Genomic DNA, 288,358 nt, shown 5'->3' on the forward strand with positions numbered 1-288,358 from the left:
AAGACAGCATCACAGGCTGCGAGGTACTGATAAGTGCGCGTAGTGACGTGCGCGCAGGGTCAAACCGCGGGCCACTTGGAACCAATCAAACATCCCCAGGGTGCGGAAACTTGGTTCTAGCACCCTCCCATACTACTTCGGGTGAGACCTCAATCCGCGCTCCGCGAACTGTTGCTAAAAGGGCCAGTAGTATTGGGATTTGTTTGGCTAAATCATCTCCGAACTTGGGTCAGGCCCCAACAAGCCAACAAATGGTTCCATTGCCGGGACCGGGATCTGCATAAGGGATGTCTGATGTCGTGTCACTGGAATCCAATGAAGAAAGAAATTGAAGGGTGGTTAGACAGAAAAATTCACAAGTTCGCAACGCAGGAAAACACGAATCTGCGAGTATCAAAGGAACAGTGGTTGGAGCACTACTTATATACAGAAATCCACGAAATTTTCTTTGCATCGTTTCCCTCCGAATTGTATGAGTGGATCGCAAAGCTAGCAGACAGTCATGGAAGGTGTAGGCTCGACAAACCAATTGTGCGGACTCCAGAATTAGTGCACAGACTAGAAACATTGGAAGATAAGATCGCACGTGTTGTGGACCATTGGCTCAATCGAATTATAGGGGGGTTTATCACCAAGTTCGCGGTAGACACGACAGTCAGCTATAGTGATGTGGAACGACGCTTCCTCAAAGGACCGCGAGATAAGTACATTAAATCTTTGAACACTTGGATTAAGATGTTATTGTGTGAAAAGCGGGTTATGCGAATAAATTGATGTTTGGGGCTACGCTAAGTGGGAGGATCTATAGAAACAAAGGTAGCGCAGAGATAGAAAATAGCCCCCTTGATTTCACCTCGACGGGAAAGCGAGGAAGAGCTCGTGAAAGTTTCTTCAAGAAGCACGGTCAGTCTGATAAGGCAACGAATTCCGAGCCTGCCACCTCCACCTACATCGCCACCAATCTCACCATCTTCACCTCGATCTCCGCCCACACCACCTCTGCCACCACCACAGTTCAATATAGCGAGTGCGATAAAATTGTTGGTATTAACGGGAGTAGGGAACGAAGATCCGGACCAATTTTGGTTGGTGGTAAGGGCTGTATGGGAAGCACAAGAAGTCGTGGACGACAATATAAAGAAGGAAACTTTGGTAAGCGCATTGCACGATCACGCACTAACATGGTACATTAAGCATTCTAATGACCATCCAAACACAGGGATCGCAGATATCTAGGCTACGCTGAACAGGGAATTTAGGAGGCCAAAGTCGGAGACACAATCGATTATCGGGTTTAAGGAGATCGCGATGCTTCCAGGCGAGACCCCATGGGATCTGGACCAGAGACTGAAGAGTATGATTCGGGAAGCCAACATGACCTTGACGGATGGACAACACCGTGCATGGTTTGTAGCATCACTAACACCACATCTAAGGACAGCGCTGTCATAGCAGAAATTATCCACCCAGGCCGAAGCTTTGGAGATTGCAATGAGAGTACACGAGACCCCAATACAAGATCCTAGCCTAGGAGTCTAACAAATTCACGCGCAATTGAAAATTTTGTGTCTAGAAATGCAGAGTTTGAAATAGGACAGGGCAACTCGGTCAGAGGTGCGCAAGGAGGTATGGTGCATTTTGAAACGGGACAGGACAACTCGGCTAGAGGCGCACGAGGAGGTATGGTGCATAAAATGCAAAGGCCAAGGGCATGACAATGACCATTATCCAGTTTTCGCGAACTACTTAGCGAGAGGAGGACCGATGCCATTAAGACCAGAGGCACAAGCAAGATCGAGCGCGGCGCCTGCATTATGGTGCATGGTTTGTCAGATAGGAGGAAAACATGCTACAGATAATTGTCATCTATTACAGAAGTATACGCAGATGTCCCAGCAATTTTTTTGTAATTTCTGCAGGTCGGTAGGCCATGATGAGCGCACCTGCAAAAGTTACGAGCTGATGATGGATCAGACTCCTACCTATAGAGTACAGACCAAAACGCGAGCCCTCAATCCAAATGCAGGGATGGCGCGCGCTAGATTTCAGGGGAGAACGAGGTCGAGGTGGAATGGGACCTGGAAGGGGTCGCAGATAGCTGATTTGTTACAATTACGAAGAGCCAGAGCATTATGCCCGTGATTGTACAAAACCGACGAGAGCATCATGTTTATATTGTACTCAATTTGATCATGAGACAGAGGACTAGCCTACATTGATAGTGAGGCTACGTGATAAAGGGATACTCCATCCTCCCCCGACTCAGAATTTGCAAATGATGAGGTCTGAACCGCGCGAAGAGGACACAAATGTAAACATAGTGCTCCGAAGCGGTATCACGACAGGAGATGACAAAGGTAAGAAACCTGAAGAAAGTGCATGGGTTCGCAAGGCTCCTATAAAGGAACCTGAATTTGATTTGGAGCGTGCAAGGGAGACATTCATGGAAGCTAAGAAGAGCTTCACGGAGGACTCCACTTCAGGTAGTAAGGATCAACTAGAGCTGGAGATGGATCCTTCAATGATCAGTACCTTTCTGGAGACATGTATGAAAATTTTGCGCGACAACAAGCCTGTGAAAGGACTGCATGAACTTATCACTAGGTGCGTTGGGTCAGGAGAACCTCACATAGTCGGAACCTCAGGAAACATACATTACGAACAGTAAGGGAAATGTGATTGACTGCGCAAATCGAGAGTATGAAATGGATCAAGTAATTCTGGATCTAGGATCGGACGTGAATGTGCTACCAAAGCAAACATGGGAGCGCATGGGTAGGCCCGCGTTGCAATGGTCTCCCATTCAATTGCAAATGGGAAACCAGCAAAAGATTCTATCGATGGGAAGATTGCAGGGGATAACAGTAGACATCGAAGGTGCCAGTGCGCATGCAGATTTCGAGGTGATAGAGATTGTCTATGACAGCAATCCCTATCCCGCGCTATTGGGAATAGATTGGGCCACTGATATAAACAAAGTAATAAATCTAAAGAAGCGCAAAATTATTTTTGAGAAAAATTCACTACGCGTAGTGGTGCCTTTAGACCCTGTGGAAAGAGCGCGCCACACAGAGCCAGTGCGCGACGATGAGAGCGACGACAAGCTAGAATGTATCTACAAGATAACCGCTCAGGAAGAGGATTGGTTGAATCCTACAGCGGATGGCCGGATTTCATGGGAGCGCGAAATCTCTTGCACATTAGATTCGGATCAGGAAACAGAACGATGGCAGAACTGGTTACACGAGGTAACCACGCTCAATTGTAACATGATGGTAAGATCACTACGCTACATGACAACAGAGGTAATGGATCTGCCTATGTATGACAGGTTGACAGTGGTGGATTAATTCTTGAACAAATTTGAAAGCGCAGTGCCAGAACAGCAGTGGTTCGATGCTCTTAAATGGGCACTACACACGACTCCCGAAAGGTGGTGGGGTACGCATCAGAGAAGTATTGAGAGCTGGCACGAATGCAGAAGGGGGATTCTTATACGATTTGGAAAACCTTAGCTACGGATGAGATCCGGTTATGAGGGGCGAAATAGCTTGCGTGCCCACCTTTCCAGATGGGTACAAGCATATAGTACGCAACCCGCACGAACACACACCGCTATCATGATAGGAAACATGAACAACAAGCAAAAGCAGGCAAGACAAGTGCGTGAACGATGAAGCATGATAAGACTTAGCGCGCCAAAAATCATACATGGGGAAGCCTTTGACAAGGTGTGAAAAGTGCTGAACAGGGTCCACCATGTGAGACGCACCGATTAGGACCTACGCATACAAGCGGTTGTATGGGCTTATAGGACCATGTGCAAAACTCTGACCGTGCAAGCGCTTCTGAAGCTGAAGTATGAAACAAGGGTTGTAGTCCCTGTGGAGCATGCAAAGATGAGTCTGCGCATAACAACACCTGTAGATACGATGGTCCGTGCAAACCGGAACAAAGAAATCACACAGTTGCACGAAACAGAACATATAAGACTTGAGGAAGAAATCTGACGGGGAAACTTTAGACTTCACAAACTTGAAAAAGACCAGGTACGGCTAAGGGAGAAAAGCACTTTAATGGACGCAGAGGTCAAGAAGTTGGAAAACGAAATAAAGGAATCATTTCTCATTGAAAAATCGAGGATGGAAAGGCAAGGTGCTTACATTCATACTGACAAATTGGAAAGCTATCCTCGTGAATTGGTTAGTCTATTGCCGTGGCTGAGAACACATCTCGCCAAACGTAGTGACCAGGGCAGCGCAGTGCAAATAGTAGAGTGCACGATGCCGATCACTACAATGGAAGATGGGGATTCTCTGCGAACCATGGTGGAGGACGAGATGAAGCCTTGCACGAGTGGTGCGCTGACCTGACTAGCCATAGGAAGGATAGTCTTAGCGCTCCAGGCAGTTGAAAGGGAGCGTTGGACTATAAAATATTCTACCTGGGGGCTACGCGATATGAGAGATGCACACAGGAGCAGGACGTCATAGGGTTCATGACCGCGCATGGAGGGCTACGTTGTCGCGCGGGTTGGCTGGGAAATGACCGTTGGTGCCACTATTCATGACGGGATGTTCAATTTGAGGCCAAATGGAACGAGCGGCAGGCATTTAAGACACAAGTTATGGGCAAGATTTGGGAGAATCTGCCGCTAAGAAACCATTAATGGCCCGAAATTGGGGGGAATGGTCGAATTTGAATTCAAAAGGCGCTATAAAACTCACAAGGCTAGCTAGCGAACAACACTTGGTCATTTGAGAATTGAGCATTTGAGCAGAGCACAAAGTGTTGAGAGCCAAGTGATAATTGAGCCCCTAAGTTCGCGAGAGACAGAATACAGTGTAGAGATGATGACAGCCACTAAGGATGGGTTGGGAATTGAAGAGGGAACCGTCAACGAGGCCGTGCAGACCCCCATGGTGCAGGATGTTCCCGAGGGCGCTGGGGTGGTCACAGAAATCCCCAAATCACCGTGGACGCCGCGGCTGAAGAAGGATAAACAGGCAATGGGTCCAGTACGCATGTCCCCGAGGAATCCGCGACACAGCAAATTATCAATGGAAGAAAAGGGAAATGCAATCATAATTGAAATAGATGAGGAAGAAGAAGACTTGTATTCCCTGATAGCCGTCACAAAAGAAGAAGAAGACATGGAGAAGGATATCCAACCGTTGCGCTCTGCAGTAAAACGGCCCGCGTATGTCCCTCCACAAAAAGGGAAGACCAAAGTACCAAAGGATCTGGATGCAACGAAGAGTTCACTCTAGACCCCGCTCCTCCCTGATGGCATTGTATTTGAGGGCACGCACCTAGGCTGCGTGCCCACCATGAAATTTGAAGACTGGGACCTCGCTGACAGTGAAAAGTTCCCACACCTAGAGACGGCGAATCTGATGAAGCAGAACACCAAGGGGGCGGTAATAACGCTAGAGCCGCGAAAATGGTTGCGCGGTGTGGAAAAGGCCAGGTTGCTGCACTTATTATGGATTCCACATTTCCATAGCGCGCCCATCACCATTTTCGTCATCAGGCAGTTGCTCTACCTGGTGCATGATGGGTATCTATGGCTGGAGGAGCCTATTCCCATCACGGCAGACCTCATCCACTGTATTTCTTGGCTTCCCTGTAAGGGAAAGGACCCCGCGACTATAGCTGGAAAAAGTAGCGATTTGGCTCTTGCAGAAGCCATGAAAGCGAAATATAAGCTGGAGAAAAAGAAGAGGGGCTACGCCATCTCCAGCATCAAGGACAAGGGGGTGCGTGTAGAAACTCAACTCCTAGCCAGTAAAGTGATGAGAAAATGTCACACTGATGAGGTACCAGCGTCGGTGGTCGCGTTGGCTGAGTAGTGCGCGGAGGGGATCCAGTTCAACTGGGCTGAATTCCTCTGTGAGGAATTTTTGTTAACCTATCGCGAAGCCCAGGAGCAAGGTAAGACCTTCCACTACGCATGGTTGCTCTTATCCATATTGCTGGTAGCGAGAGAACTACTGGAGGACAGTCAGTTCCCCAATATTGACCGAGACTTACTAGAGGCCGCGAAGTACGCTTCACTCTGGGCTACCAAGGACGCGAAACGGATTCGTGATACAAAAATTTTCTGGGTGCTCATGGAGGCGAGCATCCAAATGTGGATCAACAGGAGGCCGCGCCTGTCACCTACGGTGCACAATAGTCTGCAAAGTTTTGTAGACATCAAGGCAGATATGCGCAACATTTATATCAGGGCACGAGAGGACCCGGCGAAGCAGTGGAAAAAGCTACCATTTGTAGCCACTGATGACACAATCTTCACTATATTGGAGACATGGCCTCCCAGTGGCGCACCCCAGATTTGGCGGAACTGGAGAAAGTGACAGCACAGAAAAAGAAGGATGATGTCAAACTGCATGTCACCCAACTGGCCACGAGAAGGTGGAATGAAAAAGTGGCAGTTGAGGTAAGGGCAGTACACAAAGCAGCACAGGAAGCCATGGAGCAGAAGAAGGCCGCAGAAGCAGCAGCCGCAGCGTAGATAGCAAAGGCAGCAATGGTACAAATAGAGGAGGGCCAAGCAACGTCCTTAGGGTAGGAGGAAGAGGACACAAAAATAGCAGAAGGGAGCGCGGACCCAAGGACTGTGTCCACACAGCTCAAACGGTCACGCATCGCAGAGAGATTGGGCCCAAGGAAGAAGGTCAAGGCCTCGAAGCTGGCCATTGACCCAATCACCTTAACCGAAGGTGATCTCCATGACATCGGCGAGACGGTTCGCGATGTCACCAGTGAAGCACTTCAAGATTTTATGACAGAGCACCAGACTGTGTTGGGGGCCCTCAGGGCGCAGTTGCAGGAGTTACAGGTGTGGCCCCTTAGGAAGGTTCCTTGTTTACCCACGTCGCAACAGGCACTTCAACAGCAGAACATATGTTACGCGTAAGGATGGCAAACACAATAGTGTTTCCAGAGGGAACTCTAGTGTCGCCAAATGCGATGGATCAGATGTCGCTTAACTTGATGAAAGACATCGACCTTAGCCTGGCTGCCCTTCCCCGGGAAACGCTATATCAGTTATAGGACGGGATAACAGTAGAGCTGCGGGCCAGGGAGAGTCGCGTGATCCAAGTTCTCAGTAAGCAGAAAATTAACATAGAACATCTCAGCTTGCAGAGCAACGATTTGGTGTCACAGAATCAACAGTTGGTGAATACGGTAGACGACGCTTTCCGATGCATCCCGGAGCTAGCCATCACAACAGATCTACCGGTAGAAGTCCGGATCCACAGTTTGGCAAGTGGAGTTCGTAGAAGAGACGATAAGGGTGCAACTAGAGTTGAATCTCTAGATCGCGGAGCTACGGTTGAAGGCGCAGCCTTCCACTCCCCCGAAAATCAGAGAACAGCATGCCAATGCTATTGCAGCAGGGTTGGAAGATATTGGAGGTGCAATACGCGACTGCACGAATATGTTGGAATAGGGACTGGAGGTCCTCACAACTTTGTTGGAGGATCCCAACATCCAGTGGCTGGAGACAGAGGCTCGTGAACTCCAGCGGCAGTACAACAACATTAGAGGGACTGTGCAGACAGTAGTCCTCACTCAGCGACTCGCGAGGATGCAGCAAGCCAAGGCATTAAAGGAGTAGGTGGACGCAACGCGCCACAAGGAAGCAATTCTCAAAGCACACGTCCAGCCATGGATTGACGAAGCCTTCACAATCAATGCAGATATTGAAGGAAAGCTCGCGCAGATTCAGGGGATGCCAACACAAAAACAGGGCAACCCACCGGAAACAGAGGTCTCAAAAGAGAGAATGCAGCAGGTTCAGCAAGTAGCAGCTTTGTGCGCTGCAGACATCAGCACCATACGGGAACAGTTGGAGGGACTCCACACCGACAAATTGACTCGAGAGCGAGTCACGATGTTTGTGTTGGGGGCCTGTTGGACATGGAATCCCCCCACAGCATGGTTTGGGGCTAAAAGCCCAAGTTTTGAGTAATATTGTTGTAAAGGCTCCGCGAATTGTGGGCACGAAGCGCGAAATGTATGTTAGAGTCATAGGGTTGTCCACCCTAAGTTTTGAATGTAGTGTCGGCCTATGCATGGTCCGCGGACCATGGGATTGTATAAATAGAGCTAGGCTCTAAGTTGTAAAGTAAGGGATGAAAGAATGGAATCTGATAGGTAGAATAAGATATTGAGTATAGAGCAAGAGCCTAGTATCTTGGGTCGTAGTAGTAGGAAGAGGCTCTGCAGCTGAGTGCGCACAGGCCTAGTAGAGTCTGCAGTTGAGTGCGTGGACCCCTGCAGCTAAGTGCGCAGGGCGGAGCCGATTCTGTAACTGAGGAGGAAGAATAATAAAGTGGAGTTTTATCTGAATTCCATGTATCTGTTCTTATGTTATTACATGTTTGATATCAACTGCAATTATATTGTTTATTTACTGTGTGCCTTTGTATGAATGGTGAATATTGTTAAGTATAACTGAAAGCATATTGATAAGCTAAGTTAATCAACTAATATCGGGTTACTAATAAGGCCTTGGGTAATAACATTGTTCGACCCCCGAATAGGACTGCACGAAGACATCATCACAAGTTGCGAGGTACTGATAAGTGCGCATAGCGACGTGCGCGCAGGGTCAAACCGCGAGCCACTTGGAACCCATCAGACATCCCCAAGGTGCGGAAACCTGGTTCTAGCACCCTCCCATACTACTTCGGGTGAGACCTCAGTCTGCGCTCCATGGACTATTGCCGAAAGGGCCAGTAGTATCGGGATTTGTTTGGCTAAATCATCTCCGAACCTGGGTCAGGTCCCAACAAGCCAACAATATCTTTGTCACATAAGTTCACTACAACCCTATAAAAGATCATGTAAGGTACTGTCCTATTAGTCCATATTATCAATGTCAAGTCAAACCCTATAAGTCAAAGTCACATACAAATTATCTTACCAAATCCCAGCTACACCTATTGCCATAATATTTCATTGTTGTTATGGTATCAATTATATAAATTCACAATTCAAGGATCAATTCACTGCCATCTACAGTCATGTTTTAATTTTCACTGTCATATATACTTTCAATTTTCTATATTCATTTATGTCTATGAAAATTGTTGCTTGCCTCATAAAGGCACTCCACACAAGTTTCTATATGTCATACATGTGATTGCAAAGCTTATTGTTATAAGATAAAGTTAGTAATATTACACATGAAGGTGACTATAGATTAGTGGTTTCAGGTGCTTCAGAAGTTACAATGAAATTGCATGCTTGTTCTTTTATAAACCCTTTAGAATAATTTAATGCAACATACAACAACACTCAAAATCAATCATTGGTTTAGTGCATTTTGTCCTACCAAGGTTGTGAAGTCAATGATTGGTTTAATGCATATGGTTCTTGAAGTTACTCACTGGTATACAAAGAGATTAATGCCATTGTCTTATGGTCAAATTCAATGGCGTAGATTGACAATTACAGGTGATCAAAGTTAAAATCACACTTTGCAATAGGTAATAAGCCTCCCGATCTTTTCTTCAAGATGCACACTTCTGAAATCAAGTCACATTCCTTGTTTTCATTCCAAATATCACATATTTTTCCTTGTCTAGTTGTTGTAGATATGATACCTTTTTTGATGTAACTACTTTATCTTGATGAATCACTATGTTGTAGTAGTTCATTTTCTTATGAGGACTACAATGGATCTATTGTCTAAAGCTAAGGTCCTAGAGTTTTTGAAACCCAAACTCCCAATACCCTTAAACACTACTTCTTGTCCTAGAGTAGATTCTTTTTGGGAGGTCGATGTCTGAAATCACACATTAAAATACAGATTTGAGGTATGTAATGGGGTACGGAGCCAAGATATTTTAAGGAGATTAGGCCAAAAAACAAAGCAAAACATGTGTAGTTCAAGAGACCTAGATGGTCCTTGCAAACCTTAAACAAATTTCTCCAAAAGTAAATCAAAACACAAGTAATTGTATTTTCCAACACACTTGTTTGTGACTAATATGCAGGACCGAAGTTATGGATAGCCACAGGTAATGGCCTTAGGTCTCAACAAATGTATTGAAGGTCGAGGCACTGAAATTAGGCCTTAATGAGAACCAAACGAAGAAAGAAGATCAACAAACCTTCACAATCAAGGAAAAAATTTAACTAAAGGCAATAAAAACCTAGTTGAGGGTCTGATTAGATCAAGGATATTGGAAAAAATAAGGCCATTCCAACAAAAATCCCTTGTCCTCAAACATGCCTTTACCTGCAATAAAATAAGCCCAACGAACCACCAAAGATCAATTTTGAAGCAAGAAAGAGTACCTGAACCAAAATATAATTTTTGAATAGGATCCTACTCCAAATTTCTCTTCAAATTTGTGTTTTCCTTTGCCTCAGATAGTTTGTTTAATTTCAGAGGTAAATTACAAGAATAATTAGTCATGTTGTTGTAATTTAAAAACTGAATTAGACCTCATTTTATAGGCTTGAAGAGGGCTTCTAATTTATCATTGGAGGAGACATTAGGGTTTCAGAAAATAAACGTTGGAGGAGGGTTATTCTATTACTAAAGATTAATCTTAAGCCTAAAGTAAGGAGGTTGTTAGCCTTGTAGGGGAGGAACTGTAGTAATTTAATGTATAAAAGATGCTTATAATGGGAGCAAGATCTGTGCGATGCCTTCCATAAGTAAACGTCTCCACAAAAACAAGATAAAAAAAACCCTAAATATTAATATTAATGACCAATAACCAATGAGAGTATTCCATGCCACCACCCCTTGGGGTTTTAACCCACAAAATGGGGTTTCAAACTTAAAACTCAATTATCTCTCAAACCAAGAGGAACCACGTGGCGTACCACATACTACCAAAAACATATTTTTGAGGAGAATCCAATGAAATGGATCTCTGGGACAAGCTCAAATATTTTCTACATGAAAAATCCTCAACAAAGTCGAGGTATGTCTTTAATCTAGGGAACCCAAACCCTAGGACTTGGGTTTTCCACCATCCAACGTGGAGCTTCTAACTTCTTGTAATCTAGAAAATTAGTAAGAAGTTTTGACATCAATGACTAGTATTTCATTCAAAGTCAAACCCAGTCAAACACCAGGGTTGACATCAATGAAAACACCATCCAACACCTTGATCATGGTTAGAAAAATAGTAGTCGAATTTGACAATTATTATTCAAAGCACTATTCAAACAACCTAATTATTTTAACTTGCAAAAAATATCTAACCATTGAAATAAATACCTTATTCTTACTACATATTTTCTTTGTATTAGTTCATGAGGCCCTTGGCATTCTATGCTAATATATTCATTAACTAGGCGAGGTGAGGGACTTCTTGTTTGTATGTCCTTCATTGTGCATTCTTGTAACGTTATAAAACATGTTAGATGTCGACAATTCCTTAAGATACTATGTGAAATGATCTTGTATGGCATTGTTGTTGCAAAATCTAGCAAGTCCAATTAAATGCTTTTGTATGGGTTTTTCTATGATTCTGAATATGGGTCTTGTTGTATTTGGTGTCTTGGATCAATTGTTTTTGGTTTTCTAGATCTAAGATGCACTGATCGAAATGATAAGAAATAATGCATATGAATAAAGCTAGCAATTTCGAGGGGATATACCTTATGGCAACAATGAGGAAGGGTTACCAATGTCACCTCAACAACCTTCCTCCTGTTGTTTAGTTGGATTTCAACCACGAGGTTTCCCTGTGCCACCTATAAGGTATTCTAATACTAAGGCTTGAGGTGATTTATTTTGTAGGTCTAAGGATAGATAGAGAGCTTGGCAGGCCAAAGATGGCGAGGACATTCAAAGCTAAGGTTCAAGCTCTCTAAGGTTAGACCAATTAAAAGGCTTCTATAAGTTAGAATTTCAATGATATTTAATATTAAGGCATGAAATGGCATATAGGAGCCTTAGAAAAACCCTATAAAAAATATTCAATAAGAAATGAATGAGGGTTTCCAATAGAGACTAGGGTTGATGCAAGAAAAAAGGTTTTAGGGTTGTTAAATGTGTATAAACAACAATGAACAGAAGTGACATCAACCCTTATAAGGCATGCAAGACAACCTACAACGTTAGATTTTGATTTTAGAGGATTTAGATAGATTGATATACAATTTAGAGCCACTCCAATGAAACAAAACTTTAAACACAAATCCTCGCCTAAAACCCTAGCGACTTCCCTAATTGTCTAGGAGAAGGAATCTTTTAGGTAAATTTATTTAGTTTTGATATGATCAACATACTTCTATATCAGCACCTTAACCTACAAAGGAAAATGGAGTCTTAATGGAGAAAAATACCAAAGAAGGACTATGATGGAGTAGGGGGGATGATCTAGGGCATGCACTTGTAAAACCCTAGTTACTATTCTTGTGAGGGGAGAAATTAATTATAAGGACTGCACGCTAGGAGTTTCCTTATATGCTATGAAGAAGACAATTTTACATGCATATAGACGTGGAACAATCAAACTTGTACTTTAAACATTTAAAGCATGCAAAATATTAACAATCAGTAAGCAACTTACAAATCTTCCACAATATCACTTCTTTCAATCCCATAATAGTGTCTCCAAAAAAAAAATTTACATCCAATAGCAAGTTGCGTCCATAAAAGATCACAATATTCCCAAGTAGCGAAAAGGAAGCTAGTTTGCCCTCTTCTTAGAGTAGTTGAATTCACATGTGTGATGATGAATTGAGAATTCAGGGGGAGGCTCTATTTATATAAGACTTCTCCCACTCATTTTACAAATAAAATTGCTAGGAATTCCTATAGACAAATTCACTTTCAGTGTTCCACCAAACATAGGTTACAAGCCAACCTCATACTCAGAGAAAGACAAATATGCCATAAAATCCCACACACGTGGGAATAAATGCTTCAATAGTGTGATGTCGCCCTCTAAGTGAGCTCAATAAACCCTCAAAACGTGAGGTAAGGGCTAATAAGTGCTCCATACTCCAAGAAGTGCTCAAGGATCATGTGTAATTTATCAAAAATATCTCCATGCCAATAAGGCATGCCCAAAAGTGTCATACATCACCCTCACAATAGGAAAAGGGTTGATGTGGCATCTAATATCTCAAGTATTGGGGCTCCAAGGTGGTATACAATTCCTCTCTTGTCATATTAATGTTGACCATCATCATCTAGGTCTTATATCAAGTGATGCCCATCATATAATGTCAGGGCCAGCCTGGGGGCATCCTTGGTCCATTGCGCACGTCATCAATATTTCTAATGCTAAGCATCATGGGCTTATAATTTCAACATCTGGGGGTCCCTCTAGGTGTCAAGCATAATGTAAGTCCCCAAATAGCTCAATGATCTGCTTTGGGTGGGCAATGCTACACCATTAAAGTCAAACTCCCTCTCTCTCTCTTTATGTGGCTTTTGTTGCTCTATTGAGGAGGGGGGACAATCACCTTTGGCAGCCTTTGTTGTTGTGATGTGGACCACCTAAGAGAACCCCCTCAAGTTCAAATTTAAATAAACAATCATTAGGTAACTAAAACCATAAATGCATCATAGTGGACCACACTTAATGATAGGGGCACAACCACTACTTCACACAATGACCACCTCCAAATAATCCTATTAGGTGTTTCCCACCCCAAAATGGAAATTATAGGTCCCAGGTTAACCCATCAATCCATTGCTACAAATGTACATGGTGGCAATGGAGTGGGCATGACTTTGGGGTGAAGATGCCATAGCCAAGTGACCAACTAGTGGTGGTCCAACATCCTAAGTATATAGATGTAAGGAGGGAGAAATCATGGAGGTATGAGTTACCTTTTTCTTTGACCTACTTTTTCCACCCCTCTGGTGCACCTTTGACTTCTTTATGAAAATGCTTTGATTTGGATGTATAGCTTAGGAGCCCAAGATTGCATTTGAGAAATTTAACATTTATTACCCCTTAATTATGAGGTGGTTTATTTCTCATCAAGGTTAGGAAAATACAAGGGTTCATTTTTATGGATAGATCATAAAGTGCTCTATGAACCAGGTGATGGTAGATCACATGCTAGGCCTTTTCCCACACACTAATTTTTGTCCCAAACATATTTTGCATTTTATCTTATTCCTTCATTGTGGATTTCTTTGATTTATCATTATTTTAGCTGCATTAACCTCTAAAGCAATGTTTTTTGGCCCAGAACCAAGGACGAGGATGATAAGGTGCCAATCCCCTTGACCAATGAACAACAATCCCGAAGAATGGATATGGAATGGAGGGTGATGGAAAGTGGTAAGTATAGAATATCATGGGCATGCTACTTCAATATGAGCCTCCCTAGTAGTGTCCTTTCTATAATCCTAAGGCCTCAAAGGAGGTCCCAATGGACTATGATCAAAGACTAACCTCCCAGGAGAAGTGAGTATGCCCCAAAACAATAAGTGAAATAACATGATTACAAGTTAAAGTACCTGTTGATGGATGACCCACAATTTTTCAACGAGGAATGTCAGATGGAACAAAGAAATCTGACTCAAGCTTATATGTGGAGGGTCCATGGCATCGTGTCAAGTGTTGATCATTAGAGTTGTACAAGGAGAAAAAATTATCCTATGTGTTACCCATTTTTTGGTGGGTAACAAGCACAAATATTTAGCTTTTTCAGGCCTCCTTGGGATCTTGTGAGACATAGGGTTTTAGAAGCAAGGAGGGAGAATATGTCCTTGTATTCCCTCACCTTGAGAGGATGAAGCCCACCATTTTTTTATAGCCAAGAGGCTTATGAATGATGGACTTGTGGTATCTTAATAACTTGAATGACCATGAAGAGTCGTTAAGGCATGGAAACATTCTAGTTAACTTTAGCCTCATTGGTGTACGAATTATTTATGACAACTTTTGTACAACCCCTTTGATTTCAAGGCATTATGGGTTGCTATTGGAGCTTGGTGTTGTGTGATGACATGTTTAGATGTATAGGGACATTCCCTAATACTATGGTCATGGCTTTGACCTTTGAAACCACCATCAAGTAGATTGGTATATATTAGAATGTAAAACATTGTGTTCTTGACTTAGATGATGACATATTCTTTAAAATACTTCGACAAACTAACCTTTAGGTAAGTATGTGTTTGTAGTCAAGGGTTGAAAAACTTTTCAAGCTCATGATAGATAAGGGCCTTAATTTCCTTGCAAAGCATGTTCAAGAATGACCAAAAACACATAGATAATTCAAGCCAAACCATAATTTAGCTCAATGATTTTCACAATAAAAAATCCCACCCCTTCCCCACAGGAAAACATAATAAGCGTTTTTGCATATCTGATGATTATAAGAAATAATCACATCACATGCATCTTTATTAGATAACAAAAATAAAAGGAATCATTTTTCTAGGATTTAAACGATTTAGGAATGCCAATGATTAGGTCGCAAGACAACCCTCATTTAGACCTTCAACATGGTTTCTAAAGAAATTCTACCAACAAAATAGTTAGGGGTGGGTGTTACTTTCAACACAACAAAATCTGAGTGGTACCATCTTGTACATTACTAACCAACACAAACACAATATAATTTGGGTGGTACCATCTTGTACATTACTAGCAAACACAAACACAATATGAATTCCACATATAACCAACACAAACACAATATAATTTGAGTGCTACCATCTTGTACATTACTAGAAAACACAAACACAATATGAATTCCACAAACACAATATGAACTCCACAATTAGAATTAAGATGAAAATTTTGGCCTCATTATTATGAGCAACGAACCCATGCAATGCCATGGATGAGCAGACACAACCTCTACAAGATTGTCAAGGTCAAGAAGTTAAAATGGCACGTGGTAATTACAAGTTTTCGGACACGTGTCTGTCTGCATCTATAAATTTCAATTTTATATGCTGCTGAACATCTAAATACGTTGTCGTTAGAATTATTCCTTTATTTAAAATTTTATATATATAATAAAACTTTTTTAAATGGTAAATATTATGCATTAGCAACAAAATGAAATTATATGGTTTAATGTAAAAGATATTTAAATATAATATAGTATTAATTGTTTTTAATGGTTAACTAGTTATTGTTATTTTGTAGTAGATTAGTTAGAGATATTTTTTTTAATAATGGGTAAAAAAATTTAAAGAGGTGTGATAAAGAGGAATAAATCATAGATTTGCAGGTGCTCCCCAAATAAGAAGATAAAGTCTTATATATAAAATTTTATGTTGTTGCACTTTCTGTTGTATAGTGGGCAACCAGAGATTGCTTTTGCGACTTAAATATTTGCACCATTACTTCTTTTGAACAACTTTTTCATGACCAAATTTAGTGCTTTTTCATCCAACTTTGATATTGGCAGCATAAGGGCTTAAATTTCATTCAAGAATCCTGACAATCATTTCTTTATAGAAAAATTTCAACAAAGCGTGAAAGGTGTGCAAGATTTTGTTTGGTTGAATTAAAGTTATATTTCCATGGTTTTCAACACTCTGGAAAGCTCATGACCTTTTGTATACAAACCAGGAAACACATGTGGTACTGTGTACGATGAAGTCGTTGAATAATTGGTGCATCCAATGAACGGATATGCATTTGGTACACTATGCCAATACATGTGGACAATTATGTCTTCAAAGTCAATAATTGGTTGGTTAAGGCGGCACAATGAGCTTTCAACATTTCAAAGAGTGCAATGTGTTTGCTCTATTTGGTAGATTGCTTTTGCCATATTCAAAAATTGTATTTATTTTTATTTAGTGTTAAGTGATAATTATTGTCTTTTTCAATTAAGATGAGGAATTATATTTCTAATAAGTGTACTAATTATTTGATGTTTTTTACTTTTTTTAATATATTCTTTATTGGATTTTATTTAAATTTTACTGTATATTTTTTAAAATAGGAAATGTGAGTTTTATATGAAACATTTTTTAATATACTATATTTAAAATAATTGAAATTCACAATTGAAAAATTATGAATGAAAAATGGATTTCGTCTGTGTCAGTGTTTCAATACTTTGCTTTATGGAGCTTGGCACAACTATCATAAACAAGTCATTAGTTGGTCCCCGTGGTGACTTCGGGCATGAGGTTTCTAGTTTCTATCATCCAACTTTGATATTGGCTCCGACTTGGGAATTTGCCTTATGTGCACATTTGCAAACAACAAAATTAAGTGCTCACTTTGATTGGCCACATTGCCTTTTTGAAATCCAAACATAGCTGGAAGCAAATCAAGCAGACCTTGCTCTACACTTATTTTTTGATGATTTTTAGGCCATGGAAGGCCATGAATGTTATGTATAGTTGCTACTGCAACTTTAATCTCAGGAAGTTGAATGATGGCTTCATGTGCACCAACAGGATCAAGAGGAAAAATATTACAGGGCACATACAACTCTGTTTTTTTCTCAACATCTTTACCAGCATCCATAATCTTCAGAGCAACTTTAGTAGACTTTTCCTGGATGAGTGCCTTCAGTACTGCAGTAGTTTGGTATGCTTCTGCTAGTTGAGCTTAATCAACCTGATCGGCCACATCATCAAGCGCCTTAACATAGTTTTCATGGTATTTTCGATAAATGTCATACATTTCTCTTGCATCACTTTTATGCTTCCTTCTTGAAAATTTGGCTCAACATCCCTTTCGAGTCTTCGTAAGAGAGTTGTCTTGAACTGGTGAACACCTCTGTAGTTGGATGTAGGGTCCAGTCTATGAGCTTTTTTTAATGCATAAAATCGACAGAGATCTGCAGTGTGAGGGTTGTCATGCTCAATCTCACTAGGCACACGAAGAATCTCGATGATCTCGACACAAATCCATCCTCCCCATAGTTGTGTAATCGACACAGAGTGAACCCCAAACTGACACATGAAGTTCATTTTCATCTGGAATTTTTTTTTTGCGATTTTCAGGTGTTGAATATTTGAATTCATCTTGACTTTGGTTATTTATTTGAATAACATTAACTTTGTTGTTCTATATATAATTAGTTAATTAATAATAATAAAATATAACTCAAAGATACAATTATTTCTATAATGAAAATCATATATAATGTTTTGTGAATAATACTCTTAGGTTTGATTTAATAATCCATTAGAATTACAATCATATCTAATGTTGTTGTGAATACAACTCATTGCTTTGATATAATAATCCATAGATTCTAATGGAAGTGAATGGCATTATTATTTCGAATTCCAATTGCTGAGAATATTTTAACTAACCTACTTTATACAGTATCATAAGCTAATTTTATTTTTTTATATATACTAATATTTATTTTAAATTAAATTAAATGACAATTTGATTCAAATATCCTACGTAACCTGTTAGGAAAAACAATGGAACAAAAAAGATGATTTATTAGTGCTTAGATGTACATATATCATTCATTTCAAATTCAACAACATACTCCTAACTATAGGTAATAAAAAATTGAAAAATAAAAAATAATTATTAGAAAATAAAAATATATATTTTTGGACATGTAATAGGATTATTAAAGGGTACTTAATGATGTAGTTTTAATAAATAATAAAAAATCAATTTGTAATGAGTAATGGTTATCTACACTATCAATTGTCAAATATCTTTATTTTGCCCCATTGTCATGCCAACCGGCGTAGGTTTGAAGGGGGGCAACTTATTATCAAGAACGAGCCCAAAGATGGCACACATGCATGCATTATCATTTGGAGGGTTTCACTGGACAATATTGGGACCTGATGCTAGGCCTTGTCCAAGAAGATACTGCACGAACTAAGCGAGAAGCTTTCATGCATAGAAATCCTCTCTCAAATACAAGGGTATTGGTAGAATGGGCGATTGAATCCCATACACAAGGAGTCCCAGGGGTTGTTTCAACCAATACATGCAAATTATCAATCTTTATTGGCACATGAAATCCTTATTGGGACCCACACCAATGGATCAGTAGCAACACCCAGAGAGTGTCCTTTCTTTAGAGCACCTTTATCACCATTTGAGAGGCTTGGACTTCATATTTAACATAATAGAGAAACACCTTAGAATACCCCCTATGGCAGGAACAACTCCTGAAGGCTCAAAGGAACACATATATATTGTAGTCTCGAATTCAAATCCCTTAGCGTAGTTAACTCATGTTGATGTTCTAAGTGTCTTATAACATAAATATTCTAGGCAGTGTATCTTAGACCAAAATTACATTTGTATTTTGAATTTTGTAATCTCTTGTAATCTCATTACTATGTGTTTTGTGACTGCAAGAATTGTCATTATTCTGGGACATTTATATTAGTGTAACTTTTTCCTAAATTTAACATCTTGCTACATTCATTAGAAGATATATAAAAAGGAAAATTTCGATTGTATTTCATTGTTCATAATTTCTATTCAAATCTATTTTAAATTATCGCAAATGAATATAATAACTAAATCTAAAAAAATTGCAAAAAAATTCATTTAATGCATCTCATCAAAGTTGTGATGTTAAACATAATTTCATATGGTTCAAGTTGAAATGATTTAATTATTCTAAAATTTTCTAGATGTATATTTTATTGAATGAAATATAACCATTTTTTTAAAAATGAATTAACCAAATTTTATATTCATATTCTTCAATTTAGAAAAAGTTATGACTTCATATGAGGCAAATCATTTAATTAAACAAATCACTATTCCCAAGTTTACTTTTAGATGATCCAAAGTTTTATTATTTTCATATCACGCCTACAACAGTGTTTTGCTATATTCTCTTACCTGCCAAACAATTTCAAACAAATTTTCCTCCTCACTATTAAATTTTTACATTAGCTTTATTATTTTTGCTTAGTTGTTAATTTTTTTAAGTGAATGCATGTATTATTGTAGTTATTTTGCTTAGGTGTTAATTTTTTTTAAGTGAATGCATGTATTATTGTAGTTTTTCATTTAAGTAATGTTTTCCTATTAAAGATGTAAAATATGATACTATAAGATGATTTCAAAGCTAACTACCGAGGAGCAATAATTAATTTAATTTATAGATTTTAATTTTAAAGTCTATTTTTCGACACTTTGATATGAAAATGGTAGCTAGTGTAAAGTAAGCGATCTAGATTCAATGCGCTTGACCCCGTGATCAAATTGAAGACTTCCAAAAATATCATAATGAGACTAACCAATTAAACCAACCATCAAAATTATATTACTTTTATTATAACAACTACTTTAGTATCTAAATTGCAATTTAGACACTAACCAATTAAACTAACTATCAAAATTATATTATTTTTGTTATAGCAAATACTTTAAGATATAAATTGCAATTTAGAAGTATTTGTTGTTGTTGTTTAGTTTAAAGCACATGCTCTAACATGAAGTTTTAAAAGTTTTTTTTTTCTTTTTTGATATTGGGAGAACCTATTATAATTCAGTTGTCAAACCAGCAGTGAGGACAACCATCATTGGTTGTTATCCATGAATGCACGTTGACTCATCACCATTATTTAAGGAAAACCACACCTCCTAGAATTACCTGTTGGTGGTCCATAAAGGGGCAGACTTTCACTCCTATCACATGCCTCTAGGTCTTGGGACGTTAACCCGTTTCCTTGCATCTGAGGAAGATGAGCTCTCAGCCAAGCAAAATAAATTTAGTAGTTTCATTTTATACGATAGTGTTTTTTTTTCCTTTTTTGTAGTATTAGTTTATGTTATATGCTTCAATATGAATGTTTTAATAGTTTTCATTTGTATTTTTTTCGGAGGAATGATATTGTTATATTTTAAGGGAAATTTCATGACAAATTTATTGCTACATATTAAAACTATAAATGAAATCGACATCGTTATTGTTCAAAAGTATATGAGTGGATAAATATATCGTGTCATGTTTTTTATGGTTCATTTTCGATGACATGTCTGTATTCATATTATTATAGTTCAACGATTGTCAATTGAAATATTTTAAATAGGAAATTGAAAAGTCATAAGATCTATTTAAATGGAAATAAATCACTAAGTTCGTGATTAGATGAGATGACCAAATCGACATCAAACATCAACAAGGGTTGACAAACACAATATGGAGGGGTTGACCATCACAATCAACAAAATATTTTTAGAGGATGACAAGTTACCTTAATTGGATGAGTTAGATGGTTGGTGTATGCCTTGTAGAAATCAATAGAATCATACTCTTATTTAAAATTCATAAATTTCACCCCAACTTTGAAGTTTCATGGATCTATTTCTTGCGAACTTTCACCCTTAGAGTTGAATTTGAAATATTAATTTACAATAACAAATACTTCACTTCTCTTCAACCTAATTCATAAGGCAATTGAAGAAAATAAATACCAATAAGTGTACTTAAATACCACTATATATATAAGATGTTTCAAGTCAGTCTCTTCAAATCCTAACTAGGGCATCTACCAAAATAACAAACCCTAGCCACCAAATCATCTTGGTTAGGAATCACTTTGAAATAATGTTAATCACTCCACCAAAGATTTTCAAAAATATAGCTATTATAGTTGCTACAAAAACCCCTCCAAAATTTATGACCCTTCAAAAATTTTGGAGCCCCAGTACTATCGTCATAGTTGTCGTCGATTCTCGGGACCTTTTTGGGAACCTTAACACTTCTTCATCCCGCGAACCTAACTCCCAAAAAGATTCAAAAGCTTGATATATTGTCCTAGTCGTGGGTCGCACCAAAACAACCCTTCTAAGCCGAAAAAAGCGCGACCCTGCGACCTAACAAAATTTATGATCAAGTCAAGTTGCTAGGTTGTAGTGAAAATTTTGCGACTTATCTTCCCCATGCGACCTTGTGACTATGCGACCTCTCTAGGTCACAAGTTGCATATCCATGCATTGTGCGACCGATGTGACTTAGTGACCCTTGTGGTCGTGAGGTTGCAAGGTCACAAAGGTCTGGAGATCAAATAAGTGCGACCTATGCGACCCCGCAACTTCGCAAACCCTCGAGGTCGCGAAGTCGCAAGGGTTGAAAACACATGAAATAGCATAAGGTGCTACCCCTATGACCCCTGCACGTGCGAAAAAACTTATAAATATTGGGCCTCGCTGGTCATTTGGGCAATTCAGTCTGGTCTCATGAAAGACAGGGACACTTAGCGACTTAGAGGAGGCGCGCCACCCTGTTAGGTAGGTGACTTTTCCCCTCCCCTGCTAATCATTTCATGTTGCCATTTGTCTCCCTCTTCCACCTTGACCTTGCACATTCCATACCAAGGGGATTTTTATTCAAAATTTGGGCTCATTTTTAACCAAAAACCCTTAACTACTTTATTTGTTCTTCAGGAACCCCTATGAGAATTTTCTTTATCCATCCTCATCCCAAATTGGCCTCCATTCCCTGAGGACCAAGCCATTTGATCCTGAGAGGCCCTAAGAACCCATCATGAGCCTCATTTCACTCATCAAATCACCCAAGGAAAAAGGTCGCATTGCCAAAGGCCGTGATAGGCTAACAAGCGTGACCTCGCAACCCTTGTGACCCCTGTGACCCATCCTCATATGTGACCTTGCGACTCATTCCCATTTGTGACCCTACGACCTTTACAACCCACGACCTATGCAACCTATTTTTGGTTATTGACCTACCATCCGTCAAGTCACGTGCTCATATGTGCTACCTCTGTGACCCCCTCAACCTTGCAACCTTATGACTTGCCAAGGAAACCTCTTCCCAGGATCTGGAAACTATAATTTGTGCTTGCTACTAGGATTTATTATTCATGTCATCTCTCTCATCGTGGGATTGTTTGTTTGACATGTCAGGTGACGTTGATCTTGAGTGCATCTTGATCTCCTCCTTCAATGATGAGATGGCACCCCCAGTAGCGAAATCTACCCGCAGGAGTTCCAAAAGCAGTGTGCAGGAGATTCACCAAGCCCCGCTACCCCCCATCTATGGGGATATTGTGTGCAATATCAACAAAAGCACCAAGCTCTCCTGGTTTGAAATTTACACAGAATTCTCTAAACAGGAGATCCTAGAAGACCAGGAGTTTTTCCAAGTATACATAAATGTCAAGAGGTCGAAACTACACAAGGTGGCCTCACATCCCATAGTTTTTCCATATGTTGAGACCATTGAGTGGATCATAAGGAATACAGACATGGATCAATAGATGGTAACGGATCACTCAGGCGCATAGTTCGCAGTTATCTCCTCTGCATACATCGCTACATATTACAGGTTGCCCGAAAAGGAAGAGGCATTTAACACCCGGTGGCTCTCAATTTTCTTAATTTCGGCCAAGGACATTCTAAGGGAATGGTGGAAAGACTTGTCCATGTTCCAAGTCAGAAGTGACCAAATATACAGAATGGATGGACTAAAAAAGGTTCATTAGCTGATCATCTCTATGATGAACCAGTTGTACGGCAGGGCCGACGTTGATGTTTTCCTTGGGACATGGGTCCCTATCATGTATGTCATCACCACTAGGGGTACAATTTTCAACTGGGCCAACATCCTAGCTTCAACACTAAGAAAAAATATAGTTGCAGCTAAACATCCTGAGCCAGACCAACCGTCAGAATTCTATATGGCCTCATACCTCCTGGATGTGGTCTGTGCAAGGTGCCAGTTTGACCACTAGAGCTACAATTGGGCCACAGCTGCAACGGATTCGGTGCATCAACATTACAAGATATTCTAGAACCTTGACTATAAGGGTATGCTCGACACCGTATATGAATCATTTATTTCCACATTATATTAGGTGTTTTTCATGGAAGAACCCCCTTGCATGTCAAAGAGGGCCATGGAGACCATCATCAAAGTGGTGCATTGGTTCCCAATCCAAGAGGGTAAATTCATCATATATTTTGGCTCTTACAAGACCCAGCACACACTTCCTCCATTTTCCACGGACAAAGTACTCATGTAGGAAGTGTGTTATCAAATGACCCAGGGGTTTTTGAAGACACTGAGCAAGGGGAAGAAGAAGCCTTGGCCCATATTCCCTCTCATTATCAAGGCTTACACAGTAGAAAACTTCAAGGAAGTGGAGGCAGAGTTCAAAGAAATAAAGCGATGTCATTTTGTGACTCTAAACCACCATACACATCATCCCGAGAGGGTAATAGTGGCTCACTGCAAAAGGGCCAATTTCAACTGGTCATATCCACATTCCAAGCATGACCACGAAGACGGATTAGGAACTAGTACAATGTCACCAGGGAAATCAGCCCTAGTGAGCAGCAAGAAAGAGATGACGATCAACCTGAACATTCCCAGGAAAACGTGAGCCTTCAAGAGAGATCAACTTCTCTAAAGAGGAAGAAAGAGCAACAAAAGGCAACTGGGAAACTCAAGAAACAAAAGGAGAAAGAGGTAGAATATTCCCCAACAAGAGGGAAGGGGGTATGAAGAGACATTAGAGCAGAGGAATGTAACCTTGGCAAGGAAAAATCAAGAGATCAAGAGGAAAAGAGAAGAAGAGCTCAAGCGGTCGCAGGATTTAGGTGGCCAGCACTTTGAGGACTAGCTTGAGAAAAGAAAGTGGCTTGAGGAAGAAGCGGCTAAAAGAGAAGTGATTAAAGGAACAGGAAGAGAAAAAAGCCAGCATGGAAGAAGAAAGGAAGAGACTAGAGCAAGAGCAGAAAGAGAAAGAAGAGATATGCAGGAAGGCTAAGGAGCTTAGGAGAAGAAAGCATAGGAAGAACAAGATAAGAAGAAGCTAGAGGAGGAGGGAAGAGAAAGAAAAGAGTAGAAAAGAGGAGGAGAAATTAAAGAAGCAACAATAAGAGGCCAATAAGGAAGATCAACAAGAATCTAATCAAGTTGAGATGCCTCCATTGGATGTTCCCCCATCCACTCCCCTCACCGGAGGATATCTCCCTCTCATGGAGTTGGGCATTCCTAAAGAGACAGATGATGAAGTGCTGGACGTAACCAAACTCACTTTTGATCAGGTTAATTTCAAGATCATGCAGGAGAGAAGGAAGTGTTTTGCCAAAACCGTGCAGAACCTCTATCAGTTACCACAAAGAAAGAAATTGTTCTCGACACTACAATTAACCCTGAGATGATCGCCTCAGCCCGAACTGATTTTGTGACCACGACTGAACTGATTGTTGCTAGGATGAGAAAACAAATTGCGGAACTCCAGAACAAGCTCTACGTATTTGATCATAGGGCCGTGAAAGAGAAGGAAGGAAGAAGATGAAAATGTGGCCCTCCACTTGATTCACTCTGATACAAAAGAGCTACAGGATACAATCAAGGATGAAGTTGAAACCCTTAGTGGAGCCATGGCGATATTTTATGAAGAAATGTCAAAACTACATCATGTTGTAGCTCAAATATTAGACACAAAAACAAACACGAAGGAAAGGTTTGTTATGCTAAAGGAATTCATTGCAGCTTTGGATAGCATGCATGAGTGGTCCACCAAGTACCCAGGTGCACCGACAGTACTCCCAAAAAAGGACTGGATCACTACACAAAACGACAAAGTCCAGCTTCGCATCAAGATCCAATCACGAGATAAACTAGCCAAGGATGTGGACAAAGTGTTGGCTTCTTACAGGAACCTTTTGAGTGGTTTGGAGTCAGTGATCGAGAACCATGGGGTTCCATCTATCAGGGAAATTGGGAAAGTAAAGAAGTAGGAAGACATCTCACGAGAAGTTCAGGAATTTGTTGACACCTTCAAGCAGGTTTCCGACTCAGACGACCTGCAGGTTACAAAGGAGAATATCACGCGATACATGGTGGAATTGGTGAGAATGTACACAAAGTTTATGACCCTAGCCAATCAGGTGAACACCAAAAGAAGCATTCTCATCCCAGACACCCTCAAGTGTCTACACAAGCACACTTACCTAGTGGAGTGGCTACATCTAGACGTCTTGGAACTATCTATTGTCAAGTTGATAGGATAGAATTTGCTTGTTTTGTGAAATTAGCAAACTAGAATAGAGTAGGGAAATAATAGAAGATTTGAAGAGTCATAAGGAAGTCTAAAGGTCATGAGGTAGTCGAAAGGTCATGAGGAATTCTAAGAGTCAAGGGCAGACCAAAGGTCACCCTCTTTTTATAAATACACCCTCATGGCATATTGTAAAGGACTTTTAGCTTGGGACTTATTTTGGTACATATTGTTTTGAGAGAACTTGTGCTCTTCTAATAAATACAAGGAGTAATACGACTTTTCTGCTATTGGATTGGATGGAAACTTTATGATACGATTCCATGGATATTATTAGCTCGCTGAATCGAAGGTTCTTATGAGGTTTTTGATGTGCAGTCTCCTCATGTATCTTCATGTGCTATGAATCGTTTTTTGCAACACATGGATGGTATATGATATGCTAACTCTATGCTTATATTGATGAGATATTTTATTGGTATTAGCATAATCTTATTGTAGGTTGTGCGTTCACTTGTGCTTGTTGGCGATTAGCTACTTTGAGCTTGTTTATATTTATTAAGCGTATTCTTTAAATATGCATGATCTTATTTGAATTTTTGCTAACAATGCTTTACTTAAGGTTCATGTTGTAAAGTTCTAATATTGTTATTTATGGTATTCTTGTCGTGAACATTCATCGGTTATTTCTCTTGTGTTTGTTGAAGTTCAAGTTTTCTACCTAGTCGGTATACCATCTCCATTCGAAGTGAATTCAAATTACCAGGACGGCAGTCATGCCTACATACCAGACGAGATCCCTAAAACAAACGGTGTAGAGTTTAGTTGGCATTCTGCACCAGGGAGATCCCTTTGTTGTTGGTGGATAATTCCATCCCATCAATAGATTTTGCACTAGAAGGAGGGCCTGATGGCCGACATCAATACACGCCTTCACATAGAAACTTCCCATCAAGTTAGTAATCAACCCCATCTTGTTTCCCCTGAAACACCTTATCACCCCTCTTTTGGCCCACCTTTTGGGAATCTCCAGCTTGGGAACTCCCAACCTCCTCCACTTGAAGATACCCCAGTAAGGGAAGATCCTCCTCTCTATGAAGTCACGTATGATCAGTTGAGGGCCTTGTTCCCTATTACTCATCATTTCTCCAGGGTTTTGAAGTGCATCCCCGCCACCATCTCTCTGCCTAACCTACGTACCTCCAAGCCTCACCATACACGTCAAGGCATCCTGGTTAATTCTATAACACATTTAATTGAGATGATTTTGGATGATTATGCAGACAATGTTGAAAGACTCTCGATTGAGGGTTTGGAAAGCCCCCCCATCATCTAAAAGAGAAGGCCCAAGGAGCATAATTGATCTGAAAATGAGGCACTTAGGCTTCTTGTCTAACTTACAAGAACCTCTCCCACTTCCAAAGCTTATTTATTCCCAAGTCTTTATGATTAACCAAATGCGGAATTAAATATGTTCTTGAAATAAGGTGTATGCTTATGTTTATTGTTGACTGTTTATGTGTTTTTAAGTCTATTTGCTTGAACTGATATAACAACAACTAAAGCAGCAGATATAATGCAGCAATAAAACAACACACATAAGATAGCAATTTAATTAGGAGTTCACCCAAAACTCTTGGGCTACGTCTCCATGAGCTCTAGTCAACTCAACTAGGCTCTCTGGGATTATGGCAAAGTCCTTTTACAAGCTCTTGGCTCAACTCCACTATTTTACACAAAAACAATGGGTTTAGACACCATTTTATCCCTGGCTCTTGAAGCTCTCGGCTCTTCTAGCTCTCGGCTCTTGCTCTGGCTCTCGGCTCTGGATCTCTGCTCTGGCTCTCTTTGCCTCTACTTCTTGCTTTGGCTTAGCTTTCTGCGCTCTTGCCTCAGCACTGCCTTTTTTTTTTGCCTCCCCACTGGCTCTGTCATTCTGTGGCTTTTAAGCCAATTGGTGTTGTCAGTTCGTTTTCCTCTTCTGGGCTCTCTATACGCTCAAATCCTCCTTTGAGCATTAGTAATCATTGCTAAACGCCTTCAGGGATGGTGACCACCTGTTCTGTAACGGAAGGACCCATCGGCGCTTGAAATCCCCAGAAATAATTCTTCCATGTTTACACAGAGAAACACTGTAAAACACGGGAAAATCATCCAAAACACTATTTATCGGACTTCAAATATTATGATTATGCCCTATATTCCATTCGAATTTGTCTTTGAGCATGTTCGCAAGTGATTGTTGATCAACGGTTATTATTGATTTCGGATGGCTAACGCGCACAGAGATTACCTGCCCAAAAAGGGTGGTTTCCTCTCTCCAATGCCTAGCCACGTGGCAGCTAGTGTATGGGCTCAGGCGGAGCTCAGCCAAAACCACTTACCGCCTACGGCCCGCCCAAAATCCCACTCGTTTTGTGGTTTCCCTTTGTATTTGAAAAATACATTAAAACACTGAAAACATCACAAAATGGATTTATGCAGACTTGAAATGTTATGCATTTGCATTTATAAACCCTTTCGGGTCCAGATTCATCGCTTATTGCATCGCATATGTGTTTTGGGTAAAATTTCAAATACACGGGAAATACGTGAAAATCTGAATTCCCCAACCTGAAATTTTATACAATCGGGCTTTGAAAACTTATCAAGCTTGGCCTTTTTATCGGCATCGAGGGTCGTCGATCACTGAGCGCTAATATCGAAAATCGCAATGTCGCCTGGCCCGTGGTTCTGTGCATCGCCGATGCCGATTCTTTGATCCGATCATCGGTGATCGGCATATTGCATGATCGCAATCGCCAGATCCCAGTCCCGATATTGCATATGTGTCTGCCTCCGATCTGATTGATTGGACCGACAGATTGTGGTTTCTTCCGCCTCCGCTTAAGTCCGGCCCTTTGCCTTGTTCCGATGTGATTTCCCTTTATAAGGTTTTTTTTGCCATTTTTAGGGGATTTTGCCTCTTTTTCTAAGGAACAAAGGGCATCTTCTTTGAGCAATAACTTCTGCATCCTAAGTCCATTTTAGCCCATTCAAGTTGTAGTAGATTCATAAGGAAAAGATCTCTGCAATGGGGCTATTTCCAAGAACTTCCTTGGACTTTCATTTTCCTCTGTGAGGAACACTTAGATTTAGGAGTCTATCCAAAATCCATTTTGGATCACGCCTTCCCACTAAAAGAAATTTTGGTCTCCAAAAGACTGATATATTGATCTAAATAGTACCTAAGAGTAATAGCACCCTCTTCTTTTAGCTTCCACACACTTTCCTTGCATAGTGCCTCTGAACCAAAGTCTCTGACCACTTCCCCTCCTGGATGGGTTGGTCTTCCTGGGAAGAACTATCTTCCTCCTTGCCTTCCTGCAGAACTCTTGTTGAAATGGTCATAGAAGGTGGTTTGAACTTCTTTGCCTTGATCATTGATCCAAGGTGGCTCAAACAAATGTGAAGTTCATCTGCTCCACAAAACTTTCATTTGTACCTGTTTGAAAAGTTGTCAACAACAACAGAAACACAGACAACAACTAGATGGCCTAAACTCCTGCTTCAACAAAAGAAACAGATTTCACAGCTTATGAACACCTCCATGCCTTACATCTGCATACAAATGATGGACTAGATAACAAGCCCACAAAACATGCCTTTAAACAAATGACTCTTCAAGTCAAGCATGTAGAAAAAGACCATTAGGACTCTTTTCAAAAGATGAAACACTTCATTATTATCTCCATCTTGGAGACCAAGTTAGCTTCTCCCAAGTCAACATTGCATCACATGCATGTCAAAGCAATTAACCCTACAAGTTAATCACTCATACATGTTCAAAACAAGCAAAACATCAACATCCCTGTGTCCATGCACATCATGCTCATGCATGCATTTCATCTTTCAACTTTCACTTAAGTAAACTGTACTTTCAAAGATGAAATGAAATAAAATGTTGCAGCAATAAAGTGAGTCTCCTACTCAACTTTTCCATTCACCTTCTTGCTAAGAACCTGCAATTTGCATCTCATTAACAAAGAAATGCAAATAGATGCATCAATAGACATGCAGCCTTAATTGGATAAGAACTCTAGCCATTTCTCACCAATCCCTTTCAAAGGTACTACCTTTGTCTACACATCAGCATCAACATGTGAATCATCCTGAGACACATCAGTCATGGAATCTTCCTTTCCATTTATACCACCTTCTCTTTCCACTTTCTTCAGCGTTTGTGGAAGCATTGCTGGATTCAAAGTCCAACATCTTTTAGCAAGATGCCCTTGCTTATGGTAGCAAGTGCAACACATGTGCATCCTCTTGACAACATGATTTGCCTTGTCTAATGGACCTTTGGCTTTTTGCTTCTTTTCCTTCAAAAGTTTCCTATATGTGGCCATTCTCTTCCAACATCTAGAAACATGATGGTTATCCAAACCACAAAAGGAACATGCAATTATTTTCCCATGCTTATGTGGAAATTTATCATGCTTTGCAAAATCAAAAGGAAGATGATTAGAACCATATTTATACCTTTCTCTTTCACCTTTATTGCCTTCATGAGGAGGTGAAGCAAATGAAGAAGTGGCTCCCTTTGGAACCCCATCAATCTCTTCAAGGCTGTTAGAGTCTTCCCAACTCTCTGGTTCAAGTGTGTGCTTCTGAACACTTGCATCCTGCAAATGATGTTTCAAGCTATTGCATTCCTCCTGAATACAACCTTCACACTCTTGCAGACCTGCAATGCAACTCCTTCTTGGAGTTGTTTTAATGGTCTTCATGGAAGCTTTGGAACTTTCTCCATAAGCTTGCCCATATGCAAGACCCAAATACTTAGGGATTTCCTCAATTATTATTGGCTCAACAATACCTTCTGTATGTCTACCCAAGCCTTTTCCTTCATAGCCCATCTTGGGCATTGGCTTGGAACCTATGCCTTTGGTATGCTTTTCAAAAGAACCAATATAAGCATTCTTAGAGGAATTTGAAGACAAACTGGAATGGCTTACCTCTTCTTCAAGTTGATACTTGACCAAGGCTTCTTTGGCAACAAAGAGTTGTGACTCCAACTTACGTATCCTTTTCAGGTTCAGATTTTCAATATGAAGTTTCCCCTCCATTTCCTGCAGTCTATCGGAAAGCAACTGCTTCTCTTCCTTCATGGAATTCAACTGCTTTCTAAGTATGCTGCTCTTCCTCCCATCCTCATACATTTCTCTTACCTTGTCCATCATGATGAACAAGTCTTGCTTCAAGTCTCCATCATAGAGTCTTGTGATGAAGGAGGAATTTGAGGATTCACTTGTAGAAGTTGTCATTATACCAATGAACAAAAGAACTTCAAACAAGATTAATAAAGTGCTTTATTAAGCAACCTTTTGCAACAAACCTCTTGTGCTTCAAGGATTGCTTTGAGGTCCTTTGGAATAGAAGAATGCCTTCAGCCCTTCTTCCTTCTTGTCCTTCCTGGACTGAGCTATCAATAGCTTTTCCTTCACCTCTGCAACTCAAACAATAGTCAGTCTACAACAAGCATACAATCAACCTCTCACTATTTAAACACCTTTCAGACAAGCAATCTTTGCTCTGTCAATCAAGCATTCTGATATAAGATTTTTTGAAGGTGTGTTTAATAAAACTTAAGCTCTGATACCACCTGATTTGAAAATTGGGCACTTAGGCTTCTTGTCTAACTTACAAGAACCTCTCCCACTTCCAAATCTTATTTATTCCCAAGTCTTTATGATTAACCAAATGCGGAATTAAATATGTGCTTGAAATAAGGTGTATGCTTATGTTTAATGTTGATTGTTTATGTGTTTTTAAGTCTATTTGCTTGAACTGATATAACAGCAACTAAAGCAGCAATAAAACAACACACATAAGACAACAATCTAATTAGGAGTTCACCGAAAACTCTTGGGCTACGTCTCCATGAGCTCTAGTCAACTCAACTATGCTCTCTGGGATTATGGAAAAGTCCTTTTACAAGCTCTTGGCTCAACTCCACTATTTTACACAGAAACAATGGGTTTAGACACCATTTTATCCCTGGCTCTTGAAGCTCTCAGCTCTTCTGGCTCTCGGCTCTTGCTCTAGCTCTCGGCTCTGGCTCTCTGCTCTGGCTCTCTTTGCCTCTGCTTCCTACTTTGGCTTAGCTTTCTGCACTCCTGCCTCAACACCGCCTTCTTTTTTGCCTCCCCACTGGCTTTATCATTCTGTGGCTTTTAAGCCAATTGGCGTTCTCTGTTCATTTTCCTCTTCTAGGCTCTTTGTTTGCTCAAATCCCCCTCTAAGCATTATAAATCATTGTTAAACGCCTTCAAGGATGGTGGCCACCTGTTCTTTAATGAAAGGAACCATTGGTTCTTGAAATCCCCAGAAACAGTCGTTCCTTGTTTACACATAGAAACACTGTAAAACACAGGAAAATCTGCCAAAACATTGTTTATCGGACTTCAAATATTATGAATTCTGCCCTATATTCCCTTCGGATCCGTCTTTGGGCATGATCGCAAGTGATTGTTGATCAACGGTTATTATTGATTTCGGGTGGCTAACGCGCATGGAGATTACCCGCCCGAAAAGGGTGGTTTTCTCTCTCCGGCACCTAGCCACGTGGCAGCCAGTGTATGGGCTCGGGCGGAGCCTAGCCAAAACCACTTACCGCCTACGGCCCACCCGAAATCCCACTCGTTTCATGGTTTCCCTTTGTATTTGAAAAATACATTAAAACACTGAAAACATCACAAAATGGCTTTATGGCGGACTTGAAATGTTATACATTTGCATTTATAAACCCTTTCGGGTCCAGATTCATCGCTTATCGCATCGCATATGTGTTTTGGGTAAAATCCCAAATACATGGGAAATACGTGAAAATATGAAATCTTGGACCTAAAATTTTATACAATCGGGCTTTGAAAACTTATCGGGTCTAGCCTTTTTATCCACATTGAGGTTCGTCGATCGCCGATATCGGTGATCGCAATGTCGCTCAGCCCGGGGTTATGTGCATTGCCGATGCTGATCCGATCATTAGCGATCGGCGTATTGCATGATCACAATCACCAGATCCCAATCCTGATATCACATATGTTTCTGCGTCCGATCCGATTGATCGGATGGGCGGATCGAGATTTCTTCCGCCTCTGCTTAAGTCCGGCCCTTTGCCTTATTCTGATACGATTTCCCTTTATAAGGGTTTTTTTTGCTTTTTTTAGGGGATTTTGCCTCTTTTTCTAAGGAACATAGGGCATCTTCTTTGAGTAATAACTTCTGCATCCTAAGTCCATTTTAGCCCATTCAAGTTGCAATAGATTCTGAAGAAAAAGATCTCTGCAATGGGGCTATTTCCAAGAACTTCCTTGGACTTTAATTTTCCTCTGTGAGGAACACTTAGACTTAGGAGTCTATCCAAAATCCATTTTGGATCAACAATCATAGGGGGAAACAATCAACCATGGCAAGAAGAGACACAGGGAAATAATCAACCGTTGTCGGAAAATACCCCGACCAACAAACAACTACTGAGAGGAAACGTTGAGGTACCCCTAGGGCAGGGGAACAACGACAATATTAGAGACCACATTAATTTTTACAATAACGAGCAGCTTTTCAGGTTCCCTAGGAACCTGGGAAATTTTAGAAATATGAGAAACTTCTGAGACTTAGGGCATTTGAGAGTTCCCTGGGGTAATGGAAGACAACCACCCCACACCAGTGGGGGTTCAGGCATTGAAATTCATCCCGAGGGAAATTCCAATCGTGTCCTATTCCCTCCCCCACCGAGAGGCAACCGACAACAAACTTTGGCTTGGATGGCCCAGTCCCCTTTAGGCATCTGAGGCCCCCTCCACAATATGCCTCACCACCACGAGAAGCACCTCCTGAAGTTGACCCTGAAAAGGGAACCACTGTTGAGGATCATATCAACAAATTTTACATGGCCTTGCAAATGATGAGGGTGCAATACTACAATGTAGCTTGCGGATTTTTCCCTCACACTTTCAAAAATAAATCTGTGACCTGGTATCAATCACTGCCCGTGGCATCAATTCGAACTTGGGAGGAGTTTCAAAAGACATTCCTCAATAAGTTTTCAGAAGACAAGACACCTTCCATGCTCCTGACTGAGTTGAGCATATTGAAGTGTCATAAGAAGGAAAAGGTGAAGGATTTCAACCAGCGATTCACCACCATATTAAATAAATTTCTAATGAATGTGGCTCTAGATGATTCTATTACATTCAAACATGAAGCCAAAGCCACCTTAGTCGAGAATTTCACAGCAACCCTTGTGATAGAAAAATATTTGCTATTTATAGGTGCCCTTGAGCATCGTTCCCGAGAAGAAACAAAGATGTCAAGAAAGAAAAATCAAGCCTTGATTATCAAGTCTAGTGATAAGGACAAAGATTCCTTCGATTTCGAGGGGTTAGCCAAATCCTTGAAGCAATTGACGAATGAGGTTTCTAAATTGAAAATAAATACTAGTGAGACCTCTTCAAGAATTAAATCAATCAAACATTTCTTCTAAAAGACCAATAGTCCATCCATGAAGTCATCTCAAGGCTCCAATACAAATTTCAATGTGGAAGAACTAGGAAAAGATAACTTCTGCACTTTCCACCAAGCCTCTCACTCCGAGAAGACCTGCCCGCAATGGCTCCACAACATGACTGTTGTGGTGACCCAGCTCTTGGAAGATCAAGCCATAGGGGGAAGACGAAGAAGAGTTTAATGACCCAAAATAAGAAACAAAACCTCCCAATGAAAAAATTGCTTCTGTTGTTCTAACATTCGAATTCATCTGCAGGTGAGAGGTTCAATCCCTTCAAGAAGCTAATGTAGGAGACACTCCCCCGCCTAAGCCTCCAAATACTTACAACCTCAAGAGCAAAGGGCCAATATCGGACTCTACCCTAGAAGAGAATAAGGGAATTTATTGAGAAGAATCCTTGCTCCTAACAGCATTGGCCTGCCATCCACCCCCTCTCCTAAGGTTTCATCTGGCCAAAGCCCAAAGGATGCTTTGGCGAGTGGTGAAGGAAATTCATCCACACCTGGAACCTTGACCAAATCCACCCTTTCCCCATCTCTCCCACAAGCATCCATGGAAGGCACCACATCTGGAGACTTGGGGTATAATATCATTGAAGATATGAAGAAGATGTAAGACAACATTTCACTTTATGAGCTTGCTAAGCTAGCCAGCCAACACGAATTAATTGTCAAAACTTTTGCTACCTCATCCTCAACCAACAAGGCTACCTCTTGGAAAAGGATAACTCTCACAATCGGTCTCGAGTGTTGGTTGACCTCCAAGCTATTTTTAATGCCACAAATGAAAATTCAAGAGGTTCAACTCCCCCATTCCTTTTAACTTTCGAAATCTTCAACTACAATGTGCATAATTGCCTTGTCGACTCCAGTGCATCGACCAATGTCATGCCCTTGTCAGTGTGCAAAAAATTAAACATTCAACCCGAGAAGACATATGCCAAGATCATTCAAATGGATAGGTCTCAAGTCCCCGCTGTTGGTGAGTTGAACAACGTGATAATTAGGTTGTCTTCTGACTCTAGGGTACACCAATGCATCGACATAATTGTAGTCAACATCTCATAAGCATATGGACTACTGCTCAACAGGGACTAATTGAGTAAACTCCAGGGGTATTTTGCCATAGATTGGTCCCACTTGTGGTTTCCTTACAAAGGAAATAACAATCAGATAAGAGTTAATAATGAACCTTACATGAAACATACAGTCACAGATCTTGAAGGCTCGAATGAGTCGATTAGTTTTTCTCAGGAAGAACTAGGAATGTATTTTTTAGAAGTAATGATGGGATCTTATCAATCCAAGCCATCACCTATCCCATCTGATACCCATCTAGAACTCCTGTCTTACCCCCATCTGATGCAAATGAATTTTTTACTATAGATGTAAATACTCCAAATGCATATATGACTAGCAATTATTTATAGAGACTATATTGTGATAGATCCAAGACTCAAGATGAGGCTGGTGCAAGCTGCATCCTTGTGGACCACATTTTTTTTTTTTAATTTCTTCTAGGTTAGACTTTTAGTGCACTAATAACGTTGAATGTTTGAAGGTGATCGGTGATTCTGAGATCATTACGAGGCAAGTACGAAACACGACTCATTATCAGTCACTGCAACTAAAAAATTATCATCAAAAGGTATGGCGTTTGATCTTCTCTTTTAAATATTTCAATATTAATTATGTTCCTATATTCAATAACACAATTTTTGATACTCTAGCTAATGTCATATCTAGGTTTACGCCTTTAAGAGATGGTTTTTCAATTGAAATTATTTATAAACCTGTTGTCCCAGATAATGTAACTAATTTGCACATTTTCAATGATGATCAATAGATACTGGATTTTATGGCAAATGCTGAGGTGTTTAAAGATGCGGCGATAGAAGAGGAAGAACATGAAAGGTCCCTGCAAGAGGAAGTAAACGAGCGTAAGGGAAACCCTATGCCTAAAGGAGTGATTACACTAGAAAGATTATTCGATCTACAGAACCATTTCTGAGGCCCACCGAACACCAAAACACAAAGTTCCACACTTTCACATGAGAAAATTAACCTCGAGACTGAGGCTGACCCCAAATTCATCAACCTGGGTGTAGGGTGTTCCCTTGAGGAAAGGAAGTCCCTCATCAACTTATTCAAGAAGTATTGTGACGTATTCACCTGGACATACGAAGACCTAAAGACTTATGACACTCGGATCATTCAACATGTTATTCTTACAAAAGAAGGGGTCAAACCATTTCAACAGAAATTAAGGAAGGTGCATCCCACGTTGGAACCCCTCATTCAAAAGGAGTTAAATAAATTGTTGGATGCACGTATTATCTTCAAAGCCAGGCATTCTACATGGGTTTCAAACCTTGTTCTGGTACAAAAAAAGTCTGGTGAAATACGGTTGTGCATCGATTTTTGGAATCTCAACCGAGATTTAGACAAAGACAACTACCCAGTTCCCTCAATGGAAAAAATTCTTCAAACTGTTTCTGGGTCAGAAATCTTTTCCTTGCTCGATGGTTTCTCCAGTTATAACCAGGTGTTGGTGGCCGAACCGGACCGGTTAACGATGACCTTCATAACGAAGTGGGGAATGTTCACATTTTGACATATTCCTTTTGGACTTATCAATGTCAGAGCAATGTTCCAAATGGATATGGACATCGCTTTTAGAGGATTGATGGGTCAAAGTGTGGTTGTTTATTTAGATGATGTCACGGTACTTTCAAAGAGGAGATTCGACCACCTTCACCATCTCAAACAAATATTTTGGCGATGTCGGAAGTATGGGATTTCGCTCAACCCTAAGAAGAGCATATTCACGGTTTCAGAAGGAAATATTCTTGGGAATATCATCAACAAGGATCGAATCAATGTCAATCCTGATCGCGTGAAAGTTATCTCACAAATTCCTTTTCCTAGTAGCAAAAAAGGTATGCAATCTTTCCTTGGTAAAATCAATTTCCTTCGCAAGTTTATTTCAATTTTTCCCAGATTGTTAAGCCCTTGTAGAATGTGATCAAGAATGACTCGGTGTTTAAATGGAACCAAGAATATAAGGAATCATTCAATCGTATCAAGAAAGATATCGTTGAAGCATCTTCCCTCTATAGCCCCGATTTCAACAAGGAATTCATCCTATACACTTTCGCCTCAGATTCGTCCTTAGTTGTCATGCTTACACAGAAAGATAGTGACAAAGATGAGTGTACTGTATCCTTTATGAGCACGGGGCTACAAGGTGCAAAACTCAATTACCCAAACATAGATAAGCATGTGTATGTAGTTTACAAAGTAGTGAAACATTTCATACCATATATTCGCAAGAGCCACGTTACGATGTTCATACCTCACCATGTTGTTAGGTCACTTTTCGTCCAAAAAGAGTTGAGCGAGAGGAAAGAAAATTGGATGACCTAGCTCCAAGAATATGACTTGGAAATCAAGCCTTCTCACATAGTTAAGTGGCACGGCCTATGCCAGTTAACTGCTAAAGTCGCAGACCAACCAAATAATGAATCAGAAGGTTGGGATCACGAGATTGAAATGTACCAAAATGAACTCACCAACGCTCATGACTCTTCACCTTGGTACTCCGACCTGAAGTAGTATTTAGGGCAAGGGACTTTACCTCCTACCTTGTCCACGAAACAGAAAAGGGTAGTGAGGCTCAAAGCGCATCCTACCAACTAGTACAAGGGAATCTGTTTCGTAAGCACCACCACGACGTGCTACTTAGGTGTTTGGAATATGACAAAGCCCAGCGGGTGCTAAAGGAGTTACATGATGGGCGACAAGAGGCCATTATGTGCACTGCTCATAAGATCATGAGGGAAGGATTCTACTAGCCCACCCTTTTCAAAGATGTGCATGCTTATGCTCATAAATGCCCCATCTGTCAAAAGCATGCAGGAAGACAACCTCGGTCAGCCACTCCCCTCCAGTCTATAGCAGTGGAAGAACCTTTTCAACAATGGGGACTAGATGTTATCGAGGAAATCGTGCCACACTCATCGAAACAACATAAGTATATACTCACGGCCACAGACTATTTCACAAGGTGGGTTGAAGCAATTCCATTGTGGAAAAATAACAATGAAGAGGTAATATATTTTGTCAATCAGTATATCGTGGCTAGGTTCGACATTCCAACCTCACTTGTTTTTTATAAAGCTACATATTTCTCGACTTTAAAGTTATATGATTTTGCACTAGAAAATAACATTGTTTTAAAACATTCGGCTAACTATTGCCCCTAGGGAAATGGCTTGGCAAAATCCACCAACAAGAACCAAATCTGCAGCATCAAAAATACCTTGTTGTCACACCAGAGAAATTGGCACAATGCCCTAAACAATGCCTTGTGGGCCGACCAGGTTACCCTAAAACCATCTCTCGGAACGTCCCCCTATTTTCTAGTTTATGGAAAAGAATCCAACTTACCACCCAACCTGTATCTCCCCTCTCATCAGTTGTTGTAAGAGTCGCGAGGCACTCCTTCCCCTACTATTCAAAATCGAATCGACACCCTCCTTAAACTAGAAGAGGAGAGACAAAAGGCTAGAGAAAAGTTTGTTATTCACCAAAGTCGAATCAATAGATGGTTTGATAAGAACTCTGTAGGGAACATTGAGTTCAATGTGGGTGACCTAGTTCTCAAATGGGACAAGTCCGATGAGGACAAAGGTAAACACACTAAGTTTCAGGCCTTGTGAATTGGTCATTTCCAAGTAAAGGAAAAAATTGTCCAGGACACCTACATACTACAGACTCTAGGAGGAAGTGTTGAACCCCTTCCCGTCAATGGCCAAGACCTTAAGTTCTACTTCACCTAGAAGCCCTCGCGGCTTCTCATACACTCTATACTATATCTTCTTTCTTACCCTTTTCCTTCCATTAGCTTTTCTTTCGCCTTTACCTTTTGTTTTGAAGTATTTTAATGTTTTTCCTTGAATAAAGCATCTGGGATGTCACTCTGAAGTTGAGGTAGCCCCTACACTTATGGCTGAGATATGTTTCTTTCTGGGTGTGCCCTTGATTGGACCCTAAGTCGTGACCAAGATAGAGTGTTAAACCTTTTTGTAGTAGGGAACTCGATGTCATCTGTGATATCCTATCTTTCAACAATTAATCCTAGCTGTCAACTTGGCTCAATTTTTCAATGAATTGGTTTATTCGGATGGCTTGAAAGTGGAGGGGGAGAAAACTTGAATGCATACATATCTCGGGAAAATAATAAGGTCTCTGAAAAACTAGAAACAACCTCTCTTAGAAGTAAAATAAGTCGAGATCCCTCATCCGCCCAGGCTAATAACTGTCATATGAATAAGGGAAAATAAGCACATGTGAATAAGTGCCAATGAGCACAATATTTAAACTAATAAGGGAAAAAGGACTGAGAAAGGCTTCCTATGTAGAGAGGCGATGCAAGGACTCCATCGGGGTACTGTCCAGGCTCGCTAGCAGCGGAGAAACATTTGTGATTTCTAGGTAGTGACTCCGCTAAGGTATTGTTTAGGCAGGCTGGCAGCGGAGCAACACCATAGATTTGTAACCACTATACCATAAAATCCTTTAATCTCATATCATTATCTGACTCCTACACGTCGATCCAGCAAGAATGGTCCCATCTTGTGTGTGTCAATAAGTCGAATCTTAGCAGCTTAATATTTCTAATCAACATCAAGGAAAGACCTAGAGGCATAAGTGGGACCCACAACTTTAAGACTCAACACTCATCAAGGTCCGCCTTACCCAAGGCCAGGGGAGGCTAGAGATTCTGGAGTTCTACCAGTGAATCACCAATTACTGTAGTTGCTGCAACAACCCCTCCAAAATTTCTGACCCTTAAAAAAATTTGGAGACCCTGTACCATCCTAGTAGGTATCACGAGTTCTCGTGACATTTTCGGGAATCTTGAAGGTTCTTCACCCCATGAACCTAACTCCCAAAAACATTAAAAAGCTTGAGATATTTTCCTAGTCGTGGGTCACACCAAAACAACCCTTTTAAACCGAAAAAAGTGCGACCCTTCAACCTAACCAAATTTATGATTAAGTCAAGTCACTAGGTCATAGTGAAAAGTTCACGACTTATCTTCCCCATGCGACCTTGCAACTGTGCGACCTCTCTAGGTCACAAGGTTGCAGGGTCGCAAGTTTCATATCCATGCATTATGTGATCAATGCGACTTTGTGACTCCGCGACCCTTGTGGTCGTGAGGTCACAAGGTCGCAAAGGTTTGGATATCAAACATGTGTGACCTATGCGACGCCACAACTTTACGACCCCTTGAGGTTGCAAAGTCGCAAGGGTCACAAAAATTTGAAATCACACAAGGTGCGACCCCTGCAACCCCCACACATGCAAACAAACTTATCAATATTGGGCCTCGCCAATCTATGGGAAATTTGGCATGGTCGCACGAAAGACAAAGACCCTCAATGACTTAGAGGAAGCACGTGACCCTATCAGATAGGTGACTCTTCCCCTCCCTTGCTAATCATTTCTTGTTTCCATTTATCTCCCTCTTCCACCCTCACCCTGCACATTCCATACCAGGGAGGTTTTTATCCAAATTTTGGGCTCATTTTTAACCAGAAACCCTTAGCTACTTTATTTGTTCCTCAAGAACCCCTCTGAGCATTTTCTTTAGCCATCCTCATCCCAAATTGGCCTGCATTCCCCAAGGACCAATCTATTTGATCCTGAGAGGCCCCAAGAACCCATACTGAGCCTCATTTCAATCATCGAATCACCCAAGGAAACAGGTCGCATGACCAAAGGTGGTTATAGGCTAACGGGCATGACCTCACAACCCTTGCGACCCCATGACCCCTGCGACCCATCCTCATTTACGACCTTGCGACCCAATCCTATTCGCGACCCTATGACCTTTGTGACCCATGACCTGTGCGACCTAGCTGTGGTTACTGGCCTACCAACCCCAAGCCGCACGCTCATCTGTGCGACCTCCACGACCCCTTGATCCCTACAACCTTGCGACCTTCCAAGGAAACCTCTTCCCAGTATCTAGAAACTATAATTTGTGCTTGTTAATATGATCTATTATTCATGTTGTCTATCTCATCATGGGATCATTTGTTTGACATGCCAAGCGACGTTGATCTTGAGTGCATCTCGATCTCCTCCTTCGATGACAGGATGACACCCCCAGTAGCAAAATTTTCCCATAAGAGTTCCGAAAGAAGTGTGCAGGAGATTCACCAAGCCCCACTACCCCCCATCTATGGGGATACCACATGCAATATCAACAAAAGCACTAAGCTCTCCTGGTTTGACATTTACGCAAAATTCTCTAAATAAGAGATCCCAAAAGACCAGGAGGATTTCCAAGTATACATAAATGTCAAGAGGTCGAAACTCCACAAGGTGGCCTCACATCCCCCAATTTTTCCATGCGTCGAGACCATTGAGTGGATCATAAGGAATACAAACATAAATCAATGGATGGTAAGGGATCACTCAAGCACACCGTTCGCAACTATCTCCTCTATAGACATCGCTACATATTACAGGTTGCCTAAAAAGGAGGAGGTGTTTAACACCCGGTGGCTCTCAAATTTTGTAATTCTGACCAAGGAAATTCTAAGGGAATGGTGGCAAGACCTGTTCAAGTTTCGGGTCAAAAGTGACCAAATATATAGAATGGATGGACTAAAAAAGTCTTATCAGTTGATCGCCACTATGATGAATCGATTGTATGGTAGTTCCGACGTTGATGTTTTCCTCGAGACATGGGCCCCTATCATATACGTCGTCGCCACTAAAAGGTATGGTTTTCAACTGGGCCAGCATCACAGCTTTAGTGCTAAGAAAAAATATAGTTGTGGCTAAACATACTGAACTAGACCAGCCGTTAGAATTCTATACTGCCTCATACCTCCTGGATGTAGTTCGTGCAAGGTGCCAGTTTGACCACTCGACCTACAACTAGACCACGACTGCATCAGAGCCGGTGCATCAGCATTACAAGATCTTCTAGAACCTCGATTATAAGGGTATGCTTGACACCATCTCTGAATCATTTATTGCCCCATTATATCATATTTTTTTTGGGGAAGAACTCCCTTGCATGTCGAAGAGGGCTATGGAGACCATCATCAAAGTGGTGCATTGGTTCCCAATCCAAGAGAGGACATTCATCAGAGTTTTTGGCTCTTACAAGACCCCATATGCACTTCCTCAATTTTCCACAGACATAGTACTTATGCAGGAAATGTGTTATCAGATGACCCAGGGGTTTTCGAAGACACTAAGCAAGGGGAAGAAGAAGCCTTGGCTCACATTCCCTCTCATTATTGGGGCTTACACAGTGGAAAACTTCAAGGAAGTGGAGGCAGAGGCCAAAGAAATAAAGGGATGTCATTTTGTGACTCTGAACCACCATACATATGATCCAAAGAGGGTAGTAGCGGCTCACTGCAAAAGGGCCAATTTCAACTAGTCATATCCACATTCCAAGCATGATCACAAAGACGGGATTAGGAACTAGTACAATGCCGCCAGGGAAATCAGCCCTAGTAAGAGATGACGAGCAACCTGAACATTCTCAGGATAATGTAAGCCTTCAAGAGAAATTAACTTCTCTAAAGAGGAAGAAGGAGCAGCAGAAGGCAAATGGGAAACTCAAGAAACACAAGGAGAAAGAGGCAAAATATTCTCCAAGTGACCAATAAGGAGAGGGGGATGACGAGACATTAGAGAAGAGGAATGCAACCTTAGCAAGGAGAAAGAAAAAAATCAAGAGGAAAAGAGAAGAAGAGCTCAAACGGTCGCAAGATTCAAGTGGCCAGCACTTTGAGGACCAACTTGAGAAAAGAAAGTGGCTTAAGGAAGAAGTAGCTAGAAGAGAAGCAATTAAAGGAACAGGAAGAGAAAAAAGAAAAAATGGAAGAAGAAAGGAAGAGACTGGAGCAAGAGAAGAAAGAGAAAGAAGAGATGCACAGGCAGACTAAGGAGCTCAGGAAGCAACAAGAACAGGAAGAACAAGAAAAGAAACGGCTAGAGGAGGAGCAAAGGAGGAGGGCAGAGGAAGAAAAGGGCATAAAAGTGGAGGAGAAATGAAAGAAGCAACAAGAAGAGGCCAATAAGGAAGCTCAACAATAATCTAAGCAAGTTGAACTGCCTCCATTGGATGTTCCCCTATCCACTCCCCTCACTAGAGTACATCTCCCTCTCATGGACTTGGGCATTCCTGAAAGTGAAAATGCTACAACAAGAACCCCTACTGCAGTGAACCGATGTTACTTCTCCTACTTGTTAATAATACAAGTTATTTACTGTGTGCTATAGAAAATATTGAAGTAAATACTATTGCAGCCTTCACTTAATTAAATTATAATCGGAAATAACCTATTGAGAAAGAAAGAAAATAAAACACAATAGACACCATTATTTTTGGACAAAAGTCATCGGAAAAAACGGTGCAACAGCTTTGAGGGTTTATTATTATTAAGCAGTAGCAAATTTTGAATACATCTCTGAATACCTCGCAGGGTTACTCAGTTACAAAGAGAAATACTAGTAGAAAGATTTGTGAGATTACCTCACATAATCACTAAGAAAATCTTGGCTGATTCAGATACTGAATGAATGGCATATGGCAGGCCTTACGCTTCTCTATGTAGTCCTCATGCATGCCCTACATCAACCTCTCTAGGCTCTGCATCACTCCCTCTGCTGATCGATTTTCTGCCTAGAGTCTTTGCTCTTAGCCTCCCAGTCTCACACCCCGGCTCCCGGCTTTTGAAACTAACTCTCCTAAGCAAAATCTCGGACTCTCCCTCACCTTCTGTGTTGCCTCTTTGTGGCCCTTTGTGGCCCTACATCAGCCTCTGCATCTAGGCTATTGGATCACTCTCTGCATCTCTCGACTGATGATTCTCCGACTGAGAAAATCTCTCTCTCCGGAAGTTATCCCTGCCCCTCAACCTCAAGACATCTCCTCAATTGAATTTTCCTCCTAAGAACTTCTCACTTAAGAAAATCGATTTCTTGATCTCTCTAGTGTGTTTTCCAAATGACCCTCAAGCCCCTTCTTATATCTTCTTGTTGGACAACCAACAGCCTCGATTAACTCCTAATCAAAGGCTCAGATCGTTTTGACTTGATATCCATCTTTTTCTAGAAGTTACACCCACAATTAGATTAATACCCATTAATATTTTAATTTTACTAAGTTTAGACTTAGGAACTCCATTAAAAATAATAATTATTTTAATATAATCGTCTCTGGGTGGAATTTCCCAAAATAGTTTTTGGGTTCTTTGGAATGCATGTACACAAGCCTCCTTGCAAAATTTGAGGCCTAGATCACATCCGATGCTACCCCAAATAAATATTCCCTCTTAGCGAGGAATGTGCTCTAGCAATATACTGCTATTGCATACTGCTCTAACTCTGAAGCATCATCCTCTGCATTGTTGATGTTTGACATGTTGTCCAAAAACTATTGCTTTTCTGCTGAAACTGTACTGGTACCTTTGACACTGCCAATGCTACATCTGTACTACATCTCCCTCTTAAATGTTGCATCTGCTATGTTGTTAGCACTGCCACTACTAACACTACATCCATACTGTAACTCAGTTGTTGAGAGAAGCAACTAAAAAACATCCAAAATTACTAAACTAACTGTGTTCAGTATGATACCAGAGGAATGTTGGAACTGACTGCTGCCAGTCTCTGCGCTGACCCTCTGAATCTACTACATTGTTGTTTACCTCTGCTTTATGCCATCTGCACTGCTGCCAACTCTGCTCTGCGATGTTCAGTCTCTGGCGCTCCTAGCCACTACAACTATCACTCTGTCACTCCTCAGCACCATCTGGCACTATTCCATCCTGCTACTGCAAAATTGGGCTCCTGTAGCAAGCTATTGATCCAAGAGGTGGACTCCTCAAGGATCTTGCCCATCTGTAGCTCTTTTGAACTACAGCTCCAAATCATGCCACCATCCTCCTAGAGGTATCTCGGTTGACATATAGAGCTCCTCCTATTCGATCTTTGCAGCTACAACCTTAGGATTGTGCTTCTCATCCTTATCCTTTTTCTTCAAAGGACACCGAGATGCATAGTGGCCCATATCACCACATTTGAAACACTTCACCTTGGAAACGTCCTTCTTTCATCTATGTTGCCCCTTTGATGCAAGGGTTGCATTATCCTCCTCCTCCTTGGGCTTCGACCCACTGCTGTTGTTGTTTTCGTCAAGTTTGACCTTGACCAGGTCTCTCCTCAACTCCTCTTATTTTAGAGCTACCCACATCTCATCCCAATTAGGTAATGTTGCTCTTCCCAGTATACTCTGGACAAAGACTTGCCACGCATATGAGACAAAATTGAGGGCCAATCTAACTAACTCTAAATCCTAAGGTGTATGCCTCGCAACAGACAACTCATCATGGATTTCTTTTAGTTTCGTGAGGAATGGGTCCACCCGCTCTCCCTTCTTCATCTGAGAAGATATCAACTTCTTCTCTAAGTACATCTTCTGCTACTCAAAAGATCCCTGATATAACATGGACAAGGAATCCCACATCTCCTCAGCAGTCCCTCTGCTAGAAACGTGACACACCATGTGATCCTTGACTCCATCTAGGATCATCCTCTTAGCCTTTGCCAATTTCTGATCTGTACTTCTTCAACGGATCTGCATCTGCAAGGACAACCACCACATTGTTGATGTATATCTTGAGGGCATGCTCATCTAGAAGGAAAGACATTATAGCCTTCTAGTTGGATGCTCTGTCCAACCTGCCTTGATCCCTCAAGCCATTAATTTCCATATCTGCCGAAAATGTGAAATATTTCTCTCTACTTCTCACTAGTGTTGCTCAGCCAATGAGAAAACAGACTTCTCGGCGGGAAGTCTGCTAAGGAAAAGTTCCCTCAATGTGCTCTCTTCTTTCTTTTGAGGTTTTTCAACCCATCGAATGCCCTGCTGAAAATCTGTGTCCCACCATCTCTCTCACGCTGAGGCTTCAAAGTTTCTCCCTTTGCCCCTACAAAAATTTGAACTAGAGGTCCTCCTCTCTGTCAACTTACTCGGAGAGAGACTTCCTCAAAAATCTGCACTCCCGGCTTGGAACTGTGTCAGCCCTTTAGGGTTTTAAACTACTACCTCCTACAGCTTTTTTGAACTCCCTTCTTTTGCTCAACGTTGGATCTATTGGCTCTACTCTTCTTGCTTCACCTACAACTCTAATACCATGTGAAAATTCCATAACAAGAACCCCTATTGTAGCAAAATGATGTAACTTCCCCTACTTGTTAATCCATACAAGTTATTTATTACGTGCTACGACAAATATCAAAGTAAATACTACTGCAGCCTTCACTTAATTGAATTATAAGCAGAAACAATATAATGATCAAGGATTAAAACACAACACAATAAACATCGTTATTTTTTGACAAAAGTTCCCGGAAAAAACCCAATACAGGAAAACTGGTGTAGTAGCTCTGAGGGTTTATTATTATTAAGCAATAGAAAATTATGAATAAATCTCTTAATACCTCACAGGGTTATTCAGCTACAAAGAGAAATACTAGCAGAAATATTTGTGAGATTACCTCACATAATCACTGAGAAAATCGTGACTGGTCTGGATACTAAATGAATGGCCTATGGCAAGCCCTACGCTCCTCTGTGCAGTCCTCACACGGGCTCTGCGTCAATCTCTCTAGGCTATGCGTCACTCAGTTTGCTGATTGATTTTCTACCCGAGTCTCTGCTCTTAGTCTCCCGGTATCACACCTTGGCTCCCAGCTTCTGAAACTGACTCTCCTCAGCGAAATCTCAGACTCTCTCTCACTCTCTGCGTTGCCTCTGTGTGGTCCCTCATTAACCTACTTCAACCTCTACATCTTGGATACTAGATCACTCTCTACCTCTCTCTATTGATGATTCTCCAACTGAGAAAATCTCTTGCTCTCTAGAAGCTATCCCTGCCCGTCAACTGCAAGAAATCTCCCCAATCAAATTTTCCTCCTGAGAACTTCTCACTTCAGAAAATCGATTTCTTGATCTCTCTTGGTGTGTTTTCCAAATGACCCTCAAGCCCCTTCTTATATCCTCCTATTGGACAACCAACGACCTAGATTAACTCCTAATCAAAGGCTCAGATCGTTTTGACTTTATCTCCATATTTTTCTAGAAGTTACACCCGTAATTAGATTAATACCCATTAATATTTTAAATTTTACTAAGTTTAGACTTAGGAACTCCATTAAAAATACTAATTATTTTAATATAATTGTATTTGGGTGGAATTTCCCAAAACGGTTTTTGGGTTCTTTGAAATGCATGTTCCCAAGCCACCCTACAAAATTTGAGGCCTAGATCACATCTGATGCTACCCCAAATCAATACTGAAGAGGCAAAATACGAAGTGTTGGACCTGACCAAACTCACTTTTGATCAAGTTAATTTCAAGATCATGCAGGAGAGAAGGAAGTGTTATTCCAGGAACCTTGTAGAACCTCTATCAGTGACCATGGAGAAAGAATTTTTTCTCGACACTACAATTAACCTTGAGATGATCACCTCAGCCAGGACTGCTTTTGTGACCGTGATTGAACTAAATGTTGTTAGGATGAGCAAACAAATCGCGGAACTCCAGAACAAGCTCTACGCATCCGAGCAGAGGGTCGCTAAAGTAGAATAAGATAGAAGGAAGGATGAAGAAGAAAATGTGGCCCTCTACTTTCACTCTAGTACGGAAGAGATATAGGCTATAATCAAGGATGAAGCTGAAACCCTTAGTGGAGCCATGACGATGGTTTAGGAAGAAATGTCAAAACTACATCATATTATAGCTCCAATCTTGGGCATATAAACAAACACGAAGGAAAGGTCTGTTATGCTAAAGGAAGTCATTGAAGCTTTGGATAACATGCATGAGTGGTCCACCAAGTACCCAAGTGCACTGAGAATACTCCCAAAAAAGGATTGGATCACTACACAAAGCACCAAAGTCCAGCTTCACATAGAGATCCAATCATGAGATAAACTAGCCAAGGATGTGGACAAAGTGTTGGCTTCTTATAGGCACCTTTTGAGTGGTTTGGAGTCAGTGATCGAGAACCATGGGGTTCTATCTATCGGGGAAATTAGGTAAGTAAATAATCAGGAAGACATCTCACAGGAAGTCCAGGCATTTGTTGACACCTTTAGGCAGGTTTCCGACTTAGATGACTTGCAGGTTACAAAGGAGAATATCATGTGATACATGGTGGAACCGGTGAGAATGTACATAAATTTGATTACCCTAGCCAATCACGTGAATGCCAAAATAACCACTCTCATCCCGGATGCCCTCGAGTGTCTACACAAGCATGATGAAGAACAAACGAAAATAGCCCCCATAGTTGTTGAGTACAAGATTTGGCACACTTACCTAGTGGAGCAGCTACATCTAGACGTCCCAAAACTGTCTATTGTCAATTTGATAGGATAAGATTTGCTTGTTTTGTGAAATTAGAAGACTAGAATAAAGTAGGGCAATAATAGAATATATGAAGAGTCATAAGGAAGTCTAAAGGTCATGAGGTAGTCGAAAGTTCATGAGGAAGTTTAGGAGTCAAGGTTATATCGAATTTCACCCTCTCTTTTATAAATGCACCCTCATGGCATATTGTAAAGGACTTTTAGCTCGAGGCTTATTTTGGTACATATTGTTTTGAGATCATTTGTGCTCTTATAATAAATACAAGGAGTAATAGTTGTTTTCCACTATTTGATTGGATGGACACTTTATGTTGTGATGCCATGGATATTATTAGCTCGATGAATTGAAGGTTCCTATGAGTTTTTTTATGTGCAGTCTCCTCGTGTATCTTTCGGTGCTATGAATCTTGTTTTGCAACACATGGATGGTATATGATATGTTAACTCTATGCTTATATAGATGAATTTTTTATTGGTATTAGCATAATCTTATTGTAGGCTATGCATTCACTTTTTCTTGTTGACGCTTAGCTTGTTATGCAACCATCTCACAAAAGAGAATAAGAGATAGATCTCGACTTCAAAATTAGCCTTTTCGAGGGGGCACCCACCTTTACATTACACAAATGAACAATTCTTGGATGATACAAATGACAAAACCTCCTTTCTATATATATGAGTCTAAGGGGTCACAATATAATCAGAGCCGACATAACAATAATAATGTAAGGGCACAATAATAACAATAGTGGGCGGTGCACAATAATAGTAATACGGGGACAACAGGGGCACAACAATAACAATAAGGGGCTACAATGACAATAATAATGGGGGAATACACTAGTATAATAGGGACCTAACATGCCCCTGTCCTTCAAAAAAGGTGTTTTCCTCGACGCTTGAGTAGTTCTTGATGCTTCTGTATAAAATTCTCATCCTCCCATGTGGAATCTTCAGCAGGTAAGTTCTTTCAATTGATGAGATACTCTGAAATTGATCGATTCTGTAGCTATCGAGTTCTTGTTTCTGTGACTGCTTCAGGTTCCAATATGATTTTTCCTTCCTCATGAATTTCTAGAAATATTGTTTGAACTGGGATCTTGTCACCTATAACCTTATTTAAGCATGAAACATGGAAAATTGGGTGCACTCGGGAAGATGTAGGAAGCTCCAATTTGTATGCCATGGTACTAATATTTTGCAACACCTTGTACATACCATAATACTTTGGTGATAACTTATTATCCTTCTTAGCTTGCTTGAGGGATATTTTCTTGTATGGTTGTAGTCGTAGAAATGCTCAGTCACCTACATCAAAACTTCTTTCGTTGCGATGTTGATTTGCTTGTTGTTTCATTCTATTATGTGCAAAATTGAGGCTATCCTTTAAGAGTTGAAGAACTTTTTTTTGATGCTCGATGTGATCTTCCACTGCTTGAACCTTATAGTTTTATCTTAAACATGATGTGATGGATGGTGGATGATATCCATAAATTTCCATAAATGGGGCCATTTTTGCTGCAATATGGAAGGAAGTGTTATACCACCATTCAGCCAGAGGAAACCACTTGACCTGTTGTGTTTGTTTATCAAATACAAAACGACAAAGATATCCTTCCAAACAGCTGTTCACTATCTCAGTTTTCCCATCTGATTGAGGATGATAATTTGAGCTATGAGCTAATTGAGTACCCAGACAAGAAAATAATTCGGTCCAAAAATTTCCAATGAAAATGGGATCTCTGTCGGTTACAATAATCTTTGGGTTTCCATGTAGCTTTTGAATTGTTTCCATAAATGCAGTAGCAATTGTACTGGATTTAAATGGATGAGATAATGCACAAAAGTGTGCGTACTTGGTAAGTCTATCAACTACCACCATGATGGCACTCCTTCCTTCGGACTTGGGTAAACCTATGATAAAATCCATTGAAACCTCCTCCCAATGTTGACTTGGAATGGATAAAGGTTGTAACAGACCTGGTGTCTTAATTGTCTCAACTTTATTTTGTTGGCAAACCAAACATTCTGCCACAAACTTTTGAATATCAAATTTAAGGCCATCCCAAAAAAAATTTCCTTCTTAACCCTATGGTAAGTTTTAAAAAATCCCAAGTGCCCTCCTAAGTGAGAGGTGTGCAATTCTAGAAGAATCTTTTGTTTGAGTTGGGAATTCTTACAGAATCATTTTTCCTCTAAATGTATCAGATGTACTGGGATCTTGCTATAAGTTTTGAATGAGTTCCTACACTTCTTCATCATTATTCCATTCATCCATTGCTTCATTTATCCAATCTTGTTGGATGATAGAAATGGCACCAAGCAGTGCTTTCACATCCTCGTCCTTTCTTGAGAGTGCATCTGCAACAACATTTTGCTTCCCTTTTTGTAGATGATTTCGAAGGCATAACCCAACATCTTTGTGACCCATTTTTGTTGTTCTTCTCAAGACAATCTTTGTTCTATAAAGCATTTAAGACTATCGTGATCGTTTTTACCTTAAAGTTTCTTCCCATTAGGTAAGGTCACCATTTCTTAAGTTCATGTAGTATTGCCAACATTTTCTTCTCATAAATAGCTTTGTGTAAATACTTTCCTTTGATTAGACTACTTACAAAAGCAACGGGTCTTCCTTCTTGCATTAAAACAACACCAATTCCATTTCCTGAGGCATCAAATTCCACAATAAAGGTTTTTGTGAAGTCTGGCATAGCTAAGACCGATGCTTGGCACATTGCCTCTTTAAGATGTTCAAAGGTCTTCGTTGCTTCTGGAGTCCAAAAAAATGCATCTTTCTTCATTAATGTTGTTAGAGGTGTCACTATTTTCCCATAATTCTTAACAAACTTACAATAATACCCTGTCAACCTGAGAAATCCTCACAAATGCTTTATGGATGTGGGGATTTTCCATTCCTTAATGGCTTTAATTTTTCTAGGGTCTACCTTAACACCTTCATGACATACAATATGACCCAGATATTCCACCTCATGTACTCCAAAGAAAAATTTGGAGGTTTTTGCATATAATTGTTTCTCCTCCAATCATTTGAGCACCCTTTCAACATGTTGAACATGATCCTTCCAAGATTTGATGTAGATTAGTTTATCATCAAAACATACTAACACTAATTTTCTAAGGAAGGGTTTCAAAATGAAATTCATCAAACATTGAAATGTAGAAGGTGCATTGGTAAGGCCAAAAGGCATGACCAAAAATTCATAATGATCCTCGTGGGTTCTAAATGTTTTTTTCGGAATGTCTTTAGTCTTCATTCTGATTTGATGATATCCTGAACGGAGATCCAACTTCGTGAAGTAAATTACTCCATGTAATTCATCAATGACGGGAATGGCAAATTTATCTTTAATAGTGAGCTTATGGAGCTCCCTATAATATGGACAAATGCGCCATGATCCATCCTTCTTATGCACCAATACTACTGGAGCAGAGAAGGAACTTTGAATAGGTTGAATTATACCAGTCTCTAGCATTTCTGCAGCCATACGTTCAAATTCACTCTTTTGGGCATAAGGATATATGTAAGGCCTGATGTTTGGAGGAACACTTCCTGGAATCAAATGAATAGCATGATCATGATCACGAATAGGTGGGAGGCCTTTGGGAGTCTCAAATACCTTGGAATGATTGTCCAAGACTTTTTGTAGATCTGGAGAAATAGATGATTTCAATGTGGGAACCTCTAGTGAACATAATTGTGCAATTACTCCCCGTTGTTTTTTCTTTAGAAGCTTTGTCATGCTGTTAGATCTCATTATCTTTCCTGGTTCCCTGTGATACCCCTTAATTCAACTTCCTTTCCTTCCCAAGAAAATTTCAAGAAACGTTCTTGAAAATTAAAAGATATCGTACCCAAAGATTGTAGCCATTGGACTCATAGTACAACATCAGCACCACCCATTGGAATAGAAAGCATTAGACTATTCAATACATATTCTCCCATGGATAGCTTGATATTATGACACTTTCGAGAGCAATTTATGGTTCCTCCATTAGCAACCATTACTTGACACTCTGGTGTTGGATTTAGGAAGTAATTCAATTCCTTGGCTATCTTAAAATGAATAAAACTATGGGTACTACCCGAATCAATCAACACTATTACCTTTTTCTTCTTGATATGTCCTTCTATCTTGAGAGCTTGAGGAGTGGTAATTCCTGCAAATGCATTACAAGATATGGTCAGATTCATTTCTTCTTTCTATAGGGTTGGCTCTTGGTGTATATCCTCTTTGTTTGACGTTTCTTGTTCCTTTTCTTCCTCCTCTTCACAATCTATGTAAAATAAATTCTTCTCAACACACTTATGACCTTTAGTGTATTTTCAGTCACGACTGTAACAAATCCCTTTTTCTCTTTTTTCTTCCAATTGTTGTGGTGTCAACCTTGTAGGTTTTGGAAGGCTAGGGGCAACAACACTTCCATATTTATAGTTGTGAGTGGTAGGCTTCCTTGTTGCCATAATTTGCTTTCAATTTTTCTTTCCAACTTGAATGCCTTCTCCAATGAATCAGGTTCCCAAAGGCGAACCTCATGTTGGATGTTATCCTTTAAAGTCCCTATGAGAACATAAATCCTATGCTCCTTTGGAATATCATTTACTCTTATATTCATTTTTTGGAAGTCCTCAATGTGCTCCACCATTGAACCCTTTTGTTTCAGATTTATCAATTGGCTGAAGAAGGTGTTGTTCTATCCTCATAAGGTGCTATCATTTCCTCCATGAAAATTGATCTAGTGACAATTTGTTTACGAGTGCAAATCCATCGATACCATACAAACTGATTAGGTTCCAAATATAAAGTTTCAATGCGTACCTTTTGTGCGTTTTTCACATTATGGAGATCGAAATATTGCTCCATCTGTAGTATCCATGTTACGGGATCCTTGCCATCAAACTTACTCATATCAATCTTTGGAACGTGGTGGGTCTTCAATCCAACGTTAGAGTCTATGAAATCATGATTAACAGTTCTTTTGTACTCATCATGAGTTTCCTCTACTACCTTTTTTCCAGTAGGAAGCCTTTCTTTTAGCAACTTTGTCAAACCTTCCTCCAAACCTTCCACGTCTTTCTTCAAATCTTCAATGTTGTCTTTCTTCAAATCATGATTAACATTTCTTTTGTTCTCATCATGAGTTTCCTCTACTACCTTTTCTCCATTAGGAAGTCTTTCTTGTAGCAACTTTGTCAAACCTTCCTTCCAACCTTCCATGTATTTCTTCAAATCTTCAATGTTTCCTTTTAGTTTTTATTCTATACCATTGATGCCATTCTTCAAACCATCCATCTTAGCTCCTATTACTTTTTGTGAGATCGAAATTTGTTGCACTTGGTCTCGTAATTTTGATACATCATGTTGCATTTCTTCCTCTTCTTCATTTGTCATAGTAGAGATTTCGGGTTTCTTACTAGGTGTTTCCATTTTCTTTCTTCAGGTCATCAATTAATGATAATTATTCTTCACAATTCCTTTTGAATCACTTCAAACTACTTTCTCAAACAAAACTTATGCAAATTTAAAAAAAAACTACACACCTTTTTTTTTTTCTCTTTGTAGGAGCTCGATATTAAATATGATGTATATCTATAATTTAGGATCTATAGGGTCTAAAATTTCTTCCTATGGTAACCATCAAAGTCCTCTTTCTAACCCCATAAGTCTGATCGATATTGGATTCTCCAAGAAAGAGTTATTCCCAATCTTCCACTATGACCTAATTATAGACTGGTTCAGTAGAACAAACTTGTACGGAGTTCCACGTGTCACTATTTTGACCTTAGATCCTAAAAAATATACCCAACAAACTATAGTCTGTCCTCTTTCTATCACTTCTTACGAAACTTGAATCTGATGCTCAAAGAGATAGTTATGACAATTTTCCAAAGCTCACTTGTTTGCGATAAAATTCTTGAGCCTGCACAAACCCTAACTTCCTAGGATCATATCTCTGAAAATATAGAGATACAAGGTCTGGAATTCATACACAAGGTTCACCACGATTTAGGCTCAAATGGGTTTTAATCTCCGCTTCTGAAGCTTCATAGAAAAAAAAAATATAGCGAAAATTCCACGATGACCTGTTTGAAGCAACGAAACCCTAGAATCCAAAGCTCGGATACCAAATGTTATGCAACCAGCTCACAAAAGAGAATAAGGGATAGATCAATGACTTCAAAATTAGCCTCTTCAAGGGCGAACCCTCCTTTACATTACACAAATGAACAATTATTGGATGATACAAATGACAAAACCTCCTTTCTATATGTAGTAGTCTAAGGGGTCACAATATAATCAGAGTCGACATAACAATAATAATGTAAGGGCACAACAATAACAATAGTGGGCTTCTATGGGGCACAATAATAACAATATGGGGACAACAAGTGCACAACAATAACAATAAGGGGCTACAATGACAATAATAATGGGGGAATACACTAGTATAATAGGGACCTACCGTAGCTACTTTGAGCTTGTTTATAGTTGTTAAGCGTATTCTTTAAATATGTGTGATCTTATTTGAAGTTTTGTTAACAATGATTTACTTAAGGTTCATGCTGTAAATTTATAATATTGATATTTATGGTATTCATGATATGAACATTCATCATTTATTTCTCTTGTGTTTGTTGAAGTTCATGTGTTCTACCTAGTCGGTATACCACCTCCGTTTGAAGCGAATTCAAATTACCCGTACGGTAGTCAGGCCTACATACCAGACGGAATCCCTAAAAGAAACAATGTAGAGTCTAGTTGGGATTTTGCACCAGGGAGATCCCTTTATTGTTAGCAGAGAATTCTAGCTCGTCAACACTAGCATATACATCGACGAGCCCCCCTTTGTACTTACACTCGCATCACACAAGTATACAAGATAGTCTCATGCCTTCTCCACACCTGGCACTCAAAATATTATTAGGGTTTCCAGATACCACATAACACTAGTATCCTTCTCTCATAATAACTACTAGATCAAAGTATCCCTTAGTTCCTCTAGGTTTTAACCCAAACCCTTAGAGCCTTATTTGTCTTAGAGAAAAAACCCTAACCTTATTATTTCATTGAATTCCCTTAAGAACCCTAGCGGTCATGACATTAGCGATCAAGACACTGAACAAATATAAATGAAGAAGAGTATAATGAGACTAATTCACTTGATATAAGTCGCGACAATATTTATCCAAAACACATATGAAAATCAATTTATGGTACTTCTTGAAACCTCCAAATTCACGTCATCATCTTGCTTAAGGTCATATAGGAGGTTGAGTCATATCATAGTAAACCCTCATCTCATGTTTACACCGGGTAAGTCGATGAAAGTGGATAGATGTGAGAAGAGCTGTTGTTACAAGGTGGTATCAGAGCGGGTTGCGCTCTCTTTTGGTCATATTTGATACCACATGGTGGCATCATGGCGTGGTTTCACTCTCTTTGGGTAAGTCTGATGTTGTCAAGGTTATGGTTGTCATGCATGGGATCAGGGTATACAGTTGGTATGATCATGCATGATGTTGTTGTGATGTTATGTTATTACATGGATATGGTTATGATTATACATGTACATGCTAATGTGGACTGATCTTGCAGATGAGATAAGCCTCCCCTGAACATCACTAAGGTATGGATTTGATTTTGGTATCTATTTGGTTTATCTGACATGGTATACTTGCAGGAAGAAGATAATTCAAGATGACAAGCAAAATGGTAGACTACAGCTCTCGTGACACTTCCTACATATTAGTTAGGCCACAAGGAGAAGAGTGTTCTCTTGGTATAGCAGATACAATAGGAGCTTTAGGGCAAAGATCAAAAGTTGCAAAGTAGACAATGATAGGTTTCCAGTTGAGGCTCGGGAAAGACTAGCAATGGCTTAGGAGAAGCAATACAGGTTAATGCGGCAATCCTTCAGAGCTTGCCAGAGTTACAGAAACGGGGACATATGAGAATCAGTCAAGAGCAGGAAGAGAAAACTAATGGAGCCTATGGTAGCAGATCTCGGTCTGGATACATGTTGGATAGAGGGGACACAATCATACGTGGCAGATCACTGGATACACCTGACAAGAAGATTGGTATGTATGGGCATCATTCTAATTCCTCATCCAGGAGACATCATTACAGTCATCATTGTCATCATCCTTATAAAAGGAGGGAGTATTTACCTGAGGAATTCAAGAAGATGAAGCCTCCTACATTTGATGGAGAGATGAAGAAGCTAGAAGATGCAAAGGCATGGGCGCTTGGAATGAAGAAATTCTTCATATTTCATAGCTATTCAGAGAACATGAAAGCCAAGATAACCACCTTCAGTATTAAAGGGAAGGCAGATATCTGGTGGGAAGATGTGAAGAATGTCAAGGGAATTCGGGAAGAAGACTTGATTTAGGATGACTTCGAGAGGATCTTCAAGAAGAAGTATTTTCCAGAGAGGTACTATGATGATAGAGATAAGGAGTTTTATGAGCTATACATGGGTTCTATGATAGATTATGAGTATACTAGCAAATTCTTGGAGTTGTTGAGGTATATGCCATATCTCAAGGAGGAGAAGGCTAAGATCTAGAGATTCATCAGCAGATTGTCAGCAACATATAAAGACCAAATTGAGTTTGATGAGCCTGGATCACTAGAGGAAGCCATCCAAAAATTGAAGCATTGTTATGAGTAGCCAAAGCGAAAAGTTGAGCCTAAAGTGACTTGAAGGGAAATTATAAAGTAAAAGGAAAATGGCCACTGAAGCAAGGAAGACCGCAAGATGCAGGTGAGAAAGAAAATGTTGCTCCTTACAAGAAGTTCAATGCAATTGAAAAGGGACATGTGTCGCAACTTGGAGAGCAGCAGATTGGAGGTGATAGTAGAGTGTCATTGCAGTGTTGGATATGTGGCAAAGATCATCGTAAGAAGCATTGTCCAGTGTACGAAGGAGGTAGACCTCAGACCTATAGTGCTTAAGAGGCGCAGACATTTGGGGATGTTGGTCATAGTATTCCTCGGATTTATGCGGCTGTGGACAACAGGTAGGCGGATCACTAGGAATCTATCATTGAGATGGACGGTAAGCTTTGTTATCAAGTTATTTCTATTTTGATTGATCCTAGATCTAATTATACTTATGTTAATCCTAAATTGGTGGATAAGTGTGGCTTGAGAAAAGAAGTGCATGCAAAGTCTTGGTTGGTGTAGTTGGCTACATGTATGAAGAAGAGAGTTCATCATTGGGTAACAGCTTATGCATTTGAGTTGAATAGTATACCTACTGTAGCACATTTGAATGTACTTCCATTGGGATCGTATAATATGGTTTTGGGTATGGATTGGTTGTATCTTCACAGAACCAAAGTAAACTGCTATGACAAGGCTATTGAGTGCCTGGATGATAATGGAGAGAAGAGAATCTTGTAGGGGAATAAGAAGCCTACATTAGTGAGGATGGTCACAACTATGCAGGTTAAGCGCAATTGCAGAAAAGGGTGTGTGATGGTTGTAGTTTATATTTCCAGTGACAAGGGTAAGGATGTTGAGAATGTAGAAATATTTAACAGGTACCCTGTATTGCAACAGTTTCAGGATGTGTTTCCAATAGAGATTCCATAGTTTCCTCCACACAGGGAAGTAGAATTTTCTATTGAGTTGGTACCAGGGGCAGCACCAGCATCAAAGGCATGTTATAGGATGAGCACTCCATAATTAGTAGAGGTAAAGTTGTAGCTAAAGGAAATGCTTGACAAGGGATACGTTAGGCCAAGTGTATCGCCTTGGGGTGCACCAGTATTTTGTGATTGCAGGAAGTTGAACAAGGTGACGATCAAGAAAAGGTACCCATTGTCGAGGATTGACGACTTGTTTGATCAGTTGAAGGGAGCAACAGTGTTCTCAAAGATAGATATGTGATCAGGTATGCATCAAAGAAGAGGACATCTACAAGACTGCCTTTAGTGTTGGGTGTGTGTTATATTCTTTCCACGACTAGTTGCACACGCAGGGGGGCCATAGGGGTGCGGAAGCCCTCCTTGTTCGTTGTGTTGGGTGCAGTAGGGAGGTTTCAGGGCGGAGGTAGCCCCCCTACATGGGGTCCGGTGCAGTGCCCTGATATTTTTTTTTTGGACCCTATATTAGTTGGGAAGACCTACCTATGGTTTTGTGCATGGGTTTTTCACATGGTTTTGGGCATGATGGTTTTCTAACCATGGTATTTTGTAGATTCGGTCAAGGGAACTACAATTATGTTCTAATCCAGGGTTAATGGATTGGGGTTTATGAATGCTTCGACATGTATTGTAACATTGAAATGAACATAATGAAAAATCAATCTGGTAGTCCCGGTTTTGGGATCCAGGGGAAAATATTTGTGTATATATGTTTTATGTTCTCGCCATTGTTTATTTTTTGTTTTTTTTAATTTGTACGCAAGTATTTTTTGTACAAGGTTAAAACCTACATTTAGGACCAGGTATGGGCATTATGAGTTTGTTGTAATTCCATTCGGTTTGACTATTGCTCCAGCTACTTTTATGTGTTTGATGAATAGTGTGTTGTGGCCTTATCTGGACAAGTTTGTTATTGTATTTATTGATGACATCTTGGTATATTCTAAAAATGAGGAAAAGCACGCCGAACATTTAAAAGAAGTGTTGATATTTCTAAGAGAGCATCAGTTGTATGCCAAGCTTAGCAAGTGGACTTTCTTTTAGACAAAAGTACACTACTTGGGACATGTTATTTCCAAGAATGGCATAGCAGTAGATCAGGAGAAGATAAAGGCCATCATGGAGTGGGAAGCTCCTAGAAATGTGGAGGAAGTCAGATCATTAATGGGCTTAGCAAGTTACTACAAGAGGTTCATCAAGAACTTCTCATGCATTGCATTTCCTATTACATCATTGCAGAGGAAATGTAAGAAGTTTGAATGGACAGAGGAGTGTGCAGCCAACTTTGAGCAGTTGAAGCAGTTGTTGACAAATGCTTCAGTGTTAAAAATTTCAGATATAGATAAAGAGTTCGTAGTATGTATAGATGATTACAAGAGAGGGATTGGTGGATTCCTTATGCAGGAGAGCCAAGTAATATGCTATGAGTCCAGGAAATTGAATGAGCACGAGCAGAACTACATGACTCATGATCTTGATTTGGCAGTTATTATTCATGCCTTGAATATGTGGAGACATTATCTTCTTGGCAGAAGGTTTGTGTTGATGAGTGATCACAGTGGACTAAGATATTTGTTTGACCAACCGAATCTGAACACCAGACAAGCCAAATGGTTGGACACCCTTACTGAGTTTGACTTTAAGATCAGGTACATTAAGGGAAAGAGGAACAGGGTTGCGAATGCTCTCAGCAGGAAAGTGCAGTTGACCCATGTTACAACAGTGAGCTCATATGGGATAGATTTACAGGATCAGATCTTATAGGCAAGATAGAAGGATGACAAGTACATGGAGCTTATGCTTAGGTTACAACAGGGTACAAGTGATCAGGATGTGGATTATCTTCTTACAACAAATGACTTGATGAGATTTAGGGACATGATCTATGTGACAAATGACAATGAACTCAAGAAGCTTATGTTGAGGGGGTTGCATGTAAAACCACATTCAGGTCACACAGGATATCAGAAGACATTGACAGAAGTAAAGAAGTTGTACTACTAGCCGAATCTAAAGAAGGAAGTGGCAGAGTTCGTGGTGAGATGTTTTGACTGTCAGTAGGTCAAAGAAGAGTGTAAGAATCCAGGTGGGTTGATTCAGCCTATTCTGATTCCAGAGTGGAAGTGGGAGGTCATTTCCATGGATTTAATTACAGGTCTTCTGAGGACATCGAGGCAACATGATCCTATAATTATTGTGGTAGACAGGTTGAGCAAGGTAGCTCACTTCATTCTAGTGAAGACTATTTATTCAACTAGTGAGGTAACACAAGTCTTCATCAAGGAGATCGTGAGATTTCACGGTGTTCCAAAGAATATTGTGTCGGACATGGATGCCAAGTTCACTGCTAGGTTTTGGAAGGAGTTGTTTACAGGATGGGGCATAGAGTTGGCTTTCAGCACAACTTATCATCCACAGACACAGAGAGTTAATAGGATCCTGGAGGATATGATAAGGATGTATGTGATGCACCTGTAGAGGAGATGGGAGGAGTACCTTCCATTGGTTGAGTTTACATACAACAACGGTTATCGGAAGTCACTGAGGAAGAGTCTGTTTCAAGCACTGTATGGGCAGAGTTGTAACACTCCCATCAACTGGAGTGATCCAGTGAATAAGGTACTTATTGGACAGGACATGTTAGCAAACATGGAAGAGGAAATGAAGGTTACAAAGAAGAATCTAAAGGCAGCACATGGAAGGCAGAAAAGTTATGCACACCAGCATAGAGCATTTAAGGAGTTTCAATCCCAAGAAGAGCTCCTTGAGGATTGGATCATGTGCCAAGTTAGCACCATGGTATTGCGGGCCTTTTGAGATCCTTGAGAGGATTGTACCAGTGGAATACAGACTTACACTGCCTCCAATAATGAATGTCCACGATGTTTTTCATGTTTCATTGCTTAAAAGATATGTAAAGGATGTTGATAATGTCATTGATTAGTTTGTATTGTAGGTGGAGAAAGAAGGAGAATTCCAGTCAGAACCCAAATGCATATTGCAGCGGAAACATCTCGTGCTCCAAAACAGAGCACTCGAGCAGGTTAAAGTGCAGTGGAAGCACTTTGGGCTCGATGAAGCTACATGGGAGATGGATGATCAGATGTGGGATATATATCCTTCATTGTTTTCAGTGAAGGCAAATGACTCTTGGTATTTGTACATATTTATGCATGGTTGCTATTGTAAATACCAAAATGAGCTAAGTTATAAAGCTCCAATAAGCGGTATGGTTGTCATGTTTCCATGTTTTACATGATGGATTTGCTTTTGAGCGCGAAGTTATTATAACCACTGCAACGAGTTGGGTTATAAAGCTCCATAGGATGTATTTTTTTGCTCTTCAGCTGTTTTGCTAGGTCTAGGTGTGGTTTAACACCGATGACGGTGTTCCCCTAAGGGGGAGGGGTCTGTAACAACCCTGGGTTAAAAGTTCATGTAATAAAAGTTAATAAAGGCAAAATAAGACCAGGGTCAATTGACACTTATTCCAAGCTTAATGTTGGGCAAAATATCCTAGTGGGCATCACTTTATGCGTTTTATGGCTAAGGGGATATGGGCAAAGGCAATGGCTAAGGCTTTGAAAAGGCAAAAAGGTATTTTTGGCACATTATTTATGAAAATAATGGAAATTAGGAGAAAAGGCTAAAGGTCGTAGGTTGCATGTGAGGAGGAAAATAATTGAAAATTGAAGAAATTAGAGACCTTAGAGCATCAGTTGGTATTTTTTTTCAGCATTTTGTCAGTTTAGTGTTATAATTTGTCTCAAAGAGGAGAAATCACCAAGAGGAGAAATAAAGTAAGCAAGCAAGGAAAGGAAAGGAAAATCAAAGGAGGACAAGGAAAGCAAAGGAAGGCAAGGATCAAGCAACTTCAACAAGAATACTTGCAAGTAACAAATTGCATGTGTGGTTTCCTAGTTGGTTTTGGCAAGGGAGCGAATTGGGCTCTAAGTCAGGGAAAAGGTGAGTTGTCTCAGGGATTGGACACCTGGAGGGGTTGGGTTACTCGTCGTGGTCCTGTGGCACCTGAGGGAAGTCAGTGAGGTCTAGTTGTGTCAACTCCATTTCCTTAAGGTCATCTAGGAGGTTTAGTCATATCATAGTAACCCCTCATCTCATGTTTACCCTGTTTAAGCCAATGAAAGTGGGTAGATGTGAGAGGAGGCAATGTTACAACACTGGGTCCAGATGGAATCATAGTCCAATTCTTTAGGAAATTATGGCATACCATAAAGTTTGATCTCTTAAGGATGTTGAACTGGACGAGACAGAAAGAGAAAATAGGAGGAAGTACTAACTCATCCTTTTTAACGGTCATTCCTAAAGAAACAAAGACTGTCAATTTCTCTCACTTCCATCCCATTTCATTAGGCAATGCTTCTTACAAAATCCTAAGGAAATTTATTGCCAATTGGTTCAAACTCCTGGTGGGTAAATTTATATCGAAAACCAAGGTGGTTTCATTCAAAATCGACAAATTTTAAATAAAATAATTCTGGTTTAGGAGGCAATTCACTCAAGTAAGAAAGCAAGAGATAGAGGAATGGTGATAACATAGAACATGGCTAATGATTTCAATTATATTTATCACTCATACCTCTTTCCGATGATGATCAAGTTTGGCTTTAGCGGTGACTTCATCAGAAGGGCTAATGCCTGCATTGAACATCCCTAAATATCCCCTCTACTAAATGGTAGGCCAATGACTTTTTTTTTTCAGGATTCTAGAGGACTTAGGCAAGGATGTCCTCTATCGCCTCTCCTTTACATCATCGTGGTTGATTCTCTTAGTAGAAAATTGGAGGAAGAAAGGCTCAAAGGACTTCAAATAGTTAGAAACACTAGACCTGCAAATCACTCTCAATTTGTAGATGACATGTTGCTAATGGGTGGAGCTTCGAAGGTGATAGCCAAGCATTTCAAGAAAGTCCTAGTCATATACCTAACATCTTCTGGTGGATAAATAAACAAAATAAAGAGTCAAATATTTGGGTGGAATTGTCTAGAATCAGTTTTGAGATCTATTTCCCAAGTCCTATAATTCCACTTTTCTCCTAAATGGAAATCATTCAAATACCTAGGTATCCCATATCAGAGGGAACTACTCCCTCGAGGGAATGGGAGGGGTTAATTCACAAGATTTAGAAGAAATTCAAGGCATGGGGGATACACTAGCTCAATCCCGCCGAAAGACTGGTGTTGATCAAATCGGTGTTAACTTACTTGTAACAACCCCTAGTTAGTTTTCCATGTAAAGAAAATAAGACCAAGGTCATGGGACACGTATTCCAAACTAAATCTTGGGTAAAACATAGTGATGGGTATCATTGGTGCTTAATAAATGGCTATGGAAATTGGCAAAGGCAAAGAGGCATTAATTGGAATTTATTTATGAAAATAAAGGAATATAGGAGAAAAGGGAGATGAAAAGTCACAAATTTGCATGAGAGGGAAATTGAACGAAAATGAAGAAAATAGAGGCCTCAATGATAAAAAGGCTTATGAGGATCAGTTTATAACTTTTGTCAGTTCACTCTTTGGTTCTCTCATTCACTCATACTCTTGCACACTTAGAGTATTCTTGGAGCACTTTGACATACATTGGATTTGGAGAAAGAAGGCAAAGGAAAACAGGAAAGCACAAGGAAACAATTGGCTCAGTAGCTATAGCTGGATTGTTTTGCAAGTAACAGGTTACATGTGTGATTTCCTTGTTGATTTATGGATGAATGGTATATGCATGTGATTTCTTGGTTATGTGTTGTCATTGGAATGGAGATTTGCCTAGATTGATAGTGGTTTTAGCCTTGCCTTGCCATTTCCTAGATAACCATGGTGTTGTGGGTTTTTCCACTTTATTGCTTTCTGATTGGTGCTTGTAATTCCTTATGGATGTGGGTTGGAACAAACGTTTTGGAAGCCCTGAAAAAACTTGGGTTGAGTTACTAGTAGTCAAGCCTTGGTTGGGACAAACTCTTTGGAGCCCTTGGTGGGTTGAGTTACGAGTCCCTAGAGCCAAGTTGGACAAATTATTTGAAGCCCTGGAAGGTTGTGCATTGAGTTACTAGTTCCTAGAGCCCTGGAGAGATTGGGTAGAGACCGACCTGGTTGGTGCTAGTGATTTTTGACCATGGAAGTGGAATCACTATAGTTGAGGGTTGAGGTGGTTTGGCTTCTGGAAATCCTGGATTAGTTTTGTTTTGGTTATTCTATGAAATCCCACATTGATGCTTGGAATATGGCGCAGGGGTGATTGCTGAAAGAGAGATTTGGTTCAACCCAATCTATGGTCAAGTGGGATGTGCAAGTCACTGACTTGGTTGGAATTCTCATATGCTAATAAGAGTTATTTCTCTACTTTGATTCATGCATACTTGTAGTGATTATGTTGGTGATATTATGGTTGAGTTTCCATGGTTTCTATGCTGGATATTTGTTGGTTAGATGTTGATTATGTGATGTATACTACTTATGGCTCTTGACATGTTTTGATGAATGTATAAATGGTTGATGAATGCATGGACTAACAAATGTTATTCCAACTATTATGAGAGGGCATTAGACCTTCTTTGTGATTCTCAAATAAATTTTAGACTCCTATGATCAGATATGCATTCATGACCTGTAGCTTACATGTTCGCCATATGTTTAACAAAATGACTGTCATGGTTAGGCCTAGTCAAGTCAAGTTCTTGTTCAATTTTTCATGTGTAGCATTGTCCATATATAATTTATCATTCTGAGAAGTCTTAGGTAGTTTTTGGTAGGGGTCTAGAGGTTGTCCTAGAATTGTGGCTCAGATCTTAGGACTGCAGGCACTGAACTGAGCAATTTAGTTCATAGTGACATGGAGCAAGGCTTGTGAGTGTGGTTGGAGGCCTTCAACTGCATGTAGGCAATGTCAAGGGTGTGATTGGGAGCCCAAATCAGTGAAAATGAGCCCCAACTCAAGGTTTGGTCACCTAGGGAAGTTCTTTGGCCCCTGACTGTTTTGTATCCCTGAGAGATGTTGTGAGTTGTGAGTTTGTGATTAGTTGTAGGCCCCACTTCCTTAACTGGAGATTGGAGGTCGAGTCATGTCATAGTAACTTTGTGTTTCATGTTTACCCTAGCAGGCTAGTGAAATTGGGAAAATGTGGGAGGGGTGGTTACATATTAGTATTAGAGCTCCTAGTTTCAAACACTTAGACTAGATGGGCAGAACGTGTTTGTCATGCATGCATGTCAGTTGTCTATGTGTTCATTATGCATGCATTGTGATGATTGTTTTGGTTTAAATCATTATGACGATCCTGGTATAATGTTGATGTTGAGATGATTTATATGTTGATTTAATTATATATACATATGTTGTGCTAATCCAGATTGATTGTGTAGGCGAGATAACCTTCCCTGAACTTCACTGAGGTATGTTTGATCATGTTTATATGTGGTTTATCTGACATGGTATGTTTGCAGGAAGAAGAATATCAAGATGACCAACAGAATGGTGGACTACAGTTCACGCGAGTCTCCTTACAGGTCAGATGAACAACATGGCAATGAGTACTCCCTTAACATAGTAGATACATTGAGAATTTTGAAAGCAAAGCCTCCTATGTTTGATGGAGAAATGAAGAAGTCACAAGATGAAGAAGCTTGGTTGGTTAGGATGAATAAGTTTTTTTTCAGATTGCATGATTATTCAAAAAATATGAAAGCCAGGATAAATACTTTCAGTCTTAAAGGAAAAGCAAACATTTGGTGGGAAGATGTGAAGAATGTCAGAGGCATTCGAGAAGAGGAGCTGACTTGGAGTGAGTTTGAGAGACTTTTCAAGAAGAAGTATCTATCTGAAAGATACTGTGATGACAGGGAAAAGGAGTTTAATGAGTTGAAGATGGGATCTATGACCGACGAGGAGTATACTAGAAGATTCCTGGATTTATTGAGATATGTGCCTTATCTTAAGGAGGAGAAAGTAAAGATTCATAGATTCATCAGTGGGTTGTCGACCGATATCATTCAAAGACATTATTGAGTTTGATGAGCCTAGAGCACTCAAGGAAGCCATCAGAAAGTTGAAGCACTGTTATGAGCAATCAAAGCACAAGACTGAGTCTAAGCAGGGTTGGAAAGGTAATGAGAATAATAAAAGAAAGTGGGCTAACAAGAGAGGAAAACCTCAGGATACAGATGATAAGGAGAATGCAGCGCCGTACAAGAAATTCAATGCAGTTGACAAAGGACAGGGACTTCAGTCCGAGGAGCAAAACAAGTGTGATGGAAAGAAGCCTTTACAGTGTTGGACTTGTGGCAAGGCTCATCATAGGAGAGATTGTCCACAACATCAGGGTGCAAACCGCAGATTTACAATGCTCAAGAGGCACAAACAATTGGGGATGTTGGACATAGTATTCCTCATATTTATACAACATTGGGTAATAAGCAAGTTGATCATCAGACATCTATTTTTGAGATGCAAGGTAAGCTTTGTGATCAAGTTGTTTTTATTTTGATTCGCCCTAGATCTAACTATAATTATATCAGTCCTGACCTGGTGAATAAGTGTTGCTTGAATAAAGAAGTGCATGAAAAGTCTTGGTTGGTGCAATTGGCTATAGGTACCAAGAAAAGAGTTCATCATTGGGTAAGATCTTGTGCATTTGATCTGAACGGTATGTCTACATCAGCACATCTAAATGTGCTTCCATTGGGATCATATAGTATGTTGTTGGGTATGGGTTGGTTGTACATTTGTAAGACTAAGGTAGATTGTTACGAGAAGGCTATTGAGTGTTTGGATGATGACAAAGAGAAGATAATCTTGCAGGGTAATAAGAAACCTACATCAGTGAGAATGGTTACAACTATGTAGATAAAGCGCAGTAGAAGGAAATGATGTGTATTGTTTGCAGTTCATATTTCTAGAGACAAAGGGAAGGATGTTGAAGTCTTGAAGAGGTATTTGATTTTACAATAGTTTTAGGACGTATTTCTGGCAGACATCTCAGAGTTACCGCCTCATAAGGAATTGGAATTTTCTATTGAGTTGATGCTACGAGCAACACCAACATCAAAAGCATCATGCAGGATGAGCACTCCAGATTTAGTGGAAGTGAAGTTGTAGCTTAAGGAAATACTCAATAAGGGATACATTAGGCCAAGTGGATCGCCTCGGGGTGCAACAGTATTTTTTGTGAAGTAGAAAGATTATACTCTCAGGTTATGTATTGATTATAGGAAGTTGAACAAGGTGACGATCAAGAAAAATATCATTTGTCACTGATTGATGACTTGTTTGACCAGTTGAAGGGAGTAGCAGTGTTCTCGAAGATTGACTTGAGATCAAGATATCATCAGGTAAGAATCAAAGAAGAGGACATCTACAAGACTTCTTTTCAGACAAGTTATGGGCGTTATAAGTTTGTTGTGGTTCCTTTTGGTCTTACTAATGCTCCAACTATTTTCACGTGTTCGATGAATAGTGTGTTGCATCCTTATCTGGACAAGTTTGTGATATTATTCATTGATGACATATTGATATATTCTAAGAATGAGGAAGAGCATGCAGAACACTTAGAAATAGTATTGAGATTGCTAAGAGAGCAACAATTGTATGCCAAGCTCTGTAAGTGTAGTTTCTTTTAGGAAAAATTTCATTACTTAGGGCATGTGGTTTCCTAGGGAGGTATAGCAGTGGACCTGGAAAAGATCGGAGCTATCATGGAATGGGGAGCTCTTAGGAATATGAATGAGGTCAGGTCATTTATGGGATTAGCAGGTCATTACAGGAGGTTCATCAAGAACTTCTCACAGATTGCCTATCCTATTACATAATTGTAGAGAAAAGGAAAGAACTTTAAATGGACAAAGGAATGTGCAGTTAGTTTTGAGTAGTTGAAGCAGTTGCTTACAAATGCTCTGGACTTGAAGATTGCAGATCCAGATAAAGATTTGTTGGTATGTACAGATGCTTGCAAGAGAGGACTTGGTGGAGTCTTGATGCAAGAAGGCCAGGTGTTATGCTATGAGTCAAGGAAATTGAATAAGCACGAGCAAAATTATGTGACTCACAATCTTGAATTGGAAGCTATAATTCATGCATTGAAGATGTGGAGACACTATCTTCTTGGAAGGAGATTCATCTTGATGAGTGATCACAGTGTGTTAAGGTACTTATTTGATCAACCTAATCTGAATGTTAGACAAGTTAGGTGGTTGGCTACACTTAGTGAGTTTGACGTTAAGATCAGGTACATTAAGGGAAAGGAAAAGAAGGTTGCAGTTTCTCTTCGTAGAAGAGTGCAGGTAAATCACATTGTAGTTACGAGTTCATATGGGTCAGACTTACAAGAGTAGATCTTGCAGGTAGGAAAACAGGATGACAGGTACCAAAAACTTAAGCACATGTTACAACAACATGGTACGAGCGATCATGATGTGGATTATCATCTCATGATCGATGGTTTGGTAAGATTTAAGGACAAGATCTATATGTCAAACAACAACGAGCTCAAGAATCTTATCTTGAGGGAATTTCATGTTAAGCTGTATTCAGGTCACCTGGGATATCAGAAGACATTGACAACGGTTAAGAAGTTCTATCACTAGTCGAACTTGAAGAAAGAGGTGGCTGAGTATGTTGTGATATGTTCGAACTTGAAGCAAAGTGTAAGCATCCAAGTGGCTTATTACAGTCGATTTCGATTCCAAAGTGGAAATGGGAGGTCATTTCCATGGACTTCATTACATGTTTGCCATGGACATTGAAGCAACATGATTATATTATGGTTGTGCTTGACAGGTTGACCAAGGTAGCTCATTTCATTGTGGTTAAGTCTATGAACTCAACTAGTGACACATCTCAGATTTTCATTAGGGAGATAATGAGGTTGCATGGTATTCCTAAGAAGATTGTGTCATGCGGAGATGCTAAATTCACTTACAGGTTTTGGAAAGAGTTGTTTGTAGGTTTGGGAACATAGTTAGCTTTCAATATAGCTTATCATCCACATAAAGATGGGAAAACATAGAGGGTTAACATGATTCTTGAGGACACATTGAGAATGTATGTCATGTATCAACCACAGAAGTGGGAAGATTATCTTCCACTAGTAGAGTTTGCATATAATAATGGGTTTCAAGAATCTTTGAAGACGAGTCCATTTGAGGCACTTTATGGGCAAAGTTGTAATACTCCCATAAATTGGAGTGATCGAGTGAACAGGGTATTGATTGTACCAGTTCTATTGGCAGAGGTGGAACATGAAATGCTAGTTATCAAGAAGAATCTAAAGGCAACATAGGATAGATAGAAGAGTTATGCTGATCAACACAGGGTATTTAAGGAGTTTCAGGTTGGGGAGCATGTGTACTTGTGCATCAAGCCCAAGAGGAGCTCCTTGAGGATTAGATCATGTGCCAAAATGAAACCTCAGTATTGCAGGCCTTTCGAGATCCTTGAGAGGATTGGACCAATGGCTTATCAACTTGCACTGCCTCTGACAATGAAATTCCATGATGTTTTCCATGTTTCATTCCTTAAAAGATACGTGAAGGATGATGATCATGTGATTGACTGGTATGTATTGCAGGTGGAACCAGAAGGAGAATTCTAGCTAGAATCTCAGTGCATTTTGCAGCGAAAGATGCTCATGTTTTGGAATCGAGCAATTGAGAAAGTTAAAGTGCAGTGGAAGCACTTTGGGCCCAATGAAGCTACATGGGTGACGACTAATGAGATGTGGGCTATGTATCCTTCTCTATTCCCTGGTTGAACGGATATAATATGATATATGTGTTTGATGTTGTGTTTTGATTATGTCTATGTATATGCATATGTATGTAAATACTGCAACAAGTTATGTTATAAAGCTCTAATAAGCAGTATGGTGTTCATGGTATGACAGTCATGGTCTTAGCAGTGTGATATGATGTAAATGTTGCATCGAGCTGTGTTATAAAGCTCCACGGGAAACATGTGTTTTTCTAGTTTATAAGTGTCATAGAACACCAAGGACAGTGTCCCCCCAAGGGGGATGGGTTTGTAACAACCCCTGGTTGATTTTCCATGTAAAAAAAATAAGACCAAGGTCATGGGGCACATATTCCAAGATGAATGTTGGGTAAAACATAGTGATGGGTTTCACTGGTGCTTAATAAATGACTATGGAAATTGGCAAATGCATTGACAAAGGCAAAGAGGCATTAATTGACATTTATTTATGAAAATAAAGGAAAATAGGAGAAAAGGGAGATGAAAGGTCATAGATTTTCATGAGAGGGAAATTGAAGGAAAAATGAAGGAAAATGAAGAAAATAGAGGCCTCAATGATAAAAAGGCTTATGAGGATCAATTCACAGCTTTTGTCGGTTCAACTTTTGGCTTTATCATTCATTCTCCCATTCTCTCATACTCTTGCATACTTAGAGTATTCTTGGGGCACTTTAGCATACACTGGATTTGAAGAAAGAAGGAAAAGGAAAGCATGAAAGCACAAGGGAATAGTTGGATCAGTAGCTACAACTAGATTGTTTTGCAGGTAATAAGTTGTGTGTGAGATTTGCTTGTTTATTTATGGATGCATGGTATATGCATGTGATTTTTTGGTTATGTGTCGTCATTGGCATGCAGATTTTCCTTGTTTGACAATGGTTTTAGCATTGCCTTTCCATTTCTTGGAGAACCATGGTGTTGTGGGTTTTTCCACTTGATTGTTTTTTTATTGGTGCTCATAATTCCTTATGGTTGTGGGTTGGAACAAACGCTTTGGAAGCCCTGTAACAACTTGGGTTGAGTTACTAGTCCTGGAGCTTAGGTAGGGACAAATGCTCTAGAGCCCTTGGTGGGTTGAGTTACTAGTCCTTGAAGATTTGTTGGACAAACCCTTTAGATCCCTAGAAGGTTTTGGGTTGAGTTACTAGTTCTTAGAGCCATGGACAACTTGGGTAGAGACCGATCTGGTTGGTGTTAGTGATGTTCAACCATGCAGGTGGAATCACTGTAGTTTAGGGTTAAGGTGGTTTGGCCTTTGGAAGCCATGGTTTGGTTTTGTTTTGGTTTATTCCATGAGATCCCACATTCATGCTTGGAATATGGCGCGGGGGTGATTGGCTGAAAGAGAGATTTGGTTCAACCCAATCTATGGTTGGGTGGTACGTGGAAGTCCCTGACTTGGTTGGAATTTTCATATGTTAATAAGAGATATTTCTCTACTTTGATTCATGTATAGTTGTAGTGATTATGTTGGTGATATTATGGCCGAGTTTCCATGGTTTCTATGCTGGTTATTTGTTGGTTATATGTTGGTTATGTGATGTATACTACTTATGGCTCTTGACATGTTTTGATGAATATATGAATGGTTGATGAATTCATGGACTAACAAATGTTATTGCAGCTATTATGAGAGGGCATTATACCTTCTTGGTAATTCTCAGATAAGTTTCAGACTCCTATGATCATATATGCATTCATGACCTATAGCTTACATGTTTGCCATATGTTTGACAAAATGACTATCATGGTTAGGCCTGGTTAGGTCAAGTTCTTTTTCAAGTTTTGTATGTTTAGCATCGTCCTTATGTCATTTATCATTTTGAGAAGTCTAAGACATTTTTGGGTAGGGGTCTGGAGGTTGGTATGGAATTGTGGCTAAGATCTTGGGACTGCATGCACTGAACTGAGCAATTTAGGTCATAACTGCATGGAGCAAGGCTTGTGAGTGCAGTTGGAGGCCTTCAACCGCATGCAAGTAATGTCAAGGATGCGGTTTGGGAGCCCAGGTCAGTGAAAATGAGCCCTAGCTCAAGGTTTGGTCACCTAGGGTGGTTCTTTGGCCCATGAGTGTCCTGTAGCCCTATGGGATGTTGTGAGTTGACAATTTGTGGTTAGTTGTAGGACCCACTTCCTTAACTAGAGCTTGGAGGTTGGGTCATGTCATAGTAACTCTTTGTCTCATGTTTACCCTAGTGGGCCGATGAAATTGGGTAAATGTGGGAGGGGTGGTTACACTACTTACCTATTTTTTAGTGTTCAGGTATGTTGGCTCTTGATAGTCTCGAAAACCAATTGAGTATCCTATTTAAAAAAATTCCTCTGGCGTGGTGGGAAAGGCAACAAGAGAAAACTATACATGGTAAATTGGAATACTGTAAGAGTGCAAAAATATCAAGGGGCCCTTGGAATTCAAGATCCTCATTTTTTGAATCTTGCGCTTGGAGCCAAGATGATTGCCTCCTAGAGAATCCAGGTGAGTGGTGGCAATATGTTCTTATTCAAAAATATTTTAATAGCTCCTCCTGTATTTGCCCTTGTTTCTCGCTTTGGTTCAATAGGGGTTTGACCACTTGAAAATTATACCGAGTAGCGACCCCTCTCATCTTGAACCATCTTGGTTGGCACATTGGAAATGGCAAAGAAATTCGAATTTAGGAGGACTCTTTCGTTTAGATAAGAAGTCTCCCCTCCCATGAGGATCTCTCTGACCTCAGGGAATGGATGACGAGTCAAGGTTGGATCACTTTAGGTGATATCTCCCACTAGAATAAGCAAGACAGAGTGTGGGAAGGGTGGAAGCTTTTAAAAGCACTAGGTCAGATAAGCAATCAAAGGAACAAACTTCTAGCTTGTTTGAATGGAGTCACTCCTATGCATATTGACTAGAAATACACTCTTAGTTGCAATAAAGTGAGCTAGGAATATCAAGTGAAGCGGGGCTATGAGATCCTCTTGCGAGAGATCTCTCGAGGACACCCCCTCTGCTTTCGAAGGCTATTTGGTAGTCTGACAGTCTACCGAAGATACACTTTTTTATTTTTTTTTTTGCCAACTAGCGCACAACAAAATATTAACCACAAATAATCTTCAAAAGAAAGTAATCATGAACCCTTCCTGGTGTGATTTCTGCCGAGCACATGAAGAAATAACAAAGGATCTTTTCCTCTATTGTGATTACTCTCTCGCTTCTTGGAATACATCATTATTTGAAGTAGCTCCCATCATTCACATCCCTTCCTCGTGGAAAGGAATTTTCTTGCATTGGAAAAATGCCTATTTGAGCTCTCTTCAAGGAAAAATGCCCTTAGACAGAGTATGGAGTGCTCTGCCAAAGTTCCTCTATTTGAAGATTTAGTTAGCCCATAATCAAGCTTTTTCCAAGGACAAATGGAAACTCTAGGACAAACAACCCACAAAGCAATGCACTTGCTTTCAGAATCCCTCTCTCAAAAGAACATTTGCCCCTCGCTGTTGGAGGATCTCATAGAGGATGAAAGGGCTTGGGTACACGGTCTCTAGACTAGTACCTAATCTTTGTCCACGGTAAGGAAACCTGGAGGGTCAACAAGAGGAATCTTGTGACTTTCAGGCATAGATTTTGACGGTTGACTGTTGGATTCGGAAATTCCTACTCTCTTTTTTTATGGAGCCTCCAAAGGTAATCTAGGGGTGGAAGGATCAGGAGGGGTCATCATTTTCCCAACTGAATAAGAAACAACCACTTTTTCTTGGGGATTAGGAACTGCCACTAACAATAGAGCGAAATAATTAACTATGTGGATTGGGATGAAGTTGGAAATTTCCAAACATATCAAGTAACTTAAGGTGATTAGGAATTCACGTCTATTTATCAATCAATTGTTTAAACTCCAATATGGTGCCTTTGCTCCATCTCACGGTCTTTGGTCACTAATCAAGTTATGTCTTACACAGTTCGATAAGGTGGACACATTCCATATTTTAAGGGGACAAAACTCCCTGGCTGATTCCCATGCTAGTGTAAGAGTAAGGTTACAAAAATGAGTTTTAAAGAGGGGGCCACCCTCTTGCACCACCCCATTCCATAATGAATCCAACAAACATGGAAGCAACGAAGTGCCAATGGGAGCAACAACATAGGGAGTCATGGGTTAGATGGGCGTTCTTCCGTTTTATAACTTTGTATGCTTTGCTTCTGCCAATTTTTTTTGAACGTCTTTTGTTTATTTATAGCAGCATGATAGTAGGAAAATGAATTGTTGGGTTTTTGAAAATTATGATAACTACACCATGTAAGGGGGTGTTTCTATCTTTGAATGGACACCACTCAAAACTTGAACTTCTTTTGAACCCTATAACTGCAACTGAGCAAGAATTCAACCATTTTCTTTATAATAGCAATAAAATTAACAATTCCATAAAAAAAACTCATTTTAAAGGAATTAAACACATTTTGACTTGAAAAACATATAATCAGCCTAGATCCATCTTAACTCTGGATCTATCAAGCATTGAGAGGGATCAAATCTCTCGAGGTGCAACCTATTTTTTGAGTATAAAACTTGAGGAAAGGTTTGCACCTCGAGAGTTTTGATCCCTCTCGGTGCTTGATAGATCCAAAGTTAAGATGGATTTAGGCTGGCTTAATTTCTTTAAATATAATGTCAATTTAAAATGATATAATTTCCATATTTAAATATACAATATGGAAACAAATATTATAGTAATTTCTAAAATATTAACCACTAAAACATAAAACAATAGTTATAAATTTTGATTTTTCACCGAACGACACCAAATGCAACATTTACTTGGAGTCTTCCCCCCTTCAAATAGACTGTATTCCACATGAATACCATGGTTTCTCATAAACATGGAGCTTAAAAATTGCCCATGACTTGATCGAGTCAAGTCTATTTGAACTACCCAATAAAAAATTAAGAAAAAATCATATAGATTCAAATCAGATTATATAACACATTATATAATGTTGTACAATAGCTCGAGTGGGCATAATGGTTAAGAGCATGTGTTTCCTCCTAGGAGGTCACAGATTCAGAACTAGAGGGGGTAGAATATGTATGCCTTCATAGACTTAACAATCAAATCGTGTCCGGCTTGACCGTGACCTTAAAATTGGATAATAATAATAATAATAATAATAATTATAGAGAGTCTACTTGGCACAATACTTTGACTAATAAGTTAGTGCTCATCAATTAACATGTAAAACAAAATAGACCTAACCAAGAGGCCTTCAAAAACAACAAGGAAAGTTATGTAGATATGCTGGCAGCTAGCTCTTGGGATAATCTATTTAGCGAGTGGTTTGTCGAGAAGCTGGGAGCATTTATTTTGAAACTTCATAGAAAAATGACCGAATACATCAAGCAAAACAAAATAAACCTAACCAATAGGCCTCCTCTCTTGGGATAATCTATTTAGCGAGGGGTTTGTCCAGAAGCTAGGAGGATTTATTTTGAAACTTCACAAAAAAAGGGCCGAATACATCAAGCAAAACAAAATAAACCTAACCAATAGGCCTCTCTTGGGATAATCTATTTAGCAAGGGGCTTGTCAAGAAGCTGGGAGCATTTATTTTGAAACTTCACAGAAAAAGGGCCGAATACATAAAGCAGAATAAAACAAACCTAACCAATAGGCCTTCAAAAACAACAAGGAAAGTTATGTAGATATGCTAGTAGCTAGCTCTTGGGATAATCTATTTAGTGAGGGGTTTGTCGAGAAGCTGAGAGCATTTATTTTGAAACTTCATAGTAAAAGGACCAAATACATCAAGCAGATGAAGAAGCAACCTATCTCATAGGCTATCTTTAGCCCTCTTGGGATAATCTATTTAGGGAGGGTTTGTCGAGAAGCTAGGAGCATTTATTTTGAAACTTCACAGAAAATGGCCGAATACATCAAGCAGATGAAGAAGCAACTTGTCTCATAGGCTATCTTTAGCCTTGTGGACGTTAAAAATAAATTCTTTCTTCTTTCTTTCTTTCTTTCTATAAAATATATAAAAACAATAAAGCTAATCTACCCACACATTATAAAAAAGTTCACAAAGTACATTGATTAGTAAAAGGTTCACAAAGTACATTGAGGAGTCAAGAGATGGTTAAAAAAATCAAAGGTTTTATATATATATATATAAATAATTAATATTTATAACCATTTTTTTAACTTTTGTAACAATTTTTTAATTTTACAATATTTTTATATTGTAATTAAAAATTGACAATCATAATTTCTTTCTTATTTTTGTAATTATATTTTTATTATTTAAAAAAATTATTTATTTTAATTTTCATTATTATTCTAATAACTATTTTCCTTTTTCATTTTATTTATATTCTTACTGTAATAATCAATTAATTTTCTAGATTACATAAATTACAACTATCTTTCTAAATTTTAATATCTATTTAAAAACTTTACAATAATTTAATTTTACTATCTGTAAATGATATGATAATATGTCACTTCTTCTTTCTTGAAAGCATCACCCAATATAATGAGTGTTAAGTATTTTATTAAAATTATGAGTAATTTGTTAGTTGAGACCAATATTTATGGATATGATGATAGATTAATGGCATACTCTATGTAATTAACTCTAAAAATATTGCACTACAGAAAATAGTGAAAAAAGTTATAATTAAATAGTTTATAAGGCACAATACTTACTAAGAGTTTGCAAATGGTGTACAAATTAAATAAATTCCATTTTAAGAAAAACTCCATAATTAAGTTGAGTGAAACCTTAATTTATACTAGGTAATTCATTTTATTAATATCAATTCTACCTCACCCTTATAAACATCACGTAATACAATGAGTATTAAGTGAAACATTCAAAATAAAAAAAAATGGTTAATTAAGATCCATGAATATGGTCATAAATTAATACCCACCTTTACCAAATTAATTTAAAAAATATTATGTAATATGCTACCGTGTTAAAACCTTTTGATATTTAAATAGAAAGAAGGAAAACTAATTAAATAATTCACAAGATCCAATATTTATAACTAAAAAAATAACATCCAATCTTTCTTAAATTAAAAATATTATGTAATGTGCTACCGTGTTAAAACCTTTTGATATTTAAATAGAAAGAAGGAAAAATAATTAAATAATTCACAAGGCCCAATATTTATAAATAAAAAAATAACATCCAATCTTTCATTCTGGTTCGTTTTACTATTTAAAATACTGAACAGCCGAAATTTCAACCTGACAGCTATTTATTTAAAATGTGGGTCTCTACAACTAGGTTTTTGAGTGAAGCGAAGTACAACAATTTGCACATCTGAATACCGAGAAGTCAGCCATGGCCCTTTCCTGATTTTCATGACTGGAGATGATAACAGGGAATCTAAGCTGAAGAGTATCCATAGTTGTTACTGTATAAATACTAATCTTGCCTCTACCCAATTAAAACATTTCTTCGACGATAAGACCTAAGATATCCTTATCCAAGAGTGTGGCCGTTTGCTCAAATCTGAGTAAAAAGGCCATTCGCTTGAGGGAAAATCCAGTACCCATTTAATTGAATTGCTGCAATCTGACTTACAAACCGTCGAAATCTTTTGGAGTAGAGTGCTCAAGTGTCCCAAACCAGTGAAATAGAGTATCCAAGTGTTGAAAACACAGAAATCTCTAAATGACTCATACACTTAGGTACAATTCTGTCCCCATTACTTACAGTCTTTCTCCTAGCCATCTATGTAAAAATGCATTTATTACACCCAAAGTTCTATCTTTCTATCGCTTCACCAAGAGACAGTCCATGCGTATACGCTGGGATGGATTTAAGACAAATGCACATTAAATTACTGGAAGTTCAAGAGCTCCAAGATGCAATGTTTCAATTGGCAAAGTTGAGAACGTAGCATATGGGTCAATGGGATTGCAAACCAAGCCTCCCCCAGCAGAAACTTGTAGGACATTGATGGAGCTATCCTTAGAAGGCACTCTTTGTACATTGACTCAAGATGGGTGGCCTTTCGGCGATGCTGTCGAGTTTACAGTTGATGCTCAAGGGATGCCTGTCCTCTGCTTGGATCCTTTGTCAATGCATTCTCAGCATGTATCGCTTCATAAACTCTGTAGTTTGCATGTGAAGGTATGTATATTGGATTACATTTTCAATTTTTTTTTTGCATCTGTGATATTTTTAGTTTATTTGTGGTTTGGAAGCTGCCTTGAGAAACATGCATGAGTTCAGGGGCAGTACCACATAACACGGACTTCCTTCGGGTTGGGTGCTAGGTCTCAGGGTATGTATTTTGGCAAAGTTGTTATAATTGCACCTTGCGTCATTCCTTTTTAACATGCCATTTGGGTGGGGCAGAGTGCAGACCACAGCAAGAATGGAACCCTAGTTGACAGCTTCTGTTGACCTCACCCATGAACCAAAGCCCGTTGGGAATATCTTTAGTTTGGACAATTAAATTATCATTAAAACATACTAAGACGCATTATATATTCACAATTTACTTAGGTGGCTTGGGATAGAGTTACCTGTTAGGGAATTCATTATTGGCAAATTGACTCTAGATAGCATACAAGGAGGTAAGAAAACCACGTGAAATTTAAAAAATAGATAGAAGTTACCGTTACCACAATCTTTAGCTAATAGCATCTTTCAATGAGAGGAGGCTGCAATAAACAAATTCAATGCTGTTTGGACCCGTTTATTTCATTGAAAGGTAACCTTTAGACTTGTGGTTCATCCGATCAATGTTACTATCTCGAGTTACATTATGTTGCACAAGGGCAATTGTTTTTGCTTTTCTGACTTATTTGGCATTTGATGAATGCATCATCTCGTATCCTTGAAAAAGTTTTTTGAAAGAGTCATTTATATGATTTTATTCTATTGAAGTTTTGAAGGAAATCATGTCACTATTCTTGTTTTATATCCTTTTTTTTTGAACCTACATTAACTGTGCTAAAAGGAAACCAGTTGGAGCTACCTGGATGTAGAAAGTAACAATGCACTCTGATGGGCACTCTTTCGAAGCCAGAAGACAAGATACTCAAGCAGGTGAGCTGATTTTCATTTACGCTACGTGTCTTTGACGGTGGGTATAACAATAGAGTCGGTGCCATCTAATGAAATAGATGTGGTTCCATTTACTTGTTCAAGGGAGTTTTTACTGGGGGTTTGTCTAGTGATTTTAGGTGGTTTTTACTTAGTTTGGTCTGTTGGTTTGACTAGATTTTATCAACAAACAATACTTCTACTCTAACAAATAGAAGGTAATATTCTTACCTTTTTGGGGACTGTCAATCTTCTTTGAAGAGTTAACGGATAGTGAATTGAAGTGAAATTCTTTTATTTAGTTAAGCTCTTTAGATTTTCCTTGAAGCATATATTGAACCTGTTTTATTGGACAGTCCATTGTTTATTTCCAAATGTATTTAAAAAGCTTCGATACCATGCTTGCTAAACTCTATATTGTGTATTGCACAGGAATATGTATTTATAGCATAAAATTTGTTCCATAATTGGGTGGATAAGTTTAAGAATCATCATCTAGGCCAACCCAAAATAGGTTCACCCCTTTAATATTGTCACTCACTTCTAAATCTAACGCTACTTCTAATTTAGCACAATATGGTGCCCAATTAAAAATGGCCATTACATCTTTGACACGTTTAGCACACAAAGCGTTGCATTCTACTAATTGGGACTGTTTTGGAGGTCAGTGGGACTGTAATCATTAATATTTGTTAAACAAAGTGAATACTTAAACATTACATTACGACCAACTTGGACAGTTTTGGAGGTCAATGGGAGTGTAACATTTGTGAAATTTAGCAATCTCACAACAGCAAAGAAACTAATAAAAAACGTTGAAATGATAAATAAAAACATTGAGTGACAAGCTTGTCTACAATGGAAATGAAGCATCCTCTCATGTATAGCAATTTGCTTACAGGAAGTTTCTTGCCTTTATTTTAAAATTTATTACAAACTACTGTTATCAAAATTTACCGAGTACCTGTAGAGGTTATATTGGGAGAAATGCAGTTAGGTTACCAAGTGGTATAAGAGGAAGCTTATCGACCAAAATTTAAATAAAAGAAAATTCAATATAAAAATATGCAGTTTCCTCTTTCATTGCTTTGTTGAAAATGGTGTTAACAGACTTGTTTCCTGAAAATCCTCAGTGGTGCCAAGTATAAAAATTGCAGTGCATTCTTAAATCAGCGCTTTCTTATTTGCTGAAAGTTTTGAGTAGAATAACCATTTTTTGAGGCATTACGGCATTATCAGTTCTCAGAAATTGGTAGCAGCAACTCAGTCTCTTTGCATGACCAATATCATGGTGCTCATTGGTTCTGTGGAAATTTTGGGATAACAGAACTTTTGTGACGGTTTCCAGACTTTAGAACTTTTAGAAATCATGTTTGGTTTGCAACTTTGCTGAACCTTTCTGGAGACACGGAATGAAATTATATTCACATCCATGAATGATCAAAATAGGTCAACGGCACTAGAAAAACAGCAGTAAGGAGTCCCTATATCAACTTCGAAACACTTTAAAATCTAATGCTAATGAAAAAAAAGTAGACAATAAAATAGAAAAGGGAGAGAACCCAAAAGGATAACCCTAGAAACTTGAAAGTGAAGTAGATAAATACTCCAGGAGAAGAAAGCCACCTTGTGACAATGCTGCATCATGCCAGCTCTAGAAAGCAGCCAAGAATATGGAGGCTGAGGGAGATCAGTGTCCTGCCTAGCATTTAAATCAGAATAGGAGCCATCATCACCTAGTATCACAAATGTGCCAAGGCTGACTCTGACAATATCCTCCAGAGAATGGCTAGGGCTGAGAGGACCTCTCTGTATTATATTTGGTGGGAGACACTGGGAACCCCTTATTCTACCTTCCCTAACATCCAAGGATAATGAATTTCTTCTGGAGAGAAGAAACTTGGTGATCAGCTGCCAGCATCTGTTCGTGAGCTCTGTGCAGGGCACAAGGAAAGAGGGTAGTCCCTCTATGCCAAATTGCCAATAACGCAGAGACAGTCTGGTCATCATAGTGGGGCACCATCTCAAGAATCAATTTCTGTCTGTGCCATTGATACCACTATCAGTCAGGTGTTTTGTAATGTCCCCATCCCCAAGGGATTAATTGGCCCAAGGGACGAAGTAGCCTATCGACCCCATAGGCTATAGTCTTGGATAAAGGGGAAAACTGCAAGATTTCCAATGTTTGGGCAACAGGGGGCAAGTTTTGGGGCAGCTGGGGCAAAAAGGCCCAAAGTTGGGGTTTACCATGAGCCCCTCTTAATTAATTAAGGAGAAAAATCCCCTCAAGGAAATCTATAAATACAAGAGGATTATAATCACTTGAGGCATCATTGGATTGGATTATTTGTCTGGTTTTTTTTGAGCCTGAGGCTCTGAGGGTTTTAAGACCCCATTTCTCCTTGGACTAGTTTCGATGGAGGTGGTCCCACACTAACTAGTCACTTTTCTTTTGTTCTAGCAACAGGCATTTAACTATCTGAAGGAGCAGCGAATTATTTTGGGAAAGATCTATGGCAAGGCAATATCTAGTCACCCTGAAGCAGGACGAGTTTCTCTGAGGACAATTCCTGGACAGACCGAAGTGTTCTTAGGCTTAATCATTGCGGGTTCTCTTTGTGGCAGAAGGAAAGACCTTCTGAAGCAGGCCACAAATCCCCTAAGGCTAGTAGAATGAACTCGAGGCAGAAAACAAAATATTCTGAGGCAGTTGAGACATCCTGAAGCCAACAGAACGAACTTGAGGCAGAAACAAAATATTCTGAGGCAGCCGAGACCTCCTGAAGCCAACAGAACGAACCTAAGGCAGAAAAGAATGGAATTTCTGAGGCAACCGAGACCTCCTGAAGCCAGCAAAGTTAAAATCCTGAGGCATCTGAAATTCATCTGAGGAAGACAAGCCGAAATTCTCTGATTCCTGTGTGAATCCTCCTGGGACAGAACAATACCATCTTCTGAAGTAGTTTGAAGGTTCTGAGCTTATATCCCTGAGGCTTTTTTTTTGTGGGTTGATTAGAGTTTGTGGCAGAACGAACCTCTTGGAATAATCGCAGGCTCTGAGACAGATTTAGAAGATTATTCCTGAGGCAGCTAGAAAGCGGACTTAGCAGATCTTGGAAAGAATCTGAGGAATTCATCCTTGACTAGTAACCCTTGGTTAATCTTCCTGTAGCAAACTCGGCCTGAGGCTATTCATCAATTCTTCTGTCCAGAATTTGCAAGGGATTGCTAGCTATTTTTGTTTGCACACATAGTCCAGGTCATTGTTAGATAGGACATAAGTTCTCATTGGTTACATTTTGGTACTTGCTGTTGATTGGCTGAATTACAAATACCGTTGGATGAATTATTACATTATATTTGGTTAATGGAGCGGTGATATTTTTGTGGTTCATATCATTCTATACTATTGAAAGAATTGTTTGTGTCATTACTGAATGGGCAAAATAATATTTATTGAGAAATCCTAGCTAGCTGAGATAGAACCCTAGGGCAAAAACCTTCCTAGAATATTACACGCTTAATGCCTCTGGAGGTCAAGAGCCACTGAAAGGAGGAGGTAATCAGTGGAGTAGCCCTTGAAGATTCCCGTGGGGCATGTTGTCTGAAAGTAACTACCTCCGGAATGTACAGGACCAGGCATCTATGGTCTGGGTATGAGAAGAAGGAAGCAATGGACATGCCAGAGTCTCTGTATAAGCAGTGAAATCCTCCCCAAACCTCCCTAAGCCTTGTAGAAGATGGGGTGTTGAGATTCACAAGAGAGGGAAAGGATAGAATGAAACAACCACGAAATGCTAAATATGCACAAAGAGAAGATAAACTAGCATGGGAGAAAAAGATAAATCAACACTAGTGTGCAATAGAGAGAAACCAACAAGTGTGCCTTAGAGAGAAATTGCCCAAGAACAATAGAGCATAACACTAGATATGGTGCCTGTAGGCTAAAGAGTGAAACATTTGTATCAAGAATGATGTGAGAAATGAGTGGTGAGTTGTGTATTTATACACAACTCAAGTGGTAGGGTGCTTTCCCCAAGAGGGGTTATGGGCATGTTGCTTCAAAATCTAGCAGACCTTGTGAGATGGCTCACAAGGTAGGGGCTAAACCCTAATGCAACAATGAAGTGGCTGCCACTGTCACCTTAGCACTCCACCTCTTGCTCTTTAGTGGAATTTCACCACACAGGAGGCTTCCTAGTATATATCACCTAAGGGTATTCTAAGTCAATAGGATCAAGGTGATGTAAAGGAGGCTTGATCAAGGTACTTCTCACTTGGAACAAGGCACAATTCTTTGTGTAAAGGAGTAACGTACCTATGAAGAAGCCTAGGAAATAGCACTTGAAGCCTAGGGTTTCAAGATGTGATTCAACAATAGTACATCTAGGCATACAAGCACAAGGAAAAGGTTTGCTTTGAAAGATATGATCAACAAATGGAATGACAAACCTTCAATTAGCCCTAAGTTGAAGCCTTTTTGCTGAACTAGGGTTTCAAGAGGCCTAAATTGCTTAGGGTTGATGATGTTAACCCTAATTAGGCAATTTCCACCAAGGGAAAGGCTAGATTTTGAGTTAGCAAGGTCAAACAAGGTGGAAACAAGCCAAATTAGCTCCAACGTTGACTTGAGGCAAGCCCTAGTTGAATTCGGCCCTTGCCCTAGCCCTAGCCCTAGAGGCTTGCCATGAAAGGTAAAAAAGATAAGGAAGAGAGGTAAAAGGTAAAATTTTCAAGGTTTTGATCATCAAGAGGGATGCCGGTGCCTTTTCCCTACTTGGGTGATGGAGTCTTAGGAACTTTAACCATGGAAATATCAAATCTTTGAAGGGAGTAAGGGGGAAAACCCTAGTTTTCACTTTCTAACCCTAGCTATCATTTTATGAGGGGAGAAATTCACTAGAAAAAGACTCTTTAGGAGGTTTTCTAGGGAGTTCAAGGATAAAAGATTTAGCATGCAATAATTACCAAGAATTTCAAATAAACATATGCATTTAGACAAGGAACAATAGAAACCCTAGCAATATTCCATTACATGCAAAACCATAAAATATATTCAACAAAATACTCACAATTTATCCAAGAACATGCCTTCTTTCAATCCCAAAATGACATCTCCACAACAAAAACTAGTCTCCAATAGCCAAAATCCACATAAGATCACATCTCCACAAGTAGCGAAGTACAACAAAGCAAGTCGAGCTCTTTTAGAGAGGCCGAAATCCATAAGTGTGATGATGATCAAATGAGAGAGGTGATCCTCTACTTATATGAGGTCTTTCACCTCTAATTATTGACTAAAAGCCCTTAAAACGAGTTTGACTTTTGAGTAGACACAAAGTATAATTGGGTTACAAGCCAACCCACTAGCTCAACAATAAGATGTGCCAATAGAAGCCCTCTCGTGTGAGCCGTAAGCCTCCAAAATGGATGGCGTCATGCCCTTTTAGGGCTCAAAACGCTGCAACAATGCACTGGAAGGGCTACAAAGGTTTCCAAGCATCGTGATCATCCTCAATCTGAGGGAAGGTACTCAATCAAACCTCAAAGCATCTCCATGCGTCCAAAATCCAACTGTGGGTGCCCAACGTTATCTCTATGGGTGGTAAGTAAACAATGTGGTATGCTCTCTCTCTTGCGTTGGGGGCTCCATTAGGTGCAACAAGCCCTCCTCAATCATCCTGGGGGATGACCATCCTTATCTCGGGTTCGAATCAAGGCATCCCCACTAGTAGTGTCAAGGCCAACCTGGGGACATGCTGGTCCACTGGTACATCACGAAGAATCCTCCAAGCCAAGCAAGAGAAGCTCAACATTTTGGCATCTGAGGGTGCTCTGGGGTATCCATCCACTGCTAAGATCTTTAAACTGCCCAACGCTTTGTTGCGTAAGGGCAACGCTGAATTTGCAAGATTATCATGCTCTCTGAGAGTGTCATATGACCTGAGCATCATGTGGAGTAGGGTGCCCTCAAGGCCTTAGCTACTTTAGACCACCTGGAAAAACCATCTCAAACTCAAGTGAAAACAACCATTCATTAGAGACTAAGACCATAAATGCATCTAAGTGGGCCATACTTAAGTGTTAAGGGCATATTAATACTTCAAACCTAGATCACCTTCAAAAATGTAACTAGACCAAGTACCGTAGTGTTGAATTTTGTAGCTATGGTCAGTCTTCATAATTAATATTTTAGCCCTTGATGTATTTGTAATGATAAATATAGAGCATGTTCTTCATGCTATTGTCAAAAGAATTTTTTAAGGCATATTCTTCATGTCCTTTTCAAAAGAGAAAATTTGAGTTTTTGGCTCCAAACAAGCCAAGTCAGCCCTCCTCCTAGTCAAGTCGGCCCCAGTCAAAGAGGCACCCATTCGACCAACTAGAAATGTATATATAAGGCACTCTACCTCCTCACCTTGACACAATTCAGATCACACAGAAGAAGTACGAAGATCTCTCTCTCTCTCATTTGACTTCACATGTGTGGTACTCTCTGTTGCTATCTTCGCTCGTGTGGAATAGAAGGACCAAATTTCTGAGGTATGTCAGAGTAACAGGACCGAGTTTCTTGGATGCAGAAGTAGGCCGAATTTCTGCCTTGGTAGATTAAAGCAGACCGAGGTTCTTAGGTAGCCGTTTGACTTGACTAGGAGGGAGTTGGACCAGGTTTGACCTAGTGTATTTTGCTGGTCAATTTGATCTAGTGATTGACTAGGAGATCTAGGTGTGGCTCTTGTTGAATTGAACAATTTCTCTAAGGAAAAGGTTGCTGGGATTTCCCCCCATGTGGGTTTTTCCAAGGTAAAATCTTTGTGTTCTTGTATAATTGTCTCTTTATGATTGTTAAAAATTGGAAGCTCAGGGATGAATTTCCTTAAATAAAATCTCATTTCTGACAATTCTGGAGTGACTTTCTAAAAATAGAAAGTCATGTCTAGCATTTCAAATATGACTTTCCAAAAATAGTAAATCACCTTGCATCAATTGGTAATTAGGTATAGTTGAAGGAAACTCACTTAACTTATCTTTAATCAATCCTAATAGTTCAATGTCGACTTAATCATCAATATTATTAATATTATTATTATTATCATCCTTTATGATGGTATGATATTATTATTAAAAAGAATTTCAAGTCACCTTACCTTCATCACCTCTCTCCTTGATGATTCTCATGGCACTACGCAACTCTCTCTCTCTCTCTCTTAATGATATGTTACACTTTCTCTTATGCACTCATTAAAGACATGGCATATTCCTCTTACACTCATTAAAGGCATGCCATAAAAGATTCCTCTTACGCTCTCTTTAATGCATATGTTACACTCTCCTTAACTAACACATGCATACCTCTCTTAATGGCATAAGTTACTAAGGCATGCGTTCCTCTCTTAATGACATAAGTTACTGGGGCATGTGTTTCTCTCCTTAATGGCAAGAGTTAAACTCTCCTAAATGACATATGTTACTCTTCCTCAAGGCATGTGTATTGCTCCTCCTTTATGACATGAATTCATTGCACCTCCTATAATATGTGTCTCATATCATCTCATCTTACTACTACTTATGCATTGTGAAAGAAAAATTCGAACTTGAGAGAGAGAGCTGGAGAGACTTGAAGAAGATTGTGAGAGAGAGAGACTTGGAGAGTAAGATCAGAACTTGGTGAGCCAAGGTTGATTCAGTCCTTTAGTGTTGATTCGGTTGAAGGAAAAGTTGATTCAGTGTTTGCATTTGCTGTGCTACTAGTGATCTTCATGCTACACCTTGTTCAAATTTGGGTGAACTTAATCATTCTCTTGATCTCTCATTGTACTCTGTATCTTTGCTGAACAACTGGTATCTAATAGAAGAAGAATCTGGTTGGGTTTTTCCTTGGTCATTGGACGTAAATTCTTTGTGTCTCATTTTGTTCTTGGTTGTCTTCTATTGTGCATTTGGTTTATGTTCTATCTACAATTGCTTAACTAATATTGCAACATAAATAAATTTTTGGAATAAGTAATTGTTTTAGCATAGAACATCAGAATTTCAACATGGTATCAGAGCTTTGGTGAAGACAAGCCCAAGAAGATAAGAGCTATCACTCCTTTGCAAAAATTTTACTTCAAAGAGATCTTGCTACTAAAATTTGTTGCCCAAGAAGATAAGAGCTATCACTCCTTTTGCAGAGATTTTACTTCTAAGAGATCTTACTTGCTGCTGAAATTTGTTGCCCAAGAAGATAAGAGCGATCACTCCTTTTGTCAAAATTTTATTTCAAAGAGATGTTACTTGCTGCTGAAATTTGTTGCCCAAGAAGATAAGAGCTATCACTCCTTTTGCAGAAATTTTACTTCAAAGAGATCTTACTTGCTGCTGAAATTTGTTTGACTTGATCAAGATGTCTTCTTCTTACTTCAAGAATGAAGAAAAACTGAATGATGCTTCAAATTTTGGTCCATGGAAGACAAGATTGGATATTACTCTTGAAGAACATGATGTATTGGAATATGTGGAAGGCGAGGTAGCAGAACCACCAGAAAATTCGAATGTTGCTGTCAAGGCCAGATTCAAGAAGGGAGAAGTCAAGGCTAAGAAGATTATCCTTGATTCTCTTGGAGACCATCTCATCACCTATGTCTCCAAGTTGAAGAAATCTAAGGAAATGTATGACAAGCTGATTGGAATGTATCAAGTAAACAACTTGAGTCAAATCCTTGCTTTGAAAAATCAACTCAAGGACATTAAGATGAAAAGAAGAGATACCATTCAAGCATACTTCATGAGGATATCAAAAATCAAGGATCAACTGTTGGTGAAATTGTATTAGATAAAGAACTGGCGTCGATTACGCTTGGAGATCTTTCTCCAACTTGAGAAACTTTTATTACTACAATCAACAACAATGATAAGTTTCCCACATTTGATGAGCTCTTGGGAAAGTGTAGTCAAGAAGAGGCCAAAATGATTTCCAGAGGAAGAATTCCCAAGCATGAAGAGGGAGAACCTATTGCCTTTGTTGTCCAAGGCAAGAAGCAGAAAGGAAAAAGAGGTCATCACTTTTCAAGAAAACCTGCTCCTAGATCCAACAATTCCTATAAATGGAACAAGGACTTATCAAAAGTTCAATGCTACAATTGCCATAAGCATGGCCACTATGCTCGTGACTGTCCAGAAAATAGAAGAGCACCAAGATCCAACTACAACAATTGTAGCAACAATTTCAGATCTGATTATAGAAGAAGAAGAGAAGCTCCTGCTATTCGTAAAGAAAGCTATCGTTCTTCCAAGAGTTCAAGGAACCCAAGGTATGATAATAATGCAACTGAAACACAATCACAGTACTTTCTCGTTTCTGCTCTTTCTAGTTCCTCTCTTGTAGATTCTTGTGATAGCTGGTTGGTTGATAGTGGTGCTTCAAGACACTTTACTAGTTATAAAGAAGTTCTCTCAAATCTGGTTGAGAGGGAGACAAATCTGAAAATCATTCTTGGAGATAACTCTACATATCCTATAAAGGGATTTGGTTCTGTTTCTTTTCATCTGGATCAAGGTAAAACTATATCTCTTCAAGAAGTTTTGTATGTACTTGGTTTGAAAAAGAATCTTGTATCTATATCTGCCTTAGAAGACAAATGAATGAAAGTTGATTTCATAAATGGAAAGGTTCTCACGCCATTGAGATCTAACATGCGAGATGCCTTCACTCTGGGATTGAGATTTGAAGGTCTTTATAAAGTCAATGGAAGATTGATCCATGCGTTGATTCATGACATCAATCATCAATGTGAACTTTGGCACTGAAGGTTCGCTCATCTGCACTATAAAGCATTGCCTCATGTGAGATAGATGGTTTCTAGAATGCCTGAGATTAGAGTAGATCATGATGGGGTCTGCCAAGGGTGTGCAAGTGGAAAGCATGTAAGCAAAGCAAAACCAGTTAGGTACTTCATCTTATACATTTTGATTTATGTGGACCTATGCCTGTAACTTCTCTTGGCAGCTACTTGTATTATATAATATTCATGGATGATTTTTCTCGCAAGACATGGATTTTCTTTTTGAAAAACAAAAAGTCAAGCATTTAACATGTTCAAAAACTTCAAAGCTTTGGTAGAAAAACAAACTAGAAAGCATGTCAAAATCTTTAGATCTGACAATGGAGGAGAGTTCACTTCAAATGATTTCATTGACTTCTGCAAAGAAGCTAGAATCAAGAAAGAGACCACCGTACCATATAACCCAAAACAAAATGGTGTGGCTAAAAAAAAGAACAGAACTATCATGGAAGTAGTCAAAGCTATGTTGCATGATCGAAATCGACCAAAGTATTTATGGGGAGAAGCTGCTAACACTGTTGTCTATGTACAAAATAGATCTCCACATTGCTAACATTGTTGTCTTTGTCCAAAATAGATCTCCACACCAAGCCTTAAACAACAAGACTCCTGAAGAAGTCTTCATTGGTGAAAAGCCCGAGGTTGGGCACTTGAGGATTTTTGGCTACCCTGTCTACTTTCATGTGCCAAAGGAAAAGAGGACCAAGCTGGAAGCTTCAGGTAAGAAATGTATGTTTGTTGGTTATTATGAAAACTTTAGAGCTTACAAAATATATGTACCTGGTCAAAGAACTATAGAGTTTAGTAGGGATGTAACATTTAATGAATATGCAGCTCTTAGAAAGGCAAGAGACACTCCTCCTCCTCCTCCTCTTGCTAATGTTGAAAGTCAGGATGATGCCTTGGATGCTCAAGAAGATCTTGAGCTTGAGCCTAATCTTGCTGATAAACCCATGGAGCCCATGGATCCATTGGATGCTCTTCCATGTGATCCTCCTACTAGAAAGAGACCATTATGGCTTCGTGACACTTTACAGGATGCTGATAGACATGCTGCCCCTGGAGGAACCTTCAAAGAAAGCAAGAAACCATGCTGGTTCCAGGGATATGTTGTAGCCATGAGCAACATTATACAGGCTGAACCATGCACTTTTGAAGAAGCAATAAAAGATCAAGTGTGGAAATATGCAATGGCTGAAGAATATGAGTCCATCATACATAATGATGTATGGGAAGTAGTTCCAATACCCAAAGGTAAGTCTGTTGTGACTTCGAAATGGTTGTGTACAATTAAACATGGTGTGGATGGCAGTATTGAAAAATATAAAGCTAGATTTGTGGGTAGAGGTTTCTCTCAGAAAGAGGGAATAAACTATGATGATATTTTTGCACCTGTTACTCGATATACTACCATTTGATCTATTGTGGTTCTAGCTGCTCGCTAGGGATGAACTCTTCACCAAATGGATGTGAAAACTGCTTTTCTGCATGGCTTCCTCAAGGAAGAAGTATTTGTGGAGCAACCATAAGGCTTTGAAGTACATGAATATAAAACTCATTTGGGATTGAAGCAAGCCCCAAGAGCTTGGTATGCCTGCATTGATAGCTTCTTGAGGAAGCTTGGTTATGCTAGAAGCAATGCTGATCCAAATCTCTACTTCAAAATGGTCCAAGGTATGCCTTTGATTTTGGTATTATATGTTGATGACTTATTCTTGACAGGTGGAGAACCTCTTATCCTCTAGTGTAAGAGGGAGTTAACTTCTGAGTTTGAAATGAAAGATCTTCATTTGATGCACTACTTTCTGGGCCTAGAAGTATGGAAAAGACCTGGTGAGATTTTCCTTTCTCGAGGAAAATATGTTGTCAAGCTACTGGAAAGATTTGGTGTGACATAATGTAAGTCCATGAATACACCAATGGAAATGGATTTCAACAAGTTATGTGGTGACGCTACATGTCTTGATTTGACAAATCCTTCAGATTATCATGGATGATCAAGAACACTGAGTTATGCTCTTCCCTCTTGTTTGAGCTCCCAAGTTGGGAATGGAGCTAGGAAAGCTCCTGGGGTTGAGGGAACTCTTGACTGTAGGTTGTGCATGATCATTGTCATGAGTTGAAAAGTGGTAATCTCCCCTACCACCAAGTCTGGGACTTGCCAGGAGTATACCCCAATATGCATCCTACCCGCAAGCTGGGATTGTTGGGATTACTACCCATCTGGCCAATGGGTGTGGCAAAACTTGGTTGTGCGCGATCCTTGTCATGCGTTGACTGTGAAAATTTCTAACCTGAAATTCTACTGCAACTACTGATTTATTTCACCTACTTATTCTTCACAATAAGTTATTTACGAAATCCCTTCAGCAAATATTAAAATAAATTCTACTGCAGTTATCACATAATTACATAGAGAAAATACATACACAAGAACCAATCACATCAACACAGTTGTTTTTGGACAATTGTCCCCGGAAAAACCCAATGTGGGAAAACCGGTGTAGCAGATGAGGGTTTTATTAATCTTTAGCAACAATCGCTTTTACAAGGAATGATTTTACAGAGAAACTGAGAGAAAACACCTGAGACTTTCCCCTGGAAACTTTCTGACACCTTGGAGACCCTTCTCCCACTTCTGCGTCACTTCTGCGTCACTCTACGTGGCTCTGTGTCAACCTGCATGAGGGTTGCGTCTCCCCTGGACTGTTTTTTACTCTGTGCTGTCTCTCAATGTCCCTGCATCACCTCCTCCTTGGTCACTGACTGCTGCTGATGCCCTCCTCTTCCTCCACCCTGCAACTCTCCCTTTAAATTCGATCTCCTTCTCTTTGAGAATCTATATTCCTTGAGAAACCGAGTATCTGCTGGTGTGTCTCCAAATGATCCTCAAGTCTTTTCTTATACTTTTCTTGTTGATGAATCAATGCTGGAGATTAAGTCTCTAATAAACAGTTAAGATTAAAACAGACTTGATCCTCGTCTCTTAGAAGCTTCTCACCCTTATCTTTATTAATAGCCATTAATATTTTAATTTTCCTAAGTTTAGACTTAGGAACCCATTAAAAATATTAATTATTTTAATAACTCCTCATCCGGGTCAAATTTCTCCAAATGATTTCTAGGTCTTGGACATCTCATGCGCCTTAGCCTCTCCACCAAATTTCAAGGCTAGAGCACATTTGATGCTACCAAAAATCAACACTTCCTCTTAGTGAGGAATGTGCTTTAGCAATGCTTCACCATATAAGCATCACACTGATCCTCCACATCGGTCCTCTGTGCTCATGCTTGGCCTACTGCCCCACATCCATTGCACTGTTTCTTCTTGTACTGCTGCCCATGACACTGTCATTGCCACTGCTACATCTGTATTGCAGCTCCCTCTCAACATGCTGCATGATGCTGCTCATAGCACTGCCACTACTAACTGCTGCACTGCAACTCCTGATACCTATCCATTTCTGCTACTGAAATGGATTCTTCACCATCCCCATCTTCTCCCTGAAATAAACAAACTTTGTTCTTCCTAGAGCCTTGGTGAGGATGTCTGCTACCTGTTCTCCTATAGAAGTGTACCTCAATTGTACTGCCCCTCGTTGGACACAGTCTCTGACAAAGTGACACTTGATATCAATGTGCTTCGACCGATCATGAAATACTGGATTTTTAGAGAGCTTGATGCAACTTTGATTATCACACAAAATCCTAGTCGCTTCCATCCTTCTCTTGAATAGATTCACAAGCAATTTTCTAAGCCATATGGCTTTGCATGAACCTGTGCTAACTGCCATATATTCTGCTTCAGCTGAGCTCAGAGCCACGAATTTCTATTTTCTACTACACCAGGAGGTCATTCCTGATCCAATGTTAAAACAATACCCAGTTGTACTTTTCCGATCTACTGAACTTCCAGCCCAATCTGCGTCAGTGAACCCACTCAGCTTGATGTCATTGCCTTGGGTGTACAATAGTCCATGCTCGATTGTTCCTTGTATATACTTGAGAACATGTTTGGCTGCTGCCCAGTGCGCCCTCGTGGGTTCCACCATGAACTGACTGAGGGTGTTGACAGCGTAACAAATGTCTGGCTTGGTATTGACCAAATACATCAAGGACCCTATACGCTGCTTGTACAAGGTGGGATAAACGTCTTTGTCTTCTGATGCATCAATCTTCTTCAAGTTGGTGATCATTGGAGTAGCCATAGGTCTATAGTCCTACATCTTGAATCTCTTCAAGATCTCTGTAGCATATCTCCCTTGTCCAAAGAAGATCTCACCCTTCTGCTGCCAAACTTCCAACCCCAGGAAATAATGCATCTGTCCCAAATCCTTCATGTCGAATTTTGTGGCTAGGTTCTTTTTGCAGTCTTTGATGAGCCTGGATGATCTTGTCAGGAAAAGATCATCCACATATAATACCGGGATTAGAGGCTCATTCTCTACGACAAGATAGTAGAGATTAGTATCTGCGTCACTCTTGACGAACCCCATCTTCTGCAAGTAGCCATCAATTCGACTGTAACATGCGTTAGGTGCCTATTTAAGGCTTAAGCCCATACAAGGCTTTCTTTAATCTGCATACATGAGATTTCTTCTCATGTGTCTCAAAACCCTCTGGCTGTTCAATGTATACTTCCTCTTCTATCACCTCGTTCAAGAATGCCGTCTTGACATCCATCTGGTGAATCTCCCACCCCATCTGTGCCGTAAGGGATATCACGGTTCTAATAGAAGTACACCTGGCTACTGGGGCGAAGGTTTCTTCGTAGTTTATCCCTTCCTTCTGAGCATACCCCTTAGCCACGAACCTGGCTTTGTATTTCTCCACACTCCCGTCTACAACATGTTTGACTTTGTAGATCCATCTCGAACCTACCACTGACTTGTCCTAAGGCCTAGGTACCACTTCCTAGACATCATTGACCATTATAGAACTGTATTCCTCCACCATAGCATCTACCCATACTTGATGCTGAACGGCCTCCTAAAAACTAGAAGGTTCCCCAATCTGAGCTACTAGGGCCTGGTATCTGTCTGGCTGTCTTCGGTCCCTTTTATCATTCTTGCGTGCACCAATGAAGTCCTCTGCATCCTGTAGAATCTGTCAGAGTTCCCGGCTCGTTCTTCCACTGGTAGTGGGTACATCTATCAACTCTTCCTCTTCCTGAGATTCCTCCTGTTTTGAAGCTTTGCCTTTAGGAGAATTGTTGGTACTAGTTTCTGCTGGTCGAAGTGGTTGGACCAACGGATCGTCTTTTGACTACTCCTCGGAAGGCATTTCTCGGGATTTCTTGAAAGCTCTGTCCTCCATGAAATTTACATCCCGCCGAACTACTACCTTCCTACTCCCTGGAAGATAGACTCTATATGCCTTAGCATTCTCGCTATATCCCACAAGATATCCTTTCTCAGCAATTTGATCTAATTTCTTTCTCTTTTCTTCGGGTATACGGCAATACGCCAAACTCCCAAATATCTTGAAATAACTGACTTCAGGTGTCTTCCCGGTGAAGACCTTTTCCGGAGTGATTTTGCCCAATGCCTTGTGTGGAGTCCTGTTCTGGACATAAACTACCGTGCTACATGCTTCTGCCCACAGGAATTTGGGCATATCCTGATCATACAACATTGCCCTAGCTGCTTCCACAATAGTCTTGTTTTTCCTTTCTGCTACTCCATTTTGCTCCGGATTGTAGGGAGTTGTCCACTTTCTTCTGATGCCTTCCCTAGCGTAAAAATTGGTGAAGTCCTTGTCAACATACTCTCCACCATTGTCTGAGCGCAACACTTTTATCTTCTTTCATGTCAGATTCTCCACTAGAGCCTTGAACTCTTTGAATCGACTAAAAACCTCATCCTTGGTTTTCAGAAAGTAGATCCAAGTCTTCCTGGAATTGTCATCGATGAAGGTGACGAAGTATTTGACACCACTAAGAGCTTTTGTGGACATCGGTCCGCAGATGTCTGAGTGTATCAATCCTAGAACACTCTTAGCTCTATTGTTACTTCTGGAAAACGCTGCTTTGACATACTTGCCTAGAGCGCACCCTCTGCATACATCATCTCGTTCGGTACTTAGTTTTGGAACTCCTGATACTGTTTTCCTAAGAATTCTCAGAGCCCCATGGTGTAAGTGTCCCATGCTCCTGTGCCATAGTTCATTTGAATCTTTATCCCCATTGCTGCCTATCAGTGCCATTGGAGATTCTAGCTGTAATCTATACAGCTTGTTACTTCTGATTCCAATCTAGGCCTTCTTTTTCCAACTCGGGTGTTTGACATATACTTTCTCCTTAATGAAGAAAACGTCATAGCCCTTGTTTTGAAGTTGAGATACAGAGAGTAAGTTCATCCCTAATCCTGGCACATGTAGCACATTGGTTGCTCGAAGCCGCTCTCCTGCTTCGGTTTGAAAGACTACAATACCTCTTCCTACGGGGGTACACTTTGCCTTATTTCCCATGGTGATCTAAAAATTCATCCTTTCTTCCCGATAATTTGAAAAACATTCTCGAATTCCTGTCATATGCCAGGAAGTGCCTATATACCAAACCTCAGAGGAGGCAGAGCTTGCTAGGCAAGCGACTTCTTCCAGTTTGGAAGCTAACATAGAAAAATTGTGATCCATTTCCCTTGTGCTATCTTTATAAAATTTGCATGAGTCCCTTTGAGTTGATGCCTCTGCATCACCCATAGCTGATTCTTCTCTCCTGTAGCTGGATCTCTGCTTTGATACCATGTGAAAATTTCTAACCTGAAATTCTACTGTAGCTACTGATTTATTTCACCTACTTATTCTTCACAATAAGTTATTTACAAAATCCCTTCAACAAATATTAAAATAAATTCTACTGCAGTTATCACATAATTACACAGAGAAAATACATACACAAGAACCAATCACATCAACATAGTTGTTTTTGGACAATTGTCCTTGGAAAAACCCAATGTGGGAAAACTGGTGCAGCAAATGAGGGTTTTATTAATATTCAACAACAATCACTTTTACAAGGAATGATTTTACAGAGAAACTGAGAGAAAACACCTGAGACTTTCCCCTGGAAACTTTCTGACACCTTAGAGACCCTTCTCCCATTTCTGTGTCACTTTTGCGTCACTCTGCGTGGCTCAGCGTCCCTCCGTGTCAGCGTGCGTGAGGGCTGCGTCTCCCTCTGCGCTGTCTCTCAATGTCCCTGCGTCACCTCTTCCTCAGTCATTGACTGCTGTTGATGCCCTTCTCTTCCGACACCCTGCAGCTGTCCCTTTGAAATCTATCTCCTTCTCTTTGAGAATCGATTTTCCTTGAGATATTGAGTATCTGCCGGTGTGTCTCCAAATGATCCTCAAGTCTTCTCATATACTTTTCCTGTTGATGAATCAATGACCGAGATTAAGTCTCTAATCAACTGCTAAGATTAAAACAGACTTGATCTTCGTCTCTTAGAAGCTTCTCACCCTTATCTTTATTAATACCCATTAATATTTTGTTCTTATTAAGTTTAGACTTAGGAACCTATTAAAAATATTAATTATTTGAATAACTCCTCATCCGGGTGGAATTTCTCCAAACGATTTCTGGGTCTTGGAGATCTCATGTGTCTTAGTCTCTCCACCAAATTTCAAGACTAGAGCACATCCGATGTTACCAAAAATCAACATTGACAAGTGGTAATCCCCCCAAGCAGAGATGAGACTTGGTTGTGTGCGATCCTTGTCATGTGTTGACAAGTGGTAATCCCCCCAAAGTCTGTGGATGCAAGTGTTCTACCATTTGACTTTTGTGGTGAAGCTTGGTTGTGTACGATCCTTGTCATGTGTTGACAAATGGTAATCCCCCCAAGTAGAGATGAAGCTTGGTTGTGCGCGATCCTTGTCATGTGTTGGCAAGTGGTAATCCCCCCAAGTAGAGATCAAACTTGGTTGTGCACGATCTTTGTCATGTGTTGACAAGTGGTAATCCCCCCAAGTCTGTGTCAAGTTGGGAAGATCAGTGGATATAGGTGATAGATGAATCTCCCCTATGATGATTCTTCCTCATTAGATTGAGACACCATTGTTTCAGAGCAGAGATGAACAAAGATGAGCAGAGAAAGTAGAGATCTTTGTTGCAGAAAGAAATTCCTCAATAATTGGGAAGGAATGTTGAAAATTGGCAGCTCAGGGATAAATTTCCTTAAATAAAATCTCATTTCTGATAATTCTGGAGTGACTTTCTAAAAATATAAAGTCATGTCTAGCATCTCAAGTATATCTTTTTCCAAAAATAGTAAATCAACTTGCATCAATTGGTAATCAAGTATAGTTGAAGGAAAATCACTTATCTTTAATCAATCCTAATAGTTCAATCTCGACTTAATCATCAATATTATTAATATTATTATTATTATCCTTTACGATACTATGCTATTATTATTAAAAGAAATTTTAATTCACCTTACCTTCATCACCTCAATCACTTCGCACCTCTCTCCTTGATGACTCTCATGGCAATATGTAACTCTCTGTCTCTCTTAATGATACGTTACGCTCTCTCTTATGCACTCATTAAAGACATGGCATATTCCTCTCACTCATTAAAGGCATGTCATAAAAGGTTCCTCATCACGCTATCTCTAATGCATATGTTACACTCTTCTTAACTAAGGCATGCATACCTGTCTTAATGGCATAAGTTACTAAGGTACGCGTTCCTCTCTTAATGGCATAAATTACTAAGGCATGCATACCTCTTTTAATGGCATAAGCTACTAAGGCACTCTTTCCTCTCTTAATGGTATAAGTTACTAACGCATACGTTTCTCTCCTTAATGGCATGAGTTACACTCCCCTAAATGACATATGTTACTCTTCCTCAAGGCATGCGTATTGCTTCTCCTTTATGACATTAATTTGTTGCACCTCCTATATATGTGTGTCTCATATCATCTCATCGTACTACTACTTGTGCATTGTGAAATAAGAATTTGAACTTGAGAGAGAAAGTTGGAGAGACTTGAAGAAGATTGTGAGAGAGAGAGACTTGGAGAGTAAGAGCAGAACTTGGTGAGCCAAGGTTGATTCAGTGCTTCAGTGTTTCAATGTTGATTCAGTTGAAGGGAAGGTTGATTCAGTGTTTGCATTTGCTATTGCTACTAGTGATTTTCATGCTACAACTTGTTCAAATTTGGGTGAACTTACTTATTCTCTTCATCTCTCATTGTACTTTGTAACTCTGCTGAACAATTGATATCTAATAGAAGAAGAATTTGGTTGAGTTTTTCCCTTGTGGGTTTTTCCCTGGTCATTGGACCTAAATTCTTTGTTTCTCATTTTGTTCTTGGCTATCTTCTATTGTTTATTTGGTTTATGTTCTATCTACAACTGCTTAACTAATATTGCAGCAGAAATAAATTTTTGGAATAAGTAGTTGTTTCAGCATAGAACATCAGAATTTTAACAATGATCTTATTGGCATTTAGTTTCTACTGTTGATATCTTTTGTGTAATTGCTTTATGATGAATATAAATGCAAGATAAGAGTAATGAAAGAAATCATAGGAAGTAATTATCAATTTAGAAGTTCCTATGAAAAATCAACATGGTATCAAAGCATGGGTAAAAGAGCAGCCTTGAAAGAAGCCAATCTGTTTCAAGTTATATCCTAGGGCTTGTACTATTCTTGAAGACGAATTTGACAGTACAAAAGGTCGAGGATGCCTCATGCTGGTTGCAGAAGGCCGAAAGGCCTTAGGTCTAAGTGGTAGAGGGCTGAGAGGCCTCAGACACGGCCTCATAAATCTGTAAGATCTCAGAGACTAAATATGACAGTACGAAAGGCCGAGGATGCCTCAAGCTGGTTGCAGAAGGCCAAAAGGCCTTAGGTCTAAGTGGTAGAGGGCTGAGAGGCCTCAGACATGGCCTCATAAATCCGTAAGGTCTCAGAGACTAAATATGGTTGCAGGAGGCTGAATACGACCATAGGTGGCTAAGGAATATGACCACAGTAACTGAGAAGCCTTAGATGCGAAAGTCAACAAGTCATATAGCTGAAGCAAAAGGATTGTACTTCTGTCCTAAAGTCTTTGAATCATACCACGTTGAAATCTCTATGCGAGCTTTTGAAGAAGAACAATTGTTACAATGATTGAAGAAGCCGAGTCCTTAATTTCCTTGAGGAGCTGAGTTGTTGTCACTTTGGAGGAAGCAATCCAATAAAGTTGAAAACATCTCTGTCTGAAGATAAGCTAGCAAAGTCATCCTTTGTGCATGAGATCCCCTTGAAGATCTAATATGGCTACCAAGAAGAAGGACTGATGCTTTAGCATAAATGGCAAGGTTGAAGTGTTGAAGACCTGTTCTGGCCACCAAGCAAGCATGACTTTGTTTCCATGCAAGCACACTACAGTGAGGAGTTAAACATGGGAATACAAACCTATAGAGAACCTAGCGAAGTTATAAGTCCACGGTTTAATGCTTGGAATGTAAGGTATACATTTATCTAAAGTGATATCATTTGGATGAAAGCTCTTGTAGACCACAACTAGACAATGATTTCATTTGGATCATTTATATGCTTGGAATGAAAGTCTGTATCAAGATTGTTTCATGAAAACTAAATAAGACTATGATCTACCCCTTAGAAAGATCATAAGACTTGTATCAAATTTGTTTTCATGAGAAAGTAGATAGGACTGTGATCTGCTCCTTAGTCAGATCATAGGACTATCTCTGATCTGTTGCCTTATAACAAGGGATCCTTGAAGAATTCATGAAGGGCAGTTATGAAGTCCCTTCACCTTACAAGTTTATAATTTGTAGCATGAATGTCATATTGATATTTCAAGAAGCAATGACAGTTCGGATTGTTGCTTAAAGCAAGATAAAGCAACATAAGGGAAATATGTGATCAATACACATGTGCTGAACAATGAACTTGTGTGTCTTCTTGAAAGATGTTGCATTGTGTTTAGAAGTAGGATATTGAAGCTACAAGCTCCTAAAAGCCTTGGAGGATGCTTTATGCTGATATGGATGCTCAATATTGGAATCTATACCTTGCACATCAATACAAGAAGGAAAAAGGATCATTGTCATACTTTTGAGGAAAACACACTTTGATGAAGGAAGTTCATTTGGTTATTACCTTCACTTATAACAAGCTTACAGTGAAAAAGAGGCTGAGCCCCTCTTCAAGTTTGGAGACCAAAATCCTCTCAAGAAAGATTAGTCATGTGTAGAACGAAATGTGTGTTATGAATATAATTCATAACAAGTAAATAAATATAAATATTAAATAATCAAATATTAATTAGGTTAAATAGCCATTAAGTTAAGTGAAAAGACATGTCTAAAAGACATGCCCATTCACGAAAGGACACCTGCTTAGGTATATAAATGCGGGTCCTCATTGTAACATTCATCACTTATACATTTTATATATATTAATAAATTATTATTATTAAATACCTCTGTGTATTTTAACATATTAAGTCTTCAAGCTATCAGTTTTCTTATTTCAGCCATAGTTTTTATGCTTCGGTGGTATCAGAGCCATGGCACACGATATAATCATGCGGGTCTTTAAACGTTGTTCGCTGCACAATTTGCCATTACGTTCACATCTTGATTACGTTGAACAGTTTAGTAAAATTCAAGAAGTATTTTAGCGATTAGAAAAATCATGTGCAAAAGTTGCAAAGAAAAGTTATGCAGAAGAAGATGATAGCGATGGTGAAGAAACGAAACAAGAGGAAGCAAAAAAAGAAGATTTCGATCAAAATGATGATAACGATGAAGAAATAGAAGATAATGACAAAGAAAAGGAAATTGAAGATGATGACAATGATGATAATGATAAAGAAATAGAAAGCGATGAGGAAGGAAAAGAAGATTCCGAAGGAGATGAGGAAAAAGACGAAAATGATGGAGCTATACTGCTCGCTGCTAACAGCCAGATTGGAAGTTTGATTGGAAACGGTGGAAATAACGTTCAAAATTTAAGAAGCGAATCGAGTGCACAAATCCAGATACGGCCAACAGATGGGTTGCCAGCCTGTGCTTTTAGTTTTGGTGAACTCGTTCTCATATCTGGAGATGCAACCGCTGTAAAGGAAGCATTGTATGCGGTTTCAACTTTTTTGTATAAACACCCACCAAAGGAGAAAATTCCTTGGATTGATATTTTAAGTGCAACGAACCAAAGTTCACTTGTTCCTTCAGGTGTGCCTGCCTTTACTCCGACAAATTATCTTCCACAAGGAGATTCACTGTTTGCTCATCACAATTCAGGTGCGCCAATTCTTGGTTATGCCTCCCATTTACCAGGACTGCGAGGATATGGTAGTGAATCCCCAAGTGCACGACCTTTTAGCAACCCTGCTCTTCCCATTTCTTCAAATTTTGGGAATTCTACGTTCAAGAAAAGCCCCAAGGAGTTTTCTATTCGGCTACTGTGTCCAAATGATAAAATTGCAGGGGTGATTGGTAAGGGCGGCAATACCATCAAAACCATGAGAAAGAATACAGGAGCATATATTAAGGTTGAAGATGCACAAGCAGACTCAGATGAACATGTAAAATATTGCAAATTGTCAAAAAGACAACCCAACCCTTATGAAGATCACATTGCAAGTATCGGTGAGTGGGCCATCTCGGAAGGCAAGGCTACCAACAATAACAATGGAGCAGATATCTATAATGTGGTAATAATGGGGCCTTCAAGTCACGCCAACATAACCATGGTTGAAATATATGATTCCTCTGCAAAATCATGGGAGATCGTGGGAGATGTAATTCCAACGCATTTGCATATAATACGTGACTTGATTTTCTGCGATGTTTTTTTCTTTGGGTTGTTGAACTGTGATCAGTTAACTCCAGTGTTCCACGGGGACTCGCCCCCTCCCCTAGGGGTCTAGTTTCCTCGCTCCCCTGCGCTCCGGGGACTTGGGGACGAGTAGGGGACGTTTCCCCACGCTCCCAAAATGGAGGAAACTCAGGGGGACGTGCCAGGGAAACGTTTCCCTTCCCTGAGGAAACGTTTCCCCACGCTCCCAAAAAAATGGCCTTGCTTATAGTTTATGATTTAATAGACCTAAAGTGGTACAAAGCTACTCATGTTCTGTATGGGGATAACGTCTTGTGCTGTCTTTTGGTTTCAACAAGTGTTATTTTAGAGGGTCAGTGTCATGGAAATTTGCTGGACCATATAGCACATACATGAATTTTCCCTTTTAAAACTTCTCCTTTTTTTCTCAAGTGATGGCTGGATTACAGTGGGGAGATAATTGGAGTGACAAGCAAAGAATATGAGACATTCAGTTTGTGTTTTTAATTTGCATGACATTTGACATACAAACTATGGAAGCAACACCTATGTCACGTGGGAAATAATTGGGTGGACTATAGACTAACATGCGTTCACTGCAAGCATGACAAAATACTATGGGTAGTAAGAAATCTCAGGAACTGTCGTTATATATGAATTTATACAATTACAAAATTTACATAGAGCACAGTTGCTCAGCTTGAATTCTCAGGTCTGAAAATTTTTTTCACCCCTGAAATACACTACTAGTTTGAAGTTTCAACTGCATGGCATTGCTCTAATAAGGTAGACAAATTATCCATGCCATCGTTGGTCACCCAAGTTGGTTCGCAGATGGTCATCCTGCAGTCAATGTCATTTGATAGTAAACTGTCAGAAACTCTTTCATGTGATCTTCTCATCTCTCCTGGAACTAAAACTCTTCTTTCAGCATATGGTGTACTGTCTATATTATATATAATATAACAAACTTTCTAGCTGTTGGATCCAATACAGCTGGACAACCCATTGTAGTTGCCCCTTCTACTGCCAATGCAGTGTTCCTGATCTGTTCATTTACCTTTTCACAGAATTCAGTGGCTACCTTATCAAGCTGAAGCTCTCCCTCTGTCTGACCAAAATCTAAATTAGAATTTGACCATGCTGAATTAGAATTTTAAATTTATTATTTTATATGATACTATAAATTTGGATAATGTCAAATGATATTCATATCAATGATCATGCTTTGCAGCTTTTCAATTCAAACCAAATTGTCATAGTGGACTCAATTAATAAATTATATTTTATATTTATAAATTTTTAAGACCCAGACGCTCCCCCACGTTTCCTAAAAAATGGTAGGGAGCTTTTGCATAGGCCGCTCCCATGCCCCCTCGCTCCCTCGCCCCCTCGTCCCGGAACCTTGGTGGAACATTGGTTAACTCTCTTCTGCCACAATGGCACGAACGGGCATGTCATGTCTGGTCTGAGTCACTGGCCTCACATCGTCCAGGTCGCTCACATTTCGCAAGAACGGGATCAGCTTCAGCAACTCGCAATCCGATTCATCCCTTTCGAAAGCTTGATCTCAATGGAGTTGGACAGATATTGCTCGCACATAGACTTCAGGTCATCGATGAACACCACATTCTTCATATCCAATAACCAGTTCAACTATGCCAACACCGCGTTCTCCGCCAACACGAATTCTCTGTTAGTGTTGCCCCTGTTCGGATCCATTCCGGCCTGCCCCGTGGCTCCAACGACGTTAGTTCAAAACGACGACTCTCTTCACATCGGGCACCAAAAGACTTGGTCAACCGACACAATTATGCAAACCTGTCCGATGCATTTTTTCAGCCAAACGTTGCAACCGGTCTCGGTCAACCGTCGTACGTCGTACCTCATCAAAAATAAAAACGAAACGACATATATATAAATCTCTTAAGAAGAAAAAAACAAAACTATATATATATATATATATATATATATATATTCATATAATTATATAGAACCAAACCTGTCCGATGCATTTTTCAGTCAAACGTTGCAACCAGTCTCGGTCAACCGTTGTACGCCGTACCTCATCAAAAATAAAAACGAAACTACATATATATAAATCTCTTAAAAAGAAAAAAACAAAACTATATATATATATATATATATATATATATATTCATATAATTATATGTTATATTATAATTTTTTTTTTACAGAAATGGTTATGGGACTTTCATTAATTGTCTGGCAAAATACCATGAGTTCGGTTACAAAAGCTGATACTGGTTTCTTGGAGTCTCTCCAACCAGCTGAGCATGTCACAAATACTTTTGAATCGCATTTTTTTACAATTTTTCACATGGTCTTTTCCTGCTATCTTCCCTAGCTTATGGATACAAACAAACTGTTTTAGCAAAAGACGGAAGAACATAGAGATTGTTAGGGGATTGGGTCCCAGGAGAGTTCATTATCTCTAAGGATAGATCCAGCATCTAGTTGGACTGCTCTATTTGCTTCTACATCTGCTTCCTTGTTATTTGCTCTCAGAATATGGAAAAATGTCAGATTCATGTGTTTTATCATGCTTTTGATTCTTGAAATTGTCCTCGCCAATCGTAGATCTGCTAGATTTGCATTGTTCACCATTACATTTATAATGATTTGGGAATCTCCCAGCACAGTTGCTTCTGCAAGTCCCATGTCCCTTAGTGTTTTGATACCTTGGAACAACGCCATGACTTCCGCTTGAATGCTTGTGGTGAGGCCTAGACCCCAAGCAAATCTGTGAGTGAAAGACTCTTTTGGATTTATGATTATGCCTCCTGCTCCAGCCCTTCCTGGGTTTCCTTTGGCTGCCCCATCAAAGAACATGTAGGGAAGAGTTTGATTATTCAACCAAGCTTGGAATTCTTCTCCGTTTTTCCTTATTTGCCAGTCTTTAAGGCATAGAGGGGATATTGTAGCCTTTTGAAATTTTAGATTGAGAGCTGCTCCGAATTCCATGTCATGCTGGCTTAAATTTGAGTCATCCTCTTTATCACTCAACCACTCATTTAGCTGTCCTTTAACTGTGTGTGCAACTACTTTATAGTTTTGTTCCTTGTCCCTGAAAATCCTCCTATTCCTTTCCAACTAGGTTTGCCAGCTAATAAATTTGGGCAGGGTAGTCCAAGCAAATTTGATAATCTTGTTTTTTGGGCCTGGTCCTGGATATCTAGCCAACCACCCAGCAAACAAGTCCGGAACTGCGTGGGGGAGGTTGGGCATCAGATTCTGCGTTCCAAGGAGTTCCTGCCAGATCTGAACTGTAAATTTGCAATCCAGAGAGATATGGACAGCAGATTCAGAGTTTTCTTTACATAGAACGCATCTTGAAGGGCCAAGAAATCCCCTTTTCAGCAGTCTATCCTCTGTTAGGATTTTTTGATGGCATAACAGCCAGCAGAAAAAATCAATCTTTGGGATAGTAGGAAAATTCCAGATACCTTTCCAAGGCGCCGGATTGGGGGGGACGTGGGGTCTCTCCGAGATTTTGGCATAGCCTTGAGACACTGAATAACCTGTCTGATGCGTTCCCCAACCTCTCGAATCTTTCCTTCTCGCGTGGATAGGGGCAGCTCCATGAAGCATCTGAAGAAGCGTTGCATAATCTGGTAACCACGCAGCTGGAACGTTGGGCGTTTTCCAGCCTGCCCAACTGTCTCCATGCCAGGCAGATATATCCCATAGCGTATTTAGATTCGCTTCTTCCATCCACGCCTTCAGTTCTTTCTTTAGACTCGAGTTTGCAATCGGAGGTCTATTCATAATGCTATCCTCCCAGATTCTGATCTGCTTACCATTCCCGGGAATCCAATAAGCGTTATCTCTGATAAGAGGCCCAACTTTAAATATTAGCTTGCTGAGGGGGGATCGGATCTACTCTTTCGGTTGCTCCAGACAGCGTAGTCGCTGCCCTCTGAAATATTTTCGCCACAACACCGACTGGACCCATCCAGGCTTTGATGCTATGATCTTCCAGATCAGTTTAGCACCCAATGCTAGGTTCTGAATGCTTAAATTTTTAAAATTTAATCCTCCTTCTTGTAGCGGCCTGGCAACTATATCCCAGTTTACTAATGAGAGTTTCTTTTCATTGTTCTTGCCTCCCTTCCAAAGGAATTTTCTGATTAATTCCTCCATGTTTTTTATGACTCCCATTGGTGCCAACAGCACAGAAAATTTAAACAGAGGTAGGCTACTTATTACTGATTTTATTAACACTGATTTCCCTGCCAAATTGAGCCAATGTGATCCCCAGGCCTACATCTTGTTTTTGAATTTTTCTATTTGTGGAGACCAATCCTTACTTGTAGCTCTCTTGTGGAAGATTGGCAGCCCGAGGTACTTGAAGGAGGTCCAAGAAGCTGATGCTGCAAAACCCAGGCATCTGGCAATGGTGCTTGCAGTAGCCACTGAAACATTCCAGCAATATACGTGGCACTTACCCTTGTTTAGTTCGCTGCCCGATGCTTGGCAGTATTCTTCCAGCACCTCTTTGAATTTCCTTGCCGATAAATGAGAAGCAGCCCCAAGAAGCAGCGTATCATCTGCGAAGAGTGCATGATTGATGCATTTGATCCCTCTTGCTATGCTCAATCCAACTATTTCTTGTTCTTGCTGTTTCTTATTTAAGTGGAAACTGAGGACAGAGGCCTGCAAAACAAAAAGGAGAGGCGACAGGGGGCACCCCTGCCTCAGCCCTCTAGTTGCTTTAAAGAAATCAGCAGCCCTGCCATTCACTAGAGGAGCGATCCATGGCTCGGAGATACAAGCTCTGATCCATTTTATGAAATTTTGTCCAAAACCTAGCTTGTGCATTACATCAAACAAAAATTTATGCCTTACGCGATCAAAAGCATTTGCTAGGTCGAGTTTAATAACCATACCTTTTTCTTTCCGTCGGAGGCTTGAGTGGATCGCCTCTTGGACCAAGATGAAATTGTCTACCAACTGTCTGCCTTGAATGAAGCCACCTTGGTTCTCTGGGATGACTTTAGGGAGGATTTTCTTCAATCTGTTTGCTATGACTTTGGTGATCACTTTGTATCCGATGTTGCATAGGGATATTGGGCGGAATCTGTTGAAGGAGTTAGCACCTTTTTCTTTAGGAATGAGAGCCAGGAACGCTGAGTTTGTGCTGCCCCCAATTTTTTGACACTCTTGGGATTTTTGTATCATTTTCATAAGATCCTTCTCGACTATTTGCCAGCAAGTTTGAAGAAACCTGGGCGTGAAGCCATCCGGACCCGGGGCTTTGTCGGGTTCCATTTCAAACAGAGCATCTTTAACTTCGTTGGCTGAGATCTTACTTTCCAGAATCTGGTTCATTTTTGCAGTTATGAGTTTGGGGACATCGTCTATCAGTTTGGCGGTCTGGTTGTTCTCCATGTCTTCAGAGTACATTTTCCCAAAATGATTTGATGCTGTCAAAATCTTTGATGATGTTGTTCTCATTTTTTATTTCTGATATATTGTTTCGGCATTTTCTAGCTTGGGCCTGTTTGTGGAAGGAGGAATTGCGGTCTCTAGCTTTTAGCCATAAACTTCTTGACTTGAGTCTCCAAAACTCTTCTTCTGCCAGGCACGCTCTATGGAATTTGTATTGCAGCTGGTTTTCCTTATCTAACTCCTCTTTGGTGATTTCAGCAGCTTCCAGGCGTAGGTGATGGAGTTCCAATTCGTTTTGAATTTTTTTTCTGTCCTCTGCTGGATTTGGCAGTGTCTTTACCCAACCTTTCAGTGTTTTTTTGATTCTACGGAGTTTTTCCTCCCATACAAAGAAGGGGGACCCCTTGACCGGCTCTTTCCAGCTCTCTCTAATCTTATGCAGGAAGTCAGTCTCTTTGGTCCATGGGGAGCTAAACCTGAAGGGTATAGGTCCTAAATCCTTAGAGGGGATCAGCTCAAGATTGATAGGCTTATGATCAGAGGCACTAGTTTGAAGAATGCGCATTCTAGTCTCCAACCCCAAGAGAAGGAAGGAGCTTTGGACAAGAAAACGGTCAAGTCTTGCTGCTATGTGTCCTGGCCCCACTCTCTTGTTTGACCAAGTGAAAGTGCCTGAGACTGGTTTTATATCTAGCAGATCCCAGTCTTGCATGAGATCTTCTGCCCATTCTCTTGCTGGATCCCTGACTATGCTACCTCCTCTTTTTTCTGATGCTTGGAGTGTGAGGTTTAAATCTCCAGCTATAATGATATTTTCCAAGTTTTCTATATCTGCTAGGCCTTTGATGGAGTCCCAACAATCTTTTTTCTCACCTGCATTATTAGGAACATACACATTGAACAGACATATAATCTCTTTTGAATCTAAGTGCTGCATTTTTAAAAAGATCCAATGAGTATTGAGGGTCTCAGAAATTAGAGAAAACTTATTTGAGTTCCAGAGCGCCCCTAGCCCTCCCGATGCTCCACGGGCGGACACTGCATGCGCTCCATTTTTTTTCCAAAATTTTTTGCTTGCTTGGAGGAAAGCTGAGTCCTCCAATTTAGTCTCCTGGATGAGGAGGATGTCTGGGGATTCTAATCTTGTTAGGCTGTGCATTGCTTCTTCCTTAGCTGAGGTACCCATCCCCCTACAGTTCCAGGAGATTATTTTCATCATTTATTTCTGCCTTGGGGGGCTCCCTTAAAGCCTTGTGTTTGAATCCTTGTCATCTTCGGGGTTTTGGCTAGAAGCTTCTCTAGTGTTGGCTGGCTGCCCTGGAGGTTGTCCTTATAGGTTTCCTGTTCTCTTTTCTATTTTGCAGATTTGCGCCCTCGAGTAGATCTTCTGGGAGAAGACTGGGATTCCCCGATTTCCCCTTCTTCCTCTGATTCTTCAGACTCTTGGGTTTCATCCTCTTCTTCAATAGCCTTTTCTTTGGAAGGCTCTGGGCTTTTGATGGAGGGAGAGGCTTTGGGGGGAGAGGTCTCCTTTGGCACTTCTGTCTCATGTGTGTTCATGATCTCAGATCCGAGGATTTCGAATTTATTCCCTTGATTTTCCCTGACTGATTTTTGTGCTATGCCCTCTTGGTGGGTTTTGGCACCCCCATTTGTATTCTTCCTGTGAGAGGTTTTGGATCGCTTTGCCTGGTTCCATCCCTCATCCTTTCCTTTTTCTTCCACTCCTTTAGTCGGGCAGTCCTTGGCAAAGTGCCCGTAGACATGGCACTTCCGGCATTTGAATGGCAGCTGCTCATAGTCCAGTTTCTGAATGTGGATCCAGGGACCTACCACTATTTTGACGGCTTCCGGCAGTCCGACTTCCAGATCTACCTCCACACAGATTCTGGCACAGTCATACTGGTCCTTACTGTTGGCCTTGTCTATGAATTTTCCCAGGGTATTGCCGATATGCTTCAAAGAGTCCCAATTCCAGCAGTGGACAGGGAGATTTGGGAGCCTCACCCACACCGGGACTGCTGTGGGCACATCCACCGCCGGATCGAAGTCTGGGGTCCATTTGTTTAAGTACAGCCCTTGGGGGCCCATGAAATAGGGGCCGTTCCTGAAAATTAAATCTTTGTCTTCTTTTGCAGAGAATTCAAACAAAAAGTAGCCTCTCCCGAGGAAGTAAGAGGTTACCTTGTTTTGGATCAGAGGTGCCCAGTTCCTGGCAACCCAGCTCTCGGTCGTCTTCGGTGAAGGCCAGAGTCCTGTAAACTGTCCTACCAGAGCCCGATCTGCCAGCGAGAGGGCTACTTGAATCGGTCCTTCCGGCGGAAGAGCGATCTCTGGAATATCTTCCAGTCTTTTCACAAACTTCGCTGATTCCATGCTTTTCTTCTTCGGCAGGGAGGCTAGGAGGGTTTTAAAGGCCTCAGCTGCAGAGGTTGGTGGCTCCTCCATGGCGGTCCAATTCTAGCCAGGGCGGCCGCAGCCTGGAGCCAGGCTCTCGGCGGACCCCCGCAGGCGCAGAATTCGGGTCTCAGCGGACTTCCACGCAGGCTCCCGATAAGGTCTTCAGCGGCACCCACGCAGGCTCAGAGAGCGTGAGGTGCTGGCGCGCACGCAGGTTCGGCTCCCGCGAAGTGCGGACTTCGCAGGTCACTGCAAAACCCTAGCAGAGCTCTGGATTTTTTTTTGGACTAGGGCTCATGTTAAAAAAAAATATTAAAGATACAATGTTACTATATGTTATATTATAATTAATATTTAGTTTCTAATTAATTTTATTCAAAATAAAATAAAAATTATTATTTATTCAAAAATAATTATTATAATATATATATATAAATTATTATTAAAACTTTTTTATTATTAAAAATAAAAATAAAAATTCTTAAAATAAAAAAAAAGGGAAAAGGGAGACAACCTTGGACTCAAAATAATTACTAGCGAGCCACCAGTAATAGAGACCTTCCACTTTCCATATGCCGCGATGATAGCGACAAAGACAATTGCCAGCAATATAGCTTTGAGGACAAAGCTTCTGAATGAAGGGGCTATGTTATGAATATAATTCATAACAAGTAAATCAATAAAATAAATATAAATATTAAATAATCAAATATTAATTAGGTTAAATAGCAATTAAGTTAAGTGAAAAGGCATGTCTAAAAGACATGCCCATTCACGAAAGGACACTTGCTTAGGTATATAAATCCAGGTCGTCATTGTAACATTCATCACTTATACATTTTATATATATTAATAAATTTATTATTATTAAATACCTCTGTGTATTTTAACATATTAAGTCTTCAAGCTATCAATTTTCTTGCTTCAGCCATAGTTTTTATGCTTCAATGTGTCCTTATGAGGTATAGACTACTTGTGTTGAAAGCAGTGTTCCACGGGGTCACATCCCCCCACCTGGGGGTCGAGTTTCCTAGCTCCCTCGCGCTTCAGGGACTTGGGGACAATAGGGGGTCGTTTCTCCACACTCCCAAAAAACAGAGTACTGGCGGAAACTTGTAAAGGGTCGTTTCCTTGATTTTCGGGGTCAAACCCACCAATTGTGGTCGTTTCCTAAGCAAAACGGGTTGTGAGAGGTCTTGAGGGTTCGTTTCCCTAGACAAAAAGATTGTAATTTTTTTTAATAAAACAAAAAAATCCGAATTTCAATGAATAGGGAAGGGTTTAAACTTGAAAGTTTATTTGCAATGTTCATTTCACACTCTCGTCCATCGCTGAATGCTGAACGCTGCTTGCCAGCCATCACCAAGAGTCCAAGACACGTCCTCTCGCTGAACCCTGCTTGCCATCGCTCGCTGACTCGGTGAACCTCTGCCGGCTAGCCGCCATCGCTCGCCGCTCGACCTCTACCAACAACTTCCTCCTCTTGCTGCCATCGACTCGGACCATCGGCCCACCGCTGACTCGGTGAACTACCAGCCGCCATAGCTGCCCACTAACTCGGTGAACCGCCAGCCACCATTGCTTGCTGCTCGTTTGCCAGTTGCTAGTGGCTGTCGCTCACCAGCTTCCTCCTCCTTTCATCCGACTGACCACTCTCGTCCGACCGACTCACTCCTGAATGTTGAACATTAAATCTTCTTGCTGAACAGTGAAGTTTGAACCACTGCACTCAGTCCCAAGTCGACTGACGACCCCACAACCTATGGAGTCTTAGCCCATCGGCGCCATCCACAATGCATAATGCACAATAAGTAAACTGTAACGCCTCAGGCTTGTGCAATTTTTTTTTAATTTTAATTTTTAATTTTTCACTGTAATTTAAAATCAAATAGCTGCATTTGCATAAATGATAAATGTTTTTATTATTATTATTTAATATTTATAATTTATAATATATTGGTTTAAATTTTTTTAAATCAATTCAAGAATCAAACTTATTATTTATAAACCTTTGTTGCAATGTACAAGTTACAATTATGAATCATAGTTATTTTGAGTCAGAGGTCGCAAAAAGAAATTGCAAGCAGTCCCAGAAGGGAAGGAAATCATAATAGGCCTTTGCATGGTGTAGATTCTGAAGTCCCACCAAGAGATCTGGCAAAAATTGCAAAGGGGACATTTAATCCTCTAAAACCGCTTCTAATCTATGTAACCAGACTTCCAAAAGAAAATCCAAAAGCTGGTGGTGGCTTATGTGATTGGGTTTGCAATATTTGTGGGCATCACTTTGTTGGCAGCTATACCAGGGTGAAGCAACATATTTGGCTATCACAGGTAAAGGAGTCAATATGTGTCCCTCAAAGAACCTGAATCCAGCTCAAAGAGAGCAACTTTGGAGGCTAGAAAGGGCAACTTGTGGAAAATGACTGTTTTCTAGCAAAAATGTTGATCCATGCACGAATATGCTTCCATGCAATACTTCATCAAAAAAGACAAAGGGTTCTACTGGTGAATCTCGTTCTTGTGCAATGGGTGCTACAGTGTCTGGGACGTACAATGTTCTAGATCAAGATGACACAGATGATGCAATTGGCAAATTTCTTTTTGCCAATGGAGTTCCCTTCCATGTTGTTCATTCTCCTTATTATAAGGAAATGGTCCAAGCAATTGCAAGAATAGGGCTTGTTACTACCGCTGCCTACACCTACCTACAAGTTAGTGGGAAAAGCTTTCAACCCCAAAAGGTGTGGTTTGTGGCAGGGAACTCAGAGAAGGGGCTGTCACATTGTTCCTGACTCTCTTCGTTTAAGCTATCTCCTAGGTTAGCTAAGGGGGGTGGTCCCTAATGAAAAGTTAAGTTAAAAGTGATATGAGGTTCTAGGAGAGTGTTATAGTGAAAATGGATTACTTTTAATGATCTATGAACAAAATATGATATGAGCAATAACAATGAAAATCATTAACATGAGGAAACCATAAAACCAGTGCCTTATAAAGAATTTGCTCAACAAAATAAAAGATACATTTGCTCAAAGTAAAGATGGAATGCTTCCAATAATGAAAACAAAGTAACTCTGAAAAATGAAACAAGAAATTGTTAGCACAAGATGCAAAACACACAAATGTTTTTAAAATAAACAAATTGATGAATCAAAGCATGTGAAGATATCTTGCTAAAATACTCACAATTAGTGATCTAAATATAAACAAGATGATAGAAAGACTTGAAGGTTAAACCAACATGCAATTAGCCTTGCAACATGAAATAAGAGTACTTGAAAAGGAAATGAGACTCATCAACCATTCATGAACATGATGATCATTAAACATGAAATGGAGCTTGCTAAAGTAGACAATGTTCCAAGTACAAGAAAATTAATTTGTTGCAAAGGAGATTACAATACTTGCATGAAAGGAAATGCTTCTTGAAAATAGGAAATGATGTTGCATGTGAGACTCTAAACCATCAAGAAAACAAAAATTTGAAACTTGCAAGTAAGGTAAATGTGATGAAAAATGCTCTTGGTTTATTTTATTAATTAAACTCTAAAGCAAGATTGCAATTGAACTCTTAATCCTCAGACCTCACCCTTGCCCAAAGATTTGGGTCTCACAGTGAGGAGTCCATAGAGGTAGAGGGTCCCTAAAAATGTCTATTCAACCAACTTAAGTTGGAGGTAAATTTTAGTGAGGCTTGGGACTTGTACAATAAAAGTAAACTAATAAGAAATGGAAATCTAACTTTTAACTTGAAAGCTATTTGCTTGACATGAAGTAAAATGTTGCTTTAGATTTTGCCCAAAAACTTGATTGCATGTGAGATGTACTTAAAGGTGAAGCCTAAGTAGACTTGGAACAAAATTCATGACAAATTAGATTCAAGTTAAAAATACTTGCATGCAAAAGTTTGAACTTGCTATGAAAGTGAAAAGACTTGAAACTTGTAGCAAATTAAATTAAAGTGCATGCAAAATGAGTGTGATGCATGTTGTGTTAATTTCACAATTATATCATATGCATGCAAAATGAAATAAACCAACAAAATCACAACAACACCAATCCTCTCCAAAAGAGGGAAATATAGAGATACCAAAGGGTAAAACCCACACTCCCAAGATCAAGAATTTTATTAGTTATTACAAGAAGGAGAAAACTATGAAGTCTTCTCTAAAATCCAAGGAAAGTCTTCACAATTTAGGCTTAAGCCATAGACCTTTCTTTGCTGAAAATTTCTGCAATTTGAGGCCCGCAAAGGCTCAACAAAATGCAGATTTTTCGAGGGAGGAGAAGAGAGGAAAAGCCTCTTTGATGTCCACGACCAAGAGAGAAATAGAGGCCCAAAATGAACTCGGCCAGCCCTAAGAAGTGTTGAAGAAGATGTAACTAGGTTTGGTCTTCATATATGTAATTTTGATATTTGTACTTATTTAAGAAAAAAGAATTTATTTTGATATTATTTGTCAATGAGTTTCTTGCTCATTGAAAATAGGTCAAGCACATTTTGAAGTGCTTCTAGGGAGTCAAAGTCAAAATGTAATTATGATGAGACCCTTTGAGGGCATGTTACATCATGTATGATGTCATACAAGGTCATGGGAATACCTCCAAGGCAAGTCAAATCCTCTCCTAGTAGCAACGAAGTCTACAAGCAGCAAAAACGATGAATAAATGTTGAAATATAATGCAATTGCAAGTTGGCCTAAGAGATTGTCAAGTCGGCTTAAAGGAGGAGGGACAGACCTCTATAAATAGAGGTTGTCCACTCCTCATTTGGACACAATCATATCTCTGAAATCCGCAAGCAAGGAGGACGAAGTAAGACGAAGAAAAAGGTGAGAGAGAGGGCTACAAGGGCAACGTAGGAAGGAAACAAAACAACGAAGGGAAAAAGGTGAAATCTGAAGCTGCTACAGCCACACGTGCGAAGAATTCAAGGACAGATCTGTGGCCATAACAACAACAAGGTTGCAGTGGTATTTTCTTTATGGTTTGGGCTAACAAATAGGTCAACAAAAGTCTCCTACTCCAGTGTTGAAGGTGGGCTCACAAGCGAAGGAAGGAGGGACAAATCTGAGGAAGAAAAGGGATGTTTCTAGGGCTAGAAATAGTCACATGTGCAAGGTGCTGGAAGGGTTTGACTGCTATTTAGGGCAGCAACATAAGCAACCTCCTTCAGTTGTGTATTAAGGTCCACAAGTTATCCAAAGAAAGGTGAAGAAAGATCTCTTTATAGCAAAGAAGAAAAGCCCTAATATTCTAGGGTTTCCTAACCTAGAAGATAAAGTGCTCGAAGACAAAGTGCTGAAAGAAGTGCCGGAAGTGATAGTGCAGAAAGAGGAAGGATTTGACTCATGCTTGGAGGACATCCTAGTCAAGGGTCTAGGGTTTGGCAGTTGTTCAAATAAGAAGCTTCAATAAGAGAAAACTTACAAAGGGTTTACCTCTCAAGAGTGGAGAGAGGATGTCCCTGGCAGAGAGGCAAAATTTGTGTTCTTGTTATTTTGTTCTGGTAGCAATTTGATGAAGCACACACATATGCACTAATAAGAAGAAGAAGAAGTATAAGCTAACTAAGGAAAAGTAAAAAGACTTCACAAATTGTTATCAAGTTTCAGAGAATCATCACAACACTACTTTGCCCTAGATTCTCTAACATGGTATCAGAGCGAAGGTGACACATCAAGGAAAGGGCAACTCAAGAACACTCAAGCATCTACAAAGTTGAAGCATCAAGCCTAGAAGTCTCAACCACTTCAAGGACAAGAAGGGTCTACAATCCATCAAGGAGGGCTACAAAGCTAGAAGGAGAACCTTATATAAAGGCACCTACAAAGAAGAGCAGATCTACATCAAGCTACAAGTCCTCAAGCACACCTCATCACCAAGCAAGTCCACTTGGAGAAGACAACTTGAAGGACATCAAGATCCAGGGAAGACAAGCCATCAAGCTTTCAAGGAGGAAGCAAATCCATCAAATCTCAAAATCTATCAAGTAAGTACATGTCCCCTTCTGAATATACATCAATGTCTTTTTGCAAGGAAAGCAATAAATTGGTAGGCACCAATAACTTTCTTGCATGGAAGAAGAGGACTGATCCACTTTTCAAGGAGAATGAGCTCCTAGAATATGTTAAGGGGAACATCATTGCCCCTGCTAAGGAACAGACTCAAGCCTTAGCCAAGTATAATAAGGACGTGACAAGAGCTCAAAGGATTCTGATAGAATCAATCAAGGACTCTCTCATTACCTATCTCTCCAAGTTTGAGACATCAAAATAAATTTATGATAAGCTAGTAGAGCTATTCGCGGTGTCCATCACCGGAGAAGTATTGTCTTTGAGGAATGAATTATACAAGATGAAGATAACAAAGGAAGGAATAACTCCCTACTTCATGAAAATCTCTGAGATGAGAGATCAACTTCAAGAGCTTGGGGAAGTCATGTCTGACAGAGAGATGACAACTATTGTACTCAATACTCTACCTGAGGAGTGGGGAAACTTCACATCAAGCATTAATGCCAAGAAGGAAGCAATCACTCTTAGTGATATGTGGTCTCTATGCAGAACAAAGGAGACTAGACTTAAGGCGGAAGAAGATGTGGGATCAAAGGAGCAAGCGTTTGCTACCATGGCCAAAAGAAAGGGTAAATTTGGCAATTTTGGTCCACGAAGAACAAACAACAAAGACATTGTCAAGATCCAATGTTTTGGATGCCAAGAATATGGATACTACAAAAGGAATTGTCCCAAGCTTAAGAAGGACAACAAAAACAAGAGAAAGAGAGAAGAAGCTCATATAACTCAAGAGGTGGAAGAGGAAGGAAAGAATCAAAAGAAGGAAGATCCTCCGGATCTCTACTATGACTAGGTAAAACTCTTTCCTTCTAGACTTCTTTTGAAGTTTTGAGTAGAATAGGAGCATATAGGAATAAATAAAATTGCATGGCTAGAATTACCCTCTAGAATCTAGCAGCATGATGTACATGGAGTTCTAGACACTCATGTAGATGTAGCATTTGTGAAAAGAACAAAAACGCACAAGTAGAAATATCTTCTAGAATATAGGAGCATGGCAAATATAGCTCAAAGATATTCATGTAGAAGGAGCATACCTAGAATAGGACCTCATATATGATGGAAGAAAACTTGATCATGACAAGAATCTTAGAAGACCTAAATCATCAAAGGTAGGAAACATTTGCAAGGCGAGGATCTTTAAAATCCTATGATGGAATCTTCAAGAGAAGGTTCGTGAACCAAGGCAGATGTCTCATTGGGAATCCAACTCATGGGATATGCAGGCAGGCTAAGATGAAGCAAGAAGGGCTACACCAAAGAATGATCAAGGAGGATCAAGATGAGGTATGTATGCATCAAAGTTTAAGTCATGTCATCATTTGTATATTATTGAGTTGTGGGTATGTACCTTGAGAGACAATGATGAAGGTGTCTATAAATCATTGGTCTCGCCAACATTGTGGTTCATGGTCTCGTGAAGAGACGAAGCTGTTAGTCAAGGCCTTGCACTATGACAATGCTGATGGATTTGATGCTATAACAGATGGATTGCTAATCCGGTTTCTCTTATGTGAATTCTTCAAGATTGAAAATTGCCAAACACCTTGTAATGTTGTATGAATACCTCCATATTTAAGAGGGAGTGTTGGAGAAGATGTAACTAGGTTCGGTTTTCATATATGTAATTTTGATATTTGTACTTATTCAAGAAAAGATAATTTATTTTGATATTATTTGTCAATGAGTTTCTTGCTCATTGAAAATAGGTCAAGCACATTTTTAAGTGCTTCTAGGGAGTCAAAGTCAAAATGTAATTATGATGAGACCCTTTGAAGGCATGTTACATCATGTATGATGTGAAATCCTCTCCTAGCAACAACAAAGTCTACAAGCAACAAAAGCGATGAATAAATGTTGAAATATAATGCAGCTGCAAGTCGGCCTAAGAGATTGTCAAGTCGGCTTAAAGGAGGAGGGACAAATCTCTATAAATTGAGGCTGTCCACTCCTCATTTGGACACAATCATATCTCTGAAATCCGCAATCAAGGAGGACGAAGTAAGACGAAGAAAAATGTGAGAGAGAGGGCTAGAAGGGTAGCGTAGGAAGGAAACAAAACAACGAAGGGAAAAAGGTGAAATCTGAAGCTGCTACAACCACACGTGCGAAGAATTCAAGGACATATCTGCGGCCATAACAACAGTAAGGTTGCAGTGGTATTTTCTTTATGGTTTGGGCTAACAAATAGGTCAACAAAACTCTCCTACTACAGCGTTGAAGGTGGGCTCACAAGCAAAGGAAGGAGGGACAAATCTGAGGAAGAAAAGGGATGTTTCTAGGGATAGAAACAGTGACACGTGCGAGGTGCTGGAAGGGTTTGATTGCTATTTAGGGCAGCAACATAAGCTGCCTCCTTCAGTTGTGTATTAAGGTCCACAATGTATCCAAAGAAAGGTGAAAGATCTCTTTATAGCGAAGAAGAGAAGCCCTAATATTCTATGGTTTCCTAACCTAGAAGATAAAGTACTGGAAGACAAAGTGCTGTAAGAAGTGTTGGAAGTGATAGTGCAGAAAGAGGAAGGATTTGACTCATGCTTGGAGGACATCCTAATCAAGGGTTTAGGGTTTGGCAGTTTTTCAACTAAGAAGCTTCAATAAGAGAAAACTTAGAAAGGGTTTCCCTCTCAAGAGTGGAGAGGGTTTGTCCTGGCAGAAAGCCAAATTTTGTTTTCTTGTTATTTTGTTTTGGTAGCAATTTGATGAAGCACACACATGCACTAATAAGAAGAAGAAGAAGTATAAGGTAACTAAGAAAAAGTAAAAAGACTTACAAATTGTTATAAAGTCTCAGAGAATCATCACAACACTACTTTGCCCTAGATTCTCTAACATGGGATCAAAGCGAAGGTGACACATCAAGGAAAGGGCAACTCAAGAACACTCAAGCATCTACAAAGTTGAAGCATCAAGCCTAGAAGTCTCAACCACTTCGAGGACAAGAAGGGTCTACAATCCATCAAGGAAGGCTACAAAGCTAGAAGGAGAACCTTATATAAAGACACCTACAAAGGAGTGCAGATCTACGTCAAGCTACAAGTCCTCAAGCACACCTCATCACCAAGAAAGTCCACTTGGAGAAGACAACTTGAAGGACATCAAGATCCAGGGAAGACAAGCCATCAAGCTTTCAAGGAGGAAGCAAATCCATCAAATCTCAAAATCTATCAAGTAAGTACATGTCCCCTTCTGAATATACATCAATGCCATTTTGCAAGGAGAGCAATAAATGGTAGGCACGAATAACTTTCTTGCATGGAAGAAGAGGATTGATCTACTTCTCAAGGAGAATGAGCTCCTAGAATATGTCAAGGGGAACATCACTGTCCCTGCTAAGGAACAGACTCAAGCCTTAGCCAAGTATAATAAGGATGAGACAAGAGCTCAAAGGATTATGATAGAATCAATCAAGGACTCTTTCATTACCAATTTCTCCAAGTTTGAGACATCAAAAGAAATTTATGATAAGCTAGTAGAGCTATTCGCGGTATCCACCACCGGAGAAGTATTATCTCTGAGGAATGAATTATACAAGATGAAGATAACAAAGGAAGGAATAACTCCCTACTTCATGAAAATCTCTTAGATGAGAGATCAACTTCAAGAGCTTGGGGAAGTCATGTCTGATAGAGAGATGACAACTGTTGTACTCAATGCTCTACTTGAGGAGTGGGGAAACTTCACATCAAGCATTTATGCCAAGAAGGAAGCAACCACTCTCAGTGATATGTGGTCTCTATGCAGAACAAAGGAGACTAGACTTAAGGCGAAAGAAGATGTGGGATCAAAGGAGCAAGCATTTGCTACCATGGCCAAAAGAAAGGGTAAATTTGGCAAGTTTGGTCCACGAAGAACAAACAACAAAGACATGTCCAAGATCCAATGTTTTGGATGCCAAGAATATGGACACTATAAAAGGAATTGTCCCAAGCTTAAGAAGGACAACAAAAACAAGAGAAAGAGAGAAGAAGCTCATATAACTCAAGAGGTGGAAGAGGAAGGAAAGAAGCAAAAGAAGGAAGATCCTCCAGATCTCTACTATGACTAGGTCAAACTCTTTCCTTCTAGACTTCTTTCAAAGTTTTGAGTAGAATAGGAGCATATAGTAATAAATTAAATTGCATGGCTAGAATTACCCTCTAGAATCTACCAGCATGATGTGCATGGAGTTCTAGACACTCATGTAGATGTAGCATTTATGAAAAGAACAAAAATTCACAGTAGAAATATCTTCTAGAATATAGGAGCATGGCAAATATAGCTCAAAGATATTCATGTAGAAGGAGCATACCTAGAATAGGACCTCATATATGATGGAAGAAAACTTGATCATGACAAGAATCTTAGAATACCTAAATCATCAAAGGTAGGAAACATTTGCAAGGCGAGGATCTTTAAAATCCTATGATGGAATCTTCAAGAGAAGGTTCGTGAACCAAGGCAGATGTCTCATTGGGAATCCCACTCATGGGATTCAAGAAAAGGGATGATATGCAGGCAGGCTAAGATGAAGCAAGAAGGGCTACACCAAAGAATGATCAAGGAGGATCAAGATGAGGTATGTATGCATCAAAGTTTAAGTCATGTCATCATTTGTATATTATTGAGTTGTGGGTATGTACCTTGAGAGACAATGATGAAGGTGTCTATAAATCATTGGTCTCGCCAGCATTGTGGCTCATGGTCTCGTGAAGAGATGGAGCTGTTAGTCAAGGCCTTGCACTATGACAATGCTGATGGATATGATGCTATAACAGATGGATTGCTAATCCGGTTTCTCTTATGTGAATTCTTCAAGATTGAAAATTGCCAAACACCTTGTAATGTTGTATGAATACCTCCCTAGTTAAGAGGGAGTGTTGGAGAAGATGTAACTAGGTTCGGTCTTCATATATGTAATTTTGATATTTGTACTTATTCAAGAAAAGATAATTTATTTTGATATTATTTGTCAATGAGTTTCTTGCTCATTGAAAATAGGTCAAGCACATTTTGAAGTGCTTCTAGGGAGTCAAAGTCAAAATGTAATTATGATGAGACCCTTTGAGGGCATGTTACATCATGTATGATGTCATACAAGGTCATGGGAATACCTCCAAGGCAAGTCAAATCCTCTCCTAGCAGCAACGAAGTCTACAAGCAGCAAAAACGATGAATAAATGTTGAAATATAATGCAACTGCAAGTCGGCTTAAAGGAGGAGGGACAAACCTCTATAAATAGAGGCTGTCCACTCCTCATTTGGACACAATCATATCTCTAAAATCCGCAAGCAAGGAGGACGAAGTAAGACGAAGAAAAAGGTGAGAGAGAGGGCTACAAGGGTAGCGTAGGAAGGAAACAAAACAACGAAGGGAAAAAGGTGAAATCTGAAGCTGCTATAGCCACACGTGCGAAGAATTCAAGGACAAATCTGCAGCCATAACAACAACAAGGTTGCAGTGGTATTTTATTTATGGTTTGGGCTAACAAATAGGTCAACAAAAGTCTCCTACTCCAGCGTTGAAGGTGGGCTCACAAGCGAAGGAAGGAGGGACAAATCTGAGGAAGAAAAGGATTGTTTCTAGGGCTAGAAACAGTCACACGTGCGAGGTGCTGGAAGGGTTTGACTGCTATTTAGGGCAGCAGCATAAGCAACCTCCTTCAGTTGTGTATTAAGGTCCACAAGGTATCCAAAGAAAGGTGAAGAAAGATCTCTTTATAGCGAAGAAGAGAAGCCCTAATATTCTAGGGTTTCCTAACCTAGAAGATAAAGTGTTGGAAGACAAAGTGTCGGAAGATGTGCCGAAAGTGACAGTGCAGAAAGAGGAAGGATTTGACTCATGCTTGGAGGACATCCTAGTCAAGGGTCTAGGGTTTGGCAGTTGTTCAAATAAGAAGCTTCAATAAGAGAAAACTTACAAAGGGTTTCCCTCTCAAGAGTGGAGAGGGTTTGTCCCTAGCAGAGGCAAATTTTGTGTTCTTGTTATTTTGTTTTGGTAGCAATTTGATGAAGCACACACATATGCACTAATAAGAAGAAGAAGAAGTATAAGTTAACTAAGAAAAAGTAAAAAGACTTCACAAATTGTTATCAAGTCTCAGAGAATCATCACAACACTACTTTGCCCTAGATTCTCTAACAAGAAGAACTCTGTTTTGTCCAAGAAATGTCCTCTTCTGCTCATGGCCAATGGAGAGAAATGATCTAGAAGTTGGAGATCCAAGGTCCTGCATGCAAACTTGTAAGTAGTTTTCTGAAGATGAACACTGCAAGTGGCTGCAAGACAACAAGTTAGAGATAATCTACAACAAATATTAGCTCAAGAAACTACATAGTATGTTACAAAATAATCTACAAGAGGTTAGGCCAAAGAGTATGAGCAAGCTCTCCTCTTTGACTAGCTATGACTTAGCTCTTTGAAATAGCCAGATATTGATAAATGAAGTGCAATATGTGAAAAATATTTTTTTTATGTGATTTTGATGCAATAAATAAGAGCTTAAAACTTGAAAAACACGCCTACAAGACAAATCGAAATTATTCCTTGATTTGCAAGAATGGGTTGGTTCTTCCGAGAACTTTCCCTCACGCTTGAAAGCTTGACCAAAGAATGATTCCTCTACAAAATTCACCACAACTCATTAGACCCACATGAAATTAAATAAGTGCAATGGAAGGAATTCCTAGAGATATATCTGACACCAGCTAGAGAGTTTCTTTTCCTAGAGCAATTAAGTAATTCTTATGCTAATATGAGATAACTGCATATACAGTGATGTGTGGTTTAACAGCAAGTCTCAGGGTGAGGCCCACGAGACCACGGTTCAAATCTCATTGAGTATAATGTCACGCTATAATTTGTTGAAAAACAATTGCATAGATGGTAGATATCATTATTGCATGCATTACTCATTATATAACATGTGAACAACATTCCTCTTGGTGAACTCATGTTGTAGCTCTCCCAAGCAGTTTTGATCTCTCACAAAGATAATAGTTAGGGTTTCGATGCTATGGCATCAAAATATCCTTACTCCTTTGCAATGATTAGTTGACTTTAAACATCCATAGTATCCATCCACCCAAGGATTAGGCATTGGCCATCCATTTGTTGGTGATCAAGTCAATTTTATCCATTAATTTTGTCTGTTTCTCTCTCTTGCCTAATTTGTCCATCTTAAGGCCAAGTGGCCAACTAGGGCTTAGTGTGAATTGACAAGGAGGAATTTTGGACCTTGGAAAGTCTAAACATCGAGGGTTGAGTGGTTGCCACAAAATCATTCCCTTCTGGTGGGCATTCATTCCATTTTCATCCATAATTTCTCTTGCCCTAGTTGTTTGCCCTAGGAGAAAACCCTAGTTTGGTTTTAGCTTCAACTTGAGGGCTTCATATGCCTTAACCTTGTTGGAACACATTGTAGGAAACCCTTTCTTTGCACCTAGACCTTGGTCATCCCAACTCTCAACCTATCAATCAAACCCTAGGTCTTGTGTTGCTCTAATTTGACCTCTTCAAGGAAAGTGAATTGCCTCCTCTTGGAGCCTTGTGCCTAAATTGTGTCTTTCCCTTGGAGGCCTCTTTGTCACCTTACACCTATAAGCTCATGATACCAATTAGGTGACTTATATACATTCTGGGACTCCTCTTATTGGTGAACATCCATAAAAAACAGGGGGTGTTGGAATGAATGAATGATATTTTGCCCACGAGACTAAAAATAGCCTATGGGACCACCATCCTCCCTGCTTTTCGCCTTTTGCAGTTCAATTCTTTTATTATTCAAATTGATGATGAGCCGACCCAACCTTCTAACAGTCCCCTCGCTGAAAAGATAGTGCTAAGGAACCAGTGCTAACATATTGCCATCACTGTCCTTGATGTCTTTGAAAGCATCACATTCCAAAATGAAATGTTTTTCCGATTCCACTGCCCTAGAAGTGCAAAAAGTACACACCTGTTCTTCCCAAGCTTCTTTAGGTCTTATCCACCACCCCATTTCACACCGAAGTTGATGCGAGTTCGTTCTTAATTGAGCAATAAGAATCTTTGCTCTCCATGGAATGCTAAATCCAATGTACTCTTTTGGTTGGAGATCACAAGTGGGGTTGAATTCCTCAACATAATACTTCTTTCTACCCAACTCTTTTCCCCATATACGCTTACGGAACTTCTCCATAACAAAATTCTTTAACTCCTTGCTATTTGTGGGACAGGCATTGAGGTAGATATTCCATTTTTGCATCCATTTGTTGTTTTGTCTCATCCGTTTTTTCTTTCTTCACTCCTGCCTTCATTGAAGATAACTTTAGGCCATCTACCTACTTCCATTTGCTCAATTTTTTTTTGGTATCTTATGAAACGCACCATAGCAATCGCTTCAAAGGAAGCTGCTCCTGTTTCACTCGACATTATCTCATAAGGAACCAAGCTTTTTATTTTGAACTTGCTCATGATCAAGTGTTTTTGGATTTTCTCAATTTGCTTCCATTTTGAAGCGGGGGTGTTGCTAGCCTACAATTCACACCCATATAGATTGTTGTGGTGACAGTGGGCCATCACCCCATTGTTGTCACTTAGTCTAGTGATGACCTTGTAGGGTACCCTCCTCCAAGGCCTGCTAAATTTTGTGGCAACAAGCCACACTCAACTTTTTTGGAGTTTCTCCAATTTTGACGTTTGTGACAAAGAAAAATAAAATAAAATTGACCTTTGGCAATTAACAACAAAAAAGAAAAAAAGAAAAGAAAGAGAATATATATATATATATATATATATATATATATATATATATATATATATATGTATATATATATATATATAATTAAAAAAAACAAAACACGATAAAGGGGTCATTTAAAAAAAATTAAAAACAACAACGACACATTGCGACTATTGTATGCGGTCCTGCCACCCGTCTTGTACATAGCCGTTGCCTCGGGTTATGACTAGTCGCCTCCCCACATATTTCGTCCTGTCTGTACGGAATCAAACCTTGTTGCTGTACCAACAAGCAAGTCGTCCATAGTCATGTCCATACGAATTTGGTCATATAATAGTCAACTATACAATTAGAACCTTCTTTAAACCTTCACCAATTCACACAGTCGTACCATTTTCGCTATACAGGTATTGCCCTACCACCGTGTTCATACAACGAAGTTGTGCCACATTTCAACCACAACCACAATTGTTGATGTGATTAAGTTAACCACAGGAAAATGGGGCACACTGATACAGTGATAGTCGGGGTTAGGACTATTGTCTTTTTTTACATAAAAACCGTTGTATTTGTTGCCATAAAGTATTCGTATAAGTTTAAGCACATGTGACGATTGGAGGAAATAAAATTCAGATTGTTGTGAAATCAAATTATGTGATTTCTAATCGATTATATATATTCATGGTTAATTAGACTATAAAAACTAAATTGAGAGTTACAGTATTATATATGGTGAAAAAAAATTGGAGTAATAATCTGAAGATTACCGAGATTATTTAAATGTAAGTATATGAAAGAGGTAAAGTAATTATTATATTCTCAAGTGAATATAAGGGTACTTTTTTTTTGAGAAAAGGTGTATTATAAATAATAACAACATTTTAAGGTACCAAGGTAAGTGAACTTTAAAAGGTTATTTTCTATTAATAAAAGAGTTGAATTGAAGAATATGTGGAACTGTGACCATGAGTTCCATCAATAACTCCATTTTGGACTAAATGCCCTTTTTGTAGAATGGAATTTATGTTTTGGTCAATATTTAAAAATCACAAACGTGGTTGTCCAGTATGTGGACAAATATATATTATGGAATAAGATCAAGGTAATTAGCAAATGCAAATAAAAGGATTAGAATACAAACTCGCAGCGCTTAAACGTAAAAACGAGGTATTAGAAAGGAAACATAAAGATCTTGAAGAAATATTTTATAAGTAGTCAAAAGAAAAAGGACGAAGATATTTTTCATCAAAGGGACTGTTACTGCTCAAACTAGTAGGGGTTTTATGAGGAGATCCTAATGAGCAACTACTAGGTCAGGGGGCAACAATGAAGCGATAGCCCACTGTTACCTCAGCTAAGGCTCCTTGCTCTTTATGGACTTTCATCGGTGGGAGGAGACTCGGTATAAGTGAATCACAAGAACGAATATGTTAAGGAAAGGATAAAGGGTGATTCCCAAGGCCTATTCACAAGAGAGACTCAATTATATGGCTTTCTTGCTTGAAAAGCAAGGTGATAGGCTCTCTAGGAAGGGCTAAGAGGATTCTTGAGGCTAGGGTTTGGGAATATATCTTGCTAAGAGGGTTCCTATACCTGAAAATCCTTATGGAGAATTGGCCTTTATGTGATCTTTGTGAAATTAGAGTTGTAAAGTTGCGGGACCACACACGACCAAGTGGACCCAAAATTAGGTCAAGGGTATGGAGTTGATCAACCAAGGAGGGGCTTGACCTAATTAGGGAAGAGAAGAGGATCAAAGGACAAATTTTCTTTTGAGGATTGAATACAATGATCCAAATGAGGACACTAGCCAAGGGAGACCTAAGGCAAGAAATGGACTCTGAGCTAGGGCTTGCTATATCTCGGGATCCCACCATCAGAATTGTTTCAAATTTGAAGGGCTTCTAGAGATAACCCCAGTGCAATAGTGGACCAAAAATTGAGGTGTTTGGATGGTTACAATAAAATTCGTTGAATGCGCTAGGTGGCCTATTAGGGCTAGGCCTAGGAAGCGAAGGAGAAGGCGAGAAAAATATTCCTTTAAGTGACCACTAGTGGATGGATCAGTGCCTTGCGTTTTGGGAGAGATGGAGTCAAGGTGAATTGGTGATATGGAGAGAATTAACCCAATCCAGGAGGCCTTTAGGCAACTTCGCATGGCAATTAGGGCATGACAGCAGCTATCCAAGGACTTTATACTTTGATGTGCAACGTTTGAATTAAGGTATATTCAGTAAAAATAACCTCTAGGAACGTTCACTCGTTCATACATGACACATGAAATGATGCAACGCTTCAAAAGATCAAAAATCCCCAAATTTCGCATAAAATATCAATAAATTTCGGACCTAAAATCCCAGCAACATTCATGTGATATGATAAATACAAGAATAAACATGAAAATAGATCACTTACATGTACAAAGAGTATATCCAATCATCAAATCATGATAATAATGAAGCTCCAAGACCAAGAGAATAGTATTCATACATCAACATTCATCCTTGCAACCAAACTCGTCCTCCAAAAGGGCATGCAAAATTCCTCAAGTAGCTAATAAACCTAAATCCAAGTGGTGATGATAGAAATGAATCACCTCCCATCTATTTATACCATCTCTAATGAGTTCGATTTGCTTAATTGGCCTAATTAAGCCCCAAATAATAAAATAATGTGCAATAATAACATCCCTTGGTAACAAGTCCACCAAGATAGCTCAATAACATAAAAATAAGCCTCTCAAGAGGGCAGAATGATCAATATAATGAGTTGTTGGGCCATTGAGAAGGCCTAATGAAGTCCAAAGTGTGCTATGGTGAGATAATGGACTCCAATCATAGTGGACAAGGGGTTGACCCCTTGTATTCCAAGCAAATCACTGTGATGCCCCCCAAGTGGGTGTAGGGGCACAAGGACATCCTCATGGGTCTCCAAGTGGATTGATAATGCCTGTAAACCATCTGTAATGGCTATGATGATGATACAAACCCTCCCCTTTGTTTCCTGCAGTGAGACACATCCTCATCTGGACCTTGGAACATTTGCCAAGTGTATTGTGCAAGTGTAGAGCCGATTGGGCATGGTTCTCAATGCTCACCCTACAAGTGCCAATGTGGCCCTCTGGAGGGGTTGGACCCCGTATAGAGAGACCAATCCCCAAATGGGAGACCCACCTGCAATCTTGCATAAGATCCAATGCGTCCCCTTTCCCTCCAATATGACAAATCATTAGAATAATCAAGTAAAAGAGCTTACAAATCATGGAATCAATGGGGCACTTGATGGTGGCATGCCTTCCATAGTGGGCTTTGGCACGTACAGGTGTCTCCAAGCTTAAGAAAGGGGTTAACCAAGGACCCTATTAGGTGGTTTCAACCTTTAAATGGGGGTGACATGTCCATGGTACATCCATCAAGTGGTAGGTGGCAAGTGATATATTGATGGAACGAAATGGGAATCAGGGGAATGCTCTAAGTCACATGTTATGGTACAAGGGTAACTATAATAAGGGAAGGCCACACTTGAGTATATGAGTGTAGGAGGGAGCAAATCGTGGTACATGAGCTACCTTGACCTTTGTTTTTCCACCCTTCTTTGTATGCCTTTTGCCTTTGATTGTTTTTTCTTCATAACTGCTCGGGGCTCCAGGGGATGAGAACATGATGTCTAGGATATAACAGTAGGTACCCCTTTTAAAAGTGGGACATTTTATTGCCCACCAGGGGTTGGAACAATCATGGGTTCCTTAATGTTGAGGGGGCTCATCTAGGGCCCATAGGAACTAGGGTGATGGCCATAAATAAGGGGTAGAGCTCATGTTTGGCTTTTTCCCACGTGCTAAATTTGTGTGTCTTGTTGAGAGTGGCGAAATTATACTTTTTCTTTTCTTTTTAGCTGCATCAACCTTCGGGGCACATCGTTCCAGGCCCGACCTAAGGTGTGGACAAGGGGGGAGGCTAACCGTATGTGGACCTAGTGGACACATGTGGACTGGGATGGGAAAAATGATTAATGGGGTTAGAATGAGTGGAGGAAGTGATGTATATGGTGTCGGGAAGCGAGACCACGCAACCAAAATCCAAATTTCCCATGTAGTGCCAACCCTAATGCTAATGGCCAGTAAAGGAGATCCCACGGGACTAGGATACAAGGGTAACTACCAAATCGAGCGGAGGAGACAAGAGTACGGACCCCACCCACTCTTTTCGTCGAATCCCCCACCAATCCATGCCTAAAAGTGCCCATGACAAGTAAGGAAAATTATTCAACTATACCAATGAAAATCAATACCTTCAGGGTTAGGAGGCCCACTTTTAAACATATGATCATAACAGATGGGCGAGGGGCCACATGGCTGGCTCAAGTGGCAGAGAGAATGGCACATTGAGCTATCTGGTGGCTGGTGGCTGTTGACTGAGGACCATCTAGGAGAAATTTTTCCTCCTAGGCATACTACCCACTGGTGGTGGGTAACATTTGGCTCCAATTGGGACATGAGCTCTGAAAAGGTGCAAAACTACTCAAACAGGAGGTCATGAGAACACCAACAATCTCTTCATGCCGCAAACCTGTTACCTGCACATATCAAATACCAAACATACGGGGCAACATGCTTTCGTGGCATCTCATGATTGCACATGCTTATATTAGGCCATTAAAAAGAACTAATAAACAAAATTTAAACAAAATTTCAAATGCAATTTTAATATAAATGCAACTAATCTACCACGAAAATATCATACGATGTTAGTTCTAATGAGAAAATCAGCATGCAATGCATCCTACCCTAACATGCATATGATACAATGTCAAGTGTTAAGTATAATCATAGATCCAATGCAACCAACATGTCAATTGATCAGTATAAAAACATGTGCTTCTATGATTATAGATCCAAAAAGACAAATGGGAAGAGTAGTATGAGGGATTGCGAGGGTGGGAGGTGGGAAAATAAGAGACCCATATGCCATAGAAAGGAACCCTGGAAGAAGGGAAAGACACCAACCGAGAGGATTGAATTTGATCCTCTAACCAGAAGATGGAAATGTCAATGATCAAATACATGAATCTTTGATGAAGAACTATCTCAAGCCTATCATCCTCAGGGTGAGAAGGAGCGAATGACACGTTTAGGACGATATTATCTTGGCTATTGGGAAAACAAGAGGTGGAATCATCATTATATTTGGGGAAAAACCATGATTCTTCATTTTTCATAGAGAAATCAACTCTTCATCAAAACCAGGGGAATGAACCTCATCACAAATATCTATTTTCAGGCTAGGGACAAAACAAGGGGAGGAATGCTCAAACATGAAGAAAAACCTTTTATTGGTGGCATGGCTAAAGGAAGCATCTTCCTCAATCCCTTTTTCGCAAGGGCTATTGGAATTATCCTCAATGGTTGGAAGATCTTCTTTGGTCGGATTATCATCATCTTGGAACATAAAGAAGAGACCTTTCAAGTGATTAGGAAAGGCTTCTCCAAGACCACCATCGTCAATTGGATGTGGTGGAGCATTTTCTTCTTCCTTGGGTTCATCTTTATGGATTTGAGACACCATGGGGCCTTCATACCCAATTCCCAAATCAAGATTTCTCAAAAATTCTTCACTTGCTTGGTTACCTTGATTTTCCTCAAGATCATCTTGGAGAACAATAGCTAAGGTATTTGTTACATGGGCTTGGTATAATGCTTCTTGGAAGAAGGCATCAGTAGGGTTCTCTTTATATTCACATTTCATTCTATAGAGCTTCTCCTCTTGCTTGTATAAATGGAAGAATAAGTCCTTAGCATTATATTCCTTTACTAACCCCCTGCATGACCTACTATATTCATCCATTCTTTCTTGCAGGATCTGGAGGATTTTAGGATTAAACTCTTCGTCATCCTCAGAGGAGATGTTCCCCACCTCATTGCTATTGGCCTCCAATTCTATAACTAATATTTGCTCATCATCCTTGCTTTCTTGGTCATCCAAATCCTCATCTGGTAATGAGCCATATTTTTCTTTGATCTTGTGAGACAAGGAATTGAATGCACCAGTATAATAGGCAAGCTCAGAGAAGAGATAATCTGTGGGGCTTTCTTCATACTCCTACCTTATGCTGTGGAGGTTTAACCTGCTCTTGTTATAGAAATTGAGTATGAAGTCTTTGTTCTCATGCTCTATCAAATGTTCACAAAGCTTAGCCCACAAATCCAATCTTTCCCACAGGGCTTGGACTTCTTCAGGGCTAATGTCATGCATACTTTCTTCAACCAATTTTCATGATTGTGCATATAATGCCAAAACGGAGTCGCAAGGGTGAATTTACATTGCCTTGATAGATGCTTGTTTCACCCTACAAGCATTAACTTTGAAGTTCAATGAAGAAATAGGGCTTTGTTCTTCTAACGGAATCGCTAAGAATGATATATCAATGATGTCGTGAAGGAAACACGACACATGTCTCGTGTCCCTGGCAACGACGCTAAAATGTTACCGCTCAAACTAATAGGGGTCCTATGAGGAGATCCTAATGAGCACCTACTAGGTCAAGGGGCAACAACGAAGCGATAACCCATTGTCACCTCAACTAAGGCTCCCTGCTCGTTACAAACTTTCATCGATGGAAGGAGACTCGGTATAAGGGAATCACAAAAACGAATATGTTAATGAAAGGATGGAGAGTGATTCCCAAGGCCTATTCACAAGAGAGATTCAATTATATGGCTTTATTGCTTAGAAAGCAAGGTGATAGGGTCTCTAGGAAGGGCTAAGAGGATTCTTGAGGCTAGGGTTTGGAAATATATCTTGCTAAGAGGGTCCCTATACCTAAAAATCCTTATGGAGAATTGGCCTTTATGTGATATTTGTGAAATTAGAGTTGTAAAGTTGCAGGACCACACACTACTAAGTGGACCCAAATTTAGGTCAATGGTATGGAGTTGATCAACCAAGGAGGGGCTTGACTTAATTAGGGAAGAGAAGAGGATCAAAGGACACATTTTCTTTTGAGGATTGAATACAATGATCCAAATGAGCACACAAGCCAAGGGAGACCTAGGGCAAGAAATGGTCTGTGAGCTAGGGCTTGCTATATCTCAGGATCCCATCGTCGGAATTGCTTCAAATTTGGAGGGCCTCTAGAGATAACCCCAACGCAATAGTGGACCCAAAATTAAGGTGTTTGGATGGCTACAATAAAATTTGCTGGTTGATCTAGGTGACCTATTAGGGTTAAGCCTAGAAAGCGAAGGAGAAGGCGAGAAAATTATTCCTTTAAGTGACCACCAGTGGATGGATCAGTGCCTTGCGTTTTGGGAGAGATGGAGTCAAGGTGAATTTGAGATATGGAGAGAATTAACCCAATCAAGGAGGCCTTTAGGCAACTTCGCGTGGCAATTAGGGCATGAGAGCAACTACCCAAGGACTATACTTCGATGTGCAATATTTGATGACATATTAAGGTATATTCAATAAAAATAACCTCTAGGAACATTCACCCATTCATACATGACACATGAAATGATGCAATGCTTCAAAAGATCAAAACTCCCACAATTTTGCATAAAATAGCAGTAAATTTGAGACCTAGATAATGAAAATCCCAACAATATTCATGTGATATGATAAATATAAGAATAAACATGAAAAAGAGATCACTTACATGTACAAAGAATATATCCAATCATCAAATCATGATAATAATGAAGCTCCAAGACCAAGAGAATAATATCCATACATCAAAATTCATCCATGAAATCAAACTCGTCCTCCAAAAGGGAATATGAAATTTCTCAAGTAGGTACTAAACCCAAATCCAAGTCGTGATGATAGAAATGAATCACCTCACATCTATTTATACCATCTCTAATGAGTTCGATTGCCTAATTGGCCTAATTAAGCCCCAAATATTAAAATAATGTGCAATATTAACATCCCTTGGGGACAAGCCCACCAAGATAGCTCAATAACATAAAAATAAGCCTCTCAAGAGGGAAAAATGATCAATATAATGAGTCGTTGGGCCATTGAGAAGGCCTAATGAAGTCCAAAGTGTGCCATGGTGAGATAATGGACTCCAATCATAGTGGACAAGGGGTTGGCCCCTTGTATTCCAAGCAAATCACTGTGGTGCCACCCAAGTGGGTGTGGGGGAATAAGGACATCCTCATGGGTCTCCAAGTGGATCGATCATGCCTGTAAACCATCTGTAAGGGCTAAGATGATGATACAAACCCTCCCTTTTGTCTCCTATAGTGAGACACATCCTCATCTGGACCTTGGAACATTTGCCAAGTGTATGGTGCAAGTGTAGAGCCGACTGGGCATGGTGAACTAGGTGCATCATCCCCATCCAAAAGGTGGAACACGAGCAAACACTGAATGGTGCGGGGATCCGTGAAGTACTCTCTACTATGGTGGAGGCCCATGGCTCTCAACGCTCACCCTACAAGTGCCAATGTGGCCCTCTGGAGGGGTTGGATTCTGTATAGGGAGACCAATCCCCCAATGGGAGACCGACTTGCAATCTTGCATAAGATCTAATATGTCCCCTTACTCTCCAATGCAACAAATCATTAGAATAATCACGTAAAAGAGCTTACAAATCATGGAATAAATGGGGCACTTGATGGTGGCATGCCCTTTCATAGTGGGCTTTGGCATGTACAAGTGTCTCCAAGCTTAAGAAGGGGGTTAACCAAGGACCCTATTAGTTGGTTTCAACCTTTAAAGGGGGGTGACATGTCCATTGTACATCCATTAGGTGGGAAGTGGCAAGTGATATAGTGATGGAACGAAATGGGAATCAGGGGAATGCTCTAGGTCAGATGTCATCGTACAAGGGTAGCTATTATAAGGGAAGGCCACACTTGAATATATGAATGTAGGAGGGAGAAAATTGTGGTACAGGAGTTACCTCAGCCTTTGTTTTTCCACCCTTCTTCATATGCCTTTTGCCTTTGATTGATTTTTCTTCATAACTGCTCAGGGCTCTAGGGGATGAGAGCATGATGTGTAGGATATAGTAGTATGTACCCCCTTTAAAAGTGGGGCATTTCATTGCTCACCAGGGCTTGGGACAATCATGGGTTCCTTAATGTGGAGGGGGCTCATCTAGGGCCTATAGGAACTAGGGTGATGGCCATAAATAATGGGTAGAGCTCATGTTTGGCTTTTGCCCACGTGCTAAATTTGTGTGTCCTGACCATCTTTTGCATTTTATGGTACATTTCCTGTTGAGAGTGCCAAAATTATACTTTTTCTTTTCTTTTTAGCTGCATCAACATTCAAGGGATTGTTCTAGGCCCGATCCAAGGTGTGGACAAGGGGAGGGGGAGGCTAACCTTATGTGGACCCAGTGGGGACATGTGGACCTGGATGGGAAAAATGAAGAATGGGGTTAGAATGAGCAGAGGGAGTGATGAAAATGGTGTTGGGAAGTGGGACCACGCAAACAAAATCAGGGTTTCCCATGTTGTGCCAACTCTAAAGCTAATGGCTAGTAAAAGAGATCCCACGAGACTAGGATACAAGGGTAACCGCCAAATCGAGCGGAGGAGACAAGAGTACAGAGCCAACCCACTCTTTCAGCCGAATCCCCCCACCAACCCATGCCCAAAAGTGTCCATGATAAGTAAGGTAAATTGCTCAACTATACCAATGAAAAGCCATACCTTCGGGGTTAGGAGGCCCACCTTCAAACATACGATCCTAACAGACGGGTGAGGGGCCACATCGTTGGCTCAGGTGGCGGAGAGAATGGCACATCGAGCTATCTGGTGGCTGCAGGGGGCTGTTGGTTGTTGACTGAGGGCCATTTAGGAGAAATTTTTTCTCCTAGGCATACTACCCACAGGTTGTGGGTAACAGGGACCATAGTCAAAAGTTACTTGTGAAGGTCAAGAAGTCCAAGGCTACAAAGCAAAAATTAGGACAAGAAAGGGAGTGTCTCGAGAAGAAATTCAATGTGAATCTATTAGAGATGGAAGAAGAAAATTTGTGCTTAAAAACCTTAATCAAAGGCTATTAGAACAAATCAAAGGTTTAAAAGATGAGAAGCTTGAACGTCAAAATAAAGTTGAATAACTCTTACATCTGAGAAATCTTAATCAAAATCTACTCAATCAAATTAAGAAACTTAAAAGTGATAAGAAAGCATTGGAGAACAAATTAGAAGAGTTTATCACAAACCAGCATCGAAGCCTGTAAACGTAATAGTCCAAGTTGAAGAAAATGGACCAAACATTGATCCAGATAGATTCCGGTCCAATAGAAATGAAGACATACTCATATGCAACAGTGTAGACAAAGGGAATTCCAAGAGAAGACCAATAATCAAACCAACAACACCAGTATGTGATGAAGATCATATGCCAAAAATTAAGTCAAGAAAATGCTACAAGTACGTTAAAAGGAATGTAGGTCACAAGAACTCCTTATCGACATCCTATTCACAAGAGTAGGGACATTAATTAGTTAGTTCATCTGCGTCAAGGAAAACAGTGAACCTATCCTCCGATGAATACTGATATCAATATCATCAGTTCTCATGATAATATTTTATATTGGAAGGCCTACCATAAAACATTGATTTGGGATGGCTAGATCATTTTACAGTGCAACGATTTTGTTAAATTTGGCAACCAAGGCCAAACTTCACATTGGACAACTCATATGAGGCAGCTGATATTTTTATTGGATTCCTCTCTCCGAGAGGTGTAGGATTGATCTAAAGATCATCCCATTCTGACATGTACAAATGGAATTATGAATTTATTTTGATTATGGACAAATTGTCAAGGTCGGCCAATCATCTAATTTGCACCTCAACGTTGCATATAAATTCAAGAGGCCTCCTCCTCATTTTGGCACTTCACTCACTCACTCACATATATCTCTCTCTCCTTCATTGATTGGGTATGGATTTCTGAGGCTTTTCTCTCTCCACACGTGCGAAGAAAGGAGTGTACTTTTTCTGTCCCTGCGTTGACCAACATTGACTGAAGATTGCAAAAGGATGTTTTGACTAGCGTTGACTAGTTTTGATTGCGGTTTTGTGTGGGTATCTTTGTTTTGGGCATGCAACAATTTTGGGCACAAAAACCGAGGTTGTTTGACCACTGTTTGACCAATGTTGACTGTGGAAGGGCCTACTACTGTGTTGACTTTTGTTGACCAAATTTGACTAGAATTTTTCGGACTATTTTTGGGCTGATTTGACTAGCTGTTGGAGGCTGAGTTGACTGAGTTTGACTGAGCTGTTTTTGAGGTCAAAATCTACCCTGTTGACCAACGTTGACTTTTTGGTTAGGGCTTTCTGTTACTGCTATTTGACTGGTCAGATTTCACTTTGATTGGGCAAGTGAAAATTTTATATTGTACTCTCTCTCTTTGTTGAACTTTTGAAGAATTATAAGAAGAATTTATCAAGGGTTTCCCCACATTGGTGTTTGTCCTTGGCTGGTGCCATATCTTGTGTCCCCTTGTCTTGGTTTGTCTTCTACTGTTCTTGTTTATGTTCTCTCTACATTTTACTATCATGTTGATGTGATTGCTAAACTAGATATTAATATTGGGCTAATAAGAAAATTGAAGTAAAATTGCTCTTAAGAATAGAACATACCATTGTTATCTAAAATTTACATGGTATCAGAGTTGAGGTGAAGAGAAAGCCCAAGCAAGAGTGAGAGGAGCAATCACTAAGAGGAGCAATCACTGATCAAGGACAAGATTCAATGGCCTCCACATCCTAATTCAAGTCTGATGATAAACTTCATGATAAGTCTGATTATCACGCATGGGAGATGTCCCTTGATTTGACTTTAGAAGAGCAAGATGTTATGGATTATGCGCAGGGAAAGATTTCGAAACCTCCTTCAAATGCACCGGCTGCTGCTAAGACAAAGTACAAGAAAGGTGAAGTCAAAGCCAAGAAGATCATCAGGGATTCTATTCATAAGCATTTAGTTGCGTACATTTATGATTTGAACACATCAAAGGAGATATATGACAGGTTGGTGTGAGAATTTCTGAATCCACAAATCATAAACCCCTACTGCAATCACTGGTTTATGATCTCCTACTTGTTCTTTGCATTTAACAAGTTATTTAATTACATAAACATCGATGAAAAACACTATTGCAGCCTACACATACATATAGATCATGAACTGAAATAAACTGAGACAATCACACAAGGAACACCGTTATTTTTGGACAATCGTCCCTGGAAAAACCCAATTCGGGAAAATTGGTGCAGCATATAGAGGGTTTGTATTATTAAGCAGATTTTTGAATACAACTAGGGTGCCAACAGAGAATAACCTTGGCAGAGGTACCTCTATCTGGAGACAGATATTTCGGCAAATCCAGCAACTGGATGATCAAACCCCACAGATGACCCTGTTGTCCCCAGTGCTGGGCAGCGATGGCTGCTCCAAGCTCTGTGCTGGAATTGCGTCACCTCCTCTAGGAGTTGCGTCACCCTCTCAGTGAGCCTCCCTTGCTCAGAAAGTCGATATGCTGGACTGCTCTCTCTGCCCCACAGAAAAACCCCAACATTGCCTCTAAGGGCTTGCGTCAGCCCTTCCAGCTTCTGCGTCACCTGCGTTAGCCCCTCTGGCCTCTGTGTCACCCTCTCTGGAGTTGTGCTGTCTCTCCTGGTGCTGCTCTGCCTCTCTGCTATGTATTCTTCGGCCTTGGACTGAAGTCCCTTTGCCGAACTGCCCCTCACTGCAACTCAGATCATTAGCTTGATTTTCTCAGCAAACCTCGCCCCAAAAAAATCGAACTGACTGATCAACTTGGTGTGTCTCCAACTGACCCTCAAGCCTCCTCTTATACTTTTCCTGTTGATAAATCAACAACCATGATCTAATTTCTAATCAACGACTAAGATTAAAACAGGGTTGATCCTCGTCACTTAGAACCCTCTCACCCATATTTTTATTAATACACATTAATATTTTTACTTTCCCAAGTTTAGACTTAGGAACCCATTAAAAATATTAATTATTTTAATAACTCCTCATCCGGGTGGAATTTCTCCAAACGATTTTTGGGTTTTGAAGATCTCATGTGTTTTAGCCCCTCCACAAAATTTCAGAGCTAGAGCACATTTGATGCTACCCAAAATCAACTGTTGGTGGCATGTTCAAATCTAGCAATGCAAACCAAGTTTTTTCCTCGAGAACAAGCTGAAGGATATAAAGAAGGGAAGAAATGAAGACATTCAATCCTACTTAATGAGAATTACTGAGATAAAAAATGATCTTTTTTCGATTGGAGAAGCTATTGCTGATAGGGAGCTTACCCTCATTTTGCCCTTGAAGGACTCCGTCGTGAATGGCACGTGTTCAACACCACTATTCTTAACAACGACAGGATTCCAGGTTTTGAAGAATTGCTGACTAGATGTTTTCAAGAAGAAACAAGGATGATGGAACTAGATATGCCTTCAAATAGGAGTGAACCTACTGCATTCTCTGCTCATGCTAAAAAGAAGAACAATGTAGGGTCAAAGAAGCAATGTCAAGGAAGGCCGGGTTTCAAAAATGGAAGGAAGGGAAGATGCTTCATTTGCAATAAGTTTGGCCACTATGTTAGGGAGTGTCCTAATAGAAGGGATACACCTCATGATAATGACAACCACAACAACAACAATTTCAGGGGCAACAACAATCAAAGGAATGGCAGATTCAACAACCAAGGAAAAAGGAATGCTCTCGCTCCTCATCAAGGAAATGGTCGCCCTCCCAAGAAATCAAGAAACACCAGGTATGATGAATCTAATGTTGTTGATAACAAGCAAAACTAATTTGATCTTATATCTGCCCTCTCCACTGCATCCCCTCCTGACACTTTGGGAAATTGGTTGATTGATAGTGGTGCCTCAAGGCACTTCACTGGGTATAAGGAAGCTCTTTCAAATCTGATTGAAAAGGATATAAATTTGGAAATTATCCTTGGCGACAATGCCACCTATCCCGTGAAGGGAGTTTGGAATGTTACTCTTCAATTGAATCAAGCTAACAACATTCATCTACAAGAAGTACTATATGTGTACCCAATCTAAAGAAGAACCTGGTATCTATCTCGGCGATGGAAGACAAAGGATTTAAGGTGGCATTCGTCGATGGAAAGGTACGTGTGTGGAATAAAGGTTTCAAAGATGCATTTACACTTGGCTTCAGGGTTGATAGCCTATATCGAGTTGGAGGAAGTCCATTGGGAGCTATGTCTTGCGACACATCACTTCAATCTGAACTATGGCACTGAGCTCATCTACATTATAAGGATCTACCTGATGTGAATAAGATGGTGACAGGTATGCCTGAATTTAAAGTAGAAGATGAAGGTGTTTGTCAGGGGTGTGTCGAAGGAAAGCATACAAAGGGACCATTCTCCTCAAGTGATAGCAAGACTACCGACATATTGCAATTGGTTCATTCTGATCTATCTGGTATGATGCCCATGAACTCATTGGGAGGATATTTATATTATGCTATCTTTATGGATGATTTCTCTCGCAAGACTTGGATATATTTCTTGAAGAAGAAGGACGAAGTATTCTCATGGTTCTGTTCTTTCAAAGCTTTGGTCGAAAATCAAACCGGGAAGAAGATCAAAATATTGAGGACCGATAATGGAACCAAATATGAACTAGATGAGTTCAATAATTATTGTAGAGACGCTGGCATTAAGAGGGAGATTACTACCGCATATACTCCTGAGCAAAATGGTGTTGCTGAAAGGAAGAACTGTTTTATCGTAGAAGCCACTCGTGCCATGCTTCATGATCAAAGCCTTCTGAAGTTCTTATGGGCCGAAGCTGCAAACACCGTCGTGTATGTTCAAAATAGATGCCCTCATCAAGCGTTGGATTCTAAAACTCCCGAAGAAGTTTTCACCAGTAAGAAACCTGATGTTTCTCACTTTATAATTTTTGGTAGCCCGTATATTTTCATGTGCTAAAAGAAAAGAGAAGCAAATTGGATGCTTATGGGAAGAAATGAACATTTGTGGGCTACAGTGAAACTTCTAAGACATATAGAATCTATGTGCTTGGCCAAAGAGAAGTGGAGATAAGTCATGATGTCACCTTCGATGAGGATGCTGCCCTTGGGAAGATCAGTAAACTTCCTCTTCCAAGGAAGGACAAAGAAGCAGATTCAGGAAAGCAGGGAGAATCGCAAGATGAGCCGATGCCCGATGCTGAAGGACCAATGGATCCATTGATCAACTCCCTCATGAGCCCTCCTCCTAAAAAAGGAGACCCTCATGGCTTAGGGAGACTCTCGAAGATGCCGAGAGACATGTTGCACCTAGGGGGACATTTCGTGAAAGCAAGAAGCCGAATAGGTACCAAGGGTACTTAATTGCAATGAGCACCATTGTTCAATCTGAGCCTTGCACATTTGAAGAAGCTGTAGAGCACCACGTTTGGAAAGATGCAATGAATGAAGAGTATAAGTCGATTATGAAGAATGATGTTTGGGATATGGTCCCTAGACCCAAGGACAAATCCGTTGTCACCTCGAAATGGCTCTACAAGATCAAGCATGGAGCTGATGGAAGTGCTGAAAAGTTCAAGGCTAGATTTGTTGCTCGAGGCTTCTCTCAAAAGGAAGGTGTAGATTATGATGAGATATTTGCACCAGTTGCCCGCTACACCACCATCTGTTCGATCATTGCCCTTGTTGCCTCGCAGGGATGGAATCTACACCAGATGGATGTCAAAATTGCCTTCTTGCATGGTTCACTTAAGGAGGAAGTCTATGTAGAAAAACTTGAGGGGTTTGAAGTTCAAGATCGTCGGACAAATGTATGCAGGTTGAAGAAAGCTGTCTATGGGTTGAAGCAAGCACCCGGGGCTTGGTATGAGAGGATCGATAGCTATCTAATGAAGCTGGGATTTACAAGAAGTGAAGCTAATCCGAACCTTTACTTTAAGGTTGAGAATGATAGATCTCTCATCTTGGTACTCTATGTGGACGATCTCTTTCTGACAGGTGCAGACCCTCTTATTCATTAATGTAAGAGGGAGTTGGCTTCCGAATTTGACATGAAGGACCTAGGACTAATGCATTACTTCCTAGGGTTGGAGGTTTGGCAAAAGCCAGGTGAGATTTTCCTTTCTCAAGGAAAATATATTGTGAAGATACTTGAAAGATTTGGGATGGTGGACTGCAAGTCCGTGACTACTCCGATGGAACTTAACTTCAAGAAGTTATGCGGAAGTGTTGCTGGGTCCGATTTGGGAAATCCTTCTGAGTATCATCAACTTGTGGGGGCCCTAATGTTCTTGGTGAACTCTCGTCTGGACATATGTTTTGCAGTGAATACATTGAGTTAGTTTATGGTCGAGCCTCATCGTATACATTGGATTACTGCCAAGAATCTCTTAAGATATCTTTGGGGCACAATCACTTATGGACTGAGATACACTGTCGGGAATGTGAGGCTCCATGGTTACTCTGATGTAGACTGGGTTGGCAGTGTGGTGGATCGTAAAAGCACATCTGGATGTTGCTTCTCTCTAGGTTCTACTTCAATATCATGGATGAGCAAGAAGCAGAAGTCGGTTGCCTTGAGCACCGCTGAGGCTAAATACATTGTTGCTAGTATGGCCTCTTGTGACGTTGTTTGGTTAAGGAAGCTTTTTAGTGAGGTATTTGGACATGTGCTGGATACCACCATGATCTTTCACATTAGGACTGATGATCAAGTCGCCGATATTCTTACGAAGCCCCTGGGGAAGGTCAAATTCTTAACCTTTCGTGAACGACTTGGAGTCGTGGAGAGACCCTCTTATGAGGGTCCCGTATGAGATGGATGTTGAGCTCTGGGAGCTTCGAGGGGCTTGGGGTACTTCTTGGAGCGATGAGCGACCATAGGGTGAGTGGTTCACCTTCCCCTAGTGGTGCGCGATATACAGGGTGAGTGGTTCACCTTCCCCTGTGATACCCCATGTTGAGATATGCATAGGATGAGTGGTTCACCTTCTCCTATGGCATATGAGCAGATGAGTGGTTCACCTTATCCTGTCGGCACATCCTACCCATGTAGTCCGGGACTCATGGGAAGTACCTCTCATCGAGTTTATGAGTAGGGAAATGAGTATAGGGACCATAGTACTACTGATGGACGCATCTTGTACTACCGTACTTCCTATGATAGGATGTTGATATTGATCTGGGATCAATGGAAACTGACTTCAGGTCAGTTAAGAGTGGTATGACACAATCTCTATTATTGGAGATTGACTTTGGGTCAGTGGAGAATGGTATGATACATTCTCGATCATTTCTTCTTTTTTCATGGTTCAGCAGAGCAAAGATAGGGATGGTATGGATTGTCAGACAGTGTGGCAGGTGAAGTTCTCCCTAGTTGAGAGGGAGTGTTAAATTTGGCAACTAGGGCCAAAATTCACCTTGGACAACTCATATGAGGCAACTGATATTTTTGTTGGATTCCTCTCTTCGAGAGGTATAGGATTGATCTAAAGATCATCCCATTCTGACATGTACAAATGAAATTATGAATTTATTTTGATTATGGACAAATTGTCAAGGTCGGCCAGTCACCTAATTTGCATATAAATTCAAGAGGCCTACTCATTTTGGCACTTCAGTCACTCACATATCTCTCTCTCTCCTTCATTGATTGGGTATGGATTTCTGAGGCTTCTCTCTCTCCACATGTGCGAAGAAAGGACTGTACTTTTTCTGTCCCTGCATTGACCGAAGATTGCAGAAGGCTGTTTTGACTAGCGTTGACCAACATTCACTAGTTTTGACTGTGGTTTTGTGTGGGGTATCTCTGTTTAGGTATGCCGCAATTTTGGGCACAAAAATCGAGGCTTTTTGACCAACGTTGACTATGGAAGGGCCTGCTGTTGTGTTGACTTTTGTTGACTAGATTTGATTGGACTTTTTCGAATTGTTTTTGGGTTGATTTGACTAGCTGTTGGAGGCCGAGTTGACCGAGTTTGACCGAGTTGTTTTGGAGGTCAAAATCTGCCTTGTTGACCAGCGTTGACTTTCTGGTTAGGGCTTTCTGTTACTACTGTTTGACTGGTCAGATTTCACTTTGATTGGGCAAGTGAAAATTGTATATTGTACTCTCTCTCTCTCTGCTGAACTTTTGAAGAATTATAAGAAGAATTGATCAAGGGTTTCCCCACATTGGGGTTTGTCCCTGGCTGGTGCCATATCTTGTGTCCTCTTGTCTTGGCTTGTCTTCTACTGTTATTGTTTATGTTCTATTTGCATTTTACTATCATGTTGATGTGATTGCTAAATTGTATATTGATATTGGGTTGATAAGAAAATTGAAGTGAAATTGCTCTTAAGCATATAACATGCCATTGTTATCTAAAATTAACACATTTTGTATCACACTCAGAAGTTCATAATGTCTTGTATCATCGAAGATGACAGTTCCGAGAATTGAGAAGGACGGGACGATATCACAAGACAGAAAAAGATATCAAGCATTTCCATCAATAAGCTTCGAGGACAAAACCTTTCTAAGGGGAAGGCAATGTTATGGATATAAATATATAATTGATAATTAATAATACTTAGTATATTGAAGAGACATGTCCTAAAGGAAATGACTATTCGTGAAGGGGCACCTTGCCTAGCATATAAACAAGGCCCTCATTTGTAATTAGTCATATCACTTGTACATTCAACATTTATATATATTAATATTTATCCTATTATGGACATTTTCATATTCTAAATATTCTGATATCTGCATATACGAACTTTGTTCGTTACATTATTTGCATTAGTGGATTAGATGAATCTCAACCGTTGATCTCTAGTGAAGTTGAGATGTAATCTCAACCGTCAATCACTTTGGAGATTTAATATTTATCCTGTTATGGACATTTTCATATTCTAAATATTCTGATATCTGCATATACGAACTTTGTTCGTTACATTATTTGCATTAGTGGATTAGATGAATCTCAACCTTTGATCTCTAGTGAAGTTGAGATGTAATCTCAACTGTCAATCACTTTGGAGATTAGGGTTGTGGATTTGATCAATAACTCACTTATAGAAGGGAGGCAAGGCTAAGGGAAAAGACACATTAAGTGAGGATAAGATGGAATGAGATCTCAGTGATTGTGTGGAAATGGACATTCATCTAGGTCTGCAGATTCTAGCGGAAGAGAACAAGGGACAACAAGGGTGAAGGATCCAACAACCAACAAGATCGAAGGATAGGTTTTGAGGGTTTTATCAATTAGAAAAGTTCCAGGTTTTTTTGTTTGTAATTTCCTCAGTGGGCATTTAATTTCCTAGGAAGGGGAGCCTTTGTATGTTGTAAAACTAATATTAATGAATAACAGATTTGAAGAGTATAATTTTTTGTGTGCATGTGTTTAACATTGGCTCTTTTGGTTTTGCTATCTAACTTTTATTTACCTGTTAAAATCTCAAATGTGCATTTTATTCAATAATTTGCAATTAAATTTATTTAACGACAAGGAATGTACTAGATACTAATTTGCCAGTAGCTAGGGTTAGACAAATTTAACAGTTACCCTTGCCATTAGTCTAGTGTAACCTTTCGTGAGGCCCCTCTTTCCGCTACCCAATTTGGGTACAAATAGGAGGCACTAATTGATGTTGAGTGCCCATGGTAATCTATACATATCACCTTCCATTTGTCTCTTGTATCCACATCCCATCTTTGGGTTGATTGCTATTTGTCACCAATATTGTTTCCCTGTTTTCCTCATTCTTGAGTAGGGGCTCAAAATTTTGCCCTAAGAGGTTGATGCAACTAAAAGAAAAAAAAGAGCATGAGCCATTATGATAAAATGCAAAAAATTGGCTAGGATATAATAAAGTATGTGGACAAAAGCTTATCCTGAGTTCTACCCCCTTCAATAGTTCTCACCTAGTTCCTTTCTAATATGTTAGCAAATCAAAATGAGAGGAGCTTTATATCTCAACCTTGATGAACAATAAACTGCTTCATCTTCAAGGGGTAATTGGTGCATGAATAAAAGCTTGTGACCCACAATATGAAAGCAAAATAAAACCATTAAAGAAAAATGCGCATAAGAGGGGCGGTAAAAATAGGCCGAGGAAAGGGGTTACTCAAGTGCCACGATTGTTTCCTTTTCACATTATAATGCTCAAGAATGATGGTATTTCATACCCTGTACATAGGTGGTGGCATCTTCTATGAAGTAAAACCCCCACCATATCACTATCCACTTGCACCTGCCAATTTATGTGTTGACCTAGGAATTATTCCTCCCCTTAGGGTTGTTTCACGTAATATGATCTGAATTGGATCATTATATTGTTTTTCATCCATCTCGATGCATTTGGAGTGGAAAAAGGGGAGGAATCAGCTCATGGGACCGTTTTTACCGGCGGGACCTAGTTTGGCCAAACGGGGTCTGAAACCTCCCGGGAGCGTTTTGAGGCATCAAATGGCCTTTTTTGGGGGTAAAAGTTTGTCGCTTAATTACCACACCTTCTCATGATATTCTACATAGAAAGCTTTCCAACGATGCAAGAATCACGTCAATCAGAGTCCATATGCAAAAGTTATGCTACTCAGAAGTTGACTTTTTTGTTTTCACACCTATAGTTAGGGGGGATGCTGCGTCAACCCCTATTATTCATGGAAAAGGGGTTAGCCACGTGTTTTTGATGTAGAAGACTCTAAAAGAGTCTATTTTGTAACTCTAGTTAAGAGTTGATGTTGTCAAACTTAACCACTAATAGGCTATCGGGTTGTGTTATAACCAGAACACTAGGAGGAAGAGGCATTCCATTCTTTCGAGAGCATTTTGTTCCATAGTTGAACAAAGATAGCTAGGAGAGATAGGAGGTAGAGCACATGGAGAGAATCTGTGCACTGTAACAGCCCACGGGCCACAGACAGTACTTCTTTGTATCTGTAGCGATATTTCTAGATAGAGAAAGAGAGCGAAGTGGCATTTCATACCCTGTACATAGGTGGTGGCATCTTTTATGAAGTAAAACCCCCACCATATCACTATCCACTTGCACCTGCCAATTTATGTGTTGACCTAGGAATTATTCCTCCCCTTAGGGTTGTTTCACGTAATATGATCTGAATTGGATCATTATATTGTTTTTCATCCATCTCGATGCATTTGGAGTGGAAAAACAACCCACGGGCCACGGGCCACATACAGTAACCCACGGGCCACGGGCCAAAATAGACTCTTTATGTGGGCCACGGGCCACATAAAGAGTCTATTTTGTAACTCTAGTTAAGAGTTGATGTTGTCAAACTTAACCACTAATAGGCTATCGGGTTGTGTTATAACCAGAACACTAGGAGGAAGAGGCATTCCATTCTTTCGAGAGCATTTTGTTCCATAGTTGAACAAAGATAGCTAGGAGAGATAGGAGGTAGAGCACATAGAGAGAATCTGTGCACTGTAACAGCCCACGGGCCACAGACAGTACTTCTTTGTATCTGCAGCGATATTTCTAGATAGAGAAAGAGAGCGAAGTGGCATTTCATACCCTGTACATAGGTGGTGGCATATTCTATGAAGTAAAACCCCCACCATATCACTATCCACTTGCACCTGCCAATTTATGTGTTGACCTAGGAATTATTCCTCCCCTTAGGGTTGTTTCACGTAATATGATCTGAATTAGATCATTATATTGTTTTTCATCCATCTCGATGCATTTGGAGAATCTGTGCACTGTAACAACCCATGGGCCACAGATAGTACTTCTTTGTATCTGCAGCGATATTTCTAGATAGAGAAAGAGAGTGAAGTGGTATTTCATACCCTGTACATAGGTGGTGGCATCTTCTATGAAGTAAAACCCCCACCATATCACTATCCACTTGCACCTGCCAATTTATGTGTTGACCTAGGAATTATTCCTCCCCTTAGGGTTGTTTCATGTAATATGATCTGAATTGGATCATTATATTGTTTTTCATCCATCTCGATGCATTTGGAGTGGAAAAAGTGGAGGAATCAGCTCATGGGACCGTTTTTACCGGCGGGACCTAGTTTGGCAAAACAGGGTCTGAAACCTTCCGGGAGCGTTTTGAGGCATCAAATGACGTTTTTTGGGGGTAAAAATTTGTCGCTTAATTACCACACCTTCTCATGATATTCTACATAGAAAGCTTTCCAACGATGCAAGAATCACATCAATCAGAGTCCATATGCAAAAGTTATGCTACTCAGAAGTTGACTTTTTTGTTTTCACACCTATAGTTTGGGGGGATGCTGCGTCAACCCTTATTATTCATGGAAAAGGGGTTAGCCACGTGTTTTTGATGTAGAAGACTCTAAAAGAGTCTATTTTGTAACTCTAGTTAAGAGTTGATGCTGTCAAACTTAACCACTAATAGGCTATCGGGTTGTGTTATAACCAGAACACTAGGAGGAAGAGGCATTCCATTCTTTCGAGAGCATTTTGTTCCATAGTTGAACAAAGATAGCTAGGAGAGATAGGAGGTAGAGCACATAGAGAGAATCTGTGCACTGTAACAGCGCACGGGCCACAGACAGTACTTCTTTGTATCTGCAGCGATATTTCTAGATAGAGAAAGAGAGCGAAGTGGCCTCACCTTCCAGCTGGGTTTTCTCCCGAAAGGGTTTCCTAGAGAGCATATCTTTTGTCTTATTTGTGTGTGATATTATTTTTTCGTTCTCTTTTTTTATGCATAATTTACTTTTACATGCATGCACTAATTGTAGTAAGATCTATAGATCTAGAAATTAAATAAAACTGTAATAGTGTCAAATCTCAGATTTTTAATATAATATTATCAGATCTGTTGTGATGAACTGTCCAGTGGAACATCCATGGCAGTTTACAGATCATTTGGTATCAGAGCAGGTTTCTTTGGGTATTTTGTGGAGATTGCAGGGATCTATATTGGCGAGGCCAAAAATTGTAAAACCCTAATCATGGGCGACAAATTTGTAAATGAACCTCATGATCCTGCAGAGGTGACGTTTTCGCGGCTCGAAGAACAAGTCACAGATATAAACCGCAATGTCAACCTCCTCATGGTGGCCCTAAGCAATAGATTGGGGATATTTGGAGAAGAAGGGGGTTTGAATGCTAAGGACAAATCAGAAGGGGGATCGGGAGATTGGGAAGACACAGAGAACCAATCGAAGAAAGAACCTTGAAAAGATCAACCCAGTTCGAGTGCCGTGAACCAATCCCTGTTTAAAGTGGAAGCAAAAGTCGATATCAAGCCATACCACAGCGAGATTGACGCTCTGAAGCTGAACCACTAGTTGCAACAATTGGAAGTTTATTTCAGTGTCCATCAGATCGAGGAAGGGCAGAAGATCTCATTCACGCGGTTGAAATTGGAGGTCCATGCACTGAGTTGGTGGGAGAGCCACACAGAAACCCTGAGGTTGGAGGGAGAACCTCCAGTGACTAAGTGGGAGGATTTTTAAACCCTCATTAAGTCACAGTTTTATCCCATTGGGTACGTGGAAGACCAGTGGATCTGGTGGCATTACTTCAGGCAAAAGTCGAGCCCAAGCGTGCAAGAGTACACTACAAATTCAGAAAGATGGCTATAATGTTGGGTATCTCTCCAAAGAACCCAGATGTATTCCTCAAGTATTTGGGGGCTCTGCACCACCATTTGCATGAGCAAGTGATGTTGTTCAAGCCCAAAACGGTGTACGAGGCTTGTGTACAGGCACAGTACCTGCAGAACATATGCCTGAAAAGAGCGCAATCAAGTGGATCGAAGCAAAAGGACCAAAAAGACGCTTCTAAGGATGGGAAGAAGAAGCAAAAAGGGGGAAAGATAAAAAGATGGCAGCCACAACACACCAGTGCAAAGATCCTAACAACCACAACAACCACTGCAACATTGATGGCCATATAGAGGAGAAGTGCTAGAAGTTACATCTTGAGCTAAACCCGAAGAACATGAAGAATCTCATGGCCATTGATTCGAGCAACCAAGTTGAAAGCAGTTCGGACGTGGATGAGAAGATCATTTGTACATCAGTGTAGAAGGATGTGAATCTGAGTAGCCTTCAGCAACTGGAAGGGAAAGAAATGACCAAACTCTTCCATGTAAAGATACGGGTCAATAAGATGAAGATTGATGCTCTGTTTGACTCAGGATCGCCGAAAAATCTCATTGCAGCAGATCTGGTCAAGAAGTTGGGGCTAAAGGTTCGCGATCATCCAAACCCATATGGGTACATAAGGATACAAAGCTGAAGGTAACAAAACAATGCAAAATTAGATTTGCTATCAATGCTAATTTTATTGATGAAGTAGATCTGGATGTGGTTCCCCTTGATGTATGTGGAGTTGTGTTTGGGAGTCCATACATGTACATGCATGATGCAATATTCATGAGGAAAACTAACCGGTACTGGGTCATCAAGGATGGGAAATCATTCATCATCAACGCGCACAAAGGTAGGTCGAAAATTTCACTGGTAAGTGCCAACCAAGCCAAGAAATTGATTAGTTCCAGCGAGAAGTATGTTTTATTGTTTTTAAGAGAAAATTAGTCTGTAGAGGTGTCAATAAGAGGCAAAGCATCCCTAGAGGGGTGTACTAAGAAACAAAAACAACAATTGGAGGAGTTGTTACAGGCATATAACGACGTGTTCCGAGAGCCTAAGGGGCTACCCCTTAAGAGAGAAGTGGAGTACAAGATCCAGTTATTGCCAGACTCCCCATTGCCAAATATTGGGCTGTACAGGTAGTTTGTTATAGAAGCAAGTGAAGTGAAGAAATAGTTGCAATAACTGCTGGAACAGGGTATCATTCAACTGAGTACATCACCATGTGGGTCACCCATCATCATTGTGCGAAAGAATGATGGGACTTGGCGGATGTGTATAGATTACAGGGCGTTGAATAAAATCACGCTCAAGAACAAATACCCCCTGCCTAGGATAGACGATCTACTAGATCAGTTGCAACAAGCAAAGTATTTCACCAAGTTGGACTTGAAGTCTAGATATCACCAGGTTCGAGTCAAAGAAGAAGATACATGGAAGACCGCCTTCAAAACCAGGCAAGGTTTTTATGAGTGGTTAGTTATGCCATTTGGCCTATGTAATGCAACAACTACATTTATGAGATTAATGAATGATGTACTATGCCCTTTTATAGATTCATTTGTTATCGTCTATTTGGATGATACACTGGTGACTGGTATATAATGCTACCTGGGAGGATCATCTTTCACATTTGACGCAGGTGCTGGAAACGTTGAAGAAGCACCAGCTGCTAGCAAATCTCAAGAAGTGCGAGTTTGCGCAGCAGTGCTTGGTTTATTTGGGATATGTGATTGGTGGAGGAGAATTGAAGATAGATCCTTCCAAGATGGAGGCCATCATGAAATGGCTGGTGCCTACTAATGTTACTGAGGTTAGGAGTTTCATTGGAGTAGCACAGTACTTGAGGAAATTCATAGCCTCGTTTTCAGCAGTAGCAACATCGCTCCATGCCATAACAACAAGTGGCAAGAGTTTCCAGTGGGGAAAAGGTCAGCAGAAGGCTTTCGATGAGTTAAAGAAGAAGATCAGTGAAGCACCAGTTCTGGCATTACCAAACTTGCAACGGCCCTTTGAAGTGGAGACAAATGCGAGTGGGTATGTTATGGGAGCTGTCTTGATGCAAGGAGGAAGGTTCGTTTGCTACCATTCTAAAGTATTTCATGGGGCAGTTCTTAACTACCCTACCTACGATAAGGAGCTCTATGCCATGGTGCAAGTTGTGAAGAAGTGGAAGCACTATCTGATGGGAAAGGAGACAATAATACACATGGATCACCAGCCACTACAGTACCTGTAGGCCCAGAATAAGCTATAACAGACCAGGCATTACAAGTGGATGGGGTTTTTACAGCAGTTTCATTTGGTGATCAAGTATAAGAAGGGTAGCACAAACAAGTTGGCCGATATGCTTTCAAGGCCACCCACATCAAAGATTACAGCTTTTGGGACTCTTATGCACATGGAGCCATTCACCCATGATGCATACAGAGAGGCATATTCAGAAGATGAGGACTTCAAGGAGGTGTATCAGCAGTTGCAGAGTCAGAGTCATGTGCATGATGGCGACAACACTGTTGACTACCATCTCCAGGATGGGTTACTCTATAGGCTAGATAAGCTATGTGTTCCTAAAGGTGAGCGATTGCAGCTGATTAGAGAGGCTCACACCTCCAAGGTTGCAAGGCACTTTGGTGTAGGGAAGACTGTGGCTAACTTGCAGAGGTATGTGTATTGGCCCAAAATGCAAGAACAAATAGCTAGGTTCATAAGAGGATGTATGCTTTGTTGTACTAGTAAGCCTAGCAACAGGAAACAAGGTCTGTATCATCCCTTATCTATACCTACTTGTCCTTGGGAAAGCATTTCCATGGACTTTGTGGGAGGTTTACTGACAACCAGGAAGGGACATGACTACCTGTTCATGGTAGTTGACAGGTTCAACAAGATGTGTGTTCTGATGCCCTATAAAAAGACCATCAGCGGACAAGAAGCAACAAACTTGTTCTTTGGATAGGTCTGGGTACACTTTGGGATACCAAGGAGCATCATTTCAGACAGGGATACAAGATTTCTCAGTGCATTTTGGACTACATTGTGGGAGAAGATGGACACGAAGTTGAAGAGATCTACAACATTCCATCCACAGACAGATGGGTAGACAAAAGTAGTCAACAGGACTTTGGTGCAACTTTTGAGGGGTTACAACCAGAAGCATCCGAAGACCTGGGATGAAAATCTAGTATATATACAACATTCTTATAACATAGCAGTCCACACTTCTACATGAAAGTCCCCATTTGAAACTTGTTTTGGATATTTGCCACCTTCACCTTTGGATATTGCATATGGGCAGCAAGGAGGAGTGAAGGAAGACCTTACATGAGATGCTTTGAGGGATGGAAAATTTATAGAGAAGATCAGGCAAATCCATATACAAGTACAAGAAACACTGTAGAAGTCACAGGAGAAGTATAAGGCCATACATGATTAGCACTGAACAGAGAAATCATTCAAGGTGGGAGACAGAGTATGGCTACAATTGAACAAGGAGAGGCTACAGGGGCCTTGTAAGAAATTGAAGGCTCTCAGATACGGTCCCTTTGAGATACTGGAAAAGGTGGGTGATAATGCCTATCGACTTAGTTTACCACCATATATGCGCATTTACTCAGTTGTAAATTTGGAAAATTTGAAATTCTATGAGCCTTCCATGCTAGATCAGGAAGAGGAACAGGTCCTACCTTTTGTGGAGGACTTGACACCAGACGCTCAGGCAGAGTTGACAGAAGATACAGTTTTGCAGAAGAGGTTCAGAGCTACAAGACAGGAGCAGCATGAGCTTTGGCAGATTGGGTTGAAGGGACAACTTCCAGGCAAAGCTAAATGGTACACTGTAGAGAAGGTGGAGGAAAAATTTCCTCACCTCATCAAGTAAAAGCTTTTGGGGACCAAAAGCCTCCCAAAATGGGGAGGTGTGATTCGAATTGGATCATCATATTGTTTGTCATCCATCTGGATGCATTTGGATTGGAAAAAGTGGAGAAATTAGCGCATGGGACAGTTTTTACCGGTGGGACCTAGTTTGGTGAAACGGGGTTTGAAACCTTCCGGGAGCATTTTGAGGCATCAAACGACGTTTTTGGGGGGTAAAACTTTGTTTCTTAAGTGCCACACCTTTTCATGATATTCTACCCACAGAAAGCTTTCCAACAACGCAAGAATCACGTCAATCGGAGTCCGTATGCAAAAGGTATGCCACTCTGAAGTTGACCTTTTTGTTTTCACACCTATAGTTCAGGAGGATGCCGCGTCAACCCCTATTATTCATGGAAAATGGGCTAGCCACGTGTTTTTGATGTAGAAGACTCTAGAAGAGTTTATTTTGTAACTCTAGTTAAGGGTTGATGTAGTCAAACTTAACCACTAGTAGGCTATCGGGCTGTGTTATGACCGAGCCACTAGGAGGAAGAGGCATTCCATTATTTCGAGAGCATTTTGTTCCATAGTTGAGCAAAGATAGCCAGGAGAGATAGGAGGTAGAGCACACAGAGAGGATCTGTGCGTTGTAGCAGTCCACGGGCCACAGATATTATGTCTTTTGTATTTGCAGCGATATTTCCAGACAAAGAAAGAGAGCGAAGCGACCTCACCTTCCAGCTGGGTTTTCTCTCAAAAGAGTTTCCTAGAGAGCATATCTTGTGTCTTATTTGTGTGTGAGCTTATTTTATCGTTCTCTTCTTTTCTGCATAATTTACTTTTACATGCATGCACTAATTGCAATAAGATCTATAGATCTAGAAATTAAATAAAACTGTAATAGTGTCGAATCTCAGGTTTTTAATATAATATTATCTGATCTGTTGTGACGAACTATCTAGTGGAATATCCACGACAGTTTACGAATCTTAATAGGGCCTCTAGATAACCCTCCCATATCTAACCATGATAACTTGTTTACAAACCCTAAGCTATAAAGACATTTGAAGATGATGCTTGTCAGAAGTGCTTTGGTTCCTTTTGCGTTAAATATGTCCGACTTTGATACTTTTATGTTTACTTTACCTGAGATGATGGTCTCACTTGATTTTGAGGGTATGTTTCAAATGTTTTCTCTTGGGTATAGTTGCCATCCCTTGAGGGATTGATTGACTTCTCCAACACTTCAGAAAAGATGTCCAATCCTGCTTGATGACCCTTCAGGGTACCATAGCTAGGACATTGACCACTTTGAGAAGACTATTGACCTTGGGATATATCCAACATTGATGATGATATTCTCCTCTCCCTCTAGAGTCTGAAATGATGCTCACTGGCCAGGACTTTGCCTAGAAAGAAGATGTACCCTAGAGACCATAGGATGCCCCCACGTTGGCATTGCACCTTCTTGATGGAAGTAGCCCTGTTCTTGGATCAGTTTGACGATGATGATGACTAGAGATCCATCAAGAAGGGATGGTACACCTTTCTGGATGATGATGTCATGCCTTAGCCTTTTGACATCACCATCATGAGGCCTGTTACCGCTCCAACTAGTAGGGGTCCTAAAAGGGGATCCTTGAAGGGCTACTACTAGGCTAAGGGCAACAAATGGAACAATAAACCCACTGTCACCTCAACTAAGGCTCCTTGCTCTTTATGGAGTTTCACCGATGGGAGGAGACCCGTTATGATGAGGATCGCTAAATGGATAGACCAATGATAAGGTGAGGGGTGATCCTAGAAGCCTATTCACAAGAGAGGCTCAAATATGTGGCTTGCTTGCTTTGGAGTCAAGGTTTAAAGCTCACAAAGAAGGGATTAAGGGGAATTTCAAGGTTTGGGTTCAGGGTATGTATCTTATAATGGAGGTTCCTAGGCCTTGAAATTCTTGTAAAAGCTTAGATTCCCAGTGATCCTTGAAGAATTACCTTTAATAGTGTATGGGACCACACGAGACGAAGTGGACCCGAGGGGTTGGTCAAGGGGGTAGGGTTTAGCAACCAATGATATGCTTGGCCTATTCCAGAGGGGGAAAGGGACCAAAGAATTTTTCTTAATGCAAGACAATGTGAGGGTCCCAATGAGGCTTCTAGCCTAAGGAAACCAAGGGCAAGATTCAATCTCGAGGCTAGGGCTTGAGATATCTCAAAATCCCACCGTCGAAATTTCTTCAAAATTGGAGGGTACCTAGGAGACACACTAGCGCAACAAGGGCCAAGAGATCAAACCTTTTTGATGGGTGGTTTGCAAGATAAATGATGCCCTAGGAGACCTAATGGGCTAGGCCTAGAAAAGGAGAGGGAGTTGGATGAGAAAGGTTTAAGATGATCACCTTTGGGTGGACCAGTGCCTAATCCTTTGGGGAGAAATGGAGTCAGGTAGAATTATGACTATGGACCTTTGAATTTTCTAGGTCAAGGAGGCCTCAAAGACAACTTCGCTTGGCACTAGGGCAGCAACAAAAACAACTTCAAAGACTTTATACTTCGTTTGGCAAGATAAATTTCTTATCAAGATGAATTTCAGTAATGAAACATCCTTAGGAACATTCATTCATTATACATGGCCCATACATGAAACATTCACTATCCAAAAACAAAATTTCCACAACTTCGCATAAGAGATGCAACAAATAAGCCCTAGTATAGCGAAATCCCAACAACAATGTATGTGACAAAATTAGAAAGAAAGAATAACATTAAAATGTACTTACATGTATAAGAATATATCCAACCATCCAAAAACTTGCCATCAAGAAGCTCCAAGACATGAAAATTATCCAAACATCAAAATTCATTCCATGCTCCAAAAATCCGTACTCCAAGAAGGATAGCGAAAATATCGAAAGAGATACAAGTTCCAAATCCAAGTGACGATGATAAAATGAATCCTCATCACTTCTTTTTATACACTTCTAATGAGTTCGATTTAACTACTTGGGCCTACATTAGCCCCTATCATAAAATAATGTGCATAACAAGTAATCTTTTGGTGACAATCCCACCAAACTAGCTCATAAACAAAAGAATAAGCCTCTCAAGAGGTCGAATGATCAATAATACATGTCGTTGGGCCTTCTAAGAAGCCCGATGAAGTCCATAAGCGACACAATGATGAATAGGACTCCCAAAAGTAGTGGACAATGGGTTGGCCCCTTGTTCTCCAAATAATAAACCTGTGGTGGTCCCAATGGCTGTGAGGGCACACAAGTAACCTCATGGGTCTCCAAGTAGATCGAAGATCCCGGTAGACCATCCGTAAGGGATCAAATGATGGTATAAGTGATGCCACATCAACATACAAGTCCTGGGTCATCTGCCAAGTGCATGGTACAACTATGGGGCCAACTGGGCATGGTGAACCAGGTGCATCTTCCTCATCCAATAGGTGAATCTCGAGCAATCTTTGAACATCTCTGGGGATCCATGGAGTGTTGTCTACTGCTGTGGAGGCCCATGGCTCTCTACACACACCCTACATGTGCCAATGTAGCTCTCTGGAGGGTTAGGACCCCGTATAGGGAGACCAAACCCAAAATGGAGACCATCTGCAATCCTGCATAAGATCCAATGCGTCCCCTAGCCTTCCAGTACAACAAGTCATTTAAGGAAATCGAGTTAAAGAGCTTACAAACCATGGACAATAGGTGGGCACTTCATAATGGCATGCCCTTCCATAGTGGGCTTTGGCATGTGCTAATGTCTCCAAGCTCCAAATGGAGTTAACCAGGTACCCTATTCTAGCTTTAAAGGAGATAGTATGTCTAAGGTACATCCTTCAAAGGGTGGTGGCATGTGATAAAGAGATGAATGGAGTAGGGAGTGAAAGGGGCAACCCTGGGCCACATGTTGGGGTATAAGGGTAGCTAATAAAAGGGAAGCCCACACTTGGGTATATAATGTATAGGAGGGAGCAATCGTGGTACATGAAGTGCCCCAACCTTGATTTTTCCACCCTTCTTTATATGCCTTTTTCCTTTTATGATTTTTCTTTGATTAACTGCTCGGGTTTCAAGGGATAAGAGCATGATGTGTAAGGTATAGCAGTGGATACCCCCTTTAAAGGTAGGGTGGTTCATTGTCCACCAGGGATTGGGACAATCATGGGTTCCTAAGTGATAAAGGAGGCTCATTTTGGGCCTATAGGAACTAGGGCGATGGCCATAATAATGGGGTAGAGCCAGTGTTACTTGGGAGCGGGAGCGGAAGCGGGGAGCGGGAGCGGAAGCGGGAGCGGGAGCGACCATTTTCAGAAGCTCCCGGTTTGGGAGCGAATCCCGGAGCGATTTTTTAAAAATATATATATTTTTTATATTTTTTAATTTTTGATACATATATGTCAACAAAAACATGTAGAATGATGAATTAGATATAAAAAACATAAAAAAGCATAGATTGAACCATATAACAACAATCATCTAGAAGTTATAATCTTCATCAACCACGTCCGCAAGTTAGTAACATAGTAACATACACCATATTGAGTCTCATGATTCATCAATCTTAAAGTTTCAAGCTTTCAAAATTCAATATATAACATTTATCATCATTGATCACCAAAGTTGTACTTGTAAGCTAAGTGTAACCATTACAACAAATAATATCTAACATGAAATGAAATGTTATAAAATGAAACGAAATGAAACAACTTTCAACTTTCATGAAGCATCATATTCATAATTCATTACTAATGAGTTATAATTGCCAACTTCAAACTTAAATTGTCATATATTGTTTAAAAAAATATCATAATAAATATGAAAGAGTCAATAGTTATAAAAGCTACTAGAAACTAGAGAAGAGAAGTAAATCTATTATCTATTTCTTATGCTTGGGCCTCTTGCCACCACGAGAAATGTCTAATTTTTTAGTCTTGTTGCAAAATCAGGATCTTTGTTATTAATATCACCCTCCAAGCATTAATATCCAGAGGTATCTTTGTCATTACCTTTGTATCTGTATAGGGATCTTTGTCATTAATATCACCCTCTAAGCATTAACATAAGATAGAAAAAGCATAGCATGTCAAGTCAAGATTTTGTTTGAGTGATGCGTACATTTTTAGAAGGGTCATGATAGAGGAGTTCGACAACCAATGTCACTAACATCAAGGTACATAGAGGGATTGGTACTCTTGATTAAATATGAGTTCCATACCCTAATACATGACAAAATTCAATGGAAACATTGCAATCCCCCAATCCTGAAATCCTGAAAAACTGATAAGTCTGCTGGATTTTGAATGAAATCTAAAATTCTACTTTCTCCATATGAAATCCAATGAGGACGAAACCACTCTCAAACATCCTGAGTCATTTCATGGTAATGTTAAAAATTTAAGTAAAAGGATGAAAATGAAAATTAAAGAAAATGTCACTTTTACTTTAAGAATTTAACATTACCATGAATAGCATATCAATACTAGGGCCTAGACTTGATCATTAAGTTGCCCCACTCAAAAACTATTTGTTTCTTTAAAAAAAAATTGCATTTCGAACATTACTACAAAAAAAAAAATGCAAAAAAGGCAAAACGCTCCCGAAAACGCTCCCGAAAAGGCAGGGAGCGAATTTTTTTTTAGGGAGCGCGCTCCCGACCCGCTCCCGCCCGGAGCGCGGATCGGGAGCGGGAGCGAGGGGGGGGGGGGCGCTCCCCCGCAACACTGGGTAGAGCTCATGTATTGTCTTTTGCCCACATGCTAAATGTGTTTGTCCTGACCATATTTTGCATTTGTGATACATTTTCGTGTTGAATGTGGCCAATTATGCTTTTACTTTTTGTTTCAGCTGCATCAACCTCCGGGGTATCATTCCAAGCCCGACCCAAGGTGTGGGCAAGGGGAGGGGGAAGGCTAACCCTATGTGGACCCAGGTGGGAGACATGATGAATGGGGTTATAATGAGCGGAAGGGGAGTGATATGTGTGGATGAGGGAGAGGGACCACACAACCAAAATCAGGGTTTCACATGTAATACCTTCCCTAAACTCCAAAGGTTAGTGAAAGAGATCACATGAGATTAAAGTCCAAGGTTAACATCAAAAGGAGGTTAACATTAAGAACACAAACCTAGCCCACTCTTTCCGCTGAATCCCCCCACTAATCCATGCCCAAAAGTATCCATGATAAGCAAACTACAATACTCAATTACCAAATGACAAGGCATACCTTTAGGTTTGGGAGACCCACCTTCAAACATAGGATCATGACAGATGGGTGAGGGACCACATGGTTGGCTCAGGTGGCGGAGAAATGGCCCAATGAGCTAGTTGGTGACCGCAAGGGGCTGTTGACTGTCGGCTGAGGACCATATTGGAGAAATTTTTTCTCCTAGGGATATTACCCACAAAATGGTGGGTAACAAGGCCTAGAGTGATGATGTGGGCTTGATTGATGACCACGTGATGATGAGGGTGGTTTTGCTTGATGATGTACACTTGTTGACAAGGAGATAGTTTTGAGTTGAGGAGCACTCTTTGGCCCATCCCTAACACCTTTTTGATGGAGATCTTCCCCATTGGAGGATGACATCACCCTTGGAGGACCCTCTTCTCATGCATGTGGGCCAAAATGAGGATTTTTGTTATGTTTATTCATTGAGATAGCTATCTTTTAGGTTGGCCTGCAACCTACTTAACTTGTAAACACTTAAAATATTAATTTTAGGGCTAGTAGTCTAATTTTTCCCTAAATAGACTTGGTTGCCCTCATATAATTGGAGGAAAGTCAATTTAGGAGGATCATTGTCACAGATACTCATTATTTTTCATTGGAGAGAGTGCGCCCTAGTTCTTTTATCTCTTGGACACAACGAAGCACCAAGGTAGTAAATTGTCTTGGGGAGATATTATTGCTTGGAGGGATTTTCTCTTGGATTGATGAAGTGATGCTATGGTGAATTGTGCTATTTTATTGTGAGTATCTTCTTCCATTTTGCAAATGTTGTAGAATTAGGGTTTCTATGAAGTTTTCATGATATGTTGAATATATGGCTCTAAAATCTCCTTTGCAAGATTTGTCACCAAGTATCCATCAAGGAAACTTAGAATAGCATTCCTTGACCTTAAATTTCCAATTGATTGAAAGCTGTTAGGGTTTGATTGAGAGGTTTTCCTCTCTCTTGCTCCAATCAAGGTCTTCCACCTTTGACCTTGCCCTTTTGACTCTATACCCATAATTTGATAAAGGCATTAGTCTTGTGTGTCAATCTTTGAAAATTATATATTTTTTTCTTTTTATGGTAAACTAGGGTTAGGTAATGGCAAAATATGCATTAAATAACATAAAATACCTTAAACATTATAGTCCTAGGGTTAGGATTTGCATCTTTTAATTTGGAAAAGGAAAATGATCATTTTATGAATTTTTCAGCCACTTTTTTACGACTGACGTATAGGCTTTAGTAGCTGTTGCATTTTCAGCCAATAAAAAATTTATGTACTCTTTTACTTAGATTACTCTTCAAATAGCCTTTGATTTTTTATTGTTTATCATTAATTGTGGGCTATTTTTGCTATTGCTATCATAAATTTTGCATGCTGTAAATTGTCTTTATTCAAATCCCTTATTTGTTAATAGCAATCTTTAACTTTAAGGTAGCATGTGTTTGGAATCTATTTAAGTATCTCCATGACTTATCTTATCCCTCTAGACTTAGCCATAGGTTCTTTGAACTCACTCTCTCATATCACTTGGTGCCCTACTTTATTGAATATTATTCTAGGGTGTCTATTTAGCAGAGTCCTTTGATGTTACTTAATTCTTGGGTTACTTAATCTATATGAGATCTTCTAGGGAAGCCTCCCTTGTGGAGATAACATCCATCCACAGAACAACAGGGGAATAACTACAAAGTGACAGTGGGGGTTGATCACATTGTTTCCCTTAACATAGAGTGCCTAGTAAGGCTTTGCACTAGGTTGGTAGATTTTGCGGTAATAGGTCCCATTAGATTGTGGGATATGTTGCTCAACTTCCACTCAAAGTTGGTGTCTACCAACCTAGAATTGGCCAAAGGGGATTTTGAGGATGTGCATCCAATGGCAAAGCATTTATGGAGGTCTAAGAATGAGGTCATCCCTCAACTCGAAGAAGTGCTCAGTACAAAAGGCCAGCTAGGATTGAACTCGACTGATGAGGTGACCCCAGTGGCCTAGATGTAATGGCTGTAAATGTCCTCTATGGTGTTCTCATCCAACTCTTTCCAGGTTGCGAGGAGATGTTTAGGGGCATCTAAAGAATAATTGAACGGGAAGGTGGGGTAGTCCATTAAGATACCTATTAATTGTAGTAGACTCATGACCTCCTAAAACCAGTAGTGAGCCCAGCCATGGGGGCTGGACAAGGCAATGGCCTGTGATGAATAGTATAGTAGGTAAGGATATCGGTCCCTACCCATGGCCAAATCAGCAAAGCTCCAAACATGATGCAAACATGAAACTAGGCTCAAATTAGTTTTCAGTTCGAATGGGTGGCCTGGAAACTCTGACAATATGATAGGTTGGGGAATCATTGGCTTTCTTTTGATAGTATGCAAAGCATTAGTACTTGAACTCTCTTCATCTTGGCCCAGTCAGAATCAAGCAGATTAGGCCCCCAGGGCCGAAACCTCTAAACCATATAAAATTGTGGGCTTGATAATGGTGTCCATCCATCTTGGACAATGTGTCCTGAAAATGGTTCTGAAAAAGACTGTCTATCAAAAAGAGTGAGAGAGCTACAACCCTTGTTGATCTACGTCTGGAGTGCTTTCCTCAAACTAAAAAGAGGCCCTGATAATTGAAACCCCAAATACCTGTACGCTGTGGTGATCTTGATCTCCTCCCCTCAAAAGTAGAATTGGAACAAATCAATATACTGATAAATCATAAGAGTATGACAATCTGCAAACCAAAGGACATAAGTAAATAATCAAATGTGAGATTCAGTTGAGGAGCATATTTGGAGCATCGAATAAGCAGAACTCTGAATCGTTACACATTTTAACATCTCTTACATGATACCAACAAAGTCTTGTATGTCATTTAGTTTTCCCATTGACCACACATGGGTTTGAAATTTGCCATAGGATGGTGATACCGTCAGAAAATGTGGGTGTTCATTTCCTTCCTATACATTAATATATCATCTTTGCATATGCTTCCACATTTTCTTAGTGTAGTCATTTCCTCACAATTGTGCTTCTCAATTATCTCTCTTGGGAAACATCTGTGATGAGTAGTGTTGAAGTTTGTTCAAAGGTAGGTATCTTACAATAAAATTACATGCTAGCTTTTCTATCTACAAATATATTTTCCTGTGAAAAATACTTTATTTCCATTTTATTTACTGAACTTTGTGATTGTCTCTGAATAGAGGCTGCAATCAATATGGGCTAGGAGATTTGGTGAAGTAAATGAAGATCATTTATATGTAATAGCTGTGGAAAAAATGCTTCAATCACAAGGCTTGGGCAAGGTAAGATAAATATCAAATTTGACTATGCTGTATGTCATGTTGTATTTCTTCCACTGTTTTGCGAGAAATTCCAATTTTCTTTATTTCTGTTTTGCGAAACATTATAATATTTATACTAGTAGTGAACCTAGTTTTGAAAACAATAAATACAAGTTTGTGTGGAAGTAAGTAAAATGTAATTGTACTTCAAGTGAAATTAGATTTCTACTTATTTGGCAATTCTTATGTTTTTGTGTAATGAGCCAAATAGTTCATTATGGGAAACACGTGCCTGTCCAATCACAGATGACAAATCTTTATCCTTAGAGGGGATGATAGACACATTGACCAGCCTTACCTCTACAAAGCACAAGCCCATGTCCACCTCTAGTTGGAAGCCTTTATTGGTTCCTACATTCCCCTACTATCTCAACTATAGTCGGGAACTATTTTCTTAGTTAAAAGGGCCCTATAATCTCATCCCGTCTCTATCCTTTCTAGCCAAGGTTGGAAGATTGGCTGGGCTAAAGAAAGAAAGTTCATTAACTGGTGTAAAAGAAGTTAGGAAACTAAGTAATAAGCTAATTGTTATATAACCAGTCACTTTTGCAAATGGTTGAGGTATATTTATATTGTTAAAATACGTCATCAAATAGTCATGTCTATCAATAACTGTTATTATTCTTATTATTTCTCAAATGAAATGCTTCCTTTAACTATTAAAGTGATCAAAATATTTACTATAGGGAACTTTGTAAAAAAAGTTGGCTGCATAAGCAGCTGCCACAAACTAGTAGCACCCAGAACCTAGGAAATGAAAAAGACTAGAGCCGAGTGCAAGTGTTCTGGGTCAGCTGGACACACAATCCAACCATAAACATAACATATGCTAAGCTGCAGAGGGGATCATGCCCTCACTGCGAGGCAGGTCACCACTGCCCTTGGGGGTGGCTTTCTATTAGTGTTTTTATACTGTTGATATTTATCCTATATATACCTTCTTTACGTGAGTCCCACTTGTGATGTTGACAATTTCTATTGCTATTAACATACCAGTAACCATCGTTCTTTTGTGCATAATTAAGGTGTCAATTTCTCAATGTCACTTGTTCTTACAAGTGAAATTTTCACGCAAATTCATCATTGAATAGTTGTAGCAAGTTATTAGTTTACTAACTTTGTAAAGGTATTATTCTATCTGTAGGAGTTTCCTCTTTCTAGTAGATATGTCTGAGTTACGGTCATTCCAAAGGCATTTTCTATAACAAGGGAATGGTAAGAGGAGATATTCGAGTACTCAAGTGTGTGAATGTTATGCCATTATAAGATGAGATAATTTTATTAATGTCCACCAAAGGACAACAAAAGTAGGTCACTGGGACTAAAGGGTACATCCAATGTGAATAGAATGTGGGAGTGCAAAAGCAGCTTCTATATAATGAGAGAAAGAAAGATACAAGAAAACTGAAAGTACATTCTAGGTAAATATCTGGCAAGGCTAAGCACTATGTCTATCTAAGGTGATACAAAGTGAGTGTCCAAGGTAGGAGTTGGACAACTTGATACTAGTCAAGAAGGAGAGAGAGAAATATTTAAAGATGAAGCCAATGAGGTGAAGGTCTCCTGGATTTGTTTACTGATGGTGAGGGGGGTGATGGGGGTCACATTGGCTCATTGTCCAAGTCCTAGGGGGGATGTTGGAGTGAGTAAGCTCAGTTCTCCTACCATTTGAGGTCAAATGAAAGAAACTTTGGATAGATCTCTGATTACTTTGCTAGGCTTGGGAGGTAATCTAATAGGCGAGAGGTAATCTGTCAAGAGTTGAACCTTTTGTCACTATGAGGATGTGTGATCAGATTTATGGTCCCGCACCTTTGAATTGGTGTTAACCATATCGGTGGATCTCCTAAGGGGGAGGCTAAGAGGAGACCCGAGGTCTCACCACTCTATGGTTTGAAGTACTCTAGAACTTAGCTTGTCGCTTGTTGCTCTGATCTGATGGAAGGACATGAAATTATGAGGTGATCCTCTTGGTGTGCCCAAGGTGGGTGGGGGGGGGCGTGTAAGAGCTAAGATCTGTGATTGAAAAGCTCTTAGATGAAAAGAGCTAAGCAACTCTAATCTTGATATTAGAAGAAAGTAGAGAGGGAGCCCTTGGAAAATGAGATGCATCTCTATCTCAGGCTCCTATAGGTGGCACATTTGGTAGGTCCTATTAGAATGTAGGCCATTGTGATTAGTCTCCACTTGGAGCTAATGAGAATTGACTTGGAGCTGTCCTAGAGGGATCCTAAGTGAATGAAACAATGTTTATACATATATGGGGGATGGACATTGATACGATCCCATACCTCCAAAAAGTGCTCTAAGTAAAATGACATCTTCAAGCCCAAGCTCATAGGGGATGAGGTCCAGGTGACTTGAATATATAATTTTTATATGGCGTCTTTGACATCTTGATTCACTATTTGTCTAGGTGGCAAGAGATGGATCAATGCATCTAAGGAGTGCCTAAAGGGGGGAAGGCACTCCAAGGAGATGGTCATCTACTGGAGAAGGGAGGACGCCTCTACAAACCAACCTTGTGAACAACCTATGGAGCAATATAAGGCAAGGGCCTTTGAGGAGCAAAGTGCAAGACAAGGGTACCACTCTCTCCTAGTAGCGGAGTCCCTGAAAGATTTGACCATATGAAGGAAAGAGACCAAGTCAAAAACAACTTTGTGGTTAAATGGTTCGACATCAAACTCGGCCTAAATAATGGATTGTGGAACTGCGCATTTGCGTTTGATGATGTGCCTAAGAAGCAAGGTATGAACTCTCTTCAATCGATCCCAATTTGTATGTAATAAGTTCGATCCCCAAATCTCCGAGCCATATATAATTGCCTCCATGAGGTAGAGTTTGGATGAGATGTCTTGAAATTGACCTTGGAAGCGTTGTCTCTTGATGAGAACTAGGGCTTCATATCCTTCATTGAGCAGAGGTTGGAGAGCTTGTTGCTTACCAAAATCAAGCCTTGTGAACTGGATTCCCAGGTAGGTGTAATTTGTGTTGCTCTCAACCTCTTTCCCCGGAAGTAGAAGTGTAAGTCTATGAAAAAGCACTTTAATGCATTGAAGATCATGACCTTGGTTTTACCTAGGTTTGATTGTTAATCGTCGGAGGTCACAAAAACTAGATAAGGCATCAAGTTACCTCTGTAGGCCCTCAAGGCTAGATGCCAATAAGATCAAATATTGACAAAAAGGGGTAGGGACAGTTCCTGATGAAGGAGACAACCATCTCCTTCTCGGATGTGTTTTTGGAGGAAAGACTTTAGCTCATTAATATAGATCCTGAAAAAAATCGACGAGAGGGGCATCTCTACTTTACCCCAATGGTACTTTGAATGAAGTCGGAAATGTTGGAAAAGTAACTAGGTTCGGTCTTCATAAATATCATTGTACTTGTATCAATATGTACTTCATGTAAAAGCAAAAAGAAGAAAAAGAAATTTTATCATTATTCTTATTTTCTAGTCAAAGCATGTTCTTCGTGCTTGTAGGGTTATTTGATTCAAAGAGAATTTATTCTTGAGTCAAAAGAATGTATTTGAGTCAAAGTCCCATTTTGACTTCTTGGAAGAAAAAGAAGAAAATTTTGTCTGAAGTCCAAAAGATTCAAAAAGTCAATTTTGGCCTCCACAAGACCAAGTCGGTCCTCCTAGACAAGTCGGCCTAGAATAGGCACCTATTTGACCTCCTAGGAAGTGTATAAATACAAGTGAAGTTCTACCTCATTTGGATCAATCATTTCTTCGATTTCTGTGCAAAAAAAGAAAAGGAAGTTCAACGAAAAGTCAAGGAAAAGAGGAGTAAAGTCAAGGAGAAAGAAACCAAAATTTTCTGCCATCTTCTGTTCACACGTGTGAGTTCCTCTGCAGCTGTTACAAGGCCGAGATTTCAGGAAAGCCAAAATTTTAGGGATTGGCCAAAATTTAGACGTTTGACCAACATTGACTTTGGCATGGAAGAAGAAGGATTGAAGGTTTGTTGACTTGGGACATTTGTGAAGATTTTGGTCTTGGTCTTGGGTCTTGGATATCTCACTTTGATCTGATTCTATAAGAAGAGGAATTTTATGGGTTTTCCCCCTTGTGGGGTTTTGGCCCTGGGTTGGAGTATTGAGGAATCTAGGGCATTACATAGATTAGGTTCCTTAGGAGATTTCTCTTAAACTTTGACATTTTCTTGTGATTGCTATTTTCTTCTTATTAGTTCTTCTTTCAATTTATTATGTTTCATTCATCAAAACAAATGCCAAATAAAGAAGCTCACAACAAGGAACACAAGGTGTAGGCACTCAGCTAGGGCCAAACCCCTCCAAGGGGAAAACCCATTCCAATGCTTCCACTAGTAGATTTAAATCAAGATGAGACAATCAAAGACCTTATAGACCTAGACAAAGACCTCCTCCAATCACCAAGTTAGCCCTTCCTTCTAGTAGATGATCCTTGTCAAAGTCTCCAAGTGACAGCTTTCTAGTAGCAACTTCAATCCAGAATTTCAGCCCCCCAACTACAAATTTTCAACCCCCAGCTACAAAATTTCAGACTTGTAATAGATTCAAAATTTTGACCCCATAAATTGCCCATAAACTTCACACTTGTGAGAGATAGATAGCCCAAGAACTCGTTTTAGGTCTTCCCAACTTCTTTCTTCCTTTTCCAGCTACTTTGCTCTCTTTTTCTGCTTCTATTTCTTGTAGATTGAACTTGTTGAGTGAGTGTTCCAAATAGGTCGAATTGCCTCTTATTTATAGCCTTCCAGCTGGGTCGAATAGCCCTAATCCAAGCCGACTTGTTGAGGATAGGGCCGACTTGGTGTGGAGGTGACAAATGATCTTTTTGACTCAAAAATAATTCTTTTTACATGATACAAAAGCCAAAGAAGGGTCTAATAAAAATGACAATGACTCTATTGACTCAAGACAAAACCTAGAAGCCTTCAATGGAGGATTTGACCTAGAAAATGTTGACCCAAGCATGAAACCCATGCTTTAATAAGTCATTTTCTTTTATAATAAAAATTCCTTTTTCTTTCTTTTGACAATTACATTACATCATGACTCAAGTACAATTATGAAGACCAACACTAGTTACATTTTTCAACATGGAGAGCCTAATTTCTTGTGTTCTTTTGTTTCTTTGTGATCTTCATGTACATTTTGGTAATTGCTTGATGAAGAAGAACATAACATAATAATAAAAATCCAACAAACACTCACAAGTAATTATCATGAAAGAGAAATCTACCCTAATTTGCTACCCTATTGATTTCTCAACATGGTATCAGAGCTAAGGTTTATTGGAGGCAGTCTGAAGATCACATCTTGTTGGCACATTTGAAGATACTTCTACTACAGTTACATCTCTTTCTATCAAGCCAAAAGAAGAAGACTTGAAGCAGGAACAATCATTCTCCAGAAGACATTGTTGGAAGCTCTCCTTTGACAAGTAAGTACTCTAAGATCAAAGCTTATTCTCTATGGGATATTTTCTCTTTGTGATGCAAAGATTCCTGAGGCAACAATTCGAATCATTCTGAAACATACATACCTTCATCCGAGTTTGATGTGCACTATTTCTTCAAGCTACCTAAGACATCATTATATCAGCATGCCATGGTGTTATTTCCTTACAACCTGGATTAAGACCTCTCAAACAATATCACAAGAAACAAACATCCGAACTCTTTGGAAAACTACTACAGGCATTACCCAAAATGTTCTATGGCACTATGATTATCTACAAGTTCTGAAATTATAAAGGACGAAGAACATAAATTGCATTTGAAGTATATGAACTCATTCAAGCAAGACAGAAGGCTAGTTCCTATGATATGCGAAGTATCCAAAGCTCTTTAATATATGAAGATCTATTTTGAATTCTGATAAGACATAATCAAATATAATGAACAAAGAAGGCCAAGGCTGTGGTAGATAAGAAGTATCTGATGTTGTAGAATGTAACTAGGTTCGGTCTTCATAATGACTTGTAATTATGAATTTAAGAAGACAGATAATAAAATGTATTTTATAATACTTACATCACGGGTTTCATGAGCAAGAAGTTTTTATTATAGGTCAAAGACTTCTTCTTGATGTCTTTAGGGGTTTGTCATCTTGTCGTAAATATATAATTTAGAGTCATGTATATGAAGTGTTGTTACGCTTGTAAAGAAGTCAAAGTGTCTATGTAAAAGTCCTCCAATCTAGACAAGCACAGTCATCTTATGTCGGCTTCAATATATATATGATGAAGACTTCATGTCGGCTTCGAATGGAGACACACCCTTTGGATAAATATTGGCCTCAATATAAATATATACAAGTGACATGTCGGCTTGCTTATGAGACACTTTGGTTCACAAAGGACAAGTCGACTTAAATATAGGCACCAACCACTATATAAAGGAAGCTCGGGTCATTTCCACTACATAGTTTCGGATCATGCTGAAATTTCGGATCATAACACAGATTAACAATTTCAGCTATATGCCACAGTGAGACAGTTCGGATGCCAGAGTGACAGTGAGACAGTTCTAATGCCACATAAGAACAATTCAGATGTCATAGAAGGACAAAATCCGGATGTCACAGTGAGACAGTCTCGGATGGGTCACAAAAAGACTATTTCGGATGAATAAGGACAGGCTTCTGATGGGTGTCACAGCTACACCATGATGGTAATGCTACATGGTGCTACAAGTTGTTGCAAGGAAGGATGACTGTGTTTTGGTCTGAGAGTGGCAACATAGGTCAAGGGTCTTGGTCTTGGTATTTGTCAATTGGAATCTCCATAAGAAGAATTTGTGCGGGTTTTCCTCTCAAAGAGTGAGAGGTTTTGGCCTTGGCAGAAAGCCAACATCTTGTGTTCTTGTCTCTTTTGTTTTGTTAATTATTTGATGAAGTAAGAAAACACACCCTAATAATAACAAGAGAAGATTGTGCTAATAAGAAAAAGTAAAAAGTACCTCACAAATAGTTATCATCGTGAGAAGAATCTTATTGCCCTAGATTCTTCAACATCCGAGCCCTCTTTGAGACATTTGAACCATCTATGATAATGTCAACATTCACTGTGGATAGATAATTTGATGGAAATAGAAGCTACAAAAAAGCATTCATAATAATGTCAATCGTCTTCATCCGAGTATTCCTACAACAATATAGTCTTATGTAGAGAATCCACATCAATGGCAAAGACAAGAAGCATATTTAACAGATCCGAACCTGTGATAATGACATCCAAATTTTCATGGCATTCAAGTTTTGAAATCTCTGTGGCATCTGAAGTTATATAACCCTGAGGAAAGTTCAAAATTATTTATAGAATGAGACAAAAATTCTAAAGATTGTTCTGTACATTCTAAAGTTAATCTCTAGGCTGAGCCCTAGAGAGGACAATGATTGGATAGTGATTTAGGTCATGAAGAATAGACCTGTAACATTTTGAAATAGTGGAAGGGACCGAAATCATAAAGCTCACCTCAGAAGTACAAGTATGTGAAAGCAATCGAGACATATACTTAAGACAAGGACAAAAGTTAATACATGTCACCTTGCTATGATGAGTAAGATAATCTTTGAAGTTATAGACCAAGATGTAGAGGAGCAGACTTATCAAAGAAGCAGTGTTGTATCTTCCTAAAACAAGGACCATGATATATGGATTTTATCTTTGTAGTACAAATATGTGAAGCAACCACACTACTAAGACTCTTTTCCTATACACAATGGAAGAATGGATATCACCACGAATTCGACTTGTTCGAATTTTTGAAGTATGAGAAGCATAGGACTTTGCATAGACATTTCTGTGGTTTGTATCCTAGGACAAAGGTCTAAGATCTATATTCAACCTTTTGAAGACCATATGAGACCTGGAGTGTGTGGACATAATTGAATGAAGTGTGAACAACCTAGTACCTCTCTCAAAGGCTATAATGGAGAATAGGTAAAGTTATAGTGATGCAAATTTCTTGAAAGATAGTAATGTATCTTAGAAAGGGTTTGTGTAGATATATCATTAGCATTTTGAAGTCTTTCCTTGCATATAAGAACTAGGAATGAGATGAATTCTATATAGAGCTTGCTAATGGTACTTCTAGGGTTTGTGAATATATAGAACTTGCATTTTGAAAGTTGAAAGTTCTTAAAGATTTTTTTGGCATTTAGGGTTTGTGAACCCTAGCAGAGTTTGGATCAGGAAGAACCCTAGAAGCAAAACCCTATCTAATCATCTACACTATTAGAGGTAGATCTAACCCTTGATGTTTAATATGAGAACAAGGTTGGTGAACAGGTCCAAGATTAAGAGGAAGATAATCCTTCTCAAAAGGTGAAGGTAAGTTCTATCTAAAGCTTGACTAGCAGATGAAAGATTTGAAAGAACGTGGCATAGCATGAAGATTGTGAAGGAAGGAGCAGTTTGATGTATGCATCAAAGAAGACAACTAGATGGCAAGAAGTTCACTTACCTCAGATGGATAGAGGGAGCTGTAAAGATCTTGATGGATACGATATTAATTGAGCTTGGAAAAAAGCCTAGAGAAGCTTGTGACCAAAAGAGATGATGATTGATCTAGGGCAATGTCCTTAAGCAAGAAGTTGAAGAGTTTTGATAGCTGATTGTTTCGTTCCAGGAACACTTTAAAATTGACAGTAATGAAGCTGATGTTGGAAATACTGAGAGGTGGGTGAACCAATATTTCTTTCCAACTAGTTAATTTAATCTCTAGAGCATTAAGTTCACATTAATCAGTATCAGATAACAAAAACAATAAACAACACCATTCAACAATGCACAGTAATAAAGACAGTACATACGAGATTTATGTGGAAACCCAATGCGGGATAAAACCACAGAATGTTTTTTATATTTAATTCAGTACATCACTTTAGTGCAATCGCACAAGGAAGCCCCAAACTCCCTGAATACAAATATGGAGATTCGTTTTACCAGCACCAACTGGATGGAGGCTCTGACCCCTAGTAGGCTACGACCTACTATGGTTTATCAGCTACAATTGAAGATATGATTCACCAGCTACAACCGGTTAAGTCTCCAACGGTCATCCCCCACAACAGGCTGCAACTTGCCTCGTAGCACTGCCCTACAACCCTGGATTTGTGATCACTGATCTTCAAGAAAGCATTCGAACCTGGATGCATTTTATCAGCTCCAATTGAAAGGTTGCATCAACACCCTGTACATGCATGGACTTGTCCTAGCACCACCCTACCACCCTGAATGAGACTCCACTCTCCTACCGTGCACCACCTTGCCACCTTGAATTGTTCTCAAGATCCGACCTGAAGGAGACTACACTCTCTTGACATGCACTACCCTTGCCACCCTGATCAACAAGCTGCCACTTGCCTAGACGGCTCCAACCTTCAACTCACATCGACGGACCATGTTTCACAATTCTCAGACTGGATCCACCTTTGCTCTGAATCGATATAAAAGAACTGCAATACAAATTCTGCTACTTCAACCTAGTACATATATCATTGTCAAATTCTAGTAGCCTCACTGCTCAATTTTGCTTTGTCAACAAATAGCTCTACTTTTGCTCAAACTGTACCACAACCTTGGCTGTCAATCTTGACACTGTCACTTTATGACAACCACTGTTTCCCTCAATACAAACACTGCAATGCTCACGAATGAATATGCAATAGGAAGCTTATGGATTAGTTGTCAAAACCCACTGTGCCAAGCTGCTTTTGACCTTGCGCTATTGTACCGATGCCGAAGGATGTATATATATGATGCTGACACTGATGTCTGATAATGGCTCGCTCCTAGATGCCATAGTTTAGCTCTATGACCTTCGTGAAATTGTCTCAAGCTTTGCCCAAAGAGGCTTACTGGCATATGTCTTGTCGCTGCTTAGGTATGGCTATGAAACACCTTCTTATGTTAGTTTACTAGCACAAAGACATCAAGATAATCATATTAAAGTATTCTACGAATTTTCCCAGTGCCTTCCAATAACTATATATGAGATCATATATCAACGAAGTAAATGATTTGGACTTATACAGGAACACAATAGAATATAGATATAAACATAAACACAGACATGCAACAGAAATAAAACTTCATTTCATTAATATCAAAGAACTAAAATATGCTTACATACAAAATGGAAATAAACTAGCTCGGATGATGGTAGCTTATCTCTGAGAAGATATGTGGTGGCTACATGCCTCTGAACTGTGTTACAATGAGGCTCAAGGGCCTTTTTATTATTGAACAACAAAAGGAAACCCTAAACAACCAAAACCCTAACCCTAGGAGATGGAACGCCAAGAGTTTGTGGGCCCTGTTGGGGTTAGTTTGGCAGCCAACTTCCCGAGGTCGTAACTTGGTCATATGATCTCCGTTTGGCGTGTACGATACCTCGTTGGAAAGATCTCTCAGAGTACTACGTAGAACTAAAAAAACACTGTTTAGGGGATGAAAACAACTCCGAAAGTTCAGGACTCGAAAAAAATCTAAAAATAGTAAATGTTGCTATAATCAAGGAAACTGATGAAACCGACTGGAGGTCTAGGTGGAATAGGCGAGTGGCCACCAATATCCACTTGGATCAGTTCTCCCCCCTTAGGAAGCAATGGTCCCCATTGTGTTCAAAGCCTCCATGAGGTGAGAAAATTTATGTTGAAATTGGTCCTTGGTGAACCACTTGCCCTGGTGAAGGAGCTGGCCTGCTTTGACAACTCGATATCGCTGGATCCTCTGTTGGCGAGTGTTCTTGATTTGTGTGTGCATGATCTTGTCATATGATCTCCGTTTGGCGCGTACGATACCTCGTTGGAAAGATCTCCTAGAGTACTACAGGATTCCTACTAGCTTGTTGCAAAACTAAAACAACACTGTTTAGGGGATGAAAACAACTCCGAAAGTTCAGGACCTGAAAAACTTCTAAAAATAATAAATGCTGCTATAATCAAGGAAACTGATGAAACCAATTGGAGGTGTAGGTGGAATAGACAAGTGGCCATTAATATCCACCTGGATTAGTTCTCCCCCCTTAGGAAGCAATGGTCCCCATTGCGTTCAGAGCCTCCATGAGGTGAGGAAATTTATGTTGAACCTGGTCCTTGGTGAACCACTTGCCCTGGTGAAGGAGTTGGCCCGCTTTGACAACTCAATATCGCTGGATCCTCTACTGGTGAGTGTTCTTGATTTGTGTGTGCATGATCTTGTCAGTTGTGGCCTGTTCGATGCAGCTTGGGTTGAGCTCTGTTGATGTCAGCTGCTCAGCAATGTCGGATGTGTCCAACAATGGGGGAAAGTATGGTCGCAGCCGATCCACATTGAATATTGGGTGCAAGCTAAGGAATGGTGGAATGTTGAGCTCGAAGGCATTGTCCCCTACAACCTTGGTGATGGTGTAGACCCATATCGGAGCGGGAAAAGCTTGCAGTGGTGCCCAACGAGGCACTCCTTCTACATGTGTAACCAAACTTTGTCGCCCACCTGGAACTTGTGTGGCACCCAGCATGACGTTGCTTGTACTTAGCATTGGCTGTGTCCAATATGTCATGGACCTGCTGGCGGATGTGCTGAATGTGCTTAATGAAGTTGTTAGCCCTGTCAAATTCAGACTGGACTTGAACCGAATCTAACTGAGTAGCTTCAAATGGTATGGCCAGATCAATGGGACAAAGTGGCTGAAATCCCAACCCCACATGAAAGGGGTTGTGGCCAATTGAGCTATGGAGAGCTTTGTTGTAGCTGTGTTAGACATGGGGGAGGCTTTTACTCCATGTGCGTGGATGCTTCGGTCCTGTTGATGACCTCTGTTTGGCCATCTTTTTGGGGGTGGAAGGGTTGGACTTAGTGAGCTTGGTATCTAGCATTTAATAACATAAAACATCTTGAACTTCATGCTCCTTGGGTTAGACATTGCATCTATTGTATTGAAAAAGCAAAATATCATTTTATTGTGCGATTTTTGGCCATCTTTTTGTAGGAATTTACAGGGTAAGTTCCACAGAAAGAATACCAAAAGGACACCGCTCACAACCAGATCTCAAATCAATACACCAGTATTTTTGACGTGGTTAAAACCCTCAGAGTGCAAGGAGGGAAACAGTCCACGGCCTGTCCCAACGTGGGTACTACAGGCAATTTATTAATCAAAGAATGAAAATTTACATAAGCTTCTCTCATGCACGGATTTCCCGAACAATGACCCTCCATGCGCTTTAAATAGAACTCATGGACCAATCGGGTGTCAAGCCACGGATCAAGTGTCGGTAATACCGAGGTGAGAGTGAACCGTCGGATCACTACATATCGTGACCGTCGGATTGTAAGTTACAAAATGTACAACGGTAAAGAAACACACTTTACCTAACTCTAACCTAACTCTATACTAGACCAAGTTGAACTTAACTATATCCTATGTGTCGGAATATCCTAACATCCCCCCTTAAGAACAACTTGGGATAGGATTGAAGGATTTACAAATATGACACAATAGGAGAAGGAAGGAGGCACTAGAGCCTATCCCCCCTTAGTGACAACTTCCTGAACTCCAAGCATATATCGAAGTTTAGTGAACTTCGCCTCTGTGAGAGCCTTTGTGAAGATGTCTGCAACCTGATCATCTGTTGGACAATATTGCACTTCAAGAACATGGTCATGAATGAGCTTTCTGATGAAGTGCATGTGTAGTTCAATGTGTTTGCTGCGCTGATGCTGGACTGGATCTTTGCATAGCTGAATGGCACTTTGATTATCACACCAAAGTGTGGTTGGATGCTGCTGCTCAAAGCCAAACTCTGATAGGATCTGACGAAGCCACAAGGCTTCCTTACTAGCTTCCACGGCACCACGATACTCTGCTTCTGCTGACGAAAGAGAAATGGCAGCCTGTTTCTTACAAGCCCATGTAATAGGTCCTGAACCAAGAGTGAAGACATAACCGGCAGTAGACTTCCGATCATCATGGTCACCAGCCCAATCAGAATCAGTGAAACCAACTAACAGAGGAGCTGCTTTGGCACTGTAATGAATCCCAAACTGTATTGTACCTCGAACATAACGAAGTATTCTTTTAGCTGCTTTCCAATGACTTTCACGGGGGTTTTGCATAAAACGAGCAACAAGGCCAACAACAAAGGAAAGATCAGGACGAGTATGGGTTAAATACAAGAGTTTTCCGACAAGTTGACGGTATAAGGTAGCATCAACTTCAGGAGAAGTACAAGAGACTGAAAGTTTGACTCCAGACTGAAAGGGAGAAGGGGCTGGCTTACAGTCTTCCATGTGAAAATGACGAAGAATATCACAAGCATACTTGGACTGGGAAAGGAAAATACCCTCTTGGGATTGCAAGACTTGAAGACCGAGAAAATAGTGTAAGTGTCCTAAGTCTGTCATTTCAAATTTCTTTTTAAGGCTGGACTTCACATGGTTTATAAGGTTGGGATCACTACCAGTAAGAATAAGATCATCAACATAAAGAACAAGGATGATAAGAGAGTTGCCCACTTTCTTGGTGTAGACAGTATTGTCAGAATGACACCTAGAAAAGCCAGATTCTAAAAGAAAGCTATCCATTTTGGCATACCAAGCCCGAGGAGCTTGCTTGAGGCCATAAAGGGATTTCTTAAGTCGACAAACAAGGCTGGAGTCTGTTTGTATGAAGCCAATGGGTTGTTCCATATAGATTTCTTCCTGCAAGTCCCCATGCAAGAAGGCAGATTTAACATCCATCTGATGGACTTCCCATTTTAAAGAGGCAGCAAGGGAAAGAACAAGGCGGATAGAGTTCATTTTGGCAACAGGGGAGAAGGTTTCAGTGTAGTCAATGCCTTCAACCTGTGAAAAGCCCTTAGCAACGAGACGAGCTTTATGTTTATCAACTTTCCCATCTGGTCCATACTTGGTTCTGTAAACCCATTTACATCTAACAAGTTTGCGTCCCTTTGGTAGAGGAACAAGATCCCATGTATCATTTGTCATCAATGAATGATATTCTTCATTCATAGCTGCTTCCCAATGTGGATGGCCTGAAGCTTCTGCAAAAGTGTCAGGATCATGATTTACTGGAGCTTGAGCCAGTAAAGAAGAGGCTCTTTCAAACTGAGAACGTGTACGTCGCTGATCTGTAGGATCACCGGCAAGATCACCTGCTGCATCCCGAGTAGCACGGACCCATCTTGGAAGTTGAGGATCCTGAGAAGGTGGGGGAGGATTATCATCCTCGCTTTCATCATCTGAAGAAGAAATGTTTTCAAAGATAGAAGAGATAGGAAGAGGTGGCACATCCGCCGGACTAGGCTCGCAGGCCGATTTATTTTCATCAAATTTTACATCTCTTCTAATGATAACATTTTTGGACTTAAATGGAATAAGTCTATAACCTTTTACATCTTCAGAATATCCAACAAAAGTACATTTCTCACTCTTAGGTTCTAAAGCTTTATGCTTTTCATCTGGAATATGGGCCCATGCTTCACTTCCAAACACACGAAAGTGACTTACATCTGGTTTAATGGAACTCCAAGCTTCTTCTGGAGTGATATTCTCTAGAACCTTAGTAGGAGTGCGATTGATTATATAATTTGCACAATTAATTGCTTCGGCCCAAAAACTAAGACTGAGTCCTTTAGATTGCAGCATACAATTAGCCATTTCCTTTAAGGTGCGATTTTTCCTTTCAGCTACACCATTTTGTTGTGGAGTGTATGGAACAGTATGTTGCATTTGAATTCCATTTTCGGTGCAAAAGTTGATGAATGTGTTTTTAACATATTCTCCACCATTATCAGTTCTTAGCTTAAGAATTTGATGTCCAGATTGTTTTTCAACAAAGGCTTTGAAGGCCAAAAAGGTGTTAAATACTTCGCTCTTGAGTTTTAAGAAGTATACCCAAGTGCGTCTGGAGAAATCATCAATGAAAGTTAAGAAGTACTTGCAGCCAGAGAATGAAGCAACAGGAAGAGGACCACATAAATCACTGTGCACAAGCTGTAAAGGGGCTGAGGCGTGCCAAGAGGCACGTTTGTCAAAACTGTCCCGATGATGTTTTCCGAGTACACATCCGGAACAAACACCATCTCTGCAAGATACCATAGGAAGACCTGTCACCATATTTTCTTTACATAGATGCTGAAGGGAGCGATAGTTTAAGTGACCAAATCGCTCATGCCAAAGTTTGCTCACTTCATCATTATGAGCAACAAATACTGAGGGAAGATTTGATGACCCAAAGTTGTGAAACTTATACAACCTTTTGGAATCATCAGCAAGACCAGTAGCTAGAATCTGTTTAGGATCTTTTAGATCCTTGATTACAACATCATGAGGTGAAAATTCAACAATTTTACCTTCACCTGAATGAGTTATCTGATAGACAGATAGAAGGTTGCAGGATAAGGTTGGAACACATAATACATCATTAAACTGACCATTGTCTAGATGAACAGTTCCAGTCCCTACAACATTAAGAGATCTATCATCACCAATATATATATTTTTGGTGTTACAATCATTTAAAGAAGAAAACATGGCTTGGTTTTTGGCCATGTGACAAGAGGCTCCAGAATCAATGAGCCACTCATGAGAATGAGAAGAAGAAGAAGATACATTTAATGCATAACCAGACTGAGATGATTGACAATGACATGCAGAAAGTGCCATTCCGGAAGTTGAAGTTGAAGTAGGCTCCACATGGATGTTATGTTTCTTCATTGCGGCTTCCAAGGCTTCCATCTTCTTAAAGCATTTAGATTCTAAGTGGCCATCTCGATTACAAAAGTTACAATGTCTATCAGTCTTCTTCCATTTGTTTTTATTGGTCTTATCATTTTGCTGAAATGATCTTTCATTTTGAGGCTGAGATGGTTTAGGACCATTCTTTTGAGGATATGACTTCTTAGGATTCTTTGAATTTGGTTGCTGCTGGGCGGCTAACGCTTTCGTGGAAGAGTTTCCAAGATTAAGAAGACCAAGGTGTAAGAGTTTTTCTTGTTCTCTTATTAAGGAATCACAAAAGGAGTCAAAGGAAGGGGCCTTGTAGTCTTGTCCTTGACAAATGAAAGCTTCCCTTGTAGAATGGAAAGTGGAAACAAATACAGAGTAGGCTGGTCCCAACTTAGTAAGGATGGAATAAATAAGGTTACCATCTTCTTTCTTAACTTTAACACCTTCCAAGAGATATCTAAGGGTCTTGAATTTGGACAAGAAATCTTCAATGCAAGAAAAATTATTAGGATCCAAAGTAAGCAGCTCATTTTCAAGTTGATGGGCTCTAATTTCATTTTTAATCCCAAAAACTTTAGCAAGTTTTTCTAATGCTTCATGAGGAGTCTCAAGTTCTGCAATGTGGAATCTAAGATCAGGAGAAACAGACATCCCTATCAAACCACGTGCTTGATCTTGTCTATTTTCCCATTTTGCCGCCTTGTCTTCATCTTTTGGTTTCTTCTCTTGGTCTGTGGCTATTCTGAAGAGACCTTTACTTCTAAGTAAATCTCCCATGTAGGCTACCCATTGGAAGTAGTTAGTGCTGTCAAGAATGACTTGGCATGGACTTTCCATTTTAAAAAAAACTGAAGCTGAAGATGCTGAAAGTAAGTGTTCCAATGGATAGATCTCGAAAAAATAGGCGGTTTTAAAAAAAACGGCTCTGAAAAAGGCTTCCGGATGAAGAAGTTATGGCTTTTTGAAAAAAAATTGTTGACGTTGCCGGCAAAGTGCGCGAATGTGCGGGAATGAAAAAATCCGCCCCCACAAAATGGAGACTTGAACCCAAGACCTCTACTCTCTTAAAATAGCTTTGAACCAATTGATCTATACAAAAAATTTGAGAGAGAGAGAGAGAGAGAGAGAGGGGGGGGGGGGCCTTGGTTTGCGTGCTTGCCTTGAGAAAGCTCTTTTTCCCTACAAAACACAAAACACAAAACCCAACACGAATATGCAAAGAAAAACGAACCTTACGGCTCGAAGTTAGCTTTAGCCAAAAAACTAGAAATTTAAAAAAAAAAATCTCAAAGTTAGCTTTAGCCGAAAAACTAAATATTTTTCTCAATGTTTCTGATTTTCCGAGATCACACTAAGGTGCAGGGAAAAGAGCATACGCATGAGAAAAATCCTTCCTTTCTGTTTCTGATTTGCCCAGATCGCACAGAGTCGCAGGGCAAAGAGCATACGCAGAAATGAAAGGTATAGATCCGGTTAAAAAAAAGGCTAAATAAACTAAGACCGAAATAAGCAGAGAGAAAATAACAGTAAACTGCAAAAAAAACACTGTATACCTCCCGATCTGAAAAATGACGCAGCTAGGGCTACCGGAAACCTTTTCGCGTGAAACGAAAGGGGTTCCTCACTGGAACAGATGCTCCGAACGCAACAGAGCAGTCCTCTCGGCCCGAAAGCAGTCAGAAACAGCAGATCTAGGAAACGACAGCCGCATGCAGTTCTACCGGCTTCAGATTTGGATCACCAACGGACGCGGCCCTCAAATAGCTCTGATACCATGTAGGAATTTACAGGGTAAGTTCCACAGAAAGAATACCAAAAGGACACCGCTCACAACCAGATCTCAAATCAATACACCAGTATTTTTGACGTGGTTAAAACCCTCAGAGTGCAAGGAGGGAAACAGTCCACGGCCTGTCCCAACGTGGGTACTACAGGCAATTTATTAATCAAAGAATGAAAATTTACATAAGCTTCTCTCATGCACGGATTACCCGAACAATGACCCTCCATGCGCTTTAAATAGAACTCATGGACCAATCGGGTGTCAAGCCACGGATCAAGTGTCGGTAATACCGAGGTGAGAGTGAACCGTCGGATCACTACATATCGTGACCGTCGGATTGTAAGTTACAAAATGTACAACGGTAAAGAAACACACTTTACCTAATTCTAACCTAACTCTATACTAGACCAAGATGAACTTAACTATATCCTATGTGTCGGAATATCCTAACACTTTTTAGGGCAAGCATCGAGGATTCAGCGTATGCTTTATGCATTTTCAACCATTGAAAAATTGCTATAATATTTTTCTCTGTTTACTCATTAAATAACCTTGCTAATTTAGCCTTATTTATCAATTATAGGTTGTTTTGCTATTATTGTCATAAATTTTGCATGCTGTAAATTTTGCTTATTACAAACCCTAATTTATAGCATCAACCATTAAATTAAAGGTCACTTGTGTTTGGGATCTATTTGAGCATCTCTAGGATCATCTTGACCCTCTAGAATTAGCCATATGTTACTTTAACTTACTACCTCATCTCACCCAGAGCCCTGCCTTATTGAATATTGTCATTGGGTGATTTTTAACATGATCCTTGGAGGGTATTTAGATTGAGAAATTATTGGGTTACTTAATCTCTGAGATCTACTAGGGATGCCTCCCTTGTGGGGATAACATCCATCCACAGAACAAAAGGGGAACAACTACTAAGGTGATAGTGTTGGTTGATCTGATTGTTGCTGTTAACCTAGAGTGCCTAGTGAGGCTTTGCACTAGGTTGCTAGATTTTATGATAACAAGCACTAGTCTCAAATAATCTCATTTCCTTATTCCCCTCTTCTTCCTTTTCTTTCCTTCCGATATTCCTTTTCCGATTTCCATTTTCACATACTACAAAAACCTTTCGTTTTGTCTAGGTCTACTGTTCATTTTCATCTTGAGACCCCACTCCATAGCCTTAATAGTCCTACCTTAGGGAAGCTCCCCTTGTGTTGGAGAAGAGCCAACCTAAAGTGTGAGGAAGTGTTGTTGAGCCGACAATTGGTAGCCTTCTCGAGTTACACAAAGCTATCACCTTGGTGCTTAGGACTTTACACTTTGTGGGTGCCTAGATTTTACAGGTTCCTAAGGTTTGGCGAATTTTGCTTCTTGGGATTTGTGATGGTTTACTTGGATGGATAAGATATTTTCTTGAAGAACGCTCCACAGGTGCACACTTTTCTCAGACACTCTCATTATTTGGTGGTTATATATGGCTAAAATCTCATGTTTTGGCACAATATCTTAGGTCACCCTCTTCTTTTGCCCATGGTTTTGGAGACTCGAGAGGAGTTGATGTTTTTGGCACATGGTTTCATGAGGTGGTGCATGTTTTGCATTATTTTATCTTATCTTGGAGGGTGTCCTTCTTTGGGTGTACATTCTCCTAAATCATCCCTCTCTTTTGGCCGTTGGATTGGGGAGATTTGGTTATTTGCACATGTATCAAGGTTATTGGCACAAATATCAAAGTTGCTCCACCTTTGGGGCCATATTTTGAGGAGTATTGTTGGTTTTTGCACATATTTCTATCTTACAACACACGTGGAATTTGTCTTGGAGAGAGCGCCCTACTTGTTCGTCCAATTATAAGCAGGTGGTTGGCATATATCGATGATATCGCACACATTTGGATGGATCACTCCACCTAGCACATGTTCACATGAGATCCATCTTTGGAGAAGTCTTTTAGCACACTTATTTAGACTGCGCTACCCACCTTTATCATTTTAATCACGCCTCAAGTATTTGAGGTGGTTTACTCAATATTTTGAGGGAGCACTCCCTTGATTATAGCATCTTGGCACACATATTGAGGATGGTGTAATTTTCATGTTTTCTTGACATGTTGCTTCAATTCAAGATTTTCAGATTTCCATGTTTTGTCTTTCTAAAAGTACAAAAATCCCACAAATCTTTTCAATCCTTAAAATGCAATGCAACCTTTTTGTGAAAAATGTTTCAAACAGTTAAAAAAAGAAATTCTTTTCGATTCATGCTAATGACAACAATTTCATCGTTTTCTTTGAATGCGATCACTTCAAATTTATTATAATACTAAGAGGTTCTTAGATGAATCAAAGCAAATATATACTTTTTAATTTTCATAAATACTTAAGACTATGAAAAACAATTTCAAAATTAAATCCCTAGGGAAAAAGTTTTAAAATTAAATCGCCAAGGACAATTTCAGAATTAAATGTTAGTTTTTGATGGATATGGTAGCATTGGACATGTGTTCTAGTCTCAGATGATGCTAAGAGGCTAAAGGAACACGAGATCTACAAAACCCAGAAAAGGTTTTGCGAGATAAGCTTGGGAAACACCTTAATTAAAATAATTTGCCATAATAAAAATATTTCCTAAGTCTAACTTCGGAAAAGTGGTAAATTAAAATTAATTAATTAAGGATGTTCATTGCTCTAGAGACTTGTATTGATGAAGTCTAATTGATCTTCGCTGTCGATGGGGATTTAATCATGGCTGTTGAGACTCCAACGAGATTATAAGAGCAGGTTGAAGGGCTTGGGGATAGCATCAGTGTTATTAGTTGTGAGCAAGGAAGTTTGACTCACCTAGTTTGTAGTATTTAGTGAGGGTGCAGTTCGAGCCAAAGGGACGAGCATCAGAGAGGGGAGCAACAAAGATTTCAAGGAGATTTTCCTCAATGTTCAGTGTCCAAAAGGCAGGAAAAGAAAAGGGCAAATTGTCTGCAAAAGAGGCCGATTTGTGCAGTGCGAGTTAACCAGAAACCCCAGTCGAGTGGCCAAAAGAGGTTCAATTCAGTGGCCAAAGGCTAGAAGATTGTATGGAAAGCATAGTGAATTCATTCCAAAGGTAGAGGGAGAATAAACATCCCAGTTGGAAGCATTTCTGGGGTTGTGTGAATTACCCAGAGTGAGCAGTGCGAGTTGCCATTGCCAAATTAACCAAACAATCAAATTTAATGGTCAAAATTTTGAGATTAATTAGACAGTTAATTAAACCTAAATTTTACTAATTTAATTGCAAATACTTACTTGGAAAGCCTGTTTGAAGTCGATCTTGGCTATCGTGACTTCCAATCTGTTTCTGCTACCAAATCGACTGTTTCCTCCCAACCTATCTGGGATCAACGTATCTGACTCTTAGATCTAGAAGACTTTGAAATTGAGCTCTTCTGGCTCCCGTGCCCAAAGCTCCAAGAACAATTACTCAAACTTTCTCCTCTGTATTCACTTTCCTCGAAAAACCAAAAATAAAACTGTACCTCTCATGCCCTCCTCGGTCTCCTATTCACCAAATGTCCATCGTCTTAAAGCCCTTTCCCGAAAACATTCCTACCGCCTTCATTTAAATTAATTTTTAAATTCCACCGTTGCCTCCCGCTGGCATGATAACGACTGGCCTTAAATAAATTAATTAAAATGAGGTTTTGTCTCAATGCATTTTAAATAAGGTATATTAATTAATATACTTTACTAATGTCATATTTACATTAATTAATGAGTATGCCAATTAATAAGTATTATTGTTATATTTACATTAATTAATGGGTATGTTAATTATTAAGGTTTATTATTATCAGATTTATATTAGTTAATAAACTTTATCAATTGAAGTATTACTTTAGAATACCCATTGGATGATATTATAGAGTCCTAAGCTCAATACATTTATTACTTTTGATAGTTAGGTATTTAATTTGGTATTAACTATATATTATGATGGTGGTATACATATCAAGTACCCCACTTAATTATTCATTATATTCTGGTGAGTTAGGTATTTACTTAGTATTTCCAATAATTAATTCATTACCCTATACTTGGACATTTAGTTAGTATGTATACTAGTGCAATGCATGCGATGCATGCATATGTAGCTATCATATGCATGTCTTGTATGCATGTTAATATTCCTATGCTCCCTGTAATTCAAGATGGTCATTACACCAGTGTGGGGTGCGAGCAGGCTATAAGTGGTCGAGTTGATTTGCAGAGGAGATCTTGGATCTCTAGTATATTTTGACAGTGGAATACTGGAGGTTTGCCATTTGGGCAACTAGTTGTAATAATTTTCTCAAATTGCTGCATAATAAAATAAACCCTCATTTGCTGCAATGGTTTTCCCTTGGGGGTTTTTCTGGGGATGATTGTCCAAAAACAACAGTGTCAATTTTATTGTGTGTGCAACTATTTCTCAGTTCCACATTGTTATTTCCACAACATATTTTTATTTGTGAAGAATTGCAGTATGGTTTATTCGCTATTTGTTGTAATACTAAGTACAAAAGACAAATAAACTATTAAGTTATGAGAATAATACATAGTTGCTATAGTTCAAGGAATTTTCACATGGTATCAGAAAATTGAAGATCATATCAGATGCTCAGAAGCAAAGGAAGGGAGAATGTGCAGTCTCAGAGTGAGATCTGATCACAATAATTCTAGATCTACGCAGACCAAGCTAGGGGTGCAAATTGCAGGGAGGTAGGAAATTCAATTTCCAAACCCAGTTAGGAGGAAAAGTGCGAATTGCCTTAGAGTAGTTGTAGCAGGTAGTGTGGGTGCCAGAAAGAGGTTTCAGTGAGTAGATTAGTGAATTCATAGAGTAGATCTGGGCGCAAAGATTTGCAGCAAGGTTTTGCAGTTGCAGATCTACGTAGGGGTGGAAGAGAAAAGCACACGAGAATTATACCTAGGACTTCTCTAGTGTATTTGAGTTTCTCAGATTTTTCTAGTATGGCCATAAAAAGATTTTGTATTCAGGAGGCTACAGATCTGCCTTCTAGATTAGAAGATGAATTCGGTCAAATAGCTTGCTTCTCTAGCTCAACTTCATAGGGTGTTTGGTATAGAGACAATGGAGCATCAACTCACATGACAAGAGTTAGAGACTACTTCTCCAACTATAAGGAGTAGATGGACTTCCAAATACAGATGGGAAACAAAAGTAAATGTACTCCAATTGGGAGAGGTACCATCGAGATTCAGAGGGAGTCTGGGGCAACCACTAGTGTTACAAATGTGCTACATGTGCTGGGCTTAGGTATGAACCTAATTTCAATGTCAAAACTACAAGAAAAGGGATATGATGTCTACTTTGTAGGGAAGGTGTTTATCAAACACCAGAGTTGGAAGAAGGTGAAGCATATTGGAGTTTGTAGCAACAGGTTATATAAGTTGCAGCTCGATTCTCCAAAGGCACTCGTTAGCAGCAACAACAATGATACTAGTAGTAGTGGGAGAGACTTGAATGAATTGTGGCATAGGAGAATGGGTCATCTACACCATGGAGCACTGAGGATGCTCAAGGAGACAGTGACAGGTGTTCCAGAATTGAGCACAGAACACGATGATGTGTGTAGGGGGTGCATACTTGGGAAATATGTGAAGACAACATTCCCAAGAAGTGACAATAGATCAGATGGGGTGCTACAACTTATACACTTAAATATTTGCAGTCCAATGTCCATGAAATCTCTCAGAGGGTACGAGTACTTTGTTACTTTCATTGATGACTACTTCAAAAAGACTCGGATCTATTTTTGAAGACCAAGGATGAGGTCTTTAGTCGCTTCCAAGAGTTTAAAGCTCTAGTGGAAAATGTGACAGGGAAGAAGATTAAGGTGCTTTGCATGGATAATAGAGGAGAGTACACAGACAATGACTTCATGGGTTTTTGTGCAGAGGAAGGCATCAAGAGAGAGTGGACAACTCCATACAATCCACAACAGAATGGAGTAGCGGAGTGGAAAATAGGTCTATAGTTGGGGCAACAAAAGCTATGTTGTATGACCAAGACATGCCCATGTTTCTTTGGGTAGAGGCATGTAACACAACAATGTATATATAGAATAGGTTTCTTCATAGGGGGTTGGGGAAGATAGCACTAGAAGAGCTTTTCTCAGGGAAGAAGTCGGAGGTCAGTGACTTCAAGATCTTCGACAATATAGCCTATTGCCATGTACTAGATGAAAAATGCACTAGATTAGATCAGATTGCAAAGAAGGGGTTCTTTGTGGGGTATAGTGAAACCTCAAAGGCATACAGGATCTATATTCCTAGCATTAGGAAGATTATCATGAGACAAGACATAAAGTTCATGGAGGACGAGGCCTTCAAGAGATCTTGCGAGATACTGGCAGGTGATCAGAGTGAGCTAGCAAAAGTTCCATTGGTCCAATAGCAGGGACAACTGCAAGGGCAATCACAAGGATCTAGTACAGTTACCAGTACGAGCTTGACCTTAGGTGCAGGAGATCCATTGAGTTCGCAGCAAACGGGGCAACAGAGGTAGGATGAGGAGCTAGTTGAACCACCCACCACTAGCGGTCGAACCAACAGAGAAGTTCGTCAGACGTTGAGGGATGCGAAGGAGTTTATGGGAGCTCCTAGGATGGGCAAGAGAGAATGCAGATAGCTAGACAGGTACCAAGCTTTGGTGGCACAGGTTGTTGAGCCTTCCAGTTATTAGGAGGCTGCACAACATCAGGTGTGGTAGGATGCCATGGTGGAGGAATATAGCTCCATCATGACAAATGATGTTTGGGAGGTAGTGCCAAGACCTGTGGATAGGTCAATTGTGATCTCTTTGTGGCTGTATAAGATCAAGTACATTGCAGATGGCAGTGTGGAGAAGTACAAGGCTAGGTTCGTGGCAAAGGGGTATGCACAGAAGGAAGGCATAGACTATGAGGAGACCTTCGCCCCAGTTGCCAGATATACTTCCATTTGGCCCATTATATCTCTAGTAGCACAAATGGGATGGCAGATTCACCAGATGGATGTCAAGACAACTTTCTTGAACGAGGTGATAGAGGAGGAGGTATGCATCGAACAACCAAAGGGGTTCGAGACACATGAGAAGGGCACACACGTGTGCAGGCTGAAGAGAGCACTATATAGGCTCAAACAGGCTCCTAGGGCATGTTATGGTCAAATTGAAAACTACTTGCAACAGATAGGATTCGTCAAGCATGATGCAAATCCTAACCTTTACTATTTGATTGTAGAGGGTGAGCCACTCATCCTAGTGTTGTATGTGGATGACCTTTTTCTGACAGGGTCATTAGAGCTCATAGAGGATTGCAAGAGGAAATTGGCAGCAGAGTTTGACATGAAGGATTTGGAACTGATGTATTACTTCCTAGGCCTGGAAGTATGGCAGAGGGACGGGGAGATCTTCCCTGGTCAAGGGAGATATACTACAAAGACTCTGAAGAGATTCAGATGCAAGATTGTAGGCCTATGTCCATGCCTATGATTACTAATTGGAGAAAGATAGATACATTAGAGGACGAGGATGTGGATGTGACCTTGTATAGACAACTCATCGGTTCACTCATGCATCTAGTCAACACAAGGCCAGACATCTGCTTCGCAGTCAATACTCTTAGTTAGTTTATGGTGGGACCTAAGAGCATGCATTGGACAACGATGAGGCATATATTGAGGTACTTACGCTACACGGTCAAGTATGGGTTGAGGTGTACTTGAGGTGATGGTGTCAGGTTATGTGGTTATACAAATGCAGATTGGGCAGGCAGTTCAATGGATAGGAAAAGCACCTCTGGGTGTTGCTTCAGTGTTGGATCAAGAGTCGTGCCTTGGTGCACTAGGAAGTAGAAGTCCATGGCTCTGAGCTTTGCAAAGGCAAAGTACATGGCAGCTAACATGGCTACATGCAAAGCTATTTGGCTTCAAAAGCTGCTAGTGAGTTTGTTCAGTCAGAAGATGGAGGCGACCAATATCTACTGCGATAATCAAAGTTGCATTAGGCTCTCTAAGAATCCAGTGTTTCATGATAGGTCGAAGCATATCGACATACGATACCAGTTCATCAGAGATTGTGTGTAGCGTGGAGTAGTTCGACTACAACATGTTCCCACAGACCAACAAGTGGTTGATATACTCATGAAGGCTCTAGGGAGAGCCAAGTTCATTTACTTCAGAGAACATATGGGTATAGTGGAAAACACCTTCCTCGCTAAGAGGGAGTGTTAGTTTTTGATGGATATGGTATTATCAGACAGGTGTTCTAGTCTCAGATGATGCTAAGAGGCTAAGGAACACGAGATCTTCAAAACCCATAAAAGCTTTCACGAGATAAGCTTGGGAAACACCTTAATCAAATTAATTTGCCACAATTAAAATATTTCCTAAGTCTAACTTAGGAAAAAGTGTTAAATTAAAGTTAACTAATTAAGGATGTTCGAGATTGCCCTAGTGACTTCTATTGATGAAGTCTAATTGGTCTTAGCTGTCGATGGAGATTTAATCATGGCCATTGAGACTCTAATGAGAGATTATAAGAGCAGGTCAAAGGGCTTGGCGATAGCATCAGTGTGGTCGGTTGTGAGAAAGGCAGTTCGACTCACCCAATTTGTAGTATTCAATGAGGACGCAGTTCGAGCCCAGAGAGAAGGGCATCAGAGAGAGGGAGCAACAAAGATTTGGGAGTAGAGATCCAAAGGATATTTCACTCAGTTTCCAGTGTCTAAGAGGAAGGAAAAGAGGAGGCCGAATTGTTTACAGAAGACGCTGATTTGTGCAATGTGAGTTAGCTAGAAACCCCAATCGAGTAGTCGAAAGAGGTTCGATTCAATTGTCGGAGGTCGGAAGAGTGTCAGGAAGGCAAAGCGAATTCATTCCAGAGGCAGAGGGAGGCTAGACGTCCCAGTTGGAAGCATTTTCAGGGCTGTGCGAATTACCCAGAGCCAACAGTGCGTACTTCAGGGAGCAGTGCGAGTTGTTAGTGTGGGGTGCGAGCAGGCCAGAAGAGGCCGAATTGATTTGCAGAGGAGATCTTGGATCTAGAGTGTATTTTGCCAGTTGATTGCCGGAGGTTTGTCTATTGGGCAACCAGTTGTAATAATTTTCTTAAATTGCTACATTATAAAATAAACCCTCATCTGCTGCGCCGATTTCCCCTTGGGGGTTTTTCCGGAGATGATTGTGCAGAAACAATAGTGTCTATTTTATTGTGTGCGTGTGCATCTATTTCTCAATTTCACATTTTTATTTCCACAACGTATTTTTATTTGTGAAGAATTGCACTGTGGTTTATTCGTTATTTGCCGTAACAATAATTATAGAAGACAAATAAATGGTGAAGTTAGGAGAATAATATAAAGTTGCCGCAGTTCAAGGAATTTTCACATTAAGTCCTAGTGAATCCAATCTCTTCTGAAGGAAATGGCTGGATGAACTAGAGGTGGTTTGATTGCACTTTGACCAACAACAACATGTGGTCCCCAGTGAGTGCATTGTGGACTATTTGAACTCAAGATGTGCATGCTTGATACTATATACTAGTGTAGCATGACTTGGCGAGTGGGCCGAGTCTACTACAAAATGAGTGACTCGGCCATACTCGGCCCACAAACTTGCCACTCAGCCATACTCAGCCATACTCGCCATGCTCAACCATACTCACCACTCGCCATACTTGACCATACTCGGTCGATTTATCTGTTAGGCAAAAAAATGAGATGTTAGTTTTTTTCTATTTGTCGACTTTGTTCCCAAGTCGGTGAGTGATATGCCAGCCAAGTATGAGTTGTGCAACATTGCTGTACAGACTATAGTACATGGTCACAACAGAGCACTTTCCAAAAAGAAGAAAAAACAAAGACAAATTTTGATGATTGGGATATCTAAATGTTGTTAACTACTTGTGATTACCAGGCAAAAATCACAACCAGGAGGACAAAAGGCATTCTGGAAAACACCAGCCAAAGACAAAATAATTCTTCCATAGTTGAGTTACCATTTGTGTTATGGAACTTTGGTTTGAGCTACTTAGATCCCTCAACAAAGGGTTGTCACTTCGTTGACAAAGGAAGAACATACAACAATCTTCTTTCGACTTTAGAGATTAATGCAAGCATAGAAAGATTAGGGTAAAGAATGGAAAATACATGTAGATAGTTTCCAAGTCTTCTGATTTGTGTATTGAACACAGCATTGGAACTCTTCAAAGATCTGCATATATGCAAACAACCAATACCTTTACTCTTTCTTTTGAGAACCCTGGTCTATAATTCAAACTCAACTTACATAATAAACCTTCGCATAACCAGAAACACAACTTTATGAAATCCATTAGACAAATGTAAAGTAAGAATATTTTAATTTACATTAAACACATAACACCAAATTGTGGGGATGGCAGGGCAGGGTTTGCACTGTGGGGAAGAGAGATCTGCATTCATTAATAAATCAAAGAGGTTAAAACACATAGAATCATAAATATATCTGCTTATGTTGAAGATATCTGCTATGACCCCAGGGGGGCATATGTGGCATTACATGTATATAATATAACTCCAAAGGGTGGGCATATATGGCATTAAATGTATATGATATAACTCCAAAGGGGGGCATATATGGGGTTAAATGTACATGTAATGTGTAAATATATATGTAATAGGGTCAGTCTAATAATAAAGGGGCCACATGTGCAATGGTGAATAGGTATTAGGTATATATAGAGATCATGTAGTCATCATTGAGAATGTGATTTGGATGTATGAATGTATTGGAGTATTTGGAGGAGTTTCCCATATACATTTAACCCCATATATGCCCCCTTTGAGGTTATATCAATGACATTGTCATTTGAACCTGGGTTCCTTCCTGTCTTGATCTTTATCAACTACAATCTCTTACAAAGGGATTCAACTATAGGCATAAGGGAGCCATGATGGAAGGCTCCAAACAACCCTAGGCATGCAAAATCTGCTACTTGCAGCAATGTGAAGGGTCTCCCATAGATCAAAGACTCACACTTTCTCCTAGCTTCCTTGAAGGTGTGCCAAGATAATCCTGTCCAACCTCAAACCTCAATTTCTACTAGAAAATGATGTTTAAGGCTGGTTGGGGTCTTGATTGGAAATGTACAAGTGTCTTGATCCTGTTATTCTGCATGGGTCCTGTAAGTGATCTCATTTTGCTATTGGTTCGAGTGTGCTTCAAGTTGATTCAAGGAAAGATACGGGTGCATCTCGAAACATGGAAAACTTGCACATAAAATTCCTTAAGAGGTTCCGAAATCAGATTTGTAACTGCAAAGAAGGTATGAAATGGCATGTGTCTAAGTGCAATCTGGTATAAGAGTGGCCAAATTAGCAGTATGACAGATGGGGAACACCCTAGGTTGGCCTGCTTAACATTTGTTTTGTTTGGCTAGGTTTTACCCCTCAACTTTGTTTTGTCTCCTAATGTGAGGCCAACACTCCATTTTTTTGTCACATGAGTTGACTTACCCTATAAAGGAGCTGTTCTCTAGCCTCAATATATTGCCTTTTTTTTCAACTTAATTGTCATTAATGATCGTAGTTATCACACATATTTTATGCCCATTATCCCGTCTTTTTTAAACCTCAAACTAGTGTTGTAACAGTCATTGTCCACTAAATATGAGAGCGTGTCTATCTTATTTACTTGCATTTATCTTTTCTTTTTCTTTAGATTTTTCTATTATGTTATTGCAACAGTTCCTAATACCTATGAGTTACAACACATCGTTATGGTAATAGTAGTAAATGGTTCCTTGGAATATGTTGACCTTTGATTTCATATCCTTGATTTTGTTTGCAGGAGGGTTTCTGGGTTGATGCTGTGGAATATTCAAGAGCAAGTGCTGACCCACTTCGTGATCGTGTAGCAAAGATAGTTAAAGATATGAACGATAATCAATGGGAAGATATTCGTCGCATATGCAATGTTTATGCTGATTTGGATGTTGAGGTCGAGTCTCTCCAAATGTTATGTTTTTAAGTTTTCACCATGCACAAGCAAGAGAACATTTCAAAGAAGACATCTATATTCCATGGCTTTTTGTTCCTTCTTTGGTTTCCTTTAGTATGTTGGTGAAGATAGAAAAACGTTTAGTCCTAACACAGTTATTTCATTTGCTAGCTTGCTTCTGGTTAATCCTCCAAGTTATCAGGCCAATTTATTATGGAATTTATGCCAAGTGCATTTATTTGTTGCTTTTTTTGCTTTTGGTTCAATTATTATTTGTTTTTTCACAATGTTAAATTAACAAACTGAATAAATCCAATAGCTGATAAAATTTTCTAACAAATGATAAACAGATTCTGCTCCTACAGAAAATTAAAAAGTCTGCTAATAAAAACTGCAATCTGAATCTCTCTATAATCTATAAGCACACAGTTAGAAAACATACAGCAGAACACATAGATCACTGTCAAGAATTTATGTTACTGCTTTTCCATTATTGCTAAATAAAAAACTGCTACAGGAAAATTTGCTCGCGAGAGTTTTCTGTGGAATAAATAAAACTGAAACTCTCTAATACAGATCTGTACACTAATCCTTTCTTCCATAGAATTGAGAGGGGACACCTAGGGTTTCCCAAAATAGATCTATTGTTTAGATCTTGGGATCTGCATGCAAGAGAGTGTGCTCCGAAGAGGATGTGTCCTATCTAATATATAAAGAAACAAATTTACTATTTAGAAAGACTGCTAAAAGTAAACTAGAACCTACCTTATCTCTAAACTGAAGACTAAGGATAAACTTACCCTATTCTATCTATAGCTGGCACATGCATGCATTCATGCACCCTCAGTGCTGGAATACTAAAATTACTGATTTGTTGCTGTGTTGCATCCTCATTTGTATATCACTGCTGTATGTACGATGGAATTTAATGCTGTCTGCATTTGTGTAATGCTGTTATAAGTTATAACAGAAGGTGCTCAGATTTGCCATATCTGTTGCAACCTATGTTGCCAGGAAATTTGGGGTTCGGGGACAGGGACGGGTACGGGTACACCATTTTTTGAAACAGGGTGCGTGGGTTCTTCGGGGGTAATTTATATATATAATATATAAATATTATATTTTATAAATTATAATATATATGAATTTGTATATTTTTCAACTTTAAACAAGAAAACTAAAATATTTATGTTTTAAACTTTAAAGATTTAAACATGCACATCATTGAACATTCAACATTCACATTGAAATTTCAAAATTTCTAGTTTGATATCAAGTGCAAATTGGAGTTCACATATTAATAAGAATCATGATATATGTCCATTGTCATACTACATTCAAAATTTGCCTTAAGGCATCTCCAAACATGAACTAGGAAATTTTAAAATACTAAAATAAAAATAGCTAATAGTGAACAATGGCTTCCTCAAGCCATGTCATCAGCATCACTCAGATATTTAGTTAGCATGCTCTCTAGGTAGGAATCACTCTCATCTTGAGGCTCATGTTCATCCATAGCAATTGGAGGTAACTCAATAAGGCCATCTGGTTGTATCTCCTCGTCCACACACATAGCATCATCTGTGTATTGGTCCCATCTCTTGAAAGGACCCTCCTTGTACCCAGGGTCTTTTCGAGATATGAGACGAAGTGTGCTATGAATGTACACTAAGTTCTTTGCCTTCTTTGAGCCCAACCTATTTCTCTTTACTGAATGGATAAAGGCATAAGTACTCCAATTCCTCTCGCAAGATGAAGAACTAGCTACCTGGAATATTAGGGGAAGCCCATTAAATTAATTAAAAATTTAAAAATAAAAACTAAAATGAACCCCAAAGAACCCGATTTTGGGGTTCCAAGTACCCATCATCGGGGTTCTCCGTACCCGTCAAGACAAAAGAACCCAATTTTTTTTAATGGAGAACCCAGTTCTTCATAGAAGAACTCGGTTCTTATGGGTTCTTCTCAAAAACACCCATACTTGAATCCGGTACTTGGAGACGAGAACCTGTGCAACATAGGTTGCAACCTAGTAGAAGATGATCTGAGATAGACTATTGAAAACTCCTCTTACAGAAGAAAGTATTCTGCACGAATTCCAAGTCGCTCCCCGAACATCTCCAACTTTCCTTTGGCCAAGGGTTTAATGACAAAATGGTGGGTAGCAATCTACAAATGGCTTCTTCCCTGTGAATGCTTCTTCCGGTGTCATATTATCAAGGATTCTATGAGGACTTCTATTTTGTATATATATTGTTGTCATTGTTGCTTCTCCCCATAGAAACTTTGGTAGATCTTGATCAAATATCATGGTTCGTATACATTCTTCAATTGTTCTATTTTTTCTTTCTACAACTCCATTCTGCTCGAGATTGTAGGGAACAATGAGCTCCCTCTTAATACTTGCTTCTTTACAATATGCAATTAGTTCTTTTGAAGTGTATTCCCCACCATTGACGGATCTCAAAGTTTTTATCTTTCTTTGTTATGAAACCAGCGCAAGAAAAGATAGATCAACGCCTTAGAATTCAGCCTCTTCGAGGGGGCAACCTCCTTTACATTACATAAATGAACAATTCTTGGATGATACAAATGACAAAACCTCCTTTCTATATATAGGAGTCTAAGGAGTCACAATATAATCCAGCTGACCTAACAATAATAATATAAAGCCACAAAAATAACAATAGAGGGATTCTATGGGGCACAGAAATAACAATATGGGGGTAATAGGGGCACAACAATATAAATAAGGGGTATAACTACAATAGTAATGGGGTAATCACTAGTATTATAGGGACCCAACATGCCCCTCTCCTTCAAAAAAGTGTTGTCCTCAACGCTTGAGTAGTTCTGGATACTTCTGCATAAAATTCTCATCCTCCCATGTGGAATCTTCAGCGGATAAGTTCTTCCACTTGATAAGATACTCTGAAATTGATCGATTTCGTAGCTGTCGAGTTCTTGTTTCTGTGACTGCTTCCGGTTCCAATATAATTTTTCCTTCCTCGTCAAGTTCTGGCAATATTGTTTGAATTGGGAGCTTGTCACCTATAACCTTCTTTAAACATGAAACATGGAAAACTGGGTGCAATCGAGAAGCTGCAGGAAGCTCCAATTTGTATGCCATAGTACCAATCTTTTGCAACACCTTGTACGGACCATAATACTTTGGTGATAATTTATTATCCTTCTTAGCTTGCTTTAGGGACATTTGCTTATATGGTTGTAGCCGTAGGAATACCCAATCACCTACATCAAAACTTCTTTCACTGCGATGTTGATCTGCCTGTTGTTTCATTCTATTTTGTGCCAACACGAGGTTATCCTTTAAGAGTTGGAGGACTTGTTGTTGATGTTCGATGTGATGTTCCACTGCCTGAACCTTAGAATTTTCTCTTAAATATGATGTGATGGATGGTGGTTGATACCCATAAAGTGCCATAAATGGGGTCATTTTTGTTGCTGTATGGAAGGAAGTGTTATACCACCATTCAGCCAGAGGCAACCATTTGACCCATTGTGTCTGTTTATCAGATACAAAGCAACGAAGATATCCTTCCAAACATTTGTTTACTATCTCAGTTTGCCCATCAGATTGAGGATGATAAGATGAGCTATGAGCTAACTGAGTACCAAGACAAGAAAATAATTCTGTCCAAAAATTTCCAGTGAAAATGGGATCTCTGTCACTTACAATAATCTTTGGGTTTCCATGTAGCTTTTGAACTGTTTCCATAAATGCAGTAGAAACTGTACTGGCTTTAAATGGATGTGATAATGCACAAAAGTGTGCATACTTGGTAAGTCTGTCAACTACCACCATGATGACACTCTTTCCCTCAGACTTGGGTAAACCTGTGATAAAATCCATTGAAACCTCCTCCCAACGTTGGCTTGGAATGGATAAAGGTTGTAATAGACCCGGTGTCTTAATTGTTTCAACTTTATTTTGTTGGCAAACCAAACATTCCGCCACAAACTTTTGAATATCTGATTTAAGGCCATCCCAAAAAAATTCCTTCTTAACCCTGTGGTAAGTTTTTAAAAATCCTGAGTGCCCTCCTAAGGGAGAAGTGTGCAATTCCATAAGAATCTTTTGTTTTAGCTGGGAATTCTTACAGAGGTATAAGCGATCTTTGTACCATAACGAATCATTTTGCCAGCTAAATGTATCAGAAGTACTGGAATCTTGTTGTAGCTTTCGAATAAGTGCCCACACTTCTTCGTCATTCTTCCATTCCTCCCTTGCTTCGTTTATCCAATCTGGTTGGATAATAGAAATGGCACACAACAATGCTTCCACATCCTCATCCTTTCTTGAGAGTGCATCTGCCACCACATTTTGCTTCCCTTTTTTGTAGATGATTTCAAAGTCATAACCCAACATCTTTGTGACCCACTTTTGTTGCTCTTCAGAGGATAATCTTTGTTCTAAAAAGTATTTAAGGCTATCATGATCCGTTTTTACCTTGAAGTGTCTTCCCATTAGGTAGGGTCGCCATTTCTTAAGTGCATGGAGTATTGCCAACATTTCCTTCTCATAAATAGCTTTGCTTAAAAACTTTCCCTTGATTGGACGACTTTCAAAAGCAATGGGTCTTTCATCTTGCATTAGAACAGCACCAATTCCATTTCCTGAAGCATCACATTCCACAATAAAGGTTTTTGTGAAGTCCGGTGTAGCTAAGACCGGTGCTTGGCACATTGCCTCTTTAAGATGTTCAAAGGCCTTTGTTGCTTCCGGAGTCCATGAAAATGAATCTTTCTTCAATAATGTTGTTAGAGGTGCTGCTATTCTCCCATAATTCTTAACAAACTTGCGATAATACCCTGTCAACCCAAGAAATCCTCGCAGATGCTTTATGGATGTGGGGATTTTCCATTCCTTAATGGCTTTAATTTTGCTAGGGTCTACCTTAACTCCTTCATGAGATACAATATGACCCAAATATTCCACCTCCTGGACTCCAAAGAAACATTTGGATCTTTTTGCATATAATTGTTTCTCCTCCAATAGTTGTAGCACCCTGTCAACATGTTCAACATGATCCTTCCAAGACTTGCTGTAGATTAGTATATCATCAAAAAATACTAACACAAATTTTCTAAGGAATGGTTTGAAAATTGAATTCATCAAACCTTGAAATGTTGAAGGTGCATTGGTAAGGCCAAAAGGCATGACCAAAAATTCATAATGACCCTCATGAGTTCTAAATGCCGTTTTCGGAATGTCTTCAATCTTCATTCTGATTTGATGATATCCCGAACGAAGATCCAACTTGGTGAAGTAAATTGATCCATGCAATTCATCCAGTAATTCATCAATGACAGGAATGGGGAACTTATCTTTAATAGTGAGCTTGTTGAGCTCCCTATAATCCGGACACATGCGCCATGATCCATCCTTCTTGTGCACCAATACTACTGGAGCTGAGAAAGAACTTTGACTCGGTTGAATTATACCAGCCTCTAGCATTTCTGCAACCATACGTTCAATTTCACTTTTTTGGACATAGGGATATCTGTACGGCCTGATGTTTGGAGGAACACTTCCTGGAATCAGATGAATAGCATGATCATGATCACGCATAGGTGGGAGACCTTTGGGAGTCTCAAATACCTTGGAATGATTGTCCAGGACTTTTTGGAGATCTGGAGAAATAGATGATTCCAATGTGGAAACATCTAGCGAACATAATTGTGCAATTACACCTCTTTGCTCCTTTTTTAGAAGCTTTGTCATACCATTAGAGCTGATTATCTTTCCTGGTTTCCCTGCAATACCCCTTAATTCAACTTCCTTTCCTTCCGTAGAAAATTTGATGAAAAGTTCTTGAAAATTAAAAGCTATTGTACCCAAGGATTGTAGCCATTGGACTCCTAGTACAACATCAGCACCTCCCATTGGAATGGAAAGCATTGGGCTAGTCAATACATATTCTCCCATGGATAGCTTGATATTATGGCACTTTCCAGAGCAATTTATTGTTCCTCCATTTGCAATCATCACTTGACACTCTGGTGCTGGATATAGGAAGCAATTCAATTCTTTTGCTACCCTACAATGAATAAAATTGTGGGTGCTTCCTGAATCAATCAACACTATTACCTTTTTCTTCTTGATTTGTCCTTCTATCTTGATGGTTTGAGGAGTGGTAATTCCCGCCAATGCATTACAAGATATGGTCGGATTTATTTGTTCTTCATCTAGGCTTTGTTCCTGGAGTATATCTTCTTCTTTTGACCTTTCTTGCTCCTTTTCTTCTTCCTCTTCACAATCTATGTAGAATAATTTCTTCTCAGCACACTTATGACCTTTAGTGTATTTGCTATCACAACTGTAACAAAGCCCTTTTGCTCTTTTTTCTTCCAATTGTTGTGGTGTCAACCTTATAGGTTGTGGAAGACTAGGGGCAACAACACTTCCGTCTTTATAGTTGTGAGTGGTATGCTTCCTGGTTGCCATAATTTTGCTTTCCATTTTTCTTGCTAACCTGAATGCCTTCTCTAATGAATCAGGTTCCCAAAGGCGAACATCATGTTGGATATTATCCTTTAAAGACCCTATGAACACATCAATCCTATGCTCCTCTGGAATATCTTTTACCCTTATGTTCAATTTTTGGAACTCCTCAATGTGCTCCATTACTGAACCCTTTTGTTTGAGACTTATCAATTGGCTAAAAAAAGTGTTGCTTTTTGTATCCTCATAATGTGCTATCAATTCTTCCGTAAAAATTGCCCAAGTGATAAATTGTTTACGAGAGCAAAGCCATTGATACCATACAAACTGATTTGGTTCCAAATATACAGTTGCCATACGTACCTTTTGTGTGTTTTGCACATTATTGAGATCGAAGAATTGCTCCATCTGTAATATCCATGTGGCGGGATCCTTGCCATCAAACTTCCTCATATCGATTTTTGGAATATGGTGATTCTTCGATCCAACATTAGCATCTATGGAATCATGATTAACATTTCTTTTGTTCTCATCATGAGTTTCCTTTACTACCTTTTCACCATTAGTGACCCTTTCTTGTAGCAACTTCTTCAATTCTTCCATGTCTGTCTTCATATCTATCTTCAAATCTGCCATGTCTCTCTTCAAATCTGTCTTCGAATCATCCATCTTAGCTTCCATGCCCTTTATCTTAGATTCCACGCCATTTATCTTAGATTCCATGCCATTTATCTTAGATTCCACGCCACTTATCTTAGCTTCTGTTAGCTTTTGTGAGCGTGACATTTGTTGCACTTGTTCTTGTAATTTTGATATATCATGTAGCATTTCTTCCTCTTCTTCATGAGTCATGCTAGAGCTTTCAGGTTCCTTACTAGGTGTTTGCATTTTCTTTCCTCGGGGCATCAGTTACCGATAATAATGCTTTACTATGCCCTTTGAATTCCGTTAAACCAAGCTTACACAAAAATTAAAAAAAAACTACACACCTTTTTTCACTTTATAGAAGCCTGATATTGAATCTGATGTATCTCTGTAATTTCGGATCATCCAGTTCTGAAATTGCTACCTGTAGTAGCCTTCTGCGTCCTCTTTCCAATGCCACAAGTCTGAGCCAAATTGGATTCTCCAAGGAAGAGTTATGTGAAATCTCCCACAGTGACTTGTTTTTAGACTGGTTCAGTAGAGCGAACTTGTACGACGTGCCACGAGTCACTGTTTCAACCTTTGAATCTGAAACACATCCACAAGAAACTACAGTCCGTCCTCTTTCTGTACCTTCTTACGAAATTTCAATCCGATCCCAGAGAGAAAGTTATGACGATTTTCCCCAGGTCACCTGTTTTGAATGTAATTCAGGAGTCTGCAAAAAGACCAACTTCCTCAGATCATATCTCCGCAAATATCGCGCGAAAAGCTCTGAAATTCGGACCCAAGGTTCAGCGCGATTTCTTCTCAAATGGGTTTTTTTTGCGACTTCTGAAACGTCACAGAAAAAAAATTATAGCGAAAATGCCACGATGACCTGTTTGGAGCAGCGAAACCCTAGAATCCAAAGCTCTGATACCAAATGTTATGAAACCAGCTCAAGAAAAGATAGAAAAGATAGATCAACGCCTTAGAATTCAGCCTCTTCGAGGGGGCAACCTCCTTTACATTACATAAATGAACAATTCTTGGATGATACAAATGACAAAACCTCCTTTCTATATATAGGAGTCTAAGGAGTCACAATATAATCCAGCCGACCTAACAATAATAATATAAAGCCACAAAAATAACAATAGAGGGATTCTATGGGGCACAGAAATAACAATATGGGGGTAATAGGGGCACAACAATATAAATAAGGGGTATAACTACAATAGTAATGGGGTAATCACTAGTATTATAGGGACCCAACATTCTTTCAGTTAAGGTCTCCACTTCATATCTTTCCTTGAACTTTTCAAATACTTTGTCCTTTGTCTTGAGAAGATAGAGCCATGTATTTCTAGAATGATCATCAATGAAGGTCACATAATAAAGATGGCCTCCAAGAGATTTGTTAGACATTGGTCCACACACATCAGAATGAATGAGGTCTAATATTTCCTTAGACCTTGTGTCACTACTTGTAAAAGGTTTCCTTGTATTCTTTCCTAAAGCACATCCCTTACATACTCCTTCATGATCTTCCTTGATGTTAGGGATGCCCTTTACCATTTGACTAAGTGAGGGTATTATCTTGTAATGAATATGCCCATATCTTCTATGCCATAATTCGATAGGATTGATCTCCATGTGAACTAGGGCTTGAGGAGATGGTGTTATAACTCTATATAGCCTTCCTTCACGAACTCCAATAACTTTTGCTTTTTCAATACTTGAATCCTTTAACCAAACCAAAACTTTACCATCTACAAAGGCAACCCTATCTCCTTGATCTTCTAAACAAAAAATTGAAAGTAAATTCTTTTTCAAACCTGGAACATAGAGTATATTGTTGAGGTGTAGCTTTGCTCCACTTTCCAGCTTTAATGATGTAGATCCAAGGCCCTTGACTGCATAACTATTGTTGTCTCCTAGCTCCACTACATGAGATGATGGTTCCTTTGATAGAGTATGAAGTTGTCCACTTTCTCCCGTCATATGTCTTGATGCTCCACTATCAATGATCCATGCATTGTCATCATCAAGGGTACCTGTAAGTGCAGCCAAGAATCCTTCACTCTTGACTCTCCTAGATAGGTTGTAGATGATCCTTCCAATCCAACTTCCTGCAATTCTTATGATATTGAATCCCATCTTCAAGTAACTTTCCATAGAGGGAGTAACTTATACTATCAAGCCAACAAAGTGATCTCCAACCTTCTTCGACCTTAGCTCTAATTCCATGTTGAGAAATCAATGCTTATGTGAATTAGGGTTTGATTCCTCTTTCTTGATAATTACTTGTGAATTATGTTGGCTTCTTTTACTTCTTAATTTGTTTATCTTTCATCAAGAAATTACCAAATTATATGTATATGAAGATCACAAGAAAAAGAGACACAAGATGTAGGCACTCAGCCAGGGAAAAACCCTATAAGGGGAAAACCCAGTCAAGAACTCTTCCTTCAGTAGATTCAAATCAAGATGAGACACTTCCAGACTTCTTAGACCTAGACAAAGACCTCCTCCAACCACCAAGTCAACCCTTCCCTGCAACAGATGATCTTGATAGAATACTCCAAGTGATAGCTTCCCAGTAGCAGCTTCAGTCCAGAATTTCGGCCCCCCAGCAGCAGATCCTCGACCCCCAGTAAGAGAACTTTGACCCGCAACAACAGAATTTCAGACCTGCAGTAGACACAGATTTTCGGCCCCAGCAACTGCCCAGAATCTTCGCACATGTGAGAGATAGCCCAAAAACTCAATTTAGGTCTTCCCAACAAATTTCGTCCTTCTCTAGCTTCTTCATACTCTTTTTCTGATTCTCTTTCTTATAGATTGAGCTTGTTGAGTGAGTGTATCAAATAGCTCAAATTGCCTCTTCTTTTATAGCCTTTCTACTGGGTCTAATTGCCCTAATGTAGGCCGACTTCATGGGGATAGGGCCGACTTGGTGTGGAGGTGACAAATCACCTTTTTGACTAAAAATAATTCTTTTTACATGATACAAAAGCCCAAGAAGGGTTTAATAAAAATGACAATGACTCTAATGACTCAAGACAAAACCTAGAAGCCTTTAATGGAGGCTTTGACCCAAGCATGAAACCCATGCTTTAATAAGTCATTTTCTTTAATAATAAATTTTCTGTATTCAAGCTTCTGTGATCCATAATGAATTAAATAGTCTTTCGGTAGAAGTCACATGAGAGAATTTTTTGGCTGACGTGTTTCGAAGACTGAAGCTAGTTACATTTTTCAACAAGCCAGGGTTAAAACCCCTATGAAGGGGTAAACCCAGTCAAACTCTTCCACTAGTAGATTCAAATCAAATTGAGACAAACCAAGGCCTTTGACTAGACCAAAAGACCTTTCTCACTCCACCAAGTCAACCTTCCAAGATGATTGTGCAAACTTCAGTATTCTCTTCTTGTCAACCAGCTTCAACCCAGCTACAACACAGAATTTCAGCCCCTAGCTTCTAGAATTTCGGCCCTCCAGCAACAATCCAAAAACACGCACGTGTGGGAGAAGAGAAATAAATTTGGATTCCTTTCGCTTGACACGTGTCTCCTTCTTCCCCAGGGTCCATGTTGCGGGGGAGCGCCCCCCCCCCTTCGAACCCGCTCCCGAAGCGCGCTCCGGGCGGGAGCGGCTTGGGAGCACGCTCCCTTAAAAAAATCTGCGCTCCCTGGTCTGTTAGGGAGCGACACAGGGAGCGATCGCTCCCATGCTCCCGGAGCGATTCGAGCTGGGCCAGGAGCGGTTCGGCGGAAAAAAAATCCGCCGGACCCGAAAAAATTAAAAAATTTAGAATTTTTTGTTTTGTTTTATAAGGCCAATGGGCCAAAAAACATTCATTATAACTTCATTGAGCAAGGTTTGGAGCTGGAGCAAGAGCATTGGAGCGAAGAGCAAGTGCTGAGGAGCGAGGAGCAAGTGCCAAGGAGCGAGGAGCGAGCCTGCAGAGGTAAGTAACTTAGTAATCTAGTTAGTTTAGCTGGTTAGGTAGTTAATTTAGTTGATTTAATTTAGTTGTTTGAGTTTAACTGTTTAAAAATCATGTATTTAAATTAAATTAATAAATTAAATTAATTTGCAGATTCAAGACTCAAAACCCTACAAACATCAAACACCATGGACCTGGCGATATTTATTGGCATTTTCCTCTTCCTAGTCCCTTTTATGGTTATTATGGTGCTGGAAAGTAGGAAACGGAGGGGGCCCCAAACTGAAGAGGGGGATGAAGAAGCCGGAGAAAGTCAAATGGGTGAAAACCCCAGTGAGGAGGAGGTGGAGGAGGGTGAACATGACCCTCAAAAAACTAAACAAGACCAAACTCCATTGTGGAAATATGTTCACAGGGCTGAAACAGGGAGAGGGGGTGGAACCACTAAATTTCATTGCCCCCATTGCAACACTGATTACACAGGTTCATACACCCGTGCTAGAAGACACCTCTGCGGGAAAAGGCCATGGGATGGAGAGAAACAAATAGGAATCAAAACTTGTGCAGCGGTGTCAACAACAGATAGAGCCAAATACATAAAGGAAGAGGAGGAAGCCCAATACAGAACAAAAAGATCAAGGGGTTTCTTTGAACCAAGCTCACAATCACAAAGAACTCCTTCAGCATCCTCCCAAGGCAGTGGATATGGACATGGAGGCACAGGGTCATCATCTTTAAGGCGTAGAACCATATCAGATTTCCTTGATGAGGGGTGTAGGAATGATGTGGATTCAAAAGTTTACAGGTTCCTCTATGCATGTGGGATACCATTCAATGTTCTACACTCACCTTATTGGCACGAAATGGTTTCTGCCATAAATGATGCCCCTAAAGGATACAAGAGCCCTGGGTATGACAAGGCAAGAACTGTTGGCCTTGATCATGAAAAAGCAAAAATATCACATTCTTTGAATAAAATGACAAGTTCTTGGATTGACAATGGGGTGTCCATTGTATCTGATGGATGGACAAATGTAAAAGGCAAGCCATTGATAAGTGTTCTTGCTGTGTCTGTTAGTGGTCCCATCTTTCTAGCTGCACATGATTACTCAGACAAGTTCAAGAACGCCATCAACATTTCAGAAGCATTACTTGAAACAATTGAGCGTATTGGCCCATACAATGTCATCCAAGTCATCACTGATAATGCTCCTAATTGTAAGGCAGCGGGAGCAATTATTGAGGATAAATACCCGAACATATTTTGGTCTGGATGTTTGGTTCACACATTGAACCTTCTGTTGCATGATATTGTCAAAAACAAAAATGAACAATACCAATGGATTGGTTATTTGTACAAGAAAGGAAAACAAATGATAAAATTTATTACAAATCATAGCAATACCCATGGCCTTTTCCGCAGTCACTCGAGATTGGAGTTGCTGAAGATTGCGAGGACTAGATTTGGTAGCTATTACCTCACCTTCAGGCGCCTTTTGAAGGTAAGAGAGGCATTAGCTAGCATGGTATCAAGTCCACATTGGCAGGTGTTAAAGGAAAGGGCTACAAATGTAGCTGACATGGCAGGTTTTGAAATGGTGGAGGAGGCCGCTCTTGATGGGCAGTTTTGGACAACTGTGAGGCAGGTATTGGATTTCACCAAGCCAATTTATCACATGATTCGGTTTGTAGATACAGACAAACCAGTGATTGGCGAGGTGTATGAGCAAATGGATACCATGTTGGGGGAAATAAAAGACATTGTTCATAATAGAGATCCCAACTTGTACAAACTGATTCATGATTGTGTGTGTGAACGGTGGAATAGGCTTAACCTTCCACTACATTGCTTGGCGTATATCCTTACGCCAAAATACTACTCTACATCTTGGTTGGGCCAACCTGCAGTAGGGGGTGGGGTTAGGACCAAACCCCATTTAGATCAAGAGGTAACTAAAGGATATCTGGAAGCATTAGAAAAGTTGGTGCCTGACAGGGAGGAATGTGCAGCTGTGCGCCTTGAAATAGGCAGATACTTCAGTGGCACTGGTTTGTATGGTAACTTCCATGCAATGGACGACAAAGATAAATTTGATTCTCTCACATGGTGGGAAACATATGGCGGCTACGGACTTTTGCCAAAATTGGCAAAAAAAGTTCTTTCACAGGTTGTAAATTCTTCTTCTGCAGAGAGGTGTTGGAGCACCTACAGTTATATACATAATGTGAAAAGAAACAGACTCAACGAAAACCGAGCAGAAAGCTTGGTTTATGTGCACTACAACTTGAGGTTGTTGAGTCATTACTGTGATCGGGCTAATGAGGATCCCACATATAAAATTTGGGTCAATCACCCAGAGGACGACAATTTGGAGGATGGCATTGTACATATTGAAGAACTAGAAGAGGAACTTGTAAGGGATGAAAATGAAGCAGCAGCCATGCCACCTCCACCTCCACCTCCACCATCCAGTAGCAGTGCTCGAGGTCCAAGTCTTGTTCCTTTGCTGTCGCCACCTCCATCTACACCCTCGCGTGGAGGTTCTAGTTCTGGTCGTCGGTCTGTGCGGGAGACTCCTAGAAGACCACCACGACCTGCTTATACTCCTGGAGACTCTCGTGGCAAGGGCCACATGTAGATTTACAGTTTACTTGTCTTTTTTAGTTTCTATTAGACTTTAGTTTTCATAACTGTTGAGTTTTGAGTCCTTGACTCTTGACTCTTGACTCTTTCATATCATTATGATATTTTTTGTAAACATTATATCACTGTGACAATGAAAATTTGAAGTTTGAAGTTGGGCCTTGGCAATTATAACTCATTGGTAATGATTGTGAATTATGAATATGATGCTTTGTGAAAGACTAAAGTTGTTTCATTTCATCTCATTATTCATGTTTCATTTTATAAATTTTTAACATTTCATATCTTGTTAACAGTTAGAAGTTAGGACTTAGAAATATCTTCGATATTACTTCTTGTAATGGTTAAACTTAGCTTACAAGTACAACTTTGGTGATCAATGATGATAAATGTTATTGAATTTTCAATTCTGAAAGCTTGAAGTTGAAACTTTAATATTGAATTTGATGAATCATGATTTATAAGACTCAATATGTTGCAGTTGTAATATGTATTTTACTAACTTGTGGACATGGTTGATGACGATTATAATTTCTAGATGATTGATGTGATATGGTTCAATGATCAATTTATGTTTTTTTATGTTTTTTATGTCTATTTCATCATTCTACATGTTTTTGTTGACATATATGTATCAAAAATTAAAAAATATAAAATATATATATATTTTTAAAAAATCGCTCCCGGATTCGCTCCCAAACCGGGAGCTTCTGAAAATGGCCGCTCCCGCTCCCGTTTTCGCTCCCGCTCCCCGCTCCCGCTCCCAAGTAACATTGCCCAGGGTTTTCTCCTTCTCCTTAGGTATTTCACTCTCCTTTTTCTTCTCCAGCTACTGTAGATCAAACTTGCTTGTCTTGTGCTCCAAATGAGGTCGAGTTGTTGCCTTTATATAGTGGATTCTAGCTCCCAATTAGGCCAACTTGTCTTCCTTGAGGCCGACTTGGTGGAGGCCTAAATGACTCATTTTTCATCAAAATAATTTTTCTTTCTTGATAGACAAAGCCCAAGAAGGGTCTATTACATGATGACATGGACAAGGACTCTTGACATAAACCCTAGAAGCCTACAATGGAGGCTTTGACCTAAAAATAAAATAATAAAGCATGAAACCCATGCTAATAAATAATTTTCTTTTATAATAAAATATATTACATCTTGACTCAAATACAATTATGAAGATTGACACTAGTTACATTCTTCAACACTCCCTCTTAACTAGGGAGGTATTCATAATTACATATATACATAGGTACATGGAAGATCTCAAAATGATGTGCTCTATGAAGAGTCACAGCACACACAGTGCTATAGATTAGATACTTGACCAAGGTATCTAATTGGGTGGGACTAAGGTGTGTTCCAAGCTTTAGCCACTCTAGGTACCATCAAGCTTTAGCTCTAACACCAACCCAGGGATCTAGGTGTGTATCCAAGGTCGGAGCTCCAAGACCAACGCCACCCTCCCTACTTCGGGATCTAGACATCATCATAGGCCGGCTAGATGTCCTCCCAAGTGTCTTGTCGCCCCAAGAAGCTTCATCTCTCCATATAAACTAAATTAGATATGTCCATCAGTTCCAACATGCTTCAAAATGTTCAATCCTTTTATGGAGAGATTAACCTGTACAACCACAATCCCAATTAGGAATGAATTTTCAAATATATATACAAGTTAACACAAAGCTCTAGGGTCTTCAAATACACTGATGTTGCTTAGGTCATCATCATATCAAGCACATCTAGTCGGAAACTTTACTTCTTTAACTTTTCCAGCAACACCAAACTCAACCTCAGTAATTCTTCCAAAAACAACTTTATCAATCATGAATAACCATTAGTATTGCTTCAGCCATTCTCCGATTTCAAACATCCTCATGGCCTTTTCATCAAGTTGTTCACTTCTTTTCAAGCTCCCTCTCAACTAGGGAGATATACACTTTCCTTTATCCAATCAACTATCTTATTCTTCCAGTTACAATGTCATAGGCTCTTCCTTTTTGTATCAACAATTCATTCGAGAATTTATACCTTCCAAAACTTCATCATTCTCTCATATGGCAACAAGATCATCGATCGAACTTTTAATGTCATTGAGGTTCTCACAACTCCCTCTTTCCATCATGCTCATCATCATCATCAAATTATGAGATAAGCATTTTCATCACCTTGAATCCTTCATGTCAAATTCTGTTGCCAATTGCTTCTTACATTCTTCAATTCGCCCTTCTACACCTGTTAAGAGAAGATCATCTACATACAGAAGAATGATTGCAGGTTCATTGTTTACAACCTTAATATAGAGGGTTGAGTCAGCAGAACTTTTTGTGAAGCCTATGTTGAAGGAAATGTAACTAGGTTCGGTCTTCATAAATGTACTTTTGATATTTGTATTTATTCAAGAAAAGAAATATTATTTTATAATATATGTCAATGAGTTTCTTGCTCATTGAAATAGGTCTAGCACTATTTAAAGTGCTATAGGTGAGTCAAATAGTCAAAAGAATAAGTTGAAGACCTTAAGGGCATGTTATACCTTGTATGTATATGTATTATGGTCAAGAGAATACCTCCAAGCAAAGTCACAAGCATCCTCCAAGCAACGACATCCCAGAAAGAAGAAATCCGAAGCATAAGAGCAGTCCTCAAGTCGGCCTACAAACAAGTTATCTAGTCGGCCTAAAAGAAGGAGAAAACACCTATATATAAGGGTCATACTCCACTCCAATACAACGCATTCATAGCTCTGAAATCAGCGCAGAAAACGAGGAAGAAGAAGGGTGATCAAGTGACAAGAAAAGGAGCCTCTAGTGCAACGTACAAGGAAGAGTCTAGACCGAAGTTTTGGTAGCAGTTTGATGAAGTACACGCATATGCACTAATAATAATAAGAAGAAGAATAAGCTAAGAAGGAAAAGTAAAAATACTCCACAATTTTTTATCAAGTAACGAAGAATCACACTACACTTGCCCTAGATTCTTCAACAACCTAATCTCTGAAGGTATGCATCCATTCTAGCATACCATGCCCTTGGTGCTTGTTTGAGGCCATATAATGCTTTCTTTAATCTGCAAACATATGCCTTTCTATCTTTGATTTCGAATCCCAAGGGTTGTTCTATGTAGACTTCTTCATCTATAGTGCCATTTAGAAACGCAGTCTTGACATCCATTTGGTGGATGTACCATCCCATCAATGTTGCCAGAGAGACTAGTGATCGAATCGTTGTATATCTTGCCGTTGGAGCAAATGTTTCTTCATAGTTAATGCCTTCTAGTTGAGAGAAGTCTCTTGCCACAAATCTTGCTTTATACTTATCTATACTTCCATCAGCTGCATGCTTGATCTTATGTATCCATTTGGAAGTAACTACATATTTGTCTTCAAGCCTAGGTATGATCTCCCAGAATCCATTCTTCATTATAGATTGATATTCTTCGTTCATGGCATCTTTCCATTCTCAATGTTATACAACCTCTTCAAAGGTGGATGGTTCAGTGTCTATTAATTTAGTCATGTATGCAGCATACCCAAAATATCTCTTGGGTCTTTTACTTTATCTAAATGATCCTTCAACTGCCTCGTGACCTTCTGCATCAAGTAGTGTAGACTTCAACCAGTTAGGTCTTGTCCTTGTTTCTTGAATGACCACGGTTTGAATAGGTTCACTAGGTCCTTCTTCCTCATGGTGAAATCCTTCTCCTTCTTTGTCAACTTCTTCCTCAAATATAGGAAGTTCTTCGTCATCAGAATCTATAGAAAGTTCTTTTGATTTCTTGAATGTTATGCTCTTATCAAATATGACATCACGACTAAAGTTCTTTTGATTTCTTGAATGTTATGCTCTTATCAAATATGACATCACGACTAACTTCAATGTGACGCCCATCTTTCATATAGATTCTATAGGCTTTTGATGAGTTACTATACCCAACAAATATACCTTTCACACTAGAAGGATCCAACTTCTTTCTTTTGTCCTTTGGTATATGAATATACACATGACATCCAAAGATTCAGAGATGATTGACATATGGATTCTTCTTTGTGAACACTTCTTCTGAAGTTTTGTTGTCTAGAGATCTGTGAGGACATCGATTTTGTATGTAGACTGCTGTCTATGTTGCCTCAACCCACAGAAACTTAGGTAGATCTTGATCGTGTATCATTGCTTTTACATTTTCTTCAATGGATCTGTTCATTCTTTCTACAACTCGATTTTTTTCGGGATTGTATGGAACTATCAGCTCCCTCTTAATCCCAGATTCCTTACAGAATGCTATAATCTCTTTGGATTTATATTCCTCCTTCATTATTAGATCTAGTATCTTGATTCTTCTTTCTGTAAGGTTCTCCACTTCGACTTTGAATTCTTGAAATTTAGTAAATAATTCGTCCTTAGTTTTCATTAAGTAAACCCAAGTCTTTCTTGAGTGATCATCTATGAATGTGACATAATAAAGATGTCCTCCAAGTGATTTTGGAGTCATAGGGCCACACACATCAGAGTGAATGAGATCCCCAAATCTCTTTTGACTGTGAAGCACTGCTTCCAAATGGTTTCTTGGTATTCTTGCCCAATGCACATCCTTTGCAGACACCTTCATGATCTTCCTTTAGATTTGGTATTCCATCTACTATGGAATTTAGAGTCAGAAGTATTTTGAAATGTAGATGACCAAACCTTCGGTGCCAAAGTTCACATGGACTAATCTCAGTGTGAACTAGGGCATGGTTTACGGGAGATATTAACCTGTAGAGCCTTCCTTCTCGGATACCAATCACTTTTGCTTGTTCTATGCTTGAGCCTTTTGCCCATACAACTACTTTACCATCAATGAAGGCTACTCTATCTCCTTTATCTTCTAAGCTTGAAATAGAAAGTAGATTTTTGTGCAAACCTGGAACAAACAAAATGTTGTTGAGGTGGATGTTGCTTCCATCTTCGAGCCTTATAGATGATGATCCAGTGCCTTTCACTGGATAGCTTTTGTTGTCTCCAAGTTCCACAGAGTATGTGGATTTTCCTTTTGACAAGGTCTTCAATTGGTGGGAGTGACTAGTCATGTGCCTTGATGCATCGCTATCAATCACCCAGATGTCATCTTGGAATTTCCTAGAGAGAGCTGAGAAGAGTCACTCATCCCTTTCTTTGAGTGATACCTTCTTTGAAGAGAATATGAGACTCCATACTTCCTTGATACCTTTCTTGAGATGGCTTGCAATCTTTTTGATGACCTTCTTCATTGTAGAGGAGATCTTCATGATGCCCTTAGAGAACCAAAGCTCAGATACCATATTGAGAATTCAATAGGGCAATGTATATGTTAATTCTCTTAACTTGATAACTCTTTGTGTTACCTTTTTACTTATTAGCTTTGATCTTTCTTATTCCAATATTCAATACATCAAACAACTACCAAAATAGTAAGAACAATGACATAGTATATAGGCTGCAAACCTGGGCCAAAACCCCTCCTCTTGAGTGGAAAACCCGAAAATCTCTTCTTATCTTTCAGATCTTGAATTGACGAATACCATGACCTAGACTCAGACAAATACCCTTCAAGATCAAGTCTTCCTCAGCCTCCTGCTGAAATATCTTCGACCTCCTAGTAGATCCGAAATTCTGCTCCCCAGCGACTGCTGCTACTCTTCTAGGAGACTTCGATCTCCCTCTAACTGTCTTCCCCTTGACCTCACTTGCCTTTACTTGAGTCCTAGGGCTAGTAAGATGCCCCAAGAGACCTTCGCTTGCCTTCTTTCTCTCTTGCTTGAAAAATCGAACCTCAGACTAACCCAATGCAGAAACCCTAACTTCGCATTCCCAAGAGAATGTAGAGAGACCCAAACACTTTGACTTTCTTCATCCTTCTCTTCTTTGCACTTACTTCTTCGACCTTTTTCTTCTGTCTTCTTCGCATAAGAGATGAGTGAATGAATTATCCAAATGGAGGACGAGTTCCGCTTATATCTAATAGGCTTCTTCAAGGGTGGACGTGACTCTTCATATAGGCCGACTTGACAGTGTTAAATTTAGGAATGTTCTATGCTTAGAGCAATTTATTTCAATTTTCATAGCTAGCTCAATATCTTTTCCATATTAGCAATCACATCAGCATTAAAGTAAACTGCAGATAGAACATAAACATAAATCGCAGAAGACAAGCCAAGACAAGAGGACACAAGATGTGGTGCTAGCCAGGGACAAACCCCAATGTGGGGAAACCCTTGATCAATTCTTCTTATATGTTCTTTAATAGTTCAACAGAGAGAGAGATAGTACATATACATCAGAAGTCAACATATTAACTTATCTAGATAAGAGCTGAGATCTTCTCTAAGAAGATAACATATGAGGTAGCTGATCTGAGCTGAGTAGAAGGCATACTGCTTCCACTGATCCAAGGTGACTCCATCACTGTGCTGCACCTCACTGTGTTGCACTCAATCATCATGCTGGACCTCATTACCATGCTGCACCTTATCATGATGCTGCACTTGTCACTGTGCTGCACTCAATCATAGAGCTGCTCTCATCACAGTGCTGCTCCCATCACTGAGCTGCACCCATCATGTTGCATCCATCATGCCATTGCACTCACCAGTCTTAGCTGCTTGCTATGGCTTACAGCTTAGCAGAGCAGCTAGACTCCTTTAACAAGTCCAAGGTGCAGTCTCCTAACAGTTCTTAAAATCTGCCTAGATTTGACTGCAATTGATCTCCAAGGAAATATCATTTCCTTTACAATTCAGAGTAGCCTTCAAGCCCTAAATAATGACTGAACTATGTCTATGCTCACTTCTTATTACAGTGGCATACCACAGTCCTTAGAACATGATTATGACAACCTATAGAGTGGCTGATATCCTTTCCAGCAAGAGCTCACTCAAACCTCCTTCTAGCAAGCAGTTCAACCGTTTAATTTGAGCCCTGAAACAACTCTCAAATGTACACGCTGATCAGTCTCTTTCTTGCTGTGGTTGAGGTTCTTTTGACTGCTGAAATAGGCCTCCTATGACTGTGATCAGACCTTCCTTTCACAGCAGCTATACCTCTCCCTTAATGGCTGCTAGGACTCTCCTCCTACTGCGGCTAGAACATCTTTTAAAGATAGTGTTTAGGGCTGCCTTGATTTAGATCAACAGTTTAGGCAGTAGGGCTTCCTCATGACAACAAAGTCTTTTACAAGTTAAAACCTCCTTTGACTGCATCCTTGATTCTTTTAGCACAGTGGATGAGGGCATGGCATATCCCTCTTAACAGCGTCCATAGGGCTGCAAACGTCCTCCTAATTTTTGCGGCTAGGGCTTCCTCTAGGGCTCCTTGGATAGCGTTGAAGGTCCCTTAGACAGAAGACCCTTTTCTTGGCTGCATTGAGGGCTTACACTTTTACTGCCCTTCTTGACTGCGGCTAGGGCACGTCCAAGACTCTTCCTTCTCATGGCAGCATTAAGATCTCGGGCATGCCTTCTCCATGACATCGTTGAGCTAGGGCATCCTCTCCATGACTGCGTTTTAGGGCATCATCTTCATTACTGTGTTTTAGGGCATGTTCTCCATTAGGGCAGCATTGTCTTCTTAGGATCTCTCCTCCCACCAAAACCCAAGACAAGTGGAGAGGAAGAGATCACAAGAAGTGTGTGTACAAATGACCTTCAAGGCACCTCTATTTATACTAAAACGTTGAGCACAAGTGGGGGCAATTTGGTTGCTGACCGACCTTGACGAATTGTCCTATAACACAAATAAATTCATATCTCCATGAATACTTGTCGGAATCAGATGATCTTTAGATCAATTCTACACCTCTCGATGAGAGGGATCCAAGAAAAATATCAGCTGCCATAAATAAGATGACCCACATGGAGATTGGCCCTAGTTGCCAATTTTAACACAGAGCATTAGGCCAATTTGATCTTGGAGGTATTTTGACACTTTCAAGACAAAATAAATTTTCTTTTACAATTTACAATGTGCCCATATATGACAATGACTCTTATACCTGGGAAAAACCCTAGACGCACTCAATGGGTGCTTGACCTATAAAATAAAAGGACTTGAGCATGAAACCCATCCTTCAATAATAACAATAATTTCTTTTTCATTTTACATTTACAAGAATACATTTCATACTAATGAAGACCAAACCTAGTTACACATTTTTCAATGACGAGTTACTCCAATATATAGACTTTTTAAGAACCTAATGGGTGTGTCCTTGGGCAGGTCGACATGATGGCTTGGAGGGCCGACTTGGTCACTTGTGGAGGCAAAAATACAAATGGAAAATTGAAAATTTTCTTTTGCAAAGGTCATGAAGAACATGCCTTTCATAATTTTTCTTTTGAGCATGAAGAACATGCTTACAATACATAATGATGAAAATATACATTATGAAGACCGACCATAGTTACAAAATTCAACCAAAAAGACATGAACAACTTGCCAAGGATTATGCTTGAAGCATGGAAGATGAGAGCAACTCAGCAACAACATGAACAACTAGTATCAACAAGTGCTAAGAGTCCATCAATTCAAGAGTACACTAGCTAAATGGCCAGGGTCATCTAGCTTGTGGTATCCCTTTCAACCTAGTTCAGTCTTTTCATTGGAAACACATGGTGAGGGAAATTATTGTAGCTCCTTAAGGGTTCAAGGGGTCTAATAGGATGCTTTAACACATATTCATTCTCCATGGACTAGCTCTAGGGTTAGCATTGTCTCAGATGGATGCATAGTTATTAGGCGTAGGGAATTGATTACTATCATTGACACTTCACTAAAGTGAGCAATGTTTTTGAAGGCTGAAGATTGTTTAGGGGAGGTAAAGGATGCTCCATTCATCACTGATATTTTAAACAAAGCTATTGTGCAAATAGGGCCTACTAAGATGGTGTGTGTTATCATTGTAATGCACCGATTTGCAAAGTTGCAAGGTTGATTATTGAGAGTAGATATGATCACATTTTTTGGACTCCTTGTGTTGTCCATAATTTAAATTTGATATGAGAAGATATTGACAATAAATTTCCATGGATTAGGAAACCCACAAGACAACCAAGGGAGATAATCAAATCTATTACCAACTACGACTAGTGTTAAGCAATATTTCGAGAACGCTCCAAGTTAGAGTTGTTGAAAGTTGGTGAGACAAGATATGTCTCAAACTTCATCATGTTGGTGTTGAGAAATCCATGGAGGTGGCAATTAAATGATTTCTTTTATTAATGATATTATCTTGTGATGTTTTCGTTATTATTATTAGTTCTTTCGATTTATCTTTTCTTACCATCAAGACTAATGCCAAGCAACAAATAAAAGAGTACACACGATGTAGGCACACTGCTAGGGCAAAACCCCACTCTAGGGGAAAACCCAGTCAAAATTCTTCCTTCAGTAGATTCAAGATGAGACGACCAAGACCCTTACAACTTAGACTCGAGACTTCCTCCATCCATCAAGTCAACCTTGTCATTCTTCAGTTCAATAACTCCTGTAGCAGTCATTCTTCTTCACACTTAGATCCTTGCAATGGCACCAAACTTGTATCACTGTGATAGCACTAGCATCGAAATTGTGATAGCACCGAAACATTGGAGAACCAAGACTTCATCACTGTGATAATATCAAGACATTCACTGTGGTAGCAATGTGATAGCACCAAAACTGTGAGACAGAAATAGCACCGTGTCACTGTGATACATCACCGAACTTGTGGAAGCACCGAACTGTGGTAACCCTGAACTGTGGGAGCACCGAACTGGGTGACACCGAACTGTAGTTATCATAGCATTGAACTGTAATCCTTGTACCCTATTCGAGCTCCTCCAATGACACCAAAACCTTGTCTCTGAAATGCCTTGTCCAAATTTCTGTGATCACCGAAAAACTTATCTGAAAAATGCGAGCTCTGAACTGTGTTTTATGCGAAGTACTTAGGCTTATATATATAGTGGTTGTCCAATATAATTGAAGCCAACATGAGCGTTTGAATAGTTGTGTCTATATAGGCTGACATGTGATCACCTTATGGAAGCTGCCTTGATGGAGATTCTTTCAACAGCAAGGAGACTTCGATGGATGGAGGAGTCTTCATAAATTGACTTTGACAATAACCTAAAGCCTACAATGGAGGCTTGACCTATACATTTGACCCAAGCATGAAACCCATGCTTTAATAAGTCAATTAAAAAATAATAATAATAATTTTCTTTTGACAAATATATTACATTTTGACTTCAAGTACAATTATGAAGATCAAACCTAGTTACATTCTTCAACAGTTGGGCCACCTTGTTGAGGTAAAGCAACCATTAATTTCTATGGTGGTGAGTCAACTTTGGGTTGAGTGGAGATTGGTAGATTCAAAGTGGAGGGCTATGGTGTGCAAATTGTCTTGATGAGGATGGTGGAGCAAGATAAAATTCTAGCTCAAGTTCATATCCCTTGCATTTGAGCTTCTTTGAAGTGCTGACACAGAGAAGCCTTTCTCATGACATGTTTATGATGGTGTGGATACCATGGTTGAGAAAAACATGGAAATCATTGCATGGGAATCTCCTTAGCTTTTATTTGTTGATGCTCATTTTGATGATATAGTGAATAAAATCATGGTTGAGAGGTGGAACCAATTCAACACTCCATCACACACTTTAGCAGATGCCATAAACCCAAGATTTTATGCTGAAGACCTTATTGCTTAAAGCAATGGAAAGAGGAAGGCATTACATAAGGAAAGGGAAGTGGCAAATGGATTTAAAAGAGCCCTTATGAGAATATTCTAGCTCATGTACATAGGGAAGTGAAGGAAGAATTTCCTAGTTTTTTTACTGGTTTAAATGGATATTTAGATATATCTGCATTAGATGAGAGAATCACCATGATTCCAGTTACATGGCGGATTTGTGATGTAGCAGATAGTGTACATCTGCACTGAATCTTGAGGAACCTAGAATTGGAATTGGAGATACTTCTATGAATCTACATTCCTCTACTGAATGTGCTTCTTCTATTTTGCATGATGAATATGAAGATGAGGATGATGGCTATTAACCTTTAGGCTTTACAAGCTTAGCTGATGCTCATGTTTTAATTCTATGTTCATTGTTCATAGTTCATACATGTAGCATTGTAGCATCAAGGCTCATATATAAAGTCTAATTTTGGATATATATAGCCTCATTTACAAATAATAAAAGGCTATTTTTGGTATTTACTAGCATTATGTATGGCTTGTCCAATGCCTTTTATGTTTCTCATTCAAGTATTCTTGGGCCTTAGCACTTGCTCATTTATTCATGAATGTATATTCTAAATCATAATGTTAAAACTTAAATTTGTTATGTCGTCAATTTGTCATTTTTCTCGCCATTTAAAAGAACTTTTCTTGCTCATCTCAACGCATACTGTCACCCACTCATTTCCCTTTTTACCAGGTTTTTTCCCATGGATATATCGTAATGAACCCATGAATGTTGAAGTAGTCAATTAATGTTGTTTTTCTTTACTTTTAAATTATTTCCTATGTTTGTTAGTTATAATCTAAAGTTATTACAATGAAGTTAGCTTCTTTTATTTTCAAGTCCAATGACCTATTTCGGTCAGTTGTGGACATTAATATAATATTTTCCTTTCTTTTGGTTTCCATTTGTTTAATGCCTAATTTTAAGAATAATATATGGATGAATTCCATTCTTCTTTTTTTATAGGCTGAGGAAGTGAGCATGACATGGATCGATAGATTGGGATTTGACTTGCACCTACTCACGCTTCCAAAGAAAGAGATATTGGAGGTTCGAATTCCTTTTCCAAGAGAAGTCACAGATGAAAGGGATGCCAGATCTTCGTTGACATATTTGGCACAGGTAGCTTGGGAAGTTGAGAAAAACTATGCGCCTCCGGAATTTGAAAGGGTAAAGTGCGTCCAGAAATAAAGGTGACAAACTTAGAATAAACATGTATTTGTTGAAAGATAGTCGATAACACTGCTGTCATTGTTGCCAATGTGATATTTCATATTCAGTTTTTGGTATGGTGTTGAACGAGCATTAAATGCTTATTCTTTGATTTGATAGAAACTTGTTAAATCCATATGGAGAAGCATGCATGCTTATAGATTGACGGGAGAATTCATTTTCTATATGGATGGGAGAGTTTTTTTTGTTTACAGCAGACCTAAGTGGAATTTGTTTATGCTTTCCGAATTCTAAAAATATGCATATAAAACCTGTTTCTTGTTTGGTTGTAAACTGTACTGTAAGAGCAATTCAATTCAATTTGACAGCTTTTAATCAATTAAAATATATAGATTTTGTCAGATTTTTATCATATGCGGGTACCTTGCAAACACTTTGGTTTGGTGTTTTGGTTAAAGATCCATATCCATGGGTAAATATTTTAGGCTCTGTTGAAAAGAACAATTATATTGAATATGAATTTGAAATCAAGAGATAAGGATGTATCAGGTGCAATTGTTTACATTTTTGTAACAGAATTGTCAATTTCATTGATATTCTGTATAATTACTGATTGCTGTAATTAAAATTTCAATGTGAACTTTAAAGCTTCAATTTCAATTTCTCCAGAAAAGAATATCAAACTTCCAAATTAAGACCTCATAAACATCAAAATTCGTGTGTGATTTGGGATAACCGTGTACAAATAAATAGTAGTGTTTTAAATAATACCGGTACTATGTTGTTTAACTTATGATCATAATGTGAATGACGATGTATTCTATAATACATGTATGATAGTCTAAGTGGTTAGCTCAATTGGGCAAGTTCTCATCATTAAAGCATCTCTGCTATTGAGATGTCGCAGGTTCAATTCTCTTGACACTCTTGGGGTTACATTCTGTGGTTGAGCCGACAGGAAGTGATTCCTTCCGATGGATCTGCCTAGTACAAACATTTTGTGGACGTAGTGGTCAGCGATCTTCAGGGACCATGAATCACATAGAAAATAAATAAATAATATAATACATGTATGATAAAATCTTGGTGAGGATCTGGATAAGAAAAACAGGGAGTAAGCATATGAATGTTTGGGTGTCAAGGTGATTGTGTGTGATTTAATTTCCATCTATCAATCCACCACTTCTTTCCTGTAATGAATGTATGCATGTTCGTGTGCTCTTCTTTCCTGTAATGAATGTATGCATGTTCGTGTGCTAACTAGACAACAAATGTTGAGAAACATTTAAAATATGTGTATGTATGTGGCCCCAACCCTGCTTGCTATGATATATGTCTATTTCTTTTTTTGAACTTGTATTTTTTAAGTTGGAGTACTTATGGTAAGGATGGCTAATGTTCAAATCCCCACAAGTATCTTACACAAAGCTTCATACACATTTTAAAAAGCAACATTTGAAAATTCACCAACTTTGCTAATCGACTTTACTAATAAATTTAGTTTTTAGTTTTTTTTTTTTTTTTTTTTTTTTTGTCTTTTTTTAAGTTGTATTTTTATTTTTTAAAATATGTACTTTATACATATTATTAAAATAATTTGGCCTTAACTACTTGTTACTGTCTGCATAGATTCCTTCAACTTTTCCTATGAGTCTACCATTTCTCTCCTTTTATTATCCTCTACAAACCCCCCCACCTTTACTTAAGAAACTCTATTCCTTGACTCTCTAAATTTGATTATGCCTCCCCTTTTGATAGCTTCAATGGTGTCTATGCTTCCTAGCTCACCTTCACACATCTCTCCTACCCTTGTTGTACGTGCCCCTTCTATATTTTTGGCTTCCAGTCTATCATTCTCGCACATGGCGATCACAGGGGGTAGTTAGTGCTCTCAACCCACATGATTCTTGAAGCCTTGATGCCTTACATTGTTGTTGCATGGGATGTTGCAAAACAATAAGCTTTTAACAATGACAATGTAGAGCTCCATTAATGGATCTCCTCGAGTACTTGGAAGCCAAAAATTTAAGAGGAGGCTTACATTTACCTTTGCACAAAAGGCTTCTACATTTTAGAGTTTGAAGGTGTAGGGGATAGAGATTAGATTCTCGACTTTAGACCTTGGTTTTGGGGTAAATTCAAGCTCCACATGGAGCCTTGGTATCCAACATTTGACCCTTTATTGGATTCTCTCTCTAAAACTCTCATCTAGGTTAATATTTCTAGTATGTCATTATGCTCCTAGGGTTATTACTCACTCAGTGATGTTGGAAATGCATTAGAGAAATTTAGTTTCAAGGGACAACACCATTATACTACTACATATGCTTGCATATGAGCAGACATGGACTTCAACAAGGGTTTTTCAACATAAATCTAGTTTCCAAAGAATATATTGGGACCTAGAAGCTAGATAATGAACAAGTTACTTTTCCTTATAGGACATGTTTTGAAACAAGGCACATTGCCATCCACTATAACACGACCTACAAGGTTGGATGTTTATGGAAATCTCATTGAAAACCCTCTTGGTGGGATGGGCTAATGGAAGAAAATGATTAGATTAGTTTCCCCTAAAACAAGAAGATAATAATGTTTCACTTCTACCCCAGGTATGAGAACTATAATGTTCTTTGGTTGAAACAAACCCTTGTTCCCTAGAAAACCCAAAGACTTCACAAATCACTAGCTCGAACTCAAGTGAGTAAGGTAGATCAAATAGAGGAAGAAGAATCAATTCAAGGAATCTTGGAACCTTCTTTAATCCCTTTAGACAAATAATATAATGAATGTGATCAAGCAACAAGGGAGTAGCATGTACCTACCACACCAATTCAGTACCCACCAATTTAGGATCCAAACAAGGAATATGAAACTATGGTTGAGAAGAAATCATGCCTATTGACCTAACAATCGATGTTGACAAGAAATCATCCTCAAAACTGATTCTACTCATGTATTGCTTCTATATTATCTTGTTTTATTTACATTTATCCATGTAATTGAACCTTTGATAAACTATTTGGAAAAAGAAAAAGAAAAAGCAAAACTTAAGATTTGACTATCTCATTTTTTCTTGGGCGGAAAACTCTCTCCATTTCTTGGGTTATTCTATTAATTGTAATTCTCCGCTATATAATTTGATCACAACTTTGTAAATTTTAAATTGTAATTTTTATTATATAATTAATATATTATTATATATTTATTAAATTAATATATATAAAAAATCATTATATAAATATATAAATATAATTATGAATATACAAAAAGTGATATTTCAACTTCTAAAACTTTTAAAAACTCTCTTCATTTCTTCGGTCATTCTATTAATTGTAATTCTCCCCTACATAATATATAATCTGATCACAACTTTTTAAATTTAAAATTGCAATTGTAAAATTACATTTTAGTGCTTCACCAAGATAAAGCAATGCTAAAAATAATGAATATAAATCATCTATATTTTTTTTTATAACAAAGAATGATAACCTCAAACTTTTGAGGAATGATAACTTTAAAAGTTTTACAAGTTGAAGTATAAATTTTTGTATATTTATCATTATATTACATATTTATATAATGATTTTGTATATACATTAATTTAATAAATATTATAGAAATAATGATTTTGTATATACATTAATTTAATAAATATTATATAATTATTACATATTTATTAAATTAATATATACACATAATCATTATATAAATTTATAATATAATCAAAAAAGAAAAAAGAGTGATACTTAAACTTTTAAAACTTTTAAAGTTATCCTTCTTCAAATTTTTGAAGTTATCATTTTTTTGTTATAAAAAAATTATAGATGATTTATTTTTATTATTCTTAGTATTGTCTTATTTTTGTGAGGGATTAAAATGTTGTTTTACAATATCATTACTAAATATCGATATTTCTCGCTTATTAAAAATGTGCAAAAGTAGCTAGAAATTCTTAAATTAAAATTGTTTTAATACATTTTTAATTTTTAAAATAAACATTAAAAATTTGGAATTATTTAATTTTTAGTAATAGATTTATAACAAATAAATACAAATAAAAATTATCTTTCATATTATTTTTAACGAATACATAGTTTTTTTAAAACTAGTTAATTAATTATATTAATAATTAAGTGTAAATTATTTTTCATATTATTTTAACAAAGACAATTTTTAAAAAAATTCTTCATTTATTATATTAACGATTAATTGTTGTATAGTTTGGTATGTTTGTGATGTGTAATATTGGCTCTTCCTATTACTATCATATATGGTAGTGAGTTTTGATTAAGTTAGATTTATAAGTGATTCAAACTTGAATAACTTCAATTAGGGAGGAATAAAGGATTTCAAGGAGATCAAGTTGAAACCATCTTGGAGCTTGGAAAAAATTATAAGTTGTTTATGTTCGTCTAAGTGCAATTGCATTTGCTAGAGTCTTGAAAAGATCTCGAGACACTAGCAATATAGTAGTAGTGTTAGCTGACCCAAGAGTGCCAACAACCCTAGAATAAACAATGATCAAGTTTTCTGGGATTTCAAATGATTTCTTGGAGCATTGCTTTGAATGCAACAATCACTAGGTGTTGTAAGATGTGAATGGTTACCTCTACTTCAAAGGAAATACAAAATTAAATACTCAAAAACATAATAATGGATACATCCAACATCATAACATCATAGATGAATTAATTTGAAAATATTGATTAAGATTGAAATTCTCATTAACCATACATTATTTTGTCATTGCCAAACATGATAACAATGATGTGCATGTGCATTTTAATTTATGATTCAAAAACAACTTTGTAAGGCCCTATCCTTGAGAGAGGCTTTGGTCATCTTTGCATGATCACTTTGGTGGTCATTATCTCACGTGGAAAGATGCAATAATTTTTGGTCGAATGAGTTGGCCCTAGGTGCCTTTACATAATGGTAAAGGTGCATAACAAACTTACTGGGCACCCTTGCACGAAGATTCCCTGCAACACAGACGTTTAACAATCTCACATAGTGATAGGATGCACCAGAAGCTTGGCGAAGAGATTGACCAAGAGAGACAAAAGAAGGGGTGGGGGGGGATTACTACAAGTGACCCCTCCCAATCCACAAGACATGTACCAAGAATGACAATAGATTGAAAAGGCACTCCGTTGGATTTATAGACTTGGATTCCTTGTTGGGCGTTGCATGACTTGGGGTTGTGATAGTTGGTGATAGTACTGAGCACATACAACTATTGGGTGCATTGGGTACAAGTAATTGGTTGGCATGAGTCATCTTTATGCATGCATTGTCAAAGTTCAGACATATGGTATGCTTGGGTCCACTTTGGACAAGGAGGAGAATGGAAGGTACCTCACATTGAGGAAACAATTAAGACATCATCTCATATATGAAAAAGCACTAAGTTATTCAAGAAGTAGGAATCCATTCATTGAGTGGTCAAGTGAGCAAAGGAGTTTTGAAACATTCTAAGTTTTGGTAAGGCACTATGGATCAACTTGGATGTTGGTAGAGGTGGAAGAGTGAGTACAAGTAGGTAGCAATGATGCAAATACTTTATGGGTTGGAGTGTGTAATCCTTTCGGGAAATATGCCACAGGATTACCTTGGGTTGCTTACACATCTATAATATAGTTGCAGGTAGAGTGTTGCACTTCCTTGTTGTATCTTTGTAACATTCTTCATACTAATAAAGTTAAAGAACCCACTGGGTGCCACCCATATTCTTGTGTTGTGGACACTTTATACTTGTTGAATGTTAATGTTCATTATCTTTTATTGAAGCACTAAGGATGATTGAATGTTGGCTAAGTGCAATATATTTAGGATGCTTAAAGGCCATGGTTTAATGTATGCTTACGTTGAATTTGGTTGTATTAAACTTAGTTCTGGATATGCCCAATTGTAGCTTAAGGCATAGTTATGGGAAGAAATTAAGTGAAGAGCCATAGTTTGGTTGTAATAGGTGCAAGTTGGTCACATTCCTACGGCCAGGACAAGGCAATGTTGCATGACCTCAGATATTAAAAGTGAACAAAGTTTAGGCGTAATTGTAGGTCCATGATAGTTAGCATTGGAGCTTACTTCGCACCCTATTTTTGGAGAAAATATGATATTAGAATAAAAAAAGAAGACTTCGAGGGTTGTTTACTATCACTTTGAAGGAAGTAGCATGGTTTAGTGATAGGTTAGGTAGGTGGATAAGATTAGGCTTGAAGGAAAGAAGTTGGTTGTGATTCATGGATGGTTCCAACAATGTCTGTGCATTTCTCACCATAGCTCGGTGAAAAAAACATTTTAGTAATTACTTTACAAGTTGTCATGATGAATTGTGCGAAGTAGTGGATAAATTGGTGCGTTGGTGCTACCAACAACGAGGATGATTTGGCCTTCACCAAGTTTCATGTTGCTTTAGTTGATTTAGGTTGCATATGTTAAGTTGTTGGAGGTGGCCTTGGCAACCACTTGTGATCTTCCTTTTGCTAATAGAGTCCACAAGTGGCTTGCTACATAGGAGCATACAATGGAGCCAGGGTCACTGGGGAAGGCCAAGTTCAATGAAGGGTTAGAAAAAAGTGGAAGCTTATTTTATTATGAGCATGAAACTTTTGATAGTGGCAATCCATGATTGTTATCCTCTTCTTCATGTTGAGGACATTTAAGTGGTTTGTTTTCCAATAAATGGGATAGTGAGCTTAGAGGTGCCCATGCATTGATGCCTTGAAAATCTTTTCGAGAATAAGAGGCAACTTGACAATGTTGAGGAAGAGGTGGAAACCTTTCCTTTGTTTAGCACTCATAATAATGCCAAAGTAGTGGACGCTTGCTTCGAGGAATAGGTTAGTACAAGTTGTTATGAATAAAATAATCTTAAAATATATTAATTAATAAATTATTAAATAATAAATTAATTAATTAAAACAATATCCCATTAATTATGAAGGGATAAGGATCAAAATATGTGACCACTCATCTTCATGGCCAACCAACCACAAAGAATTGTAATCACCATTATGTTTTTCAATACAATACAACTACTTATTTGACACTTAACAAATACAAGTCTACACTCAATTATATTTTTGCAGCAATTTTCCTTGCAACAATGGTATCAGAGCCTCTCGATTCTCTAGACAATCCACTGTAGAGTCTACTCATCTACTGTCTGTTTCTCTGCCATTTTCGTTGATCGCTACATTGTTCCACGCCCAATCTGACCATCCACCGCGACCACCGTGCGTATTTCACCACTGCTCCGTTTTCCTTGTGCTGCCATCGTTCCTTATGCTGTTTCCTACTGTCACTTCCTCGAGTGTTATGCCCTTTGTTGTTCACGCACCACCATTATTCGCTATTCCGGTAGACTACATCCCCGTTCACTCTCCATCGCAAAATTCAAGTCACGTCTGGTCCCTCTGTCACGCCCTCGACATCCTGAGCATTGTCATCTAATATCCTCGACCACCTGTTCTCTGAAAGTCGTTGTTCCAGCCATTGTTCCCCGTCCCTTCCGCTAGTGCATTTTTTCTTCGGATCATTGTTTCCTCCCAACACCGCCGCCTTTCCACTATTCGTTATCCCTATCAAAAGTCACATCCCCTATCGAGAAGTCACTAACCATTCAGTTCGCTAGTCAAACATTAATTAAATTAACTATTATTATATATATTTATTCAATTTACTATATAAATAATTTAATTATAACATTATTATATTTATATAGTTATAATCAATTATATATATAATTATAAAATATATATTATTTTATTATTAAAAAAAGGCGGGTAAAAAAGGAAAAATGGTGAATAATGAAGAATTACAAGCTGATATTAGTCATTACAGAGATGACATCAATGACGTGAGTTATTTACTAGGTAATCTAGAAAAAGCACAAACAAAATTCAATGAGGGTAAAAAAAGTTTAACATTGATTACGGAGAAGATATTGCAAAGGGATGACAAAACTAATGAAAAACAAAAAGACTTAACGAACATAATGAATGACTTAATCAATTAGTTGAGAAGGTGGACATGCTTGCAATTCAAACCTTGCAAGGACCAAAATCCAACCCACAAAACATAAATTTGCATGAACCTGCTGATCCTCCTGAGATATGCTTCTCAGGTACCCAATATTACACCAAATTTCTAGAAAGGGACTATCAACAGATTAAAAAGGAGCTCCCAAAATATGATGGTAAAGACCATAAAGGTGATATTGTCTGGGTTAATAAATTGGAAGCCATTTTTGAATCAAACCTGCCAATAGGCGAATGTGAAAAAATTATGACTGCATCCAACAATTTGGAAGCATAAGCATATGATTGCTTACTATGTTGGTCCGACAAATGTGACGCCCGTTCCGTCCTTTTGAAGATTTTTGTGGATACCTTGCTAAGAAGATTCGTTGACGAAGAAGAAGATGATGTCTACGACAAATTTGTTCATCTCAAGCAAAAGGGATTTGTAAGCGAATACACTCATGAATGGGAAGTATTTGCTACAAGACAAAGAGGATTTATTGATGAACAACTACTTAAAATGTATAGATGTGGACTTAAAGATTATATTTGTGCATAATTGAAATTATAAAAACACAAACTATCGAAGAAGCTAGACATGTAGCAAAGTTTATTGAACAAAAACATAAGTTCAAAATGTCATCATTCCAAGAAGATGAATACCAACAACAATACTTAGGTAAAAAGAAGTCAAACAAATGTAGGTATTGTGGATACAAATGGACATCATGACACAGATGCCTTAACAAGAAATTTATGCTTATGAATTTGAGAGAGAGTTAGACACTTCAAGTAATGATCCAGAGAAAAGGATAAAAAACAAAAACGATTTTCGCAAGTGTTGAGAAAATTGGACACCAGGGCATAAATGTGAAGACACGTCCTTACGCTAATATAAAATAGCAAATGGAAGGAAAATTGAAGTACAAGAAATTGATGAAGAAATCGTTTATCACACACAATGAAGATTCAGATCCCGAGGAACCATCATTAGCTGCAATCTCATGTGTCCAAAAAAATCAAGATGAAGGAAGCAACCTTTCAAAAGATAAAAAACAACAAGCAACTATAAAATACATTCCACCACACATTCGAAAGTAGAAAAAACACTTTGAAGAAAGAACACTAAGCTTACAACACCACCAACAAACATGACAAGAAGGTTACGACCTAAAACCTTGAAGCTTAAGGGGGTCATAAGAGGCAGAAATGTCAATATACTTGTAGATTCTGGTAGTGCTCACAATTGTATAAACATTGATGTTGCTAGACAACTTGATATTTGTGTATGCCCAATCAAGGACCTGATCATGACCATCGTCACTAGGCAAAGGGGGATGTCATAAGGTTTCAATCTAGATACAAGAACTAGAGCTACAAACAAATTTATTTTCCCTACCGCTCAAAGAAATGGATATAGTACTAGGTGCAGAATGGTTAATACAATTAGGAAGATATACTACAAACCTTGAAGAACAATTCATGGAATTTAACTAGCAACTATGACATTATAAATTATATGGTGGTAACACTTCCAACTTCAAGGAAAGTGCAAATATGCATGAAGACTTCACTAACTCACAAGGCACAAACAAAAGTCAAAGTAAAAGATGTCATTCCATAGCAACATATTCAACTAGAGAAAACCCTTCTTGTTATGATTTGAGGAGAAAGCATCTATAAGGGGGGCAGAAATGTTATGAATAAAATAACCATAAAAAATATTAACTAATACATAATATTAAAATAATAGTATTAAACAATAAATTAATTTACTAAATTAATATCCCATTAATTATGAAGGGACAAGGGTTGTGACCACTTATCTTCGTGGCCAATCAATGCGTATACAGGCACACTGCCACGAAGAATTGTAATCACCATTTTGTTTTTCAATACAATACAACTACTTGTTTGACACTTACAAATACAAGTCTACACTTAATTATATTTTTGCAACATGTTCCCTTGCAACATCAATTCTAAGTCGCTGGATGGAGATTTCAAAAGAGTCAACCAAGAAACATGTGTGTTTGGCTAGGATACTTTAGAATAGGACACAAACCAAGTTGAGAGGAAGATGCTTGCCCACCATCATACATGGGAACCTAGGTGAAGCAAAGTGATATTTAGGAATGTTTAAGTATTATTGCAGCCATGAGATTCTTGGTTGAAGGAAACAAAAGGAATGGTGTGGATGTGCCTCTCTTAAAGTACTTAAACAAGAGGCATGGAAGTCTTTTTGCTAGCTCATCAAACTTGGGGGACTTTGGACATATTGTTGGAGCATTTCAGGGTAGTAGTTGTGATGGTCCTCGACCACTCTTCTCGTTGATAATATGACATAGGGTGACTCGATACCAAGGATCGGGTAGTGGAGACTAAGTGCACCAAGAAAAGGTACCAAGTTCAAAACCCATTTTCAAGGTTAGGGGCATCGTAGATGTTGGACAGTCTCACACATCAATAGGACACACCAAGAGAAGCTGGGAAAAGAGATTAGAAAAGAGAGGAAAAGTTGGGATTTACTACAAGTAACCTTGCCCAATCCATGAGGCATGCACCAAGCATGGAAGAAAATTGGCAAGAGACTTGGATAGCTTTATACATTTGGGTGCCTTGCACAATATGAAAACCCATGGATTTGGGAACTCCATGACTTGGGGTTGCGATCGTTGGAAAAAATACTTTTGGGCACAAGCGACCGCTCAACAAAATCATGGGACATGTTATCGTTGGGCACAAGTCAATGAAGGGTGTGGAGGTACTCTTAGGGATAAGAAATCAATGGGCATGAGTGGACTTCAGGTGTGCATAGTCAAAGTTGGGATAAATGGTATGTTTGGGTCCACTTTAGACAAGGAGTAGAATAGAAGGCACCTTGCCTTGAAGAAACATCCAAGGAATTGACTCAAATATAAAGAGGTCATGCCAAAGTGTTAAGTCACTCAAGAAGTAGGAAGTCATTCATTAAGTGGTCAATTGAAGGAGGATTTATGAAACATGCTAAGTTTGGGTAGAGGCACTTGGAGTAGCCTAGATGCTAATTGAGTGAATGATGAAAGAGTTTGGATATGTAGAATTTAGGCTTAAAGATACTTTAGGGTTTGAAGTGTGCAAGTATTTTGGGAAGTATGTTGTAGGTAGTATTTCCTTGGATTACTGTACATTTGTAATGTAGTTACAAGTAGAGGGTTGCACTTCTTTGTTGTATCTTTGTAACATACTAAATACTAACAAATTTAGAGAACCTACCTTAGGTGCCACCGATAGTTTTATGCTGTGGACATTCTATACTTGTTGAATGTTATTGTTCATTGCCTTGTGTTGAAGGACTAATGATGATTGAATATTGGTTAATTGTGATAAATTTGGGGTGCTTTAAGGCCACACTTGAACGTGTGCTTATGGTGAATTTGGTTATATTGAACTTAGTTGCATATCTATCCAATTATAGATTTAAGGTGTAGTTAGACCTTACGTGAAGAGACATTGTTTGGTTTAGGCACAAGTTGGTTACATCCTTGTGGCCAAGGCAAGGTAACGTTGCACAACCTTAGGTGTTGAAAGTGATTTTTTTTTATTCATAACTATAGGTTAATGGTATTTCAGATTGGATCATACTCCTCAACCCATTTTCAGAGAAAATATGGTATCAAAATAGAAAAAGAAGACTTTGGGTGCTTTTCACTGTGACTTGGAAGGAATCCGCAAGCTTTAGTGATAGGTTGGGAAAGTGGATAAAATCAAACTTAAAAGCAAGAAGCTAGGTGTGAGTCTTTGAAAATTTCAATAGTGGTTTATACAATCCTTGTTGTAGCTTGGTGAAACAAAGGTTTCAATGACTAGTTGATAGGTGATCGCGACAAGTGGTGCAAATATAGTGGATAGTTTGGTGCCTTGGTGTGGAAAGAAATTTTCAAAGTATGATTAGGCAACTCAAAACTTGGTGAGTTCTTTTCATGTTTCTATGTTTGATAGAAGTTTCACATATTAAGTTGTTTAAGGTCACCTTGGAAACAACATGTGATCTTCCTTTTACTAATAAAGACAATAGGTGGCTTACCTATGAAGGCAACAAGTTCAATGAAGGGTTGGATAGAAGAGGAAGTTTATTTTTCCATGAGGATGAAATTATTAATCACAACAATCCATGATGGTCATCCTCTTATTCATGTTGATGCCATTCAAGTAGTTTGTTGTCCAAGAAGTGGGACTATGGTCATAAAGGTGCCAATGCATTGGTACCTTCAAAAACTTGATGAGTTACATGAGGAAACTTGCCATTGTTAAGGAAGATGTGGAAACCTCTCCTTTGTTTAGAAATAATGACGATGCAAAAGTAGTGATTTCTTTCTTAGAGGAGTAGGTTAGTTTATTTCTAAGTGGATAGATGGAGATAACAAAGGATTCAACCAAGAAAACAAGTACATTTGGACTAGATGGTTTATATTAGTATGCGAACCAAGTTGAGAGAGGGATGCTCACCCACCTTAAATGTGTATGATAATTGTTACCCACCAAAACATGGGGAACCTATAAGAGAAAATTTTCTCCTTCTTGGATAGCCAACCAACTGAAATCCCTATTGATCAACATATGACATGATGCCATATATCCTCCACCTATTTCTCCAATCATATTTCTTTCTCCCATTCGAAATTCCCTCTTGAAGGAAGGTGAGTCATCCATCGACAATTACTTTAACCATTTTGTAATCATGTGCATTTACTTAATGTTTTTGGGAATACTAATATGAATCAAGGGGTGATCCAAATGATTGACTGATCTTAATTGTATCTGTGTTCCCTCACTTCACTTGGGAGGTTAGTATTTGGCTCTAGTATAGTGGGACCTCCTCGTAGGCCTTTGGGTTTTAAGAAGGAAACTACTGGGAGGCCCTAGTTCAAGTATTGTGTCCATGGTATTTGATACTTAACACTTTCCATCTTTCCATTTATTCCATCTCCATTCTTCGAGCAGATGGACATTAGTCATGGCGATGGGCATACTCAATCTCATCCTTGAATCTAGGCCTAAAAAAATTTAATTGGAGGTTGATGCAACTAAAAGAAAGATAAAAGAAAAAGAGAGCCACAAAGAAAAAAGAAAGATACAACGTAAAATATGGTTTGGAAAAAAATTAGCATGTGGGAAAAAGCCTAGCATGAGCTCTAACCCCCTCATTAGCCATCATCCAGTTCCTAGAGCACATGATTCACCATCTATAAAAAGGAACAAGCTTGTATTTTCCTAACCCTGATGAGCGATGAACTACCTCATCATCAAGGGATAATAAGTGCTAAATCTCGAAAAGCAAGTTTGGGCTCTTGAGCTATGCATGCAAATCAAAGCATTATTATAAAGAAGTAAAATGTGCACCAGAGGGGTGGAAAAAATAGGCTAAAGAAGGGGGTAACTCATGCCGCCATAATTTCTCCCTCCTTACATCTATACACTAGGATGTTGGACCATCATTAGCTAGTCACTTGGTTGTGGCACCTTGCTCTAAAGTCATACCCAGTCCATTGCCACTATCTTCACATGCACCTATGGATTAATGTGCTAACATGGGACCTATCACTTCCGTTGGAGGTTGGAAACACATAATAGGTTATCGATATAGCCATCCTTTAGCCATCCTTAACCTAAGGAGGGAACACTTAGACGATACTTGGTTTAGTTAGATATTTGAAGGTGATCTTTGTGCGGAGTATTATTGTGCCCTAACATTAAGTATGGTCCATTATGATGCATCCATGGTTTTTGTTACCTCATGATTGTTGATTTTCGCTAATAGATCGTACTATCCATTGGAGAGAGAGAGAGAGAGAGAGAGAGAGAGAGAGAGAGAGACCTTGATGATGCAGTGTTGTATATCCTAAGAAAAGCATTTGGCTATTTTATGACCCCACATGATGTTTGACACCTCGAGGGACCCCCAAATGAAGCTTGGTGTTGGATATATTAATGATGTGTCTAGTGGACCCAAGATGCCCCTGGGTTGGCCTTGACACGGTTTGATGCGCGTCACTTTTTCCAGAGCCTAGATGAGGATGGTCATCCTTGAGATGACAAGGGATGGCTTGTACATGAAATTGGAGCTCCAATACTTGAGTTGTAGAGTGCCACATCACCCCACTTGCTCCTTTGAGGGTGACATAGGGCACCATGGACATGACGTGTTGGCATGGAGTGACTTTGGAGGCTTGCACATGATTCTTGAGATGCATATTGGAGTATGGAACACTCATTATCCCTAATCACACCTTTTGGCAACTTATTGATCTCATTGGGAGGATGATGTCATGTTAGGAGCATTTTTCCCCACGTGTTGGATTTTATGGCACTTTTGTTATGTTTTTGAGCTATGAGGTTGGCTTGTGACCTCTTTCTTGTGGGAAATAGTTGTTATGGTCATCTACCGCCCTCTTCTCATTAACAATATTCCATAGGGTAACTCATTGCTCAGGAACTAGCAACGGATCCTAGGTAGATAAGAGGTGCCAAATTCAATGAAGAAGTTTGAAGTGTTGTGTTTTAGAGGAAAACTGATAGTTTGAAGGTGATGGTAGTGACCTTATCTTGGTCTAGTCAAGTTGTACAAGTATAATGTAGTGCATAAGGAAGTCGTTGTTTTGAGCTTGATGAAGTGCATTCTCATGGATTTTACTCAGGGATGTCTAGGTTGCAACAATGTGCAGAAGCATGATATAATGGGTCAAAGTACATATGAAGATATAGTTTTGGAGAATGGTGGAAGAATCGAGACCCATAGTTAGTAGCCTTGTTGATGATTCAAGGGTTAGAGTGTGCAAGTCATTTGGGAAGTTGGTTGTAGGAAGCATTTCCTTTGAGTGATTGTACATATATAATAGAGTTGCAAGTAGAAGGTCACACTCCATTGTTGTATATCTGTAACATTCTTCATACAAATATCATGTTATAGAACTAACCTTGGGTGTCGCCCATACTCTTGTGTTGTGGACTCTTTATTCTTGGTGAATGTTATTGTTCATTGCCTTGTATTAAATGGCTAAGGATTACTGAATATTGGACAATATAATAGATGTGTGATGCTTTGAGGCCACAATTCGGCATGCACCTATTGCGATTGAACTTAGTTATAAATCTAGCCAACTATAGCTTAAGGTGTAGTTGTATGTAGATATAATTATATGTAAACATTAAATAAAAAGACATAATTTGTCTATAACATGTATAAATTGGCCATCCTCTTATCGCCAAAACAAATTAGTATTACATCACCTCACACACCTAAAAAATAAATCAAATATAACAATAAGTTTGTAAAAAACTTCCACTTGACCTTTACATTTACATTATTAATTATAAAAATTAACTTTTTTTAGTTTACATATATAATGAATTTAACTTCGATACATAACTAAAATTAAAATTTAACTAATTTACATATACAATGAATTTAACTTTAATACATATACCATTAATCTAATGTAAATTTACTAAAAAAAAATAATATCCATATTTTATTGGAAGCGTTTATAATAGCTATAAAAGTTATCTAAATATAAAAATGCAGTATATACTAAGTTTGAATTTCATAAATTCTTATTTTGTTAAGAGTAACTCTTTAATTTATATGGGAACAAACCGTGAGGTATATATATATATATATATATATATATATATATATATATATATATATATATATATATATATTTATTTATTTTAAAGTATAATTTTGTAAATTAATTAATTTGATATTTGAGAATTGTAAATTAAGTGTTGATAGAGTTTTTAATAATATTGAGTGGGTTTTTTTATAAGGTATATAAAATTTATATTAAATATTTTGAAAATATGATGATTTCATATAAATTTATTATATATTTATAGACCTTTGCAATTTCATTCTGGTAAAATCCTAATTTTGTGTCGCTATATGTTTTCGGAGTCTGTAGATCTTGCATATGGTAGGGGCTGTGAGAGGGAGCAAAGCTCCTTCCTATAGTAATGTTGTCTCGAGAGACCATTGCTCCAAGAAACTGGCACCCCACTCGAGACGAAAGGCCTTTGGAAATCTTGCTGCAGGAAATCTCAGCCAATCAAGTCCCTCAACTGAAAACTCAACCAACATCTAAGCCAAGCATCACACTTTAAGAAACTGCCTCACAAAAGCCATTGCAGATCCAAAATTTGAAGTTTGATCCATCCATATTGATGAATACATTCAATAAATAAAATATCATGCCTTCAATGGAAAATTTATGGGGATTTGGCCTTGAAAGAAAGCCGTTATTATGTCTATCGAACAAAAATGGAAATTGAAAGGCCAAATCAAGATTGAACTAGGAGCCAAGGGATTTTTTACTATTTTTTTTGCTAGTATAGAAGATCAAATGCAGATCTTTGAGAATGATGCATACCTTTTTAATTCGGTTAGGCTATACATGCATTTTTGGATGGATCACTTTATTCCAGACAAGGAGGATTTCACAACAACACAAGTCTGGATTTGCATGTATTCCTTGCCCAATGAAATTTTGGATGAAGAAACCTTCACAGATATTGGCTACACCTTGGGAGACTTTTTCAAAATCTCAAAAGCTACAAAATAGGCTAGATATATTTCTTATGCTCACATTTGTGTTTACATGAACATATTTGAACCCATTCCAAGTCTATTAACATCTATTACCATGAAAATCTATGGAAAAAAACCCTTGACTACAAGCATATCCACTTCTATTGTCGACAGTGCCATGAATACAAACTTCTTTACAGGAATCATGCCCTCTTATTTCTCCCACCCCATCCTTAGGCCCCTTGGTTACTAAAGACCCATATGGCTTCACCAAACCCCTTAATCACAAAGAGAATGTCCCCAACCCCCCGCCTCCACAATCTAGAAAGATCCCCAAAATGAATAATAACTTCAACCCTCTTTCAAACCTTGATCCTTCTCTTAAGCCTCCAAATCCATCCCCTCTATGTCTTGGTCTATTGAACGCAACCACCCAAAAACCCCTTGGGGCGAAGGCCAAAGCCATTCATAGTACACCCCTTTTAGTTGTAGAACCAGTCCTCCAAGAAAATAGATGTCTGACGTGGGTTAGAGACTAGTACTAAGGAAGCAAAGGACATGGACCTGGATGCTCCATACCTTCTCAACATTGCAAAATCCTAAGGGGGAAATATCCCAATTTGATTATGGAACACCAAGATAAAATTTTCAACAAAGCCTTTATAAAATCATATCTAAAAGCTCGAAAAGGGGTTATGGGAACTACCAGTTCCAACCCTCTTATAGTTTAGATACAACCCCTGAAGGACCCATCCAAACTATTCAAATAAGAAAAGAGAAAAGGACACAAAAGTAACCAATAAATTATAGAAGAAGTGGGTGAAATGTTAGAAAAATCAGGAAAAACCAAGATAATTTTAAAGGTTTTCACTTACGACAATCTCCCCTCCCCCCCCAATGAAAGTGATCTCTTGGAACATAAGGGGCCTCAACTACAAAGGGAAACAAAGGCTCCTTAAAGCTAAATGGAAGTCTGACAATCCAATGTTTCTAATGGTCAAGAAATTACAACCTCCAGTGACATCATTGAGAAGATGGCCTCAAGATGGGGACAAGGTTGTCAATCTACAACAATTTATGCTCAAGGTAAATCTAGTGGCCTAGTTATATTTCGAAATTCCAAGGAAGTTGATGTTCTTAATATGTTTGCTACTTACCAAGTTCGTATGGTTTAGTTCTAGCTCATTGGCTCAGTGGAAATTTGCTTCCTCTCCAATGTCTATGGCCCTATGATACACTGTGACTAAGCAATGTTCTTAAGTTCCATCCGTCAAATCTAATATCTAGTATCCCCTACCCCATGAATCCTTGGAGGAAAATTCAATATGATCCATTCACTAGCAGATGAAAGTGGAGGAGTTAGATGTTTATAGGTTGAATCTTCTCTCTACTAGGATCTCTTGGATTCAACCCATCTACTTGATTTAGACACAATTAATGGCCTTCACACTTCGAACAACTGACAAGGAGGTTCCCAACAAATCACCTCTCAATTGGACCACTACCTCATCTTTGGAATATAATGTAGCGAGATATATTTATGGAGGTGTTGATCCTTCCAAGTTGTGGCTTAGACCACTATCCCATCAACCTTTATCTTGATGTCAAAGCTTGTCCCAAAAATTAACCATCCCACTTCAAAATGTTTTAGCTCATGCATCCCTAATTCTCACATAAGATTAAAGAATGGTGGGTAGACGTTGATGGCTTAGAGGTTTTTCAATCTATCGTTTTTAGTATAAACTTAAGCATGTAAAATCTGAACTCAAATGTTGGGTTAAGGAGGACTTTTGACATATCCTTTAAGTAAAAATGACCCTGGAGACTCAAATGAAAGCAATCCAACTAGAGGTTATCCATCGAGGAAGATCAAAAGAATTAATTCAAGAAGAACTCAAGCTCCTCACTCAGCTGGAAGAAAGAAGAAATCAAGAGGAGATTCTCTAGCAACAAAAGTCCAAGATCCTCTGGCCTGAGGGGGAAAACACATCCTTTTTTCCGTAACTCTATGCTATAGTACATGCATCACAACTACATTTACTTCCTCAAAAGTAGTGTTGGAGTCAAGCTCAATAATCATGGGGACATAGAACATGAGTTATTACAATTTCATAAATATCTTCTTTTGGATCCTCAAATGTATCGATACGTCACAACCCAACAAATATTCCAACATAACCATCCCCTTGTTTCTAAGGATCAAAACTAAGCTCCAATGTGAGCTATAACGATAGAGGAGATTGAAGCAATGGTAAAGTCCATGCCTAAGAACCAAGATCTAGGACTTGAAAACTTCATTGCAGACTTTTTCCAAGCCTTTTGGCCAATTTTCAGTGAGGATCTATGTGCAATAGTGGAAGAATCTCACAAATGTCACTGCATTCTCCCAGCCCTAGATGTGACTTTTATCACCTTCATCCCAAAAAAAGACAATGCAAAGGAGCCTACTAGATTTTGACCCATAGCACTTTGTAATGTAGTTCACAAAGTAATTTTGAAGCTCATCACTAATAAGCTCAAGCCTCTTTCCCCCCTCCCTGATATTTCCAAAACAAACTAGCTATGTTTATGGTAAAGAAATCCTTGATGGCATCATGGTCGTGCATCAATTTATCCACTCTTTGAAACTCTCAAAAAATCTGGGTATGTTTCTTAAATTGGACCTCTCTAAAGCATTTGACAAGTTAAACTAGTCCTATCTTTTTCAAGTCCTCTCATCTTTTAATTCTGTTCATGAATGGATCTCTTAGATTAAAGCCCTCATTTCCTTGGCCTTATTCTACATTCTTCTTAAGAGATCTCATTTGTAAATGTTCTCTCCCTCTCGTTGAATTTTCTAGGGAGATCCCCTATTCTCCTTCTTTTCCCTCTTTGTCGCCGATATTTTGGGACAAGCCTTTAAAGCAAAAATGGCTCAACAAAGAATCAAAGAGTGTAGAAAATTTCTACAAATCCAGCTCTGATACCATGTAGAAAAAAATCTGTGTAGGTTAACCCGATAATGCAATATAAATCAAAGAAGAATACTTAAACCTACTTCTACTATCAATTTTGCGGAAGCTTAAAGATCGAGTTGAACAATATAACCAGAAGAAGAAGAATCAATCTCACAATACACATGAAAATACTTTGGGGAAAGCCTCAGCTAAAAACCCCACACTATTTTATTATCATACAGGTGGAAATACATAGGAATTATACAAAGCCTTAGCTCTCACAGCTAGCCAACTCTCAGTACAATCCTCACAGATGCTCACAGGCAATCTTGGCTTCTCTCCAACCTTCCTCTCTGCCCTCCAAGCTCCTATTTGTTGCACTAAAAGTTGTCACCTTGACATTCTGTTATCTGTATGAGTTCATTACCACTCATACTTTTCTCCTCTGCAAGTCTAAAACATCAGTTCCTCATATCAAGTCTGGAAAATAAGAGAAAAGCTCTGAAAAGTTTTTAAAACTCTGGTTTCGCACTTTCTCTTTGCTTTACCTGCGGTCCCACACCTAATGGTCATGTCTCCGACACACCTGACCGCACTATCTCTGTGTTAAAGGTGCAGACCCCTGTAAAAGTTAAAAACACGCAAGTATACTCTGAAAAAACTCACTTTCAGTTATTTCTAGAAGCTTCTGGAAGGAATCTTGAGGTGGCAAGTTCACTCTTTTAAGGTTCATGTAACCCATACCTTAAGGAGCTAACCCCTTGATGTGAGGAGCTTATTCCTTTGAAGGAGGATTCTATCCCTTCATAGGTGGACCAATAACCTCCTCCTATGTTATAGATCTAACCCATAAATATATGATAATATAAATAAACCCAAGAAATAATAAGATCTGAATATAGATAGAATGCTTCTCTTTATTAATATCAAACCCTTAAGGTAGGGCAACACCATACATTCACTCCTTAAGGAATGAGAAGACTCCACAAGCCATATGCCTGTTCATACAATATTCCTTGACATCTCTCAATGTGGAGTCTCTAGCCTTTATATAGGCCTCATACATATAATACCATGGGTCATTACCATGGTTCCCTCAATACCATCTATCTAATACCACGGGCCCATTACATTATTACTAACTACTTGTGGTCCCTTACATGATACGGGCTAACCACCTTATTTGTTACTATGGTCCATCCCCTTATTACATTATTCCTCTGGGTACCTCCCTTTGTACCTCATATTATCCCCCCTAGGTATATAACATTCCACCCCCCTTAGCATGTTTCGTCCCCGAAACATGGGAAGAACACAAATAATAAGATCTACTCAAAAGAGTAGTCCACTGGTACCATGCACGTGCATCTAGCCATCCAAGAGAAAGGTGAACCCTCGATCTCGCTGGTGCCTCGCTCGCTTGAGATGGAAGTTGACCGTGGCAACTCTTCTGTGTTGATGTGTAGTAGGTGGATCTTCACTCCTCTCTATCTGTCATGCGGGGGTTGTTGTCCTTGTGGCTAATTGGTTGCCATCTTGTTGGTTGTTGTCTTGCGGGGTGATGTGGGTGATGATATGTTGAAGTTTTAACCCACGGTGTCTTTTTCTTTAATTCACCCCTTACTAGAGCCTGACTGTTATCTGGTGCATGTTGTGGTGTCTTATCTTCCAATATTACTTCAACCACTAAGCCCTCATCTGATGTATCAGCACCTGTAACCTTTTCTGCTTCAGCCTCTGTTTGTGTTTGATTGTCGATCATCAAAGGCTCATCATCTGATATGTCAGTCCTTGGAACATCTTCTGCTTCAGCCTCCTTGGACTCTACCTGTTTATTAATGGAAATATCCTGTAATGTAATTTTCTTCTTTTTATACCAGAGCTTCAAGAATTTCTTCTGCATATTAATATTGATAGTACCCACTGATTCCATCCAAGGGTATCCCAAAACAACATCCATGTTATCCATATATGAAGTATAAAAATCACCATGCAACACATACTTATCCATAGAAAGCTTCAAATCCTTATAAACTTGAACATCCTCATCATCAACCTGTGTGTTTTCAATGTGTTTGGCTGGAACTTGCAATTTTTTTTGCCAAATTAACATTGATAAAATTATGCTTGCAACTAGGATTTATAGACACAACGATCTTCTCCTTCTGAATCAATCCATGAACCTGCAATAAGGAGACACCCGTAGAAAATAACCCCTTACGTGTCTCATTCTCCTTTTTTCTAGCCCGAGACCATTTGTCTAAAAGGACTCTTTCAAATTCTGCATCTGAAAGTTTGGTCAACTGCTTGTTGTCAATTGAGAACCACCATTTGTCAGCCTCATCTCTGAAATTAAGCCACACTGAATCCTTCCATTTTTTTTCCCATATTGACTTATTTTGTTTTATTTATTCTTCAATAGTAGGACTATTATCTTTTCCTATAAAACATAGAACCGCCATGAAGAGGGTTTTGAAAAAAGTTCACTTACTTGGCGAAAATTTGAAATGGCCACAATTTCGTCAATATTGCTCAGAATCCCTATTATGACATGTTTTTGGAAATGGAACAACCATTTTGTATCTTCCCATGTGGTAGAAATCCCGATCTAGGCACTGGAATTGCCGATCCATGCTGCAACTGTCCCGTCGTCACACAGAAAATTGCTAAAAAATAACCGATTTTAAATCAGCGATATCTCCCTCATCCGGACTCCGATTCGACTGATTTTTTTTTCGAAACCGGGTATTTTTTCACAAAGAATATAGATCTGCAATTATATTCTGCAGATCTTCCACCAGGACGTCTATATCTGCGCTGCAAACTCGCCGCCCCGAAAAATTGTTTGCAACACCACTGATTTTTAGATCAACGATATCTCCCTCATCCGGACTCCAATTCGGCCGATTTTTTTTAGAAATCGGGTATTTTTTCACAAAGAATCTAGATATGCAATTATATTTTTCATATTTTACCCCAAAATGTACTGATATGATCTGCAAACTCGCCGCCCCAGAAAGTTCCTGCAAAAAAAAAATTCTCCACTTTTGCCCAAGAAAGTGCTTTGATACCACTTGTTATAGATCTAACCCAGAAATATATGATAATATAAATAAAACCAAGAAATAATAAGATCTGAATATAGATAGAATTCTTCTCTTTATTAATATCGAACCCTTAAGGTAGGGCAACACCATACATTCACTACTTAAGGAAGAAGAACACTCCACAAGCCATATGCATGTTCATACAATATTACTTGACATCTCTCAATGTGGAGTCTCTAGCCTCTATATAGGCCTCATACATACAATACCACGGGTCATTACCATGGTTCCCTCAATACCATCTCTCTAATACCATGGGTCATTACCATGGTTCCCTCAATACCATCTATCTAATACCATGGGTCCATTACATTATTACTAACTACTTGTGGTCCCTTACATGATACGGGTTAACCACCTTATTTATTACTATGGCCCATCCCCTTATTACATTATTCCCTTGGGTACCTCCCTTTGTACCCCATATTATCCCCCCTAGGTATATAACATTAAGGTAGGGCAACACAATACATTCACTCCTTAAGGAAGGAGAACACTCCACAAGCCATATGCATGTTCATACAATATTCCTTGACATCTCTCAATATGGAGTCTCTAGCCTCTATATAGGCCACATACATACAATACCATGGGTCATTAACATGGTTCCCTCAATACCATCTATCTAATACCATGGGCCCATTACATTATTACTAACTACTTGTGGTCCCTTACATGATACGGGTTAACCAACTTATTTATTACTATGGCCCATCCCCTTATTACATTATTCCCTTGGGTACCTCCCTTTGTACCCCTTATTATCCCTCCTAGGTATATAACATCCTCTGCACTATAAAAAGAAGCATTGAGCTGGTTAACAGGAGGTTAGAAGCTTAGTATTTTTTGAGGTAAAATGCTGCTGGAACTTAGTCTTCTTTAGTTGAGTTTTTATGAGGAGAGATTACATACCTCTATGTATCTCATTTGGAAGAGTGCAAGACTTGTCAAAGTAAAGGAAATTTCTGTTTCGGACCCCAGGAAGAACTTGTTCAACATCAAGGCTGAAAAGGTTGTAAATTTCTTCTACTATTCAAAGTTAATACAAATATATTTGTTTTTCTCAATAAGCTGTTAATTCATTGTTTATTTTATGGATTCATTGATCACCATAATAGACATGATTTATAATATTTGCTATGCAGGTGCTATTTAATGTTTTCTTTTTTGTGATTGCAGGTCTTCAAAGGTAACTCTTTCGAATGACTGGAGGATGACTACTACGAACAAGCACTGGATCTAAGGTAGGATCTTAACACCTTTGTAGTATTTACTTATAAATCGCATATGTCTAGAGAAAGATAAGTTTGTTTGTCTGTTTGTTGCTAGACTATCTTTTGATACTAGGGAGATCGGTCTTGTCCACAAGATCGATTTATCCGGCCAACACTATTTCCTTGCGCTGTTCCTTGTGGATGATTCTCCTGTTACCAAGTGGAAAACCTCTCCTACCCAGTGGATGATCTCCTCCAAAACTATGCAATCCTCAAGGATTAAATCCTTGATTGCATGCATGAGTTTTCTCTTTGAGAAAACACATGCAATTGATAGTACAATTTCCTTGACTTTAATCTCAACTGGGTATTTCTCAAAATAGACATGCATGAGTTTCTGATAAGGGAATCTTCAGTTAGCTCGAGTAGCACTAGTTGAGTGCATGCATGCATCAACTGACTGTTAACTCTCTATTAGTTCCTCAAACAGTTTGGAACTAATTTAATTGGAATTAACTCAGTAAATTGAGTTAACTAATTACAACTCAAATATAACTCAATCTTATCTCCTTAATTTAAGGGATAACTCTTACATGACTTCAGAAAGACTTCTAACTTGAATTTCTCCAACTAATTAATTCAAAATAAATTAGTTAATTATTTCCAAGTAGCTGTCAAGACTAAATTCAATTTTAATTTACAATTTAATTCAAGGAAAAATTAAATTGGAATATTCTTGTTGCCATATTTCAACACTCCCTCTCAACAAGAAAGGGATTACCTGCCACCCTGATCCTGTCTCTATGGAACTCAAATTTACACTTTGACAATGCATTTGTCAAAATGTCAGCATCTTGCTCCTCTGTTGAAATATACTGCAGAAACATGATCCTCTCGACCTGTGAAAAGCCACGGGCAACAAATATTGCCTTATGCTTCTCCACACTACCATCAACATCTTGCTTTACCTTGTAAAGCCAACGGGAACTCACAACTGGCTTGTACTCCAATCTCGGAACCACGTCCCAAACACTGTTATGAACTATGGAGTCATAATCCTCCACCATATCATCAACCCAAATCGACTGCTGCACTTCTTTCTCAAAGGAAGATGGCTCGGTCTCAACACATTCCCCAGCAAGGGCCATGTATCCAGTGTACCTCTCAGGCGACCTCCTTTGTCTGCACTGAGAAGATGGTGCTCCCACATTCTCTCTTGCATCCTCCAACAATCTGTCAGCTTCTCTTGTGCGCTTCCGTCCATCTCTGGAAGAATTAGCTTGAGTGGATGTCTCCACTCTTGGAGCCTCTGCATGTGGCTGCTCCGCATCAGTCTGAGGCTCCTCCTTCTTAAGAACCAACTGTTCCTCCACAGTCTGTAGTTGGAGCTCCCTCTCAAGGGAAACTCGCATGGCCTTCTGCTCATCAAACTTGAGATCTCTGCGAACCACTGTCCTCCGACTGGTAGGCAAGTACACCCGATAGTTGTGAGGTGTATCAGTGTACCCCACAAATATCCCCAACTCTAATGTCGGCTCAAGCTTCTTTCGTGCATCTTTTGTCACATGGAAATATACCGGTGAGTCAAAGATCCTGAAGTGACCCACATCTGGTCTCTTACCGGAGAAAGCTTCCTCTGGTGTCTTCATCCCAAGTATGTGATGTGGGCTTCTATTATGCAAATAGACCATTGTGTTGCATGCCTCAGCCCACAAGTGAAGTGGTAGGCCTTGGTCATGCAGCGTTTCCTGTGCTGCCCCTACAATAGTTTTTTTCTTCCTCTCGGCTACCCCATTTTGCTGTGGGTTATGAGGTGTCATCAACTCTCGTTTAATTCCTTCCGCTGCACATAAGTCCTTAAACTCTTGAGAGACATATTATCCACCGTTGTCGCTTCTCAAGGCCTTGATCTTCTTCCCTGACTCTTTCTCGACCAAAGCTTTGAACTCACAAAACTTTGTGAAAGTTTGGTCCTTCTTCTGCATGAAATAAATCCAACATTTACAAGAATAGTCATCAATGAAAATCAAATAATACCTTTGCTTTTCTATGGATGCCATCGAGAATGGTTCACACACATCAGTATGAACTCGCCCTAAGATAGCCTATGCTCGATTGTCTCGATCATGAAAGGAAGACTTGGTGTACTTTCCCAAGGTACAACCTTTGCATGTGTCAACTTGCTCAATTTTACCTTTGGGAAGTCTTGTAGATATCTGTTGCATTATCTTCAAAGCCCCATGATGTAAATGGCCCAACCGCCTGTGCCACAACTCGCCAATGTCTTGGCTTTGCACAAATTCTGCTTTCGTACTCAATGCTGCACAATCATATACCTCTAGTTTGTAAAGATTCTTCACTCGAATCCCTATCCTCTTGGTATGACCCGTGGCTATGTGTCTTAGGAATGCCTTTCCTTTACTGAAGACAACATCGTAGCCTTTGTCCTCCAACATCGTGACCGATACCAAGTTCTTCTTCAGTCCAGGCACATACTTCACATCTGTCAAGGTGATAGGAGCTCCATGCTACCTCTCAAAAGCAATTGTGCCTGTGCCCACTCCTAAAACACTATACCTTCCATCGTCACCCATCTCTATGCGCATCTTGAGGTCTTTCTCCTCCAAGGCACTGGATAAACTTTTATCACCGGTCATGTGGAATGAGACTCCACTGTCAAGATACCAGACACAACCCATCATCGATGACACCATGCATGCGATGAGGGTAAATTCCATTTCGAACTGAGAGGCTAATGCCTCACCTTTCGATCCTTTTGAGGATCCCTTCTTGGACTTCTTCGATGGGAAATTAGTCACATAATGTCCCATCTTATGACAATTAAAGCATCTTACTTTAGACATGTCACCCTTCTTCCCTCCATGAGAAGAATTCAATTTGAAATGGGAAGCCTTCCCCTTCCCTTTCCTTGCCTTACTTGCTAAGGCCATATTTTCTTCATCATCATTCTTGGATGAAGAACCATCTCGTGTTCTCCTCCTGCATAAGATTCGACCACAGTCGTTCCCAATCCGACAAATTCTCCTTTCCATTCACAGAGTCCTAGTACCTATTCCAACTCTTTGGAAGGCCAAGGAGAGTGAGGCTCACCATATCATCATCGGTAGTAGTTATTCCCACACTTCCAAGCTCATCTCTACAGGTGGTGAGCTTGTTCAGATATGTGGAAATAGTATCGCCCTTCTCCATCTTGATTCTTCGAAGCTTATCCTTGAGTGCCAATTTTCTCTGGTCACTACTGTTCTGGTAGAGGTCCTTCAATGTCTTCCACATTGAAAATGGAGTATCCTTCCCATGGAGACTCGAGACAATATGGTCTTGAACTCCCTCAAGGATGAGCTATCTCGCCTTCGCCACACACTTCTTCCACTCAGCCAACTCTTGTGCATTAGTTGAAGATGGATTTGGGATTTCTTTATCAATGAATTCCTTCAAGCCATTGTCTTCTAATACAAACTCCATTCTGTCTTTCCATGCTATGTAATTTGAGCTACCGTCCAGGGAATACTCGAGTCTCAAGCCATAGAACGCCATTGGCCAACCTTGAAGTATGATATGAATTTGATTTGCACTTGCAACCCCGAACTTCAAACTTCAAATTCTCTTCTCAGTATACTATTCACAACTCCAATACCATGTATAAAATTTCTACAAATCCAGCTCTGATACCATGTAGAAAAAAATCTGTGTAGGTTAACCCGATAATGCAATATAAATCAAAGCAGAATACTATAACCTACTTCTACCAACAATTTTGCGGAAGCTTAAAGATGGAGATGAACAATATAACTAGAAGAAGAAGAATCAATCACACAATACGCATGAAAATACTTTGGGGAAAGCCTCAGCTAAAAACCCCACACTATTGTATTATCATACAGGTGTAAATACATAGGAATTATACAAAGCCTTAGCTCTCATAGCTAGCCAGCTCTGAGTACAATCCTCACAGATGCTCACAGTCAATCTTGGATTCTCTCCAGCCTTCCTCTCTGCCCTCCAAGCTCCTATTTCCTTGTGCTGTTCCTTGTGGATGATTCTCCTGTTACCAAGTGGAAAACCTCTCCTACCTAGTGGATGATCTCCTCCAAAGCTGTGCAATCCTCAAGGATTAAACCCTTGACTGCATGCATGAGTTTTCTCTTTGAGAAAACACATGCAACTGATAGTACACTATCCTTGACTTTAATCTCAACTGGGTATTTCTCAGAATAGACATGCATGGGTTTTTAATGAGGGAATCTTCAGTTAACTAGAGTAGCACTAGTTGAGTGCATGCATGCATCAACTGACTGTTAACTCTCTATTAGTTCCTCAAACAGTTTGGAACTAATTTAATTGGACTTAACTCAGTAAACCGAGTTAATTAATTACAACTCAAATATAACTCAATCTTATCTCCTTAATTTAAGGGATAACTCTTGCATGACTTCAAAAAGACTTCTAACTTGAATTTCTCCAACTAATTAATTCAAAATAAATTAATTAATTATTTCCAAGTAGCTGTTAAGACTAAATTCGATTTTAATTCAAAATTTAATTCAAGGACAAATTAAATTGGAATATTCTTGTTGCCATATTTCAACAAAGAGATTTGGATCTTTGGGGAAGAATTCCCCATTACTTATCAAGAATTCATAGACAATACTATGAGCATGGGTATAACAAAAATTCAAGAAGCCAGAGGCATTCTGTAATTTCTGAAAAACTTATCACAACCATTAGGTATGAATATCAATAACTATAAATACAAATTTTCTTTTTCAATACCTCCTTGGTTGTGTAGAAATACATTGCTAGATTGATGGGATTTCAAAAAATAAAACTTCCACCTAAGTACCTTGGCACTCCCCTAGTAGCAATCTCTCTTAAGTATTCTTTGTGTTTGTACTTTCTAAAAAACGTCACCAATAAACTAACGAGTTGGACCTTCAAATATCTTAGTCTGTTCGGTCAGATCATCCTCCTCAAATCAGTTCTACATGCCCTTCCTCTCTACCACTTTTTAACTCTCATGGCCCCATATTCTATTCTAAACTCAATTTGTAGCATACATTGTTCTTTATCTGGTAAGGAACCAAGCTAGAAAATAAGTGGGCATTGGTAACTTGTGAGAAATTATGTAAAACTAAATTGTGAAGTGGACTTGGCCTATGAGATCCAACTACTCTCACTACAGTCTTAGGAGCCAAACTATGGTAGCATTGGTTGCAAGGTGGACAAGATACTTGGGACCATAAATATGTTGGACATAACCCTTTCGATCCATACATCCATACTTCTTTCAATGAGGTTAGTTCCTCCATATGGAATCTTGTGAGATGAGGGAAGCATATAATTCAATAGCATTTCTTTTTGGAAGTCCACGATAGGAAATGATGCTCTTTTGGGAAGACTTTTGGCAACATCTCTTGAAGTTGCAGGACAATTTTAACTTGGTAGAGATCCAAAGGAAAATGATAGGCCTATGTCATATTAAAGTGGTGGAAATTTGGAGTGGAATCAATGATTCCCATCAATTGAGACAATGGTTAACACCTAAAGTTTGGCTTCTAAAACCAAATGAAGAAACTTGGTCATTATTTTGGCAAGCAATCAAAGCCTAATACATTTTTATCTCAAACTAGCTCGACAAGCTCTATTGGGCATATATCATTAGTATGGATTTCCCTCTTGAAGAAGCTTATGGACTAGTGGAAAGAGTCCAAGATCACTCCAAAGTGCCTATATGGATAGTCATCTGGAAAATAAATCTATGGCCAAAAATATCTCTTTTTCTTGGGCTCATAGCCTAAGAAAAAAATCTCATGTGGGAAAAGCTACAATATTGCAATTACTAAGGACCCTCAATTTGTTATCTATGTAGACATGAAACTAAAGATTCATAGGACCTATTTAACCATTTATCATACATGCTTTCCATATGGATGTCTTCGAAACATTGTATACATCATTCTTGTTGAGATCCTTCAAGTGCATCCTTCACCATGGAGCACTAGTTTGATATCGAATTCCAAAATCCCATCCTCAATAGCATTTAAATCCTTCTACCAAGGCATTCTGTTTTGAGCTATTTATAAAAGAGATAAACTGAGATATTTTTCACTATCAATTCTTGTTGTTAGATAAAATTTGGGCCTTAATAAGACAAAACATTTGGGAATCAATAACTTCTCAAGCCTGGACCCCATAAGATTAGCATGCCCAAGGGGAGGAGCTCTTTATCCTCCATGAATGGCATATCCATCGTGGAACACACATCTTCCCCCACCCCCAAAATCCCTCCCCTGTTGGCCCTTCCCCTAGTCCCACATCTTCGAAACCTCCTCCTCTAAATTTCCTCAAACTAAATTTTGATGATGCCTCCAAGGATAATCTAGGTCTTGCGGGATACAACAAAGCCTTTCCTGACCATCAAGGTTCCCTCTCATACATCTTCTTGGGTCCTCTGTGCATCTCTATCAACATTGTAATAAATTAAAATCTATAGAAGAAGTCCTCCATATAGTTGATTCCTCTGGCTATTTGAAATTGTTGGTGGAAGGTGACTCCCAATTGGTTGTCAACATGTGCACCAAAATTATTAATGAATCCCCCCAAGGAAAGTGTGTTGTAGCTAGCGTTTGGCTAGCACCTTGAACAAGGTAACCACTATCCTTAAATCCATACAAGTCATTATATCTTCACATGTCTGTTGAATAGGTAAAATAATACAAAATCATCTAGCTAATGACAGTCACAAAGACAAAGCCACCTTGGTCTCAACCTTATGGCACTCACTCTTGGAATCACCTCTCAAATAAATCTATATGGGTTTGACCCTAAGGATTCTCATTCCACATATGGGGTGATATGCACGGGATAGATGGGGGCATGATGTTTCCGTCCCACCAGCTACAAGACAAGGAGATGTGGTATCCCCACTATTTTCACTTTTAATGGCACCTGCACCATGAGTGCCTCAGGAGATATAGAAAACTTCCTAGAGATAGCCTCTGGGTTTATTGTGGACCATTGCTTAGTATGTCTTGAATAGAGGAGTGCATAGGATATTATCAGTGAGGGGTTTTTGTAGCACTCCAATTGTCACGTAGTTAAAAGATAATAAAAAGGGCTTGGTTCAATAGGCCTTCATTAAGGTAGACTCAAGCCAATACATGGATCCAAATGAAGGGGGTAAATTGGGGCAACCTCAAAGAGAAATGTTTTGTTCTGGTGGTCGACACACAACAATGAGACAACTTAATACTGAAGTTGTAGTAAAGGTGGAGAGGAGGAGAGGAAGGAGGGAAATAGATGCATAGGGTTGTAGACGAACATAATCCTAAGAAACAATGTTCCAACAGAAATATGGAAGAGGGAGGAGGTGGAACGGTAGAAACAATGAAGTGCTTATTAAGGTTTCATACTAGATATAAAATGGGCACCATTATCGCCAAACAACATGAGTAAATTCGGGCTTGCATAGGTACTGCAAGTTAATCAAATAACATAAGTAAATATGTCTTATATAGGTACTGCAGGTTACAAACTAAAAAAAGTAACTCTATCTTAAACGCAGGGACTATTTGCTTATTTAGTAGCCTAGATAAATCCATGAATCAGAGAGAAACCGACTGCTTCATTACACTATTTCAGAGAAAAGAAAACACAAATGCAATGAGATTTACAAAGAGGAAACATACTGCGCATTGATCTGCTTGGGATCACTAGGATAGTTTCATTAATATTTGGAGGGTCCAAATAACTAGTCCATTACATTCATCAGTATATCGCTTAAGTCCCTCATGAACATGAAACTTAGAACCAAAAATGGAATCACATAATTTGACCACTGCGGGTGCAGAATTCCGGCCCTTCTGTAAGTGTTGCTTCCCCATATTTATAAGAAGAGGGGGAGCTTGGGTTACAGTTACAAAAATATCTTCGCCTAAGTATCCAGCTGTATGCCATACTCGCTGTCTCGGTGAGCGATGTCTTGTTGTCCAAAAGATTGCAAAGGATATGATTCCTTTCTTGAAATACAACAATTGTAGAATAAAATAAAAAAAAGAAAAACTGAATGATGAGGGGCGGAAATATCCCTCTGATGTCCCTGTGAAAGCCCTTGATTAGGCCACGTCTTTGCCATGATGCACTTTTCCTGTTGCTTGGTCGGTTCCTATCACTTTCACCTTAACTGCATGAATAGCTCATTCTCCGGAGTTGGGAGTGGGTCAACTGTGAGTGCCTGTCACAGAGTAGAAATGGAGCATGTCCTGGCAATCCTTCGCTGTGTATCGGGGTGGAGCCCCATGCCTCCATTTACTGTTTGAAGTTGTGCGGCGAAGTAGTCGAATTCATTTCAGCAACCCGTGTAGTCCTTGGTTTCTTGTTGCAGGGGCTTCTACAGGATTAGCCCATATCGCTCTGCCACTACCCCATACTTCTATTCAAAGTCTCAGCTTCCGACCCATCCACCTTTAAATCTCTGTACCATACTCTCGGAGCCTCGTGGTATCAGGGCTTTTACTTTTAAAACATTACAAAACAACGAGCTATGATGCCCCTTAGCCCCCCTTGATTTAGCCGCTTTTAGTGTTTCTGCATCTGCTGCTATGTGGATTCATAGGGACAAATGGTATTCCACCACGTGGCCCCCTGAAGGAGAGAGAAAAGGACCCGACTGCCTCTGATTTTACGACTAATTTCCTATGTAAATCGACATCGACCCTCCCCTACTACTTTAACACTGTTGGCGAATTCCTTCGTAATTCCTTAAGAATGGTCCATTGGACCTGCCGATTGCCAATTTGCCAATGTTGTCTCTGATCGGTGATATACACTACCCCTTTGCACTGCACTTTGAAACGCCGCCGATCACCGATATGCTGCGCCTTGGACCTTTGACTGTTGCGATTGTCGATATCGGCGATCACTAATCATAGGTTTGATCTGTACTCCCTCACCACATTGCTAGGAAACTCCGAAATGCGATTGTGATGAGCCTCCCTTGGTCTTTTCTCTTTGTTTTCTAGTTTTCAAAGGGCAACTTCAATCTGCTCTAACTTCTGATCCATAAGTCCATTTTTGGACTTCCATATATTGTTGGAAAGATTATCATGAGCGCTACGCAATGGAGAGAGTCCTACTTAGCTTAGAGTGCTTCGGTGGCTTGGGAGATGGCTTCAAACTTCACTGCTCTTTCTCACCCTTTTCACAACTGAAAACACATTCAGCAGTGAGTGACAACACTCAACACCCCATGACTTCACATCATGCATCACATCAGTCTTGGGATCTATGGGCATTAAATCAACAATTATATTTTCGATCATCTCTCCCTGGTTCATTTCAATGTAATATATTTCTTGACATTTGCAGAGATATTGGTTCATTAATTCCTCCTGTACTTGGTTTCTTGTTTCTATAACCAAGCCAATTCTCACACTGCACATTGGTGAAGGCAGGAGGTGGATAATTGTTATGGCATGCAACTCCATATCCCTATGCATGAGTAAGGCACATTACCATCTACACGTGGAAGCTTATTATGCACCTCAGTTTATGGTGATAGGGGCTAGCTTGGCATCACCAACATGGCTATAAGTATTTCAACTACCTAAGGGATGTTCTTTGATTACTTCAAGATTTTTTCCCTCCCCAAACTTGTCCTTTTCTCCAAGGACATTGGAATTTATTTCTAGTAAGGTGTTGATGTGTTTTCATGTCACACATCAAATAGAGTGATTCTAAAACAACAAGATTTTAGGCAGTCTTAATCTTCTTCACATAAGGCCAACAAGGATGCTTTTTTTTTTAAACGAAGAGAAGAAAATAAGAGACATAAAAAAGGAGGACACTTCTCATGGTTCATCGTCTCATTTTGTAGATGTATTTCTCAACTTCATCTAACATTTGCAAAATAGAAAATGAATGTCATGTACAAAAGATATCATTTTCCCCCACTATTGACGGTGCTAGACCCGCCAACATGTCAAGGGGATCTCCCTGGTAAGAAGTCCCAATTAGACCTCAGACTGTTTGGTGTAGGAGTCCCAGCATTGGGTTGTAAGGTAATTCCTTAACCGCGATGTCGCACAAAAGGCAAGTAAGATAACTCTGTCAGTAGCAAGGGTGTGACTGCTGCAGTGAGTCAAGGAAGATGTATGAGAGGTTCTAACACATAAGGGGGTTGAAAAGGGTGAAGGTGAGTTCCAAGTTGAAAGGGATCAGTCCCAACTCGGCTAGGAACACACAACACAAAAGGACATACACATCTTCCAGTGGAGCAGTCCACTCGAATGCAGTAGTCACAACATACAAGGTAAGATAACACGTACAACACTAACGGATCAGTCTAAATGAATGCAATGGTTGTTACAACAAGGTTCATGTGAAAGGTCTATCTGGTGTCCGGCAGAGCAGTCGACATGGACGGTGACAACATTAACAACATATACAACACATTTGCAACAAGATTCATATAATTGCATGTGAATCAGTTCATACACAAATACGTAAGTTAAACAACATATATCATTAAGGAAAATGTAGTAGTCCAATTACAATAACAACATATGCATGAAAATGTGCTATCTCTTATTATATAAAGTGAATGTTCCAATCATACAATACATCCATGTAAACCTGCTAGCCCCATCAGTGAAACGTTACAGCCACATCCGCTTTCTCCTCCAAAGAGATGTACTAGCTCCATGCAGTGGAAAAGCCAAGGCGCGTTACAATATTGTCCAAGCCTTCTTCAAGATAGTCCTAGTAGAAGCTTGGATGACCAAAAGCCTTTACAATGAGTTATGAGGGACTATTTATAACAAAGGGTGGGGTGACCCTTGACATTCCCCTTTGTGACAGTTCAAATACCCTCATGACTCTTCACCTACTCTATGACTGTTACATCCAACTATTAACACCGGAATTACACTTGACACGACTCAACATTACAATGCACATGTACTCATGTGAGACAACATGGCTTGAGAAAGCCTTTCAAGACATCACTAACACTCGGTCTGTTGTGATGAGACCAAATCTTTGACATGCTTGTGATGGTGAAGGTGGTGAGTTGATGCCAAGCTTCGTCGTCCGTGATGGTGTGCATGCACCTCATGGTGACATCTTGCTGAAGCGAACTCTTGCCTCCGTTGCAACCGGTGCATTGGTTCGACTCCTTCATCCAACTCGTCTTCTAACATGTGCATGGTCTTCTTGGGTGCGGCTGAACTAGCAACACACTGATGCATAGTGTCCGTACTGATCTTCAAGTGTGTGCTAGTGGTCATGCACATCAACTTGCCAAAGTGCATGTTCAGCTCAGGTTGGACTTGCTTCCTGTCTTTGCCTTGGTGAGTTTGTTGAATGGGTTGGATTACATGTGTGCACTCAATGTCATGCATGATGATGAATCCCTTGCATGTGATCAACAACATTGCTCACCATGTCTGCTCCGTGTTAGCTGCTAGGATGGATCTTTAACTTGTACGAGCGCAGTTTCATCCGTGAGTGCATGTTTCACTCACTGTTGTTCCTATTCCTACTACAACTCATTCATCTGTCTGTAAAGATTCATGTTCTTCCTGAGTTGTTTCTTCAACACATGCAACTCCTTTATTCCATTCTTTGTCGTCACATGACCTTCATGTCGTGCCGTCACCTCATAGCTGGAGTCTCAAAAGTTTCTTTCATCATCAATGGATTTGCTTGAGCTTGCAACCTTGTTCCACCTCCGTGCTGTCAACAACCCTCCTCTTACATTTGTTGCATTTGGTATGCTGTCTTCAGCTGTTGTTCATGATGTTTCTCGATGTGATGCTGCCACTGTCATATCTTGATGTCCTTGTCTACGAACAACTTGATGTCTTTGCGGGTAGGAACGTCCATAGACACTTGATTGACTACATCCCCAAGTGTGCTCTGAATGGTGTCTTCATCTTTGCTCTCCTGGAAACCATTGTACCTGTAGTGTTGAGAGGAAGATGAACACCTGTGATACCTAGAAACATGGCAACACTCATGGCAAGCAATCTGTTAGTTGAAAACCAAAATGAACATGAGAACTGACTTGCAACATACCTGGGTGAATGATCATGAAGGTTGCGCAATTTTGACCGGGAGGTCGGGAGACCGACTACCAAGACTGCACAAGGCATAGTCTGGGCTGCTAGGAGACTGACTGACTCTTGGAACTGTGCAATGCAAAGTCCAGTCTGGATGCTGACTACATGGATTGCGCAATGCACAATTCCAACTGGGAAGAAATGCTGGCCCAGGGACAAATTTGCACAATTTCTTAGGCCAAGCAGCCACTGTCCTCCAGAAATGCACAAAACATTCTTGGAGGCCAGTGCTTGGCAGGAATGCACAAATATGGGGAGGAAGGTGAGCCTTCCTTCCCTAGATTGCACAATGCAGCCTTGGTGAAAGCAGAGTCCGGGCCAAGGTTGGCCCGACTCGCCGACGGGCAACTAAAAGAAACTAAGACAGTAAAGGCATGGTGACGCTAAGTGATAGCAGAAGTGATTGATAGTGCATGAAAAACATGAATGAAAGATTCAACAAACAGATCAACATGCATGTGGGTAAGGCAGTTTTCCAGTTGGGCAAACGTCTGTGAAAAACAGTTTCATACATGCGACAACAATGAGATAGCAATGAAAATTGAAACATAGCTAGGACAAGCTAGTATACATGTAAAAGACAAAAAGCACTCAAAGAAATCAAGCAAACAATACTCTCACAAGAGAAAACACAAAAAGCGACATAAATGAAACACAAGGCATGGGAAGCAGGCTTACCCAAAAATAGTTGAGCTGAATTTGCCGACTGCTCCTAGATGTGATGTGGGATGTCAGAGCTGCAAAGTTGATGTGAGGTATGAGCTCTGCAGTGTCTGGTTGATGACTTTTGATAACATCAAGGTTGTGCATGCCACGAATCTAGGGGAAGCGACACTTGGTGGGAGGTTTCGGAATTGGTCCTTGCATGTAACCTCCAATTGCTAAACATAGATCCTTGAAACAAGGGATGCATTTGCATGATGCCTTGGGAGAAGCAGCCCATGCATGCAAGTCTGTTTTGCTTAGTCTTGGAGGGAACCAGTCAACTCAGCTACACATGCAAGAGACTTCTTGACTGCTGGAGAAAAAATGTGCATTTCTGGATGGGAGCTGGGTTGGTTTCCCAGGAGATTTGCGCAATTTTTGGGGAGAACAACTGACTGCTACCCAGATTTGCACAAATTCTGGGCTGGGCAGCCTTGCTGGGGAAATTTGCACAAATCCTGCTGGGAGTGTTGGCAGGCAGGATTGTACAATCCTAGAGCCCAGTAGACTGCTAGAGAGGATTCTGTAATTTATGGAGGGAAGGTTGGTTTCCCTCCAGAAATGTGCAATTTCAAGGGGAAGCTGCTTAGCCTATAGCTGGACCAAGTCCAGGTGAACAACCTATGAGGGGAATGGATCAAGCTGTGACCGACAGGCTTCCTTTGTGCAATAAAGACACTGAAGCTTTTGAACTTGACGAAGCAAGGCAAGCTGCTGTGAAGGTTGGAATGGAGGCTCCAAAACGTGGCTAAGGCAAAATTTTGGAGGGTGGTTTCAAACGCTACAACACCCACATATCTCTAGTACTTCATTTTGTCATTATTTCCATTATTCATATCATTTATCTATTTTCCATGTGGAATTACATTACCTCTTCTCCCCTTTTACTTAGTCATTTTCCAAGTTGTGTGAAAATATTTTCCCACTCCTTTGCACACTCCTTTCTCCGCACATAACCATCTATTTTCACATACGTATTTACTATATTTGATACTTAACCATTTTCAAGGATGTGTAGAAGGTTTACTTAACAATTTTCACTCCTTTGCACACTCCTTTCTCTTCACATAACCATCTATTTTCACATACCTATTTACTATATTCAATACTTAACCATTTTCAAGGATGTGTAGAAGGTTTACTTAACCATTTTTACTCCTTTGCACACTCCTAACCATCTATTTGCACATACCTATTTACTATATCCGATACTTAACCATTTTCAAGGATATATCTCTAGTACTTCTTTTTATCATTATTTCCATTATTCATATCATTTATATATTTTCCATGTGGAATTAAATTACCTCTTCTACCTTTTTACTTAGTCATTTTCCAAGTTGTGCGAAAGTATTTTCCCACTCCTTTGCACACTCCTTTCTCCACACATAACCATGTTTTTTCACATACCTCTTTACTATATTCGATACTTAACCATTTTCAAGGATGTGTAGAAGGTTTACTTAACAATTTTCACTCCTTTTCACACTCCTTTCTTTGCACATAACCATCTATTTTCACATTCCTTTCTCCACACATAACCATCTATTTTCACATACCTATTTACTATATTTGATACTTAACCATTTTCAAGGATGTGTAGAAGGTTTACTTAACCATTTTTACTCCTTTGTACACTTCTAACCATCTATTTTCACATACCTATTTACTATATTTGATACTTAACCATTTTGAAGGATGGGTAGAAAGTTTACTTAACCATTTTCACTCCTTTCTCCGCACATAACCATGTATTTACACATACCTATTTACTATATTTGATACTTAACCATTTTCAAGGATGTGTAGAAGGTTTTGCATGCCATTTTCAAGGATGTGTAGAAGGTTTTGCATGCCATTTTCAAGGATGTGTATAAGGTATTGCATGCCACATCCTACGCACAACCCACTCCTCCACACACCTTCACAACCCATTCTTTATTACTTATTCATTTTTATATTTTTTTAGATACTTAACCATTTTCAAGGATGTGTAGAAGGTTTCGTATGCCACATCCTACACTTCCACATGCCTTCACAACCCATTCTTTATTACTTAGTCATTTTTACCTTTTTTTAGATACTTAACCATTTTCAAGGATGTGTAGAAGGTTTCGTATGCCACATCCTACACTTCCACATGCCTTCACAACCCATTCTTTATTACTTAGTCATTTTTACCTTTTTTTAGACACTTGCATACCATTTTCAAGGATGTGTAGAAGGTTTTGCATGCCACATCCTATGCACAACCCACACCTTCACAACCCATTCTTTATTACATAGTCATTTTTACCTTTTTTAACTTTTCCTAAACTCTTCCACATTGTATTATTTCTCATATTATTTATTCTAGGTACCTTCGACATATAACCTCATGACACACAACAACCAACTGCACATATCACAAGGTGACAATTGGAAGATATTAATTGGACACTTATGATTGGAAAATGAAGTGATAACCAAAAGCTACACAAGGTTCTAAAGATCTTTATTCTTTATATACAAATAATATAAGAAGTTCATTTCTTTATAAAGCATTATAAATCCCCTCCCATAATGCATATGGGATGAATAAGGTATATTTATAAATCAAAAGGCCAATATTTATGTGTAGTAAATCTATGTTTGTTGAGTCACTTCATGCGAATTAACAATGGCTTAGTCATGAACTTCTAGATGACATGACTTGAGTTCTTGATGTCCAATTTAGGAAAAAAAGAGCTCGTTGGAAAGATTTAAGCATGAAAAACAAATTAGGAGTGGTTTCTAGGGCTAAAAACATATATATCGACTCTAAAAATGAAACTAGAAATCATGAACAATTTTGGGGCTATCATCAAATTATTTTTGAAAATGAGTTATATGTAGGGAAATATGGAATATCTAAGGAGCTAGCTTGGATTATTAATTCCTAGCTTCATGGATCTTCATTCAATTAACATAAAAGTGAAAAATCTAACCACAAAACAATTTCAAGAACATAAATAGAAGACTATAAAGGAAATGCAAAGCACATTGAAAGGTGACTCTTATCTTTTAGCTTCTGAGCTTTTAATGTTGGAATTTTTCTTTGCTAGGTTTTTGTTGAAGGTGATCTTTCGCTTTCATTTTTTTTTTTTTTTTTTCTGTGAATTAGCCAGATTGACTTTCCGTTTCATATATTCTTCTCATATTTCTTTCTAGTAGGTTATTTTATGTACGCTGAGCAACTATATTAAACTAGGTTTGATTATGTTTTCTCCATTTTTCCGAAAACTTTCGTGACATTTCAAGTCTAAGGGAATACAATTTCTAGCTTGTAAAAGGAAAGTGTAGTTTAATTATGGTTATATGATAGTGTTAGACATTGTTAAACTTGTCATATTGGGATATTATCAAAATAAATATTTAAGTGTTATCTTGCATTTATGAATTTATACGGTGATGTATCAATGGATTCTTGTGCACATAATTCTTCTGCAATTTTGTGGGTGTTCTTTATTTTGTTTTGGAGCAATTTATTTTCTTTCTTCCCAATTTTTGATCATCCAACTTTATGAATTGTCTTATATTTGGAAAGCCAATCACTAACTATAGTTTCTTTCTTTCTTCCAAATAACCTTTATTGTTTGGTCCATGGGAGTCCAACTCCAATCCCATAGGGATGAAGTCCATATTATTATTTTTTACTCTTGCAAAGAGCTATTTTTAAGAGAACATGATTTGCGTTTCTAACACTTTTTAATAAGTAGTAGGAATCTCGTGAATGTTTTCGTATGTCCTTTATGATTTGTAAATGGTTAAAATCACTTTAGAGTTCTCTAACAATTTCGAACATTTCTTTACTTTATTTCTATTGAATTCGCTTCAAATGTGTTTTGTCAAAATATGTGAATGGATATGTACTTTGGAATGAATTATTCGGTTGAAATTTAATTTTGTTCTTTTATGACCTTCCCATTCTTATTCTTATTTCTTCTTGTAAAGTCATAGTTGATCCTAGATTTAAATTATTTTAAAAGGAAGATGAAATATTTCTTGAAAGCATAACAATAGATAAAAGTGTGCGTATGTGTATTCTTCATGTGCTTAAAAAAAATATGCTATATGAGAGCCTTATTGGAAGATTTGTTGGGGTTTGTTATTTAGAACTTACCCATTACATTCATCAGAACACATATAGTATAATCTTCCACATATGGAAAGAGGAGTACCCTCTTTATAAAAACAAGGAAAGTCTTTCTTATTTCCCACAATATTTTCTCTCAATGTTGGTCATTTTCCCTTTAGTAAAAAAGTGATCAACATAAGGTGTTGACAATCTAGTCTCCATGATTTATTGGGGCCTATGCCACCACCATCACCGCATTCTCACTTGCTTTCATGCCAAGTCCTCTGTCACTGGATCCTCTCGTTCATGAACCTTCTATTCTATGTTGATACATCTACTTGCATTTCAGTTTAGCTTGCCTCTTCTACTCTTGTGATTCTCTCCCCACTACCCTTTCCTTGGTGGTTATCACCTCTTTGTTTCCATTTTTTCTAGTCGTGAAAGGATTCTCGCACTAGGGGTCGCCATATTGAGACAATGGTCCCAAGTACGTCAAGGCACAATATATTACCGTGAGCTCAGTGGTTCCAAATCCCAGCACTACGTAGAGAACTCGAATACTCGATATAGGGAATTCACTTTATCAAGAATTCAAGAAGAAATTTCCCGAGAAAAGTGAGGCACAATGGATGAATGGTGCTACATAATGGGCTCCAAGGTGGTCACAGAGATAGAAGGTTGGGTTCAAGACATGGACCATTCCTAAGGTCCACACATGTACACAGTAGATCTTTACCAGCATATGAAACTGACACTAGATCGGGTGTTGGTGGACAAGAACACTTCCATTTTAAGATATTATTCTCCAACTAGATGATTTTCAAATGTTGCTTCATTCCATGGACAACAAACTCGAGAAAATTAAATCCCACCTTGGACTACCCCCCTGATCTAGGTTAATTTCCGAGAGGTAATGGGGAACCCATTCCTATTGAAGCCTTGGATTTTGGAAAATCTTGAATGGTTTATATGTCACATGGATTTTCACTTTTTAGTATTATTTATTTTAGTTTTTTGTTAAAGAATTGTCATAGTGGCCATGAATTTCAAAATAAATTTTGAATTTTGGTATACTCTCCATAAATTTTTTGTATGGCTCTTGACAAAATGAAATTAGGTGCCCGGTCTGGTTTCCTTTCTAATAGGTGAAGAAAAAATTCAAGACATCCTAATGTATAACAATGATATGAAGGAAATTTGGATTTGGTGTTTAGTTGATCTAAAGATGGAGAGTCAAGATAGGCTTTCCTCAAGCTCCTGCAATATGAAGAGTGTCGCTACCATGCAACTATTTTCTCATGGAGCACTTGGGGAACAATGCCATGGGAAGGTCTTTCTCAGCCATGACCTCGACCCAGGTTGTGGCTACCTTCGAGACCTATACGTGGGGTTATTGTCATCTTCAAGTATATTTTCTTTTATGCACGATTGTACCACTTACAGAAGCCATCGACTCACTAACATGTAGGGATTGAAATGTAAGTGTAAAGAAAAATAATTGGAGAGGATTAGGATGTTGATTTATCATCCAGAGGTCCATAAAGGTGTTTTCTTTGCAGGAAGGTGGGAGAAGGATCCGATATCACCCTCTATGGTCATAGATATACTATTAAGTGGCCCAGAATTGGCAGATCACACCCTTACACATGACAATATGGATCGATTTGGTCCTTATTCTACAAATATGTGTCATGATGTTTGGCTCTAAGTGGATCTATGCAATCATCTAGTTGCAGAGAGAGTTCAACCAGATTCGAACGAGGAGGGTTCTTTTCAATTTTTTGCAAATACCCCGGATGGGGGATCGTCCTCATTGGGGTTTGGGATGGATCTTTGGGGCTTGATCTGAAGTGGAATATTCAAAATAGATTAGATCTTGATGGAGTTTCAAAACTTGATTTATGTGGGTAGATATTTACAAGAAGACTTTCTGCTGCAAGAATACGACATCAAACAAAACTCCTCAATCATCGTCTAGTTGTGACCAAGGGGAGGTTTCCATGGCACCGATAACCCTCATGGACCAGCCTCATTTAATGATGTGGTAAAGAGACATGTTGAGTCACAAAAAAAATCAAACCTAAACATCAATATTCTTGGACCTTACATCGTGGAACAAATGGACCAAAATTTGGCAATGGAAGTAAATGTTCTAGAAGTCAAAAAATGGTTCTCTACCCTCTGGTCTCGAGCAATCATTTATCGATTTAATGATTTTTGGCCAAAAATGAAGGATATACATCATTAGGTATGTAAAAATTAGACCTCAAGCTGTGAAATCCATTTTTTTTCCAATGTTTTTTTGTTGTACATTTTGATACATTGAAGGATGTGCAGTTCATTCTAAATGAGGGCCCTTGGTTTTGGGTTAGTTCTAGAAATTTCATAACCCCATGATTTCTAGGTGTGACACAGGAAAGTTCCCTCTGTGGATAGAGGCAACCCCTCTAGCCCTAGAGTGGGTCTAGTAACTGCAAAGACAATACCAAAGCAAATTTCATTAGAAAGATGGTGTTATGAAGGCCTACCTTTAGATCAATGTCTGATGAAGTCCTCATCGTGTCTCTCCAGTTCTTGTTCTTCTAATCACTAGTACCTGAAAATAAAATGTAGAGGGACACCACAAACATAATAGGAAACAACCAAACAATCTATTTGAAGAGTCAAGGAACCTCAAGCTATTGACATACAATTCCAGCATGCGATATATGAAACAAGCTATTGATTTGTATTAATATAAATCAAAGTAAAACTTACAACCGAGCCTTGACATCGTAAGTCTCCTCGAAGGGTCTCGTTGGCATGTCTCCGTAAGCATTTACTTGTGAACCATCTACCAAGGGAACAAATGACTCTCTCTTTAGTTCAAAAGGTTGATGCTAGAAATTTCTCAAACCAACTCTACTCAAACATCTCTCAAGCCAAAATATATATGAGGCTACTTCCACACTCCAATAACACTCTCTACCTCTACTCCTCTCTTAGAAACGTGAAGCTATCAAATTACATCTAGATATCATCTAGTTATATCCAAGCTAGCTGATCTCATTCATGGAGGAGACATTTATAGGAGGGAGAGGTCCCATAAGAGATGGAAGGAAGAGCTTATCTCTTAGGGAGGTTGCACAAAAGGTGGAACAACTATCCCAGAGGAGAGAGGCGAGCTCAACTGACCCAACAACCAGCCCTAGGACCGCCCATGAAGCAATTTCATCTCGAAGTTTTGACGAGTTGTTAAAAAACTTGCCAAATCTGGCTCGTCGCGGGTGCAACATAGGGACAGAGCAAAGACTTTGCTAGGGCTAGTGTTAACTTGACCATATTCATGGGAGGGATAACTTTTGACCCACGACGACCCAGAAACTTAAGCAAAAAGGGGTCTGCTTTAGGGATAATGAACTGAGACATTCTTCCTGAGATTACAAGGAAGGTTTTGACACATCATTGGCAACATGACACAGAATAGATGTCAGTAACATGGACCGGCAGTATAGGATCAAGGAATGCAGAGTCGGTGACAAATTACTGTGTAACAGATGCCCCCTAAAGCATGAAGGCCAAGAGAGTGGGAGGGGTGAAATGCTTTACGAATCCATAACCGAAACAGAACGTCCTCGCGGAGAACCTGTAGACGCAAGTACAACTGATATCTCTGATACATGAGTACATAGTGAAAGGAAATACATGTTCATAAGGCATGGGCACAACCATCCAAAAGATAAAAATAAATGGTATATGGTATGGATGCAACCATCCAATCAGAACAACCACAAAAAAGACTCAGGTATGGTCGCAACCATCCAATCAAACGAGTCATGTATGAATCAATCCACGCAACCGGGACTTGTGTAATTTGAGCCTAAGGTCTTGAATCCCAGCCTGACCATGGTACAATTTATAATATGCAAATAGGTGTGTTGAAGTCAAGCATACTAGAAAATCACTTGATTACCAACCAATGATGTAAACCGTTAACAAGCACAAGAGAGACCACCAGTAATGTCAATGGTTCTCAAGGTACTTCTAGTACAATCCACAAAGTGTGAAGAATGATCTGAAGTTGAACACTTGTGAAATAACTCAATCGAAGACCAATGATGAAATCCTATCGTCGAATGCGAAGAACTTGCCATTGAGGCATGCAAGCTCTAAGGTACCAGAAAGGAGTCTCTAGATCAACTTCCCGGATAATGAGTTGAAGTTGACAGGAAGCGACTGGTCGAAAGAGGGCCATGATGCTTCCCACATCATCGACGTGAGACAAAGGAACAAGATGAATGTGAATGAGATAGAGAATTTGAGGAAGGTGTGTAAGGCTACAAAATGCAGAAGGATTAAACTCTTGAACATATCGGCGACACGACTCTGGAATTTGGCAGCATTTTGGTACCAAGGGATCAAAGGTCATGATGATGCAACAAGGATTAGATGGAATGAGGAAAAATGAATAACCCAAAACCTGGAAGGCCAATGATAGAATGAGGATATCCCAACCCAACACAAAGCAAAAAGAGTGTCGATGTCCAAGAGCGACAAGCTGTCGTAACAACCAACAGAAAGTTTCCAATTTTCCCCCACCATTTCTGGTGAGTACCTCAATTATTTTTGAAACACAAGCTTGAAGGGGATAGCATATGATTGTAATGTAAGTTCATCCTTTGGATGAATCTGACCTAGTGATTTTTAACGAGCCCTAGGAAGGAGAAGTTCGGTCTCATCATGGTGACAAGTCCAATGTTGTCAGGGTTTAACGAGTCTGACATAGGTAAAAATCAGAATCTTTTTCATATTTAGAGAGTTTGAAAAAGACACGAAAAATAAACTCCAAAGGTCCCTTTTCGTAAATTTGTCCCTCGAATCCGAAAAAGTAGAAAACAATACCCAAGGGAACCTATTGACCATGATAGATCAACGTATACCTTTTTCGTAAATAACCTATCCCATCCCGTAAAAGGGGTAAACTTATACTCGGTAGATGACGCTTTGCAGCCTTTAACGAGTTCAAAGCGACAAGAGCTCGACGATCTTTTCATTTTTTTAAGGGTCGGAAAAGAGCTTGAAAGCAGACCCCCCATTTTATTTCTTTTACGAGTCAAAAGGGAAAAATACTTGGCAGTATTTTCATTTTTTACGAGTCAGAAAGGAGCTTAAAGGTGAATCTTGCTAGAGGAACAAGTGGTATAAAGGGTAGCAACTGGTTCCGGCAATGGTGGAACTGCTCAAAACATGTAATGGTCAAGAGGCTGGCTAACAAACCACTCATCGCTGCGGTCCCTCAAGAAAGGAAAAACAACCAAGTGAAAGCATATGATCGGCCAAACATATAGTGACGATGGAAGGAGAAAAACCAAGGCTCATCTAGTAGAAATCAGCTGATAAAAACGGAAATCACGAGATGTAAATCGGGCATGGGTTCATTTTTACACAAGATTTAACCATGGAGAACTCTGCTTGGATTCAGTTTCATGTTTACACAAGCTTGAAACGAAAAAATATGCTTGTTATAATTTTGCATGCCTCCAGCATAATGACTCAAATCGAGGTACATGCCCCCCAAGCTTCATTTCATTCAATTAGGTGGACGAAATGAAGGTTCACTTTCGGGATCTTGGAAAGACTCGACTGGGATTTTACGAGATTTGAATCAAAGACTTGATTTGGAAAAGGGAGTTGTTTCATTTTTAAACGAGGTTGACATAGTAAAAGAACTATCCTCGTCTCTTGTTTCATTTTTTAATGAGGTTGACACAAGACCAAGAACTATCCTCATGACCCCTTGTTTCATTTTTTTAATGAGGTTGGCACAAGACAAGGAACTATCCTCATACGTTGTGGTTCATTTTTTAACGAGGTTGAGCCAGGAACTATCCTCGGACAACTGTTCATGGACCATATGAGAACATGGCTCCCAAGAGGTCTTCACTAGACGGATGGACCACGTTCTGGGAGGAATACATGTCATTTGGTACCAAAGACAGATCGGGGTCCAATGCCTCCAGTACATAATATACTATACCATCTATGTTATCATCAGCATATGCGGAGACAGAACGGGTAACCACATAATTGACATGTAGTAGGGAAGGTATTGTTTGCAAACAAGATCCGATAGGGTACGATGGTGGCAAAGGAGACACCTGGTGACCAATGAACGACAATTGATCAATAGTACAGTTCTTCCTTCGTGTAGAAAACAAACCAAACAGAAAAGCGAAGAAACAAGAGCTCTCATGACATAAATATAGTCGCGTTCAAGGAGAAGATTGAAATCTAACAAACCTTGGACGACCATCACGTCTATATATATGGTATTTCCTCCCAAAGTAATAGGGAACTTTGGAAGGATCCCTAAGGGTTGACTGGTTCCTTCGTTGAAAGCTAATAGATTCTGGGTGACAGGCACAAACTGTGGGGAACCCAAAGCTTCCAAAGTAGTAGAAGACATGATGCTAACAGACACACCTTCATCTAAGAGAGTGTCAGGTACTACCATATTATAGGCTTGTACTGTAATCTGGAAAGGCACATAAGATGGGAGGCGGAAAGCAGTCAAGTGACTCCAATCGAAAGAAACGACAGAACTACTTGGTGGGGGAATTATATGATTGCCCCCATGCTTGGCAGGAATAGAAGAAGGACTTCCTTGAACAACTGGGATGGGAGGGTCACTCTTCGATTCATGAGAATCTGAGGAGATGAGAAGAACATGAGCAGTATGATCATCACTCTCTTCCGGAACAGAGTGAGCAACTGGTGGTGAAGCCAAGTCGACACTCTCTTCGACCAATGGTTGGTCGAGAACAAACACAAGAGAGTCAGGCTCAGGAAGAGCAGGATGGGCAAGAGATGAATCCAAGTCAATCTCTTTACCAATTAGGGGAGGGTTAGAAGAAAGCCTATGATAACCAACATGGAGTTGGGGTTGATGAATTGTAAGGTCTTTCAAAACTTTGGAAGCTTTATCCATAAGAGGACAAAGGTGAAGAAGATGCTCTCCTTCACATAGTCTACAGGGGAATCGAATCTTCCCTTTATTCTTACCATTGCTAGCCATGAGTGAAACATCGACATGATCTCTAGAGGTCGATGGGGATGGTCGATCCAGACTTTGATACCATACCTCTAAGACTTTGGGAATGCCAGGACAGTCTCGGAGGAGATGGTCACCCTTACACAACCTGCAAGGGAATTGGACCTTTCACGAAGGATCATAAGGTTTTCCAATAGGAGGTGCATTTGGAGTGACAGCCGCACGGTCGGACCCTTGTTTAGTTGACTTCTTCTTCTTCATCTTCTTTTTCTTCTTCTTAGCCTCTTGGTTACTAGATTTGAAACTTTCACCAGGCGAAGTAGAAGAGGAAGGTGAAGAAATAGGGGAAGAAGGTGAGGGGTCAACCTTAGAATCATCATGTCATGATTCGAATGAAGGAGACGATGTGGCAGGAATTGAGACACTCGGGATCACTGAGGTCGAAAATAACTAGATAGGTAAACCAATGGTTAACCCAGGGAGGGACAACGTTGCCATATAAGGAGCACCAACATTTCCAAAGGAAGGAAAAGGACCAAGATTCCCTTTCGAGGGGAACCCTTGACTGGTAGACTCTGAAAATGTTGCCATTGGAATTGATTGTAAAGAATTACTAAGGAAGATAACTTTAACCAAGAATATTTCGCAGGAAGTTAATTTTATGACACTGAAATGAAAATTTGCCTTTTCATTTTTTAAGAGTCGAGAAAAGGATGAAAGGTGACTCTATCACTTTCGATTGGAAATGAGCTCGAAAGGACAAGTGCTCGGATGATCCTTTTACTTTTAAAGAGTAAAAAAGGAACGAAAGTGATTGCTCTGGAATTCTAGGCAAAAGGTTTACCAGACAAATCGTAAAACTGCATATACACCTTGGTAATAAAATGAAAGAGAAATGACCAAGGACTTCCTGTACGACAATCAATCTTCCTGAATGTTGTTTTCAATGCGTTACGATTCGCAAGGTGGTAGACTCAACTTCCTATAGATAATAGGATGATAACCTAGTGGGGTCTCCCAACATATACGATGGTATAGGGAGCACAAATCTGTACTAGTGTCTATGGAATCACAAAAGGAGGAATCACCCAACCTTAATGAAAACAATAGCAACTAGGTTTAACGACGCCGGAACACATCTCTAGCCTAGACCTCTAGATATAAGCGTTAAGTTTTAATGCTTCCTTAGGTTAATTCAATAGATTTTAACAGTTAATCTTGAATTAAGTCTCGGTTTTAAGGCTCTATCAAATGTATCTTTAACACTCCTAGAATGCAACTAAATGAGAAAAAAGACCATTCTCGTTGGATGAACAACTAACTAAGGAAGAGTGAGAGGTTCAATGCATAACAACTGAATGGAAAACAAGAAAACCAATCAAAGAAAAAGGAACACCTCTACCATTTAGTCAAACTTGCAAGCAATCTGAAGAAGAAAAAATGAGAAACACACTTTTTGCTTTTCAATGTCTTAATCTCAAGAATCTACTAATGAAAAAATCGTCTTTCAAATCTTAATACAAGATGAATGCATTTTTTATTTTTTTCAAATAACTGATAAGCAACTACATGTAAAAATGAATCAAAGACTCAAAACTAAGGAGATATTTTTTTTTGCAAAACTGGAAAGCTATCTCACTGACAGGGAAACAATGTAATCTATGCCAAGTGAGTGAAGGAAACCGCACAAACAAGAGATGAAAGTTCGGTAACCGAACGTCACATGCCAATCAGGAAGATGAAAAATAGTGAATAGGAAGAAGCCTCAAGGAAAGTCAGAGATTATACCAAGCAGAGTCTAGAAATCCTAATGAATGAGCAATCATTCAAGAAACCTTAAGGTATTTAGGTCACACGGTTCAAGAGGAAGGATTTCAAAAGACTTGAAACCTGGAATCAAAAATATTAACAACCAACACTTATGATACAATAAAGAGGTAAGGGACAACCTCAGAGGATAGAACACACTGGCCAATCAACCAACAAACTTCAAATTTTGAAACTTACAGGAGTTGTCACAAGTATGAAACTAGCAACATGCGCTGACAACAAATCGTTGCACCCATCTAACTAAGAACTTTGTGACGTCGTCACGAAAGTACATCAGCTGATTGCGCCGAGCTGATTTCAGGACTCGTAGCGACTTTTAGGCAATTTAATCGTTCCGTACAATAAAAGGTGCAACCAAGAAGACAATGCAGGTGCGACTACTTCGCGACTGTCAGAAAATAAATAGCGACGACCTCAGATCAAAGGCTGAGGGAAGGCTAGATCTATCACTCATGAGAGTGGGAAGACTACAGGAGTAGTCTAAAAACTTCCAGAATAGAGCATGCTACCCAAACAATAAGGGAGACGATAAATAAACAAAACCAACCAACACAAAAGACAAAAGACAAGATCCCCAGTATGGTCGCCAACTTGTGACACAGGCAAGTTCCCTCTGCGGACAGAGGCTACCCCTCTAGCCCTATAGTGGGTCTAGTCACCGCAAACAAAATACCAAAGCAAATTTCCTTAGAAGATGGTGTTATGAAGGCCTACCTTTAGATCGACGTCTGATGAAGTCCTCATCATGTCGCTCCAGTTCTTATTCTTCTAATCACTTGTACTTGAAAACAACATGTAGAGAGACACCACAAACGTAATAGGAAACAACCAAACAATCTACTTGAAGAGTCAAGGAACCTCAAGCTATCAACATACAATTCCAGCATGAGATATAGGAAACAAGCTATTGATTTGTATTAATATAAATCAAAGTAAAACTTACAACCGAGCCTTGACGTCGTAAGTCTCCTCGAAGGGTCCCGTCGATATGTCTCCGTAAGCATTTACTTGTGAACCATCTCCCAAGGGAACAAATGACTCTCTCTTTAGTTCAAAAGGTTGATGCTATAAAGTTCTAAAACCAACTCTACTCAAACATCTCTCAAGCCATAATACATATGAGGCTACTTCCACTCTCCAATAACACTCTCTACATCTACTCCTCTCTTATAAACCTGAAGCTATCAAATTACATCTAGCTATCATCTAGTTACATCTAAGCTAGTTGATCTCATTCATGGAGGAGATATTTATAGGAGGGAGAGGTCCCATAAGAGATGGAAGGAAGAGCTTGTCTCTTGAGGAGGTTGCACAAAAGGTGGAACAACTATCCCAAAGGAGAGAGGTGAGCTCAACTGACCCAACAACTAGCCTTAGGACCGCCCATGAAGCAATTTCATCTCGAATTTTGACGAGTTGTTAAAAATCTTTCCAAATCTGGCTCATCGCGGGTGCAACATAGGGATAGAGCAAAGACTTCGCTAGGGCTAGTGTTAACTTGACCATCTTTGCGAGAGGGATAACTTCTGACCCACAACGACTCAAAAACTTAAGTGGAAAGGGGTCTGCTTCGGGGATAATGAACTGAGACATTCTCCTTGAGATTACAAGGAAGGTTTTGATACATCATTGCCAACATGACACAGAATAGATGTTAGTAACATGGACCGACAACATCCGGGATCAGGGAATGCAGAGTCGGTGACAAATTACTATGTAACATGGGGGTTTGATGCTAACACCATGATGGTTTCTAAAATGCTAGTATGGGTCAAATTACACAACCTTCCTCTTCCTTTTTGGCACCACAAAGTTGTATAAGGAATTGGTAACACTTTGGGGAAGTTTGTAAAGATGGATTTGGACAAACCTTCAAAATGAATTTTTACCTTCGCTAGGATATCTGTTGAAGTAGGACTTAGTGTTGATTTTTGTAACTATGGTCGGTCTTCATAATACATGTTCGATTCATTATGAATTTGTAAAGCATATTTCAAATGCCAAGAGTCAAAAGAAAAATTATTTCAAGTTTAAGTCCCATTGTGATTTTCAAAAGAAGAAATTTTAATTTTTTAAATTAAAGTTTGGGTCCAAAATGTAAGGCCAGTCTCCTCCTAATCAATTTGCCTTTCTCAAATGTTCTAGTCAAATCCACCTAATATGCTCAAGTCGATTCCAGCAAGGGACACATCCATTTGACCAAGGGAAAAACTATATAAAGGGACTATTCACTCTCCCATCTAACCAAGAAATTGTTGGCATTATGGCACAAGTTTGGAGCTATGGCTCAGGGGTTGTCCTTGATGGCAACTCTCTTTGGTGACAGATCTCAGGTCCAGATCTCAGTTCAGGCTTTCAGAATGAAGAAAAAGATATATACGCAGGTTCACCTAGACAAAGGCGCGTATGCGTATACACGCACTTTCATGCAAGGAAAAGCGCGTATATGTTGGAGAACTTACTTTTGGTCCGTGGTAGTTAGTCCTTGGTATTTGCACCTATGGTTTTGGACCATGGTATCTCGTCAGAAGTGTTGACCCCAAGTATTGGGTCCAAGGTATTGTATTATTATGGTTTTGGACCGTGGTATTGTGAAAGGCCTAAGACTATAAAAGAGGAAGGAGATCATTTGGCAAAGGATCATCTGAATGAATTGAATATTTAATAAGTGCTAGATCTGAAATATTTGTGATTGGGGTTATGGTGCAGATCTGGATCTGAATGAAGGATTAACCTTAGCGCATAAAGAAGGATAAGTTCTATTGATGGGTCATAATCTTTAAGCTTGAATAATAGTATCTTTGTATGATTTTGATCTGTTATATGAGGCGCATGCTTGATCTATAAATCTGACAATCTGGGTTAATTAGTGTCTAAATATTTGAAAGAATGAATTATCCTTTATAGATCTGTACACAGGTTCAGTGAAGTGAAAGCGCGTATACACGCTGGTTCAGTGAATGAAAACAGCGTATACGCAGGTTGGTCCAAACACAGGAGCGTATGCACGCAGGTTTCAGGTTGTTGAAGTAGCGTATATCTTTTAAATTATGATCTAGCTACCTCTATTTATTGCTACAATATTCTGGGTTCAGAATTTGGTGTGTGGTTACTGTTACTGTGTTCTAGGTACAGCTATCAGAGAAGTGTTTACTTGATTCAGTGCTAATTGGGGAAAAGGAGATTGTTTGATGCAGATATACTTGATGATTGATTGATGTTCATGGATCCAGTCTGAACATTTATGAAACGAGGTCCCTGGAAGAAAGAGAAGGTTGTAGCCTTCAGTAGGCCAGCACCTATGTACTAGTATCTTGGCTAGTATAAGAACTAAGGGGGTTGTAGCTCCCTTCCAGGAGAAGCTGGAAAATGAGAGAGGGTTGTAGCTCTCTGTAGGTTGCAGCCTGCGTACTGGTAAAGGACTGCACCAGTACATTGTAAAAAGAAGTTTCCAATTAAAAGAAGATAGAGACGAATTGCAGCAGGTGGTTTTCACCCACATTGGGTTTCCACCTTATATCTTTTGTTCTTGTGTGTGATTGTCTTCTGCTCTGTTTTACTATTCCTGGTTACTGGTTATTTGATTCTGATACACAGATTAACAATCAACATCTGACAGATAAAGTAAATTATAAGTTTGCATTGTATACGCGGTTTTCTTTCGACATAGTTGCGTATATACGCAGGTTTAATTAACTGAAGTAGTGTATATTATATGAATTTGAAAAAGGGAATATTTGACTTGATAATATTGATTCACCCCCCCTTCTCAGTATTATTTCCAACAATTGGTATCAGAGCAGGTCCTTCTGAAGAAGCTTGATCGCTTGAAGGAAGATCCATCATCATGAGCAACTACGAGAGAGAAGCATCTATCAGGCCACCAATCTTTGACGGGACAAACTTTGTATATTGGAAGGTAAGAGTTACTGCCTATCTTCAATCTCTTGGTACAGAAGTCTGAGATATCATAGATACATGGTACACTTTTCCATCAGCAACTCCTACAGATCCGGCTGAGAAGAAGAAATATGAAACAAATGCAAAGGCTGTCAATACTCTATTAGGATGTCTATCTCAATAGAATTCGTGAAGGTTATGCAGTATAAATCCGCAAAAGAAATATGGGACAAGATTGTTCTGAGCTATGAAGGAGATGATCAGGTAAAACGAGAAAAACTTCAAACCCTCAGAATTCAGTATGAAAATCTCAGAATGCACAACGATGAAAGTGTGGCTAACTATTTCCTTCGTGTAGATGAGATTGTTAATTGTATGAAAAACTTGGGTGAAGAAATAAAAGAGGTTGTTGTGGTTGAAAAGGTTCTAAGATCTTTGTCCCCTAGGTTTGAATCTAAAGTTTCTGCAATAGAAGAAAAAGAGAATCTACGAAACCTTACTATGTCACAGCTGCACAGAATTCTGACTGCTTATGAAATGAGGAAAGGAGGACCATCAGACAGGAGAGAAGTTGCCTTCAAGGCTTCAGGCAAAGGAAATTACTATGAGTCAGGACACATGTCAGAAGAAGAAGAAGAATCAAATTTTGTCAAAAACCTTCAACGGGATGCTGGACGATTCCGAGGTAAGTTACCTTTCAAATGCTTTGCTTGTGGAAGAGTTGGTCACTATGCTGCCAAATGTCCTCATAAAGATAAGATTGACAAGGGGAAGGAACCTTTTAGATGGAACAAGAAATAGAATGCAAATAAGAAAAGCTATTACACTCATGAAGATAGTGATGGACTTTCAAATAGTGACGAAGATGAATGAGGTAATAATTATAAAATTTTAATGGCTTTTGAAGATGACGATTACATGGATGCTATAGATGAAGAAAGTCTTTATGAAGAGATTTCTAATCTCAAAATTTGTTTAGAAGAGAAAAATGTGATTATTGATTCTCTGCAATGTCAACTGGCTGAAAGGGAAAAACATCATGAAAAATTGGAATGTGAAATTTTTGGTCTTAGAAAAGAGATTGAGAAAACAAAAGCTCTTAATCTTAAATTTGTTAAAGGATCTGAAACTCTGGATGAGATTATCAATGTGCAGCGTTCTCCACTAATCAAGACAGGTCTGGGATATAATGGAGAAGCATCTCAAGCATCCACCTCCAAAAGTTATCTTGATGCAGCAAGAAGGAGCGAGCAAAGGCCTAATAGAAATCATCAGGTAAATCAGGGATAGTTTACCTCAAGAATGAACAAAGACTATCAAGAAAATCGGGGGCAATCTACCTTAAGGACAAACAGAAGCCACAACCAGCCACAGGTAAAATCTTCCCAATTTGCCTCAAGAATGGATGTCAGTAGAAACTGCAATCGGTTGGTTGATAGATTTGATAATCGCATGAGTTTCTTCAATGGGAAATGTTTCTCTTGCCATAACTTTGGTCACAACGCAACTCAATGTGTTGCCTATAAGACAATCATGACTAGAGAAGCTCAAAAACAAAGAAGTATGACTGGAATCTCGAAAAGGACCTATAACAACTTTTTCGCCCTTGAAAGTGAAATTGAATGTTCTATTTGTAATAACTTCGGTCATGAAGATTCTGAATGCAGGAGCAGGTTTCGGAAAACAACTCAGAAGGAACAAATCTCAAATGCCAGAACATGGAGAATGAAGGAACCACAACCAGAAAGATGTGGGATAGCTCTATATGCAGAAGGACAGGAAAATCAATGGTACATCGACAGTGGATGTTCGAAGCATATGACAGGTGATAAAGAAAAACTTCAATCATATAGTGCTTTAGAAAAAGGAAAGAAAGTTTCTTTTGGAAATGATACCCCTGCAGTCATAAAAGGAAAAGGCACTGTTCAGTTGAAAGAAAAAGTCAAGGCTGGAAATGTTTTGTATGTTGATGGCTTGAAGCATAATCTACTCAGTGTCATTCAGATGTGCGATCAAGGAACTGAGGTAATATTTCGATCAAATGGATGTAGTGTTCGTGATCTTGATACAGGAAAAACAGTGATCAAAGGCATAAGAACTCCAAACAATTTATACATATTTGAAGAAGGACAACAACAATGCTATTTGAGCAAGAATGATGAACACTAGTTATGGCATTGGAGGTTGGGGCATCTAAACTTTTCAAAAATTAGGAAAGCATGCAAATACCAGGCAGTTCGTGCTCTTCCAGACATCAGAATTCCAGACAATACAATATGCAAATCATGTCAGTTTGGTAAGCAAACTAGAACTAACTTCCCTGAGAAATAAGGATCAGCTAGCAGGCCTCTTGAACTAGTCCATACAGATGTATGTGGTCCATCTAGGAAAAGGTCACCTCGAGGAGAAGAATACTTTATATTATTCATTGACGACTTCTCCAGGATGGTTTGGATAGGACTTATGAAGCACAAAGACGAAGCCTTCGAAAAATTCAAATCTTTCAAAGCCTTGGTTGAAAATAAATCAGATCACAAAATTAAGTGCCTCAGGTCTGATAGAGGTGGGAAGTTTACCTCAAATGAATTTTTCGATTTTTGTGAAGAACATGGAATAAGAAGGGAATTCTCTACAGCTAGGAATCCTCAGCAAAATGGAGTAGTGGAAAGGATGAACAGAACGGTTCAACAAATGGCTCATGCTATGCTTGATGAGTCTGGAACTCCCGCAACCTTCTGGGGTGAAGCTGCATTTGCTGCGGTTGTTATTCTCAACAAAACAAATGTCCGGGTGAACAACACTCAAACTCCTCATGAGCTCTGGTATGGTGAGACTCCTTCGGTAAAACATTTCAAAATATTTGGAAGCAAATGCTATATTAAGAATAATGATGAACATCTTGGCAAGTTTGAACCTAGAGCAGATGAAGGCATTCTCCTAGGATATTCTCCTCACAGCAAAGCATATAAGTGTTACAACAAAAGACTTGGAAGAATAGTTGACAACATTGATCTAGTGGTTGATGAAGAAGGAAACATTCCTAGGCAAGTAAATTATGAAAATATCGAAGAGGATGAAGAACATCCTTCAAATCAGACTAATGATGAAGAAGAACCTCAAGAGGCTCTAGAGGAACAGATAAGGATAGAAGAAAAGACTCCATCCAGGTATGTTCAGAAGAATCATCCAGAATCTCAAATTTTGGGGCAGAAAGAGGCAGGTATACAAACAAGAAGAACAATTGCAGAAGCCTCAAGCTATTTGGCATTGCTCTCCTCCACTGAACCACAAAATGTAAAAGAGGCATGAAAAGATGAATGGTGGGTCAAGGCAATGGATGAAGAACTTGAGCAGATCGAAAAGAATAACACTTGGGAGCTGGTTCCTAGACCAAAAGATAAGAATGTCATAGGGACAAAATGGATCTTTAAAAACAAGATGAATAAAAATGGGGAAGTGATTAGAAACAAGGCCAGACTTGTTTGTAAAGGGTATGCTCAACAAGAAGGAATAGACTTTGAAGAAACTTTTGCTCCCGTTGCTAGACTTGAGGCCATCCGAATGTTTCTTGCTCTCTCAAGTTTTCAGAAGTTCAAAGTATTCCAAATGGACGTGACATCAGCCTTTCTGAATGGAGACTTAGAAGAAGAAGTGTACATTGAGAAACCATATGGTTTCATTCTTGGGAATGTTCCAAATCTTGTATGCAGATTAAAAAAGGCTCTCTATGGTCTTAAACCGGCTCCAAGGGCTTGGTACTACCGTTTGGACAAATATCTTCATCAACAAGGTTTTTCAAAAGGATCAACAAATAGCATCTTTATATAAAAATTGAAAATGACAAATTGCATATACTTGTTGTGTATGTAGATGATATTATCTTTGGCAGCAATGAAGAAGCTATAAGTCAAAGCTTTGCCTTGGTGATGCAGAAAGAATTCGAAATGTCTTTGCTTGGAGAACTGACATATTTTCTTGGATTTCAAATCCAAAAAAATGAAGGCGGTATATTTTTGTCTCAAACCAAGTATCTCAAGCAGATCTTGAAGAAATATGGCATGGAAGATGCAAAACCAGTATGTACCCCCATGGTTACAGGATGCAGTCTCAGTGCAAATGATGAATCAGCAGCAGTGCATCAACCAACCTATAGATCCATGATTGGAAGTCTACTTTATTTGGCAGGTACCTGACCAGATATCATGCATGCAGTAGGAATGGTTGGAAGATTTCAGGAAAATCCAAAGGAAACTCATCTTCAGGCAGTTAAGAGAATCTTCAAGTACCTTCAAGGAACTCAAAACTATGGCTTATGGTATCCTAGAGATACAGATCTCACACTTCATGCTTATACAGATGCAGATTGGGCCGGAAGCGTGGATGACAGGAAGAGCACAAGTGGTGGTGCATTCTTTATGGGTTCCAGATTAGTATCTTGGTTCAACAAGAAACAGAGTTCGATTGCTTTATCTACAGCTGAAGCGGAATATGTGGCTGCTGCATCTTGCTGCACTCAACTCCTTTGGATGATGCAGACCTTGCAGGATTTTCAAATCACTTGTACACCACCTATCTCCATCTTATGTGATAACACAAGTGCAATCAACATTTCAAAGAACCCTGTCATGCATTCAAAGACCAAGCACATACCGATCAAGTATCACTTTCTCCAGGAACAAGTGTTGGAACAAAAGGTCAAATTGGAGTATGTTCCTTCTAAGGAACAAGTTGCTGATATTCTCACTAAACCACTGCCCAGGGAAACTTTTGAATACCTAAGACAAAAGATGGGAGTAGTTGATGCATCATCTTACTATTAAATCTTGTCTGTTTCAGAGAAAAATGGGTGTACGCGAGTTGCCTGAGGAGGATCCGCGTACATACGCCGGTTTGTGCAGAGACAGTCGCGTATATGGAGGTTTGATGGATATCAGTAGGGACAGGCCCTGGTTGAAGATATTCTGATATGGGTCTGACAGAGACCATCTGGCACAGGTTCAGGGGGAGCAGATAAACTTCTAATGATGCATTGTTGGCATTATCTTAGAAGCTTTTGGTTCTAGTTCTCAGCTGTTGTTGAGTTCAGGTGGAACAAAGGCAGAGGGAGAACAGAAGGAAATCTTGGTTGCTGATCTGAATGGTGATTGACAGATGCTGCTGCTATCAGTTATTGATGACTTTCATAAGTATTTGGTCTCTATGTCATGTATCTCTTTTATGGTGTCAAGGTCATGTAACGACCTATTTTGGTTTCCCCACTATGCCTGGGATGAACATGTAATGAACTTGGTTATCATATGTAAATTTCTGATGTATCCCCACTTGGTTGGGTGATGGATGTATGTATTGAGTCTTTTGGTGATAGGAAGGTCTTTTATGATGTATAAGTCATGGTTCTTCTTGAAGAACATCTCTTTGCAGATCTTGCCTACAGTCAGGGGGAGCATGGTCAGCACAGCAGGGCAGAGATTTCAGCATGTACTTAGGGGGAGCACAACCCTTTGCCCTTGATGAAAAAGGGGGAGAATGACTTTGAGGATTGTGGGGTTGCCATCAAGTCCAAAGGGGGAGATTGTTGGCATTATGGCATAAGTTTGGAGCTATGGCTCAGGGGTTGTCCTTGATGGCAACTCTCTTTGGTGACAGATCTCAGGTCCAGATCTCAGTTCAGGTTTTCAGAATGAAGAAAAATATATATACGCAGGTTCACCTAGACAAAGGTGCGTATACACGTGGGTTAGACGTTACAAAGGCGCGTATGCGTATACACGCACTTTCATGCAAGGAAAAGCGCGTATATGTTGGAGAACTTACTTTTGGTCTGTGGTAGTTAGTCCTTGGTATTTGAACCTATGGTTTTGGACCATGGTATCTCGTTAGAAGTGTTGACCCCAAGTATTGGGTCCAAGGTATTGTTTTATTATGGTTTTGGACCGTGGTATTGTGAAAGGCCTAAGACTATAAAAGAGGAAGGAGATCATTTGGCAAAGGATCATCTGAATGAATTGAATATCTAATAAGTGCTAGATCTGAAATATTTGTGATTGGGGTTATGGTGCAGATCTGGATCTGAATGAAGGAGGAACCTTAGTGCATAAAGAAGGATAAGTTCTATTGATGGGTCATAATCTTTAAGCTTGAATAATAGTATCTTTGTATGATTTTGATCTGTTATATAAGGCACATGCTTGATCTATAAATCTGACAATCTGGGTTAATTAGTGTTTGAATATTTGAAAGAGATCTGTACGCAGGTTTAGTGAAGTGAAAGCGCATATACACGCTGGTTCAGTGAATGAAAACATCGTATACGTAGGTTGGTCCAAACACAGGAGCGTATGCACGCAGGTTTCAGGTTGTTGAAGTAGAGTATATCTTTTAAATTATGATCTAGCTGCCTCTGTTTATTGCTGCAGTATTCTGGGTTCAGAATTTGGTGTGTGGTTACTGTTACTGTGTTCTGGGTACAACTATCAGAGAAGTGTTTACTTGATTCAGTGCTAATTGGGGAAAAGGAGATTGTTTGATGCAGATATACTTGATGATTGATTGATGTTCATGGATCCAGTCTGAAAATTTATGAAACGAGGCCCCTGGAAGAAAGAGAAGGTTGTAGCCTTCAGTAGGCCAGCACCTACGTACTAGTATCTTGGCTAGCATAAGAGCTAAGGGGGTTGTAGCTCCCTTCCAGGAGAAGCTGGAAAACGAGAGAGGGTTGTAGCTCTCTGTAGGTTGCAGCCTGCGTACTGGTAAAGGACTGCACCAGTACATTGTAAAAAGAAGTTTCCAATTAAAAGAAGATAGAGACGAATTGCAGCAGGTGTTTTTCACCCACATTAGGTTTCCACCTTATATCTTGTGTTCTTGTGTGTGATTGTCTTCTGCTCTGTTTTACTATTCCTGGTTACTGGTTATTTGATTCTGATACACAGATTAACAATCAGCATCTGAAAGATAAAGTAAATTATAAGTTTGCATTGTATACGCGGTTTTCTTTCGACATAGTTGCGTATATACGTGGGTTTAATTAACAGAAGTAGCGTATATTATCTGAATTTGAAAAAGGGAATATTTGACTTGATAATACTGATTCATCCCCCCCTCTCAGTATTATTTCCAACAGAAATTAGCTTACATCTCCCGAGGTACACTCATAAGATATGAGGTAGAATATGATGTGTTTCTAAGGCCTGTTTTGAGGCCTGCAAAGGGATGTTTTATGGCAAAAAGGAAGGCCTGCCTTAAGGCCAACGAAGGGATGTTATGTGACAACAAGGAATGCCTGTTTTGAGGCAAACAAAGAGATGTCCTGAGACAACAAGGAAGGTTTGTTCTGAGGCCAATGAATGGATGTTTTGTGGCAGCAAGGAATGCCAATTTCTCAGGCCAATGAAAGGATGCTTCTAAGGCAATGAAATTGTACATTTCTAAGGTAGCAAGCTATCCATCTCTTAGGCAACAAATTATTCATCTCTAAAGCAACAAATAGGGTATCCCTAAGGAATCATAATTCTATAAAATATAAAAGGCATAATTCTATGCATACCTGATCAGTTGCTTCAGTGGCCGGGTAGAATTGAATAAGAGGATGCACCATGGATAATGTTTGACTTAGTTGGAGTTAGATGTGTCTCTGTTGAGTTGAAGAATTCTCTAATGAAAAAGGTTGTTGGTTTTTTGCCCATGAGGGTTTTCCCAAAGTAAATCTCTAATTCTTTGTGTGGATTGTCTCTTCATTTTATTGTCTCATTTTCTTTTTGGTTGATGTCTTCTGTATAATTATTAAATGATGGAACTAATAAGAATGCAAAATATCATAGTCATCAAAGATAATTATCAGTATAGAAGGCTTCTAAAATCAACACTTAGTAAGGGTTTACCTAATCGTATCCATCTTATCCATAACAATCTTCAGTGTATCCAATATTTAGATTTTGGAAATGAGGATTTTCGATGTCATATCTATCTTCAAACTAGACACCTAAAAAACACATGTCCATAGGCAAAACAATATCCAAAAGAGAAAAAGGAACAACCCCAAAAGCTAAAGGGTTGGCAGTCAGGATAAACTTTCCTCAGAAGAAGAGGATAATGGCATAATGGAGAACCCTATGGCTACTCATAAAACACAAGGAATATCTTTTGAAAAATGGATTAAGCAGATCCAAAGCATGCTAGTGACATGAGCAAAAACAACTACAATTATAGTACATCAAAATGAAGTGCCTCCCTCTGAAAAAGAGATGGGAGACACCAAAATACCCTACACATTAGAGAGTTCAGAATCAGACAAAGAGGGCTCTTCAAAGGTGGGAGAGAATCAAATTGTAACTATGGAAGAAAATCAACTGGCTATTGTAAATGCCACTCCCAATCAAGGGATCTGGCGAAAAGTAGAGAAAGAGAAAGGAAGAAAAGGGTAGACGGAGGAAGGTTCTTTGTAGAGCTTTAAGCTCATCTTTTTGTAGGCCTTTTGGTTGACGTGAGTGAATGTCCTTGGGTATCTACAAAATGTAATTTTGTCCCTATTTACAGGTGAATAAAATTACGGTTTTTCCTTTAGAAGGAAAAAAACAATGATATGAAGGGATAGTGAAATTTTACTAAAAAAAAAATCTGAAAATTATTAATATTCGTCAAAATTTTACTACAAATTATTAATTCTTATAATATCATCTTTTATTAATAAATTTTACTAAAACTTGTTTTAAAATGCATGTTAAAGTTTTTTTTAAATATTAATTAAATAAAACATGTGTTTTTTCTTGATTACTTACAAATTGAAGATAATAATATTATTATTTATTTTAATCTTTTTTTCTCTTTATTATTCTATTTTTTATTACTAAAAAAATTATTTTAAAGATTAGATAAATATCTTACTTTATATAATATAGTTGTTTTAATGTACCTAATATAATTGTGATGAATAATTTTTTAGGGGTGGTTTATCTAGCAAAACATGTTATGTAAAATATTATGATGTTTTTGGTTCGATCCCCGAAAAACCTATATCCCCAAGTGTGGTGCACCTAGTGATTATAGTGGTAGTAGATTGAATTCACTCTAAGTCATAGAAATTTGACATAAATATAAAAGTGCATCATTTACTAATTCCACCAATCATAATATAATACAAAATAAATATAATTATAAAATAGAAAAGGGAAAATTTAAAACTTTGAAATTTTTATATTAAATTTTTTCCTACTTTCACTATGTTGTAATATCTCTACGTCTTATTTAGACAATTAATATTGCTGGAGACTCCTTAATTACCATTCAACACCTTAAAAAAGGATCCACACCAAAGAACAATAACTTGTGCATCATTTTCTATAGAATTAGAAGCTCATTGGACTCCTCCCACAAATGTTTTTTCCACATTCTAAGATTCCACCGTATGGAAAAGAAAATGCCTAGGCCAATCAAGCCTGTACCCTTGGAGCTGGATAGACTTAGGTGAATGGTGTGTTAGGATGGAATCAAAGTCCTTAGCAATATGCCCCTCCCCCATTAATAGAACAATGATAATTGGTCACATAAGGATAAGAGGAGTTTGGAGTTGGGTTATTCAAGGGTGTTGGAGCCACTAAGGTAGTAGCAACTCGAAAACAACCATATGATATCATTGGAATTTCACCCATACATCCATGGTGAATCAACCATAGTGAGGCCTGTAACAACTTCTTTTCTCCACCATCCATGAATTCAAATGATTCGGGCTCATGAAGGACTCTGGAATTAATTGATGATGAGATCACTGGTATGTGCGAGCCTGGATATAGTGAATAATTTCAATAAATCACCCTCAAAGAATGGTTGTCGCATCACAAGGAGGGAACAAGGGTATCATTGCCTGTCTGTTGGTCTGGCTAAAGAACCTAAAGCTTTGGGCTCATCTAGTCAGAGATCCTAAGCACTCCCCTTCGAGATTGTGGGCAATAGAAGGAATAATTGAGGCTTTTCTATGGTCGATTCATAACGAGAGCCACATCAACCTAGGTTTTCTATTCTTAGCACTTTTACATTAGTTAATAATAGTTTTAGTTGAGTGAATCTTGCAGTAGAATCAAATTTCCATTAAAACCTCTTCTCTTTCTTTTGCAGAGCAGTAACTAGACAACCAATCTTGGAGAATTTCTTAATGAACCTTCTATAATAGCCTTCCAGTCCCACGAAGGACCTTACTTCAACCAAATTCTTATGTTTTTGCCACTCCATGATAGCTTTGAAACAAGTGCCCCAAATAATGGATTTGTGATTGAAAGAATTCACATTTATAAAACTTTGCATAACGCTTGTGTCCCCTTAGTAATTGTAGTACTACAACCATATGCTTTACATGTTCCTCCTTGGTCTTTGAATAAACCAAAATTTCATCAACAAACACTGTCACAAACTTATCCAAGTAAGGGTGCAACGCATTGTTCATAAGATACATGAAAGTTTTAGGGGCATTAGTAAGCCCAAAGGGCACCACCATGAACTTGTAATTCCCATACCTTGTTTTGAAGGCTTTTTTGTGGATGTCTTCCTCCTTGATGGTATCCTGACTTCAAATCAATCTTGGAGAATAATGTTTCTCCTCTTAATTTATTGAATAGATCATCAATTAAAGATAAGGGATTTCTGCTCTTGATGGTCAACTTCTTTAGTTGTCTATATTTGATGCACAACCTAAGTGTTCCATCCTTTTTATTTACAAATAGAATTGGTGCTCCCGATGGAAACACGCTTGGCATTATGTAACCCTTGTCAAGCATCTCCTTCTGCTACAATCTCAATTCAACCAACTCAGGAGTTCTCATCCAATATGGTGCCTTGGATGTTGGTGCTTCTCTTGCTATTAACTCAATGGAAAAATCTACCTCTCTATGGGAGGAAATCCTGGAATGTCTGGAGGGAACAACTCCTGGTATGGTCACAAGATAGGATATTTGTTAAGTACCTCACTATCTTCCTTCCCTATACTATTATCAGCTTCAAAAGTTCTAGAAATATGCACAGCGAATATAAGACACCCTTTTCTATAGTTACACTTAGCTTGCATAGCTATGATCATGCTCACTAAAGTGGGATTTCTTTTTCCTTGCAACATTCTTCTCTCCAAATTCATCAAGGAATTTAATAGCCTTCTCATAACATTCTACTTTTTTCCAATGTGTATACGACCAATTTATTCCCAACAATGTTTGGTATGCACCCAAACGAAGCAAATTAAGATTTTCTACCGTTGGCATACCATTGAGTTCAAGTGCACATGATTTCACCCATTGGCTTACACTTCTTTTGGTTCATGGTGCTAATTGAACTAGCCATGATTTTGCATGCATCTCTTTAACGACTTGGCATTGATCCACAAGTTCAGGACTGATATGGCTGTAATTAGAGCTTGGGTCAATTAAAATAGAAATGATTCAATTACAAAGCTTACTTTCCATTTCAATTATAGAAGATTGATGGTCAGCCTGCTTGTTTTCCATGACTACGTATATCTTGGGTATACTTTGCACTATGTCCCCCATAATACAATCTTCTTGTGCACTGTAGATTTGTGGCCTTGCATCCTTCTTTTTTTGGACGATCCACTTTGTGGTGATTTCCTCCATAAGTCTAGCACGTCAATGGCTCCCTTGTATCACTTGTACTCCACCCCCCTCGCTGGATGATTAGCATGACCTCTTTCTATTATTGCCTCTGTGCTGAGGTCATCCTTGACTAGCTAAAGTTATATTTTATTTCTTTCCTATAGTTTTGGATTTCCAACCTTTTTTATGCCCTTTCTCTTTATATTTCAGGTTTCCTTTCACCTTCTAATCCCTCTTGAAATCCAGCCTGTGCTTTGACTGTTCATAACAATGCTTCAGTTTCCAAACTTCATCCTCCACTATATTTGGCACATTAAATTCAATCCTATCCCTAAAGAATTGTGGTAGTCCACTCACATGTCTTTAAATATTTTATTTCTACTTCTCAAGGTAGGGAGCATACCTTAGCAACTCTAAGAAATTGGTGGTGTGCTCATCATCTGTCATTTGGCCCAATCTAAGCTCATAGAAATCCTTAGCCTTTTGGTCAAAGTATCTCTCAGATATATAATTTTCCCTAAAATATTCCTCAAATTCCTTTCAGGACAACTCTTCCTCTTTTATGTCTTTCAACTTCCTCAAATATTCCCACCAGATGTCATCTTTACCTTTTAAGTTGAAGCTGGCTATCCTTACTTTCATGTTTTGTGAATAGCTATGAATTTTGAAAAACTTCTTCATTCTAAAGATCCCTGCCTCAACATCTTTTGATTTCTTCACTTCACCATCAAATGTAGGAGGTTTGGCCTTCCTAAACTCATCTAGCATATATTATTTCTCTCTCCTTCCTTCATGGTGTTGTTGATGATGACAATTTTGTGGTCTTTTGTGAGAGTTTTCATACTTTTGTTCAGGGGTACTTTCAGGAGTATCCATCAGTGTGCCACCTTTCACAATGTCTTCAATCGACAACTCGTGCCTTTTCCTAGATCCACTGCCAACTTCCCCATTAGTTCTTTCTTCTTGTCCCAAATGGGTTTGTCTATTTCTATGTCGAGTTCCCCATTCATGGTGCCCATTCCTTTGTAAGTCTGAGAGGCTCTACAATATAACAAAATTCACCTCTACTTGCCTTTCCTGTGCTTCAACAAGCCTTTCTTGTTCCTCTAGTAGCCTTTCATTTATCAACTTTACAACTCCTTACTTTGGCTCTCAAACTCCTCAAAGTATCCATCTAATTAGGAGAGTATACCTCCCTTCGTTGTCCAATTGATATTTCCTCTTCTACTGTCCTTTCTTCTTCATGTCGATGTTGTCACCGATGAAAACTATACTGCACCATTTTATTTGTCTGTGTATTGGCAATCTGATCAATCTGTTGTTTCAATAACACAAAACACACACCAGCACATGAGTCTGTAATGTTGGGTGTGGAGCCTGATTATCTTCTATATTCAAAGGTATCGCCACATAGGACCCCAGTTCGAAATGGGGGCGGCAACGCCGCCCGTAAAATGTTCGCTGCAAGGGGGGTCCAGGGGGGGGCGACTGCGACCTTTGGGAGCCCCCCCCCTGGCGGGGGGTTTCGGGGGCAGCGCCCCCGAAGCTAAAAATAGCTGTAAAATTGCCTTGTAAAAGTATAGTAATTTCTAGTCAATCTGGGCCGTTCATTAGGCGGATGATCTGACGGTAGAACTTATGTTTAGTTTAGGGTTTTTTGCCCTAGAAGGCAACCTCTCTCTTTGTATGAGGGTATTATATTTGAGGCTGTGTGATAGACGTGTATTCTGTGAGCGAGAAACAAAGAGGTGAGACTGTGAGAGAAAACAGAGGATATTACAGCGGATTTGTTGTAGGTTGTGTCTCTTCATTTTGCTGGATAATAGAAAGGAAGGACTGGCTGTTCGGGGTGGACGTAGCCCAAACTGGGTGAACCACGTATATCTGTGTCTCTCTTGTTTTGTGCGTTTTCTGTGTTTATATTTCTGCAATATTTTATGTGTTCCATTGCTCCGTAATATATAATTTTCTAACATGTAATACCTTAGTTTAACAAATCTTTAACTGATGTCACTCATAGGGTGAATATCAGATCAAGTGGTATAAGAGCTCTAGGCTCTAAGGTTAGACAAGCTTGTGTTGGTATAGCTGTGAATGCTCACAAGATCAAAGCTCAAATTAGGAGAAGGAGAGTTGGTGGAAACTAATCCTGAAATTGGGAGAGTCTATCCTCGAAAGACCATGTCAGAAGAAGGTTCTATGGGGCCAGATCCTCAATTCATAGAGAGTTTCCTAGCTATAAAGTCTATGGTTGAAGAAATGTACAGAGACTTTAGAAATAAAAAGGTGGAAGATGCATCCGACTCTAAGCAAGAGAAAGAAGAAGATGAGTCTCACTTCCATGACAACTCCAAAGGAAAGGGGAAAGAGGAAAACTTTCTCACACCTCCTAATAGCCCTGTACATAATAAAAAACCATCTTTGATTAAGTTAGATGTTAAATTTGATTTGCCTATATATGATGGAGAGTTAAATGCTGAAAAATTGGACAACTGGATTAGACAAATTGATGTGTATTGCAGGGTACAGAACATAAACTCAGACAAGAGTAAGATTCAGCTGGAAAGCCTATGCCTAGGAGGCACTGCCTTGGTTTGGTGGGAAGGTAGAACCCAAGCTGATATGAAAATACATGGTAAGACCATCTTTGTCTGGAGTGACTTTGTTTCTGCAATCAAAAAACAGTTCTATCCACTGGCCTACATGCAGCAGGCTATGATTAGTTGACAAACTCTTCGGTAGCTGAAGGGGCAAAGTGTACAAGGGTATACTCAAGAGTTCTGAAAGAGAGCATTGACGTTGGGTATCTCACTAGACTCACCAGAGACTCTTTTTAAGTACATTGGTGGTCTACATAGCTACATGAGGCATACCATCCTCATGTTTAATCCCATTAGTATAGATGAGGTATCTGTACAAGCTACTCATCTACAGGCTAGAGGAAAGAATGGCAATCCAGAAGTTGGGGGACCATCCCAACCCACTGTAAGCAAGAGAAAGGAGAAAAGAAAACAAAAGTGGAAAGCAAGGAAGGCTAACACTGCACAGAAAGCCAAAGCTTCATGCACTCACTGTAAAAAGGAGGGGCATGATGATGAGCATTGTTGGATTCTGCATCCAGCTCTGAGACCTAAGAAGTCCGAGGGCAAGAAGAAGAAGGCAGCAGCAGCTATTCAGAGAGATTTGGGGTCAGACTTGGGAGATGAAACAACTATAGCAGCCACATGTATAAGAGGTAAGAATTCTGAAGCATCTACTAGTAATTCTGCTCAATCTGTTGTTGATGAAGAAAATGAGAGAAAAAGACATGAGCTTTTCTATATTCGAATTATTTCCAAAAATCAAAAGATTGATACTTTGTTTGATAGTGGCTCTCAAGTAAATTTGATTTCTGAAGCAATTGTAAAGAAATTGGGATTGGAAACTACACCTCACAAGAAACCATACCCATTAGGATGGTTGAATGATAAAGCACAACTACAAGTGACTAGACAGTGAAAGCTCAAGTTTTCTTTTGGGTCAACATTTGTAGATGAGGTTGAGTTAGACATAATTCCTTTGGATATATGTGGAATTGTTTTAGGAAGTCCTTACTTGTATGATAGAAAGGCTATTTTCTATAGAGCTGAGAACAAGTATCTACTGGTTAAATATGGAATCGAATACTTTGTAAGAGCTCATAAGCTCAAGAATAATTATACTCTCATAAACTTAGGACATATGAAAAGAATGATTAATTCATGCAAACAATTCTTACTGATGGTTGTAAAGGAAAAGAAACCTGATAAAACCAATGCATTTGAGGGCTGTAATGCTGAACAGCAAGCTAATATAGAAAAGGTTGTTTCAGAGTATGATGTCTTGTTTCAAGAACCTAAAGGTCTGCCACCGAAAAAGGGAATAGTACATGATATTATTTTGCAGCAAAATGTTCCATTGCCTAACATTGGGATGTACAGGTTGTGTGCTTTAGAGAATGCTGAAATCAAGAAGTAGGTGCAGGAGTTGCTTGAGAAGGGCTTCATCAGGCCTAGCACATCACCATGTGGTTCACCAATCGTTTTGATGAGAAAGAAAGATGGCTCGTGGAGAATGTGCATTGATTACCGAGCATTGAATAAGATAACAATAAGAAATCATTATCCCCTTCCTCGCATAGATGATCTTTTAGATCAATTAAAAGAAGTTGTTTATTTCACCAAGATGGATTTGCACAGTGGATACCATCAGGTTAGAGTTGCAGAGCAAGATGCATGGAAGTCTGCTTTCAAAACAAAGCAGGGATTGTATGAATGGCTAGTTATGCCTTTTGGTTTAACTAACGCTCCTGCTACTTTCATGAGATTAATGAATGATGTGCTCAGACCTTTTCTTGATGATTTTGTTATTGTGTATCTGGATGACATTCTGTTTTTTAGTGAAATGTGGGAAGAACATTTAAAGCATGTTAAGCAGACATTAAATGTTTTGAAAAGAGAAAAACTTTATGTTAAACTCTCAATATGTGAATTTGGAAAAACATCTCTAAACTACTTGGGTCACATAGTAGGGGGAGGTGAATTGAAAATAGATCCCTCTAAAGTGGCAGTCATTGTGAATTGGCCTAAACCTAGGTCTGCTATAGAAGTAAGAAGCTTCTTAGGAGCAGCACAATATTGGAGGAAGTTCATTTCTAACTTCTCCTCGATTGCAACTCCCTTACATGATTTAACAGGATTGAATAAGGTGTTTCAGTGGGGAGGCAAACATCAGAAAGCCTTCGACACCTTGAAAGAGAAAATTAGTACAACACTCGTACTAGCACTGCCAAATTTACAAAGACCATTTGAGATCTAAACGGATGCCAGTGACTATGCCATGGGAGCAATGTTGACACAGCACGACAAACCCATATGTTATCATTCTGAGACTTTTAATCCTGCAGTAGTTAACTATCCTACATATGATAAAGAATTGTATGCATTAGTTCAAAGTGTGAAAATGTGGAAACATTATTTAATGGGAAAAGAGACAGTAATACATACTGATCATCAGCCACTTCAATATCTACACTCCCAAACTAATTTGCAACAATCAAGACACTACAGATGGATGGGTTTTCTACAACAGTTTCACTTAGTCATCGGATATAAAAAAGGCATACATAACAAGGTTGCAGACATGTTATCGAGACCCGTTATAAATGCATCTACCATACTTAAGCATAATTCTATGCTACATGAAAGCTACATAGAACAATATGCTCAGGACATGGATTTTAAAGATGTATATGCAACTTTGAGTCAAGGCAAAAGAGTAGAAGAATTGGACTATCACATAAAGGACCAACTCTTATACCATTGTGGGAAACTCTGCATTCCACAAATTGAGAGAGTAAAGATAATTAGGGAAGCACACACTTCTCTGATATCAGGTCACTTTGGGGTAAGTAAAACAGTTGCACAGCTGCAAAGATTCTGCTATTGGCCGAAAATGAATGAGACAATTTCTAGATATGTAAGAGGGTGTGCCATGTGTGCTAAAAGCAAGCCCAACAATAGAAAACTAGGCTTGTACACTCCATTTCCAGTTCCTTCTCACCCTTGGGAAAGTGTTTCCATGGATTTTGTTGGAGGACTACCTAAATCTAGGAAAGGTCATGATTATCTATATGCTGTTGTGGACAGGTTTAGAAAAATGTGTATTTTGATACCTTGTAGTAAACAGGTCACAGCTGAATAGATTGCAAAATTTTTCTTTGAACATGTATGGGTTCATTCTGGATTACCCACTTCCATTGTATCTGATCGAGACACCCGATTTGTGGGAAGTTTTGGTCTAATCTGTGGGAACTGATGGACACAAAGTTAAAGAAAAGAACAACTTTTCATCCACAAACAGATGGCCAAACAGAAGTAGTAAACAAGACTATGATCCAGTTACTGAGAGGTTATTGCAATAAACATCCTAAGCTTTGGGATGAACACTTGTGTTATGTGCAGCATGCTTACAACAGAGCCAAACACACTTCTAGACAGAGATCTCCTTTTGAGACCTGCTTTGGTTTCACAGAACCATGACTGAATCAGGTTGAACAAATCTCTAAGGAAATCCAAAATAGTATCAAAAACACCCTGAACCAGTGGTAATGGCAGCTGATGTGGAACGACAAGGACCTCGGTCAAAGCGCGCTGACCGAGGCCCATGGAGACCGCGCAGGAGGCCAAAGTAGCCCCTGGGAGCCCCGAAATGGGAAAAGGACGAGGTTTTTGATGCGCGATTAGCGCTAATGTGCATCGCTAGGCGAACAGGGCCCTGAAGGGGAAGCCCGAGCACTCGGTCACATCGGGAGCCAAGAAACTACGGGCGGAAAAAGCGAAAAATGCTAACGTACGAAGGCGGGACCCGTGCACTGGAAAACCGACGATATTGATCGGGGTGCCCTTAAATGGTAAGAGGTTTTGGACAGGAGCGGAGAGATTCCATACACCG

At 39.4% G+C, this 288,358-nt stretch overlaps 1 protein-coding gene across 1 annotated transcript; it reads left to right on the plus strand.

Annotated features, from left to right (window-relative positions):
- The first annotated feature begins 79,271 nt into the window (after positions 1–79,271).
- Positions 79,272–217,143, plus strand: PGR7 (proton gradient regulation 7). The gene is made up of 4 exons (XM_089453306.1): positions 79,272–79,412; positions 161,499–161,600; positions 190,987–191,136; positions 216,536–217,143. The coding sequence occupies exons 1-4, from the start codon at positions 79,371–79,373 to the stop codon at positions 216,758–216,760; spliced, it is 519 nt and encodes a 172-aa protein (XP_089309432.1). The 5' UTR covers positions 79,272–79,370; the 3' UTR covers positions 216,761–217,143.
- The last annotated feature ends 71,215 nt before the right edge of the window (positions 217,144–288,358 follow it).

The sequence above is a fragment of the Pinus tabuliformis genome, chromosome X, assembly GCF_031772625.1.
Source record: "Pinus tabuliformis cultivar Carrire ecotype Pingquan chromosome X, CPIR1, whole genome shotgun sequence".
Classification (NCBI taxonomy): Eukaryota; Viridiplantae; Streptophyta; class Pinopsida; order Pinales; family Pinaceae; genus Pinus; species Pinus tabuliformis.

What these genes read in the sequence shown, in the direction of transcription:
- PGR7 (XM_089453306.1), top strand. Translation starts at nt 79,371, where the DNA reads ATGGGCACTCTTTCGAAGCCAGAAGACAAGATACTCAAGCAG. An exon ending in AAGACAAGATACTCAAGCAG is followed by an intron (nt 79,413 to 161,498) that starts GTGAGCTGATTT and finishes GTCTCTGAATAG; the next exon opens with AGGCTGCAATCAATATGGGC. An exon ending in AATCACAAGGCTTGGGCAAG is followed by an intron (nt 161,601 to 190,986) that starts GTAAGATAAATA and finishes TTTTGTTTGCAG; the next exon opens with GAGGGTTTCTGGGTTGATGC.